At 39.6% G+C, this 286,525-nt stretch overlaps 2 protein-coding genes and 1 long non-coding RNA gene across 5 annotated transcripts; 2 read left to right on the forward strand and 1 right to left on the reverse strand.

The window, feature by feature from the left end:
• The first annotated feature begins 82,515 nt into the window (after nt 1-82,515).
• Nucleotides 82,516-114,289, forward strand: API5 (apoptosis inhibitor 5). 2 transcript variants are annotated; one of them, XM_031941357.1, is made up of 14 exons: nt 82,516-82,643; nt 92,441-92,602; nt 94,389-94,482; nt 96,268-96,333; nt 97,155-97,306; nt 98,049-98,255; nt 101,027-101,131; nt 103,362-103,451; nt 104,501-104,682; nt 106,181-106,274; nt 107,558-107,614; nt 109,789-109,865; nt 110,394-110,530; nt 112,052-114,289. In XM_031941357.1, the coding sequence occupies exons 1-14, from the start codon at nt 82,575-82,577 to the stop codon at nt 112,132-112,134; spliced, it is 1,575 nt and encodes a 524-aa protein (XP_031797217.1). In that variant the 5' UTR covers nt 82,516-82,574; the 3' UTR covers nt 112,135-114,289. The 2 variants fall into 2 exon arrangements, with proteins under 2 accessions (XP_031797217.1, XP_031797218.1); XM_031941358.1 differs by having other exon boundaries at nt 112,057-114,289.
• Nucleotides 114,290-114,701: 412 nt separating this feature from the next.
• LOC116419720 lies at nt 114,702-121,272 on the reverse strand. The gene is made up of 2 exons (XR_004230004.1): nt 121,038-121,272; nt 114,702-115,044 (listed from the first exon to the last, which is right to left on the reverse strand). It is a non-coding gene; the product is annotated as an uncharacterized LOC116419720 (long non-coding RNA).
• On the forward strand, nt 120,842-227,481 carry TTC17 (tetratricopeptide repeat domain 17). 2 transcript variants are annotated; one of them, XM_031941354.1, is made up of 25 exons: nt 120,842-121,073; nt 146,870-146,959; nt 149,282-149,451; nt 150,709-150,820; nt 151,072-151,203; nt 153,332-153,441; nt 154,772-154,916; nt 155,463-155,602; nt 156,569-156,729; nt 158,453-158,565; nt 162,939-163,085; nt 167,154-167,269; nt 167,422-167,587; nt 170,664-170,741; nt 170,867-171,091; nt 174,492-174,678; nt 200,296-200,451; nt 210,148-210,407; nt 210,884-211,049; nt 220,333-220,453; nt 221,650-221,809; nt 222,521-222,604; nt 223,346-223,465; nt 225,610-225,753; nt 226,302-227,481. In XM_031941354.1, exons 1-25 carry the CDS (start codon nt 120,897-120,899, stop codon nt 226,431-226,433), a joined length of 3,612 nt encoding a protein of 1,203 aa, XP_031797214.1. In that variant the 5' UTR covers nt 120,842-120,896; the 3' UTR covers nt 226,434-227,481. The 2 variants fall into 2 exon arrangements, with proteins under 2 accessions (XP_031797214.1, XP_031797215.1); XM_031941355.1 differs by lacking the exon at nt 200,296-200,451.
• Nucleotides 227,482-286,525: the final 59,044 nt, after the last annotated feature.

Below are 286,525 nucleotides of genomic sequence, written 5' to 3' on the forward strand. Positions count from 1 at the left end.
AAAAAAAAAAAAAAAAGATAATTGAGGGCATGGACTTTGTCATTTTTTACTGTCTATATATGTAGAATAGAGGAGGCTCTCAATAAATGTTTTTACATTGATTTGAATATAAGAATTAAAATCCATATTAATTGACTCAGGAGAGAAGGGGAAATTTCATCATCATTTTCTAAAACATTTCATTATGCATATTACAGTAAATAAATTAGTAATTTGCCTGCATACTTATTAATAGACTTAATTTCCAGAAGATTAAAGGAATATGCCCAAACATAAGGAGGACAAGATAAGGGATGTAAGAGGTCTGTTTCATCATATCTAACTTCTGTGACTCTGGATACATTTGTTTGAATCTCAAGTGGTACTCCTATTATCACTTCTGAACTAAAAATCATTTGGCTATGATTACAACATGAAATTAGCTGGGTTTGATTGCAAGATGCCAACAATTAATGCTATTAGCCCACAGAAGCAACTAGATATCTTGTTTCTAAAATCAGCTAAGACAAAAGTTCCTTTAAGGGGCTTCTGTTGCCTGCAGTTCAATAGCTGAACAGAAGGAAAAGAATTATCAGAGAGCATCTTTTATGGAAATTACTCTTCTCTGAGACACTGCTAAAAACTCACATATTTTAAGAAAACTCTTTCTCCGGATTTCTTCAAGACACAGCTGATGTCCTCCTAGATCAAGTGTTCCTAATCTTCATCATGTCTGCTGAATTCTATAAATTTCTTCTCACAATGATATTTTTAAATGCATAAAAAACAAAACATAAAGATTAAAAAGGAAACCAATTATATTGAAATACAGTTATCAATGTACTTTTAAAAGGTATGCACCCAATGTTAAGAACTCCTGAAAGAGATAGACAGACACAGAAACAGAGACAGAGACAGAAAGGCAGAGACAGAGACAGACAGAGATGGAAATAGAAGGAAACACAGAGACAGAGACAAAGATAGATAGAGGCAAAAAGACAGAGACAGACAAAGATGGAAACAAAGACAGAGTCAGAGATGAAAGAAATACAGAAAGACAGATGGAAACAGAGATGGAAAACAGAGAGACAGAGAGACAGAAAGAGACAGACAAAGAGTGTATTTATTGAACACATACTCTGTGTCAGATACAAATATAAACACAACAATCCTAAGATCTTATATGTTAAGGGGGAAGAGAGAATGGATACATGAAGCCATAGTAAGCAGACAAAAGAAAGTGATATAAGGACCCAGGGATGAAGTCCAAGTTTCTAGTAGGATTGAGACAGTTGGACAGTGGGGCCTTTGTAGAGAGACTTCAAGAAGTAGCAGGAGCTGTCACTCCTCTGTCAGAATGTGTATTGTAACAATACTAATGTGTATTGTCAGAAATTGAACCCAAATTTTCCTGACTTCTAGGCTGTACTTCCATCCATCTCACAATATTATCTCTCTTGCTTGAGGTTGCTTTATATCATTTTTATACACTTTACTTTTGCTTATCTCAAATATATTTTGTGTCTTCCATAGAAAGTAAGCTCCTTAAGACCATGACCTAGAAAAATTGGAACAAGAAGTTTGGCAAGTGTTAATGCTGTAAAGTTACTCATGCATATAACCTGTAAATAAAAGGCTGTTAAATAAAAAAAAATTTAAAAAAAGACCATGACCTATTTTGTTTCCTCCATTTCCAAATGGACAACTGTGGGAGTAACTTTTAAATTTAATAAATATCTAGGGAGCAGATCTAGTGACATGGGTACACACATTAGTATTGTCAGAGGAAAAACTTGAACCCAAATTTTCTCAACTTCTTGGTTGTTCCTCCATCCATCTCACAATACTATCTCTCTCATTTGAGGTTGCTTTATATCATTTTTGCATTTGCTTATCTCAAATACATTTTGTGTCTTCCATAGAAAGTGATCTCCTTAAGACCATAATCTATTTTGTTACTATTATTTTATAGCCACCAACAAAGACATTGTCTATCACATGGCAAGTACTTAAGAAATGTTTACTAAATTTGCTTAATTTCCCCCCAGTTTCTATTCTCCCAAACTGGAGCCTTAACACTAATTAAAGAAAAAAGGGATGGCACTGGCCAGCCCTTGTGACAATTTGGATTGGTTATTAACTGAAAATAACTGTGTGCAGGAGTGTAACATTCAAATTAGTTGTCTCTTAGAAAAAGATAAAGAGTCAAATCAAACACTATATGAATGAATTCCACTCTTCTGCAAATATTTATCGATGCGTACAAACTATTAACACTGAAGGAGGGAATTAAAACAGGAATCAAAAGCTGCTTTGGATCAAGTCAAACATTAGATACTAATCTCCTACTAATCCAAAAGAAATATCAACTTGCTCTTTGATGATAACATTTTTCCTGAAGAAAAAGTTTATTCTCCTTGTGCTCATTTCTTCCCCTCCCACACCTGTCATCTCCCTCTCTAGATGAGGGCATTCATTATACCACCATTTGCAAAATAAGTTTGAACATTTGAGTAATCTATTGAGAAAATGACATATTGAGTCACTAAGTAAGATTAGAACTAAAGGAAGCTGGAAGAACATCATAGTCTCATTCTAGCTATACACTGGCAGGTACCATTAAAGGACACGAAATGAACCGACAGAATTTCAGGTTCCTGACCTAATGAAAAGCACATGTAGATCGCCATTTTGCTCCCAGAAACATAGAGATTGTACCTGTAGATTTCTCCCTTTTGTAGGAAAATGTACATTTTAAAAGGTAAGTCCATGCACCCAATGTTAAGAATGCCTGAAAGAGATAGACTCCATTTTGATTTGAAAGCAGTCGTACTCCTGTGGAGCCTAAGGTCTCTGCTTTGTCTCAGGGAACAACTTAATCAATCAATCAGGCAATGAAAATATATATATTATTTAGACAATAAAGTTTCAGTCCCAATTTCCACTTTTCCTCTATACTTATTCCTTTTATAGATCCACCTTCATTCTATTGACTAAACTCACTAAAAACAGCTGTAGCTTTATGGAAAAAAATTTCTCAACATTCACTTAGTTCTCACTAATAATGCATCATTTTTTAAAAAAAATTCAGACTATAGAACAAGGTGGGGGAAGCATGACAAAGATTACAGCATTTGACTTTGATGTCAACAAAACCTGGATACATATCCTGCCTTTGGCACTTACTGTGTGACCATAGATAAGTCATTTTGCTTCCCTAGGTTTGAGAAAACTCCTTAGGATAGATCCCCTAAGGCAGGGGTATGGAACATCCAGCCTGGGAGCAAATTTAAAATCATTTGCTAAGACAACCACAAGTATTAATGAGCTGAAAGTTAGGTGCAACAATCTCCCACTACTTAAATTTCATAAGTTGATAATTTTGTATGGCCTCCCAATAATGTTAGAAATATCCAATTGACCCCTGGCAGAAAAAAAAAAAAAGGTTCCCCATCCCTGCCTAAGTCATAGATGAATCATATCTTTCTCTGGAAAAAAGAGTTCCCAAACCTGAGGTTCCTATATTGCCTTCCTTCCTCTCTTCTGATTCTTTGAATCCCTAGTTAGCTGCAAAGCTCATCTCAAACACCACTTACATGATGCCTTCCTCCGAAAAATTATTTTTCATTTATTGTGTATGTATTTGGCAATTACTGATATGTATGTAGCTTCCAATAGAATATAAGCTCCTTGGGGGCATGGACTATTTCATTCTTGTTTTTTTTTCTATGTGACACTGTGATTAATTGACTGAGTGAATAAGAGACTGTTGAAATCAGTTCCTAAGTTCAGTGACTTTTTCAGGATATAGTTATCCCTTCCATATCAGAACTTTACCTTTCATAGTTTCAATATATATCACAAGTTGGCATAAGAAATTACATGGGAATTGGGGGAAAATTTTGCAGAAAACCAACAGATGATACAGCAAAAGCTTAGAAACTCAGAAATGCATAAAATATATGTATATATTTTAGATACATATAAATAACATATATAAATAATATATATAATATATAAGTATGGTTTTATCTTATATAAATATATATTTATTTTTAATACCATAATAATTCAGACTGCTTTGCTACAGAGGGAGGGTCAAAAAATTTTATGTGAATTTTTCAGATTACAGTGGTGCTATGCCCCTAACTCACATAATGTAGAAGGAATAACTATAGTTCCAAATTGCTTTCCAGAATGGCTGGACCAATTAAATATTCCACCAATAGGACACCAACATAGCTCCCTTCTTGTAACTTCTCCAGTAGTTGTCATTTTCCATTTTTTTCATGATCGCCAATCTGATAGCTATGAGACAGAATATGCATTCTTGTCCTAGTATTCTCCCTGAAATGAAAGAATGTATTTAGACACCAATATTCTTCTGGCAAAGCCATTTATGTGCAAAGAGGAAAACCAGAGCCTATGAAAAATTACAGTTGTGACTCATCCAAAGGGCGATAAAGAGCTTCATGGTTAGTGAAAAGAGACTGTAGCATGTCTCCTGTGAAAAACTGTAAAAGAGAAACAGCATAAGGGGATATTATCAAAGAGTCGTAAGATGGGAAAAGGAGATGAGTCAGTGTGACCACTACAATTTTTTGAAATGTGTTATACTTAAAAGCGATGGGATTTCAATATGGAGGTATTCGGCTTAAGTGGTCCTAATGACCATAAACAAATAAGCAAGAGCAAACAGCCTATATTTTTTAAACTACTCTGACTCATTCTCATGTCATGCAAAACATATAAACAATCTCAGTTCTTAATTGGAAGAGGCTCTCAGCTTCCTGAAGTAGCCCTGCCAACACCGACTGCTGAAATCCCCAATTATCAACTCAAACATTCACCCAGTTTCTGGTTCTGATTGGGAAACTCTTCCACCCAAGTCCAGTATTGATAGGCAACTCTGAAAAATTTCCCCACCATATCTGTATCTGATTAAGAATGTTCTTCCCATATTTGGTGGCAATTTTTTTGTCTCACTCAAGTCCACATTTAAGATATAATATTTCTTCCTTCAGGCCCCACTCTGAGAGTGTATTCTCACCAAGACTTTGCCACTGTACACATTTCTCTAACATGAGTGACCCTGGATGCTTTGTGTGTATGTATATTCCTTTCATTTTTGATTGCTTATTGTGTTGCATGACAATAAAGATCATGTTTATACAAATTTTACAGGTGCCAATTATTATATTTTATTGTATATATCCTCAAATCCATGTCCTTGCTCTAACCCAAGCTATGAGGTCAAATAGAGCAACCAGTCATGTAGCAAGGGAAAGAAATAACTGATGAAGACCTTGAGCATGTTGATGGGAACCTCAATGGAAAATGTGCAAACTCCAACCAAGAATCACAAAAGGAATGGATGAGCTATAATTTGCATCATTAGTAGGAATACCTCCATCAGTCACTATTGTGATATGAGAGCCACCTGCCAGTGGCTGCTAGAGGTCTAAATCAGACCTGTAGAATGGATCTCATCATGTGAGATGAGGAGGAGGAGGAGGAGGAGGAAAAGGAGGAAGAGGAGGAGGAGGAGGAGGAGGAGGAGGAGGAGGAGGAGGAGGAGGAGGAGGAGGAGGAGGAGGAGAAGAAGAAGAAGGAAGAGGAGGAGGAGGAAAAAGAGGAAGAGGAGGAGGAGGAGGAGGAGGAGGAGGAGGGGAGGAGGAGGAGGAGGAGGAGGAGGAGGAGGATACAAGGAGATTGAGAGGCAGTTGCTGTTCTCTGACCTCTCTCCTCTTCTCTCTTGCCTCCAATTTATTTCATTCCCAATCCACGAAGAATATCTTCATTAGTAAAAGCTGCTTTGCAACTCCTTCAAGTGTTATGATTCACAGCTGTGGAGGCTCTAGAATAATTGACCTGCCCCTTCACTTACGCATAGTCCTTAACAAGTCACATATCCATTAAAATATCAGGATGGTGGAATAAAGTTAGACTTAGAATCTCAGTTGTGCCATTTACTCTTCTTAGCCTCAGTTTCCTCATCTATAATATGTTTGACCTACATTATCTCTGATATTCCTAGCATTGTTATTCTATAATCAATTTATTAATCAAACATATATTTACTAAGCCTATGTTCCTGTCACTATGAGAAGCATTTGGGACATAAAAACAAATTATAATTCTGTGAATCTTAGAACTTTTTAGAAATGAGCTACAGATATATGTTTTTAACAACTGAAAACATTTTTCATTGACATCATCTTCAAACTTTGCATTTTTAGTTATGTTAAATCATTAAGAAATAATCATTCCTATGCCCAAAAAGTTATCAAACTGTGCATACCCTTTGTTTCTACTGGGCTTATACCCCAAGGAGATACTAAAGAAGGGAAAGGGATCTGCATGTGCCAAAATGTTTGTGGCAACCCTGTTTGTAGTGGCTAGAAGCTGGAAACTGAGTGGCTGCCCATCAATTGGAGAATGGTTGGGTAAATTGTGGTATATGAATGTTATGGAATATTATTGTTCTGTAAGAAATGACCAGCAAGATGAATACAGAGAAGCTTGGAGAGAATTACATGAACTGATGCTAAGTGAAATGAGCAGAACCAAGAGATCATTATATACGTCAACAACAATACTGTATGAAGATGTAATTTGATAGAAGCGGATTTCTTTGACAAAGAGACCTAATTCAGTTTCAATTGATCAATGATGGACAGAAGCAGCTACACCCAAAGGAAAAAAAAAAAAAAACATTGGGAAATGAATGTAAACTGTTTGCATTTTTGTTTTTCTTTCCAGGTTACTTCTACCTTCTGAATCCAATTCTCCCTGTGCAACAAGAAAACTGTTTGGATCTGCACACATACATTGTATCTAGGATATACTAGGACATATTCAACATATATAGGACTGCTTGCCATCTAGGGGAAGGGGTGGAGGGTGGGAGGGAAAAATTGGAACAGAAGTGAGTGCAAGGGATAATGTTGTAAAAAAAAATTACCCAGGCATGGATTCTGTCAATAAAAAGTTACTATAAAAAAAAAAGAAATAATCATTCCATTTCATTATTATGTATATTCTACTGTCGCATACAGAGTGTGTACAGACAGAAAATCAGAGGAAGCAATATGGCATAGTGGAAAGAACAATAAATTTGGGTTTGAATCTTGGCTCTGCCATTATAATCAGTATGACCTTGGCCAAATCATTAACTTTTCTCATCTGTAAAGAGTTTTGGACTTAACTTCTGAAATTTCTTTTAGCTCAAATACATGATCCTAGGAGCCACGGTGCTTTAGCACTGTGGACAGTTCCTTCTCACTGCTTGGCTATTTTCCTTGGACCACGTAACTCTTAGCAGGCACCATATAAACTCCATAATAATGATGAAAGCAACAATGTCTGCCTTGTTAGGAATACTATAAAAAGAAGAATAATTAGATAGCTGGGCCAGGACTGTTGAAAAAAAAAAGGCCACCGTTTGAACATCATATGCTAAAGTCCTGGATACTTAGTCTCTCTTGAAAAGATGTCCAGCTGAAAGATCTGCATTGAAGTAGACATTCTCTCTTGCCAGAACAAAGTGATTTCCCCTCATTGTTAATGCCAAGGGTATGGATCATTTGTTCAAGTTTCTATTAACTAAGCTCCTGAAGTATTCAAGATTTTAAATGTTTAAAATTCAAAGAAAGAGGAATGTTTGATCTACTGCTGTCTTTATCCTTCAGACCCAAAAGCATGTGAATACATTCTTTCAAATGCATGTCCCCCCAAAATGAAACCATGCATGTTTCTTATCATTAAACTCCCTGAGGAGTCCATAGACTATTCACTCCTTCATTCAGCAAACATTTCCCTGAGAGCTTTATACTAGGTAAGTAACAATTTCTATGGTCCCTTGTGATTATGGTACTTTGTTCAAGGTCTGTTGTTGTAATCCACAGCATGGGCCTGAGTCTCTTCAAAGAAGGTGGACACATGCTGAGCTTTATTCCTGTCATCCACCTTCATTATACACCAAAGGGAAGGAAATTGTTACAAGGGAACAAAAAAGGTAACTTGGGTTTTCAATTAGATACAATAAGCATTTTTGGAGCAGATCATATGTCCACATCCACTAAAATCTTTGTCTTATGTTTCCTTATGATATGGAGATAATCCTTGTTTCTTGAAAATTCTACCAAAGGAGCTCATGATATGTCAAGGTTAAATGAGATGGAAAGTCTTCAAAGGCAAGTCCAGAGAGTCTGTCATCTGAAGGATGACCTCAATAAGTTCTGATAGAATTATCACCATGGTTGATGACTGGGTGATGAAGACTTTGTCTCTCCTCTTCCAAGCTATTGACTCTCTTATGTATATCTCTCATTTCCTTTCTCATTTTTTCTTCTATCTTTCTTATTTGCCTTTTAAAGTCTTTTATGAGCACTTCCAATAAGGTTCTTTAGGCTTGAGACAAATTCATAACACTCTTGGATATTTCTTTTGTGGACATTCTGTTCTCGTCTGTCTTTGTGTTTTAGTCTGTCCTAGTACCATAGTAGTTTTCTATAATCGAGGTTCTTTTCCATTTTTTTATTGTTTTCTTCCTTTTTCTTTGGCATTTCTTCTTTTTTTCTTTTATTGTTGAGCTTTGCTCTCAAGTTAAAGCTGTCCCAAGCATTCTGTGCAGATCTGAGCCTTGACTTTGAGCACAGGAGCCCCTCGTGTTTATAGGGAGTAATTCTGCTGCTCTTTTCAGGAAACAGCCTGGTTCCCTAGAGTTTGCCTTCTGAACTGGGACTGAAAGCTGCCCTACTGATTTGTTCCTCTGCTGAGCCAGGACTGAGTGTCTTAGTTGCTGATTTGCTGTGATTAAGACCCTCTCACCAGCTTTCCCAGAGACTATCTGAATAGGGCTGAACACCCTCTTCATCCCAGTGAGACTGATTTTTCTTGAAGTTTTTCTGGTCTGACACTAAAACATTGTTGATGGAACTATGAATGGATCCAACCATTCTGGAGAGCAATTTGGAACTATGCCCAAAGGGCTATGAAACTCTGCATACCCTTTGATCCAGCAGTGTTTCTATTGGGCTTATATCCCCCAAAATAAAATCTTAAAGGAGGGAAAGGGACCCACATGTGTGAAAATGTTTGTGGCAGCCCTTTTTGTAGTGACAAGAAACTGGAAACTGAGTGGACACCCATCAATTGGAAAATGGCTGAATAAATTATGGGATATAAATGTTACAGAATATTATTGTTCTATAAGAAACAACCAGCAGAATGATTTCAGAGAGGCCTGGAGAGACTTACATGAACTAATGCTAAGTAAAATGAGCAGAACCAGGATATCATTATACACAGCAACAACAAGATTATATGATGATCAATTCTGATGGACATGGCTCTCTTCAACAATGAGATGATTCAAACCAGTTCCAATTGTTCATTGATGAAGAGAGCCATCTACACCCAGAGAGAGGACTGTGAGAACTGAGAGTGGTTCACAACATAACATTTTCACTCTTTTTGTTGTTGTTTGCTTGCATTTTATTTTGCTTCTCTCTTTTTTTTACTGGTTTGATTTGATTGTGTGACACAATATTTGAATAAATATGTGTGCATAAATTGGATTTAACATATATTTATACCATGTTTAACATGTATTGGACTATTTGCCATCTAGGGCAGGGCATAGGGGAAGGGGGGAATTGGAACACACGGTTTTGCAAAGGCTAATGTTGAATAATTGTCCACACATATGTTTTGAAAAATAAAAATCTTTAATCAAGAAAAAAAAAGAAAAGAAAAGTTTTTCCAATTTATCTTGAGCTGGAGAATGATTTCATTCCATAAGATTCTGTTCAGAGGCTTGTGGTTTTTCATGTGTTTTTTTAGGGAAACTCAGTAGCTCAGGGACTATCACATAATAAAAAATTGCAAACTACAACAATAGGGGAATACTCAGATCAACAAATACTTTAATTAATAAATAACAAGATATGGAGAGGTAAAACCAAGATAGTAGAGAAAGGGATGTGAATCTCCTGAGTTCTTCCCCAAGCCTCTCAAAATGTCTTTAAATAATGAAATAAAACAATTCCTAAAGCAGAAGAACCCACAAAAGGACTGGGTAAAACTTTCCAGTCAAAGACAACTTTGTTTCAACAAAGAAAGAAGATAGGCAGGAAAAAATTATCATACCTAGGTAAAAGTGTAACATAGGTCTGTGTAGCCTGGACCCCAGGAAACTTGGAACAATCACAGAATAAGCAGTGGGAATAGCAATGGCTGCTTCCAGAGTTCTCAGCCCACAGACAATAAGGGGAAAGGGGTGGTGAACAAGTGATCCAAAAGATTACAGAGGTTTGTTGGCACTGGGAAGTATGAATCTGTTCTTTTGCTTATACTCAGATCTGGGTCACAGTCCTAGGTGGCAGTTTTAGAACAAGAAGTTCACATCAGAACTTCCAAGGCTGAAAGGAGTTATTGTGGTCATTCACAGACCAGAGCACAGACCAAGAGAGAAGTAAACTCACCTCTCTTTAAAGGATACCATCTTGGAAGAACTGAAAACTTACAGTTTCCTATAAGTTTCTTTAAAACAATTGCACAAAATCTCTGAAGTTTGAGATAGTGTGCCCTCCACCCTGGAAGCATAACCCTACTTCAATAAAGAATTAAAAGTAAGAAATAAACTGGGCAAACAGAAAAAAAGTTCTGGCCATAGAAAGTTATTGTGGTGACAAGGAAGATCAAAACACATGTAGACAAACATAACAAAATCAAAGCTCCAATATCCAAAATCTCTAAGAAAAAATATATTCTCAGGCTACAGAAGAGCTCAAAAAGGATTTTCAAAATCAAGTAAGACAAATAGTAGAAAATGGGAAGAAAAGAGTGATACAAGAAAATTATGGGGGAGAGTCAACTTGGTAAAAGAAACATGTTTATATATGTGAGACACATTATAAAACATAAATACCAAAGAAAATAGCACCATAAAAAACAGAATAGGACAAATGGTAAAAGATATACAAAAAGCCAATAAGAAGAATGTTTGAAAAGCAGAATTGGTCAAATGGGGAAAGAGGCACAAAAATTTATTGGAGAAATAGCTTTTTAAAATATAGAATTGGCTAAATGGAAAAAGAGATACAAAAACACTGTCGAAGAAAGTAATTCTGTAACAATTATAATTGAGCAAATAGGAGTTAATGACTATGAGAAATCGAGAAACAATAAAACAAAACCAAAAGAATAAAAGACAACATGAAATATCTCATTGGAAAAAACAACTAATCTGGATTAGTTGTTTACTAATCAATTAATTAATGATCAGAAGAGATCATTTAAAAATTATTGGACTACCTGAAAGCCATGATCAGAAAAAGAGCCTAGACACCATCTTTCAAGAAATTATCAAGGAAAATTTCCCTGATATTCTAGAACCAAAAGATAAAATAGATGTTAAAAGAAACCACTAATCATGTCTTGAAAGATCTCAAAATAAAAACTCCCAAGAATATTATAGCCAAATTCCAAGATCCCAGCTCAAGGAAAGAATATTGCTAGCTGTCAGAAAAAAACAATTCAATTATTGTGGACCCTTACTCAGGACAACACAAGGTTTAGTGCCTTTAATATTAAAAGATCTAAGGGCTCTGAATATGATATTTTGAAGGGCAAACAAGCTAGGATTACAACCAAGAACCACCTCTCCAGCAAAACTGAATTTAATTTTTCTGGGAGGGAAATGAACAGTCAATGAATAGAATTCAAACATTCTTGCTGAAAAGATCAGAGATGAATAGGAAATTTATCTTTCAAATAAAAGACAAGAGAAGCATAAGAAGGAAACAGGAAAGGTATAAGTGATTTAATAAGGTTAAACTGTTTGCTTTTCTACATGGGAAGCTGTTACTTGTAACTTATAAGAATTTTCTCATACTAGGACAATTAGAGGGAGTACATATAAACAGAGGACATAAGTGTGAGCTAAATATGGATGGATAATATTGGGAAAAATTAAGAGGTGAGAAAGAGAAATGCACTAGGAGAAAGGGAAAGGGAAGAGTAAATTGTTATACATAAAAGAGGCAAGAAAAAGGTTTGTATAGTGGAGAAGAGAGGAGGTAAGGGGGAATGAGTGAGACTTGCTCTTCTCTGAATTGGCTCACAGAGGAAATAATACATACACTCAATTTGCTATAGAAATCCATTGCCCAAAAGTAGAAGGCAAAGGGAATGACAGGAGGGGAGGATGGTAAAAGAAAGGGATGATAGATTGGGGGAGAAGATAGTCAGAAGCAAAACACTTTTGAGGAGGGATGGGTAAAAGGTGAGAGAATAGAATAATTAGGGCAAGAGAATAGGATGGAGGGAAATATATTTAGCAATCAAAACTTTTTTAAAAAAAGAATCAGAAGCAATTCTTTGATAAAAGCTTCATTTCTCAAACATATAGAAAACAGTCAAATTTATAAAAAGAGGAGTCACTCCCCTATTAATAAATGATCAAGAGATATGAACAGTTTTCAAATGAAGTACTGAAAGCTCTCCCTAACCATATGGGAAGGCTTATAATTGGAGGAACATAAGTGGAAACAATTTTGAGGTATTGCCTGATGCCTTTTATCTTATTTAATAAAACAGAAAAGGAGAATGATAAATGTTGAGGGGAATGTGGAGAAAATGAGAGATTAATGCATTGCTGACAGAGTTGTGAACTGATTCAACCATTCTATAGAGCAATTTTGAACTATGCCCAACAGCTATAAAATCATGAATACCCTATAATCTAGTAAAGCCACTACTAAATCAGTATCCAAAAAAAAGATGAAAAAAAAAAAAACAAAGGGAAAAAGAACTTATATGTACAGAAATATTTATAGCTGCTCTTTTCTGGTGTCAAGGAGTTGGAAATTGGAAGTATCTCCATAAATAAGGGAATGGTTTGACAAAATAGTGCTATGATTGTGAAGGAATATTATTGTGTTATAAGAAATTATGAGCAAGATAATTGTACAACACTTAGGATAATGTCTGGTGTATGCTATATAAATATTAGCTATTATTGTGTGGGTATATAGGAAACACATACAAGGCAATTTCAGAGAATATATGAAAATAATGAAATTTCATACTGCAAGACATAATGAAAATGAGAAATTCAGAAAAGTAAGGAAAGAAATAAGCTAATAAAGAGGGGAGAAAGATAAAATGGGAACAATATGCACCATGACTACAACCATGTAAAATATAAACATCACTAAAACAGTTAAATTCTAATTAATTGTAATTAGAAATTTTGGACCAGCACTAATATGTTGTTGGTAAAGTTGTGAAATAATCCAACCATTCTGGAAAGCAATTTAAAACTATGCCCAAAGGACTATAAAATTGTGTATACTCTTTGATCCAGCAGTGCTATTACCAAGTCCGGATCCCAAAGAAATCATAAAGGAGGGGAAAGGACCCACATATGCAAAAAATGTAGCGGCTCTTTTTGTGGTGGCATAGAATTGGAATATGAGTAGGTGCCCATGAATTGGAGAATAGTTGAATAAGTTATGGTATATGAAAGTAATAAAATATTATTGTCTTATTAAAAAATTATGAACGAGACGATTTGAATGAAATGGGCAGAACCAGGAATATACTGTACACTGTAACAGCAAGATTGTGCAATGATCAACTATGAAAAACTTGGTTCTTCTCAGCAGTTCAGTGATCCAAGAGAATCCCAATAAACTTTGGAAAGAAAATGCCATCTATATCCAAAGCGAGAACTATGGAAACTGAATGTAAATCAACACATGTTATGTTCACTTTTTTCCTTCTGGTTTTTTCTGGGGGGCTCTTGTGGTTTTCCCCTGTTGTTCTGATTTTTTTCTCCCAATATGGTTCATAAAGATATGTGCATATTTTAAAAATGAATGTATATGTATAACCTGAAAAAATAAAACAAGATTTAAAAAAAGAAAATTTAGTCTAGGAGAACAAATAATGAAATACAATTCCCTCCTCTCTGTAAAAAGAGGTAGGGGCTGTCATCTATAATCACAATATTGGGTGGTTTTGTATAATCATTTTTCACTGTCACAAGACAGAGTTCAATGGAGAAGCATAAACTAGGGAATTATTATGCTTTAAAGAAAAGGAAGGATTGTGGTCTATGAGATCATGAAGAGTCAAATATGATTGAATGAATGATAACACAAAAAGGATCAGTAAAATCCATAGATCCATCAAACTATCTACCATAAAAAGACCACTTATAAAATTAGCTAGAAAAAAAATAGAGGGAAAAGAATTTTGCTTTATATTATGCAAGGAGGATACAAAAAGGTTTTCCTTAGATTAAGTCTAAATAAATCTCACCCTCACTTACCAGTCACTATCAAGTTATTGCTCATTTGTAATTTCAGAGACACTTGTCTAACATCCCCAAGAATGCATCAATTAGCTTATGGGTCAACATCAAACTGGCATCAAATATGAACTGAACTGCACCTGTTGGCAGCAAGGAATTCCTTTCCATTCTAGGCAGGAGAAATAACACGTAACCCCTGACTTCAGCTTGTTTGGATGCCTTTCCTAAATCAGATCCCTTTTTAGTCAAAGTCTGCCAGGAACCTGATTCAGTATTCAGTTGGTAAAGATTAAGAAAGGCTTTCAAACAGGTGGCACTTATTTTTTCAGTCTCTAACAGTAATCCCGGGGTCTCAGATTTCTCCAACTGCTATGATTAATATGGGGCTTCATAGAATGTTAAACCCTGAAAAGACTGTAGAGATCTAGCCTTTATCTTAATCCTTTTCATGAGCTTTCTGTTCTGGACAAAGAAGCCTACTGGCTGTTGCCATTCCTCCTGTTCCATCTGCCATTTCCATACCTTTGCACAGGTGCTCTCCATCTCTGGAAGACACACTCTTGGATCTGCCTCTTGGATCTCCTAATTTGTATCATGACACATTCTAGATGCTTGAGAGCCTTCCTGATCCCCAATTTATGCATTTTCTCTTTCTTGAAATTGTTTTATCTCCACCTCATTTTCACTTATCTTTCTATGTGATACCTCCTTCCCATAGGAAAGAAGTTTCTTTAAGGCAGAGAGGGTTTTGTATCGCAGGGTTTAGCATGTTGTCTTGACCACAGTAGACCCTTAATAAACGTTTGTTGAGTTGAATGGAAGCTCTGAGGAGATCAGACGAGATCTGCTGGATAATAACAGAATCCAGAAGAGGGTAATTGTGGACAGATCAATTACAAATAATGCACTCCTGGTTCAATTCAGTTTAACAAACATTTATTAAATGACTACTTCGTACAAGGTTCTGTGCTAAATCCTGGAGAGAAAAAGAGAAAACAAAACTTGTCTTGTCCTCCAGGAGTTTATAGTCTACTGAGAGGATACAATGTAAAAGACTATGTAACTACCGTGTTAAAGTACATAGGAAGGATATAAGAAATAATACAATGTGATTTCAAGAGAGCTTCCAGTCTCACCAATATGTAAATCAGCATGCAAATGACTTAGTACCACTGCCATCAGAGTTTCCTGAGTAATTCATTTCTAATATTTACTAGTAGCAATGATTTCACAGGTTCATTTGACATCTTTTAAAAAAACATTAATCATATATTGTCATCAATTCAGAAGGCGATGCAGGTCCTTCTTGTTCTATTTTATATCACCAGGAGACTTCTATCTCAATAAAGCTGCTTGCATAATGTACTTGGCTAATAGCAGGCCCTTTCTGTTCGTGTATATTAAGGATAGATTGAGCTGAGCAATACAAATAAATACTCAGAATGATAATCACCCTGGAGTGAAATATGTATTCAGTAAGTTGAATAATAACGAATCTGCTTGGGTGGGGGTTGAGGGAGTCAGCTGGAGAGGGCCAGGATGGAGACATTGGGAGGGGAATTGAACACACCAGGATATGGCTAAGGAAATGAGCTCTTCTTTGTCCCTAAGTGGTCCTCCATTCAGGGGTCCTCAAACTTTTTAAATAGGGGGCCAGTTCACTGTCCCTCAGATTGTTGGAGGGCCAGACTATAGTAAAAACAAAAACTTGTTTTGTGGGCCTTTAAATAAAGAAACTTCATAGCCCTGGGTGAGGGGGATAAACGTCCTCAGCTGCTGCATCTGGCCCGCAGGCCATAGTTAGAGGACCCCTGCATCTAATGTCTTATCAATGCAGAGAAGTGACTGTGGGTTTTTAGACACTATGCCTGGAGAGCACAAGCTTTTGGTGAATCTATTACCAGAAAGGTTTTGAGCATTCAATGGTGGATTGTAGATCATAGGACGATCAATCTGAATACATTCAGAGAGACTCATCACCAGATGCCCTTGTGGGATGGGGATTTTTTCAGTCATTCCCAAAGGCCTTCTACTATAGGAATTCTTAATCTGAGGTCCATCAGCTTGTATACACAATTATGTGTGTGTGTGTGTGTGTGTGTGTGTGTGTGTGTGTGTATACACTCACATGTATATATTAAATTATAATTGCAGCTTAGGGGCAGCTAGGTGGTGCAGTGGTTAAAGCACCAGCCCTGAAGTCAGGAGAATCTGAGTTCAAATATGATCTCAGACACTTAACACTTCCTGGCTGTGTGACCCTGGGCAAGTCACTTAACCCCAGTTGCCTCAGGTAAAAAAGTAACATATAATTGTATTTCAATATGACCAGCTTCCTTTGCAATTCTATATGTTTTCTTTTTTTCCATTCATAAAAATGATTCTAAGAAAGAGGCCAAAGGATTAAGAACTCCTGTCACAGAGTATCTTAGAATCATAAATTTAAAGATGAGATACATCAACCAATTATCAAACATTTATTAAACATCTCCTCAGTGTAAAAGGCACTGTGCTGGGTACTGAGGGCACAAAGACAAAAATGAATTAACCCCTGTCCTGAGAGAGCTTATATTCTCCTAGGAACATTCTCAATAGTCACAGAGAAGTAAATTTTAGCACTGTTCCTCTCTAGAACAATCTTTCTATATCCAAAAGATATTTTAGAAACAGGATTCCCTAAAAAAAAAAAAAACAGTATGTAGTAGATCGCAAAGTACAGAGAAGAGGGTTTATCATATATTGAGGAACCTATTAGTACCAGAGGATCAAAAAACCATTTAAGCCTTTCTTCAAACATTAGAGATAACTTTGGTAACTTTGGGTTGGTATTTTAAAATTAATTTGAAATGATATCAAATAATCTGATGAATAAAATTAAATAACTCCAAAAATATGATTGTTTGGTTTTTATTTTGTTTTTCTCCTAGAGACAGTAGCAGAAAGAGGAGAGAATAGGAGATTTGATAGGGAACTAGGAGATCTGGATTTTCTTATAGAGGCAGTAGCAGTGAGGAGAGGAGAGACTAAGGAAATTGAATAGGGAATCAGGAAATCTGAGTTCAGCTCCCAGCTCTACCCCACAATATCTATGTGACCCAAAAAAGCACATGGTCTGAAGTCAAAAGACTTGGGTTCAAACCCTGAATCTGACACTTCCTGTGTAACTGGGATGCTCACTCCATCTGGGTCTCACTTTTCTGATTTGCAAAATGAGGGGATTTGACCAGATGTTCCTTCTAATCCTAGATTTATAATCTTTTGATTTTGGTTTCCTCAACTGTAGAATGACAGGAATGAACTGGAGAATTTTTATGGTCCCTCCCAGTTCTACTGGCAGTTCTAAGGCAGGTCACAGAGTAAAAGAGGAGGAACAGGCAAAAAAAGAACTTCAGGCAAGAATGAAGATGGTTAACCATAATGGTGTTCCAGTGCATTCTGATGAAGCTTCATTAGGAAATATTTTCTTACACAGAGTTAAAAATCAGCCTCTTGGTCACTTTCACTAATCACTCCCAGTTTTCCCTCCTGGTCCAGGAAAAATAAGCCTAATCTTTTTTCCACATTTGAAGTATTCCTTCAAATACTTGAAGCCATCTCCTCCAGTCTTTTCTTCTCCAGGCTAAAATCCTCAGTTCCTACAGTTAATCTTTCTGGAAGTGGTCCAGTTTGCCAGAATCCTTTCCTCAGGGTTCCCACTAACCCTAATTTTGAATTGACTCACTGTGTACCAGAGAGCAGATTTTGCAGTGAAATGACTGGAAATTTTAATCAAAGTACTCAGTGTCATTCTCAGTCCCAACTCCCGAAAGCAGTGATTCTTAATGTTTTCTTCTGTTACAGACCTCTTTGGCAATCTGGTGATTTCTATAAATGATTCTCAGAATCAGATTTGTAAAAGAATAAACAAAATGTGGAGGGTTACAAAGGAAGCCAACTCTATTGAAATACTATTATAAAAAATGTTTAAACAAGTCAAGACCCCAGATTAAGAATGCAGGCCCTACTGATTTTAGAAAAGCTTGGAAGATTTACATGAACTGATGCTGAGTGAAACAAGAAGAACCATTATTCACAGCAATAACAAAATTGTGTAAGAATCAATTGTGACAGAATTGACTCTCCTCAGCAATTCAGTGATCTGAGGCAATTTCAATAAACTTTCGATGGAAAATTCAGTCTTCATCCAGAGAGAGAACTATGGAAATTGAATATATATCAAAGCATACTATCTCCACCTTTCTTTCCTCTGTTTTTTCCCCATGGTTTCTACCTTTTGTTCTGATTTTTCTCTCCCACATGATTCATATAAAAAGATGTTAAAAAATGAATGAACAGGTGTAACCAAAAGAAATAAATAAATAAATACAAAAAGAAAAACAAAACAAAAAGTGCAAGCCCTAGCATAAATCAGCATAAAGCTACTTAAACTTTAGATCATTACCCCATATGGGATCTTCATATAATTGAATGTGGGGCTCACAAAATTACAATTTATTATCAGCAAAAGTTTAATTTTTATACCTATTTTATATATCTATATACTCCAGGGTCATGTAAAAATGTCTCATACACAAAGGGATCTCTGATGGAAAATGTTTAAGAAACCCTTGTATAAACTGCTTGAGAGCAGAGATAATTTCATTCTGATGTTTGTGTTGTGTGGCTCATAGTAACGACTTAATAAATATGCACTTTGTAAAATTACCATACGCACAAAGTTCAGTAAAATATATTTAAGAGGTCTTCTTGGCTCCTTTGCCCTAGGGAAGGCATCTGGAAAGCTGGTAATCAGAGTTCGGTTGCCATTTGTAGTAAAATGAGACTTGCACTGAAATAATGATTTAGGGAAATATTCAATTTAAAGTCAACAGATTTCATATCCCAACTGCCTTCCCTTAGTCACTGCTTAGTCTTTCTGAATCTCAGTTTACTTATCTGCAAAATGAGGATAATGCTCTTTGGGAGATCTTTATAAGCTCAATCCCACTTGTCCAGGCTTATTACACATGATTTCTTTGCACATACATACACACACAGACACACAACACACACAGACACACACAGACACACACACACTATAATTTCAGCTAAAGTGAACTACATGCAATACTCCATCTTGTACCTTCTTGCCTTTATATTCACTATCTCCCTTGCCTGGAAAGAATACTTACTTCAATCTCTGAGAATCTTTAGTTTCATTCAAAGCTCAGTTCAAGTGCAACCTCTCAAAGGAACTAATTCTTTTTATCCCTAGTTGCTAAGACAACCCTCACCCACCTATCCCTCCAAAATAAATTTGTTTTGTATTTGTTTATCTTTGAATCTATAATTTCCCCCTTATTAGAACAGAATCTTCTTGAAAGAAGGAATTGTTCCATTTTGTTTTTGTCTGTGCACCCCTAGTGACATAGTTGTTGTTGTGGGTCAGTTGTTTCAGTCATGTCCATCTCTCTGAGACCCCATTTGGGGTTTTCTTGGCAAAGCTACTGGTGTGATTTGCCATTTCCTTATTCAGCTCATTTTACAGATGAGGAAACTGAGGCAAATAGGATTAAATAATCTGCCCAGTATTACACAGATAACAAGTATCTGAAGCCAAAGTTGAGTTTTAACTCTCCTGACTCCAGACCTGGTGCTCTATCCATTGGATCACTAGCTTAATAAGTATTTGTCAAATTAACTCATTGATTGATTAATTATAGTTTCTGTACCTACTTTACAGAGTTATTGAAGAAGTTTTTAAAATGCAATACATGCAATGCTTTGTAAACTTTAAATCCTATAGAGATCCAACATTTTTGCCCCAGAGTTTAGCGCAGTAACTAGTATATAGCAGGCACTAAATAGTTGCTTCTTGATTAATTGAATCTTGGCTGTCAGCTATTCATTTGGGGGGTACATTTCCTTTCCTTGGAAGTTTTTGGGAGTCTCCAGGGAACCATGCGACCTTGGGACAGCCAGGCCTGGGCCTCTAGGGAGCCAAAGGGAGCCAGGTGCCCTTCAAGCTATGGGTTTTCCAGTAGCATAAGCACATACAAGGGTCTGCCCAGTCTGCATCAGGTCTGCTCTGAGCACATCATCTGTCTCCTAATGGACTGTCAAACTGATTTACAGTGGCAGCTGTGATGCATGTTAGTGATTTCAATCCAAAAATAACAGGACCCAGTGAAGGGAAGGTGGCGTCTAGCCAGACAGACTTACCACTTGGGACCAGCAAGGCCATCCAGTCCAATTCTGGGTCAAGAAAAAACAGCCCTGACAGTCCTTCCACCATTTAGCAACCGAGCATTCATTTTTTGTGTCTTTTTAAGATACTTCTGCAACACTATCTTTAAGCCAAAGTAGCTCTTCTCCATCCCATTGGACATGTTGGAATCCATGTTTTTTAGCTAAGCTAAATGGCACAGAATGCTTAAGAAATTCTCCCTAAATCACAAAGCAATTAGGTTTAGTCTATTTCTTGAATTTCTTGAATGACACTTTTCCCCTTTAATCCCATTGAGCCATCCACTTTCTTTTTTTTTTTCCTTTCTTTTATTTATTTATTTTTTTTTTGGCTGAGGCAATTGGGGTTAAGTGACTTGCCCAGGATCACACAGCCAGGAAGTTTTAAGTATCTGCACTCATATTTGAACTCAGGTCCTCCTGACTTCAGGACTGGTGCTCTATCCACTGCACCATTTAGCCATCCACTTTCAATGGAGCCTCTCAACAATCCTGTAAGGTAGTAGTAGAGTGTTGTTCACTTATTTTTAGCCACATCTGACTCCTCATGACCCCATTTCAGGCTTTTTTGGCAAAGATACTAAAGTGGTTTGGCATTTTCTTTTCCAACTCATTTTACAAATGAGGAAACTGAGGCAAACAGGATTAAGTGACTTGGGTAGAGTCACACAACTAGGGAGTGTCTGAGGCAGGATTTGAACTCAAGAAGATGAGCCTTCCTAACTCCAGGCTTGACACTCTGCGCACTCTGGCCCCCCCAGCTGCCCTGTAAAGTAGATAATACATGTTTAACTATTCCCAGCTTTACAGAAGGAAGAGAAAGCAAAAACTTAAAAAGTTGAAGTAATTTGCCCTTGTTGATTAAGGATCTTACTTTTAATCTTCTGGAGCCTTCATAACTTCCTTTGATAATGCAGTCTTCTTATATCACAAGTTGTTTCAAAGCCTAATCTGAATCTGCACTTTATAATGAGAAAAATAATAAAAGTTAGCACTTATTAACTCTCTAAGGTTTACAAAGCAGTTTACAAATATTATCTCATTTGATAGCAATCCCCAGAAGTAGGTGCTGTTACCATCCCCATTTTACAAATGAGGAAACTGAGGCAACTTATTTAAATGACTTGCTTGTGGTGACCTTGGAACCCCGCTCTTTCTGAGTTAGAGGCAACTGAATGGCAAGAAAGGTGAGTATTCCCAAAGCTGGGGTGGTCAGGTAAGCAGCAGGACTGTTAGAATACAGACCTTGTGAGAGGTAACAGGAAATATCAGTATCTGATTTTGCTCTATCAGGCCCAATGTCACCTCTAGTCTCCAAATAGAAAATATCCGCAGGCAGACACACTGGACAAGTTTCATTCTGCCAAACTCCTGCGATTCTCTGGGATCCCTTCAGTGTCTAAAAGGAAGCAATTAGCTGGCTTTCATCAGCTTTCACCTACTGAAGACAGGCTTCTCTCCAGGGCTGACCTCTGCACCTCAGCCAAGAAAAGTGACTTTCCCCCCTAGTTCAGCCATACTTCCAACAGAACTGTGGAATCTACTTATCTGGCTGGCAAGAAAGATCCGATTCAAGTTGATGCCCTGCGGGGTTTTCTCATATCCAGGCTAATTTCCCCTCTCCTTGGTTTGCATGCCAGCCACTGCTGGGAATTATCTACAAACCTAGCAATGCATTCTGGGAATTGATATAAAAGGACGAAACTGTGAATTGCACTTGACTTAAATCTCCATCGGCAGCCCGACAAGAGAAGGAAGTTTGATTTGACGGCAGCAGGGCTTCCCAAAGCCATTTGTTAAAGCAATTTATTTCTGCCTTATAAATTGCAATTAAAATGGGGCCATTGGAGGCAGGCATAAGACTTCAGTTTCAAATCCTTTTAAAGGCTCCAGACTGCACAGAAACCGTACTCAATTGCCTCTGTTCCTTTAGAAAATGAACAACTCGGGGATCCCATAGACTGTTATGAGAGGCTGCTGGGTAAAGCGAATTGAATGAATAAACGTGTGAGTAAATGAATGAATGGATAAACAAAAAGGTACTTATTAAGCATTTACTATATGACAAACACTGGCAATATTAATACAAAAGTGAAGACCATCCCTACCCTTAAAGAGCTCACGTTCTAATGGCGGGGAGGCAGACTGCACATGTAAAAGAGAATAGTGGCCCAAAGCGGGTATTTGGGTTTGGAAAATTACCAGGATGCTAAGGAGAACCAGAAGGGAGTGGTTTAACATTCCGAGAGCAATGGGAAGTTTATTTGATTATGGTTCCAGATCTAGAAGGTGTGGTGGGGAGGAGGTACAGAGGGCAAACTCCTGCATGGATGACAGCTGTCTAATGAAGTGAATCATAGTTGGAGGTGGACTTAGATGCAGTGAATAACTGAGGTGACATTTAGTGCAAGAGAGGTTGCTCTACCCCCCCCCTCGGAAAGACTTCTAGGCAGGAAAGAAGTCCTTCAGCATTTCATTTCTGGTCTAGAAGGCATGGTAGCTGGAAAGATGACTGGGAAGTAAATAGAGTATAGAGAGATAGACCAGGAGTCAGGATGACCCAGGCGCAAAATCTCAACACTAGAGACTGCTAGTTATGTGCTTCTAGGCAAATCCCTGTGCATCCCTGAACCACAGAGTCTTCATATGCAAAACGGTCCTAATAAAATCCATCATCCTTTACAGGATAGTTGTGAAACTGTAATGAGATAATCCATGTAAGGTGTGATATAAATGCGTTATTCGTATTATTATTTTTCACATGGTTTAAGAATGAATAAGAAATCAGGCTCATTGCAAATAAAAATACAGACACTGGTTGATTGGCTGAGAAAGAAGCAAAAAATGTTGACTTGAAATTCAGTTCTCTGGTTTTTAAACAACTTTGAAAAGAGGAAAGTATCTTAACACTGTGGTTAATCAAGCTCTCCTTTTGATATTTCATGGAAAATGTTCTAAGGACATGGACAGTCTATAGAGTTGGATTCTATCATCTTAGTGATACTTCAGTGCTTCAAAAAGATCTATGGTTTCATTCTTGTGAGTGCTCCCTCTACCAACATATGTTATTACTGTAGCTTAGTAAATGAACATTGAGAATTTCAAAGGCTCAAAAAAATTTATCATCATGAAATCAATGTGTAAATGTGCTCTCCAAAGACTGATGCTTACAAGATAGCCATCATTACTAAACCACAATTCAAAGCTGTTCCATCCTACTAGGACTTTGATAAAAATTAAAACAATGTAATTAGCTATTGATATAATTAGATCCGGTACAGATTTTGAGAATGCAGGGTCAACTTCATGCCACAAGAAGGAATCAGAGGAGGATGGAAGTCATGATTGAAGAAAATCAAAGAAATATAAGGAAAATAATCATCAGATTCAGGTCACAAATAGCTACAAGGCAAGACCAGATACAAAGATCAGGTCAAAATCAAAGATCAAAGGTCAGTCTGGTAAGTCAAATAAATAACTGGATGACATTTGAAATTTTATTTAAAAGGGGTTTACAAATAATGATACTCGGTAAATGTAAGGTACCACTACTATTGCTAAGAAATATAATTCAGGGTCATGACACTGAGAAAAGCCACTCAAAAAAAGGTTATTTGCACACACTAAAGACAAGAAGACACAGGACAATTCAAGATCATCATTATAACAAGGAAAATGTCAAGAATAAAAGAGGAAGAAATGTAATACAAAGACAAGAGTGTGATTACCTAACAGGATGATCCTAAGACCCAAGTGAATTTATGGCAGCATTTGGGTATGATTGACACCTCTGGGGACCACAAACATACACATTATCTAATAAAGCTGGGATTTTCAGCAACATGTTCTTTCTCTACTGGCCACCAAGTTATGCTTCAAGCTTAAACTACAACAGCTCAGTGTAAATTGACCATGAGTCTCTCTTTAGTGCTCTGGATCCACATTTGAATTATGTCCTAAAATAATAATTTATCATAATGGTTTCAGTCATCATCACTTGTTGGTCCCCAATCTTGTTTCCGCTCTCAGCAGAAACTCAAAGAATTAACTCACTCCACAATTAAACTAAATGAAATTTACTGGAGTGAAATTGAAAGTAAAATATAAGTTACATATATGTTTGACATATATATAAAATATGGCTCACAATCTGAAGTATATTGAGTAGCATCACTTGCTTCAATAAAGTCTAAATTTCTAATATGCCTCCCAATAATCCTGTGACATAGGTACTTGAGATATTATTTTCCCTATTTATAGATAAAGAAGCTTAGATTCACATCAATCAAGCATTAGTGAAACCCATGCTGTGTATTATCTATAGAGAAAAGGCAAAAAAAAAAAAAAATGGCATAGTCCTTTTCTTCAAAGTGTTTACATTCAACTGAGCTGGAGATCTCATTTTTGGTTACACAATTATGTTGAGACCTATTGGTTTTGCTTTCAAAAATAACAGGAAATAAAATATTTCAGATTTCCCACACAACAATAAAAATGTTTTTTTAAAGCTAAATTGTCTATATCTCTGACTTTTTTTTCTTTGTTTTGTTGTTGTTATTTGTGGAGACCTAATTTCATCAGTTCAGAGGTGCAACACTGATTATTTTTGAGCAGAGTTTATTTTTGACCTGGCCCAGAAGAGGCCCAGAAGAAGGCAGCATATACTGTGTAAAAATATTGCTAGTTTTCTCAATATTGAAAAATAAAACATTCAGAAGTAGGAAATAATCCAATTGATTTTTAAATGAAAATCTCTTGAAATTAAATGGCCAAAATATTTTAAAGTATTTATTAGTTGAAAATCATATGTGAAATTTTCTTCTTTAACCACATAAAATTAAATTTAAAAATTTGAATTGTAGAAAGCAGGAAGCTATTTTGACAATCTAATGAAAACAAAGTAAAGAAATCAGCTGGTGTCTGGACCTGCTCCAAGTCTTGGAGTTACATCTGTAATTCCAATGAGAAAAAGATTACTAAGAAGAGACATATTTGTACTGATTAGCCTCAATTTCTACATTTAAAAAATTTTTAGTATATTTTTATAATGTTTATGTTTAAATATAACTTCTTAGTGTAGATTTATGTCTTATTTTCATCACTTTTTAAATACCGTGTCTGAACAAATGAGGGAATTTCAAGTGGGGAAATCTAAAAATTCCCAGGGGATTGAGTTTTTCCCTTACAATGTCATCTTCTACTGATCCTGGAGTAGGGAATTTCACTAGCCAACCTCCTGTCAGTTAACAGTCTTTGGTCAAAAGTATTCAAGTCCTGGCATGTGCATTGTGCTTCTGGTAACTTCAGTAGTCAATGATTGAGGAAAATGTCATTTTCCCATCATGATTTTTTTTCACATGTCAGTCCATTTGAATTTTTCACTCATTTTTGATGAATTCTTCCCATCCCTAGTGAATATAAAATGGTGCTAGAGCACTTTTCTCCTGGCATGCACATGAAAATGCCCAACCTAAAACTTAAATACATTTGGGAAAAAACAAGAAATAATGCCCCCTGGCAGTTATCAGACCTTCCAATTATATTTTCTCTCCTCATCCCACAATAAAAAATTTACTAGCTCCAGACAAGTCACTTAAACTTCATTTACCTCAGTTTCCTCATCTGAAAAGTGAAAATAATAATAGCATCTACCTTCCAGGGTTGCTGTGAGGAACAAATGAGATAATAATTGTAAAGTATTAAGCACTGTATTTGGCACATAATTAGGGCTATATAAATATTCATTGTAATTATCATCTCCACTTTTTATTATTATTAAAAAATATTCCCTCAACACTGAGCTGCAGGGAAAAACCATTGTGCTCTGTTTCTTAATGAAAGATTCAGAGACTTGACAAATCCTTAACCTCAGAGTGAGGAAGATCTGGGTTTAAGCCCTATCTCTGACCTATATCAAGCAAGTTCCCATTTTTCAGTATAATTCTCCCTATCTGTTCTCATGAAGAACAAATGAGATAATAATTGTAAAGTGCTAAGCACCATGTGTGGCAAATAATTAGTGGTATGTAAATATTAGTTATTATTATCATCATCATTTTATTATTAAATTACTAAAAATACTCCCTCAACAACAAGCTTCAGTTAAAAAAAAAAAATCTGTCTTAATGAGAGATTCAGAGACTTGACAGATCTTTGATCTAGAGTGAAGACGATCTGGTTTTAAGCCCTGACCTATACTGAGCAAGTTCCAATTTGTCAGAACAATTCTCCAGATCTCTATGATATAGGTTACAATGGTAGCTCTCTATGATTCTAGGTTGTAAAGGAAGTGCTCGTTTGCATTGATAGAAGAAATTTATTCACAGTAAAAGAAATGAACATTACATCTTCTAGCTACTATAACCATGCAAAGAGGCAATATTATCGTTCAGTCATTTTTCACTCTTGTCTGATTCTTTGTGACCCTTTTGGGGTTTTCTTAGCAAAGATACCGGAATGATTTGTCATTTCCTTTTCTAGGTCATTTTATAGATCAGGAAACTGAGGCAAATAAGGCTAAGCAGCTTGCCCAAGGTCACACAGTTAGGAAGTGTCTGAGGCCAGATTTGAATTCAGAAGATGAGTCTTCCTGACTCCAGATCTGGTGTTCTATCCATTATATCCCCACTTAGATGCCCAAAGAGGCGATATAACAGTGCAACTTTGGAATGAGAGGAACCGGACTTGCACTGTGTGAGTTTGGGCAAATGTGGTCATCTCTTGGAGATTCAGTTCTTTCATACTTAGAACAAATGGTCTGATTAAATGATTTGTTGGGTACCTTATAGCTCGAAATAATGTTATATTGAGGAAAAAAATACAATATAAACCCTGACCATGTATTAAACAAAATAACAATAACAAGTAATTGGAAGGTGACAGAGAAGCAAACAAACTATTTTCATATTTCATTGACGTTTTTGAGCTCTTTTTTTTTAACACTCAGAACAGATTGAGAAGTAATATAGAAAGAGCAAGGGCAGCTAGGTGGTGTCATAGTGCATAGAGCAGGGGCAGCTAGATGGAAAGGAACAGACAGAGTTCTGGAGGGAAGGACCATAGTGCACAGAGTGCTGGACTTGGAGTCGGTAAGACTTCTTCCTGAATTCAAATTCTGCCTCAGACACTTACTAACTGGGTGATGCTGGGCCAGTCATTGAACTTCCCAATGTTCTAGGAAAGCCTAAAAAACTCTAGGATGCAGAGAAAACGCCAACCTATATTAGTAAAGGGAGTTTCCTCATCCAAGAGTACCCTTTATGTTAATGAAAACACAGATATAGTCCTTATGCAAATAAATGAGCAAAATACAAATCATTAGGCTGTAAGTTCCTTAAGGACAAGGACAGACTTCTGTCTTTCTCTGTGACCCTGGTGCTTAGCATACAGTAGGTACCTAATAAATGCTTGTTGACTGTTTTCTGCCTGACTTAACCGTTTCACTTTTTAACTTTGTTTGCTTATTTGGAGAATGGTGCTTAAATGTATTAGGGGGAAAATGTATAAATAAATGCTATCGATCTACTTCCCTGCCTTAATTAAGTACAATTGAGCAGGCATAACCTAGAGTTTCTTGATTTGGGATGCAGCTGTGTCTCAGGGTCATTAGCAATCAATAGAAATTCATCAGTCATACATCTATTTCTTGCAAAGCACTCTGGGTTACTAAAGAAGTAAAAGATTGATTGCTATTCTTATGCCATTGACTATCTACTCTGAGAGAACATTCAGAGCACCTTACTGAAGCAACTCTAGATATAGATGAAGATGGAGAAGGCAGAACAGTGTGGATTTTCTTCAGGTTGTGACCTGGAAGTTGCATTTTTTAAAGGTCAAATAACTGATAGGCAGCTAATTGGCTCAATGAATAGAGCACTAGACCTGGAATTAGGAAGACCTAAGTTCAAATCTTATCTTAGATGCTTACTAGCTGTATTACCCTGGGCAAGTCACACTCTATCCACCTCAGTTTACCCATCTGTAAAATGCAGATAATCATAATCCCTATCTTCCAGGGTAGTTGTGAGAATAAAAAAAATTCATGTATGTTAAACATGTATGTACTTTGCAAACCTTAAAACACTAGGTAAGTCTAACTATTGATAAGTATCATTAGGGTCTTATAATAGCTGACATGCTGATGTTCCTTTAAGGTTTTCAAATACTACACACTCAACTCATTTGATTTCCTGCAACAACCCAAAGCAATAGAATTACTCTTATTTTATAAATGAGAAACTGAGACCCTGAGAGAGAAGCTCAAAATCTATGTTTCTCAAATGGAAGAGAGGAGAGAGAGAGAGAGAGAGACAGAGACAGAAAGACAGAGAGAGAGAGAGAGACAGAGAGAGAGAGACAGAGAGAAAGAGAGAGAGACAGAGACAGAGAGACAGAGAGACAGAGACAGAGAGACAGAGAGACAGAGACAGAGAGACAGACACAGAGACAGAGAAAGAAAGACAGAGAGAGACAGACAGAGACAGACAGACAGACAGAGACAGAGACAGACAGACAGACAGAAAGACAAAGAGACAGAGAGACAGAGGGACAGAGAGAGAGAGCAACCTCTGAAAAGATTCACACTGAGCCAGTAGCTCTTCCTGATCAGGGACCAATTAGAGGATTGCTTCATAGTCCCAAAGGGCCCAAATCCTTCAGCACTGTGTTACTGTCCTGGAAGTAGCTAGGATGCATGTTCAGAATGCCATGGGGTATACGCCAATGCAAACCTCACTAACAAATATATGGAGAGAAACTGAAACAGAGAGACAAAGAGAGAGAGGGAGAAAGATTCCTATGTAGGCACACATATATTTACATATAAATTTATGGGTATATACATATATACCTATAAATAAACATTTACAAATAGATATACATATATACACATATATACATATATATATACACATGTGAACACACACATATATACATATACACACACATATATATACATATACACACACATACATATATATACATATACACATACACACACACACACACACACACACACACTACTAAGAGGTGTGAAGTGACCTAACCAACTTGACAAACTTAAAAGATAAGGCTTTTGTCCTTTTGAAGTAAGTTCTTCTTTTAGAAGAACCCCAATGATGTTTTACCTCCGTCTCTCCAGAATCCTCCTCTTTTTCAGAATCCTTCCTCTTTTCTCTGACACGTTGCCCCTCCAACCCTATGGCCCTTTTATTCTCATATGAAACTCCCACTTTAAGGTGCCATTTTAGGTAGAGTCTGACCATACTTCGGACCACTCATACCCGAACTCTCTCTCGAATCTTCCACTTCTTAGCTGGAATACTCTGCCTTCTCCTTGTATGCAGCATTTGTATCTTTCATTTTCCCCCCATTTTCATTTCCTCTATATCAGCTACTTTCCCATTTTAGTATATAAGCTCCTTGAAGACAAAGACCATCTTGCCTGAATATCTTTTTGTATTCACCAGAGTCAGCATGGATTCTGGGACATAGTAAATGTAATAATTTTTTCTCTATTTAAACAGGAACATCCCCATTGTCATCTTATTTAAGACTTGGATGATAGTCTGTGGAGGGGCAAGAAGAGTAATTTTACCCCAAGTAATTGGGGTACTTAATACTTAGTCAAGGCTGTGAAAACCAGACTCAATGTCCATAAGAGGTCACCCTTTGACTTTATCTTTATAGGGAATACAAACAGGAGCCAAATTCAGAGCAGAGACATAACAAAGACAAGTCAGAAATCATATATTGTATTTGTTATGTGCCAGGCATATAGTCACAGGCCAAATCAGTCATTACCTAAATAAATTAATTCAGGCTATTCACTGGAAGGTCAAATACTGAAAGTGAAACTTAAATCCTTTGTTTACATGATGAGAAAACAGAACTTACTAAAAAAGTTCCCAATGTTGGGAAAGAGTGAAGGAAAAAGGGGACAGCAAATGATGAGATGGACAGATAGTATTATGTAAATAACAAATATGAACTTGAACAAATTTAGAGACGTAGTAGAGAGAAAGGCCTAGCATGATGTGATCCATGGGGGTCCCAAAGAGTTGGACATTACTGAACAACAGCAACAAAATACATCGGGCTCAAAGTACACTAAAAATGGTTAAATATGGTTATTCATATAGCCTCTTCCCCAGGGATGGTAGCCATAGAAAATCAGGGACAAATATCCCAGGAGATCTTGGAGGAGGAACATTGATCTCTGGATGCTCCCAGAACCAGCCTTCTGGAGAGAAGAACAGGAGCTTCATTCAAGTTCCTAAGCCAAGTCTTTTAGAAAGAAGAGAAGCAACTCTGTCATCTCAGCAGCTATCAAGGGCCCTCAAACTTTTTAAATAGGGGGCCAATTCACTGTCCCTCAGACTGTTGGAGGGCCGGACTATAGTAAAAACAAAAACTTTGTTTTGTGGGCCTTTATATAGAGAAACTTCATAGCCCTGGGTGAGAGGGATAAACGCCCTCAGCTGCCGCATCTGGCCCGCGGCTCGTAGTTTGAGAGAAATGGAAACAGCCAAATTGTGAAGAAGCAAAATTGAACCTTGCCTTCCATATTATTGAGTTGTGTGGACTGTGCAAATCCTATGAGAAGGAGTGCAAAATCAAAAACCCCTTTTGAGTGAACTTCAACCTTAGGATAAATAACACTCTAAGTCTGGAGAATTATATAGATTGAGAATTCCCCAAATGAGAAAACATTGGAAGTAGCTGGAGTTGACCCTTCCCCCTTCTGATAAGCCCTATTTCCCCAGGCATCTATAAGACTTTTTAGGTTCATAATGTTCAGAATTTGCCTAACTACCTTCTATGGCCAATTCAGCAAGGAGAGAGTTGAGAGAGTCACTTTATTCCACCGCTGGCAGGAAGCTGTCACTCCCTCCCAACACATCTGTATGAAAGGCCAGTTTCATTCTTTGGCTGGAAGAGAAGAAAACAAATGGATCCTGGGCCAGCTCAGGGCTCCAGAGAAACCCTGTCTAGATTACAATGCTTCAATGAATACATGATTCCCTTGATGCAGCACTGCCATTATCATTGCTGAGTAAAACTCATTCTCACCTTCTGATCATCTATAATCTTTGTTCACAACCTCTTGTAAATCTTCCATAGAAAATTTATATAATAAAATTGCCCTAAAAATAAATATCCTCTAATAAAATTTGTTTCCTTGACATTTTTCTCTCTCATAAAATTATATGTGAAAGGGGAAAAAAAGCATTGTGGTTAATTCAAGTACATGGATTTCAAACTAGAAGAAGGGACCTGAAAGACTGTTTGAATCTCCTTATTTTACAAATAAGGAAACTGAGATTCAGAAAGGTTGAGACAGGACTAAGATCATAAGTGCTAAGTAACAGCGTTGGGCTTTGAGCCAAAAAATGTCTCACTCCAAATTCAATGTTCTTTTCCATTGTCTCGCTAGCCAGGGTTCAGGTGAGCTCTGTGCCAATTAATCAAGGGAGCCAGAAAACATAAAGGGGGAGGTGGGAAGATCTAAGACATGCTCAGGCCCCAGCAACCCTCTCATATTCTCCTGTCTTCAATCTCCTTTAGCAATTAAGAGACAGCACACCCTTATCCTGAATAGAAGTTCAATTAGATCCAATAATGAAATCATCAAGTGTTACTGAGGTGGAACTTGGTAATAATTAGTTTTTTGATACATAAATACAATTTCCAAATGCAATTTGTCCCTGAGCTGAAGCTGTTGATTCAATCCTCAGTATTTGCTATTACAACAGGGTACTGTGCGTGGTGAACTGGATTCCAGTTCCTCAGGGAAGAGGTTATATAAGGACACGGCCATTTGGACAGGCAACGTCCAGGGATTGGTACATCTTGGCCGAATAGGTGTTGGTCAGTTGTCCATCTCGAGAGACAAGCCCCTTCTCTGATCTCATTGACATGCATATATTTTTATCAACAGCCAAGTCAACTAAATCACTCTCTGCCTTTATCTTCCTTTCTTTCTAATCACCTCCTTCTCCCAGCTGATAATAATCCCTTACATTAGACTTTTGCAGGGTACCAAGTGATTTTAAGCACTGTATATCACATTATCTTCCCAATTACCCTGTGAGATATGTATGGAAAGTATTCTCATTACTTCCATTTTACAGATGGGGAAACAGACTTAAAGACTTAGCTAAATCAAAGGATCAACATTATGGTCTTCTATTAGTCCAGCATCTTTGCCTGGCATAGACTGGGATAGTCATGTTTTTCCTCTTTCCCCCCTTTTACATTTGGCTCTAACTCTGTTTCTGCTATTTCAGACAAGTCATTCAACTCAGGTAAAGATGTCAGTTTCTGTGTCTATAAAAGGAGGAAGTTGGGTTAATAATAGTAGCGACCAATTTTTATTGTTATTATGGAGTCATTTCAGTCATGTACATCTCTTCGTGATGCCCTCTGGGATTTTTCTTGGCAAAGATTCTGTAGTGGTTCGCCATTACCTTCTCCAGCTCATTTTACAGATGAGAAAACTGAGGTAAACAGGGGAATTTGACTTGGCCAGGTTCACACAACCGATAAATGTCTGAGACCACATTGGAACTCAGAAAGAATAGCCTTCCTGACTTCAAGATCAGCACTCTATGCATTATGTCACAAGGAGAGATTAGGGTCATCTCTTCTGGGGCTCATAGAAATTGTAGGAAAATCATGAGTATTTCCATAGCCTTAAGGTTTGCAAAATGCCTTACACACATTATTCCATTCAGTTCTAACAACGAACCTAACCATAATCCAAGGTCTAAATGCTTGTGCTGAAAATTTAACCCATCAATTCTTCTGAAGCTATACAAGCTGGCTTAACCCTGAATACTTTGGATCCAAGTACCATCTCATAAGAGCTCATGATTTTGTCACTGTGTTTTTCTGAAAACCCTTTGCCAACTCTGGAGTCATACTATTCATCTGGATTTCTCAACTGCTTTAAAATGTAATTGTTCTTTAAAAGGGTTGCCTTTCCCTCATAAGAGATTGCTATTATATTTATCTATTCCCTTCAGGCTGAATTTGAAATATTCTTGATGGATTTGCCATCTTGTCATTGTGCAAAGATTGTCAATATCTTTTTGAGTCATAGACCCCTTCTCAGAATGATGCTTTTAAATGCATAAAATTATAAAGTAAACCAATTCTATTGAAATATCTTTATCAATTGTTTTAAATGTTTATGGAAATCCCCTCCTTCCAGATTAAGAACTACTGATCTGGGAAAAGGGCCTCATCATTTGGGAAGAAGCTCTTTTTTCTGAGGCAAATGATTAAATGACTTGCCCTGGGTCACACAGCTAGAAAGTGTCTGAGGGCAGATTTGAACTCAGGTCCTCCTGACTTCAGGGTTGGTGCTCTATCCACTGAGCCACCTAGCTACCCCAGGAAGAAGTTCTTGATGAAGAATAACAAAAGGACATCGATGGGGTTTTTTATGGGACTCAGCGAGATACCAGTAGAAATACCTAACTTCAAGACTGGAGAGCCTCATCTACCCAGATTCAACTATTACATCTTTAAGGCCTAGCTCCCATACTTCTCTCTCCACTTTCAGCCTCCTTCCTGAGCATTATCCCATCCTGTATTTCCATTTCCCTGCTGGATATCTCAATATGGATATTTCACTGGCACTACAGACTCAACAAACCCAAAACTGAGCTCATTATCCTTCTCCTAAAATCATCTTATCCAAAGGACAGTAACCAGTTCTGTGGGGGGACTCTAAATCAGGTTTCAGGAAATAGGCTGAAGGAAGGAGGGATATTTAGCCTAAAGGAGAAAGGTAACTGCTTCAGGTTTTTGAAGGGTTGTCAATGGCAGAGGAATTATTGAGAGGAACTTGAATAGAAGTGGATTTCAATTCAATATGTAGACATTTTCTCCATTTTGACAATGGACAATCAAAGGTGTCTAAAATGGCATGGGTTAATTGTCTCAGAAAATAATGTATTCTCCATTACTGGAGGCTTTCAAGAAAGGACTTGGAAGGCACTCTGGAAATTCCAATTCCATTTGATATATTTCTGATCAGGCATGGGTTGGACTAGATTGCCTTGAGACTTTTCAAAATCTAAGATTCTGTCACTTTTAATTATTGACAAATGAGGAAATTGAGGCTCAGGAATCTTGAGTGATGAACAAATTTATTCATTTTGGTAAGTACTGGAACTGGGAATTAATCCCAGGTGTTTTAACTCCAAATCATTTCTCCATTATCCCACATTGTTACCACCATGTAGTTGTCTTTTTTTTATATACTTGTGAATAGAGAGCAATCTCTTCCCATGCTTATAACATGTAATTCCCTTATAATTTATAACTAGATGACACAACAAATTGAGCACCAGGCTGGGAGTTAAAAGACCTGAGTTCAAATCTAGACTCAGGAACTTAGCAGCTATGTAAACCTGGGTAAGTCATTTGATTTCTTTTTCCCTCAGTTTCCTCCTATGTAATATGATAATATTACATACAATTATATGTGATAATAAGCACCTATTGTTGTAGGATTGCTATAAAGATCAATAGTTAGCACAATATAAATAAAAATGTTGTTTTATCTTCTATTTATATGCCTTTGTACCAGAAACACCCCAGGCCTATAATTCATTCATACCTTCTTCACTTCTACCTGTTAGGAATCAAAATTGTCAATTGAACATGTATGTGAATTTGTGTGATTTCCCCCCTTCACTGTTATTGCCATCTCAAAGTATTTTGTATATGCTTTGTGTTGACTTGTGCAAAGTGTTTTGCCCATATGAGTTATATGTGGGTTCATCTAGATGTGACTCATACAAATACATTCTCTATCAAGGGAGACTTATTCCTTCCAAGAAGAGAAGCAGGAGATTGGAGTTATAAGTCTGGCCCTTCTTCTTCTCCTTAAAGAAGGAGTGTAAGACTAGAATTAAATATTTCCACTTTTCTAAATGTTGTTCATCTTTTGAGGTCCTGGTCACTATCCCTTTAATAGGGAAGGAGGGCCCCAAAGGACACTATATATCCAAAAAGCTTGATGTTTTCCCAGCCAGTACTTTTCTACAAAAACTACACATAATAAATAGGAAATAAACCCATTTATCCAAATTGATAGCAAACATAAATCAGAAAACTTATACAAATGAGAACATTTCAGCCAAAACACAAAGTGAATGAGCTCTCCCACTGGGAATGATATTTCAGCTCAAACAAGAGAGAAAATCTCAGATCTCACCCAAGAGGAAATTTCCCAAAGTCGATGGTAACTTGAAGGTAATGACATGACCAAAGCTCTGACTTCTCTACATGTCATTTTCTTTCCAGAGACTTTTCCCTTTAAGGATCTCTCCCTGCAGAAAATTTAGAACCAAAAAAAGTCTTCTCTGAAAGGTGGAAGCCGAAAAACCAGGATTTCTCTCCTCACAAACTCTGTTCAATTCTTCCCCTTATACAAACATGAAGTATTTAGTAATCAGTCTCCACCACTGAAGAGTTTTATGTGAATAATTCCCTCATTAAACTTACGTGTCATTTTCTCTAATAGAATATAAACTTTCCGAGCGCAAGGACAATCCGGTTTTTGACCCTGAATCCCCAACCTGGCATTCAGAGAGGGCTTAATAAATGCTTATTGACATCATTGAATGAAGTATCCAGAGAGCAGGAACTGTCCCCCAAAGTACGATTCAGAATCTGATTCATTGTAAATGCATATTGGATTGATCTAAATTGAAGTGAATAGATTCACACACCTGCAAGAAATAACCAAAAAAAATCATCATTGCATCCTTGGCTTCATTTACAATGGGGAATAGAGCAAAGCCAAGATATAAACCGATTTTTTGGCTCCAAACCTAAACAGTGAAAGCTGGAGGGGAAACAAGATCCTTCCCTATCTTGGCTCTGCTAGCGTCCCCATCGTGTTGATTATTTGTTTAGGGAAGCAATAGTCCACTGTCTCCTGCTCTAGTAAGAACAAACCTGAAGCTTTGTGTTCCATTCTGAGCATTATATTTTAGAAAAGACATTTACAAGCTGGAGAGTATTCCAAATAGTGAAGGGTCTTCAAGTCATGCTATATGAGGATGACTAAAAGAAATTAAGAAGGTTGAGCCCTAGAAGATATATAATATAATATAAGGATGCAAAAAAAGTTTCAAGGGATCTAAGAGGAGTAAAAATTTCAGGGACTAAAGATCATATGGTTTTCCCATTGGATTTCCTACATAAATGAGGAACAACTTGAGGAAAAAATGGAAAGTAGTGCTAGTCTTGATTCAGTCCCTAACCAGAAGGGTTACCTTGACCAAGTGATTTTACAACTCTCAGTCTCAGTTTTTCCAGCTGTGAAATCAAGGAGTTAGACTAAATGATGTCTTGTTCAGTCCTCTAGAAAAGTAATATGGTGCAATATAAGCATTCTGAACAATCCAACTTCTGATAAATATGTTATTGCCAAGTGACTTTATTCCCTGTTTCTTCATTTGTTATTACCATATTTTGTGCTGGAGACACACACACACACACACAAACACATACACACACACACAATGAAATAGTCCCTGCCCTCAAGGAGCTCATGTTCTATCACATGAATATGTGCGCACAAATAAACAAACACAAAGTAATGGGCAGCAAAGGAGATAAGTCTATATCACACCTTACAAGGCTGTTCTGTAGATAATAAGATAATATGTGAAAGGGCTGTATAAATGTTACTTGTTACAAGTATATCTTACTTCGTTCCTTAGCTCTATTTAATATATTGTAATATGGAATTAAGATTCCCCATGGCAAATAGCTGAATGGGACATAACAGAAAACAAAATCAAGGCACAGAACTTTCTTTTTTAATTATTTTTAATTTTTAAAAAATTGTGCCTTTCTTTAAAATAATTTTAATTATTTATTTAATATTTCATTTTTCCCCAATTACATGTAAAAATAATTTTTAATGTTCACTGTTTTAAATTTTGAGTTCCAAATTTTCTCCTTCTCTTCCATCCCCCTCACTGTAAAAGTAAGCAATTTAACATAAGTTAAACATGAAGACACAGAACTTTCAAGAGTAAAACAATAAAATATCAGCCCAAGAAGTGCTAAAAAAATAGCAATTTTATGTAAACCACATGCAAATAATAATTAAATTATGTGTAAATCACTACTTCCTCCCTTCTCCTTTCTCCTGTAACTTTGTATGCTTTGTATTTCTGGAAAAAAAAACTTGTTAGTATCCTTTAGAAATCTCTATTTTTTCTGTCTAAGCAAGTTTAGAGAAGCATTGACAGCAGAGATAAAGTAAAATGAACATCCAGGGCTATGGTCTGCCTGGTGTGTTGCAGGGTTGGCGAAGTATGCCTTAGTCTGAACTGAGAACCATGGGAATGAATCTCCTTTTTTAGCTTTTTATTTTCAAAACATGCAAAGACAGTTTTCAACATTCACCCTTGCAAAACTTTGTGTTTCAATTTTTTCCCCTCCCTTCCTCCAGCCCCTCTCCTAGATTGCAAGCAATCCAATATAGGTTAAACATGTGCAATTCTTCTCTACATATTTCCATATTTATCTTGCTGCACAAGAAAAATCAGATCAAAAGGGAAAAATGAAAAAGAAAAATGCAAGTGAACAACAATAAAAAAGGTGAAAATATGCTGTGATCCACATTCAGTTCCCACAGTCCTCTCTCTGGGTCAGATGGCTCTCTTCATCACAAGTCTATTGGAACTGGCATGAATCACCTTATTGTTGAAAACAGCCACATCCATCAGAAATGATCATTGCACAGTCTTGTTGTTGCATACAATTCTCCCCTGGTTCTGCTCACTTCACTCAGCATCAGTTCGTGTACGAACTGATGCTGAGTGAAATGAGCAGGACCAGGAGATCATTATATACTTCAACAACAATACTATACGATGACCAGTTCTGATGGACCTGGCCATCCTCAGCAATGAGATCAACCAAATCATTTCCAATGGAGCAGTAATGAACTGAACCAGCTACGCCAAGAGAAAGAACTCTGGGAGATGACTAAAAAACATTACATTGAATTCCCAATCCCTATATTTTTGCTCACCTGCATTTTTGATTTCCTTCACAAGCTAATTGTACAATATTTCAGAGTCTGATTATTTTTGTACAGCAAAATAACAGTTTGGTCATGTATACTTATTGTGTATCTAATTTATATTTTAATATATTTAACATCTACTGGTCATCCTGCCATCTGGGGGAGGGGTTGGAGGGTAAGAGCTGAAAAATTGGAACAAGAGGTTTGGCAATTGTTAATGCTGTAAAGTTACCCATACATATAACCTGTAAATAAAAGGCTATTAAATAAAAAAAAAAAGAAATCATCCTGTTGATTGTTTCTTACACAACAATAATATTCCATAACACTCATATAACATAACTTATTCAGCCATTTTACAACTATGAGCATCCTCTCAGTTTCCAGTTTCTTGCCACTACAAAAATGGCTGCTACAAACATTTTTGCACATGTGGGTGCTTTTCCCTTTTTTATAATCTTTTTGGAATACAGACATAGTAAAGATACTGTTGGATCAAAGGGTATGCACAGTTTGATAGCCCTTTGAACATAGTCCCAAATTGCTCTCCAGAATGACTGGATCCGTTCACAATTCCACCAACAATATATTAGTGTCCCAATTTTCCCACATCCGTTCCATCATTTATCACTATCTTTTCCTGTCATCTTAGACAATCTGGGAAATGTGTAGTGGTAACTCAGAGTTGTCTCAATTTGCATTTTTCTGATCAATAGTGATGTAGAGCATTTTTTCATATGCCTAGAAATGGTTTTAATTTCTTCATCTGAAAATTGTCTGTTCATATCCTTTAATCATTTATCAACTGGAGAATGGCTTATGGAGAATCTCTTTAAAGAACTATCAGATTCAGTGGAATTACCAGGCCAGTACTTTAATAACTTCCTGGTTTTTAATACCTGAGCCTATACAAATGATGGAGAAATCACAGAGAATGGAAAACAGCAAGGACTTTGAAATTGAATGCCGCATGTCTGGGGAGCGGAACTGAAGGGAGGATCCAGATTGGGACTCTGGGCTGCCAATCTGGCCCTGGAGCAGAGGACTTGAGGCTGGATGGATGGAAGAGCTAGGGATAGCCTGACCCTCAAATTGGAAAGTAGGAGAACTTTTTCTTTGGAACCTGAGTTTTTCCCTTTATCTGACCTGTCTTGACTCTTTCAGCTTCTGTGACTGTTGGGGAATATTGTATAAAAGATCACTCCTCCTCTTAAGAAAAAGTCCTAGGATCCAGAGGAATGAATCATAGAGCAATTTCAGAGCCATTCCTGGAAATATTTCAAAAATTATAGAGACCAAGCCAGAGCGTACTTGAGCTACTTCCACTACAGACAAGTCTCTTCAAAGAGAGACTAAGAAACAATGTCATTTAGAGAATTCAGGTTCAAGCCCTCCTGCCTCAGATGCTTCTTGCTTTCATGGCCTCAATCTGCGAAATAAAAGATCTTTTCTCTTTGCAAATCTACATACTTTATTGCACGCATTTTAAAACATTATTGTGATCAAAAGAATTTCACCCAACTGCCTGAAGTGTCCATTATACAAAAACAAAAGGTTAAAAAAAACACAGCATTAGTTGATCTCTTAAAGTCCCCTCTAGATCCTATTTCTAAGGATCAGAAAACATAAAGAGTCTGGACTTTGCCATTCATTAGGCAAAGTTACTGGACCATGGACAAATTCCTTCCCCTCTCCAAATCTCAGTCTTCTCCTCTGTGGAAAGGGCACACCTACCAAGGATGTTATGAATCGTAATAATCAGAGCAAATGCATTTGAAACTCTTGTAAATTCTCTAAAACATGATGCAAATGATGGTACTACTACTATTTTTGCTATTAATAAGGCAATCTTTAACTGTAAAGTGCTTATACATATAAACTGTTCAGAGCCCTGCAAAAGAGAAAAGATTGTCAAATTTTCAATTTCAGCATTTACACCCTGAAACTTAACAACCATTAAAATCCTGGCTTGATTTCTTATTTCACTGATTTTCTAAGATTTAAGAAAGTGATGGGGGAAAATGTAAATAATGAAGATTAAACTTAACAATATATCCCACATGCCTGATTTCCACCCCCCACCAAGAACCAGGTGTTAAACATGTACTAGCATACCCTTGGTTGGGTCCACAGCATAACAAACAAGAGTCAAATCAACCTATTTATGAAGAAGTGATCAGGTCTTGTCTTCATCCTGCCCTCCACCCCAGTTTTCCAACTAAACTCTTACCCAAAGAAAGCACAGAAAGAGGTCAGGCTACTTAAATTTCTGAATGTGATGAACCATGATTTCTGTCAAAGATGTTCTCAGAGTCAGGCCCCGATTCTTGGGGGTGAGCTAATTTGGTCTCATAAATAAAATGAAATGAGTATGAATCAGAATTTTTGCCATTTGTTGTTCAGTCTTTTCAGTCATCTCAACTCTTTGTGACCCCATTCGGGGTTTTCTTGGCAGAGATACTGGAGTGATTTGCCATTTCCTTTTCTAGCTCATTGACAGAGGGGAAACTGAGGCAGAGATTAAGTATCCAGGGTCACACAGCTAATGAGTGTCTGAGACTAGATTTCAACTCAGGTCTTCCTGACTCTAGATATACTATTCTATATGCTGAACTACCCAAATGCTCTAAACTCCATTAAATACCTGCCTAGTAGGTTTACATATTTTCTGACTAATGAACTCATTTTATAAGAGAAATCAAAAATCCCACTCATCACATTATAACACTTGAGGCTTGAACCACTAAAGATGTGCTATAGAGAAAGTAATAAACTTTCTCTTCATCTTCCCCATTCCCATATGAGCTCTCACACACAAGGGTCAAGGAAGCTCAATAGTGGTTGGATTTGGTCAGAAAGGAGCTGAAGCGTGTTGCCCAAAGAGAATGAAATAGAAACAGATTTTAATCCCCTTGGACTTCAATCCAAAACCACTTTCCTGTCTTTAAAAAAGGCAACACTAGACATAAAGACAGTTACCAGGCCCCCTCCCTATTTTTATGGTAGTTAATGGAGCATGGAGAGGAAGATGTTCATTCTACCGTAGACTCAGCAAAAACAGATGCTTTTAAGCTATGGTTAGGAGACAGCAAATGACTCTCTTGAAAAAAAATTTGCCCACATGAAAAAAATGAAGAATTTCAGAAGATCTTCCAGATTGGCCTCAGTGTTAGATTCTATGCTTGGGACACTACATCTATTGACAAGGATGATGGCAAATGTGATGAAGATTCATGAACTGATTTTATAAATGATGGGCTTTTACTGGATATAAAGTGCTATGGGTTTTCAAGGACCTTAGAATTCAGAGCACGGTATGGCAGGGCTGGAAGGGATCTCTATTCACTAAACTATACTGCCTCTCATTATAAAGTCATCAAAGAAAAATCATATTCAAAGTTTAATGAGAATTCATAGGCCAAAAAGATCACTTCTTTATGGGGATAGAAAAAATCAGTGAAAACCTCATAGAAGAGGTATAATTTTAGCTTGACTGACAAAAAAAATGGGTCTTGCATTGTTAAAACATAAATAGACTTGTGAAAGGGAATTTTTGTTTATTCCCAAAGTCCATTCTCTACTGAATGATGAGAATTAATTGTTCAATCCCTTGCACCTGCGTGAGGGGTGGACATAAATTTTTTTAAGAAATGGAATGAAAAGAGATTTGCTCTCAACATTCTCTTCAGGTACTTCTGCTTTCCAGCTTCAAAGAAGAAGATGGATGAAACTTCAGGTTGTGGAAGTGAGAAAAAGACTCTGGGGAAAATTGGGTATGAGAGAAGGCAGCAGTCTCCATCATGTCCCCATCCCCAGCTTGCTACCCTAGAGACTTCAGGGAATTTCCCCTTAAGAGAAATGTGGTTCTCACTTTTGACTGAAATGAGTTACTGTGCTCTATATAGATGATCTCCTTGCTCAGTCTTGTCTGGTACATATTCTTTTATATATACATATGTGTTATATATGTGTGTGTGTATGTATATATATATATATATATATACATACACACACATTCTCTGATATATTCTTATATAATAATATATATATTTATATATAATGATATAATAATAATGATACATTCTGATATATCCTCATAAACAAGCACATTCTCCGATTTCTATTTTGCTACTAAATTGGATAAATGTATTTCTTTGCTATTTGCTATGTGTATAATCATTCTGGAATCGCCATTAAGTACAAATGAGACACCTGGGATATAAAACTTGGGGTGCTCTGTTCCCCATTAAGAAATAGCTATCATGAATTTAACTTGAACCTGAAAACCACATCTCCTAAACTAACAATAGTTAAGGGAGTAGATAGTTACAATTCTAGTTCTGTGCCTCCTCCCTCTGAGGAGCAAAGAGGGATCCATATCTGGGCCCCCAGCCTCCAGCTTCCTTTGGGGGCAGAAATTAAATTCACTCGGAGAAAGGAAAGGGGAAGTAATGCTAGAGATATAGCTATTCCAGCCATGCTGAGAGTCAACCTGAGACATCCTCACTACAAATGTATCATAAATTAAAAGTGAGAAGAGACCCTAGGGATCATTTAATTCAGTTTTTTTTTCATTTACAGTTGAGAAAACTGTAGTCCAGAAAGTGCAGGCAGTTTTTCCAGAATCACACAGGTACTGAGCATTAGAGCTAGGACTTTTGAACTCATGATCAAGCCTCCTTTCTCCTGTACCAGTATATCCTCCTGATACAGTTCTCTGAAAAACATTGTGAGAAAGATAAGGAAAGAAGTTCTCAAATTAGAACCTTAACTAGGGTGAGTAGTCTGTGGCTTTGTCCAAGGTGCTGAAATTTAGAGGGTGTGAACTGCATAGCTCCAGCACTATAAGAACAACTAAGCTTAGCTTGGAGTTCGCAAAGGATGGTTGCTGATAATAGAAAGCTATGCTTTTCTCCTCCCTCCCCCCCTCCATTACCACCACAACCTGAGTCAGCTCCTCTCTGGTCTCACCCCAGCAAAAGCCTCATGGTACTTCATGCAAGCAAATGTGAATTGACGGCACGTTTTGTGCCACTTGCCTCAAGAGCAAAAATTTGCTAGTTATAGCTCTGATAAGAATAATAAAAGTTATATGAGAGCAAGAATATAGTAACCAAGGATGTATTAGTGAGAGGGTTTGGCGGGGGTGGGGGACAAGCAGAGTGCCATAAAACTTAAGAAATAGCCTGGGTGTCCTCAGAGAGGGCAAATACTATGGCTTAAAATAATAATTCGCATTTCTATAAATACTTTTAAGTTTATCAAGCTCTTTCCTCACTGAATTATTATCTCCATTTTAGAGATGAACAAGTCAAGTCAACAGACATCTTGTAAGCACTTGTTATATGCCAGATCCTGTGATAAGCATGGATTTAAAAAGAAAAGAAAAAAACCTTGTGTATAATCCCAAGGAGCTCATGGTCTACTAAACAACTTGGAAGTCAGAGATGGGAAAAGTCTACCCTAGAGTAGGCTCAAGGAAGGAAAGAAGAAAAATCAATATACTATACTCCAGAGACAAGTTACTCCTCTGCCTGCCCTGGGGGATGGGATTGGTATTCATTTAAACCAACATTCTAGAAAGTTTCAGCATCAAAAGCATTAGTAGTTGGTCCCACAAACTTTACCACACAGACACCAATTATACTGTAACTCCCAATTAGGGGAAAACTCATCATTTCAAAGTAATGTAATTATATTAAATAACACTAGTCATGTCAGTTCAGAGACCAGGCCAGCCTCTAATTATGTGCTGTACCTAGACACCTCTGAGCAGAGCGAGAATAATTGGGACCTGATATTTTCCCTTTTCAGTGTTGCTCTGACTCTTCCTCAGTGACTCTGCATCATTTTCTTGCCCTCTGTACGACAGGGGAATCATCTGGATTTGAGACTCAAACACAAGTGGATTATTGACAGCTACCATGCAGGTGTGAGACAGCCTAATGTGGCCTGAATTTAGAGTCAGAAAACCAAAATTCAAAACCAGTCTGTATCACTGATAATCTATTGGACTTTTAGCGAATCATTTACATTACTTACCTTAATTTCCTTACCTCTACAATGAAGATTTTAGACTAATTGCTCTCTAAGCTCCCTCACACATTTAGGTCTATAATCTTTTTCCCAGATTCCCAAGCTGAAATTTTTCCTCCTCCTCATACTTCCTAAGAACATTTGATCTGGATCTCTCCTTTTCTATGAGATAATACTCAGATAAAGTAGACAAATGCCTAAAGAAACTTCACAACCCCACAACCAACCCACCCCCAGTATAACATGTGTTAGGACACAGATAAAAACCACTGAGACCTACAGTAACCAAGCAACTTTCTGAAGATCACAAAACTTGTTAAAGAATTGAGAACGGTCTATAAGGAAAAATGATACTCGTAACTCATTAGAACGTTCTCGTTATTATGATAATTAGGAGTACATATAAATAGAGAGCATGGGCATGAGTTGAATATGAAGAGATAATATCTTTTTTAAATGATGAAATTTAGAGGTGAGAGATGAATGTACTGAGAGAAATCGAGAAGTGGAATGGTGTAAATTATCTGCTATAAAAAGAGGCAAGAAAAAGCTTTTACATCAAAGGGGAAGAAGAGGAGGGAGGAAAGGGGGAATGAATGAACCTTACTCTTATCAGAACTGGCTCAAATAGGAAATAATATACATACTCAATAGGGGTATAGAAATCTATTTTACCCTGCAGGAAAATAGGAGAGGAATGGGATATGGGAAGGTGGGGTGAGGGAGGAGAAGATATCTTGGGGGAGGGGGTGGCCAGTGGCAGAACACTTTTGAGGAGGGACAGGGTGAAAGGAGAGAGAGAATAAATGGGGGGAAATACGATTACCAATAGTGATTGTAAAAAATATTTATGAAGCAAATTTCTTTGATGAAATATTATTGTTCTCTGGGAAATGATGAGCAGGAGGCTCTCAGGAAAAAAAAAAACCTGGAAAATGCTCCATAACAAAGTGAAATATACTGTGTACATAGTAATAGTGATATTCTAGGATGACCAGCTATAAAAGACTGTTATCCTGAGTAGTACAATCATCCACAACTACTCTGAAGGACTTATGATGAGGAATCCTATACATATCTAGAGAAGGAACTGATTGAGTCTGAATACAGATCAAAGCATTCTCTATTTTTAATTTAATTTTTCTTGAGGATTTTTATTTTCATTAGGGTGGGAGAGCTATGTTTTCTTTCACAATTTGACTTTTATAGAAATGTTTTCCGTAACCTCACATGTGGTATCTTAATTGTGGATGGGAATAAGGGAGAGAAGCTGGAACTCAAAAAATCTTAAAAGCAAATGGGAAAAATTGTATTGAGTGTTACTGTAACTCAGTACTCTAATACTCAGTGGAAAATATTAAATAAGTAAATAATTGAGAATAGAATCCAGGACTCCTAATTCTTACCATTAGAGCAGGCTACCTGCGTGTGACTTATCTTTCCTATCAAACTAAGTTTTTGAGGGAAGGAGATCATAGTTTATTAAGTTGAGGGCAACTATATGACACAGGATTATCAAATCCTGGACTTGTATCTGAGTACAAATCCTGCCTCAGATGCTAGCTGTGATTTAATCTTTCTTGGTTCAGTTTCCTCACCTAGAAAAGGGGGATGATAATGGCCCTGCCTTTCAAAGTGATGAAGATCAAATAAGATAACATGTGTAATTACATTGCAAAACTTAAAATAGGAAGTAGTTGCTTTCATTATTCTTATTTTATAGATGCAGAAACTGAGACAGATCAAAATTACATGACTTGTCTGGGATCACACAGCTAGTAATTGTCTGGTGCCAGATTTCAACTCAGGACTTGCTGATTCCAAGTCCAATACATAGCTCCTGTACCACCAAGACTATTAAAGGGGTCCATGGCACAAAAAAAAAAAAATAGAACTCCTGAATTTGAGGATCTTTAAGTTCCTTCCATGTTTTGTTCTATGATCCTGCCCCCCTCATCTGGCTTTTGTTCTAAAGTTCCTTCTACCACTAACCGCCTATGTTTTAAGATCCCTTGAAATTCTAACTTTCTTTGTCATAGATTCTGAGGTTCCTTCTTGCATTTGTCAACCCATGAATGCATTCTTAGAAGATTGGGCCTTGTCATCTTGACACTACCACGATAATGTCTCCTTTAAAAATAAGGCTGTAAACTTATGGAACATATTTATGGAAATATACTGACAATAGCATTTTTCAAAGGTAAGTGCAAATGTGTCCCTCAAATAATATTTTATCTACCACCAGCTTGTTTTTCTTCATGATAACAAACCCCCAAATAATATTTTGTCTAACAAATTGGACAGCTCCACCCATTCTTGGTTCTCACAACTGAGGAAGTGTTCCCTCCCAAACTACCTTATATTTAACCATTTGGTATATATTTGTATTTATTCACTTCAGATTTCTTTTTTATTTGTTTTAAATGTGTTTATTGTCTCCCTATAAGGTATAGGTATTGCTCCTTGTGAGCAGAGATTACCTCATTCTTTGTACTTGTATGCCAAATACCTAAGACAGTGACAGGATATAGCAGGCATTTAATAAATACATTTGAATGATTCTATCTCTGGCATTCTATGTCCTAAGTTCCTTTCCATCTCTAATTACTGTTCTTTTGGAGTTAAAAGCCGTTTAAAATCTGACCCTCCCTCACTACTTTCCCAGGCTTCTTTTTTTATTTTAATAATGTTTATTTAATAAATTTAATTTTATTTTAATATTTTAAAATTTTTTATTTTTTCCAATATATGCAAAGATAGTTTTCAACCTTCGAAAAACCTTGCATTCCAAATTTTTCTCCTTCCCCTTTCCCTAAACAACAAGCAATTTGATGTAGATTAAACACGTGCAATTCTTCTAAACATGTTTCCATATTCATTGTGCCTTGCTAAAAAAAAAATCAGATCAAAAGAAAAAACCACGAGAAAGGGGAAAAAATAAGCAAACAAACAATAATAAAAGGTGAAAATATTATGCTTTGATTCACATTCATTCTCCATACTTCTCTCTCTGAGTACAGATGGCACTTTCGTTCCCAAGTCTATTGGAATTGTGTTGAATCATCTCATTGCTGAAAAGAGCCAAGTCCATCATGGTTGATCACCACATGATCTTGTTGGTGCTGTGTACAAAGTTCTCTTGGTTCATTTCTTGGTAAGTCTTTTCAGGCTTTTCTAAAATCAACCTGCTCATCATTTCTTATAAAACAATAATATATATTTACTGAGAAAATTGCCCAGGGTCACACAGGTAGGAAGTGTTAAGTGTCAGGCCGGATTTGAACTCAGGTCCTTCTGACTTAAGGGTTGGTGCTCTATCCACTTCACCAACTAGCTGCCTCTAGAAAAATAATATTACATTACGTTCATATACTACAACTTATCCAACTATTTCCCAACTGAGAAACATTCACTCAATTTGCAGTTCCTTTCCATTACAAAAAGAACTGCTACAAACATTTTCCCACACGTGGGTCCTTTCCCTTCTTTTATGATCTTTTTGTGATTTTTATAATCTCTTTGGGATACAGACCCAGTAGAGATTCTGTTGGATCAAAGGGTTTACACAGTTTGGGGCGGTTATGTGGTGCAATGGACAAAGCACCAGCCCTGAAGTCAGAAGGACCTGAATTCAAATCTGGCCTCAGACGCTTAACACTTCCTAGCTGTATGACCCTGGGCAAGTCATTTAACCCCAATTGCCCCAGTTAAAAGAAAAAGGTATACACAGTTTGATAGCCCTTTGGGCATAGTTCCAAATTGCTCCCCAGAATGGTTGGATCAGTTCACAACTCTACCAACAATGCATTAGTGTCCAGTTTTCCCACATTCCCCTCCAGCATTCATCAATATCTTTTCCTGTCATCTTAGTCAATCTGAGATGTGTGAAGGGGTACCTCAGGGTTGTCTTAATTTGCATTTCTCTAATCAATGAAGATTTAAAGCATTTTTTTTCATAGGACTAGAAATGGCTTGAATTTCTTTATCTGAAAATTGTCTGTTCATATCTTTTGACCATTTATCAGTCACTTCCCAATCTTCTTACAGGTTCCACATCTTTTGCCTCCATTCTTATCTAACCTTTAAGTAGTGAGTGGATGTTGCCTCAGACAGACAGAAACCTGGGAAAGACCTAGCTTGAAAAAGCCAGGGTCTCCCATTGCATCTGAGGCCATTGCCATTCATCCTGATTGGTATTTTGCCACTGGGCTCCAATGACTCAGGAGGAAAGAGTGAGGATCATGACTCTGCAAAGCTGAGTTTCACTCAAATACAATTCACTTGCAAGTCAAGATTTCACCCTCCCGATGCCATTGGTCCTCAAACCTTACATCCTGCCAGGTACTCTTTGATCTAATGACACAAAGGTCCTGGTTGATCCCAGACCAAGATACTCTCTCTCAGTTCTGAGCATCTTCCCTGGATACTTCCCTATGTTTAGAATGCTGTCCCTCCTCAATAACACCTCAAGTCCCTTGGCTTAGAGTGAATGGAATAGCAATTTTTCTGTTTGGATCAGAAACCCTGATAGTTTTCCCCTCCCAGACTGTTTTTTTAATTAGGTAAAAGAAGTCATTCTCTGCCTCATTTCTTACTTAATCTTAATCACTGATTGGCCTGGAATTATGCCCAAAAAGTTATCAAACTGTGCATACCCTTTGACCCAGCAGTGCTACTACTGGGCTGATATGCCAAGGAGATACTAAAGAAGGGGAAAGGACCAGTATGTGCCAAAATGTTTGTGGCAGCCCTGTTTGTAGTGGCTAGAAACTGGAAAATGAATGCATGGCCCTCAATTGGAGAATGGTTGGATAAATTGTGGTATATGAATGTTATGGAATATTATTGTTCTGTAAGAAATGACCAGCAGGATGAATACAGAGAGGCTTGGAGAGAATTACATGAACTGATGCTAAGTAAAATGAGCAGAACCAAGAGATCATTATATACGTCAACACGATACTGTATTAAGATGTATTCTGATGGAAGTGGATTTCTTTGACAAAGAGACCTAATTCAGTTTCAATTGATCAATGATGGACAGAAGCAGCTACACCCAAAGAAAGAACACTGGGAAATGAATGTAAACTGTTTGCATTTTTGTTTTTCTTTCCGGGTTATTTTTACCTTCCGAATCCAATTCTCCCTGTGCAAAACTGTTTGGTTCTGCACACATACATTGTATATAGGATATACTACGACATATTCAACATATATAAGACTGCTTGCCATCTGGGGGGGGAGGGGGAAGGGAAAAATCGGAACAGAAGTGAGTGCAAGGGATAATGTTGTAAAAAAAAAAATTACCCTGGCATGGGTTCTGTCAATAAAAAGTTATAAAAATAAAAAAATAAATCACTGATTGGCCATTGCTTCAGTCAAACTGAGACCTATTAAAGACCTTAGCTTTAAAAGGCTAGCATCCTACACCATCTCCAGCCTCCTGACCTCTATTTGGCTCCTGGACCCTGATGGCTCTGGGGGAGAAAGTGAAGTTGGTTATTTGGCACTCCAGGCTGAAATCCAACTCACCTGCACCACCTTCCAGATATCATGGTCCTCTTCAACAACAAAGTCCCACCTTTTATAGGAAGTCTCATCCAAACTTAATTCTAGTTCCTTCTGTCTATGACATTACCTGATTATCATCTATATGTCTTATTTGTACATAGTTCTTTGCATGCCGTGTCCCCCCATTAGACTGTGCGCTCCTTGAGGAACTGTTTTTTACCTTTCTTTGTATCCTCAGTGCTTAGCACAGTGCCTAACACATACAAACACTTAATAACTGATTATATCTTAAAATCCTTCATGTCATAACAGACATTTTGTTTTGTTCCCTTTTCTATATTATATACTCTCAGATTCCCTTCAGCTCTAATATTCCATGTTCTATGTTCCAAATCCTTTACAACTCAAATACCCTATAATCTAAATTTCCTTTTTTCAAACATTCCATATTCTAAGACCCCTTTTAGCTCTAACATTCTATATTTTATGTTCTACGGTCTCTTCCAGACTGAACATTCCATGATTCTAGCTCTATTTCTTGAATAGTCCAAGTGCTATCGAGCTTTTGGGAATCACTGGCATTTGTCAGGAAGAAGCTATTTTCCAAAAAAATTCTCTCCACCCCTTCTCCCATTACACACACACATACACACACACACACAACCCATCACCCTTCCAAGAAGAGATTAGAAAACTCATCTTTTCTTTAGCATCTGAGTCCTTTATTTTTTCTCTCTCTCATCCTCCTTTCCAAATTTGTATAATTAAATCCTACACTGCTTGGAAACTGTGACCAGAAGGCTCCAGATTGGATGGAAGAGGAAAGGGATTAGTTGGAGTGGCTCATTTCAGTGATAAGACTAATGAAGGAACAGCGGTAAGGTGTTTGTTTCTCTGGAGAAGAGTTTAACCTTGGGAAGGCTTTCATCCAGAAGGCTTGGCTGATGGGAGCTTGTCTCCTCTGGGCACAGATCCATGATCACTGGCTCCGGATTTCACCCACTAAGATGGCAGATAGCTAAGTAAGCATTAAGCGAGGGACATTGGCACTGGTCCCTAGGAAGCTGCTGAGGGCACATGTCTGGGAGAGCTCGGGACCAGGACAAGTGCCAGGGTCAAGAGGGAGGGGGCTCAGAAATATCCAAGTCATGTGCACTCAGGAAATTGCTGCTGGCATGGGACCTTCCCAATACTCTCAGCCAGCTTGCATGCCTCTTAGCAGAGCTGAAATGGAGGGCATGAAGTCGCACCCCAAGCACATCTGCTTTGTCTTAATGTCTAAAACAGTAGCTTCAAACACACCAGACTATTTTTTCAAGCTACCTTGATGATAGGAGGAAACTACTAATGGATATATTGCTCTGCTGGTCGAATTAATGAGTTTTCTTCATGCTCAGAATTTAGACTTTGGTGGTTCAGCCATTTTTCAGTCTTCATGACTCCATTTTGGGGTTTCTTGCCAGAGAAACTGGAGTGGTCTGCCATTGCCTTCTCCAGCTCAATATACAGAGGAGGAAACTGAGGCAAACAAGGTTAAGTGACTTGCCCAGGGTCACAGAACCAGTAATTGTCTGAGCCTGGATTTAAACTCAGGACTTCCTAATTCCAGGCCTGGTGCTCTCTAAATTGTACCCCTTAACTGTTTAAGCTACCTGGGACAAAAACCTCAGTGACTTCATTCATGTAACTCTGTGTGTTAAAAAAAATTGCCTTCTGAATCCCTAAATCTGCCAGCCCCAGGCCCAAAAGTCATACAGAGCACACTCTACCTTTATGATGAATGACAGTCAACTAAACCGTAGAAAAGAAAAAAGTTAGTCTTTAAACACAAAAACTACCAGCAAGGCATAATATGTCTATTCCAGTGACTCAGTACATAGAAGGTGCTCACCTGGTACACAGTAGGTGCTAAATAAATGTTTACTGACTGAGAGACTAACCTGAATCTCTATAGGACATGATGTCCCAATGACATTCACCAAAGGCAGTCATGAGGGTTATAGAATAAAAGTACTACCACCAATATCAGCTTCTGAGTCAGCCAAAGGATCAAATACCCAGCAGGCTTGGGAGTGAGTGGCTGCTAAATTATAGGGCAAGAAACACTTAGGGTGATGAGAGGGAGAAGAGCAGGGGAAGCAAACTAATAGCTGGCAAGCATATTTCTTTAAAAAGTGCATTACCCAAACAAGCAGCAGGTCCTTTAATCCCTCCCACTCCTGCCTGAATATACACTAATTGAAAATTAAGTTTTCAATTTAAAGCCATTTTCTAATTCTATCTCATTCAGGAGCAGTTAGAGCCCTGGTGTTTTGATGAATTCCCAATGTGTTTTTTCATCCACTCCCTCAGGAAACCAACAAAGAAGCCTTGTCAAGTTGCTAGTGACAGCCGGCGGGAAGGTTTGTGCAAGGGGACAGTTGTCATGGGAGCCAAAGAAAACTGGGACAGGACAGGGATAAAGTTTCAGCTGAACCCCAATGTCAGGCAGAAAGCTTTTCCTCTTCCTATTCCTTCCCTTTCATTTTCCTTCCATTCAATTCTATTCAATGAACACTACTTTTTTAGTTGTTTTTTTTTTCTTGGCTGTCTAGCTAAGGACAACAGGGATGTCTCACTCTTTTGTGCATCACTCTCCTATTATTTCCTGACTAAAAGATGTCCTGAATGAATTAATCAATCAATAGGCATTTAATAAGTATTTACTATGTATGAGGCTCTGTGCTAAATGCTAAGGATACAAAATATAATAATAGACTAGCCAATGAAGGCCGGTCTTTGAACCATACATAGATATTGCCTGCCTGATTTTAGTCTCTGAAGCGTCCTCAGACACTCTGACTGCTCCCGATTCAACCATATGGAAACTTGGGCCGGTTTCCATCCATGACAATGCAAGGATCAGTTGTATAAAATTGAGCATACATACCTTGAGCCTCTGCTTTTGTGGGGATTATTCTTTCCTGATCTTAGGTTAATGAGTATTTTTGAGGGAATGTCCAAGAGAACTGGTAAGATCAAGAAATTCAAAGGTTCTACCAAAGGTTCCTCAGTAAGACTCCAACAGAGATAGGAGCAATAGCCAGAGATATCAGAAAATGACCTGTCAACAACCTAAAGCATTCCCTACAATAAACTTGTGCAAAAACTGAAGTGATTTCAGGATGGCAAGCGAGCTGCCTAACCTAGGAACAACATGATCTATCAAGAGGAAACACTACATTCTCTGAAGAACACCTAGTTAAGCCTAACTAAACCATCCCTCCAATGAAGACACTGTGCCCTCTAAGAAGTTAGCCTAGCTAATCAATTCAGCCAGTTGTCCATCAGCAGTGAAATGAATTTTGTGAGGAAAGGCTTTCCAGGTCTAGGAGTGGAAAGGTGTCTTTTTACCACATTTATTCTCTATACATGTGCCCCACTACTATTGTACTATCACTTTGATGCCATTTTCCCCTCATACAAGGGGAGGGTGAATTTCCTGATTTGGGGGAATGCTTTATAACAATGTTTCTTACTATTCTGTCTTAAGAAGTGCCCTTTTCTAAAAACTCTGAAGTCAACTGATTGATTGATAGTGGCTAACAGACCAACAGGGGCTCAGGAACTATAATGATAGGATTATCCCTAGAATACTGAGGGGGCAAGTAACAAACACCCACTAAAGATTCTGAGCCATGCATGAAAATTGAGGGAGTGAAGAAGAGGAGTGGGGGAACAGTGATACAAAAGACAAAAAGAAAATACTTTCTGATGAGAAAGCAGTATATACATATCTATAAGCCGGGAGACATTGCCTAGGAAATCACACAGAGCAGGGACTGAGTCGGAGCACTGGATGTTGGGGCTGCACTTTTGGATAGAAGCCATTCTGAAGAGTCAGAACAGAATAATGCTATGTTCAACATCATGGAGGTGCTACAATCTGAGCAAGAAAAGGACATTCTCAGTGCCATCCACACCTGTAGTCCACTCTCTAGAACCCTACTGAAACAAAGAGGGTTCTTCATGGAGCCCTGGCTAGTGAACAAACAGCCAATGGCAGGGTCCAGAAGTGCCATTCAGAACTATCAGGTATGGATGAGAATATTTATATGCAATATAATATAATATGAGATGAGATGAGATAGTATAATGTAATGTTATGTAATATGACATAACAATATAATATAATATAATAACTGCTGCAATTGGCTATCAGATTTTGGGACCATCACTCTTTCAGGGTCAAGAAACTGGTCCTTTACAGACTCAAGAAGTGTATACAGCTAGCAGGAGCCCACCCACTAGAGAAACACAAATGAAATGACAACTCTGTTCTCTTGATTTTGTGTACTGTACCATCCTTTTGTGTACTGGACCATCACCATTCTTCTCATCACTTATGTCTTGTCCTGGACTTTGATGACTGGAAGAGAGAGTGAGATGATAACTTTGCAGAGTTCTGTCTCCCTTAAATCCAATTCATGTGCAAGTCATGAGACTTTCACATTCTGGAGAGTGATTTTCATGCCTTTCACATTCACCAGAGTGATGTCATTGATCCTCTTCAAGAATGCAGAACAAACAACAATAACAATCTTGTCTATGGGGTCTTAATCCAGCTGAGGGTGATTCATCTCTGCAGATCACTTGGTCCGCCAAGGACCACACAATGCTGTCCACTGTGGATTTGGTGGCCAGGGTCCCAAACACACACCAAGAGACACCTAACGCCTTTTCCCTGATCTTAGCTGTGAGCCCACCCCACCAATACAGCATTATCTCTCTAGTCTTTATGTGAAGCACAAAAAGCTGTTGGAGAAGTGAAAGAAACATGAACTTGTCTTTGAGAGGATGTGATTTAGTTTTCATGGTGTCAGCCATCATCCAGATATGGAAAAGTAGATAGCAATATTCATTAATCATTATATTGCTAAATTATGTGCATGTTGGGGATTGTGTGTTGAAGAATGGAATTTTTAAAAACAAAGTTGTCAGTCCCTAGAAAATAAGGAAGAATGAATGTCCTAGAGGAAATGTTTAAAAGCTAGGGATCTAAAAATGAAAGAAAGAAACATACGAAAGAACATAACACACTGATTTTCAACCTTATCAAATTTTCCAAAACCTCACATGCCAGTAGTCGAACTAATAGGATCTAGAGATTAAGAAAATATTGCAATAAAATTACAATGTTTAGGGTGCAGATCTTCTTATAATATCAAATCATGGTACTGCTATGTCTGTCTGTCTCAATATTATGTCATAATTCTTTCGGAATACTCCCCCCAACTCTCCCACTCCTAGTTTGGCTCCACAGAAGATAAACTGCTGGCTCAAGATCTAGGGATAATCCTTTAATATTAAATTAAATTAATATATAAATATTAAACACAATTAAATTAAATTTATATATTAATATATAAATATTAAACACAATTTCTCAGAAGCCCCCACAAGTGTGCTTACCATTAACAATCAGCCAGTAGATTGATTAGCTTTTAGCAAAGGCATTTACTAAGATATTATAATAAAAACTCTAGGTATAAAATATTCCCTCAAAAAGCCTAGAGTACAGTTAGCCACAATTATACACACTATCTAGGAAGAGTGAGTTAAAAATTGGAGTTATATGGTAATGATACAAATGTGTGGATAATACAATTCCTGGTATTAGAAGTCTTTTCTCTCTTTGTAGAATTATCACAAAAGTTCCCTGGTGATTCAGCTTTCTCCTGGGTGTGTTCTTAATTGACCTCACAAAATCTGCTCCTTTCTTGAGTCAATGACTGGTCCTTCTCTTTACCACTAGAAGTCAAAATCTCTAAAGCTACCTCTTCATCTTGGTGACTGATTCTCCATAATCATCTAAGTATAATGTACGTCTATGCTTCTAGGTGGATATATTATCTTCTACTAGTCAAGTCTCTCTGGTGCCTTGATCAGAGAGGAAGGTGGGAAGAAAAGAAAGTCTTTTTTCTCAAAATGATTTCCTCACAATAGCCTAATTTTTCCTGCATTTATGGCTCCAACTTCAACAAATACCAAACTAGAATTTATATTATTAACTCCCAAACTTACTTGATATTTTTATACATAGAACATTTGATTCTTTCAACCAATCATATGATTCTATGTTTACTGTGTAATGTCTGCTGCTTTTAATCCACTGGCCAAAGCCTTATAATCCTCTCGAGTTGATTAAGAACTTATTCACATATCTCAGGCTGCAGGAAAATTCCTTAGAAACTTTGTGATGACATTTTGGGCCTGATGATTGATTGATTGCTTTTTCAACTATGTCAGCTTATGCAGGGAATGAAATTCCCTTTCTTATACTGATTACATTCTGGGCCTTCTGAGACATAACATTAATTGGGGGGGCCTAAAGGTGAAATCTCCTTCCCTTATACTTGTTATTTGGTTTACATATACCTGTCCTTAGACTTTAAAATTCTCATTTAACCCAATCATGTCTCCAGTGCTCCCTCTAAGATAGACCTGAGGGAAGTTCTTTTTTGATAAAACGATGAAAATGATTAGCAGAGCTCAGTCCTTGAAAAGATGGAGAAATCAATGAGAAAAACTTCTGACCTGAATTCTTTCCAACAAGGAGTAACTAGTTGTTAAAGGGGGATAAAAAGAAGACTGGAAGAGAATGGACGGTACATCACAAAATCCATAATAAAAAAAATTTAAATCAATTAAAGGGGCAGCTAGATGACACAGTTGATATAGAACCAGCCCTGAAGTCAGGAGGACCTGAGTTCAAATCTGACTGAAGACACTTAACACTTACTAGATGTGGGAATCGTGGCAAGTCACAATCTCAACTGCTTTGCAAAAAAATTTTTTAATAATTTGTGATTGAGAAAAAGAAATACAGGCACAGATTTTTCTGAAAACAGATTAGAGGATTCACAAACCAGTCCAAGAAAGTTAGAAAATTCTCAAGATAAAAATTCTGAAAATAAAAAGAAATTGAAGAGAAGATTGTCATCCAGGTATAAGTTGAACAAAATAGCCTCTTAAGTCACTTCCAACTGTGAAACTCTATGATTCCATCTTTTATGTGGCTGCTAAAAGATTATTCCCAAGACACAGCTCTGATCATATCTTCTCCCTACTCAAAAACCTTTAGTGATCCCCTGTTTCCTTTACAATAAATTGCAGGCACCTCAATCAGTATTTGAAGCCCTCCATGGTTTAGGTCCAATCTATCTGCCCAGCCTTATTTCATGTTCTCCTTCATGAGTCCTGTTTCCAGACCAAAGCAGACTACATATATATCCCCTTTTTTTTCATTCATTTTCAATAGCCGTCTCACAGGCATGGAATATAGTATTTCTTGGGTGTCTCCAAATCTTTAACTTCTTTCAAAGCTTAGCTTAGGGATCACCTGTTCTAAGATGCCTTTCTTCATCATCGCAGTTATTAACATTCTCTACAACTTCAAATATATCTTGTATTTAACTAAAAAGCAGCTAGATGGCACAGTAGATATAAATGCTAGCTATTATTAACCTTTATTTGGGTTGTAATACACTCAGAGACTTTTTTTTTGATTTGGGGTTTGGGGGGATTTTTTTGGCTAGCACAATGTCTTTCAAATAGTTGGTCTTTATTAGTAGTAATAATAACAGCTAGCATTTATATAAAGCTTTAAAGTTTACACATGTATGTATATGTAATTTTGTCTTCACAACAATCCTGGGAGGTAGGTGCTATTATTATCCCTATTTTACATGGAAGAAATTGTGACAAAGAGAAGTTGAATGACTTGCCCAAGCTCAGTTAGTAAGTACACAAGATTACATTTGAACTTAGGAATTCCTGACCTTATGCTAGGATTCTATCCACTATTCCATCTAGTTGTCTCTTTTAAAGTTTGGAAAGTATCTTTTGGTCCTCACAACAACCTTCTGAGATAGATACTGTTGTTATCTCCAATTTATAATTAAGACCAATTCAGGTTAAGTGACTTGTTCAGTGTGAGAGGGAGAATTTTGAATTCAGGTCTATTGTGACTGCTACCTCTTATTGTTGTTGTTGTTCAGTTGTTTCAGTCATGTTTGACTCTTCTTAACGCTATTTGGGGTTTTCTTGGCAACGATACTGGAGTTTTCCTTTTCTAGCTCATTTTATAGATAAGGAAACTGAGACAAATAATTAAGGGTCACACAGCTAGTAAGAGTCTGAGAGCAGATTTGAACTCAGGTTTGTCCTGACTCCAAGTCTCCACTGTATCACTTAGGGGCCCAACAAATGTTTACTGACCTTTGATAAATATTTATTGAACTGAATTGAATACAATTCAGTTGAAATGTTTAGCCTAGAACGGGAAAAATGACAGGCTATACATAACAGCCATCTTCAAGTGATTGAAGAACTGCCTTATAGAAGAGTGATTAGATGTATTCTGTGTAGTGCCCAGGGCTGAACCAAGAGCAGTGGATAGAATTGAGAAAAATTATAATTTCAAAATTTTGGAGTGAGAAGACATCGTAGAAATCATCTAAGCCAACCCCCTAATTTTACAGAAAAGGAAACCAAGACCCAGATACATTAAGTGTCTTCCTCAACAGTGTCTGAGGTAGGATCCAAATACAGGTCTTCCTGACTCCAGGTGTGCTACTCTATTCACTCACTCCATGCACCCACCCAAAGGAGAATGGACTACCCCAGAAGGCAAATTGCCCCTCAATGGAGGTCCTTTGAAAAAAAGCTGGATCAATATTTATTAAAAATGATATTATGGGGTGAGGAGAGGTTTTTGTTGCACCAGATGTTTGCTAAGGTCCCTCCAAACTCTAAAATTCTATGATTTTTACCTTAAGATCCCAAAGTTAAATCTGGAAAAGACCTCAGAGATCACCTAATCCAATCCTTTCATTTTATAGATGAAGGTACTGAATGAGGTTTGGACCAGTGGTGAGAATTTTGCTGAATGTCATATGGATAAATATTAATTAGAAGAAGAATTTGAAATCAAATCTTCTCACTCTAAATCCAGGGAACGTTCCATTGTTCATAATGTTTCTGACAATGCTTTCTAACCAACTGTCCTCAAATTCCCTTCCACAAACAGAGATCCAAAGGAAAAGATTTATTTGAGTAGTTCCAATGATTTCACTTGAAGCTCAATGAATCCCATTACACTTCCCTCCCCAAACTATTTGAAAAGAATAGGATGGAGGATAGAGGGAGTTCTTTCTTGTTGGGATTTTTTTTGTTGAGGTTTGGATTTGGGGATTTTATTTTGATTTGAAGAGTTTTGGTTCACAAAGAGGAATGATGAATCTTTACTTCCACCTGCTGGTTAAAGAGAGCAGTTCCTTGTGATATCTAAAAAAATACCTGCTTCATAGATTCCATATCTTAGATATGAAAAATATGTATTTTTTAAAAGTTTGATTGATGTTTTTATTTTTTTCATCATTATAGTTTCCCCCAGTGTGTCTTCCCTTCCCTTCTCCCAGAAGGCCATCCCCTATAATAAATAATATTTAAAACCAAAAAAAAAAAAGGAAAGGAGAGGAGGAAATCACTTTAACTGATCAATACATCAAAATAAGACTAAAAATACTAGCAATTTGCAACACTTCTAAGATTTGTGGTACCTCCCACCTCTGTATATTTCTCCTTGCAAACCACTCTTATGAAATGATCAAGACTGACTCCAGAGGCGGCTTGATGGTACAGTGGATAGAGCACCAGCCCTGGAGTCAGAAGGACCTGAATTCAAATGTGGTTTCAGACACTAAATACTTAGTATGTGTGTGACCCTGCATAAGTCACTTAATCCCAATTGCCTCATCAAAAAAAAAGAAAAAAGATTGATTCTGTATCTTTTTTATTGATCCTATTTATAATTGATTTTGTCCTGTTAGTGCTTAAGTCAATGGTGTTTTAGTCTCTGAACTTAATTCAGAAATTCAATTAAATCCAGTTCTCCTGTTAATCTTTATTCTGTTCCTGCCTCAAGGAATTCTGCAATCCTTAGGGATGTGGGTGGATACCAAGAAGCCTGGTCTAGTTATCTCTCCCATCAGCTATCTTTCAAGGATGTCCCATTTACTATTCAGAGAGGTCCAGTCCACTATCCTTTAACCTTGTAGGCAGACTCAAACAGCAAACATTTCTTAAATCATAGAAGGGAAGGAGTTATTGCTACCTCCTAAATTCCCAAATTCCAATCAATCATATTGTTCTCATGCTTCAACTACATAATCAAACATTTTGTCCTGTACCCCTTGGGGTCCCTACCTGTTCTGTTAATTGTTCTGAACTCCCCAAAATCTATAAAAGAAAACTTCCCTTCATTCAGGGTCTTAGCTTACCGAGGAAGTTGAGATCCTATTCAGTGTTAAGTTCACATTTTACTAATAAATTAATCGTGCTTTGAATCTTGTGCGTCAGTTTATTTTAGGTTTTTTTTAGTTTACCTTATTTTAACTATTACATTTGTGCCTTATAATTTTGCAACATTCACTTTTGATTTATGTGTAGTTATTCTTTCCATTGACATATTGGTTTTTTTGTCTCTTTCTTTAATCTCTCTTTTAATCTTTTAATGTCTCTTTTAATACTTAATATGATTTTTATGGAGATTTTTCCATGCCTGGAAACACTGAAGTGTTGGGGGAAAGTGAGGGCCAATTGCTTCACACATTTATTGTGAATCCACTCTTGAATCCAGCCAATCCAATAAGCATATATAAGTACCTACTTGTGTGATCTATGAATGGCTAATGTGAATTCTTCACGTGATCAAACCACAACTTTTATCCTGCCATCATTTGGTGATAAACACATCACAGATCACATCACCTACTATGAGCCAAGTACTCTGCCAGGCTCTAGGGAGACAAAGACAAAATGTAAAGCTTCCCTCCTCTTAGAAGCTACCTCCTAATATAAATGACCCAGGTACTGTCTGAGAATCTCTCACATACTTGGTTTGTTGCCTTCATCCAGATTGAGCCCAGAAATATCACTACTTGGCACTTCCCCAAATAGTCACCAGTTTACTAGGTTCAAAATATACAGCACCGATTAAGCACCTACTTTTTGTCAGGGCCTAGCCTGGAATGGGATATCAGGTACAAAGGATGAAAAAATCTCTCTAGGATAAAAAATAAACTCCTCCAGTTAGCTTTTAGAAACATACATGCATTTCCAACTTATGTTTCCAGCCTCATTAATCATGATATCCTATACTCTTGAGATCCAATCAAACTAAACTTCTCAATTTCAAAGGCATAATACTATATATATATATATATATATATATATATATATATATAATAGATAGATAGATAGATAGATAGATATATGCAAAGCCATAAAGACATGGATGAAATATCACATGTGAAGAAATGAAAGAAAAGACTGGATCTCAGAGTATAGGATATCAAGATCAATGACGCTGAAAACACAGGTTGGAGGTGCAGGTTTGACTCTAAAAGCTAACTGGAGGAGTTTATTTTTTATCCTAGAGGCATTAAGGGACCATCAGAGTTGGAACATGGGAGTCACATGATCAGATCTGTTCTCAAGGAAAACTATTTTTACAGTGGTGTGTAGGATGAGCTGGAGTAGGAGGATATGAGTCAGGAAAATGTATTCGGAAGCTATTACAAGAATCTAAGTAAAGACCTGAACTAAGGTGAGTGGAAAGAAGGGAACAAATGTAAGAGATCTTGTAAAGGTGGAAATAGCAGAAAATGAAGAAAGTCCTCACGATTGAGCCCTCCAACAAGGTACAAAGGTAAAAATAAGTAGTAAGGGCAGAAAAATTCACATCCAAGCCTTAGTCTTCACCCCAAGAGTAACCCAGAATCAGAATTACAAAATTTAAGAGGTGTGAGAGACCTCAATGGTCATGTAGCCCTAGCAATATATCAAAGGAATTCCTGTTATAACATCTTAGCAAAGGTCAACATTCAAATAAAGAGAGTCCTAGACTTGGAACCGGAAGACTTGGATTTGAAGACTTCTTCTAATATATGCTCAGCAAATTCTTTTACTTCTCTGTACCTCATCAGTAAAATGAGAGGGTTGGAACCTAAAATTCAACTAAAACTAAACTTTAGCTTAGTTTAGTTTTTAGTTTAAAACTAAAACTAAAATGTAATTGGAACCTAAAAATAATTTATGATCTAATGAGAAATCATTATCTAATCTCTGCTTAAAGATCTCCAAGGAGTGAGAATCCAGTAGATCTCCTCCTACCTTGTGTCCAAGACTAATGCAATGCTTAGTACATAGTAGGCACTTCATATGTGCTTGTCAACTTGACTTGATTTATACTGCCCTAGTTAAGCCTCCAGCAGGGGAAGAATCCAGAGTTGCTCTTCCACATCAGTATTCCCTTCCTATACCCCCTTCTTCTTTTTTCTACAAATCTCAATTTACAGGTCTCAATTGTTCACAGAAACTTTGCTTTCTGTAAACCATTCCATCTCTCTGCTTCAGCATTTTTTTCAGTCTCCCATGCTTGTCTCCCATGTTCTCCATGTATTGACTTCCTTGGCTTCTTTTAAGTCCCAACTGAGATCCTACATTTTACAGGCAGTCTTTCCCAACCCCTCTTAATTCTAGTGCTTTTCTTAATTGTTTCCTATTTATCCTGTAGAAGTGTACAAGATGTTGAGGAAGGACTACCACCCCCAAAGAGAGGGCTTGCAAACCCTTTCTCGGGGCTGCTCATCCATCTTCGGTGTCCACTTGTCACCCAGCTCTCACCTACGGCTTCGAGAAGCTAAAGTGTGTGCAATGGCCACACTTGATAAAATCATCTTGGTAGACGAGCTAAACCAGGTTGAAAGTAACTAGCTGACAAGCCTCAAATCCAATAAAGATGGAGGAGAATATCTACACACACACACCCCAAGCAGGTAAAGACTTCACCTAGTGGAATGAGTATATGAGAATAATTTGTTCCAATTTGTTCCAGCAAGAAGGTGGCTAAAGCAGGTACTGTGCAGTGCTTAGAGCCCAGTCAGACATTGAACACATCAAGGTCGTCCATCACATCCTGGATCATCACTAGTCATTTGATTTTTGTCTTGCTAGTGTACTTCAATGATTCTGGAAGAAAGTTTAAGGCTGATAATTCTGCACAAATCTGCCTCCATCCATTTCCCTCACTAATCAAAATATCACCCAGGATGGTCCTCTTTGGAAATGAAGGACAAACAAAACTTTATCCTTTACATAATTTGCTTTGTATATATTTGTTCACAAGCTATCTCCCCCACTAGATTGTAAGTTCCTGGAGGTTATCTTTTGTCTCATTTTGTATCTGTAGCACTTAATACTGTGGCTAGCACATAGGTGCTTAATCACTATTGATTGATTGGTTCTGGAGCCATCTTCTGAGCATCTTTGCTGACTTCTGTACTTTTCTTTCTCTCCAGCAGATGGTGATGATCACCTTTCTTCAGAAAACAGCTTTCTGGAACAACTAGTCTCAAGTATCTTATGTTTGATTTCAACTCACCTGTAAACCACAATATCTCCATTCTTTTGAAATCTGATTTTCTGCACTTATATCTCATCATCTCTACCCTTTGACCAAAGATTTATCATGGTATTGTATATAGGAAAATCACCTACTTGCACTATTCAGACAAGTATCTAGGCAGTTTAGGGGGAATCAGTCCTATTTGCTCACTCTTGACTTCAGTTTCCAATGTGTTTCTCCCTTACTCAAGTCAACATTTTCCAATGACAGCAGTGCTAAACTAGGGAGACTTGGAATTCAGTGATAAATGTCCTGTCCCCTTGTTTCTTGTCTTTCCATTCCCCTACCTTTCTCTTGGAAAATGAGACAGGTTAATCAATTAAGCAGAGTTTATTTCTAACAATACCTTTAAAAGGGAAGGACCAAATTCCTGGCAATGGTCCTGTCTCAGAAACAGTGTTTCCTCGGTAAAGAAAGTTCTTTCTAAATTGTAAAGCACTAAACAAATAGGAGCTGCTTCCATTAGTATCAATATGTTAAGATGTCACACAAAAACTATGTTAGAAAATCAAAATTTTATACCTGAAAGGAATTTTGATCGGTCATATCTAGGGTAGAGCTACTGGTGTTTTGAACTAGGGTGAAAAAGTTTAGAAGATTATGTGGAGACTTGTACTTCAGCAAGAATTTTAAAAAAAAACAGATCTTATAACAACAAAGTTCATATGGAAAAACAAAAGGTCAAGAATTTCAAGGGAATTAATGAAAAAAAAATCAAATGATGGTGGCTTAGCTGTACCAGATCTAAAACTATACTAGAGCAGCAGTTACCAAAACTATTTGGTATTGGCTAAGGAATAGATTAGTTGATCAGTGGAATAGATTAGGTTCAAGGGATAAAACAGTCAACAAATATAGCAACCTAGTCTTTGACAAACCCAAAGATCCCAGCTTTTGGGATAAGAACTTACTGTTTGATAAAAATTGCTGGGAAAATTGGAAACTAATATGGCAGAAACTAGGCATTGATCCATACTTAACGCCGTACACCAAGATAAGGTCAAAATGGGTTCATGACCTAGGCATAAAGAATGAAATTATTAATAAATTAGAGGAACATAGGATAGTTTACCTCTCAGACCTGTGGAAGGGGAAGGTCTTTATGACCAAAGCAGAACTAGAGATCATTACTGATCACAAAATAGAAAATTTCGATTATACCAAACTGAAAAGCTTTTGTACAAACAAAACTAATGCAGACAAGATTAGAAGGGAAGCAATAAACTGGGAAAATATTTTTACAGTCAAAGGTTCTGATAAAGGCCTCATTTCCAAAATATATAGAGAATTAACTCTAATTTATAAAAAATCAAGCCATTCTCCAATTGAAAAATGGTCAAAGGATATGAACAGACAATTCTCAGATGAAGAAATTGAAACTATTTCTAGTCATATGAAAAGATGCTCCAAGTCATTATTAATCAGAGAAATGCAAATTAAGACAACTCTAAGATACCACTACACACCTGTCAGATTGGCTAAGATGACAGGAAAAAATAATGATGATTGTTGGAGGGGATGTGGGAAAACTGGGACATTGATTCATTGTTGGTGGAGTTGTGAACGAATCCAACCATTTTGGAGAGTAGTTTGGAACTATGCTCAAAAAGTTATCAAACTGTGCATACCCTTTGATCCAGCAGTGTTACTACTGGGATTATATCCCAAAGAGATTATAAAGAAGGGAAAGGGACCTGTATGTGCACGAATGTTTGTGGCAGCCCTTTTTGTGGTGGCTGGAAACTGGAAACTGGGTGGATGTCCATCAGTTGGAGAATGGCTGAATAAATTGTGGTATGTGAAAATTATGGAATGTTGCTGTTCTGTGGGAAATGACCAGCAGGATGATTTCGGAGGGGCCTGGAGAGACTTACACGAACTGATGCTGAGTGAGATGAGCAGGACCAGGAGATCATTGTATACTTCAACAACAATACTAGATGATGGCTAGTCCTGATGGATCGGGCCATCCTCAGCAACAAGATCGGCCAGATCATTTCTAGTGGAGCAGTAATGAACTGAACTGACTATGCCCAGAGGAAGAACTCTGGGAGATGACTAAAAACCATTGCATTGAATTCCCAGTCCCTATATTTGTGCACACCTGCATCTTTGATTTCCTTCACAAGCTGGTTGTGCAGTAGTTCAGAATCTGATTCTTTTTGTACAGCAAAATAATGTTTTGGTCATGTATACTTATTGTGTATCTAAGTTATATTTTAATATATTTAACATCTACTGGTCATCCTGCCATTTAGGGGAGGGGGTGGGGGGGGGTAAGAGGTGGAGAATTGGAACAAGAGGTTTGGCAATTGTTAATGCTGTAAAGTTACCCATGTATATGTCCTGTAAATTAAAGGCTATTAAATTAAAAAAAAAAAAAAAAAAAAAAAAAAAAAACAGATCTTGCACTTATTTAGGAAAAATAATTCAAACAGGAAGCTATCACTTGGTATGTTTGTTCCTTCCATTTGTCATCTCAGCCAATAGCCCAATATCAATGCTAGAATTATCTTCTACCATAACTGGTAGAGTTGTTCCCCAGCCCAACTCAATCTTGCCCTTCTTCCTCCCCAAATAAAAATAGTTTCTTCAACGATGATCTCACATAGATCCAAGTTCTTTTCCTAAGTCTCGCTCCCTCAATAACTCCCACACAATTGAATTTGTCTTAGAAAATTGATGTGAAGGCATTATTCATTCTGATTGTTCTCAGGTACATTTTGTTTTGATCTTCCCAGGTACCAGAATTGCTGGTTATAACTCTAGCTTTGAGAAACAAAATCACAGATGGAAAAAAAATTCAGTTTGGAATCAGGAGACCTGAATTCAAGTCCCAACCGTAGGTGACTAGGACCATCCTTCAATCTCTCTGAACCTCAAGTTCCTTTTCTCTGAGTCTCACTTTCTTCCTCTGTACAATGAAAGCAATAGAACTAGGTAATCTCCATTTCCTTCCAGTTCTAAATCCTATGATATTATGAGTTCACTCACTTTACTCATCATTTAGTTTCAATAGGAACCACTCAAGTTGTTTCTCTCTTCAGTGTCCTTTCTGCTCTTCCAAGATTCATATAATGATGAATACTAAGAGCAGTGTCACACTGGGGAGACGTATAAACCTCTAACATCATCATAGGGAAGAAAATGATATAGTTCCTAAGGCAAAGATGCACATCAAGTCCCATCTAGTATATTTCTTTATTTGTTCTCTACTCTGTTTCCACTACCATCACCACCGCTTTGTCCCCATTTCCCAAAGCTAGAAGATCTTCCCAAGAAACAAAGATCCTTGTTCCTGCAGAAAAGAAAGGACTTGTGCATGATCTCTCCATCCCAAGCTGTGACCACTTCTTTTTTTATTTTTTATTTAATAGCCTTTTATTTACAGGTTATATACATGGGTAACTTTACAACATTAACAATTTCCAAACCTCTTGTTCCAATTTTTCACCTCTTACCACCCCCCCCCTAGATGGCAGGATGACCAGTAGATGTTAAATACATTAAAATATAAATTAGATACACAATAAGTATACATGACCAAAACATTATTTTGCTGTACAAAAAGAATCAGACTCTGAAATATTGTACAATTAGCTTGTAAAGGAAATCAAAAATGCAGGTGGGCATAAATATAGGGATTGGGAATTCAATGTAATGGTTTTTAGTCATCTCCCAGAGTTCTTTCTCTGGGCGTAGCTGGTTCAGTTCATTACTGCTCCATTGGAAATGATTTGGTTGATCTCGTTGCTAAGGATGGCCAGGTGTGACCACTTCTTAAACCCTATTGTTCATCACTTCATGGCCAAATGGAAGTCCTACACAAGGGAATAAGAATGGTTCAAATCCCAGTGATGCTGTTTGACACTAGTAAGACTTTGGGCAAATTACTTAGATGCCATGTGTTTCACTTTCCTGCACAATCCCTTTGAGCTCTAAATCTAAACTATGAATCCCAACGCAGGGAAGGCTGAATCCTTTAAAATATAGAAGAGAAAGTGCTAGATCTAGGTTAGAGACTTGGGTTCTAATCGCAGATTGGTTTCTTACATTACTGGACAAATCCCACCATTTCTTGAAATTTGACTTTCCACATCTGTTTGACCAAGAATCAAGAGAACTAAATTTGCACTTTATCTCTATGACAATCTATTTGCATGACTGGGTTCTCCCAGTCTTCCATTTTCATCCTCAATTTTTCAACTCTGTACAATGAGGGCGTTTTAAGAATTGTATATCTTTTGGCTCAATGAATCACCATTGAACCTAAACCTCAAGAAGATCAAAGAATCCAAATTCAAGTTTTTCTGAAGCCAAGTCCAGCACTTTATCCACTGTACCATCTATACTTGAATTAAATATGATGATCATTCTTGGTTCCAGAGAATAGATGAAGCACACTTCCCTCCTCTTGGTAAAGTGGTGGGATATAACAGCTTCTCGCTATCAGATGCATTCACTGCACCAGTCATTTGATTTAACTCTTTGCTACAGATACAGGATTTAGTGACAAGAGTATATTGGGAAGCAATTGTGGGATACATTTAAAAAGTAATAATATTTTTTAAATATAATAGATACTTTTAAAATAATATTTTAAATTTAATAAAAATACTTTTAAAGTAATACTTTTTAAATATAATAAAAAAATTAAATGGGTCTCTAAGGTCCAATGCTTTTCAGTAAGACCAATGCTGATATTGTGGGTTTCAAACAGTTAGAAGACATGTGCTCAACTTCCAGATCTATCACTTACTAGCTATATGAACTTGGGTAAGATATTTAACCTCCCTAAACCTCAACTTTCCCTTTATGAAAAGAAATTGGAAGCCACCTTCATAGCTAAGGCTAGGGAGAGAGTTATTAACCAAATAAAGGATAAAGGTGATAAAAGATAAAATAAATCATTTCAATTACATGAAATAGAAAGGCTTTTGCAACTACAGAAACAATGTAACCAAAATAAGAAAGGAAGTTGCCAAATGAGGGAGGAGAAAATCTTGTATACATTATTTTTTTAAGAGCCCAATATAAAAGATATGTAGGGAGATAAGAAAAACATTTGACTAGGACATTCTCCAGTGAATAAATAGTTAAAGTATGTAAGCAGACAATTCTCAAAAGAATTGTAAATGTTAATAATCATATGAAAGATTGTCCTAAATCACTAATAATGACAGAAATGCAAATCAAAACAATTCTGAAGTTTTATCCCAAATCCAGCAAACTGGCAGGAGATGAAAGCAGCCAAGTGGAAAATCAGGCACAATGATCCATTGTTAGTGGAGCTGTAAATTGGTCTGACTATACTATAAAGCAATTTGGGAATATGCTTTTAAAATTATTAAAATGTCTAATACATTTTGACCCAGAATCCCATGACTAAATATATACACTAAGGAGGCAACAGACAGAAAAATAATTCCTATATTCACTAAAATATCTATAGCAGCTTTTTGTGATAGTAGAGACCTAGATAAATGCCCATTGATTAGGGAAGGGCTAAGCAAGCAGTGATATCTTTTGACAATGTATCAATATATCAATATCAATATCTTTCTTGTACTGTTATTGTGCTATAAAAAAATAATGAATGTGAATCAGAGAAACCTGGGAGGATTTACATAAACTGATGAGGACTAAAGTAAGCAGAACCAGGAAAATTATAGTCACAATGATGGCAACATTGTAAATAAAAAGAACATTTGTACTTATAATGGTTAATTTTGTCCCCATTGAAGAGATAAGAAAATTCACAGCCTTTTCTTCATTGAAGATGATGCGGAACCTTGCAGGAACTGTTAGAACAATTTCATTTGTTGGTTAGTTTGGCTAATTAGGTGGATTGCTTTTTATTTTTAAGGAATGTATTTTGAGGGAAAAGATAAAATAAGAATTCAAAAAGATAGTGAGAAAGACAGAGACAAACAGAGAGAGGAGGAAAAATTAGAAAAAAATATCTCTTCAAGCCCTTTACAACTTTAAAGCTATGATATATAGATAGCAAGACTCTCCTAGAATTACTTCTATGGACTCCTATAGCAAGTTCTCAATTTCTTCATTTGTGAAATGAAGGGGGTAGATTAGATGATCTCTAAGTCTCTTCTTTAACATTCTTTGATTCTGAGTAATGTTCTTACACCATCCCCTCCACGTCAACCCAACCCAAACACCAAGCACACACTGGGACTTCAACATAGCCTGTTTCTTTTTTAGAGACAGTAGTCATTCCTTGGGTTTTAACCTCAGGAGTGGGGATTAAAATATTGAAATTGCACCTGTCCCTAAGTACCAAGCCTGATATCTCCTGTCATGACAAGAGTGGTTTTCATTACTATGAAATCTATATCATGAGTATAAGAGTTCTTGTAGACACAGAGTTGGATAGAAAAAAGGTCTCTGGACCTATAGAGAGGGGAGTCCAGTTCTGTCTTGAGACTGTAATTAGTAGGACAGGAGGCACCTGTCTCTGAATCTCAAATTTTGTCATGTGTAAAGTGAGCCTATTGTGGAGGATTTCACAAACCTCAAAACTCTCTATAAATATGACGTGTTAGTTATTCATTCACATGTTCATATTTTTAGTTCATGCTCATCAGGAAAATCTTCCATTGCCATTTGTTGTACACTGTAAAGAGCAGGGCATGCCAGTGGGAATAAAGATGGCAAAGTAATTTCTAGTAGAAGACAGACACTAACCATTAAGGTTTTTATCATTTCTGTTCAGAGACCAACTAATTGCCTATCTTGGCCAGATTTCAAAGATTTCTTCAAAATTATCTCTTAGACTATACTCAAAAAGTGATCAAACTGTTCATACCCTTTGACCCAGCAGTATTTCTACTGTGTTTATATCCCAAAGAGATCTTAAAAGAAGGAAAGGGACTCACATGTGCAAAAATGTTTGTGGCAGCCCTTTTTATAGTGGCAAGAAACTGAAAATGGAGTGGATGCCCATCAATTGGGAAATGGCTGAATAAATTATGGTATATGAATACTATCGAATATTATTGTTCTGTAAGAGACAACCAACACTATGGTTTCAGAGGCCTGGAGAGACTTACATGAACTGATGCTGAGGGAAGTGAGCAGAACCAGGAGATCATTATACACGGCAACAAGATTATACAATGATCAATTCTGATCAGCATGGTTCTTTTCAACAATGAGATGATTCAAACCAGTTCCAATTGTTCAGTGATGAAGAAAACCATATACACTCAGAGAGAGGCCTGTGGGAACTGAGTGTAGAACATAACATAAGCCTTTTCATGCTTTCTGTTGATGTTTGCTTGCATTTTGTTTTCCTTCTCAGTTTTTTTTCCTTTCCAGATCTGATTCTTCTTGTGCAGCAAGATAACTGTATAATTAGATAGATAGATAGATAGATAGATGATTTAAAATATATTTTAACATATTTAACATGCATTGGACTACCTGCTATCTAGGGGAAGAGTTGGGAGGAAGGAGAAAAAAATTTGGAACAGAAAGTTTTACAAGTGCCAATGTTGAAAAATTACCCATGCATGTTTTGTAAATAAAAAGTTTTAATTAAAAAAAATGGTCTCTTAGGAAAGGCCATAAAATGACATTCCAGCTGAAATGGGGAGGGAGTGTCAGGAAGGAAAGACAATTGGAAGAGGAAAGGACCTGAGTTCAAATCCTTCTCCGATTCTTTTGAGATAGATGAGCATGGGCAAGTTCCAAGGCTCAGTTTCCTCCTCTGGCCCAGATTTAAAAAAACAAAAACAAAAAACAAAAAAAAAAAACAAGCTTTCTTGTCAATTAGTATTGGGATAGAGCCTATGAATCGTGACAGCACTTCTGTCCTTTATGAGATAGGGAGACACAGTCTCAAAAATAAAAGAAAATAAATAATTTAAAAAGAAATATACAAAAACTCCTGTACCTAAAACACAAGCCAACAACAGTTTGAAATTGAAAATCAAATGATTCTGCTTATCTTCTTATCTCAAAAGAAATCTGGCTTCAAACATTATTCTCATCCTCCCTTTGATGTATTGTCATAGGAAGTTAAGTGTCAAGGTAGATAGAGCATTGGGCCTAGAATCAGTAAGACTGGTTCAGATCCCATCTCACACCCTTAGTAGCTTTGTGACATTGAGCAAACCATTTGTCTTCCCTTTGTCTATCTCAGCTTCCTTGTCTGTAAAATGAAGATAATCATAATAATATTTATATAATATAATAATAATAATACACACTTCCCAAGGCTGTTGTGGGAATAAAATGTGATAGTATTTGTAAAGTGTTCTACAACCCTCAAAGCACTACATAAATGATAATAATAATTATTATTTCTTGGTATTGCTAAACATGTGATTTGAGCCCCCCATTCAGATTGTACTAGCAAATCCCAGTTTGGATTTATGAACCTCAGCATTTTAAACTTATAATCAGAGTCAATATCCCTTTCCAGCGAAGGTAGAAGAGTGAGGAGGGGGGGAGAGCATTAGACTAATGTTTCCAGGGATATAGAGATATCCCTGTTACCTTCTAGCAAAGCCATTTGTCTTTTTTCAGGTTAGATTGGTGTGCAAGACTATTTGTTCTTTTTCAGTTACTTTCAATTTAGACTTTATTTGCCTTCCACAAAACCCTATTGGTTATCAGAAATGCTAAGCTGAATGTTGGTTTTATTTAATGCTTACAAATAAAAGATAAAAGAGAGAAAATTCCCAGCATTGGAAAGAAGAAATATTTGGTTAGGACACATGGCTAACTGGACCTGGGGGTGGAATCATTTGCAAAGTGGAGGGATGGGTATGGAACAAGGAAAAACCAAGACATCTATCCCAAGTTTATGAATTATCGATAACCACAATTGTGAATGGGCAAAAAGTAGACATTCATTTTCCTTCCTCCCCTTTCTTCTCCTGGTGGCAAACACGAGGTTCCCAAAGGTAAATGAGAGTCACTTCTAACCAGCCTGTGGTGAGAGTATTTGCACCTTAGAAATTGGCAAATACTACAAATCAAAGTCTGATTTATTGCTCTGTCTGCTTCTAGACTTAAGAAAGTCATGAAGAAAATGTTAAAGATGCACACAAAACTTAAAAGTGTATCTTGCACTAATTCCCCCCCCCAAGTAATTCAACTGTTAAACATTTACAAACATACCCACTGACATTATAAGGTATGTTTAACTTTCTATTGCACTTATCATGTAGTCTTGGGCATTAGTATTATATACAATGATATATAATTCCCCTATTTTTCAGTGGGCTCCTTGGAGACCCAGACTTTAATCTAAACTCAGATCTCCTTGAGCAATGAGCATAGAGATAAGAATTCTATAGTGTCTAATGAATGTCAATGCTACTGTCATGAAGTACTACCTTGCTACCTTGCAGATTTAGAAAAAAAAGTAGAAATGAAAGTTTTATACCAAAGGAGACTGAGAAGAATCATTGTAGGCAAGATGGCAAGGGTGTTAGAACAAGGATAGAACAAAGCTAAGATCTGGAAGGGAGTATGGAGGGGAGAGAGACAGAAACACAGAGAAACAGAGACAGAAAGAGAAACAGAGACAGAGACAAGAGAAACAGAGACAGACACAGAGAGAGAGAGATAGAGATACACACAGAGAGAGACAGAGACAGACAGACAGACAGAGAGGTGGAGGGAGGGGAGGGGGGAGAGAGAGAGCAAGAGAGAAGGAGGGAAGAGAGTGAGAGTGAGAGAAAGGGAGGGGAGAGAGAGAGAGAGTCAGAGACACGGAGAGAGCGAGACAGAGACAGAGAGAGAGAGAGAGGTGGAGAGAGGGGAAAAGAGAGAGAGAAGAGAGATGGAGGGAGGGAGGGAGGAAGACAGACAGACAGACAAACAGACAGACACAGAGACAGAGACACAGAGAGAAGAATATAGCCTGGGAATGAGATGGGTGTATTGTACATGTGCATACACACACTTCTCTCTTCATCCTCTCCCTTGGAAATCCACTGCTCCTATGGGATCAATTAGCACTTTAGAGTTGATTCCCAGATCTACAGCCCCAGACCTAGTCTCCTGAGCTCCAATTACCCATCACCAACTTTGGGCTGAATTTCCCATAGGCATTTCAAACTCAACATGTTTGAAAGAAAACTCAATGTTTTCCCCTATATCCATCCCTTTTCCTTCTATTTCTGTCAAGGGTGCTGCTGTCCTTCAAGTCACCCTGCTATGGTCCCATTAGAATCATCCTAGACTCTTTAGCCTCTCCCTCCATCCATATGTAATCAATCAATAATGTCATAAGAAAATTTTGATTTCCTTTTATTAGTTTTTATTATTTGGGGTTCAGACCATTTCTCCTGATTAGGACATTATTTAGCTGGCTGAAAGTTGTCCCATGGGGGCTATATTTCTGAGGTTAAAAATGGGGGAAAAGTCAAGGTTTTTCAAACTAATTGAACTTGCATGATTTTTTGGAAGAATCGCAACTGGCTCCAAATCTATGGCGCATAGATCTCCTCTCCCAACTAACCCATCGTAAACGCTAAATCTTGGAATTCTCTTGTTGTTGTTCAGTTGTCTCCAATTCTTTGTGACCCAATTTGGGGGTTTCTTGACAAAGGTACCATTCCCTTCTCCAGCTCATTTGACAGATGAGGAAACTGAGGCATTAAGTGATTTGTCCAGGGTACAGCTAGTGTACCCTGAGGCCAGATTTGAACTCAACTCCTCCTTACTCCAGATCTGGTATTCTATCCATTGCTCTGCCTAGCTTTTAATATATAACTAAAATTAAGCCTGTTTAACTCAATCTATTTAATTTTTATGTAATATACAAGTATCCAGGGAAGACTAGTACCTCTGGTGTGAGGGCTCCCAAGCCCTTTTCAGGTCTGCTTGCCATCTTTGATGTCCACCTGCCACCCAACTGTAGACTCCAAGAAGTTATAGCACACATAGCAGCCACACCCCCAGTAAATCACTGTAGGAGATGAGCTAAATCAGGCTGACAGTAGCCAACTGGCTCAAACCTGTCAGTAAGGGAGGCTAATATCTGCTCCACCCATTGGAATAAATGTGATAATCACTAAGAGGATGTCTTTTTTCTTAGTCATTGCCAGCAAGATTCTTGCCATAATCCTCCTTAATAGACTGATCTTTCACCTGGAAGATGGTCATCTACCCAAGAGCCAGGAAGGGCCCAGGAATGATTGATGCAGTGTTTGCTTCCCAAAAACTCCAGAAGAAATGTCAGGAGCAGAACAAAGGCCTATATACAACAATGATTGATCTGACCGAGATCTTTCACATTGTTGATCTCATAGAAAATCAGAGAAGAAATTGGTTATCCAGAGAAGTTCATCAGTATTGTTTGTCAGTTCCACTATGATAATAGATTATGTTCTTGTATTTTCCTAATAACCAATAGAGTGAAACGGAGCTTTGTGCTTGCTCCAGTGCTTCTTAGTATAATGTTCTCAGTGAGGTTGAAAAAGGCATCAAGGTCAGCTATTGCACTGATGGAAATGTATTTAACTGGAAAAGGCTGCAAGCTAAACATACAAGAGTATGAATCCATTCTCTGCTACTTGGGCTTATTTTGCCCTGTCAACACCAAGAAAACAGAAGTTCTCCACCAGCCAGTGTCAGAAAGGTGGAACCATTCAATGAGAGGAACCATTGGTTACAGCAAATGGAGAAATTTTGAATGCTATGGAAAAGTTCACTTTCCTTGGCAGTATACCTTTCCAGGGATGTACACAGAGATGATGAGGTTGATGAATGCATTGCCAGAGCTAGCTCAGTGTTTGGGAGGTTCCTAAGGAAAATTGGGAGGGAGAGAGGGATTAGGCTGCCTCCCAAACTGAAGGTCTACAAAGTTGCTGTGCTGATCTCATTTTTGTATGCTTGTAAAAACCTGGAAAGTCTACCAGTGCTAAGCCAGGAAACTGAATCATTTCCATTTGAATTGTCTTGGAAAGATTCTGAAGATCATCTGGCAGGATAAAGTACTAGACACTGAGGTCATTTCTAGCTGAAACTCAGAGAGTACAACTCCAATGGGCTGTCTATATTGTTCAAATGCCAAATGTATGTTTACCTATTTTACAGATAACAGGGCAAGTGCTCACATGGCAGTCAGAAAAAGCAATACAAGGACACTCTCAGGATCTCTCTGAAATCCTTTGGAATCAATTGTCATGGGAAACACCGGCACAGGACGGCCCAGCATGCCGTGTCCATTTCAGATAGGTTACTGTGCTCTATGAGCAAAGCCAAATTGTAGCAGCTCAAAAGAACCACAAGATGTGCAAATTTAGAATTGTCTCCATTCTAAATGTTCATGTGGAATATTTGTCCCAACCAGTGGTAGAGACTTCTAAGCTCATATTGGTCTGATCACCCACAGATAGACACATTGTACCCCTTTACCCCAACGAATGTTATCATTTCAGTCCTCTTTACGAATGAAGGACAACTTGATGTCTTAAGAGAATATACAAGAATCTTGTGTGATCAAAAATTATTTCTCTCTCTCTTTCTCTCTCTCCTTTTCTCTCTCTCGCTCTCTCTCGTTCTCTCTTGCTCTCTCTCGCTCTCTCTGACATAATTGCTATCTATGTTTGCTTAGAACTGTAATCAGGGTTCAGAATTATTTTTCTGAGCTTTAAACTGCATTTAAACAAAAATAAAATCTAAGTTTTAACCTCTGGAATCTTTACATTGTGATAATGTTATTTGGCAGCAGTTCTTATCACAAAGCTCGATGGGAATATTTTCCCCATAATATAAATTTTCTGACTCTACAACATATCTCACAGTTATACCCTTCTCTTCACTCAGGTCACACTATAGTTTAGAGTTTAATGACTCTCACTTGGACTGTTATAATAGACTCTTAACTGATCTCCTGATTTCCACCCTCTCATCTACAATCTATCATCCAAATAGCTGCCAAAACAATCTTACCCTCAAGTCTAAGGTCTCTCCTCTGCTCTAGAATCTTTAGTGGCCACCTATTGTCACCAAATTAAAATAGACAATTCAATTTGTCATTCAAAGCCTTTCACAGTATGACTCCAATTCATATCTTCAGATTTGTTTCCTGTTACTTCCCTTCATGAATTCATGAAATAATCCAGCTAAACTGACCTTTTTGCAGTTCCCTAAATTCAGCATTCTAACTCTCATTTCCCTGACTTCTGCATTCTAACTCCCATCTACCTACATTTGCTGCCTCCTTGCCACAGTCTAGCATATTCAGAATATTCTTCCAACACATTTCCATTCCTTCCTAAACTTCCCTCTACCTTTAGCTCAGAAATTATCTCTCAGAAAATCTTTCCTGATATCCTTATCTGTTATGGCTTTTTATCTTCTCAACTTTTACATAGTATATTGTATAACTATATTGTGTAGAAGTGACCAGGTATTGTAATGGAAAGAAAAAGAGTGCTGGAAACAGAAAGACCGAATTTCAAATGTTGCTGTCACATGTTTACTAACTGTAAGTAGTTGCTTGCTAGCTATAAGTAGTTGCTTACTAGCTGTAAGTAGTTACTTAACAGAAATAAATCCTATCACCTTTCTAAGCTCCAGTTTCCTCATCTGTAAAATGGAGCGACAATAGCACCTATCTCTTTGGGTTCTGGTGAGAATCAAATAAGGCAACTTAAGCAAAGTGCCCTGTAAACCTTAAAGACTATATAAAATTTCACTATTATTATAATTGTTAATTTGATCTGTTTAATACAAGATAAGTCCTTTAAGGACAGGGATTAATTTGTTTTTAATAGTATATGTGTGTGTCTATGTATATAGACAAACATACATCCGTACATATAGCAAGTATACATGTATATACACATATACATATCAAGTATATGTATATACATATACTTACATGAATATGACAAATATACATATATGTACAAATATACATATCTAATATGTACATATATGTGTATATATATATATACCAAGTATTCGGTGTTTTGCATATAATAAACAATAAATACTTGTTGGATTGGACTGATTTGGAGGTAGGGAACTGTAGTATTCTCTTCTTTAAAATATTATGGTTCTCTGGGGGAGAGCAGGTTTCTTGGGGAGGTTTTCTGGAGGCAGCCTTAGTTTCAGTTACAAGTGATAATCACTCCAAATGCAGCCAGGTGATAAAAGTTCAAACATTTATTTTCTCCTTCCTTGGGCCCGGGTAGCTTTCTTAGAGGCCTCAGCCTTCCTTGGTTCCAAGAGCTCTCGTTGCTAGTCTTTTGCCTCTAGCTCAACTCCGAATGTCTCCAGCCAGCACCAAGGTGAAAGTTGGAATGAATCTGTCTTTCCTCCGAGAGAGGGCTTCTGTATCTCCCAGAGTGTTCCTCTCTGACTCCTGGCAATGTTCCGAGTCTTTTCTTCTTGCCTGGGGCTGGGCAGTTTTCTGGAGAGCCTTTCAGACCAGTCTTGGTCTCAGTGGGGGAAGTGCAGGAGGCCAGCCACCACGGTAGTGTGAGATGAAGTGAATGAATCTGACTCCACCTCCGAGAGTGGGCTTGTGGGCTTCCTCCCAGAGTCCTCTGTCCCAGAGGGCCTCTGTGTCTGTCCCAAAGTGCTTCTGTGTCTGTCCCAGAGTGCTCTTTGGCCCTAAAAGCTTCTTGCTTGTATGAGCTCTCTAAAAGTGTGAACACAAGCATTGTTTCCAGCAATTCCACTTAGTACCTTGTTTCAAGTTCTGGCCCATAACATATCGCAGGATCAGATCAATCATACTGAACCAGGCTAAATTAGATAATTATTGTCTCTATCAACTCTAATGAGTTAACACTTTGTAAGGATTCCAACAGGGAACAATTAACAATAAAGCCCTATAGGATCTCTCCTATTACCCCTCAAAGACTTGTCTGACTTATTCAAACTGCCTAACTCTTGCTGAGAAAGAACAAAGAAAAGATTGTAAGCTCCTGAAAGTCTGTTTAACTGGCTATACTCTTCCTAGTGGCTTGTCAAAAGTAAGCAAAATTTCTCTTAAAGAGAACTTCCTGACTTTTACTCTGAATTTGTCACTCCTCTTTTTAGACTATTTAGTAGACTACAAGTCCTTTCAGTTTTCAAGATGAGAGTAGGAGAATTAAAAGAACCAACATTTCATCAGATCTTCATTTTTCTCTACCTTTTACCATCTTTCAGAGCTTTTCCATAACCTTGCAATTTTTGCCAGTCTCTCAGTTTATATGTTTGTCTTCTTCCCATCTGAAAACTGAGGTTTCTCTGGTGTTACTCTTCTTCCTCACCAAAGTCACCATGTTAGACAGAAGAGGCATACAATGTCCATTTGCTATCCCAAGTCTCTGGTTGAGTATGTATACTCATAATCAGGTTGAATATTTATTCATTTGGGGGACCAGACCATCACTTCAATCTGGCAAGCTTCCAGTGATGGACAAGGCAAATTGGCACTTGTTCTGCAACTCAAGGGGGTAGATTAGAGTTCTGATCAGAGGTCTTGGCTGCAAGGGAGTTCAGAGACTCTATAATACAACTTCCCTTTTCTTTCCCTTGGATAGGGTGAAAAAGTTGGGAGAGTCAGGCAGGAGCAGAGCTGGGAAAGCTGGTTGACATGGGCACATCCTCAAAAAGGTAGTTCCTCACGGAACTCAACAATGGAAGGAGAAAGTTGCGAGTGCAGCAGAAACTTCAAAAGTGAGAGAGCTTCTTGATTATGATAGAATAGTATAGACAGTCAGAACAAGAACTGAAACAATGACCAAGAAGTAAACTTGGTTAGCTTGGGCCCTTCCTCAAAAATGAAGATTTTGAGAATAACTCAACAGTCAGAAAAAGGGGATTGAGGCACAGAGAGATCTTCCAGGATAAGAAAGTTGCTTCCTGAATTGCACATGTTTAACCTGTATTGCATTACTTGCTGTCTGGGGGAAGAGAGGGAGAAAAATTTGGAACATAAAGTTTTGCAAGAATGATTATTGAAAACTATCTTTGCTGTATTTTGAGAATAAAAAGCTATTACCAAAATAAAAAATTAAATAAAAAGCTATTTCCTCACAATAGAGAAGTATGAACAGTCTGAAGATAAGATAAGAGAGTTAGACTCATTGATCTCCAAAGTCTCTTTATCTTTATCTTTAAATCTTTGGGACTAGTTCCCCAACTGAGCACTCAGATTCACAGATTAGATCTTCAAAAGATATCTAATTATTATTTCCCTCAGTAATTTAGAGATAAACCTGAGGGACTGAGGTGTCCAGGACTATTACTCACAAGTCTCCATTGATGTGCTTCCCTTTTCAATCAGCTAGTAGAGCTCAATTAATTTTTTAGCAAAGGATACTTTTTACTATGGTGGTAAACTATCTCCCTTCCCAAAGTCTAAAGCACAATTCTGTCATAAATCTACACAAACTCATGAAAGTTTGCGTTCTAACTATAGAGAACATATGAAGCCAGAGGCTAAATGCACAACTTCCAATTACCGGAAGTCCTTTCCTAAATTTTGAAATCCTAACTACTATCTTTCTCTGGTTGTAACAAAGATCATATTCCTTGAAGCGTCTTCTCCCATCAGGTGGTCATTTTTCTGTGTTTGCTGGTGTCCTTGTTTATCTTCAGTGCATCTCGCTTTCTGTTCCCAGTTTCCTATTGGTTAATTAATCAATCAGCACTTACTAATTACCTACTGTTTGCCACATGTCATGTAAAACTCGCAGGATACAAAGAAGCAAGGAATAGTCCCAGCCTTCAAGGAGATTACAATCTAATAGAGAACATGTAGACAAACAGGACCAAGCCAATATTTACAATAGGAAATAATTAGCAAAAGGACTGCACAGAATTAAGAGAAGTTGGAAAAGGCTCCCAGCAGAAAGTGATTTTAGTTGGGAGTTAAAGGCACTCTAGGAAATCAGTAGTTCAAGCAAGGGAGGGAAAACAGTCCAGGTGTGGGATAGCCAGAGGGAATGCCCAGAGTCAAGAAATGGAAGATCCTGTTCTTGGAAAAGCCTGGAGGTCAGTTCACTGTATCAAAGGTGGAGAAAATACTACAACTGTTTTGACTTGATCTACTGCAAATTTACTGTTCCGTACTGTCAGTTTTCAGTCCCATTTAAAAACCACCTTCTTCAGGAAGGGAAGCTTTTCTCCATTCTTTTTAATTCCAGTGCAATCCCTCCCTGGATTATTTCCAATTCATTCTGTTTGTTGCTCATTTGTTATACAGTTGTATAATGCCTGTAGACTGAGTTCCTTGATAGTAGGGTCTGCCTTCTATTTTTCTTTAAATCCCCAAAGGCTTAACTCAGTGCCTGGAGCCCAGTTTCTGGTCTTGATTTGCCCATGCATTGGACTGAAGTGAAGCAGAGTTTCACAAAGTCACCAACTACCCTGTCTTCCTGAATCATCAGGGGTGTGTGATCCGGGCTTTGGGGATACAATGCACGACCTGGGCTTTGGGGTGCAGTGAATGACCTGGGCTTTGGGACGCAGTGCATGCAGGGGGTGATCTGGATTTCAGGAGACAATGCATGACCTGGGCTTTGGGGTGCAATGCACGACCTGGGCTTTGGGGTGCAGTGAATGACCTGGGATTTGGGACGCAGTGCATGCAGGGGGTGATCTGGATCTCAGGAGGCAGTGCAGGACCCGGGCTTTGGGAGGCAGTGCAGGACCCAGGCTTTGGGGTGCAGTGAATGACCTGGGCTTTGGGGTGCAGTGCAGGACCCGGGCTTTGGGAGGCAGTGCAGGACCCGGGCTTTGGGGTGCAGTGAATGACCTGGGATTTGGGGTGCAGTGCAGGACCCGGGCTTTGGGAGGCAGTGCAGGACCCGGGCTTTGGGAGGCAGTGCAGGACCCGGGCTTTGGGAGGCAGTGAATGACCTGGGCTTTGGGGTGCAATGCACGACCTGGGCTTTGGGGTGCACTGCAAGACCTGGGATGCAGTGCACGACCTGGGATGCAGTGCAGGACCCGGGCTTTGGGAGGCAGTGAATGACCCGGACTTTGGGGTGCAGTGCAGGACCCGGGCTTTGGGAGGCAGTGAATGACCCGGGCTTTGGGGTGCAGTGCAGGACCCGGGCTTTGGGAGGCAGTGAATGATCCGGACTTTGGGGTACAGTAGAGGACCCGGGCTTTGGGAGGCAGTGCACGACCTGGGCTTTGGGGTGCAGTGCATGCAGGGGATGATCTGGATCTCGGGATGCAGTGCACGCCCTCGGCCTCCCAATCTCCCATCGCAGACCAAGCTCTACCAGGGGTCCTCAAACTTTTTAACTAGGGGCCAGTTCCCTGTCCCTCACACACTGTTGGAGGCCGGACTGTAGTAAAAACAAAACCTTTGTTCCGTGGGCCTTTAAAGACGCTTCCCAGTCCCGGGGGAGGGGGGTGACCGTCCCCGGCTGCCGCTTCCGGCCCGCGGGCCGCAGTTTGAGGACCCCCGCAAGCTCCCCAGCTCTCTGCACGGCCCTTGGAACAAGCTGTTCTCACCCGCCCGCTCCAGAGGGAGAAGTCTTTTTGTGCCTGGCATCCACAGCTCCCTCGCTCCTCTACAGGTCTGAGTCTGATCGTTGCCCCCGGCCAGGCTTAGCCTGTCTGCAGGAGGAGTTAAGGGACTCTCTCCCTCTCTCCCGGCTTGGCGCTCCATGTGGCGGCTCCACTCTCGCTCCTCCGGCCACTAGGGGGCGGAGCCAACGCACCAAAGCGGAGCCTTGGAGCTGCGGCCGCTCGCGGCGCCGTGCAGCCCACGTCATCACGTCTCACGTCGGCCCCTGAGCGCGGGGCGTGGCACGTCGGGCGAGCCTGTGCGCAGCTGCGGCGACAGCGGCGACGACGACGACGACGACGACGGCGGCGCCAGGGCTAGCGGCGGCGGGAGCGATCGGCTGCGGCGGCGAAGCGGGAGCCCCAGCGCAGCGGCGGCGGCGGCGGAAGCGGCCCCGGAGCCCGGCGGGCAGCCACCCATCATGCCGACTGTGGAAGAGCTTTACCGTAACTACGGCATTCTCGCCGACGCCACGGAGCAAGTGGGGCAGGTGAGCGGGCCCAGCCGGGCCGCGGCGGGAGCAGGCCTCGGCGGCGGCGGCGGCCTCTGGAGCGCCTCTCACCCGGGCGATCCTGCGCGAGTCCTCCCCGCCCGGCCTCCGCTTCCCTGTCTGTAAAGTCCCCCGACGCACGGGCCAAGCGTAACCCCTCGGGCCTCAGTGTCCTCGCTGGTGAAACGCTGCTGAAGCCCCCGGGAAGTCGGTTAAGCCCCGTGGGCCCCGCTTTCCCCTCGTAGCCGCCGCTCACGCTGGGGCAGCTTCGCTCCTCTCCCTGGGCTCCGTCTGTCACCCGTGGCGCAGGCCCGCGCTGGGCGCTTGGCCTCCCTGGGCCTCGATTTCCTCATCTGCCACACTTTCCCTCCGCATGGGGCTCCCCCCTCCTGGGCCTTGGTTTCCTTCCCTGAAAGAGCAGAAGCGGCTCCGCACCCGGCGCCGAGCCAGATCGCCCCCCGGTCCCAATCCTGCCCGACAGCCCCTCCTCTGGGGCGCCGGCCCCCGCCCTTGTGCTCCCCGGGACCTTGTTCCGGCTCGGGGTGATTTCTCCGCGCCCTCTGCGGGCCGGCCCGCGGGCTCTGAATGCGGCCTTGCCTGCGCGCTGCTCCCCCGGGGAGCCTGCGGCCGCCTCCTCGCCGGGGACCCAGGGGGTAAATACGGGCCGGCCGGGACTCGACGTAGTTTTGCATAGAAACGTCTCTTAGAAAACCAGTCGTCATTTAGAAACGTCAGTCATTTACCGAGTGCGCCCCTCGGAGGCCGGGTTCCCGCTTGGCTCCTAAGGGATTTCAGCCCCAATTGGGCTCCAGATGTTGAGTGTGAGCGCTGGACTGTCTGCTGTAGTTGGTGCTGGGGGCCAAGGTCTTTGCTAAACCTGATTTTTGGTTTTGGTTTGGTTTTTTGCCAGGACGTAGATTCCTAATAAATGGTATTTTTGGAAATTTGCAGTCATTTACAGGGTAGAAATGGGTGAGACAACAGTAGGTTGTGTCACTATTCCCCCTGCTTGGGAAGTAAGGGATTTCAGCACCACTACTCTGGAAGATGTTGAGATGTAAGCGCTAGACTCTCCCCCTCCCCGAGCCCTGCTGTCCGTCCTTCTGCTTTAGGAGACACTGGGGGCCAAAGTCTATACTTTGTTTCTTTGCTGAGACTTAAACATTGTTTTGCATAGTTTTTTTTTTTAATTTATTAATTTTGAAACTGCAGTTTACAAGCTGAGTAGACTCCTAAGGCAACAAACAATAAGTTGTTTCAATATTTCTTCCCATTGGGTGAGCAAGAACCTGCCTTCATCACAGATCTCTACAGCACTTCAGCTGTGACTGAAATCCAGAAGTTACATTTTAAGGGGTTCGAAAATAGGTGGTGGCCTTTACCTGAGGAAAGGGCAGGATTGTAATAATAGAGCCAGGAAATTTAAATGTAATTAATTCGACTTTCTGCTCTGTTCAAGTAATCGCAAGCATTATTTTTTGAATCTCACAGTATTGGGCCATCATTATGACTATTGAAGGCATCTGGGAGTGCTTTTGCAAATCATCTCCCAGGTGGGAATGTAGGCTGGGAAGGATCTGACTCAATTTTTGCCATCTCACTCAGGACATGCTGTAATTCAAAATGGAAGTGCTTTCCTGAAAAGGAAGAATCATTTTTGTTTTAAATATTTGAGATTTATTTTGGTAAAGCCTCAGGTGAAAATGCGCCCATTTCAGATATGAGCTTAAAATGCCATTCTCCCTTTCCAAATTAATTTTATTTGTAATCCGGTCAACAGGCATTTATTTAGCTCTTGCTCTTTGGGGTAGCCAGGTTTGAAGGCAGGGGTTCAAATGTGATTTCAGATACTTACTAGCTATGCAATCCTGGGCAAATCACTACCTAGTTTGCCTTGGTTTTCTCATCAATAAAATGAGCTGGACAAAGAAATGGCCAAGCACTCCAATATCTTTGTCAAGAAAACCTCAAGTGAGATGAAGAAAGAATAGGACACAAGTGAACAACAAATTTGCTAAACTCTGAGGATTCAAAGAAAGGCAAAAACAGAAAAGTGTAATGATTAATCTCTATTGTGTGTGTGTTTAGAGGACACTTACATATGAGACAGAATTTCTAAGGTGTCTTTGAATAACAGGAAGAAACAACTCGAGAGTTGGAGGAATAGAGTGTTGGAGTCAAGAAGATGAGTTCAAGCCCTCTCTTGAACAATTACTAGCAGTGTGACTGGCAACTTCTTTCAGCATCAGTTTCCTCATCCATAAAGTGAAGGGGTTGGGCTTGTTGGCCTCTTAGATCCTGTCTAGCTCAATTCTGTGAAACTGGAACTCGGCCCTGGATTGTATTAATGGAGGGGTACCATGAAGATTTGATGAGGAAATGCTTCACACTGTGGTTTTACTTTCTTGATATTTTGCTTCAGCTGAAAAAAAAAAAAAAGTTTATTTTACCTTGAATACAGACCACCCAGAGGAAGAAGAGTCCAAAATATGTGAGGTGCAAAGAAAAGCTAACCTAAGATTAATTTCTTGTGAATTAACTAATGAGCATTATTCTTATAGCATCGTTACCTATAAAACAATAAGTTATTTTATATAGTATATAATATAGCTCCCACCATATAATCATTCAATCCTGAATAAGGAAATGTTTTATGCTCAGTATCCTTATTCCCATTCTGGTGTTCCAAATATAAAGTCACAGTTTCAGGTTACTGAGAGATCTTGTCACAACTGAATTTTAAGAAAATATATATTAGAGCGTGATACTGAGATTTAACCATAGAGTTTCTTCTAATACTTCTCAAGAAGTGATAGGGAGAGACACATAAGAAGTGATTGTAGAGTTTCATTTCATTTTCCTGAAATTGTAGGAAGTTTTTTGACCAAGGAGGAAGGGGCAGAGCCAGCTTAATGAAGAAAAATAACTCTGCTTTTGATGCTATCCATCCTTCCTCCTCTGGAAACTGTTTGATCAATCTGCCTACAGGACTGGCAAAGTTCCCTTTATCCTTGCTCTCACTATCCATCCTCTCCTTACCCACACATTTCCTGAAAACCTTGTCTTCTAATGATCATCGCCTCTTTTTCACCTCTTCAGTCTCTTTAGACTTTTACAAACCAACTTCGGTTCTTGTCATAACTGACAAGAACCTCAGTGCCGTCAATGACTGTCTCATGATAGTGGAATGGCCTTTTTCTCTCTTCTCATCAAGAATGACCTCTCCTCCTTCTCCCACAGCTTCAAGATGTCAGACTCCGAGAACTTTCTAGCTCGTTTCCTTCCTTCTGGCCCCTGAAGGCTGGTTTTCTAGGCTGGGTCCCCCTACCCCACCCCACGCCAGACACTTAAAAGTCTGGCATCCAGCGGTCACCTTTCTTCCCCTTTCCAGAGCATACCAGGCCTCTCCTCCTGAGGGCCTTCCTGGCCGTCCAGATTCCTTGTGAAGCAATGTCAAAGGGGCACAACCAGGGCAAGATACTTAACCTTTTAGATTTTATTTTCCTTATACATAAATTGAGTCTGAAACCAAGTTCCCGCATTTGGTAAAAAAATCATTCACTCTATTTCCAATGGTTGAAATTTTGGGGTTATTTTTCATTCTTCCTTTTTTTTTTTACCTTTCTTAGCCAATTGTTAATTCTTACCTTTGCGCCCTCCACAATTTCTCTCCATTCTTTTCCTAGAACAGGCACAAGCCTGAATTAGCCTCATGAAATGAAAAGTTTTCTCTTCTACTTTCTCCCTAATCTGGCCCATTTTATGTGCTGTGAGTGTACACATCTGATGATGTCCCTGCTCCACTTCAAACTTTCTCACCTACCAAGTAGAATTCTCAGCCTGAGTTTCAAAACCTTTCTCAGATGGATATCTGCATCTTCTCTTGATGTAATCTTTGCTCCAGGCAAACTGCCTTGTTCCTTCCCCATTTTTCCATTCATATCTTTGTGTATTTGTTTTGTTCTTAAAATCAAACTTGCCCCAAATTCCAGACCAAGTTTTTAAGACATTTTCACTCTTATAATTTTTTCTGCATACTTGTTCCCAGATCTATAATGAATTTCATTGAAAAATTTATAAACTACTTTTTTCCCCCAATCTGAATCTGAAGAAGACAGTTAGGGGAGGGTGGAGAGGATCCCTGGGAGTCACTTCCCCAAAGAATTTGGACATTGTATGATTCACACACCATCGGCAGCTTTCCTACTTGTAAGTATATGACCTTCTCTGTCCAAAGGGAAGGAGCATCCTGAGAGCAAAAAAGTAAGCAGGTGGTCATCCTTCTGGGGGTTCCAAAGCTGGCAGCTGATTCAAGGCTTCTCTCAAGAGGGAAAGGAGATGTGGCTATTGAGAATGCCCCATCTGTGTTAGCTGTCTAAATTATAAAAAGTAGATTCTGCCATATGGATGGCATTCTAACTGTCCCTCCCTCCCTATTGGGTCTTCTTTTTTTATTATTTTAATGATTCTAGACATTTGTATGTGGTCGAACAAAATTTATAATTAAAAGACCAAAAAGAAAATTATTGTGGGGATTGAGTAGGTTGTGGAGGTATGAAGGTTTTTTTTTTTTTTTTTCCCAGTCATGATTTTAAAACAAAATATTTTCTATCAGGGAAGACATGGGAAAATTAGTGGAAATGAATAGAGATCCCCTAAATATTAGCAGATTTTTTTTCCCAAAGGGCTGGAGGGGAGGGTAAAAAGGAATTGAAATCGTTCAGTAAGTAAGGATGGTTTGTTGGTAATGAGGGGAGAGGATAGATAGGTGAGAAGAAGGGTAAAGGGAACCTTGTAAATAAGGATACTATCAAAAAGAAAAATGAGGTTAGGTATTATAGTATACCAAAATAAATTCCCCTTGGACCTGTACACTATTTTTTTAAGTTTAAAAAAAAATGAAATAATTAAGAGAGTGGTCAGTTCTTATTCACCAACTAAATATTTTAATGAGAAAATAATAGATATGTCTATTTCTAAGAAAAATTCTCAACAAAAAGGTAGTCTACTATAAAAATTTAACATTCATTTTATACAAGTAATTGATACAGAATTTATAAGGGCAGGATGCTAGTCATTAGTAGACACATAATGAAAGATGAAGAATAGGGGCAGCTAGGTGGTGAAGTGGATAGAGCACCAGTCCTGAAGTCAGGAGAACCTGAGTTCAAATCTGGCCTCAGACACTTAACACTTCACACTTCCTAGCTGTTTGACTCTGGGGAAGTTACTTAACCCCACATTGCCTCACAGCCAAAAAAAAAAAAAAAGAGAGAGAGAGAGAGAAAGAGAAAGGTAAAAAATAACAGAAATTGTAAATAAACACACACACAAAACAGTTCTCTTCAAAAGCAGTGAGAATTATTGAGCCAAAATAGGTAATCTTGTACTCATCAAATTCAAAAAATTACTGAAAAGTGATAGGTAGCTAAACCTTTCCATGTCTCTGAAGACTTCTCTCATTAAAAATTTTAAAGAAGATGTTAACCTACATTGGTTCAGGGGATTTCTTCATCTAGGAGTTGCCTCTCCTAATAAAATTACAAATCTAGGCTCAGCTCCAATAGATCCACACATATATGTTGATATGAATAAATACAAAGAAATACATATCCTCTGTAAGTTGTGATGAATTTGTTAGGTTCCTTTCTTTTAAGGCTTTTAAATTAGAAGATGTGTGTGTGTGTGTTTAAGGAAAAAACTTTTTCCCTTTTTCCCTTGGACTTAAAGCATCCATCTTTGGTTTTAGTATATTGTCATCTATGTATCTACATAGTGATTGGTCCATGGGGTTTCTGTTATATCTGTTGTTATTCCTATCCCTTTTTCTTCACTTGCTCTAGAGGATGGAAGAGCTTGGAAATGAAGTAATTATAATTCATTAGTTGCCTTTTTGTAAGTTTTTTGTTTTTGTTTTTTGTAAAATTGAATCAAATTCTAAGGCATTCAACTCCTGAGTAATTTATAAAAAAAATAACTTGTGTGAATTGCAAAGTAAATTTTTCTTTAAGTGTAAGGGAGCAGCAGCACCTAGATTATTTTATGTTTATTTTAGTGTGTTATCCAAGTAAATCATTGGGTGGAATCATGCTTCTTCCATCAGCAACATCCTTCCTGGTCCCTAAATTCGGTCCATACATCTTAATACTTGATGATTTGCAAGCCACTTTTAAAAATTGGTTGTATTTTGGAAATTACTGGAACTGTGTAGTTTCATTACTGGATATCTAGGAATGTCCTTTCTCTTGGGGTAGGTCAAGAGACCTAAATCAGTTTGTGGATGAGGCATTTCCTCTGTTACTCTAAGGATTTTCTTTGGGCCTTCGCTCTTTGTTCAGTTGATTTGCAAGGAGAAAGAGCATAAATATAATTAATTGCTCAAATGCTAAAACTGATTTACAGTTTCTGAAAGAGACACTTAATTTATTTGAATATCTGAAGTATATCCATTGAAGTAGAAGAAGACAAAAAGCAGTGCAGTGCCCTGGTTGTAGGCATGTTACTTCTGTCATCTTTCCTTTGCCACTCATTTCCTTGGAAGTTCTCAGAAAGCATCCCTTTGGATGTGGTTCCTGCTTTGTCAAGCATACATAATATTTACCTTGTGGAGGTATTGCGAAAAGTCACCTTAAAAGACCTTTGAGATCTGTAAATGAAAGTACAGTAACAGCATTTTGTTGGATTGGTTCATCAAGAGGCTGCATGAAAAGGTTATTTATTCCATTATCAACAATACATACACCTTTTACCTGAGAGTTGTACAGAGAAAAAGACTGATGAATATCCTGGGTTATTTAAAAAGACAAGTGCCTTGCTTGCTATAGAAACTTATTAGTGACATTTAAAAATTCTGTTTTCTGTTTATCTTCATAATTGACCCTTATATGCAGATGTAATAGAACTTTTGTTCCAGTTTCTTTATAAAGAAGTAACATACTGTTTGATGTCAAAATAACTTAATCTCTTGGCTCATTGAAATTATCTATAGATCCCATACCTTCCAGAAACAGCCTGCAGATGATCTGAGACAATTCAATCTGTTGTTATATGCTGCCTCGTTTTGTTATTATCTGGAATTTTAGTTGCTTTAAAAGACATAGTTAAAGTTTATATTTGCTTTCTCTTACTACAGTTGGGCTATTAATTTCAGATTTTCATGTTTTAAATAAAATTTTGTGCAGAGGATTTGGGTTAGATCTAAGGAAAAACTTAGGAATAATAATGATTGTTACACAGTTTGATAGTTCATCAAAGAAGATTGTGAGATTTTCTTTTCTACATGGAAAATTTAAAGTAATCTGATGTTGGCAGGAAAATTCCAGAAAGAAAAAGGAGTTTTCAAGCCAGTTGGGCTAAAAAGAAAACTCAAAGACAGGTGGGATCACTTCTTGGGGAGGAAGGATGAGATAATGGGAAAAAGACAGAACTTAAGTTGGTGTAGTTTTCTTTCCTTCTCCTTTCTCTGTCAAGAAATGTGATGGTGGAACTGGAAAGTACAAAATATAAATGGCTGGAGTTGAGGTCACCATGCCCTAATGAATTACATACTGGGGGCGCAGCTAGGTGGCACATTGGATAGAGCATCAGTCCTGAAGTCAGGAGGACCCGAGTTCAAATATGGTCTCAGCCACTTAACACTTCCTAGCTGTGTGACCCTGGGCAAGTCACTTAACCCCATTTGCCTCATCAAAATAAGAAAAAGAAAAAATAATTACATTCTATTGCTGAGCCATTGTCATTGATCTTTGAAAAACTGTAGAGAATTGTAGAAGCATCACAGGATGAGAGAACAAAGATCCCAGTTTTCAAGAAAGAGAATAGAGTCTGCAGATTTTAAGTGAATCAGCTTAACTTTCTATTTGGCCAATATTTCAGGGTATATTATCTAAGGCATAATTATTGAATATCTAGAAAAGGAAGCATGGTGACAAAGAGCCAGCAAAACTTTATCAACATTTCATAACAGGCTACCTTCCTTTCCTTTTTTGCCGTAATTACCTGAATATAGGTCTTGGCAGTACTATAGAGAGAATTTGTCTGGAATTTGGTAAAAACATTTGACAAGATCTCACATGTCATTCTTTAAGGAAAGATGGAGCAGTATGGACTAGTTGAAAGTACAGTTTTGTAAGTTTGAAACCAGTTAAAAGTGTAGTCATTAGTTGTTCCAGATCAACTTGGAGGATCTCCAGTGGTGTTTCCCACAAATTTGTCCTTAATCTTATGCTGTTTAAGATTGATAAATATAAAAATGATATGATTATCAAATTTTCAGATATTTGCTTCTTAGAATCTTGTGTTGTGATGAACCAAAGCTATGTTGTTCTCATTTTGTTTTTGTTTTTTTACAGATTAAAGAACCTGAATCCTAGAGACTTTGTTACGTGACCTCGAACCTTGCTTGTCAGATTTCAAATACAGCCCTTTTCCCATTTTGTTGTGCTGTTTTAAATGACACCTTAGCTGACAGAAAGCAAGCGATGACACCCCTTATATTTGATTACCAAGTCAGGATCCAGAAATGTCTTTCAGGCTCTTGAACATTTGGATGAGGCAGTTTAATACAGGAAGTTATCTCAGGTTTTGTCATAATAAACCACAAATAATTTTTTAAAATTTGAGAAAACTTTTTTTTAAGAATTAGAGCTATTCAAAAATAGAACGAGCAACATGTGGAATTAGTAGGTTCCCTACATTAGGATTTTGACCACTGTGGAAAAACTTAAGCAGAGGCTTCATGCTTAGTATTTTTATTCAAACACTGGTTAGACTGTGCAGTCTCTTCCTTAGCTAAGATTCTGGGGTTTCAAAGAACATCTTTCTAGGAGGAAAATTAAAGGGAAATGAAATTTGAGCTCTTTTTTGTGGGACATTATATTATAGTTAGTTAATTCATTGACTATACCATGTAAGCATTTGATTCTTGGTTGTTTTTGTTGTTATTGCATTTTTTTCCCCCATATTCTGAAAAGCATTTTTCAACAGTTTACTATATCAAACACTGAGGATACAAGCAAAACAGGTCCTGATCTCAAGGAGCACACAGATTAACTAGGGGAGGTAATACACAAAAGGGAAATCAGCTGCAGGGCATGTGGAAAAAGGGTACAATGGCAAGAAGGATGCCAAGGGCCTTAGATTATATATGAAGGACAGATGACAGTGGCAGGGAACATGGTAAAAAGTGGTACTCTTAGCTTTTCTTCGGAAGAAATAGGATTGTTGACACCAATCTTGTCCAAACTTTGTTAGTTAAGTAGTCAGTTTAGCTGTTTCAGAAAAATAAGAGAGGGTGTCTCCAACCAATAGTCTTATATCTGCTTAGATGATTCATATGAATCATAAGACCCCAGGACTAGAGAAAAAGAAAGCTTGTTCCCAGTAGTAGTAAGTCTTCTGAAGATCCCTGAAGTTGTTTGATTTCAGAATGATCTCATTCATAATCCATTTTGATTTTTATGCATTTGCAGGTGTGAATTAAACAGGTGTGAATTTAACAGGTGTGAATTTCATGACACAGCTTGAGATAATTGGGGTGATGTCACTTAAAATAGTTGGGAATGTTTGTACTCCTAGTTAATAATTTTATTTTTTTCAACTTCAGTTGAGAACACTTAAAAGTGGGTATAATTCATGGTTTCCTGTGGATTGTGCTCATTTAATGGGAAAATTCAGAGAATAGTCATATTTTTTCACACTGTAAAATTCCTATATTGTAAAAGGTCAATTTTGATACCATTCTATACGTGTCAACTCCTAATCAGAAACTGCACTTTTCTCTAATTTTTTTTTCCTAGCACAAAGATGCCTATCAGGTGATCTTAGATGGCGTAAAAGGAGGCACCAAGGAAAAAAGATTAGCAGCACAGTTTATTCCGAAATTCTTCAAGCATTTCCCAGAATTGGCTGATTCTGCTATTAATGCACAGCTCGATCTCTGTGAAGATGAAGATGTGTCAGTAAGTATTTTATTAGAAACTTTTTAGAAGACCATAACATTACATTTTTAAAATATTCTCCAAACAGATTTTCTGTAGTTTGCCATTTTAATGGACATAGTGAGTTTGAGAACTATACTGGGAAATTAGACATGTATCTTGATATTTTAACAACTCTTTTTCTATAGTGCTTTTTAAGTTTCAAAGTACTTTACTTAAAGAACCCTCTGAGGTAGGTGATTCAATATCATTGTTTTCCCTTCTTTATAGATGAGGAAATTAGGATTCAGAGATGTTAAGGAATTACCTGCAAGCAGATGACTAGTGAGGAGCAAATCTGACTCATGATCCAAAGTCTTCTGACTATTTAGTCAGTGCTTGACCTATGGTAGCAGGCTGCTGCTCTGGAAAGATAAATGCACAACATGTAGCTGGATGTAGGATGTTGGGAGTTTTGTATGTCTGCTCATTGCTGTAAAACTGGTGTGTTGTCTTAAAATTAGGTAGCAACATGTTTTGCCATAAGAATTGTCACATGTTGTATGTCTATTTGAGTTGGTTCTTCAACTTGAATGGATTCTTAAAATCCATGGTTTCATCAGTCTGGTTTTTCCTTCTGCCCATGAAGATCACAGTCCTTTTGTAAGAAGAATTAAAGTTAATATGGCAGATAAATTCAGCTCCCTGTGGCTATCCTGGCTAGTCTACCCTAATTTAGCTAATCTGATCTGGAGGTGACAGGAACATAGTCCACTAAACTTGTACTTAAAGATTTACCCCCTTGTTGGGCCTGACAGCTCTATTGAAAATTTTCTGAAAATTCTTCTCATATGAGGACTTTAGGTAAGTGGTTATTAGGCTTGTGTCAGAATTTAAATCTAGTAAATCCTCCCAAGGCTTTGTAGGAGGAAAAAATTGTCTGCATCTGCCTTCTCTGGTTCTCATTAGAATTTGTATTTGACCTTTGACTTTGGAAATCTTTGCCATTGGATTTAGGCAGGTCCTTCTCAGATTAAAAAGGCTTTGGATGCAGGTCCATCAAAAAATGGTCTTAGTTTCTGTGAAGGGCCAGCTCAGTTTATCTTGTTGAGGTTTCTTACAAGAAGTACAAATGGGTACTTTTTTAGCCATATCACCTCATAAAGGCTGCTTTAGGTAGTGTCTCAGTTTTTCACAGTGATCAAAAGTGGCCATACTGATTACCATAGATCTTTGAAATACCTACTCATCTTACAAATAGTCAAGGTAAAGGAGAAGTGATTTTTATGAACTTGTCATTCTGAGAACAAATTACATGCCTTACCTTGCACAGATTCATACGGAAATAATCAGTTTCTCAGACTCCAGATGAAACTAGTGAATCATCAATAGTATGTACAGCTTAGATTTAAACCTAATGGAGTTTGCTTTTGTCTTGTTGAATCATTTGGAATTAATTGTTCATATAATCTTCCAGTCCTTAGGGTCACTAAGTAGTAGTTAATTCAGAGACGTCAGCAGCTGTTGTCATGTCAGATCCCACGATATCTATCCCTTTCCCCTTTGTCTTGTTGAGTTACTTTTCTTGAAAGCTTTTCAGTAGCCATTTACCAGCAGAAGCTAGGAATAAGAATACCTTTGAGGCTTAAAACATTGAAGTCTATTTTCTCTCTGGTTCATTTGTTTGCCTGTTGTGTTGTACTACATACAGGTTAAATAAGAAATCCTGTAAAATCTTAAGAATATTTAGAATGAATTATTTATTTTTTTATAAGATTAAATTTTGAACTGATGAATTTGTGTTATTTTTTTCCTCCATTAACAAAAGATCAGGAGACAAGCAATTAAAGAACTGCCCCAATTTGCTACTGGAGAAAATCTTCCTCGAGTGGCGGATATTCTGACTCAGCTTTTGCAGACAGGTAGGATGTCTGCTTGTTTTCTTTTTGCCTTTATATGTCTGCCTTTGGAAAGGCAATATCTTTGTGGCTGATAGGGCTGGAAGATTGCAGTGTAAAACATTTATAGTTTGGAAACAAGCAAATGATACAAATCAAGGTTTGTTCTTTAAACTCTAAGAAAGCGATAGAAAAAATATTTATCAGATCAAACTTAAAAGTGATTCATGTGCATGTTTTTTCCTCTTGGAGAACCATTCATTAAACATTCATTACCAGCACCCCACTACTGAAAGCTCTACCAATGTTAGACACAGAGTCCTCTGTTCATTCTAGATGTGGGCTTGGTGGCTCAACCTAGCTGGTTGCATTTGTTCCTTTAAAAATCTCAGCCAACTGATAGTTGTGTTCTTTGGGGATGCCCAGTTATGACATTGCTTACTATCAGTGCATTTTTACCATCCACAAGACAGGTTCTTCTCTCAGAGCTCATTTTGAGCTAGACTTTATTGTCAGCTCTGGAGATTAGGGGTAGTTGACACCCAGTTATTTGGGGAACAGATACTTTCTGTTTCTCGTGGGGACACTTTGATTTGAACTATACAAAGTCCAAATTAAGAATATTTAGTACTCTTTCTTTGTTCCCCTAGCCTTTAACAAGCATTTATTAAGTACTGGCTTCATGTCAGGAACTTTCCTGGGCACCTGAGACACAGACAAGAAATGAAATAGTCCCCACCCTCAAGGAACTTGCACTCAACTGAGGAAGACAACATGCACATAAGTGAATATGTACAAAGTATAGAATGACCTGGAGGTGGGGACACAAATGGTTGGAGGATCAGGAACGGCTTTTGTGTATAATGTAATAATTTGAGCCGAGCTTCGAAGAGTTGGAGCATAAGAGGGAATAGATTCCAGAGTTGGGAACAGCCTGTTCAAAGTCAGGCACAAGATGGAGGATTGGAGATGAGGAACAAGACAAGTCTAAGTAATTTGGAAGTTTTTATAGCTAGTCCAAACCTTACTCTTACTGCATCAGCTGTTAGGTTTGGACAGCAAGCAATGTATATAATGAGACTAGACAGATAAATTGCCACCAGGCCAGCGGGTGGGAGCATAGGGAGGACTTTTAACAGCTAAAAAGAATTTCATATTTGATTGGGAAGGGGGGGCTGTTAGCTATTTCAGTTTATTGAGTAAGGGAATAACATAAGTAAGATCTGCCTTTAAGGATTATCACTTTGACAGCTGTATGGGGACTAGTGTGAGGAGGCAAGACATTTGAGAGGAAGGAAAGATCAAAGGCAATAATCTGAGAAAAAGAATGAGGTCTTGAGTAAGCAGGGTAGTCCTGTGATTAGAGGAAAAGTGACTGAGAGGAATAGGTTTTAGAAGTAGAGTGGGAAAAGATTTGGTACCTAATTGAATTGAGGGGGTGGAGGAGGGGAAAAGAGCCACTGACTCTCAGAATGCAACCTTGGGTGACTTTGGTGCCTTTAAACTTAATAGGGAAGTTTGGAGGAGGGAAGGAGTGGGTCTGGGAGATACATTTTTGGGATACAAGTTTGAGATACATTTGGGACGTCCATTTGTGATGATGGACTGTAGTTCAGGAGAAAGGCAGAGTCTGGGTGTGTAAAGAACCTCAAGAGACATCTGCATAGAAACAATAAATTCAGACTTGCATAGATTGTGTTTACTGAAAAATCCAGAAACAAAATAGACTTTCTCTTTATAGTTCTTTCTTTTGCTTGGTTTTCATCTTTTTTTTTTTTTTTTTTTTTTTTGGTACCATTTTTTCTCTAGATGATTCTGCAGAATTTAACCTGGTGAACAATGCTCTACTGAGTATATTTAAGATGGATGCTAAAGGTAATAAATAAAAATTCTGTTGAAAATTGCCTTCTTTTTTTAATAGGGGGAGGCATATGTTTGTATGATCCTTAAAGGTCCCTATGTGAACTAAGAGCATAATCTAGAATTTAGTATTGTTCTTCAGAACAAGATTTTATCTCCTAGTTTATAGAAATTCTATCTTTCTTTTTTTATTTATTCTTGGGGAGGCAGGGGGGGGGGGAGGGGGGTTGGTTTGGTTTGGTTTGATTTTTGCTAAGTAACTTTCCCAGGGTCACACAGCTAGTGAAGTGTTAAGTGGCTGAGACCAGATTTGAACTCCTGGTCCTCCTGACTTCAGGACTGATGCTCTATCCACTGTACCACTTAGCTGCCCCGTTATTTATTTTTAAAACTATTTACTTGTATTGTTGAGTTTTATATCCTGATAAAATCATTAGAAATGATGATAGAGATAGTAAGAATTGAAATTTTTCCTTATAATTTTATTAACAGTTTGTCATGAAACTTTATCCCCTTTTAAGAAACACATATAAGATATAAACCATTTTTTTCTAAAAAGTTTTAGGGAAAAAATTGGTTTACATGTAGTATAGGGAATACCTGAAAATCATCAAGACCATACTCCCATTTTAACATCCACAATCCAGGTTCTTCTTTCCCATCCCAGAGCTCATTTTGAGCTAGGCTTTATTGGCAGCTCTGGGGATTAGGAATAGTTGGCACCCAGTTATTTGGGGAGCAGATGCTTTGAAATCCATCGTGTTTAGCTCTGATTTATCGCAGACACTATAGCATTATTGGTGTTGCTTTGTTTCTCCTTTTGTGTGTGTTTTCAGGGACTTTGGGAGGCTTGTTCAGCCAGATTCTTCAAGGGGAAGACATTGTCCGAGAACGAGCAATCAAATTCCTTTCCACAAAACTGAAGACTTTGCCAGATGAAGTATTAACAAAGGAAGTAGAAGAACTCATATTAACAGAGTCTAAGAAGGTGAATGCCAATCCTTTATGCCTGTAACCTATGAACTTGTAAGGACTCAAATTCTTTGAAAGGGTTGGGGATGAAATTTTCAGCCTTCACTAAGGGTGTCAAGGTCTTTTCTTATTTAGTGACTTAGAGTCTCATTTTGGTGTTGATTTTTTTTTTTTAATAGGATGATACTCTAATGAAACACTTAAGAATGTTATTCTTAAGACACATTGCGAACATTTATTTTCTCTTCAAAGGATCCCTTTCATTTTTTACAGCAGTCGATTCTTGATACACTCTTTTCACATTGAAAAACAGCATCAAGTGATGCTGGCACAGAGACTGTGTCTGAAAGCATGTGCCTATATGCATTTGAAGAACATTGTGTGATTATTTAGGTTTTTGGAGGCCACCTCCCAGAATGACTTGACTTTAGCTTTGCTGAACTCCATGGATTTCCCTAGAATGTGTGAATTTGTGTCTTGTTTGGTACCTATTAGATTATACCTTTTGTTTTCCATTTCATTGAAGTAGTGTCCCATAAAGGAGAATAATGTTCTCTCCAAGAGAAGCCGTCAGATCAGGTGGAGCAGGGCCTGCTGTGGCTTGATGAGCTTGCTCTGGGAAGCTGGCCGTTGCCTGAGATGTACCCACTGGGATCACATGCTCCTACCGAAACGGCTTTTGTGGGTTTTCAGTGGCAGGTGATATTGGTAACTAATTTAGCGACTGTGTGTTAATGTTCTGAATTTGTTTTTTAAAGGTCCTTGAAGATGTGACAGGTGAGGAATTTGTTCTCTTCATGAAGATCCTCTCTGGGTTAAAAAGCCTACAGACAGTCAGTGGAAGACAGCAGCTCGTGGAGTTAGTGGCTGAACAAGCCGATTTGGAGCAGACTTTCAACCCTGCTGATCCAGACTGTGTGGACAGACTTTTACAATGCACAAGGCAGGCGGTCCCACTCTTCTCTGTAAGTCTTTTTTGTAGTTTTTTTCTTAAATAAGTTGTCATACCCAGAGATGGACAGAATTGTATGTAGAAGAATTAAACTTCTTCCATTTGGGGTGCAGGAGGAGGACCCAAAGTCAGGCATTCTAGGGAAGTACACTTTTATCTCGGTTATCCAGGGAGATTTCCTAAGCTACACAATCCCCAATGGCTCTGGACTTTGTGAAAAGAAGGAAGTCCTCGGTCATTTGGAGCTTCATGCCCGGGCTGGATCTTCACTTGTCAGGAAGGTTGAAGGGGAAGTTTAAGATGTTAAAGGCTGGACCTAAGGCACTCCAAAAACCCACCTCCCTCCTAAAGGCCATGCTTCTCTCCTTTGTGGAAACCAGGACTGGAAGAGTCCAGTCCAGTAACTCTTCAGCACCCACCATGGGCCTGGCACTGGGGACATAAAGAAGTGATGTTCTTATATAGATAAGAGCTAATCAACGGGAGGGAGGGTGCTGGCACTGAGAGATTGGAAGAGGCTCAGGATAGTGCACTTAATGGTTGGATCTGAAAGTAGAGCATGAGGAATTAAGAAAAGGTAAAGCAGTTTTAAAAACCTGGAGCTTAATTGTACTTTGAAGGAAACTGGAGATAGTAAAAAATCGAGTGAGCAAAGTACATGCCAGGTGCAAAGGACAGCTTTCAGAAGGACACAGATGGAGATAAGCTCTGGCTGAACTTGAGATGACAGAAAGACATCAGTCTGCTTATCTGCTCTGCAGATGACACAGACCTAATCAGGAACCAAAAAATATGGGCAGGCCAGAGTATTGGGCCATACTTTAGTAAGAGTTAAGTTGAGTGGAATGAAATAAAAAGTCTTATTCTTGGGTTCAAAAATCAGCTTTGCAGGTACAATATTGTAGAGGCAGAGCAATTAGTTGAATTGCATTGGAAAGGGAAAAAGTATTATTGTAGATAGAGAAAATCTGTGGATTGTAGTAAACTCAGTAAATACAGTCTTCTATTGTATTCAGAGATGAAGCTCTACTAAGAATAAAGAGGCTCTACTCTGCCCTAGTCAGACCCCATCTAGATTCAGGGTTCAGTTTGGGGTGCCCCATTTCAGAAAGGATGTTGCTAAGCTTACCAGTGTCTCAAGGAAGGCAGTGAAAAGGCCGATTTCTTTTGAGGTGGTACTCTGAAGATCAAGTGAAAGAAGTGTTTATATGTTTAATCTGGAGAAGTATCAAGGGGGGTGTAGGTGACATTCTTTTCAAGCATTTGAAGGTCTGCCCTGAGGGAGGGAGACTTGACTTTATTATTCCTGGCACCAAAAAACAGAATTGAGAATAGTGCACAAGTTGGGAAGAAGCAGCTTTAGATTTGATTTCATGCAAGGAAAACTTGTTACAATTTAGGTTATCCCAGGGCAGCTAGGTGGTGCAGTGGATAGAGCACCAGCTCTGAAGTCAGGAGGACCTTTGTTCAAATCTGGCCTCAGACATTTAACACTTTCTATCTGTGACCCAAGTCACTTAACCCCAGTAGCCTCAGCAAAACAAAACGGTTTTGGCTCTCCCATAGTGGAATGGGCTGCCTTGGCTAATAATGGATTCTCTTTCTTTGGTAGTCAAACCTAGAGATCCCATATTACAGAAGAAATTCTTTGTGCTGCTGTAGATTAGACTAGATGGTCTCTGCTGTCCCTTTCATGTCTTAAGATTCTGTGATTTTGTGATCTCTCTTGGAGAATTCCTCCTCCTTACCTGTGCATCTATCTTTTTAGATTTGATTCTTTGTCTGTGAAATGGAGAGGGGGACTCCTTAAATGACACACATGATCCATTCCAGTTTAAAATTTTATGATCCTGTGGCCTTTGGCCTATTATGGAGTGTGAACCATATTAAATATAAACCACTTTGAATCTTCCTCTAAGACTTCCCTTTCTCTTCTACTTTGTTTTGTAATTCCTATTTCCTAGAGCCAGGACACATATGAAATATTTAATTTTCAAGCCCCTGAAAACAAGATGTAGCATAGGATGATCTCCCCTAAGAACACCAAAAAGTCTGGGCAGATAGAGCTCATATGAACAAAATACAGCTCTGCTCAAAGTGAAGTGTGAAGTAAAATGGCCAATGACCAAATGTTGGATTAACAAGTAGCAATTTAATGTAGGGCTTAACTTAAACAAGATATATCTTCGAAAGCTCAAGCTCCACCTCTTCATCTCAGACCAAGCCCAGGTCTGTTATTTTTTATCCTCATATATCTCCGTAAAACTGTCCCCGAAAACTCATCTGAAAGAATGGGAAACATGTCATGTCTAAATGCGTCTTTCTTCCTCTGCTTCTGACATAGCTCTCATATATACAGGAGATTGTCTCAGAAAGGATGTGTTTGTGGAGATGAACATGAGTGAAGGGTTGAGGCCACTAGGTGGCAGAGCAGTTAGAGTTCTGGGTCGGGAGTCAGGAGTTCAGATTCAGCCTCAGAAATTTCTTGCCACATGACCTTATTTGGACAAGTGACTTGATCTTCAGTTTCCTCAGCTGTAATATATAGATGATATTAGGATCTGCATTCCAGGGTTGTTGTGAGGATGAGACACATTTATAAAGCACTTGACCCTAACGCACAGTAGGTAGGCGATATATAATTCCTGCTGCTTATTATCATTATTGTGATGTCATCAAACATATATTCTGTTGTATTTCTACTTTTTTCCTAGTGGAATTTGACCATGGTTTAAATCAAAATTGTGCTGGTACTAAACTAAAATTATTTTTAATTTTTTATAGAAAAATGTTCATTCCACAAGGTTTGTGACTTATTTCTGTGAACATGTTCTACCAAATCTCAGCTCCTTGACTACTCCAGTAGAAGGCCTTGATATACAGTTAGAGGTAAATTAAATTTCTCTGCTTACTAATGAAATAAATTATCATTTTATTAGTGGTTCTAAATTTTAAATTATCATTTATAATTACATTTATATAAGACTATAGTTCTTGATGCTTACCAGAATGATTTAAACATCCTAATTAATCAGAAGATTCCTAGGTCATAAAGCACCATAATTTAGTATAGAGAGAACCTTCACACAACATTATCAGGCAGTTAGCATCTACTAGTGAAAAGGCACTGCCTATGATGTAATTGTATAATAATGTACAATGCATAATAAATCACTCCAGGTTTTGTTATGGTAACCACCATAACAGTCTTATCATAATAAGTTATTAAGACTCAATAGGTAGAGAGCTGACCTCAGAACCAAAGAGTCTGGGTTCTAGTCCTACCATTGACACAATACTGGCTGTGGGAGCTGAATGTGTTTACACCTTTCAATGTGCTAAGCAGACTTTTCTTTGTTTTTTAATTTTTAATACACATCGTTTTATAAATCAATTTGAGAGAGTAAAATCAGAACAAAAGAGAAAACCATGAGGAAGAGAGAAAGGGGAGAAAAAGGAGTGAACATAGCATGTATTGATTTACATTCAGTTTCCATAGTTCTTTTTCTGGATGCAGATGGTATTGGTATTGCTTTGGATCACTGATCCACTGAAAAGAATCAAGTCTATAATTGATCGTCACATATTCTTGCTGTTATTGTGTATAATGTATTCCTGATTATGCTCGTTACGCTCAGTATCAGTTTGTTGTAGATTTGTCCAGGCCTCTGTAGAATCAGCTTGTCAAATTATTTTTCAATGTTTTTATTGGGCACTATCTTTGTTCACAGCTTTTGTATTACTATATTTTAGCTAAAAGACAGGAAAATATTTTTCTTTTAGAAATGTGCTACAAGTAATTTTTCAATTACAAGTACTGTTGTACTCTCATAATAGTGCTACAGGTACTGTTTCAGCACAGGGTGGGAAAATCCAGAAAACCTTTTCATCAATCAGGCAACAGGCATTTCTTAACAACTGTGTGTCAGGGTCCAAAAAGTTGTCTGTTAACTGATAAATTTGGTGGCTACTACAACAAATATCTGTCCCATTACATACTTCTGTAAATTCTTTCATTTACACTTAACTATAACAACATTAGCTAAAGCTAAAGACTTAAATGTACCTCACTTTCATGGACTACCTTTTCAAAATAGTTTTGATTTTCCTTAAATCCTCTCCCTCCTTCTTAAAGAGCTCTCCTTTATCACAATGAATTTCATTTTTTTTTTCTTAAGAAGGAATGAGGGGGTTAAAAAAACAAACAAACCTACTATCATCTGGCTATTGTGCCATCTGTATGCTTTTCCTAACTCAATATGTTCAGCGACAACAGCTTTTAAAATGACAATGTTAATCTATCTAAAAATATTTATGACCAGTCTAAGACCAGAAATGAAACTTTAAAGACAGAAATTTTTAAAAACCTAAAGAATTGGAAGAAGATTCAATAATCATGAATGAATCATGTTACTATAATAAAAATGATGGTATTTAGTCAACAAGCTTTATTGGCTATTATGTTCCAGACAAAATATTTCTGAATTGGTTTACATATTTAATATAATAGCAATTTAAATAATATGTGTTTGGGGCTTTTTTGTTTTGTAAAAAAACAAGTCAAATTATAATGAAATTTATATCATTTAACAATGTATGATACAGTTTTATGCCCTCTGATTTTAAGCATATTACAAAGCAATAATCATCTGAGAGAGTTGCCTCATCTGGGCATTTCCTCTACTGATTAAATCATAAGTCCATTCTCCATCTTGTTTTATATCACCTTTTCTGAATATATGTTTCCCCTCCCCAGAGAGCTATCGCTTGTAACAAAGACTTAAAAAGGGTTGGGAGGAGAGGGAGGACTTAGTGACATGAACAAATTGGATGTGTATCGGGTGAGGGGAAGTCTTCATAGAAAATGAAGAAAATTCAGTTTGGAGAATTTTAGAGAAACATCTTTGATTGCAGGTAGAATTGCAAACTAATAGTCTTTTTTATAAAGCAATATGACAAAATGTACCAGAAGTAATGCCTTACCATTTGTTTAAATTCTGAGTTGCAAAGCAAGTTTAATTAGCTATGTTAATAATATTGTTTATGATATTTTAAAAATTAGTGAATATGGATTAAAACCAAGTATTTAAATTATCTAACAGTGAAATGTTTGTTTTAGGTTTTGAAACTACTTGCAGAAATGAGTTCGTTTTGTGGTGACATGGAGAAATTAGAAACAAATTTAAAGAAACTATTTGATAAATTGTTGGTAAGAATTCTTTTCCCCCCTGCTAATATGCAACTAAAATTGATGTTTTAGTATCAGTTTTCAAACTGAATATTCTTTTAGCTAACTGAATGGAGTTTAAACAAAGGATTTGCCAATGGCTAACCCTTTATTCCTAAACTGCAATTTTCAATAGTATCAATCAGCTTTGCTTTCCTTTTAGGATATTAAAACAAGATTTAATTTTTTATTTTATTTTATGTACACATACACACAGGTTTTTTAAATTCCCATGGTATGCCATTGCCATTTTTTTTCTATAACTGGTTTACAAGAATGGTATCACATTCTCATTCTTTATCAAAAGTATTATCATAATGTTTATTGATTGGCTTCAAAAAGTAATTCAGATCCTTCTGGGAATGTAATGTGGTCTTGAAATTGATAGTGTAAGCCCTCAGGACTGCCTTGCCTTATTGTGATAGTGCCAGTTTGAGTATCACTGGCATTGCACCAAGTACAATTAGCATTCAGAAAGGAAATTCTTGATTCACATTCACCTCTTTTTTGATATTTCCATAGAACAATAACCTTAATTATGGAGGGTCTTCCCTCTACTAATCCCATCAAGGTTTTTTTTTAGCTGGGGGCATTCTTCCTATAAATCTCCCATAAAAGATCTGTCCCCTGTGCATAAGAGAAATTCCTTGAAGTCTTACCTTTTCAGCAGAATAAAGTGATACATTTGTTTAATGATAGTTGCATACCTGGCCTGAGAGCCAAAATTGAATAGACCCTAGAGTTATGAATTAAGAAATTTTGTACCTGTGTATAGTCATACTTGAAAAGGATGGACCTTTTAGAGTAGAAAATACTTAAAGCTATGGTGGCCATTGTCAGTCTGTAAGGAGATTGGCTGCTGACCTGTTAATTGGAAGCACCTTACTACACAGGATTCTAAATTCTTGATTTTTTTTTTCCACTAACAGTGCTTATTACACATTTCTCATCCGTGTATTTCCTATTAAAAGTATAAGAAGAGCAGACAGTACCATGTGACAATTTCCATCTTCCTCACTTTTGTCTATCAGGAATACATGCCGCTCCCTCCAGAAGAAGCAGAAAATGGGGAGAATGCTGGCAATGAAGAGCCTAAGTTACAGTTCAGCTATGTAGAATGTTTATTGTACAGTTTTCACCAGCTGGGCCGAAAGCTTCCAGATTTCTTGACAGCCAAGCTAAATGCAGAAAAACTGAAAGACTTCAAAATCAGGTGACATTTAACTTACTTGAAAGGATCTACTCCTTAGTCAAGAAGATAATTATGCATTACTTAATCTCTGAGAAGAGAGCAGATTCCTATTCTTCATGGCAAGACCAGTTAATTGCTATTCTGGTTTTCAGGACAAAAGCTGGGGGAAGCACTAAGCATAGTCCAGTGAGCCTGCCGGGTTACTGTAGGGAGAATGAGCACCTAAAAGAAGCTGGACAGACCCAACAAAGCAACAGGGCTTCCAGAGTAGGGCAAGGCAAAAGGCTTTTAGTTGGAGAGTGGGGGAGTGGGGAAATGGGGGGTATGGTCAGGCTAGCTTACCTAGATATCAAGGAAACACTCTTGGAGACAAGCTGAAGAGATGTGCCCTAGGCAATAGTACAATTATATTGGAGATCAACAGTGTTTCTGGGAAAGACAGGGAAGTTTGGGTGATTACAGATTACCCCAACGTTAGTGGGAATAAGGCAGGCCAGAAATCAAATGCAGTTGGATTTGGCATTAAAGGAAGTCTGAGAGTCAGGAAGTAGGAGCATATCAGTTTTGCTGTCCTCTTCCCTGCCCTGGTAACCTTTAGATTATTTGTATTTGTATTAAGAATTGAAAGTTTAAGGAGTTTATCAAATAATGCTCTCTAAACCCAGAAAGGGCCTGAATTCAAGTGCTGCCTTTGACACTTATTGGCTGTGTAACTGGGCAAGGCACTAAACTGCTCAAGGCCTGAAACAACTCTCTAAAGCCTAAAAGTTGCAGAAAAGGTGTAGATTTGTAAGGATGGAGAGGGAGTTCTCTCTTCCAATGAGATTACAAAACCATTACCTTGTCCCTGATTAAACAAAATGATCTTTGGGATTCCTTCTAACTTTGGAGAATCTTATGATTCTTTGACTTAGCGTTGCTGCTTCAGCAGAGTTTATTGAAATTTCTTCTTCAAAGGGTAAAAATGATACTTAAATTTGTTTCTAAAAGCCAAAGATTAACTGAATGAACATAAATGAATTCTTCTCACTGCTTCACAGCAGTATGGCCTTCAAACTAGAGTAGAATCTTTTTGAACAACCAGTATCTGAGGAATCCGCACAGATTTCATCAAGTCATCTTAAATCATTTAAAGCATCATACCACTACTTTACAAAGCTTTTTTTGTATTCTGTTTAAGAGGCATTAAACCCATAACCATAGGTTAAAATACTATATGCTGTATTGGGTTTTTAATTTTACTCTGTTAATCATTTCCTTTTTGGATTTCAATTTGTTTTGGGCCACACTTCAGGCTTCTGGCCTTCTAGTTTGACATCTTTCATGAATTGGACTACTTTTCCTTTTGTAACAAAGGAAGGAAACACATTTAGGACCCAGCACTAAACTAAAGTTTTTGGTTGTATTATCAGTCACACTACTCAAATGGGTACAAATTATCTGTTCTGATTTCATTGATTTATAAATTTTGTAAGATGCCATAATAGTTCAAGAATTAACAACCGCCTTTTTGTATTAGGCTGCAGTACTTTGCCCGAGGTTTACAGGTTTATATCAGACAACTTCGTTTGGCTCTCCAAGGGAAAACAGGTGAAGCCTTAAAAACAGAAGAGGTAAGAACGCTAGGTATCTTCCTGTAAAGGAAGCTGCTAGTGTTTATAACCCTATTTTAAAATACAGCTTAGATCATACCTGAGTGTGTATTTATAGTTCTTCATTGACTTTTTTTCAGATAGACTTTATATAGTAAACCTTACTATCATTTTGTCTTAGCCCAAGAAATGGTGCTAGAAGATTGTTAGAATCTCATGAAATTAAACATGAGTATGTTTAAACATACTCATACAAACTCATGTTTAAGCATAACATTCTTATGTTCAGAATGGCATAGAAGAAGGTAATTAGTAGTCATTCATGCCATATCTGCCAGATAGTCTCTTTGATACTTCTATTGAGCAGGATATTTTGTTGAAATATTAGGTTGGCTGATAATTTTGTTATATAACTATTAATACTGACATTAATTACATTATTATTCTGATCTTGTTCAACATGAATATTAGTTTGGAAGAATAATAATAGGTATATAAATGCTGTAATAAAGTGGTTTTTTTTGTGATTGTTTTGAAAATAAACTTTCATATTTAAGTTTCTCTCAAAATTGATAATCACATGTTAAGTTGCTTATATAAAATAATATGTTATTCTCCTTCATAATCCTTTTTCAGTAGATAGGGAGAATTTCAAATAAATTGAATAAGTAGTATTAAGAATGGGCCTACTAAAACCAAAGCTAGTCGCATTGTCGTCTCCTTTCTTTAAAGATCACTTCCTTAAAGGGACTGGTTGGGTTCTTTTTTTGTTGTTGTTTGTTTGCCACACGGATAGTAGGTACTTATTATTGTTTAAATTTTATTTCAAAGAGATTACACTGTTAATCCACATCAGATGAGTCTGTTAAATCAGACTCTCCAGTTAGATTGTGGTTGTAGCCACTTATGTGCTACTCTTATTCTACACAGTGCTACTTCATTGCCACAGACATAAAGCAAAAGACTTTTTGGGGGAAGAGGTTTTCCATAAAAAACACTTATTTCTGCCAATTCTTAAGAGCCTGTGACCTTGTTCTACTTAATTTAGATCTAAATTGTACATCATCCTTTATTGATCAAGTTAGTCACATTAACAAAAAGAATCCCAATCTGATGCTGCATGAAAGTTCAGTGGGGCAGAACTGACTACAGTGAGTGCCAAGGAATATAAGTAATCCTCTACAGATTTAAACCAGAGAACCCTCTTTATAACAATCGTTATGGATATGATTATTACTAGTTTTTTTCTTAAGTATATAAAGGCATCTGTTAGAATTGTTATTTACATTGTTTTCCTTTTACAGAACAAAATTAAAGTTGTTGCTTTGAAAATAACGAACAACATTAATGTTTTAATTAAGGTAATTCTTCTCCCTTTTCTTTCTGTTGAATGTTAAGGTAAAGAGTGTCTGTTGTCCAAATTTTTGTTGGTACTTGCCAAAGTTGTCATTTTGAATAATGGGACAAAAAACTCAGTTGTATAAAAACCTTATGTATGTCATGTCTACAATATAGAAAAGCACTTTCTTCATAGAAACCGTCACCTAAGTGATGTAAAAATAATATTCTCATTTTATGGAGCCTCATTCTATGTGAGGGACCAAAGGCTTGTGTCATTTACAGGGAATAACCTGCCTGTCTGGGACAGGAAGTCACAGTAATCAAATTTTTTAATTCAGTTATAATCATTCCCATTTTATAGATAAGACAAAGGAGATTCAGTTTAGGTTCAAAGGTTTGACCTTAGTCAAGTAGGAAATGGAAAGCCTCAAACCTGAATTTTCCTTTTATGAAACCTGTCACCATATTTTACTGCCAATCTTGCTAACCGGAGAGTACAGGATATCTGTCTTGTATTCACCCATTTTCTTCCCACAGAAACAGAACACATAGTCAGCTTTTCCTTCATTCCCTCACATTGGAATAGGCCTTGATTATTAGCTGTTGACCAGCTTTGTTATTCTGAACCACAATGAACTTTTCTTTCTTGATCATTTTTTTCAGAATGGGTAAAAAACTTCAGTTACCCATCAAGCAAGGCTTTGTCTTTTACAGGGAAGGACTCTCCTCTCCAAGCAGCCTTCAATGCTCATATTTCTAGTTGAGTGGAAGAAAACCCTGTATGAGCACACACCATGATACGAGAAAATGAAAATTTATTTTTAAGTGAATTACGGGTTAATGTATGCCAGTTATATTTTATCATATGACTGGTGTGATACCCATAGCATCTAACATGCTAACACTAGCAAGAAAATGACTCATCTTGGTTTTAGATGTACACGTACACCCAAAAAAAGGTTTTAGCATCTAATCTTTAATTCAGCAAAAATTATGATATAAAATTGGTATCAATCTGGGGACCTCATGTGCCTTTTAGCAGTAAATTTTGTTAAATGACATATTAAAAACAACGTTGAACATCAGTGAGAGGTGGCGGTGTGACCTCTCATGTACCATCATCCACCTTGGACATATATGGAGGGACCCGTTGGTGTACCCCAGGCACTTGCTTCCTGGAGAGATGATGAAATCCTCTCTTGTTGCATGTGTTGGAAGGCAGAATTGGTGTATTGGTTTTTCTGCTGTTTAACCTTTGTTACAGTGAAGGCCCCTGAATGAGGGGGAGAATCGATTAGTAAACATCTGCAGTGCCTACTATGTATCAGGCACTCTGTTAAGTGTTAAGGATGTAACAGGCAAAGGCAGTCTCCACCATCAAGGGCCTCACAATCTGTTGGAGATGGGGATATTCAGAAAAGTAAGAGAGGGAAGAAAAAGACTTCAGTATAATTAACTTTAGTGCCTTGGAGTATCATCCTTGGAAGAGCCAGGCAGGATTCTCCTTGGGCCCCAGCGTGTTCTCGGTTTCATCTCTGCTTGTGCCTGTCAAGAGCTGTCGGGTTTACAAGAGTAGCATATGTGTGTGAAGGTCTGGGGCTGCTCATGGCTCTGAAGTCCAAGGGACAGGTTAGAAACCTTTGCTTGTGCTTTTAGCCATGAGTCCCATGTGATTGTGAGACACAATTTAGAGAAAACCATCCAGTTTCTGAAAGGGCATAAGATGGTCTGGCTTGGATGCAGGAAGATGTAGGTTTAAATCCTTCTTCAAATATTTTTTCCCTCTGACCATGGGAAAGTCACTTGTCCTCTGAACCCATTTCCATTTCTGTAATATGAGAAGGTTGTGAGGACCCTTCTAGCTTGCTGGCTTAACATGACTTTTCTCTTGAATGATTTGGTTTTGAGTCCATATTTCAGTTTGCTCAGCTCAACAGATTTAAATGTCCTCATGTAGAATTCTCCTTTTTTAAAGAGATAATGAATACTTAAAAGATCGATTCTCCTTAACTCTCTCAGAAGCCTCTTATAAACTTGAACTCTGTGTAATTGTCAGTTAATGTCGTTGCTATTTAAGAAAGAAACATGGGGAAATGCTGATTTCTGAATTCTCTGTGTTCCTTCGAAGGTTTTGATTTTGAAAGTTGACTTTCTCTAAAGCGATTGTCCATCCATTTTTTTTTTTTTTTTTTAGGATCTCTTTCACATTCCTCCTTCTTACAAGAGCACAGTGACATTGTCTTGGAAACCTGTTCAGAAAGCTGAGTTGGGGTAAGGAAATTCTTTGGGATAAAGTTGTTAAAACTCTTTCTAAACTTGTTACAAGGATGCTTAAGTATTCTTAGAAGTAAGTTTAAAATACCCAATTAAATTGTAGTATTCATAATACAAATTTTTGTAGAATGAATTCCTAATATTTACTCTTCAGAATTGACTTAAAGAGGTCTTCCTGGTTAGTCTGTTACATTGTGAAATAATTTAACTCATTTTGTAGATCAGTACATGTCCTTGAAGGAATATTGCACAGTAATATTGGAGACAGCTAAATGGGAGTCCCATGAGGCAGCTGATATTTTATATTTCCTAATTAAGAAGTATTATCATTGTGCTATACGTACCATAAAACGTGTTGGCTAAAAGATTCCAATGGAAGCAGTAGGGCCTGTCCTGTCCTAGGTCTGTCATTTTTGATGCTGGCTTCTTGACTCTAAACAGAGGTATCAGAGGATTATAGGCAAAAGAATAGAATTTTCATACCTTTCTTTTTTTTCTTTTTTGTTTTAAATACTTTCCTTCTAGTCAAAAGAGGACAAATGAAGATACAACTTCAGGTTCACCACCCAAAAAAGCTGCAGCAGGACCAAAACGGGATGCTAGACAAATTTATAATCCTCCTAGTGGAAAATACAGCAGCAATCTGGGCAACTTTAATTATGGTGAGCGTTGGCGTTTGGGTACAAGTAACACGTGGAATTAGGCCGAGAACATAGCACTTAAAATCAAGCGTTATATTTAGATATCGTGACCCAGATTCCCTCAGTGCCTGAGTGACTCCTTGGTTGTAATAGGCAACTTCCTGCCTGTTGGGATAGTCTTTGATATTCTAAAATATAGTTCAGGGAGTTACCACTTCATTATACCGGGATTTATGGGTTTTTCTTTTGTTTTTTTTTTTTTTTTGGTGACACTTGCCACGTAAAAGTACAGTTACCAGAGGCACCAGCTTTAAAATCAAGGAGTCATTTAGGCACTGAGAGAATGTACATTAATATACTGTATAGGGAAACTGGCAATATACAAGGTAGTATATTCCTTTTCACCTGGGGAGTAGAGTGTTTAATATTAACAACCATTCCCTAGGATTCTTGGGAGTGAGCATTTTTGCTTTTAAGTGGAATTTATATGAACTGATTTGACCTAAGGTAGCTGATAAGGAAAGTGTATTTTTTTTTTTTTTTTTTTTTTGGAGCAGGATTCTTTTCATTTTCTCCTCAAGGTATTTCTAGAAGAGTCAGGTGGCTAAGTATTTGATTTGTGTTCCTCCTTGACCCAAAGTTAGCTTTATTTCACTGTGGGTTACCTTTGTAGTTTTTTAATTTCATGATTGGAAAGGAGCAGGGGATAATAATTTCATCCAGATAGGAATTCACCCCTCCCTTCCTCCCTATCAAAATTCTCAAACATAGATCTGGATCAGCATTTTTTTGTAATTTGAGATTGACCAGGAATACTGGGAACTTATATAACTTTCCTTTAGACTCTCAATCAGTAAGGTGTAAGAAAAAGAATTTGAACCCAGTTCTTTCTGACTCAAAGCCCATTATCCAGTACACCACTACCTCTCTGAAATACAAGAAATGTGAGGCTTTCTTTAAAGCATTTTCCATTTAAGAGATTGTAGTATATCAGGTTGCAGATTAATTTTTCATTGAAGTTTTAATATTTTCCTGATATCTTTAGCTCACTTGTTCCCACTCAAAGCAATTCTTAATAAAGTATATGTGAATAGATAACTATCCCAACTGATTTTCTTGCTCTTACCTTGGGGATCTTTGTGTATATTGAATCCTATTCTTACTAATTTGCTGTCATGAAACAGTTAAAAGATGTGCCACTGTATCTTTTCTGAAAGGATAATGGTTTTTTGATGCCCATTCATTATACAAGTGATTTTATAGTACCAAAAGTATTTCAATTTCTAATTACCTGTTGTGTTAGGCAACCAGTTGTGCACAAATCAGGTGGCATCGTGTGTATTACAACTTTATTATTATATAGGAATGAAAATAAGATCAGTCTTGTGCATCAGAGTGCATGCTACAGCTATTCTACACAAGGAATACACTATTCCAATAGGATCTACCTTCCAGTTCTGCACTCAGAACCAATGTTTCTTCCCTGTTTGCTGTACTATAAATTCCTGAACGAGAGCTAATTCACTGTTCGATTTTTCGTAGAGCAGAGAGGGGGCTTCAGGGGAAGTAGAGGTGGCCGAGGTTGGGGAGGACGAGGAAATCGTAGTCGGGGAAGACTCTACTGAATACATCACATTCTTCAGCGCTGTCACAAGCTTAAAAACACTCTTAAACTACCAGATTCATTGGGTTGCTGGGAATAGCCCTTTAAAGACTGCTGCCTTCAGGTAAAGACTTCAATGTGTTCTTTGTACCTTTGTATGTCTGATCTACTTTTCTAACGGAATACAGACGTGTCCAAGGAGAAATCACAGCTGTATTTTTGGATGCTTTTGTCAGCAAATTTGCATTTTTTGCAGTGTCTTCGGGGTTTATTCAAACTTGGAAACCACATTGTATATGGTTTCTCTTAAAACATCTTGACAGTTTATATATTAACCAGAGAGCTGTTTGTGCTAAAACCATGTAATATAATGTAAGAGTCTGATAATTGATAGAAAGGAACATTCATGAAGACTCATGTCAGTTATGATGTGTTGCTGGTTTTCCTCTCCCCTCCATCCTCCTCCTACCCAATATATGGAGAAGAGTATAATTGTCAATGTTCACATTCTTTTTGCTTTTATTTCTTTTAACTGAGCTGCCATGCACTGATGCAGCGCTACCACTTTCTTTGTCATAAATGGAAAATATTTTACCAGCTTTTTCTTAAATGCAGACCTTAATTTAGTTAATATCTGGGAGTGGCATTAATGGGGCAAAGTAAGTTGCTTTTACACTGCTTGCATAACTCTTCTCCATGTGTTGTGATGCAAACTTATTTGGAATATCGGATTTTAATGTTCAGTATAAAAATATGTGTGTGCACATATATATATACATATTTATATATATATATATATATGCTGTGAAACTTTACTATACAAAACAAATCAATAAAGAATAGAAACACTCCAGGATTGGGTAGTCTGTGCTGCAGTGATTGTCCTCTTTTGGAGTAAGTTGGTCAAGTTTTCCCCCCAACAGTGAGGGGTTGTGAGTCAGCTTGCACTTAACATTATTGTTATTTAAAAATAAAAACACATAAAAACTCTATATATATACACAAAAACAACCATATTTTGGAGAGCTGTTTTGGAAAAATATAACCAAATACTAAATCTGACTTGAGTAGCATCCTTCACAGTGTGGGTGGTGTAACCTAGGATTCTGTTGACCAGAGCTTCCCTGGAAAAAATATTTCAAGAGTGAATAATAAGGAAAAGATGCTCTCTTAGTTTTGCTTTACCACTTTTGGAATTTTTAACTTCTCAGGTTAATCAAAATTAAAATTAAACATAGAATAAGTTATAAGTGGATGAAGCAAATCTTAGATGACATCACCAGACATGAGTATGAGGAGTTTTCAAATGTCATAGGTATTTTTAATAGCATAGGCTTTTTCATGTATATGTATATATATATTTTTTGGTTCAACAGTTAGTCTTTCCTTCCCCTAATTTTCACCCCAAAATCAAATGCCTGGATGATATTTTCCAGGTATTATTCATGTCTTTGTGGGGAATAGTTTGTGATTCCAATGCAGGTGTCTTCATTAATGTTCATTGTTGTGCTTTAGTAGTTATCACTGCATTGGGAAAAAAGGACAGCCCCTTGTTGGTTCTACTGCACATTCTTATGGGGGAAAAATATTTTTTAAAGGCTAGAATAATGATAACAAGTGAGCAGAGGTAATTTGACCAGTTTGAAGTGTGGCAATAATATTCAAACATTCCATAAGCTTCTGAATTGAACCTAAACTCACTTGGAATCTGGACAAACATAGGAATAAATATTTACCATTGAGAAAGATGTAACCAGCTAGTCTGGCTCTTAGACTTCAGACCAGCAGGTAGCCTAAAGGCCATTTTGAATGTAGAAACTGTATTGGGACTACATTTTTGTAAATTTGGACATTTTTAACTCTTATTTTCCTCTTTTGATTTGGAGTACATGTTTAGATACTTAGAAGTGAGCATAAGTGATTTTGCTCACTGAAGTTTGATGTTGATTTAACTACTATCTTCCTCTATTCTCTTACTCCACTGCTACTGTTTCCCTACCCTTTAGTCCTTCCGGAGGCAATAGTGTATACTATAGGAGGGTTATTTTTGCTCCAAAATTGAGAATGAAAACATCACATGCGTGATTATTTTCCCCTTTATAAAGACACCTGTTTATCACCTTGTTCAAATGTAAATGTTCCCTATGCTTTTGGAATAAATTCATTTTGTAATTTTGTTTGTGTCTCTTTTGTAATTTATGTCAGTTTCAGATTCCATTCCTCTTCCCAGTGCAGTGTGGAAATCTGATTTGGGTAACTAGATATAATTACATTGTGGCTTAATCAGTAATAATTATTTTTCCTAAAATGATCAGTGGAAAAATAATTTAGGAAGGTAGACGAGGCCCATGTCTGAATCCTCCAGTCACTCAAAGACCAGAAGTATCACTCATGAACCAGGAAACCAGCATCCTCAGCCCAAGAGGGTTAGCTGTTGAGTGGGTTTTGGTTCTAAAGGCAGATCTTTTATATCCATGCCTTGCCGTGCAGTAAATATATGTATAACTTGTTTTGCTATGGCTTTATCATGGCCGCTAAGGTGATTGGGGGAAAGACGATACAGAAGAAAATAAAGAAGCCTTTAAGTGCTTTTTTTTTTTTTAAATGATGAGCTATAAAAATGATTCTCTGAACTATGGAGCACTAAATATACAAAGCAGCCTCTCAAAAATAGCTTTCTTTAGGCATTCTTTCTGTTGAGAATCTAGATAAAGAAGCTGGAACCATTCCTTATTTATAAAGAACTGTAGACAGATCTCCAGTCTTGGTTATTTAGAAAGCTGGGACCTTTTAGATGTTGGTGGGGACTGCCTTCCCAGAATTCTCCTTGGTCTTGTTTGTAGACTACTGGATTATAGCTCTCAAAGCTGGACCTTGAAGGCTTACTTTCAAAGTTTGTCTGGTTCTCCTTCAAAGAAGATCCTAGGATTACCTGCATACACACAAAGAATAGGGTCAAGTACTATAAAAATGAACACTGAAGTTTCTATGGGATGTTTCTTCTCTCCCTCCCCCTCCTCCCCCCCCCCTTTGTTTTACCGATATGACTTTGGGCAAGTTATTTTGCCCCTTGGGGTGGGATCTTAGTTCTTTATGTAGTATAGTGAAAAGAGTATTGAATTTGAAATCCATTTCAACATATGGAGCTGCTCCTTAATCTGACACAAGCTTTCTAATCTGTAAAATTTGGGGGGTGAAAAAGGGATCACTCTAAGATTTTACTCAGCTTAAAATCTATAGATTTATAGCTGTAATCTAAGAAGGGAGGCAAGACACAGAAATGCCCTCAAGACAAAATATGAGAGTAAAAGGGAAAGCGTTCACTGCTGCCTGGAGTCCTTCAATAAATACTTATTAAACACCTATGTTGTGCCAGGCACTATGCTAAATTCTGGAGGCTTACAAATACAAAATCCCTTCCTCAAAGGAGAAACTAATACCAAATGAAGCTGGGAGGAGAGGGGCAAGTTTTATGATGGAGTAGTCCAAAGAAGTACAGCCAAGTGGGAAATGAATTGATGACTAGCCTGGGCCACCTTCCTTACATGTAGGTTTTAGGAGGTACTCCATCCTCTAATCAGGCAGCCCAGGGAAAAGAGTACTGATAAGGTGTGACTATCAAAGCTGGTATCTTTCAGGATGATGAGACTTCCCAGGGCCATGATGTAAATATTCCAAGGAATGCAGCCATGGGAAATGAGTAGAGAATAAAGTAAGATCTTGAAGAGCTTCATTCATGAAGTTAACATCTGAGGTAGTATTTGAGTTGCAATTAAGGAGGGCATTTCAGATCAAAGACCAAGAATGGTAAGTCATGGAAGTGGGAGTTCATGGGTTTCAATGAGGACAGTAATTTTGAAAAGCATGTTAAGCTAAGGTATTTAGTAGGCCTGAAGTAACAAAAGGATTTCAAAAGAAAGTTCAGGGAATGGGAGGATAACCCACTTTGTGTACACCTTTAAGCAAATTAGGAACTCCTCCATTCACAAATAGGAAATAAGATATCTCCTATGTCAGAGATTTCTCTATGCAGGGAATGCAGAAACAAAAACATCCATCCTGTTTTCCTTTGCTCTAGACAGGAAGAGACAACCTTTCTTGCTAAAGCTAACCCTTGGCATCGGTAAGAGTGTCTTAACAGTTGGCAAAATTGACACATGTTATCAGAAGTACAGATGCTTTATGAGAAAGAATCCTTGGGGCCAAGACATAAACCATTTTTGCTGGACATCAGCAGGCGGATGGCCCAAGAAACTCGGCATTGGTAGGCGAAGAGTCAAACCATCACCAGAGGAATCCAATATGCAGGCCATTTTTAGGACAACAGTTACTTCTCAAAACTCAGTCTGTCTGGAGTAATACTATGCCATTGCATTGGTAAGCATAAAAACAAGTAAAAGATTACAGACATCCTTGGCCACTGGTTTAGTGATGTATGAGGAGAGATGAAGGAGGAGTGTTAGATATATATGGTGGCAGGACCAAGGAGGAACTTGGCATAAAATGCACCCATTGTTTTAAACACTGGATATACGAAAAAGAAAAGGCAGCCCTTTGCCTTCTTGGAGCTTCCATTCTAGTGCAGGAGAAGGTACACACAAAAGTATACATAGGAGGTACCTATAAAGTAGCTGGAAGGAAACCTTCCTTTAGGAAAGGTTTATTTGGAAAAATCCAAATTGCATCCACGTTATTCCCAAACCTGACCAAGATGGGGAAAGAGCTTCAAATGAAGCTCTTATATTATTTCCATTGCTGAAAATCTTAGTCTTTTTTCAAGGTTCTAAATTGAACCCTAAATTGGGATCAACTCAGTCTTCCCTGATCTCCCCAGCTAATGAATTATCCTGACTCCAATTACCTTTATTTTCCTATGAATGTTATATTTTTACCATAAGATATATATGTTCTTTAATGACAGGGAATTATGTAATTTTGGCCTATAGCCCAGAACTTTACCTGGGTACACACTTAATACATATTTGTTAAATTTAATTAGTTACGGCCTCTCTTAGGAGTAAAGATTCAGAAAACATTGAGGAAATTGTCAGTTACTCCCTAAAGTGGTGAATATGCCTTTGAACATCAACAGTGAGCATTGTACAACCAGATGTTGACCCATCTTTGGTATATTTCTAGGCTGAATTTTGAATTCCTATTTGCTTAGGTTGCTTTTAATTCTAGGCAGTAATTTTGAAGTTTGACACAAAACTTCCAAAAAAGACATTGGGAACAAACTTAATCAGATCTTGGAATATGACGTACAGTTCTGGTTGCAGCACCTTCGAGATACAGTGCTAGCAAAAGCACAGAGTAGAACAGCTAACTAAAAGGTGTGATCCAAGAAAAGTAATATTCTTTGGATTAAAAGGTTAAAGGAGTCCTATTAAATTAGAGACCATAAAGAGACAGGTGATCAACAAAGATGATGTGCTGGTCACATACCAAGAATGTATGCTTCAATAACATCCTTACAACTTCAGGAAAAAGTGAAGCAGGAATTTAGCCTTGAATTTAAGGGACAGCGTGGGCCAGAGTCCCACCAGGCAGACCTGGCCAGAACTTCACATCAATGGAAACACATTGTTTTGCATACAGTTAAGTATTCAGGAAGCCCCCAATGCCAAAATGCACCCATCATAGTTTCAAGGAGGTAGTTTAAAGAAACGATAAAATGGTATTTAGTAAATCCAGAAGTCATTTAACCAAGCAAGGCAAAAAGATTTAAAAGTTTAAAAAGAGCAGGTATAAATTCATAGATCAGTCCATATAGGATCATTACACAGAAATGAGTCACCTTTCTTGAGGATAGCTTCCATGGTATTCCACAAAATGTTCCTTAATGAAACCAGGATAAGCAGACTGCTGATCTGGATAAGCAGAGTGGAGTAGATAGCCAGCTTTCAAGTAAGTCCAGAACATTTGGGCAAATCATGACTCTAACTGGCCCCCTGGAAATTCTAAGACTCTGAGGTGCAGAGGAGATATTCATCTGCACAGGTAAAGGAAATTTTTATACTGAGAGTTCACAACCACCAGGGTTTTTTGTTTGTATCATACATAAATTACAAAGAAACTGAAATATTTGTCTGTTTAATGTTCATAGATCTTCACTAAACTAATGAAATCACAAGTCTGATTCAAAAAGAGAAAAACATTTTAGACAAATTTGTTGGGTTCTACTTTTCCCCTACCTGAGGTAGTACTTTTCTACTTTCCGGCTTACGTAGCCATCAGGAGTTTCTTGGCACCCCCACCACTACAGAATCTTCCATGAGGAAAGCTGTTGTTTATTTTCCCAAAAAAGGGCTCTGTTTCAAAGGGGTTTTTTGACTCGAGCTAATGATCCTTTGGATTTTAATGTAAAGTTGGCCCTGGTAGAGAAGTATGTAATTCTGAAATCCTATTTTTCCTATTATCTAATCCCTACCTTTATATCAAATATTTGGGATTAGAAGGAGCCTTGGAGGCCATCAGGTCCAGACTTCTATTTCAGAGATGACAACAAGGTAAAGGAGTTCCCCAGAGTTACACAAATAAAAAACCTCAGACAGTATTTGAACCCAAGTCACAGAATCACAAAACTCAAAAGGATAACAGGTAATCTAGTTCAATACACGGCTCTCCAAGAAGCCCCTCTACAACATGTGAATCGAGACTGGGTTATTCACTCTCTTCTCTGAGGAATTCCAGGGAGGTATGATCTACTTTGCCATAGTCAAAAAAAGCTTTTCCTACATTTCCATTAACGGATACAAAGTGAAATGAACAGAATCAGTAAACTGTACACGGTAACAGCATGATTGTATAATGATCTGTGATTAACTTAGCTATTCCCAGCAATACAATGACCCAAGACGCTTCTGCAGGATTTATAAAGAAAGGTGTTGTCCCATCTCTAGAGAAAACTGGTGGAGCTGGAATGCCAACTGAAGATACTTTTTCTTTATTTTTTTTTTGTCTGTTTTCTTTCACAGTGTGACTTAGAAGAAAATGTGTTTTGCATGACTATACGTGTATAACCCACGTCAAACTAGTTGACAAAATTTGGAACTCAAAATTTGAAAAAAAAAAAAAAAGTTTTTAGATGTAATTGGGGAAAATTAAAAAATTAGTATTAGATTTTTAAAAATTAAATTTAAAAGTTTTTCCTTAATTCCACTCCTAAAGCTGCCATTAACCTGTTGCTACTTGGGTTATTTTGAACCAAGCAGAAATCTAATCTTTCTGCCATTTGATAGTCCTGAAAACCACTTTTGTGTACCTTAAATCTCTTCCAATCTAAATTCCCAGTTCTATCAGCCGAGTTCCCATGTGGCATTATCTTGAATACTTTTGTCATCTTTACCCTTGTTACCCCTTGCCCTCACCACCCTGGCTGCTCCATAGCTATTCCTAAAATGTGGCAACTAGAGCCTCACCATACAAGAGGAGCTAGGCAAGCCTAAAATTATGATTTAAGATTGAGAGGTGAAGTTGAGATGGGACAAGTAAAGTTAATGGTTAGGTAAAGGGGGGAAGGGGAGGGTTAAGGTATTATTCTGTTGTCTAGGTATGAGCAATTCTAATTATAAGAGGATCAAAAAGGCCATTAAGCTCAACCCCCTCATTTTACAGATGAGGAAACTGAGATAAAAGATTTGTCCAGGTTTGCACAACTATGAAATATCTGAGGCAGGATTTGAAATTGTTTTCCCTCACCCAAATTCACAGATCCCTTGACATTTAACCAGCTGGGTTGAGAACCTCAGCTCTATCTACTTACCCCATGCACCCTCTCCTGCCTGCCTGGTACAAAGTTAAGTGCTTAATACTTGATATTTTTTTTTTTACCTAAATTCACAGATCCCCTGAAACCTGGGCACCCAGATTAAAAGCCTTGAACTCTTCCCACCAGTTCCTTAATAAATGCTTGTTGATTGGTTGATGTATATCCACCAGGGCAATATGTAATGTGGAAAAAATATTTAGAACGAATGAGGTAATTAATGCAATATGAAGGAGTGAATGAACAAATGTAGCAATGAACGAATGCCTGGATGAATGAATGAATTGCTACTTGAATAAATGAAGAACGAATGAATATTTGGATAATGATTGATTGAATGGGTTCAGTGAATGATGTATGATGAATGAGTCAGCAAAGAAAATGAAGAATGAACGTGAATGAAAAATAACGAGCACACGGATGAATACGGGGCGCATCGACGTTGTTGTTTTTGTCCTTTGTTCTCCAAGAGGGCAGAGACATCAAAGAGGTGATGCCAGAAGACAAAAGTGAGGGAGGGCTGGGCAAGGTCACCTGCGTCCCGAGGCAAGACGTGGATGGATGAATGAATGTGGGAACGAATGAATGTGTGAACGAATGAATGAGCGCCTGGAGGAAGGAATGAAGGCCTCAAAGCAGAATTAATGAGTGAGCCCGTGACTGAAGGAGTGCAGCACGCAGGCATAAATGAAAGCCTCGGGCGAGGGGAGGCGTGCCAAAGCAGGGGCTCAGGTGCCCGGCTCCTCCTCCCGCCTCTGGGAAGCCCCGCCCCACCGAGCAGCTCCCGAGGGGAGGAAGGGCTTGCGGTTTCCCGGCACCTTCGGTGGGGGAGGGGCGGAGAGGGAGGGAGGGCCCAGGATCGGCGGGATTGGAGGAGGGTCGGAACTCCCGCCTCAGCGCCCGCCCCTAGCAGCGCCCCGCAGGTTCCGCCTTCGCCACCGCCTCCCTTACCAAGATGGCGGGCCGCGGGGCCGTACTTCCGCTTCCGGCGCGAGCGGCGGAGCTGGGGGGGGAAAATGGCGGCGGAGGTAGCGGCGGCAGCGGCGGCAGGGGTCCGCGGCCGCTTGGGGCCGCGGCCTGCCCCGGGGCCCCGCTGGCTCCTCGGCCTCTCCGTCTTTCTGGGCGTCGCGGCTCGTGGCGCCTCGGCCACTACTCACTGGATCGTGACGGAGGACGGCAAGATCCAGCAGCAGGTAGCGGCGGCGGCGGCCCCTCATGGGGGATCCCAGGCTCCGACCCCGGCGCCCCTGGGCCCGGGCTCCCCGCTAAGCTCCCTCCCCTCCTGCTTCCCTCCCTCCCTCCCTCCCTCGGCTCCCGTAGGGCCGCGAGCCCGTCCCCAGGCGCGTGCGCCCCCAGCCTCTGCCGAGTCCGCCGCGCCTCGTGGGCCGGGCCTCAGTTTCCTGCCGTGTAAAGGCGCGGTGGGCGGGCTCGGGGATGCTCCCTCAGCCCCCTCCTCCGGAAAGCCGGCGGCGGCCCCCGTGGCAAGCCAGCCCTGCCGGGAAAGGGGCGAGCCCGGATCCGTCTGACTGGGACCGGCCGGGCAGGATTCTAACCCGAGACCCGCCGCGGCCGGCGGCGCTGCCCTCCTGGCGCCCATTCATTCCCCCGAGCACTCGCTCATCCCTGCCCAGCGCCGCGGAGCAGATCAGCCACTAACCCGGCTTGTGCCCTTACTCCGCGCTCGGCTTGCGCATCCCCGCGCCGGGTTTGATGGAGAGCGTCCTTCCTGGAACCCTTCTGGCCGAGTCTCCCGCGCCCCAGTCCCAGCTCGTCCGGCTCCCGAGAGCTAAAGTCCCCCGCAGGTGCCCGAAGTGCCCACCTGCTCGGTACGGGCGCTCACCTCGCCTCCGTCCCCGGCTCTTCCTTCCCCTTACGCAGCCGGCTGAGGAGAGGGCTTGCTGCCAAGCCCCCTCGCCTTGCGTGCGGACACATCAGAGAGAACGGAGCCGACTAACGATAATCACAAGGCGGGCACTGGTCTCCCGTCTCTGTTCATTATCCAACACTGTATTTTCTCGAGTCAAAAGTCATTCAAGAAAGAGAAATGTGCATGCCTAGAGACAGAACTTGTTATTGCGGCTAGCATACCGAATGCTCTCCAGTAGTTACTTAGTATTTTTATTACTTAGTCATAAAGTACTTAGTGTTTTTTCTACTTAGTATTCTGCTATCGGAATCCTGAACCACTTGTCCCATAAAATGGGACATTTTTTTAAATTTTTTTAAATTTTTAAAATTCCATAAAATGGAATAATGAAATATCTAGGAAATGCTTAGCAGTTGGTGAATCTGCCCCGTTATTCCAAATTAGGCTTTATAATTATCGTTCTACATCTTGATAACATTGAATCAGTGGGAGCTGGCTTTGCCATTTGGTGTCAGATTTTATCTGAAGGGTTGAATTGATGGTTTTATGGTCTGCATTTCCCAGTCTAACTGGTGGAAAAGGTGTGGTTTTTTTTTTCCCCCATTTAAATGTAGATTGTTTTATCATACTTATCTTTACAATGCCAATAGGAAAAGTTCCCTGTTTCCTAGTTAGTGGCCATCCTGACTGAAGACTTAAAAAGATAAAGTAAAAGACATTAGAAAGCAGTGACAAATCACTCTTAGTGATGCTTGAAATTTAATGTGAGAGCCTGTTGAAGCTTGTATTCCACCCTATTCTTGTTTCCTGGTCTTGGTTTTCCCCGAGGCCCTACTGAAATGAGACAGGGAATTGTCACACTTACTGTAATTTGGGGAGCTTTCCGTTGGTTCTTCGGCTATATTGTTCTTGGCTACAACTGTTTATACTCCCGTGACTTTGAGTTCCTCTCATGACCATGTCCTGAGCTGAGCTGAGCCGAGCTGAGAAAGTAGTCTATCAGAAAGATGCAAACTATCCACTGATCCTTGGGATAAGAAAGAGTGAACCTGCCTTCATTTACAATGGTTTGCTATATGTCTTTTTTTTTTTTTTTTTAAATCAGTGTCAGAAGAGCATTTCCCCTTTGTTGTTGCCCACAGTGACCAGTCTAGAGGGCTTTCCTGATCTGTCCATGAAATGTAGGGACCAGACTAGTGTCTGGGAGAAAAAGCAAACTCTCTTCCCAACAGGACTTTGGGAGTAAGGAGTGCTACTGTACATTTACACTGTTGCGTTCCTGTAGGAGGCACAACATTTTACACAGATACAATGGTTTACAATGTAACCGTAAATAAGCTTCCACTGGGAAAAGATCAATGTGGAGGCAAGGAGTTGGAGCTGTGACCTGGCCCTGACACTCTGAACAGTTTGGGGCCCTGTTGGCCCTTGCTCCTATTGACCATTCTGTCAGTCAGCTAAATTCAAGCAATATTTATTAAGTGTCTGTTGGGTATTAAATGGACAGAGAAAACATCATAAAACAGGTCTTACCTTCAAGGAATCCCTTGTCTCTGACAGCAGCCAGATTCCTAGATTGACCACATTTGGGTGGGCCATGTTCTTGGCTTCATGAAACATCCCAGTGAGGTCCCTCTGAGGAAGGTTTATTTCAGTCCCCTTGCTATATTCTGGCTGTCACTTTTGCTTTCTGTTGATTTTAGGATTGCTCTTACCATATAAATTCCTGGTCTAAACACCATAGAATTTTGGAGCTAAAAAGGAAGCTAGGCTAACCCCTTCAATTTAAAGATAAATGGAAGTTCATTGGGACCAAGTGGCTTGCTCAGTCACAGCAGAAGTTAAACCCAATTTTTTCTGTCATCTATCCAAATCTTTCCACTGGAAATGTGTTAATATCCTCAGAAAGTTGTTACAGAGGAGAATTGTGTCTCTGTAAATCCCCACATTTATAGTTTCTATTGAATTTTTGGATTGCCTACAATAAGCAGCCTTAATATATTGGTGTTATTCAGTGGTTGTTGGAAGTGGGATCCATGCTGAGTTTCAGTGAAGAAGGTGAAAAAACTAGACTTTCAAGTTTGGGAGGTTTGGGGAGGTGGGATTAAATAACCTGTCCAAGGTCACACAGCTATAAGTGTCAAGTGTCTGAGGTTGGGTTTGAACTCGGCTCCTTCAGATTCCAGTGCTCTAACTGCTGCACCTTAGAATTCCCTCTACTTATAACTTTTTAAGAAAAAAAAATCAATAAATTCCTTATTTCTATTTTTTAATAAGTTCTTATATGATATTCCTATCTTAGGTAGTCAAATCTGACTCTAGGTGCTTGTTTTTGGAAATACTAGACAGCAGAAATTTGAATTTGCTTTTAAAATAACTAGTCTAAATATTACAAAAAGGCCTGAAATAACTGCTTGTATTCTTGAAATGATCATCCTGATATTTTAAATATGTCTTAAAGGTGCAATAGGTCATCATTTTTATAATATATTTTTAAAGTGCTCATCATTTTAAAAAACTGGATTGCCAGAAGCATTGATTTAAACAAGCCAGTCTGCTATAATCTCAAATGATGAAGACATTCAATGAGGTAATCAATTCCCACTCTCCTCCCCAGAAGAGAGCATTTGCTAGTCAGTTTTTATCCTAGCACAGCAAATATAGGCATTTCTCTATTAGCTTATTTATGATATTGACCGGCAGCTGGGTGACAAAGTGCATACAATAGTACTAGAAAAATCTGATTCCACATCCTGCTTTGGATGCTTAACCTCTCTCTCTCTGCCTCAGTTCTCTTATTTATGAAAATGAGAGAACTGGACTTGCTGGCTTCAAGACCCCTTCCAGCTCTAAATCTGTGATCATTAAATTACAAGAAGCTAAATCTGAATGCATGAGCAAAAATTGCAGTCCTTTGGAGCTTAATTTTTAAAATTTGCCTGCTTTTCTTTTTTACTCTGTAAACATGAGGTATTCATCAGCCTTGTAGGGATATACTAGGACTCCAACAGCCCCTTATGTCACTTGATAACTTGTTCTGGAGAAATGGGTTTCAATTCCAAACAGTGGGCTGACAGATAAACTTTTGAGACTCAACCTCTTTCTAATGGGACTTCCATTTATATTAAGAGGAATTCTTTGCCTCTGACAGCTCATTATTGTACATTCCTTTTGTATAGTCAGTGGGAAATTCAAATGGAGGATAATCTGCTAACTGTTTTCCACTAAAATTCTTCTGTCTCTGTAATGAAAAATCTCTTTCTGCAGTCACTTCTGCTAGCTCCTGTAAATTTACTTTTTTTGTTGTTTTTTCTAGCACAAGTGCTTTTCCATCTTGATCATTATTTCTTATTTGACTCTTTGCAATATTTAAGATAGTTTATAATGCATATACAGGCTGTCCCAAAAGTCTTAGTAAAGTTTTAGGCTATTGAAACTTAAAACTGTAAGTGTGCATATCTGGATCAGAAAAGATCTGTTAAGCACCTACCTTGTTCTAGTGTGAGCATCTTGGGGACACCTTGGATTGAGTGCTGGCTTTGGAGTTGGGAAGATTCATTTCTGAGTTCAAATTTGACTTCAGACACTTACTAGCTATGTGACTCTGGGCAAGTCACTTAACTCTGTTTGCCTCAGTTCTTCATCTGTAAAATGAGTTGAAGAAAGAAATAGCAAACCAGTATCTTTGCCAAAACTCATATGGGGTGATGAAGAGTTGGATTCCACTGAACAACAGCAGCAATACCACCAAAGTCCTGTCCAGATCTAAATCTGAGCTCCACTTATATAACTGAATGTTGAAATATATACAGAGTAATTGGAAGTAGAGAGAAGACAGTGAATAGAACCTGTAGGAGAAAAACTGAGGTTTTCCTCTCATTCATTAGAGTGACTAAAATAATTGTTCCATGATTTAGATTTAGTAAGTAAACCAAATCTATAGGACTTTATAATTCATAGGCAAATCTGGGTCTATCTGCAAGTGATTTGGTTTTGATTGGGGAAATCAACTATATAAAACTGCAAATAACAACTTTTGCTATTTGCAGTGCAATTTATTAAGAAGTCTCTGCCTTCCAGATCTTTATAATAGTAATAATAACAATAATTTACATTTTGCAGTCTAGTTAACTATCTTGGTTTTATCTCAACTCAGTCTGTAAGTATTTCTTAAGCACTTCCTCTGTACTAAACTTTGGAATTAGAGAAGAAAAAAAAAAATCAAACCCTGCCCCCGAGGAGTTTATATTCTTAAAGGGAAACTACAGGAACATACACAAAGTATCATAATCTAGCTTGTGTGTTGCCTTTTTAAGACCTGCCTTTGCCAATGATTTACAGAGAAGTTGAGAGGGTTTAGTGATGATTCACTAGCTGTTAGAAACACTACACACTTTTTTGGTGGCTTCTTATGGATAACAAAATAACCATTATCCAGTCTATTTTCTTCAATATTTTCATTTATATGCCATAATGAAAATTTGGAAATTTTCCTAATTTATTTAAATGAAGCCATCCTCAAGGAATTTAATGGGAAGACTCTGCGTGTGTGTGTGTGTGTGTGTGTGTGTGTGTGTGTGTGTGTAGAGTATGTAAAGAATCCAGAGCAGGATGTGGAGAAGGTAGTCAGGAAAAGCTTTCTATAGAAGATTACTTGGGTTGGATTTTGAAGGAAACTGGAGATTCCAAGAGGTAGAAGTGGGGAAGGAGCTGGAATGTTGGGTGTGAGAAGCAGCCAGCAGTGAGGGGAAGAAAGGAGGGGTAAATGGAGACTTGCTTTCAGTGCCACTGCGGATAACGAGTTTGGGTATGATCCTGAGTCTATGGGAAGCTTCCAGATTTTATTGAGGATAGGTATGATGTGGTCAAACTTGTGTTTTAGGAGAGTCCCTTTGGCTGGAGGATGAAATGGTGCAAGAGAGCCTGGAAGCGGGGAGGCCAAATCAGGGGCTGAATGCATAATTCTTCACTGTGGTAGAATGTTTTTCACTCATGTGGCAACCATCCTTCCAAGTTTAGGCTCTCAGCATCTCTTGTCTGAATCATTTCGATAGCCAGATTCTTTCAGCTCTATCCATCCAAGGTTCCGCCCCGATTCCTCTGCTATTCTCTTGAATAGCTCCCATCAATTCTTTGTAGATGACTCACAAATACACACACACACACACACACACACAGATATTGAGTGTTTTGTATACATATACATAGAAGGCATAAGCTGTGTGTGTATGTTTGGAAGGAAGTAATCTCTAGCCCCATCCCTTCCCTAGACTGTAGATCTGCTGTTTAACTCCAAGATGGAACATTTACTGTATACTGTAATAGGAGATGACCTGGAAGCTTTAACTCAGTGCACAGACTAGTTACTCTAAAAACTGCTGTTACACATATTCACTCGAATACTTCTGTTGAGTTGACAGATGCCTCTCATACTCCTTGAATTTGACAATACTTCCTCGTGTCTGGTTTGTAAATGACTTCTCAACTGAAGCTTCAGGGAAATTATCCCATCTTAAGGTTAAAAAGTCACCTTTCTTATCTTGTGCTCCAGAGAACACATTTTACCTTGAGCTCTAATGAAGCCATCTTTCTTTGAGAGCTTCAGGAACAAGTTAGTTTTACCATCACTTAAGAGCTTGCCTTATCAAGAATTGATTCTTTCTGTAGATCCTTCCAGTTCACAGTAGTCATTTCATCAATGTTTGTTACCTGCCTCTTGTTGAAATTCAACCAGATGGAGAGAAAAAGAATTGTGTCATCTCCATTTCAGGGAAGTTACCTTTTAGAGGCAGCATGGCATAGTAAATAGAACACTGGATTTCAAGTTAGAAAAAGCTTAGTCCAAATCCTGCTTTAGTCACTTTCTAGTTGTGTGATCGTGGTCAAGTCACTTAACTTTACTGCCCTCAGCTTCCTCATCTGCAAGAAGTGATGCCTTTAAAATGCCTTTCTGATCTAATCTCTAATGCTACTTGGCTTCTTGCTAACCTGGACTTCAGTAAAACACAGTGTGTAGTAGTTACAATGTCAAAATAGAAAAATGTGTGTGTGTTTGTGTGTGTGTGTGTGTGTGTGTATGTATATACATACACACACACTGATTTCCTTTGTAATAAATTAACACTGGGCATTCATCTGTAGATATTAGCTTTCAGCTAGACTCCAATCTGATGGGTACAATTCCAATCCACAGTACTTAGAATTCCAATTAGGGGCTTCCTGGCTAGTGGTTCAGGCACTGGGAGTTTGCCTGAGGTTCCAGAGGTAGTTCAACTACTGGTCATGATTGCAAGTCATTTCTACCAGAATATTTAGAGGGAAAGAAAAGCAAGATTACTAGAGCAATTAGTTTGGGATGGCAGGAAGCAGGTTCATTTGTTATCCCAGTAAACAGTATCCTTTCTTACTTTATCCAACTAAGATTCTACATTGTATCAACCATATCAAATGTGTAATTAAATAGATCACAATGTTGTTAGTAGGAAAAGGAAAGGCAAATCGTTGTGGTTACTTTCAGGTTAAAAATCATTGCTTCCTCTTATTAATCCTCCTTTCACATATGCTAGGACTTAATAAAGAGTTTAGTAGTGTGTGGTTACATAGAAACTTTTTCATTCTTCCATGAATAAGTGGTGCTTTCCCATTGTTTCTGTTTAAAATGGTGACATCCATTACTAGTCAGCAAATGAATTCCCCAAATAGTAAGGCTGATTTTATACTTTTAAAGGCATATGAACAGTGACTTTATCATCATATTCCTATTATGATCAAATTTCCTGTCTTCAAAAGTTTAATTCATTCAACTTAGTGGTCCCTGAATCATTTTTCAGTTACATGTCAAAAACTTCCTCCTTGGAGAAACCATATTGATTTTGCCTATTTTCAGAAGGATAAATTGGAAGCTGAGTATTGTCTACTGTGGCTTAAGGTACAGGGCAAAGTAAAGTAGCCACTCTTAAGTGCTGATCCAGCCTTTGATTTTCTTAGTGCCATAAGCAAATATTCACCCATTCCAGCCAGAATTTCTTGATAAAATTGAGTCATACCCCATTTTTATAACAGTTCTATTTTTTGTATAATTTTAAAAGGATAAATCTAAATCCAGTAGAGTATATTTAGAAAATGTAACCCAAATTTGTGAGAGGAAAAAAAAAAATCTTCCTTTTTTGTTGTTGTGGTGGTGGTGGTGGTAAATTTGTTAATTTACTTCTCAATTTAGGAAATATATTTAAGAGGTGACATAGCATAGTGAATGGAGAGCTTGGTCATCTAGGATCAAATGTTCCCTCAGACCTTACATGTCTGATCATTCATCAATTTTGTTTAAAGTGACCAAAATAAAAAATGTTGATTAATATACTTGTAAAGTTTTATTAATGTTAACTGGTATTTTCCAGTGACCCTAAAAATATAAAGTAAGAAATCATTAAGTTAGAACTTAGAGTAGAAATACATGAATTTAAGTATTTTTTGTAGTCCACTCAAGATGAGAAAAAAGGTTGCTTATATAAAAGATACGTGTAACATTAAAAGTAGTACATAAATAATTAGAAATTTCGTTTAATAGAGGGACAAAAGATCTAGCTTTTCAAGGAAATTATGAAAAACAAAGTGGAAATAGCACCTCCTCAACCTCAAGTTATTGTCATGCAGAAGTCATTAATGCTATTCTGTATTGATTTAAAAAATAGAAAAATAGATTTATAAAACAGATACATAAGGAAGAATCCAAAACAATTGAATTTGATGACCTAATATCTGATGAACCCAAAAATATAAATTATTTGGAAAAGAACAAAACCATAGAAGCCATCTTATTCTGGTACCTCTTGCTTGTGATTGAAAGGAAAATTCTTAACTAAAGAAAAGATAGAAGTGATCAAAAAAGATAAAATAGATCATTTTAACAACCAGTGCAGCTAAGATAAGTTAAAACATCAATTTGAGGGGGAAATCATTGTATAAAATATCACTAATCCACATCTCATGGTGGATGACTAATGTCCTACCATAAAACCTGATAGAGGAGTCTAATTTGCCCAAAGGCCTTTGTCTTACTTATCTTTTAACATTGTCTAGGTACCTGTGATTGACCTTTAGTGGTCATACATATTCCAGGGAATGTATTATTTTATGGCATCCTTCTACATGAGTCATCATGGATAAAACAGTACAGGCTGTATTTACACACACCACATATCTTTCCATTGCCATTTCTCATTTAGATTCTTGGAAGATTGTGAGGATCCATGATTTGCAGTTCCATAACATCACCAGAAAAATATTGGTGTCAAAAAAAGAAAGAAAGGAAGGAAACAAGCATTTATTAATCACTTATTATGTGCCAGGCACCATGCTTTACAAATACTCTCTCATTTAATCCTCACTACAACTCTGATTGATAAATGCTGTTATTATTGCTGGTTTAAAGTCGATGAAACTGAGGCAGACAGAAGCTGAGTAAGTTATCAATACAGCTAGAGTCTGAGGCCAGATTTGGACTCAGATTTTCCTGACTGTAGATCATCACTTGACTTTTCTTTATCTCAGTTTCCTCCTATAAAATGGGGATTATATTTATGAGGCTTAAATGAGTCTTAAAATGACGCTATATGTAAAGCATTTAGCATAGTTCCCGACACATAGTAAGTACTCTGTAAATGCTTACTATTATTATTATTATTATTATTATTATTATTATCATAATCCTTGTTATAACAGTGGCAAAAACTTTGAGGCACACATTTACACAGTTTATGTCTTAATTTATATGAATAATAAATAGATTATTGTAGAGAAGTTATCTCTTCATCTATTGAAGATTCATTTTTAATATATACTAGAAAAACACTTTTATGAGTTGAGTAATTTCAGAGATGGGATTTCAGCATGTCGAAAACTGATCTCATCCCCTTTCCTCCCAAACCCTCCCCTCTTCCAGACATTATTTCTTTTCCACTGTCTTTCCAGTCTTCCAGGTTTATAACTTCATAATTATCCTTAACTCCTCACTTTCTTCCCTCATCCCACATACTAATCAATTATCAGATTTAGCCATTTTTTCACTTCACATCCAACTGACCCCTTCTAGCTACTCATTCAAGTATTCCCTTCATTGAGACCTTCATCCATCTCTCACCTAAATGTATTGCAACAGCCTTTTAATTGGACTTCCTGCCTCTGGTCTTAACACCATTTCAGTCCATCTTCCTAACCACTGCCAAAATAATTTTCCTTCAGCATAGATTGACCATGTAATTCCCCTACTCAATCCATTCCTATTGCTTCTAGAATAAAATAGAAACTGCTCTATTTAGTGCGTAAAGCCCTCCTTTCCCATCCTGGACCCAACTTATCATTCACTAAATTCACTTTCTATTTCTTACACGTAGCACTCCATCTCCTGACCATGAGCCATCTCACATATATGGACAGCATTCCCTCCTTTATTCTATCATAGAGATTCTCTCTTTCTTTTGGATGCAGCTCATACAATACTCTGCATTCTCACCTTTTCTAATCACCTCACTTGCTAGTATCCTTCCCATCAAACTGCCTTAAGTTAACTACTTTGTATGCATGTGTATACATGTATACTTTATGTTTCTTCTGGGTATGTTTATTATTATTACATATATATATTTGTTGTTAACCTTCATTATAGAATGCAAACTCCATGTGAGTAGGAATTACTTCATTTTGTAATAGCAGGTGTTTAATGAATACTTTCTGATTGATCTCTGAAATCCTGCCAGTTCCCTTGTCATATTTTTATTACAGGTAACCTCAGTATATATGTACATATTTTAGTCTCCTGAAAATTTGATAAAAATGAGAACATAGGAATTCGAGTCAGTAATTCTTCATGTTTTATTATTTGCCTATTTTACTACTAATATGGTCCATTTGGCATCTTTTTTTTTCAATTGCTTTGAGAAACTGTCCCTCAATGTCCTGAAACTTGTGTTGCTTCTATCAAGGATTTTTTCTATTGTAAATACTTGGGTCAAATCAGCTGTTCTACCTGTCATCAGTTTCTTTGGTGCTATTTCCATTTCCCCATAGAGCTCATTTTAGATTCCAGGTTTTTAGATCAAGATTTTATAAGCCATGTATGGTGGCTCCATTTTTAATTGATTAGAGAGAGAGAACTCTTCCCTTTTTTTGTTTCTATTTCTATTTTTAAATGATCTTGATCTAATTTCATTGAGTCTCACACAGGGCTCTCTTCAGATTTATTTTTTATTCCACTATTTTTTTTTTTTTTTAAGCAGAATCATAACTTTCTAGCTGGCATTCACATGGCACTTTAAGGTAGACTTGACTTGTCTCATTTGAGGCAGCTAGGTGGTGCACTGAATAGTGCACTGGACCTGAAGTTATAAAAACCTGTGTTCAAATCTAACCTCAGCCTCTTCTATAACAATAGTACCTACCTCTCATCACAATGCAACAGTTTTGTATAATGATTTGCCAACCTTAAAGTGCTACATAAATGCTATTCTTTTTCTCCATATTTTTATATACCTTCAACTAATGAAAATCTGTTTTTGCTCTACTGTTCCTCCCTCTCCTTCCCTGCCTCCCCATAAAAAAAAAAAAAAAAAAAAAAGGGAAAGAAACACAAAACCCTTGTAAAATATGTATTGTTGGGCAAAGCAAATTCCTGCATTGGTTAGGTCCAAAAGATATAAGTCCATTTCCTCTTTATTAGGAGGTATGTAGTGTGCTTTATCAGTCCTCTGGAATCATAGTTATTCATTAAATTGATCAGTATTCTTAAATCTTTTAGAGTTTTTATCTTTATATTATTGTATTTTCCAGGTTCTGCTTTATTTTCCCCTGCATCAGTTCATACAAGTTTTCTCAAGTTCCTTTAAAAACCATCCCCTTAATCTTTTTTTTTTCTTTTTTGAGACAATCAGGATTAAGTGACTTGTTCAAGGTCACACAGCTAGTTAAGTATCACTGTCCAAATTTGAACTCAGGTCCTTCTGACTCCATGGCCAGTGCTCTATCCACTGGACAACCTAGTTGTCTCCCTTCATCATTTCTTACAGCACAATCCATTAATTCACATATCATAATTCAGCATTTCCATTTGATAGTCAATTCTTTAACATCCAGTTAGTTACTATCATAAAAGAGCTGTTTTATATATATATATGAATTCTTTTCCTCTTTCTTTGATTTTTTAAAAAAGATATAATTGTAATAGTCAAAGGATATGTACAATTTAGTAACTTTTGGGACACATTCCAAATTGTTTTTCATAGTGGGTGGCTCGATTCACAGCTCCACCAACAGTGTATTAATGTTCCTATTTTCCCATAGTCCTACCAACATTTGTCATTTTCCTTTTTTTGTTTGTTTGTTTGCCAGTCTGATAAGTATGAGATCAAACCTAATGGTTGCTTTCATTTGCTTTCTAATTATTAATGATTTGGAACATTTTTTTCATGTGAGTGTTGATAGCTTAATTTTTCTGCCTTTTCATCTCTTTGGATCATTTATTAACTGGTAAATGGTTTTTAGTCTTATAAAAATGAATCAGTTCCCTATACATCTTGGAAATGAGAACCTGATCATAGAAATGCTGCAAAAATATATTCCCTGTAATTTATTTCCCTTTCAATTTTTGTTTGTAGGAACTTTAAATTTCTGCGTCAGAAATGTCTTTTTGTAATCTGTGATCTCCATATTTTAACTGATCATGAGATTTTTCCCTCATTCTTAGACATGAAAGGTAATTTCTTTTTTGTTCCTCTAATTGTTTATCATGGCAATGTTTAAAACCTATTCATTGAAAGCTTATCTTGTTAGATATGAAATATTAATATATCCTGAATTTCTCCCAGCCTATTTTCCCAATTATTTCTTGTCAAATGGCTGGGTCTTTGGGTACTATTTTCATTGCCTTTATAAGTTTTTACAAATGTATTTTTATTATAGGGTTTCTTCACCTTTTTGTGTCACAGACTCCTTGGGCATTTTGGTGAAACCTATGACACCTTTCTCAAAATTATATTTTTAAGTGCATAAAATAAAATACATAGAATACAAAAGATATCCCTTATACTAAAATATGGTTTTCAGAAAAAAAGATTTTTAAGTTCATGAACTGGCTTGTATTTTAAATCAACATTGCTCTTCTCTACCCAGTCCCTTTTCTTACTAAGAAGATCAAGAGTTTTGTACTCTGTAAGACCTTTTCATTGTAATGAGCATTTTATATTAATTTTCTAGAGGAAACTCTTAATCATCTATGTCAATATCTTTTCCATTATTTTTCCTTTTTTCTTCTGTTTTTTTTTTTCTTGTTTTTTTTTTTTTTTTTTTTTTTTTTTTTTTTTTTTTTTTTTTTTTTTTTGACTGCATCGGTAGTTTGAGTAGATCAACTTGGATGTTTATAATTTCATAGCTATCTTGTCAGGTTTATGATTGCTTCTGACTTCAGGGTGTGTTTATCTTTGTCCTAACAAGTCAGTGGTCTATCTGTACAGTCATAGCCGATTCAGAAATGAGTCCTATATTAGTCATTTTTTACCCATAGCCAATTTCATTTTGTGTATAGAGGTTTGGTATTTGCCATGTTCCTCATCTTCCAGCTTTCTTTTTAAAGAAAGTATATATGATACATAGGCAGGAGACTTCCCTGAATTTTTGATTTTTAATCAAAATTTTAGCCAGTTTTTCTAATGCATTATTTTTTATTGTGCTCACCTATTGCCCCCCTTTCCATTGATTATATTTGGAGGATCTTGTCCAACTATAGCCTCTCTATTTCTGCAGCAAATGTTTGTGTATAAACTGCCGTTATCTTCAAGATGATCTTTTTTGCTTATGCTCATCATGAGCATAAGGCTTCGAGGCAAAATAGCCTTGTCTCTATCCAATGGATATTCTTATCTTTGGGTACAAGATAAAACCAGTTGCTGCAGCCCTCTTGCTCTTACTTTTGTAAGGAATACCTACAAGCAGTGCATTCATTTAACAGCAGCTACATTATGTTCTTTTCTCTATTGCAGTGAGAGAATAATATGTTGTGTCAACTCCTTGGTCTTTGGAAGGGGTTCTCACATAAGGAATCCTACTGGCTAAATATGCTGATTGCTCACCTTTTCAGCCACTGCCATCATCCCTACAGAAACTGCCAGGGACTGGCTGTAAAGGACTCATGCTCATTTCAAATTTGTTTGGTTCCTGGGCTGCCTTAGGCAAAGAATTCACTTCCTAGACGCCAGCTGGTAAAAAACATAATGGGCTATGCTGTTCTTTGGGAGCAGGCCCATAATTTATCATTGCTTTAAGACTAGGAGCCTTCTCAGTGTGTTAGAAACTTACCAGATTTTGTAGTCCACTGGCCTAGCCTGTGATAATGTTGCCTTGGAGTAGAATTTTGTCAAGAGGAGTTCTCAGAGGTAAAAGTACTCTGATGTAAGAAAAAAAAAAAATAGTATGAGCACAAGAAATTTAATATTTTATTTATCAGATTCAAATTTCATGGGATGGAATAGATTTATATTAGCATTACTTTAAAGTAATTTGCTAGATTAGGCCTGAAATTGTAAATAAAATACTTTGAATATGAAAAATCAATTTTAAGTAGGAATTGAAATTGAAGTCATTCATTTGAAAACAAATGTACAGTTTCCCATCAATAGTGAATTTTTATAGCCTTAAAAATCAGAGACAATAAGAAAGGTCCCATATAAACTATGAATTCATAGCGCTTTTGTGTGTGTGTGTATGTGTGTGTGTGTGGTAACAAGACTTGGAAACAAAGTAGATGCCCATCAGTTGGGGAATGGTCACATAAATTGTGGTGTGTGAATGCAATGGAATATTATTGCACAGTAAAAAACAACAAATAGAGGAAGAATTCCACATATGGAAAGAGTACATTTTGTACAGGTACAGACTGAAATAAACAGAAGCAGGAAAACTACACATGATGACTTCAACACTAAGTAGAATCAAAAAAATTGAACTTTGTATAATTATAATGACCACGTTTGACCAAGGTGAAAAATTCAGAAAATATACCAAATACTCTTCTTTGCAAGGGTGGTGAAGTAGAGGTGTGAAATATTGTATAACATCAGATATGGTTGATTGATGTATGGTTTTACCAAATTGTTTTTTCTCCTATTCCTTGCTTTAAAAAATCACTCATTGAATAAGGGAGCTAGGAGGAGGGATTCAGAAATTAAAGCTGTGTAAAAATGAAATGCATCAATAAACATTTCTATGAAAATATTAAAAATATACATTGGAATATAGTTGATATGTCTTACTCTAGCTAAGATGGCTCTAATACAAAAGATAGCTCTTTTGTTCTGATTATTATTTTAAGTTTTAAATGTTTACCCTTTGCCTGCTTCTGCAGTACTCATCTCCAGCTGTTACCATGTTAAATTTGCTTAGTTCATAGAAGTATAGTTTCAAGTAGGAAGTACAGATGGTCCAAGAGAGTCCTTCTTTAGAGAACAAATATCTTGCTTAATTAGTGATACATGAAATATGTGAAAGTGAGCTTGCTGAGTAAAATATTTACGGTTTTATGTATAATTGTGTGAATATATATGTAAAAAGGAAAATAAAATTGTACTGTTTTCTACTGTGTTTTTTTAAGGAAGAGTCCAGCACTACCAATTGTTTACATAACCTTGGGCAGATTATCTAATCTCTCTGGGATTCTGGAGTCTCAGCCTGGAAAATGAGGGACTTGGATCTGATTATCTCTTAAGATCCCTGTAGGCTAACTCCCCCAAAACAATATGGGATTCATGACTACTTGAAAACTTAGTTAGCTCTCTGGAACCCTTAAGGAATGCATTGTTCTAGGTAGTTTTTTCTCAGATGGTTAAAGGTTTAAATTCTTTTAAGAAGCAAAACTTTATTGTGACCATTTTGGATGAAGGCACGTTTAATTTTATTATAAATGTACACGTGTGTATATACTGATTTAAATAGGATACATGCAACATAAGTCGTTTTTTATTGGTGACTCAAGATCATGATGTGAATTAAAAGTAGTTGATATACATTGTGCCTTAGGATTTAATGTACTTTCTTTTTCAATAGTCCTGAGGTGAGCAATAAATTATATTTTCCCATTTTAAAAATGAGAAAAATATTTTAACTCAAAGAATTTAAGTGGCTTTCCCAGGATCCTATAGCTACTAAGTTGGAGTTTCTTCTTGCCCTCTAAGTGAGCCCCTGTTCCATTGGACTTAATAGTTTCTATATTGTTGTCCTGTATTGAACACAATGGATTTTCATGAGTCCTATGACACTTTGTTGGGTTTCTAAGCTATCGAGAGCAAGCAACCTGGCAGTGTTCCTCAGTTTCTCTGTCTTCCCATCCTCTCTCCACCTGTTGAAATCTTACTCATCCTTCAAAGCCCTGCTCTGCATTGGCCCACTCTCTGGAAATGCTCGATTTCTTTATGCACTCAATATAGTCCCTCTCATGTTATTGTAGCTATTTTGGTAATTATTACTGCCTCAGTTAGTAGGTTTGTGTAATAGTTAGAGGGACACAAAAACATCACAGTTGAATCTGACCTGAGATATTTTCTAGCAGGAAAGCCACTTAATCCTTTTTAGCCTCATTTCCTTTTTCTCTATAATAATATCTACCTCAAAGGGATGTTTTAAGGATCAAATGAGATAATATTTTATCAATTGCTTTGTAAGCCCTAAAGCACTTTGGAAATATTAGCTATAATTATTATTCTTATAACTTATCTCCATTAGAAATTAGTCTTCATCTCTGTTTTTCTTCAGGGCCATGTACACATGGTTTAATAGTATCTTCAGGTATATTGATAAAAAAAAAAGCTGGACTTGTGATCAAAGTGCCTGGATCAGAAGTCCCCTCCTCTCTCTGATTGTGGGCTTTGGGCAGCTCACTTCCCTTTAGCCTCAGTTTCCTTTTCTGAAAAATAAGGGAGTTGGACTAGATCCAAGGTATCAAAAACTCAGCCCTTGGGTCAATCAACAAAAATGCACTCAAACCATTTTCAAACTACGTCTGTAAGCAGCCCACAACATCCTTCTGTATAGATTATTGACTCCTACTTCTATGTGAATTTCACACCCCTGGCCTGGATGATCTCTAAGGTTCTTTGTATCTCTGTATGTGAACCAGTGATCTAGGCAACTAGTTCAGCAAATTATTAACAAATTATTAAAGAATTAGTCATAAAAATTAGGAAATGGAAAGTGTCAGAGGAAGCCAAGCAGCTTCCTTGGAAGCAGTGCCAAGAGAAGTGAGCAGAACCAGGATTTTTGCTACAGTAACAATGACATTGTACAGAAAGAAGGACTTTGTACTCTGAGGAACACTGGGATACATCTCAGATCTGGAGACAGAAGATGAGACGCACTACTTGTCTCCTGACAAAATAGTGATAAACTCAGAATGCAGAGAGAAGTGGGTAGTTTGACACACGGCCAATGTGGGAATGTGTTTTGCAGCTCTTTGCATATTTATGATGACAGTCTTGTTTTTAGGGTTATTTTTGTTTTCTTTTTGGTTCAGGGAGGGAGGGAAGGCATAATGAGAGGGACAGATTGTAAATACCTAACATAAAGCTTTTTTTTTTTTTTTTTTTTTTTTTTTTTAATAACTATGCCTGCACAGGAGGAAAGCAGTTAATAATTATTTAAGTGCTTGTTATGTGCCAGGAATTGTGCTTAAGTGCTAGGATTATAAAGAAAGGAAAAAACATGGTCCTTCCGTTAAGTTTACATTCTACTGGCAGAGACAACACGTAAAAGATTATTTCTACATATGATATACATAGCAGAAATAGAATGTAATCTCAACGGACAGGCACTAGAGGAGGGGGGAGGGAGTAAGGCTAGATGGGGGAGGACTGGACAACACCATTGGCAGGAAAGGGGGATGAGCTAAATCTTGAAAGAAGTCAGGATGCTTAAGTGAGGAGGGAAATAAGGAGAAAAGAGAATAACTTCAATTTTGGACACGTTTAAGTGGAGATGTGTAAGGGACATCCGGTTCAGAATATTTAATAGTCAATGATATGAGACTGGATGTTGAGAAAGATTAGGACCAGATAAATAGATATTAGAATCAACTACAAAGAGATGGTAATTGAACCCATGGGAGTTAATGGGAGATCAACAAACAAGATAGTATAGGAAAGACAAAAGGGTCCAGAAATGAGTTTTGGGGAACACCCACCGTTGATGGGCTTGACCAGATGAAAATACAGCAAAGAAAGTTGAGAAAAATTGATCTGACAGCTAGGAAAACAATTTAACGAAGCAATTAAAATGAGCAATTTAATGAAGACTTCAAGAACAGACAGCATGCAGAAAGAGAGGGTGTCAAGTGTCAAAAACAGCAGTTCTCAAGAGAGATGAACACATATTCTGTATATGATCTGTGCTAGGTGCTAAGTATATCAAAACAAGAAAGAAACTTGGGATAAGTTTTATGCCAATGTAGAAGTATCAAATTCCAGAAGCTAAAAGTAGCTCATTTCATTAAGAATCGGAATGTGTCCATGATTTAATAGAGTAATATTGACTATGTATGAGTATGTATAGCACAACTCATCCACTATGATTTTCACTAGTGTCTTTCCATAAATACCATGTAGATCATCTACCCAACATACTTGAAATTTTTCATTGGTTCTTTTAATATTGGTGGTATTGAAGTACCACTCCAACACTTCTACTCCTCATAATAGTCCATGGACATCTTTGCTCTAAGGTATTCAGTAAGTAAATATATAATATGGTATGGATTTGGAAGCCATATTAACAAACTTCTAGAATCATGTCAAAAATAGTATTCACTTTCAAAGAAGACATAAGAAGGTCCTCCTAGGTTGTTTACTTATACTTCAGTAGTATTCTTGCTTAGATCCTGGTACTCAACTGTGTTTTAGATAGGCAGTCAGTAAACATTTTTAAGTGCAATAGCAACCTGCTAAGTGTTAGGGATATAAACAAAGTAATCCCCACCCTCCACCCCCCCCCCAAAAAAAGTTAGATAGTAAAATGTAGCTAGGTTGTTTTTTAGTTAATAGAATCAACCCTAAGATTCAGTATTAGAAAAGTTTACAATTTTTAAAAGTGAGTATTTAGTAAAGTTTATTATTTCAGTAAAACTTTCACAATAGAAGGAAGAATGAAACCTTTTCTGGAATCTGTGATCTCTTTTTTGCTAAAACCTTTGGGTACCTAAGAATGATTACAAGATCACATAGAATCTTATTGTTCTAGCCTGTCTATGACTACAGGATAGCCTCTATAACCTCATAAATAAGTGGTCATCTAGCTTTTGCATTCTGTCATACCAAAAAATTCATCATACCAGTGATGGGGGGAAAGAGGGGAGGAGAGATAGGGAAAGGGACCTATTCCCTACCAAGACACCTTATTCCTTAAATGTATGAACAGCTTTCATTATTAAGATTTGACATACATAGAACTGAAATCTCTGCAAAATCTTTCCATTTTTTCTAGTTCTACTCTCCCACACCAAGAAGAATTAAGTGTCATTCTTCTGTAAGACATTAATCATCGCCAGTTCTTCACATTAAGTATTCCTTATTCCCTCAATCAGTCTTTGCATGGTAGATTTCTCTAGACTTGTTTCCTCTTGTCAATGTCCCTTTTAAAAGATAGTGCATGGAACTGAACCAGGGTTCCATGTGTCCTGACCAGAGCAGCCTATGAACACGTTTGTTTTTATGGCAGCTGTGTCACATGGTTGGCAGATGGTGGATTTTGGTATAATGGAAAAAAACACTAGATTTGGATTCATTTTAGATTTGTCCCCAGTTTACTGTGGCAGAAACTGTCCAGGGCCAGTTCAAGTCAATAAGCATTCATTAAGTGCTTACTGTATACCAGACACTTTTCTGAGCCCTAAGAGTACAATTAGAATCCAAAATACAGTCTCTGCCTTCAGTGACAAACAAGATATGGGAGAAGACAACATGTAAAAAAGGAAGTTGCTTTTTATGGTGGCTAAGAATTGGAAATTGAAAAGATGCTCATTAACTGGGAAATGAATAGTTAAACAAACTATGGCATATGATTATGATAGAATATTATTGTGGTAAAAGAAATGGCAAGGGAAGCAATAAACTGGGAAAACATTTTTATAGTCAAAGATTCTGATAAAGGCCTCATTTCCAAAATATATAGAGAATTAACTCTAATTTATAAGAAATCGAGCTCCAGTTGATAAACAGTCAAAGGATATGAACAGACAATTTTCAGATGATGAAATTGAAACTATTTCTAGCCATATAAAAAAGATGCTCCAAGTCATTGTTAATCAGAGAAATGCAAATTAAGACAACTCTGAGATTCCACTACACACCTGTCAGACTGGCTAGAATGACAGGGAAAGATAATGCAGAATGTTGGAGGGGATGTGGGAAAACAGGGACACTAATACATTGTTGGTGGAATTGTAAATACATCCAGCCATTCTGGAGAGCAATTTGGAACTATGCTCCAAAAGTTATCAAACTGTGCATACCCTTTGATCCACCACTGTTACTGCTGGGCTTATATCTCAAAGTGATACTAAAGAAGGGAAAGGGACCTGTATGTGCCAAAATGTTTATGGCAGCCCTCTTTGTAGTGGCCAGAAACTGGAAAACGAATGGATGCCCATCAATTGGAGAATGGTTGGGTAAATTGTGGTATATGAATGTTATGGAATATTATTGTTCTGTAAGAAGGGACCAGCAGGAGGAATAAAGAGAGGCTTGGAGAGACTTACATGAATTGATGCCAAGTGAAATGAGCGGAACCAGGAGATCATTATCTACTTCAACAACGATACTGTATGAAGATGTATTCTGATGGAAGTGGATTTCTTTGACAAAGAGCTCTAACTCAATTTCAGTTGATCAACGATGGACAGAAGCAGCTACATCCAAAGAAAGAACACTGGGAAATGAATGTAAACTGCTTTCATTTTTGTTTTTCTTCCCGGGTTATTTTTACCTTCTGAATCCAATTCTTCCTCTGCAACAAGAGAACTGTTTGGTTCTGCACACATATATTGTATCTAGGATATACAGTGACCTATTTAATATGTATAGGACTGCTTGCCATCTGGGAGAGGGGGTGAAAGGAGGGAGGGGAAAAGTCGGAACAGAAGTGAGTGCAAGGGACAATGTTGTAAAAAAAAAATTACCCAGGCATGGGTTCTGTCAATTAAAAGTTATAATTATGAAAAAAAAAAAATAAGTAAAATTTTAAAAAATTTAAAAAAAGAAATGGCAAGCAGGGTGGGTTCAGAAAAATCTGGACTTAAGTGAACTGACGCAAAGTGAAATGAACAGAACCAGGAAAATGTACACAGTAACATCAATATTGAATGATGAAGAACTGTGAATGACCCAGCTGTTCTCAGCAATACAGTGATCTAAGACAATCCCAAAGGACTAATGATGGAACATACTGTCTCCAGAGAAAGAGAAATGATATTGTTTGCATACAAATTGAAGAGTGCTATTCACTTTTATTCTTTTTCTGATATTCAAGTGTTTTTGCACAAAATGATTGCACACATATAACCTATATCTGATTGCTTACCATCTCAGGGAAGGGAATAGCAGAGGGAGGGATACAATTTGGAACTCAAAACTTTTTAAAAAATTTTAAACTTGCTTAAACTTGTTTTAAATTGTAATGGGGGGGAATTATTTATTTATTTATTTGATTTTTAGAGGAAGCTGAAAAATGGAAGGGGTAGAAAGAATCAGTAGTACAAGAGTTAAATCCAGGTCTTTCTAACCCTAAATAAAGGCAACATTTTTGCCCTTTAGCAACTATATAAACCACTTAAAGTTCTCTTAGCTCACATATTATAATATAGTATCTGAGATTATTCCCATTAATGTTAGCTCCTGGGGCTTAAAATGACAAAGTAAACAAATTTCATCTGCTCTTCCTACCTCCCTTTCTACATTCATCTCAGACTTCTACTATAGCCCTCCTATGTTCAAAGTCTCGCTCTGGGCCTTTTTACCAGAGACTGGCATCTTCTTATATGTAATTTCATACTAAATAAGGGACTGCCAATCATAATCTTTTTATGGTGTTTTGTATTTTCAACGATCTTATCGGCCAAATTTAATTTTTGATTGGTGGAATGTATGAAAGACTTTTATGGACCTGGGGTATGTGGGATGTCTCAATCAGCTCTGTGCTCCTTAGTGCCCACCTACAGCAGTGTGACATGGTGGGGCACTCAGATGATTGATGTTTCCTCTGGCAAGGAGGCCTTGGGCAAAGCAAGAAACCTCGGAGCAATTTTTCTCATTTGTAAAGTGGATCGATTGCACTCAGTGATCTCTTAAGGTTTTTTCCCAATTCAAAATGCCCATGTTTCTAAACTTGACATCTTTCTCCTTCTGAAAGGTTCTCAGCCCTGTGCTTACATCATTTGCCACATGACCTCTTGATAATGTACCTGGATGTTTAATCTCCATCAGCAGGACAGTTCTTTGGAGCAACTTTTAAAAAAAGGAATATTATTGACTCTTTCCTCACCAGTGAAGAAATGAATTCCTGCTCATGTCGCATTGTCAGTAAATAACATCATGGTATATCTTTATCAGACCAGGTCTTCTGTTGGACTTGGTACCTCTGTTTGAGCCTGCCATCTGATAACCCTCAGGCTGTTCTTTTCAAACCAAGGTTCAGTCCTGAGGCCCTAGTTGTGCTTATGTCAGCTCTTGCTTTATCTGAACACAATCCCAAGAGTTCTGGGTTCCTGATCAAATCCGGTGGAACTTGGGGTTCCCGAGAGCCTTTAAGTGAACTGTGCCAGCTCAGCTGTCTTTGCAGCTTGCATACTTTAGAGAAAGCATTCTGGAGAATTTGCACCTGCCGACTTGACAGCTGCTAAGCACCGAGACCATTGCAGCAACTGTTGGCTCAGTGAAGCACAGGAATCCTATTGCTTCTCTAATAACTCTTCCAAAATTAGTTAGCTCACCTCGAAGAATCAGCTCTGAGAGCAGAGAGCAGATTCAGAAGCACAGTGTGTACTTGCAGTAGATGTGGCAGGAAGCCTACTTTGGCAGTTAAAATGGAATCAAAGTATTAAAGAGTTTAAAAGGCCCATGCTGACTATATAGCTAGCGGTTGTAACTCCTATAATTTGCTTTAAATGCCCCCTGCTTTTCAAGTACTTTGTAAATATCCTTCTCCCAAGTGCTTCCTGTTGTTGCTCATCAGTGATTTGTACCTTATCCCATGGATAGCTGAGCAAACGTGTGTTCTTCAGGCAATTTTGGCTTTCAGACTCCCACACCTGAGTTTGACACCTCCCGTGTAAAGTTGAGTTTTAGCATCTTTTTGGGTTTGTGTTCTTTTCCCTGCTTCATTCAGGAAATCTGAGAAGATGCTTGAGAAAGTACAATCTGTTCTGTGTACAATGAACCCATCTTAGTTTTTCTCAGAGTTCTACACATGTGACTTTTTTTTTTTTTAAACGAAACTTGAACTTGCTTTTTTGCCTTCTGGGTTGTGAAATACGTGGCACTAAGGTGTAGGCGGTAACATAGTGAGCAAGTTTCCAAGCTGCTTAGACACAGTAGTTTTTCCTGCCTTATCCACCACATGAAAGTAGTGAGAGCCTGTAAGCTCTCTAGAGGAACCGAAGCATTTTGTCTTTCTCTTCAAGTCAGTACAAACCTGGCTTTTTTACCCCAAACCTTTGAGGTGTTTGCATGTTTGATAAATGTGGGAAAGGATAAAAAAAGCATAGCATATACACTTACAGAATTCAGTATTTAAAGTGCCTTTTAAACTTTGAGCTGAATTTCTAGTTCTGGGGACAGGAGAAAATTTAACACCTTAAAAAGTGAAGCATTTGGTCATGGGCTTGGAGGAAGTGATTTTTTTTTTCTTTTTTGTGATATGAGTTATTCAATTTTATTGATAAATTTTATTTTGTCATAGCACTATACAATAGGCATAATACTTTACTTTATTCAAAGATTAAGTAAAATAGCTTATAATGATTACAACTTATATCATACATAAATTGCTGTTGTTTATATCCTTTTTTAACAGAAAGGAAGTGTTTTGATCCTAAAGAGAACAAATGTTGACCATTGTACTCGACCCAAATTTCTGTTTTCTTTTATTGTTGTCTTCATTAATATTAATGTCACTATTGTAAGTAATATTCTTTTGGTTCTATTTTCTTTGCTCTGATCAAGTTATCAAGTGTTTCTCTGAATTCTTTGTCATCGTTAGTTATAGTGCAATAATCTGTTATAGTAATATGACATAATTTGCACAGACATCCATTGGGTTTTTTCCCAGCTGTTTACTTTAGCAATATTGTGGTTAGGAATATTTTGATATGCATTCAGACATTTCTCAGTTGTATCTGACTTTTTAGTGACCCCATTTATGGTTTTCTTGGCAAAGATCCTAGAGGGGTTTTGCCATTTCCTTCTCCAGGCAGAAATCTTTATCTACTGCATCACCAGTTATCATTGTAGTGCACATAAAATCTTTCTATCACTGATCTATTTGGGCTGCAAAATCTTCCATTGCCAAATCACTAGGTTGAAAAGTATGAACAGTTTAGTAACTTTTCTTGAATAATTTCAAAAGATTTTCCAGATTCAGAACAGGAAGTGTAACAGTTTGGGAAATGACTTTAGAAATCTGAGTATAAGTTCATTGGGAATGTAAGTTCATACGTTCTCTTTGAGTGGTACTGTACTCATGGTAGTAAAAATGAGCATAGGAAAGTTCCTGTGATATTAGTAGAGGCAGATGTTCCAGTGCTATTTTAATGATTTAAAGTGCCTTCTCTTCAAAAAAAAAAAAAAAAAAAAAAAAAACCCACAAATAAATAAATAAGCAAACAAATAAATAAATAAAGATTTTGGGTGTATATGTTATAGGAGAGGTAGAAGAAAGGGTTAAATTCAATCATAGACAAAGTATTTCCTGAGGAACAAGCAAGGCCTAATTCTAAGACTGTGTTGGGCTTTTGGGGAAAGATAATAAAGCAGGTTAGTACCTCAAAGTACCATGTATGAGTTAGGCTGAATTTTTTTAAGGTCATGAGGTTGGTTTTCTCAAGAATTAGAATTTCATGGTCTAGGTCACTGTTACAAGACCCTAGACTGAGAGTTGTTAGTCTCCTTTCAGTTTAACCCTTAAATAATCTGGGCTGATTGTGTTTCTCACTAAATTTTCTGTAAATGCATTTTTCTTTACATGGCCTCTTACTGTTCTGTAAGTCAAATTTACTCTTCTTTCACTCTCATTCTCTATGAGATTTAACAAATGAGTTTACATTTTAAACTAGTGATGTCCTTGACTATTATATTTCCTATTTGGCAAGAAAATCATATTTTTGATTTGGATGAGATAGATTTCTCAGTTCATTTGACCTTTTTGTGACAATTTATGTGAATAAAAATTAGAAAACAATGATAGTCTATAAGTGTCTGTTTCTTTATCCATTTCCTATATGTTAGCATCAACTGTTTTAAGATTATTTAGAACTGTTTCAACTGAACAGAATGTCGTCTCATTTTTATTCTTCTAGTATAATGATGGTTTTAAACTTTTCTTTAACAAGTTTTCAATCTGATTGTATACAAAGTTAATTTGGATGTTAACAGAATCTGTAACCACTGCACTACTGCCTCTTAACATAACCAAAAAATGAAATTTATTATATCTTTTTAGATGCTTATCACATCCAGTGCCTCTTAACCTCTCTCTGAAGAGAATATTTATGGCTTTAAGCCTTTGGCCATTTTGTTTCTTTTTTTCTGTACTGTACTTTCCCAACATATTTTAGCCATCTTGCCCTGTGCCCACCTTTGCATTGATGTTACCATGTTTTATGAATATGCTAATTTAATTTAAAAGGTCTTATTGAGCTCTTAGAAATGTTCTATTTCCTTGTTGCAACAGATCTTGGCTGGCCCATAACTTACAATTATTTTATATTATGATAGATAGATAGATAACCATAATATCCCTCAAATAGAATTAAGAATGGGCATCTATTGAAATGTACAAATTTCACAGTACTTTGAACATCTTTTCTTCCTTTCTTTTTGCTAGGTGGATTCACCAATGAACTTGAAACATCCTCATGACTTGGTCATATTAATGAGACAAGAAACAACAGTTAACTACCTCAGAGAACTGGAGGTGAGTATGTGGGAGGTTAGAACCTGTACCTTATACAGGTTGCATCTTGTTTTCAGAAGAGATATTGATAAACCATATCAAATCTTAGACCATTCCCTTTAGTCTCAGTACCTGCCCAGAATATTATTTTTAAATACATAAAATATAATGCATAGGATTACAAAAGAAACCAAGTATATACTAAAATATGTATGAAATATAGTTATAAAAAAACTAAGTTCATGGTCTCCAGGTTTAGATCTTGCTATAAACAAAGGTGAAAAGGTGGGAGGAAAGAAGGAAAAAGGGAGCTAATTTAATAATAGAAAGCCCAATCTGAGAATTAGTGAAAACAGCATGTTGTCATAATCCATGGTTAGGAAACCTAGGTTTTGCACCTGACTCACTCAGTGACTCACTATAACCTGGTGTAACCTTTGGAGGTCATTTATTCTCTCCACGTTTGAATTTCTCCATTGATATCAGGTATGTCCACGTGTTTGCAACCTTTGTACCTCACCAGGGTGGCATTTGGTTTAGTGAGAAAATGCTTAATAAAGATTTCTTTGGGAAAAAAGGTAGTTTCAAAATAAAAGAGATTACTCATTTTAAATTCTAAAATACCAAACTAAGGTCTTATCGATTATGAAGATCTGTTTTGAAGTAAATGGTATTCTTTGGTAAAATATTTTGCATCCTGAAAATGCAAAATTTATTGCTTCTGGCAAAAATCTGTAGTATGCTTTTTTAAGATCTATTTATATCTCCTTTTTTTAGCTAACTTTGGGGTTAATTTTCTGAAACTGATATTTTCTATAAGGTTTTATTTCATAGTAACAGTACAACATCAGATTATTTCAAATAAGTTTTCTGGTAAACATCCTATTTTGGAAAAAACAGGGTCAGACAACAGGAATATTAAGAGTTTACTATTTGCCAGGCTCTCTGATAAGTGCTAGAATCACAAAGGAAAGGAAAAACACTGTCCTTTCCTCCAAGGATTTCCTTTGTTAATATTTAATGTAAATAACTAGGTATGGTTCAAGATCTTTGCGGAGTAGGTGGAAATGACTCTGAAATGGGAAGGGCTTTAACTACAAAACTATCCGTGGAATCTTTGTGGTAATATTGTGTTGGAGTGGGGAGGATTGGACATGTCATGTCTATGCTTTAGGGAGATGATGTTGGATTAGAGAAATAAGAGACTTGAGGCAGGAGACCATTTAAAAGATTATTGCAGTAGTCTAGGTGAGAGATGTTGAAGATCTATCCTAGGATAACAGCTATGTGAGTGTAGAGAAAGAAATGTATATTAGAGATGTTGTGGAGTTATCAATAACAAGATTGAATCTGGGGTTAGTAGGAGGAGTCAAGGATGACCCCAAGCTTTCCAGTGTAGGAAGGAGGATGGGGCCCTTGACAGAGGAAATGGATTCCAAACTCTAAGATAGGGACCTTTTCTCTAAAGTAGAGAAAAAAACTTTAAAAGGAAGCCAATCTATGGTGAGAACTGGAGTAGAATTGCATTTTGGAACTATAAACGATGTCCCAAACCCAAAGAGGTGGAGCAGAAGCCCAAGATTCAGAATTGAGATCTCTGGACATTATCTCATTGATTTTTATGAAGTACATGATTTTAAGAGCAGAAGCTCTGATTTGATTATATTACCATCATATATATTGATCATAAACCAAACCATAAATACTTTTTCATTTCTCAGGGGGAAAAGATTTTTGTTTTAGGACTTTTTCTGTGCACAAAGAATAAACATTTCTGGCCCTTCTCTGAAATAAAGACTTCCTTTCCATAGCTATTTATTTGTTGCTGCCATCCATTATAAAGCATGTGATAATATTCATTTTTTAAATCTGTTTTGTTTGTATTTATGGACTTCTTAATTTTTTTTTTTGTCTTGAATAAAGATCACTTTCATCTGGTTTATTTATCTTGTCCTTGAGCATAGGGCCTTTAGTAAAATTCTACTACTTCAGAATCTGTCATAAAAGTGGGGTTGGGGAGGTTAATATGTATGTACGTACACATGCACATCTACTTGCATGTGCACCTGCCCTATGACTATGTGTACATATTTTACATATTGTTGCCACTCTCCCCCACCATTTTTTAGAATTTGTTATTGATTTAGCAGTCAGAGAATAGGACCAATCATGGCATATGCTTGCCTGAGGAAATCATTGTAAGTCAGTGCATTCAAAAACAATAGCATTCGCCAAGCAAAAGTGGTAAGTAAAAATGCTACCTTTTCATTTTGGTCCATTGTACTGTGCTGGTGGTGTACCAACTGAATATATTCCATTTCTATTTTCATTTCATTTCAACAGAAGCAATTAGTAGCTCAAAAAATTCATATAGAAGAGAATGAGGACAGAGATACCGGCCTGGAGCAAAGACATAATAAAGAAGATCCAGACTGCATAAAAGCCAAGGTGCCTCTTGGGGATCTAGACCTCTATGACGGCACATATATCACCTTAGAGAGCAAAGATGTCAGGTAACGAGTTACCCATCCAGCTTGGAGGGTGAATGTCAAAAGATAAACATTCTTTCTCTAAAAATCAGTTTCATTAGAAATCAAAGCCTTATTTAAGTCACAGATGTTTGCTCTCACTGAAATTTCAAAAATCTAAAAGTAGCACATTATATCACAGATTTCCATGATAGTGTAATTGGGCCAGACTGGTTTCTTACACATGTACCCTAATGCTAAGTGACCTTCCCTTATCTCTATTCTTGGTTGGTTTTTCTCCTCAAGTAGTGTGATGATTTGCCCAAAGCCTAAAGGGACAGTTTCTCCTAAGTTGGAGCTATCCATCTAAAGTAAGAGCTCTTAACCCATTTTTCTGTCACGAATTCTTTAACAGACAGTCTGCGGAAACCCATGAACCTCTTCACAAAATTATGTTTTTAAATGCTTATAAAATATGTACATGTATAGAGGAAACCAATTATGAAAATGGCTATCAAAAATTTATTTTTTAAATTCACAGTCCCAGGTTGAAGAGCCTCAATTTTGTTTTAGTTGACATGGAAGATTTTTTTGGCTGACTAGGTTCAAATCATCAGTTTTGCTTTTACCTTTGGGGCCAGTCAGAATTTAATTTAGACTTCAAAATAATACCAGTGCAGTTAATTTATATGAAATCCAACTGAAGTACCACTATTTCTATTGTCCTTACTAGTATCCACTAGTATTATTGAGTGCCTGTGGCATTTGGGGTCGATCTTGATGTTGAGGACATATATCTTTTCACTTTACCATTAGAGGCAGACTATTTTAGCTTAAGAGTAGGGAAGAATTGTAGTATGTGGTGGATATGCACAAGCAACTGGGATATTAAAATGAAACATATCAATAAAGCTTATCATCAAATAAAACAAGCATTTCTCCAAAAGGTAAACTATAATTTTAGCCATTAGATCTTGTTGGATTTTTCTCTCAGTAATGCTCATATAAAAAGGATAAGTTAAGTTTAGCCAATAAACATTCCCAAAAACTGTTGCTGGTGTTCTTTACTTCAGATATTATTTTTTGCCATCCTTAGCGCATCATCTTTATTTTAAACTTTCAGTCTGTGAGCCTAAGAACAGCTGTGTTGTTAAAAAGACGTGAATGTGAACATACTGATAAGAGGTTGAAATGTTGTAAGGTTGTAACTTAACTAAGGATAAAGGTCAGCTAACAAAGCTCCTTGAGTGTGTGTTTGAGAAGCGCTTTTCAGATCACCTGACACATGCTTTTTTATTCCAGCCCTGAAGACTATATAGATACAGAATCTCCTGTTCCTCCAGATCTTAAGAAACCAGATTGTACAAAAATTCTAGAGCTTCCATATAGCATACATGCTTTTCAGCACTTACGAGTAAGTAGAAAATGACAAGTTTTTCTGTCTAATGTTCATAAAAAAGGCCCATTCCTTGTATTAAAAGGATCAGATTTCAGATTTCATTTTTTCTACTTCCAAAACAATTTTATATAACTTTCCTGTTTTTTAAATTACTTCTATCACATATACTAGTTTTTAACAAGTCAGAGCTTTTAAATTGCTTTCTGTTTTTTTTTTTTTTTTTTTTTTTAATGTATTTTGTAATCCTTTCCCTTCCTTTCTTACAGGGTGTACAAGAAAGAGTTAATCTTTCTGCACCTCTATTGCCTAAAGAGGATCCAATCTTCACTTACTTATCCAGACGATTAGGAAGGAGTATAGAAGACATAGGTCACCGCATCCATGAAGGGCTAATGAAGGTGCGAGTTCCCACCCAATTATTGCAGCCCCCAAATGACTATCCCTTTTGCCCAATTACCTTTCAACATTTTCTCTTCTGAAGTTGGTATTATTTCACTTCCATTTGTATAAATAGGATAATTGTTAATGTTGCTTGTGTAGATATTGAGCATATGATTAATTAAATACCAGGGGTAGAAAGTTTTGATAGTGCAGATTTTGTTTAACACAGATGGCATTGGGAAAGCGAAGAAAGGTTCTTTTGAATTTCTTAAATTGATACCCATAAAGCAAAATTTTATTGCAGTTAGTAATATGACTTATAGATTAGATTTTTATCTTCAGTTAGAAAGACAAAAGAATTTTCATTTCAAAAATTCAATTTTTCATATTCCTGCACATAGGATGTAGGAACAAGAATATCCTGAAATAGAACAAACTCCATAAATACAAATTCCTCCTGGTTTTTGTGTGTGAGAACTACTGCAAAAGAGAAAAGTAAAATAGGTCTTAGTTATTTATAGGTAGCATTCAGGAAAGCATAAATATTTGATAAAATTCATTAATATAGAAGGGCAAAAAGAAATTTTATTTGACTTTCAAATGTATTATATGATTGCTTTTGTAAAAGAATTTAACTTCCTAATTCTGTTTTTCTTTAGCTAATGTTAAAATTCATTTGCATTCCATGGAAACACACCAGGTTTGGCAGGAGCCCAGGAATGTGATGGGTAATGAGGGGAAATTGGCCCAGAATTGAAAATATTTCTGAGATGATTGCATGTGTATAGCTGAGTGGACTATTTAGATTAGCCTTGCAAAGTAGCATAAGGACATAACCCCAAGACCAAAAGAATTAGTCTGGGTCCAAAGCATATCAGTTGTCAAATGTCTGAAAAACTTTTAATATGAAATGAAACTGGTTACATTTCTTTAAACAAGTGATACCCATACATATCAGGTTTGTCATTATAACATTAACACATTTTGAAAGAAACTGTTGGAAAATCTATCAGCAAAATGATACATTTTTAGAATTTTTTTTTTTAAAAATTACCTTTTTAGTCTCAGAATTATGTTTTTTGCCTATCTGGACCAATACAATAATTCAGAGAGAGATCTGAGTATTTTGAACACGAATATGGGACTTTACATTATTAAACTTATATTACTTTATATTTACTTATATTACTTTTCTTCTATTTTGTGGGATAAGAATTAGATAAAAATCAAATGTGTTCTATGAACTCACAGTTTTATTGATTTGGAGGAAAACTCCTTAAGGCCATTGATAAAGAGGCTAGGGACAAAACTAAAACAGCTGTATAAATGTAATTTCTCTTGACAAAAAATCTTTAATCTTTATCAAACCACGCATATCCCTTTGTTAAGAGTAAAGTAAGAGTTAAGAGTAAAGAATACTCTGTGTCTCTGTATATAGATTTATTAAGACAACAAATCCATTAGACTTTCATCGTTCAGTGTTATGAATCTCAAATGGTTGGTGTTCTAAAATCGGAAAAGCCAGCTGGCTTTTGATGAGCTTTTGTGAACCAGCTTAATTCTGCTAAAATACTGCTTCTCTCGCAAAGCTTCAAAGATATATTTTAAGAGAGCCATGAGGTTTGAATTAGACTCTAAACATACCTCTGATGAAATTTCTTCTATAACTGAAAATTTAAGTCTGTATGTATTTCTTAAACCCCTAAATCTGTGTTAAGGACTTTGCTAATCACTGTTGTTAACAAAGGCAAATATGAGATAGTTCTGCCCTCGAAAAGCTTCCATTCCATTCCTATATAGTCGGGCATAGATTACACACCATGTTTTGGTGAAACCCTTATTGATACACATCTTACTTCGAGTTCAATATAACTCACAAATTTCACTTGTTTGATTCCATAACATTCACCCACCCTTCTAGCAATCAGGAGTGTTTCTTGACAGATCTCATCCATATATGTTGTCTACTATATTTTTATGGCACACAGTGTTTAATTAATCTTCCTATTGTCTGCCTTGGCTAGCTTGCCTTGCATGGGACTTCATAAGCCCCTTTATGTCGAGGGCACTGGTTTAGACTGTTGTAAACTGAAAACTGTGTCTTGCTATATGCCTTAACTTTAGTGTCAATTATTTGCATTCTAGAACTCTTCTTCCTGGGTACTTTATAACCTGGCCTCTTTCTACTGGCGAATAAAGAACGTGCCCTATCAGGTAGTGGAATGTGCTATGCGAGCGCTCCACTTTTCTTCCAGGTAATTTGCATCCCTTCTGCTTCCCTGTTAATCAAGACCAGTAAAGAAACAATATATTAGAAATCACAAGGAAGGATCCCTCCATGGTATTTAATTGAGCAGAAATACACGATGGAAAGTTCAAAATGATATGCAAACACCCCCTTTTGATTTCCAAAGGAAAGATGTACACAGTGCAGAATCTGTCTCCTTAGACTAAACTTTGTCCATCCAGGGGTCCTGGCAGCCATCCTGGGGAAATCATGATCAGGCTATCAAGTTTAATTTCTCCTCAAGCAGGTAATCCATAGCACATTTTTTTTTAACTATAGAATGTGACGACACCTCATGGTGGATGATTCTGAATTTTGTACCATTCCCTTCAGCAAACTTAAATCCTTGCTAAATGCAAAGTACCAGGTTCTAGGGGAGATACAGAGGTGAATAAGCTCTTGTCCCTGCTTTGAGGAGCTTCTAATCTAGGAAACTAAAGCCATTGATGGTGTTGCTAAAGTTTGAAACTCAGAAATCATGTAAAAGATCATAACCCTCCCTTTATTAACTTGTCTGTGTAATTATAAAAATGATCCCGGAACAAGTTTATTCTCTGGGTTCCTGCTTTAGCCTGGGAAATAAACATAGTGTCAGGATGAAGCCTCTTCTTTTACATCATTGACAACAGAAATTCAAAATCTGGCTTGAGTTTTTGTAATAATTATCAGGAAAAAAATTACAGTATCATATGAATATCCTAATCTAAAGTAACCTTGCTCTCTTTTAAAGAGTAGAGTTATTTTCAGTTCAGAGGGAGGAAGACTTTTTCCCCCTACTAAAACACTAGAGTTTTCCTATTAAAAACTCTACTTTTCGTTGGAAATAACCCAACCAACGCAATAATCCAGACCTAATCTGTTTCACTGTATACTGCCAACCTAAATGCTGTTGAGTGACATTTCTGAGCTTTAACAAGACACATCTAGGAATATTGTGGAGGCTTAAGTCCTGATTCTGTCCTTTGCTGGCTATCAGGCCATATCATTGAGCTTCTCTGAAACCCAGCATTGTATGAGACTGGAGTGGGACATGCCCAATGACATCTGTGTTGTGTACTTCACAAGGCTGGTAGGGGCAAGTGAAGGAGCAATTTGTATTATAAAATACAAAATCAGTTTGAGCCAATGTCATCATTAGTATCAGTCTTTGCTAATGTCTCTGGCTGGTTTATAGTTTGAATTCTTAAAGAGACTCTGTCTACAGAAAATGGTCTGATTGGTTGGTTGGTTTGTTTTCCACGTCTCTCATTAAAATGAGGTCTACCTTACCCTCATACCATCTGTTTCTTCTCTTTCAGGCACAATAAAGATGTTGCTTTGGTGAACCTGGCAAATGTTTTACATAGGGCCCACTTTTCTGCGGATGCTGCTATCGTGGTGCATGCAGCTCTGGACGAGAGTGACTTCTTTACCAGCTATTACACTTTGGGGAATATCTATGCAGTAAATACAACTTTTTAATTCATGAAAAACAAGAAAGGCAGTTATTTCCTTTTCTTCTAGCGCTATGTCATCTCTCTCCCTAATTCTTTTTCACACTACTGTCCCTCCACCCTTGACACTCACTCATACACACACACATACACACACACACACTCACAGAGGGGAGAGGAATAAAAAGGTTGTTCTTTTCAAATGCTCAACATATTAAAGTATTATAAATTAAGTGGATTAGATTCTATTCTCTTTTACCTCCCTCCTGCCCAACCCCTTGACTCCCGCAAAAAAAAAAAAAAAAAAAAAATGGTTAGCTTAAAATCACATCTCTTAGAATAGTATCTTCCAGTTGACCTACCAGTGAACCATCATAACTTTAAGTTGAAGAGACTAGTTACTCATCAGTACAGTGATTTTCACAAATTATAGACATTTTTAATTAATCATTTGAGCTTTGGATAAATTGGGCCATGTCTAATCTAAGTTTTCTGGTTTGTTTGTTTGTTTGTTTGTTTTTTCCTGTGTGTGTGTGTGTGTTTTCTTGCTTTTTAGATGCTTGGGGAATACAATCACTCTGTACTCTGTTACGATCATGCTTTGCAGGCCAAACCTGGGTTTGAACAAGCTATAAAGCGGAAGCATGCTGTCCTATGTCAGCAGAAACTTGAGCAGAAATTAGAGGCTCAGCATAGGTAACTTGGAACAACAGAAATGCTAAATCAGGAATATACAAGGGTAATAAGACTAATGTATATTGATGTCATTTGGAAATGAGTTGTTTTTTTTTTTTTTTCTTTCCTCTTATTTCCTTTCCCCCAGACTCCAGATGTAATTGTCATTTCTTTTATATAAAATTGTTTGGGGAGATGTTGCTTGACTATCTAAACTTCTGTTTTAACAAATGGTGTTATAGTAGAATTTTGTGTTTTTTATGTCCGGATTCATGAAATTATATTTCCTCTGGGCTGTATATGAGCACTAAAGAGCAACACAAGGCCCATAGGTGAACTGTGGATCTAGTGTAGACTGACCATGATGCTTCTCAGTCATATTTGTTAATTTGATTTAAGAATTTGATTTCCATTAAACCTTGGGAGGCCTCTGCAGAAAGTAGATTGGAGAAAAGATGGGGTAATTCAACTGTATGAGCAAGCTTCAAGTAGCTTCCAGTACATTTCCTGATCGCATTCCTGGTCAGAACTTCCCTTCTTTTTCACAAGACCAAGCCTCTTCAAAGTGCATTCTTGTAACATGTAAATCAAAACAGCAGAGGCTTAGGCAGAAAACTAACAATGTCACAGTCTCTCAAAGATAATTTATGTACATTTGGCCTACTGAGACATGATTTACAGGTCTGCATTATTATGTATTATTTAGAATGTCTCAGAAACCCAGCAAATCCCATGTATTTAGACATTGTATATGTCTTCAGCCTGCGTCAGTTCTGTGCAAAGAATAGCTGGGCTTTTAGTTGTCTATTATCATAGTCATTTCAACATAAAAGTTACAGTTTCAAATCACAATTTTAAAAAGTCAATGAATGTTTTTGAGAACTGGGAACAATTGACATTTAATTGGAGGAGAATTGAGAGAAGCATTGGGCAGAAAACTACTTTATAAAGCTCTGTAACTTTTTCCTGGTGTAAAAACTTTTCAAGATCTCTCCAGCGCACCTTGAATGAGCTCAAAGAGTACCAGAAGCAACATGACCACTACCTGAGGCAGCAAGAAATCCTGGAGAAGCACAAGCTGATTCAGGAAGAACAAATCTTAAGGAACATCATCCATGAGACTCAGATAGCAAAAGAGGCCCAGTTAGGTAAGCTTTGATTAGATATGATCACTCAAACTAGATTTGACTTTGGAACCAGCTCCTACAGGATTGTTACCAGATGCCTCCCAATGAAGATTTTAGGAAACTTCCATCTTCCTTTTTTTGATTTATGTTAAGATAAAAACCTTTGTCTATTGGAAGCTGATGTTATGACTCTGGGTCCCCTTGGAGGAGGTGCTCTATGCCATATAGCAAAGTCAAAGGAGTACTCCTCCAACAAAACTGGAATATTATTGACCCAAGACCACTTGGATCTATTCTCTGGTCTTGCCTCTCCAGGCCAGAGGGTACTTTTTAGCCTAAGTTTATCCAAGGGTCTTCATCCCCGAAGGTGCTAGTGAAACCTACAGTCCCAAATCTGCTTCCTCAGTACCTCAGAGTAATTGAGAATTCCTGTTGGTTTCCTTGTCTCAAAGTTCTCCCTACTCCAGTCTGTCCTTTTTACAGTTGTCCAAATGATTATCCAGAAGCACAGATCAGGCAGAGTCACTCAACTACCTGTTTCCTCCAGGATCAAATTGTTAACTCTTCTGTTTACAGGCTAGCACTAACCACCCTTCCAGCCCTGTTAGACAGTCTGTGGCCCAGCCACACTTTCTAACTATTTCTTACATGTTGCTCCCCATTGTCTGTGTCTGTTTTTTTAATAGACTTTTCCCAAAGCCTAGTCTACATTTCCTTCTCATCCTTGCCACTTAGCATCTATGGTTTCTCTCAGAACCTCCTCCCTCAAGTGGTACCTCCTACTTCTTGATTCTCCCCAATTCCTAGTGGTTCCACAAACTCTGGACCTCCCCCCCCCAAAAAAAAAAAAAAAAAGATTTGCCTTGTATCTATTTTGTGTCTATGTTTATAGCCTTATAAATGCATATGTGGTCTCCCTCAATAGACTGTATGCTCCATAAGAGCAGCTTCTGTTTCATTTTTCACTTTGTACCCTCCAGGCCATGCACAGTGTCCATCACATAGAAAGCACAAAATAAAAATTGTAGAGATTGATTGGATTGTGCGGAAAATCCTAAACCTGCCTTCATTTTCCTTTCCCTTCAGAAGTATCTTGAACTGCAAACTATCTTAGTTACTGCAGATGTGTATCTAACCACACAATATTGCCAATAATTCTTTTTTTTTCTTTGACATCCTGGATTATAGACAATTGGCCAAAAGGAAAATGACTCCAGGGTATTTAATGCTTAATTTAAAGCAGCTGGTTGGGAACCTGAATTCAAATTCTACTTGAGATTTTTACTTATTGTATGACCCTTTAATGTCTTCTCAGACTCACTTTCCTCAGCTGCAAAAAGAGGACAAAAATAGTATCTGATGTATAGGATTATAGTGAAGATCACATGAGAGTGCTTTACAAAGTGTCATGTAGATGTTAAATCATTGATATTATAATTCATAGTTAAATATACACTCGTGGTTTGAATCTAGGTATTTCAGAGTGCAGATTTTGCTTTTTAAGATTATTTGTATGTAACATGTATGTATGTATGTATGTAAAGGAACTGCCAGGCAATGAAATATCCGGTCTCTTATTGTCGTGGAATCATGAGGTTTTAGGGCTGTCAGGGATTATCTGGAGCAAATCTCCTATTTTTCAAGTGAAGACACTGAACCCAGAACAGTTAACTTCCTCCCAACTAAGAACATTTTCTCTGTTGTTGACATTTTTTTCATTTGTGGCCTTACTTTCCCCTCCCAGGGAATCATCAGATATGTCGTCTGGGCAACCAGCAGCATAGCTTACATTGCCAGTGGGACCAACCTGTCCGCTACCACCGTGGAGATATCTTTGAAAATGTAGACTATGTTCAGGTGTGTTCCTTCTCAGTCTCTTCACTACTTCTGAGCTTCCTGAATTTGAGCGCACCTTCCCTTTCATGCTTTCCTTATAGCTCAATTGGAATGTATTTCATCTCCAAAGTTTAGAGCTACTTTAGTAAACTCTTCAGCAGATTTTGATTATTTGTTATGATTTTTAACACCAAATATTGTTGGACCTTCATGACCCATGTTACTCTTTGCAGCCTGCAAATTCTATACAGAAATACTTTCACATGATCAGCTTCATTCTTCATTTCATCCTTGTCTCCTTTGTTATGAGCACTAAGTGGGAATTTGTTGCAGTTTTTTTTTGTTTTTTTTAAGTAAAGCCCCCATCTTTTTTTCTTAATCTGGCAAATTATCAATTACAAACTTGGAAATGGAATTAGCTTTCATCAAGTCTATTTTCTGAATTCATCAGCCTGTTGTTGCAGCCCCAAAAGCCAACAAAACCATTACCAACAAAAGTCAACATTCATCCAACATCTCCTGTATGTAAGACATTGTCTTTGCTCCCAAAAGATGTACAGAAAAGTATGAGAAATTCTCTGCCTCTTGTAATTTACAACCTCATTAATTGAAGAAATAGAATCTAGTTAAGTCATACTACAGAAGAAGGAAATTATAACTGATTAGAAGTAGAAGTTTCTCTTTAGAAAGGCAAATAAAAAAGTTGGAGAAGTTCATTTTGTCATGTGTCCAGCAGCAGAACTAATTTCCAGTGGCATTCAATTATTTCATGTTGAAGTGGTAGCAATGAGCATTTTAATAAGGTCACTATGAAAATCAGTATAGCTTATGGTCTAACATCTGTTAGAGACACAAGGAATTCAAAAAATTTCATGAAGAATTCAATTAGACTTCAAATTAAATCAACATGTACTTTAAAACTCAATGTCTTCAATGTTAAAGTGGTTCTAGAGCAAGGTAGAGAAGAAAATATATATGTAAATTTTTTAATGTGAGTCAAGAATGAAAACTGTCATTGCCAAGGGCTTGTGAAATATATGCCAAAGTATCAAGTGTATATGATAAATGCTTTCTCCATAAAGTAAGTCAACAGAAGCTAGACATGGCAAGCACAAAAAATTAAATTGGATTTATTTTAATAGACAAGAAAGCATTGAATGTCATTTTTGAATTTGGGATCTTTGTGCTGTAATACCATTGACATTAGAGATTAGACTCAGTGGCTACTAAACATATATAAGAAGATATAGAGCCCTGAGGCAACTCTGTGTAATCTGACCTATTTAAACAAGTTATTGAAGCAAAGATATGGGCAGTGGATAAATTGACATTGGCCAAAATTATCACCATTTCTTAAGGAAGTTTAATTAATACAAATCAATTATCACAATAGAGAGATAATGGTGAAGGGCAATGCTGACTTAGAACATGTAGTTCGTTTAGAACATGTGAAATCCTGGGGTAGACAGGAGAAGATCACCATAGACGGGTGAGGATCATCAGCCCAAAGACAGTGAAAAGCAGTGAAGGAGAAAGCAAGTTTTCAGAAAGATTGGTGAGAGACAATTAGGAAATATTCCTGAAGACACTTTTAAGACTGGAACTAAAAGAAACAAGGAAAATGGAAAAGATCTGCCAAAATTTCTGTACTGAATTCTTTTTTGCTGGCAGTGCATTTGCCATATTTAGACTCCTACCATCACAGTGTGTGTTACATAAGCAAGTAGAAATTGCACTTAGGGAAAAAAAAAATTGAAAGGAACAATTGGACTAGACCACATATGCACAGGGGTTCTGTGCTGGAAGCTATGTAGTTGTGAGTAGGTCAAGGAATTGTTTTTCAAACTGTGTAAATGAAAAGAAAACTCAAAGGTTTGGAAACTATCTTGGATCTTACTATTTTGGGAAAAGATGAGGGAAGATAGAGCTAAGATACACAATAATCCATCTCTACATATATGGAATGTATACTTGTGAAAGTGTGAGAAGAGTTATAACTAAGTTATTCTATAGCAAATCATACCTTTTACTCAAAGGTAAGCAATCCCAGATACTGTGGACTATAAAAAAAAAGCACATCATCCAGAAGATCTAAAGAATGTTCTCAGGCTTTTCTCCAGTATCATATCTCCCATGAAAGTGTTGGAATCATACAGTATTCCTTGAAAGATAAAAACTTTGATCCTCTGGATATTGATATTAACCAAGGAAAACATAAGTGTTTTCCTCATTCACAGAGGATGACCAGCATAGAGGATAAATGGAACAAGGATTTTCTGTAGACGATGAGGACTCTCAATATCTTGTTTGTGTTTTGTTTTGTTTTTATAACTTTATTGACAGAGACCATGCCTGGGTAATTTTTTAACAACATTATCCCTTGCACTCACTTCTGTTCCAACTTTTCCCCGCCCTCCCTTTACCCCCTCCCCCAGATGGCAAGCTGTCCTATACAAGTTAAATATGTCACAGTGTATCAATATCTTATTTGTGAATAAAATTCTGTTGACTGAATTAGATTCTGAAATCCTGCATGGCATCTTAAATGAGATCCATAATCATTCAAAAGATTTTAGCTAAGCTATGCACACAGAAAAATCAAGTGAATGAAGAATACCTGTTAGTTAGACTATAATATGCAATTGGATGGGCAAACTGTGCAGCAATCCTAGGTACTACCTATAAGTTGAATCTAATCACACAGGCGAAGGAGAGCAGGCTGTGTTGCCTTGAGGACATTTTAGATTGCTCCTAACGATCCCCAGTTCCTCCATGGAACAAAGGCTCAGCTTTTGTAAGAATATTCTTCTCAGGAGGGTGTATGGCTGTGCGTAATAACAGTCTCTGAAGAATTAAAGTTGAGGTGAATTAAGTCTACAAAGCATGCATCTTTTGATATGTACCGACCAATACAGGTTGTCAGTGCAGAATAGGACAGAAAACATTAATGTTAGAGAGCCAGAAAAGGGCTCACAGTGGGATAGCATTACATTACCCAGAAGTATTTGAGACTGGAAGTTGAGGTATGTTTGTCTTAAAGTAAGAGAGAGGAAGACCCCTGGGACTCTGCTGGCATCCACATAAAGTCATTCATGACACTTTAGCAAGAAGCTTTGCGTTTGGGTAGACTTCATGGTGAGTATTTCTGTGGAAGTAAAGGGACAAGAGTCACACAGGATGAGAAAGTGTGCCTAAATTGCAGTCTGCCTATGGAAGAGACCCTCACATTGATGAGATCCCAGCTCCGTGGAGGCATGAAAACAAAAAGTGAAATGGGGAATAAATTCTAGGCTTTCAAGATGGGGAAGAGACTTTAAAAGCAGCCATATGTAGCAAGCCATCATCCAGCCGGGTTTCCATAATGCACCAAGTCTTCCATTTAGCCAGAGACTGAATGTGATATAAGCTTAGTCATAGGAAGGAAACAGAAGAGGACAGCTGTATTCTGTTTTTCTCTTACCTCTTTAGCAAGGCTGATTGTAAATTGATTCTAATTAGGATTTATCTATATTTGTTTTCTATGCATCACTCCTAAGGAATGTCTTGAAGGAAGCAATATGCACTGTTCATTCCCTTTTAGATAGATAGATAGATAGATAGATAAAGACTATATTTGTTGAATTTGGTTTCTCGCAGTTTTCATGTCCATCCACTTTAATATAATCACTTTTAAACTTAAGGCATGGCCTGTGAAAATCTCTGCACCTTGTGAAGGAGACACCTATAAAGATTTTAAAAATACATTATCACTGATATCCTTAATATAAAAGTGACAAAGAGAAGGAAAAACAGCTCAATAACCAACCAATGCATTGGAAACCATCATATACCAGGATTCCAGACCCCTCTGGGAGAAGCCTTCTCATGGCTCTTTGAGTAAAATTTGGTTTTACAATTTTACAATATTCCATTTCAATTATTTTGTTTGTCTTTTTCCTTTACATGGAAAAGGACATGTTTTCTGTATTGTTTTCTCAGTTCAGTTCATTTTACATCAGCTTATTTTATATAAATCTCCTTGTGCTTTTCTACATTTTTTATATGCTTTTTGCATCTTATTCCATTGCTATATTTAATACATTATTACATTATTATAACCTGTTTAATCATTCCTGCATCAATGGGTATTTAATTTATTTCCAGGTCTTTGCTGCTACTATGAAAAGTGTTGGCTATAGTTATCTTGGTGTATATAGAGCTTATCTTTGAGGCCTATTTGTTGTAATATTATCTCTGAGTCAAAAGGTGTGGACATTTAGTTACTTTCTTTACATAATTCCAAATTGTTTTCCAGAAGGTTTGAACCAATTCACAGCTCTGCAAACAATGCGTTAGTGTTCCTGTCTTTCTATAATTTTTCTTCTGTTTTGATTTACTCTTATTTTATTTTCCAGTTTGGTGAGGATTCATCAACTTCTAGTATGATGTCAGTGAATTTAGATGTTCATGAAAATCAGAGTGATCTCAGCCATTCCTCCAAGTCGTCACCTGTGCCCCACTCTGTTCTCTGGGTTTGGGGCATGGAATCAGATGCATATAGAGTAAGTACAGAGAAAATCTGTCTTCTGAAAGCAGCATTATTGACAATCAATACAATACAATAAAACACACAGCTGCAAAGTCTTCCGAGAGCCATGTAAGATTAAAAAGAAAAACCAATATAATAACTGTCTTGATGGAGATGAAGTAAATCCAATATGTAAATAAGTATGATTCAATATATATTCCAATATGGCAAAGCAGAGGCCTAAAGAAAGTGTTTGGAGAAATAGACGATTTACTTTCTATAGAAGAATCAGTACTTCCAGTTCTGGAAGAAAGAGAATTTTTAAAAATTAATGCCTTTTGATTTTCATATCACATTTCCCATTTCTAAATATATTCCTCCCCCATCTCTTGTAATGAGCCATCTCTTGTAACATAGATTAAAAGAGGTAAAAAACAAAACAAAACCAAAAAACCCAGCTCAACAAAATCAATTCTGTCTGATAATATAGATGCAATATTGTATACAATGATCTCCTATCTATGGTCAAAGAGATGTATTTTACTTATTGATATGAGGTGTAGGTATATCCCTCCCTTCTTTCCTTCCCAGAAGAGGCAAAATTGTATTGTTTTGTTATGGTTTAGATTTGGAGAGGGGAAGCACTTTGGCCTAACCAAGTCAATATATCATTCATGTCAGATAGTGTGTGTCACATACCTCACCCATAGTTCCTCACCTCTGCAAGGAAAGGAGGCAGTCCATTTTATCATCTCTTCTTGGTTAATCTTGATCAGTATTATACAGAATTCTTTTTAATTGTCATTTACAATGTTTTTCTGGTTCTGCCTACTTTCTCCATTTTTGTCATTTTAATTGCTTTTATTTTAGAATTTGAAATCTAATTTATCAGTTTGTTCATTTTTTAAAATAATAGCTTTTTATTTTTCAAAATATATACAAAGATAGTTTTGCAGAACCTTTCATTCCAGATTTTTCTCCTTCCTTCTTTCCTCTTCCCTCCTTAGGATAGTAATCTATATTTAATCCAATATAGATTAAACACATGCAGTTCTTTTAAACATATATTTCCACTTTTATCATGCTGCACAAGAAAAATCAGTTCAAAAGGGGAAAAAATGAGAAAGATTTAAAAGAAAAAACCCACCAAAAAAAGTGAAAATACCATACTGTGATCCACACTCAGTCCCCATAATCCTCTCTCTGGGTACAGATGGTTCTCACCATTGCAAGTCTATTAGAATTTGCCTGAATCACCTCATTGTTAAAAAGAGCCACATTCATTACAATCGATCATCATGTAATCTTCTTTTTCTTTATACAATGTTTTCTTGGTTCTGCTCATTTCACTTAGCATCAGTTCATGCAAGTCTCTCCAGATCTTTCTGAAAACATCCTGTTTGTTAATTGTTTCTTATAGAATAATGATATTACATTACATTCATATACTATAATTTATTCATCCATTCGCCAAATGATGGACATCTATTCAGTTTCCATTTCCTTCTCACTATAAAAAAGGCTGCTACAAATATTTTTCCACCTGTGGATCCTTTTCCCTTTTTTATAATCTTTTTGAAATATAGACCTGGGAGAGACACTACTGGATCAAAGGATGTGCACAATTTTATAACCTTTTGAGTCCAGTTCCAAATTGCTTTCCAGAATGACTAGATCAGTTTATAACTCTACCACCTGGTATTAGTATCCCAGTTTTCTCACATCCCCTCCAATATTCATCATTATCTTTTTCTGTCATTTTAGCTATTCTGAGAGATGTAAAGTGGTACCTCAAAGTTGTCTTAATTTGCATTTCTCTAATCAGTAGTGATTTAGAGCATTTTTTTTTCATATGACAAGAAATGGCTTTAATTTCTTTGAAAATTGTTCATATCCTTTGATTATCACTTGAGAAATGGCTTGTATTCTTATAAATTTAACTCAGTTCTCTAATTTAGAAATGAGGCCTTTATCTGAAATACTAGTTATAAAAATTACTCCTCCCCCCTCCCCAGTTTTCTGCTTCTCTTCTAATCTTGGCTGCATTGGTTTTGCTTGTACAAAAACTTTTTAATTTAATATGTTCAAAATTATCCACTTTGTATTTTATACGAGCTCTCTAGCTCTTCTTTGGCCATAAATTTCCTCCCTTCTCCACAGATCTCAGAGGTAAACTATTCCTTGTTCTCCTAATTTGTTTATAGTATCACCCTTTATGTATAAATCATGAACCATTTCAAACTTATATTGATATAGAATGTTGGGTATTTCTCCCGATACTTTATAGTTATTGTTTTATACAGTGTAACATTCTTTCAGATTTATGTACCACAGTCCCTAATTGATGAATATCTATCTTATTGTAAGTTCTTTGCTGTTACAAAATGTGTTACCTTTAATATTTTGGTACATATGGGACCTTTCCGTCTTCTTCCTCCTTGAGTGATGGGTCTTTGGGTAGGTCTATTTCAGTCACTTCGCTGAAGATAATTTCAAATTGTTTTCCAGAATGGTTGGACCAATTCACAGGAACACCAAAAGTAGAGAGCTTAGCAAGAGTAAAGTTTTTAAGTCAGAGATATTAAGAAGAATGTGTTCTAACACTGGGGAAGAATGAGGGTTGTTTGAGGGAAACCTCTACAAACATAGAACATGAAGAAGGGAGCCACTGGGGCTACTTGTCATGCTTCTTAGGAAACTGGGGTTGGCAAAGCTCAAGCTCAAGAGTTCTGAGCTGCACCAGGCTAAACCGATGGGGTGCCCCCAATAAGTATAGTATTACTATAAATGAAGAGCCCTCAGGAACATGGAAGGGAAGAGTTGCCTTGCATAAGGAAGGGCAAGGGCCTCGAGTTGGAAAATGGAGCAATTCAAAGCTCTTATGCCAGTCAATATCAGAGTGGTACTGGACCTATTAGTAGGAGCTCTGCTTCCAGCCTGGGCAAAAGAGGGAGACTAGAAACAAGAAACAGACAGAAGGAACTGCAAGATGACAGAAGAGAGATATAGAGTTTTTAAAGGAGATAAATGTACATTAAAGTTCCTGAGATTGATTAAAGCCAGATTATGGAGGGCCTGAAATATACTTCAACAAGGCTAACAAAAGAATCACAGAAGATCTTTGGGAGGGAGGCTGATATTGTTAGAACTTGCGGTTGTATAAAGCATGGCTTGGAAAAGAGAGAGACAAGTCAGAAAGACCATTATGGGGCTATTTGCAACAGTCCAAGGGGATATGGAAAATCCTGCCTTCACCTCAGTGACCAAAAGGAGAATATTATCATCAACAGGCAAAGAAAAGTAAGTAGGGAGCATATGTTTCAGACAGAGAGATAAATAGTGCCATTTTAGATGCATTGCATTTGAATTACCAGCAGAACATTCTGGCAGATTTAGAACAATGGGCCTGGAGCTCAGAAGGTTTCTTTGCTGGTATATATTCGGCCCCAAGAACTCAGTGCAGAAAGATCCAGATTCTTCTACTCAATCCATGGCAGTGGATGAAATCAGAGGAATTGTGTATTAGGGCTGAGTAAAGAAGCTTAGGGGATGTCTACAACTAGAGAACCAGAGGAGGATAATGAACCAGCAAAGATGAACAGCAAAGACCATACAGAAGAAAGACCCCAAGGGAGCAATGTTACCAAAGCTAAGGAGGAAGCATTGTGCAGGGATAAGTGGAGTGCTACATGCAGAGCTCTGAGTATCATTAGTCATCTTGCCAATGAATTTAGCCCAGTACTTAGCTGTGCTTCTTCCCAGAAGTTTGGGAAGGGTTACAGAATGTGAATTTAGATACAAAAACATAAAAATGATTCAGTCAGAAAACATGCATTTCTCCCCATGGTCATTTCAAGCACAGAAAATATTAATGATGCCAGCTGTCATTTATGTACGCAGTACTTTGAAACTGGCAAAGGGCTTGTGTGCCTTTATCCATTTGACCGACAGCACCTCTGCTCAGACAATGCCTGTCAGCCCAGAATGAACTAAGAGTTTGACATGGTGATATTAATATGGTTCCACAAAAGTCGTCTTCTTTCATCTAGCTCTATTTTTGTTACTTTATTAGTTCAAACTGATGGGAAACTTCCTTTATTAGGACAAGCAGCATATTCTGTGGCCCAAAAGAACAGACTGTGCAGAAAGTTATCCTGCAGTCCCTCCTGGTGATGAACTGCCAACATATTTCTTGCCTCCAGAAAATCGAGGATTCAGGCAAGTGATGAAAGATCAGTCAAAGCATTTGATTTTGCATGATTGATAATCTGACCCCAAGCAGGCAATTGCTTTGAGTTGCCAACCTTCATTTGAGAAGGAAATATTTGTTTCCCTAGTGACATAAATGTTGTTTCCTTTTCTTGTGGCAGTACTCGAACAGCACTGGATTTAGGCCTTTTGGGAGGAGAGATTCATTCCCCAGACTGCACCTCTGCAATTGGCCTTCGAAGCAGCCAGACTCCATATCTTGAATTCAAAGAACTAGACAGTCATCTGGATCTGAAATTCAAGATGCCAGATGACTACGCACGACAAGTAAGGCAGGCTTTGTTTGGCAGTAGCTGCTTTGATTCTGACTGGCTTGGAGCTTTGGGTGGGACAAATGCTAAGTAGGCAGCCCCTGAAGCAGAAGGTCACAAACCCTGGGAGTCAAGAGAGGAAGACAAAATAGCCCGTTTCTACAAATGCCGACAAATGCAAGAAGCTGTAGCCTGTGTAGGTTCCTAAACTCCTTCCCTTTGGCCCCAAACATCAGTAGGATTAATATGTCTGTCCCCATTTTCCCAGCTTTTTGCACCTTCAGATCCCGGGTTTGGGGAAGTGACAGAACTGCTTTCTCTTAAATCATATGAAAATGTCACATGAAAGGAGACTCCCTATCAGCTGGACAGCCTGTGGTATAAGAAATAATTAATATTGTCATGTGTCAAGAGAGCTCTGTGCACCAGGGCACCACTGAATGGCAGGGGGTAGAAGTGGGGCAGTAAACAAGGCAGACTGGCCAACATCATGGCACTGCCCAGTCAGAAAAGACCCATTTACATGCAGCCTTCATCCAGATAGATATCACATAAACTGAGTTATGTAGCAACAGAGAAGCAATTGCAAATTATAGAACAATGATTAAGGTAAGTACTGTGGGTAATAGTGAGCAAAGGAATAATAGATATGAAGTGATATTAATCATAGATACATGTTAACTAAGAATATTACTGTTAGACTATGGGCTCAGGTCCAAAAAGCTTCACATATTTTTATCATATCAGGTATCGAATGCGGTTTTGTATATTAGCCACTTCTTGACTTCCAGGCCATCTATGGATCAAAGCATTGATAGGATATCATTCAGAGTTGCAGATAAAACAAGCATGGAAAAACTAGCAGAGAGAGGACCCCAAAAGAATGCCGCAGACTAGAGCATTGAAATAAATCAAAAATGAACCTTAAGTCTTAGATTTGCATTCAGAACTTTGCCAGCTTGAGATTTGGGAAGTTTGGTTATATAGCTGTTCCTTAAAGAAGTCCTGGAATTGTTGATATGGTACAAACCCTGTAATGATTCATGGATGTGATATGGCATCCTACAAAGCTAATGCTATTTTATGCTGTGTTAAAAGAAAAAAATCTAAAAAGTAAGGTGGGGAATTCATACTTTGTACAGAGTTGCCATCAGCACTAATATCAATGAAAGTGGTCAAATGCTAGAATGGGCACCTTGGGAGCCAATAGGCTCTCCCTCACTGGAGGTCTTCAGGCCAAAGCTGGGATGTGTTGGGTATGATTTAGAGGATTGGACTACTAATCACCGAATCCCTTCTAGTCTTGAAATTTTGTGGTTCCAGTAAAAGCAGAGATGTGCTTAATCAGCTTAATGATTTCTTTCTTTGGTAAAATTTTACTGATAATCTTATATTTTTCCATCACCTACTTTTTCTTAATTTTTCCTGCTTCTCTCACCTTCCCAAGGAATTATTACTTACCCCCCCCCAAAAAAAAAAAAAAAAAAAAAAACCTTTTTTAAGGAAGGAGAAAGAATTCAGCAGTACTGTCAAGCGCATCATAAGGTCTGCTGTCCTCCATTGTTTTTCACACTCATTGCACCCATGTGCAAAGAAGATGGGGAATGAGTTGTGTCTTCTCATAGCTTTTCTTTGGGCCCATGCCTAATGTTCATTTTCAGTTATGTTGTTTTTCTTTGTTGTATTTATTTAGCTGCACAGTTTGATAATTTCTCATGAGAAGAGTTCTTAAAAACAACCATTTTTAATCAACGTATTATCCTTAACATCCGTGCTGCAAAGAGATATGCTCCTGCTAGGATATTTGTGTTACAGCAAAAACATTAGATTTAGAAACAGAAGAGACGTAGAGCTAATCAGAACTTACCTTTTCACTCTACAGATGGAAAAGCTGGGGGCCATAGTTCCCATGATTTTGAGCCCTTAAATTCCATATCTGAAACTCTTTTACCATTACCAGCGATCCAACATTGTAAACATTCCAGACAACTCACACACTCTCTGTCTCTGTCTCTGTGTGTCTCTCTCTCTCTTTCTCTCTCTCTCTCTCTTTCTCTCTCTCTCTCTCTCTCTCTCTCTCTCTCTCTCTCTCTCTCTCTCTCTCTCTCTCTCTCTCTCTCTCACACACACACACACACACACACATACACAGTGCTTTTAGGGTTTGCAAAATAACTTCTTTATTTTTTTAAATTTATTTTTTATTTTTATTTTTTTAAATAAAGCTTTATTTTCAGAACATATGCATGGATAATTTGACAACATTGACCCTTGCTAGCCTTTGTTTCAGATTTTCTCCTTCCCCCCATCTCCTCCCCAGATGGCAAGCAATCCAATATATGTTAAATATGTTAAAATATATATTAAATTCAATATTTATAAACATTTATACAATTTTCTTTCTGCACAAAAAAATTCAAATCAAAAAAAAAAAGAAAGTAAATGAGTAACAAAACAAAATGCAAACAAACAACAACAAAAAGAGTGAGAATATTATGTTGTGATCCACATTTAGTTCCTACAGTCCTCTCTCTGGGTGTATGTGGCTCTTCATCACAAGATCACTGGAACTGGCCTGAATCATCTCATTGTTGGAAAAAGTCACGTTCATCAGAATTGATCACAACTTCTTTACAATCCAAAAAAAGAGGTTCAAGTGTTATCTCCATTTTACAGATGAGTAAAGTGAAGTCCAGAGAATGACTGCCCATGTTGAACTAGGAAGTATCTGAGTGAGACTTGAAATCATGTTTCTGGATTTCAGGGACCTTTGTATTATGTCCTTCTTTTCCCCTTTTGTGAGAAATCTGCTTCAGTAGATTGTCCCTTTGAGGTGGTATGGTAGAAACAATAATGATTCTGAAATCAAAGGGATTGACTTCACATCCCAGTTGTGACACTAAATGTAGCCTCTCTGGATCTCAGTTTATTCATCTATAAAATGACAGGATTGGACTAGCTATCCTGAGGTTCCTTCCTTCTCTCAGTCAGTGGTCCAAGTCATTATGGGACTTTGCTTCATTTTTTATCTCCAGGAACATCCTTTAAAGTTTTTTCCTTGTCGTTTTAAATGTCAGCTTTGTGCTTTTCAGATTTTGCTTTCCCGTATTAATAACTATACTATCACAGAGGATGAAATAGGAACACTCTTATTTCACGCCATCAATAAGGTGAGTAAAGATTATCTTTTTACTTGAAAACGACAGCCAAAAGCCAAGTTGAACTTAAAGACCATGGCAGCTATACTTCCACTAATAAGAACTTTTGGGCCATATGTTTGGTTTTTTTTCTTTAGCCGAATGAGCCTTTGTGGTTCATGTTCAATGAAGCTGGACTCTACTGGCGAGCCCTGGGCAACAGCACATTTGCCATCGCCTGCTTGCAGAGAGCTTTGGATTTGGCTCCCCCTCAGCACCAAGACATTCCTCTTGTGAACCTAGCCAACCTCTTGATGCACTACGGCCTTCACCACGAAGCTAGCAAGCTGCTCCTCCAGGCTTTGGCGATCAATAGCTCTGAGGTGAGGACTTTTTATTTCTTCAGAACTTTCCAGCATGTTTACTGCCTTCTCCATGCTTTTTTGCAGGCAGTGCCTCTGATTTTCAAGAGCGGTATGGATCAGACAGAGGATGTTTGTGTGTATTTTTTCATGGTCATTTGTTTCCTTTTTAAAATGTACGACGCTCACATTGATGCAGTTTGTTAAAGATGGGTTAAGATGAGACAGAGGACTGCCACCTCTCAGAGCCCACATCTACATCATTTGAGGCTCCTTTCCTCACAAGACATTGTGTCCTTCTCCTTAATCCCTAGACTACTTTTAAAGTTTTTATCCATATAAAGCCAAGATTGGCCGTAAGAGAAGATGTGCTGTGGAGGCATTTCATTCATGTCTGGCTTTTCATGACCCCATTTAGAAGATACTTGGAGTAGTTTGCCATTTCCTTTTCCAGCCTATTTTGCAGATGAAGATAATGAGGCAAACAGTTAAATAACATGTCCAGTAAATGTCTAAGACAGGATTTGAATTCAGGAAACTCAAGTCTTCCTAACTACTTGTGCCATTTGTTTGCTCAGGAAAAGATAAGGAAGTCTTTATTCATCTGTGCCCCTTATTCTTTGACCTGCAACCTCTGAAATGATATTTGATAAGTGAAAGAGTGCTGAAACTAATAGGTAGTGTGCAAGATACATAAAAAATGGCAAATGGACAGCATGTCATGACTTAAAGAATAATTGATTTGAAGTTAGACGATTAGAATTTTAACGCTGCCTCGTGCTTACTAATTGGCTCCAGGTCTCAGTTTTCATCTCTTAAATGGGTATCTTTGGACTGAACCATATCTTAAGGCTTCTCCCAGTTCCACATCCTGTGATCCAATTTTTTTTAAGTTAAAGAGAAATCAGCTAATATGGAAGGGGGATTTTCTCCCCACTATAATATTCAAATTAGCACAATCACAAATTTTACAAAATTCAGGACTCTTGATTACCCTTCCTGGGGGAGGGAGTGAGGGGGAATGAACCAGAGGGAGAATCAATATTCTCCTCCAGAGATTTTAACCATGAGATTTACCATCTGTCCTGTCTTTTCTCCAGGGGATCCCTTCCCCTACTTTGTTATCTTTTTACTTGGAAACCCGAAACTCGAACCCTTGGGAATGATAACCAAAAGTCAAATTGAACTTCATAAAATCCAGTCTGGACTATGGAGGACACGCTTTCACTAGTAGGAACCTCTGAGCCATGTGTTTGGTTTTTCTTTAGCCAAATGAGCCTTTAATGATTCCTGATGCATGTTATGTAAGTTCAGGAGTACAGACCATTTTTACTGCTGTGCAAGGGAATTTCAGAGTCTTGAGTGCTCTACAGATACACAACACAAATCTTATACTGTTAACTTGGTTTAGAGCAGATGTAAAACCTTCATCTGTCTTCCAGGCTTTCCCCTATTTCTAGGACTAAGCTCCTCTTTTCACCTGACTTTTGAATTTTCTGGCCATTTTTGCTAATTCATCTGACATCCAGCCTTAGACCTAGGTCATAGTTTTGCTTAGCTCCTTAGATTTCCTTGGAAAAGCAGGGTCTTTTTTTTTTTTTTTTTTTAAATGGATCCCAAAGACACCATTGTGGTTTTATGTTGACATCGCATTTCTCTCATTTGACTGAACCCTGACTCAGCTCATACCTTCCTTTTGCTCATAGATATTCTGATAGCTTTTCCTCTGTCCTTGAATGCAAGAGAGCAAAGTCACTGTTCTGTATTCTGGATTCTTCCCTGGGCTTACACTTCCCTTTTTTCTCCAGAACATTTCTGAATCCAGAAGTCCTCCAGAAATTCCAGTTACTTTTCAATAAATAAAGAAGGCCTTCTTCAGCCATTCATTGTGCCCTCCAGTAGCCCAGCATTGTGTTAGTCGTAGAAGTCCATCTACAATGACTTTAAGGACAAGGTTTTCTTTGAGGAGGAATGGGGGAGAAGAGTGGATATAAAGAACAATATTACTCCATAGATTTGATTAGAGATGTAGGTAAAGTTAATGACTAAAAGGTATTGCTTTTGCTTTGACAGTTCCATAAGGTGTTACCTGGGAAAACTTCAGGGCAAATGTGGTGGGGAGTATAAAACATTAAACGTATAAAATAAAACTGCTGCCTCTTTAGCCAGACTGAGTTCCCACATAGCCTCTGGGGACTAATTTTTTTGCCTTACTTAATTAAACTCTACAGGACACAAATATTGCCAATAAATTGAGTAATCAAAACAATATGACAAATGAGACTGTTTTGAAAAGGAAAACTATTTCAAGTCAGTTAACTACAGGTTTCTTTCTAGGTCAGAAATTGCCTACAGGTGAACAGAGCAATCCCTACATCCCTTCCCTCATGTGTGAATGAGTAACTTGGGAAAGTCACATCACCGTGACTCCAGGAGAGTTGTGAGGCAACTTTTTTTCCTCCAAATGGAATGGCATCTTAAAATAATAAGGCAAAGGCAACCCATGAATGCTAATTCCCATTTAATGAAGTAAATTGGCTGCCCCAGCCCATTAGCATGGTCATTATTCTGACTAAGTGTTAACTACAGCACTTAGTATCCTTAAGCAAACTCTAGAGATGCTTTGAAAATCCAAGTGTCATACTTACTTGTGGGTTGGGATTTAAGCCACTAAATAATATTTAAAGTGTAATCTGAAGAGAAAAGTGCTCACTTGCTGGGCTAAAGTTGGGAGAGTTCTGCTTTCAGTTGGCTTGTTACAGTGAAACATTTTCTATGAGTTAATACCAGCGTGTTAAATGTTACTTTACTGCTGTTAAGCTGTATTGCCGATGGCACAAATTCTGTTTTTCCCATTACACTTTTGTCCCAACTAATTGAAGAGGAGAGTAAGCAAATGAACAGATTAAAATTCAACTGTGCTTCCTTCAAGTAAGGAATTTTTTAATGATGCCATAATCTGGTACAGTGACTAGCCAATGTGAGTTTAAATGGCTCTCAGTCTCAGTTTTCCTCCCTTCCCATCCCCAGACCTCTCATTCCACAGGCAAAGCTAGGAAGAAAGAGTAGACTCTGTTGAAATAGTTTGTGCTTATTACCTTTAGTAGGGCTGTGTATAATGAGGAATATATAAATATATTTATTTAATATATTCTCTGAACCCATTGTTTAAATGATTTACTACATCATCACAAGAACATTAGGTGTGGATTTTTTTTTAAGCAGTCAATGGCTCTCAAACGAAAATTGTTGGCTGCTCATCAGTCCTGCATTTAGGATCCGGTAGTACCAGTGAAATGGCCAGTGATCCCAAAGTTTGTTGGGAAACCTGTGCTTTCCAGAGGCCCAGTCGCTGTTTTGAAACTTGAAGAAAATAAAAATTCCCTACTTTCTTACTTTGCGTTTTTTCCTTTCTTTTCAGCCTCTGACCTTTCTGAGCCTAGGAAACGCCTATCTTGCTCTGAAAAACATCAGTGGGGCGATTCAGGCCTTTCGGCAGGCTCTGAACGTGACGACCAGGTGTCTGGAGTGTGAAGGCAGCCTGAAACTGGTCCGCTGCATGCAGTTTTACCCGTTTCTGTACGCCACCCCCTCATCCGCGTGCAGTGGTAAGCAGCTGCCAAGCGCTGGCCAGGAAGCGAGCTGAGGCCACTGGCCTGCCTGCCAGTTCTTAGGACTGGCCGGGGGGAGGTTTCTCCTGAGAGTTCCCTGCTCTTCATGTGACCGTGATTATGCCAGTTGTAGAAATTTTGCTACTTAGAGTTTCTCTCCATGCTGTAAAACTATGGGGTGAGGCTTGAACCCAAGTCTTTTAGCTAGAACAGTGAAATACCTAGACAACCTTAAACCTGCCCTTTAAAGGGTGAGGCTGAAGGTTACCATTGCAGCTTTTAAAATCAGAAGTTGTGAGAAGAGAGTGTTTCCTCTTTCCAACAATGGGAGGGAGGTATGTAAAGACAGGGAGAAAGCCCAATGTGCCTTAGACAACCAAACTTGAATTAATGCCTGTAAACAGCAGAGCTCTGGTGCACGCTCATTCATCAGAATCCTTATGTTTCCCCACTGATCAAGAACCATTTATTGCTTTAATCTTCATCCAATAAAAGTCATGATTGAAGAGACCCTCTTAAAAATATCAAGCAACCAGTTTCCTCGTACACTTGAAGCAGGCTCTGAATTCATGAGCATGGAGTTCTTTGTAGTCAACTTTAGATAGATGCAGATAGAAGATCCAAAAATGATGGATTTATCAGTACATTGTTTTTGTTTAGAATCAATAGCCCAGTTGGTCTTTGTTTATTTTTGAGGCCTTTCACAGTTTAAATTTTGAAAATGTATGTGGGTATTTGAGTGAAAAAGAAATAGACAGCTGGTGAAGAGGCTTGTCTAGAAGCAGACCCAAATGTCATATTAATGACTAAGAACTCGATTTAATCACTTGGATGCGTGGAAGGGTGTGATGCACTGGCAGTCATGAAGAATCCCTGCACTCTCGAGTAGTCCTAGAATCTTAGAGCTAGAAGCCATTGTAGTTACCATCCATCCTCGCCAGCTCTTATTTGACAGATAAAGAAACCAAGTCCCAGAAGAGTTGTGATTGGTCCATGGCCTCACCCCCAGGGAGTGGCAACATTGGAAGTAGAAACCAAAGTCTTCTGACTTAAGTCCACATGCTTCTCTCTTCAAGGCAGTCCTCCCCAATGTTCCTCGACTCCAGTCCAGTACAGCCAGTTCTCTTGTAAGTTTAAGTGGACCTTTCCACACACCTCACCCTCCCCACTTGGGGCTCTGTGTGGCCCTGCCAAAACCCATGGCACGGGGCAAACTGGAAGCCGAGCCAGAGGGGCCTGAGGAGTCCACTTTGTGTGATGTGAATGTATGTAAAGTGAGAACTGTCTGTATTTGAGTTTTTAAATGTTACTATATTTTTAAGCATCCAAAGAAAGCAAGAGACTCAGAAATATAAGGGTGCCAAAATGTGAGGTATTTTAGGATCCGGATACAATCTGCGCTTTTTAAATTTCTTGGATGCCCAAGAATAGCCTTGTGGACAGTCACTCCCTCTCTCCCACTGAGCTGCTCATGGAATGACTCTTTCTGTACTCTCCATCAGCTTGTTTTCTCTTGCCGCCATTTCTCTGGGAGGGAAAGAAGCACCCACTGGGGCCATCCGGTAACTCTTCTTTCTAAAAGCCATCTCCCTTTGGAAGGGATTTGGAGCTTTTGCCTTAGTATTTCAGTTGTTTGAAATCTCTTCTTAATTGTTCATATCTCCTTTGTCAAGAAAGGAAGTGCTTTGGTCTTGTACTTTCCCCTGAAGGATGTTATGAAGTCTTTTCTTCCCTAATACGAGAACTATTGCATAGGAAATGATTGCAGCTCAGGTATATATTGAGTCCCTAAGCCCTTGATGTCAGAAGTAAGTTGGAGCTGTCGCAAGAGGAGGAGGGGGAACAGGAGGAGCAGCTCTTCCAGGGTTCATCTTTCAAAAATCACATCCTGTTTCTAACAATGCTTCATTTGCATTCTGACATTAAAAGCAAACCTCTTGATGAGAATGGTAATTTTTTAGCCCTTTTATGAAGTACATTGGCCTTATGTAAGTAGGTAACAGGCCCTCTTGTGAATTTTGAAGCCAGGCTTTTATTGAGCTCATTAAAGAAAAGTCTCACTATTGGCAGACCTAAATTCTTGGGGTGATCATGATGATAATCCCAGATGTTCATTTAGCACTTGACAGTTTTCCCAGAATTCACAGATAGTATGTCATTAAGTCTATACTTGCAGCAGTCCTGTGAAATGGAGCAAGGACTATCATCCCTCTTCACATATAAAGCTGAATCCCAGAAAATTTAAGGGTCACACCATCGGTCAGTGGCAATCGAGACTAGAACCCAGGTCTCGGCTTCCTGTTTCACTCTGCTCTTTGGAAAACTACCAGACCCTGCCCTACCAACATTTTAGGGCCCTCCACTCTTGCATTCTTGAGGGATATCAGTGACTGTCATCATTGACAGGAAACTTATTTCAGTCTATGGTTTTTCCTTAAATGAGTATTTGCCCTTTTCCAATTACCCCACTGACCTTGCTCTTTCAACAGTTAAGAAAGTGAAATAGCCTTAAAGAAACCAGGTTCCCATAGGTGACATGTGAATGAATTCCAGTTCCTTCTGTACCTGGTGCACTCGGTTCTGTGTGTCTGCCCACATAGAGGCTTGAGCCATCCTAAGTGATTTTTAAACATCTCATTAACCAGATAGATGCAGCAAGGAGCATTTCAGCATTGTCACTTAATGACAAAAATCAACATTTCTATTTGTCTCCTGGCTACCTGAGCTGGTCTGCTTTTTTTTCTTTAGGGATGGGGGGTGGGGGCGGGCTGGGGGTTGTTTGATTTTTTACCTAATTGGAAGATTTAGTAACTTACTATGTTTGCTTGCAGACATTGGCCTCAGGGTCAACAAGATGTAGGTCAGGTACTGCTTCTGACACATCCTTCCTGTGTACCCTGAATCTCAGGGCCCCAGGCAGCCTCTTAAGGCTTGTAGCATATACAATAGCTGCCAGTCTGAATCGGGCAAGTCAGCACACTTTTATTAAGGGTCTACTGGGTGCCAGGTACTGTACTCAGTGCTAGGAAGGAAGAAAGTTTTTTTACCACTAGTCCCTACATCAAATTCCAGATCTAGACCATCACACACAAATACATGCTCACATCTGAATACATACACCTACACCAGCACATGCACATAATCCCTTGTCTTTGATCGTCTTTGGATGAGAGTTGGGAAAAAAACATAACTTTCATACGTAGTTAAAAGGATTCAAAACAGAATCTGTAGCCAGACTTTCACCCTAAAAAAGCAGAGATTTTTCTAATAAATATATGTATATGGGTCTAAGATTATTTTTATGTTCCATGTAAGTCAAATTAGCATTTTTAAGACCCAGACTATAAAATCAATTTAGAAATCCATTTTTGAATTGTTTTTCTGACTGCTTTTGAACAATCACTGTTAGTCTTCCAAACTCTTGTCTTAAATTTTTATGATAGCCCACATATACTTATTGGGACTCTTTTTAAAACAAATGAATATTGTATACCATCTCAGAGAGTATAAGGTTAGTATTTTAAGTGAAAGGAAGTAGATCTTGAAATATTTGTGTGTTTTACCGATTTCACACATCAATTATTTTCACAGATTTTACCAGTATCCCAAGAAGTGGGTATCATGTACATTTAGCCTCCATAAATAGTTTTTGCAACTAATTCATTTATCATGCAAATAAATGACCATAAAATGTCATGACAAATTAGCAGTGATTCACATTACTTATATAAATCTGCCCAAATCAGTGCAAAATTATTTTCTTTCCTGAAACTATTTTACAGGTTTAACGTTTTTGGAGGATAGTTCCAGTGTCCAGCTCCATTGCGTGTTTGTACTATACAGTCTAATTACATGTTTGTTTTCATCTCACAGCTTTAATCATAGACCAAATTTTTCCTGTGTAGATAGTTTTTATAGCCATATCATTTCTTTAATTTCAAGGATCCTTGAAAGAATAATGTGGTGGAGCCATTTTGAATTGTTCAACCCATAAATTTGGCAGAAGTGAGAATTTATTCCCCTTGTCTTTGATAAGCATTCAGTTTGGCAGTCGTGAAAGGCAGATTGGTTGTCTACATTTGATGAAATTTTTTGCGATTACATTAAAAATATATATGAAAATGAGTTGGTCACATTCACATACACCAAAAAATATCAGTGGAATGTGGTACCTTTTTTAGTTTCCCAAATTTAGCAATGGATTAGATGTAAGATTTTGTAAAACAAAAAAAAAAAAAAATCAGAAATTTTCCTATTCATTGTCTCTTCCCCTGACTGTTTTTCCTTTTTTTTAAAATGAACTAAGCTCTGTGCTATTTAACAGCAAGCAAAAGCTACATTTCAGGAACCAAGATGCCTTACACTAAGTTGTTAAGAGGCAGACAGGGAGGGAGGATTGACAAGTTGTTACCCAAAAACATCAAGGGAAAAAACTGGTAACCTACTTTTTTTTATGATCTAGAATTGATGATTTAAGAATTATATAAGTATAACAATTTTATTCTTCCATAAGGCTCTGCTAATTGGGTACAGGCCCTGGGTGGGCTCACTGGGCTGGAAGTATTAAGCATGAGCCTGTGTATAGTCTCAGTTTCTCTTTTACAAGGACCAGCTTAGGCAGTTCTGAGGGCTCACCACCACCAGGTGATAAGTGTTTTTGGCCACAGCAACTCATAAAGACCATTTAGGGTGTAAAGGAATTGCATCTGCACCAGTGGAGGACCTCATCCAAACCCATGAAGTAGCAGGTTCTTGGAGAGTTAGAAGTAAGGATTTGAAGTCAGCAAGGGCCAGAATAGAGAAACAAAACAGTCACACATAAGTTGATAATAATAATACTGACTTAGCAATATTCAACATTATTTGATGTTTTCATTGGATTCAACCATGGCAAAAAGCTCTCTCTCTGTGGTGTTCCATGGTATTCATTGTGTTTGTAGCATTTGCATATCATTACTTCATTTTCTGAGTACTTTATAATTTCTGTTACATTAGAAAACGTTACCTGTTTAAAGGGCAGGCCTTTGTTAAGGCCTTATTTAAGCGTCAACCTATATAGCTCTGCCTCAGTGATAGTCACACAGCTCCATCATTCCATTGAGTATTTTGTGTTTCAGTTTTGAAAATCTGGCTTTTAATTTCACTTTTGAAAGGGAGCTAAACTTCTCTTCTTGAGTCAAGAAAACCTCTTGCCTGTGGTTCAAAGGCCGGACTGATTTCAGGGCCCTGTTTTGATAAACATTTAAATGGCGAGTGAGTAAGCCTGAAGCCTGGTGCAGATTCTTCACCTCCCCTTCTGCCATCTTTTGGCCTCAGTTGGGTTAGGGAAGTTGAGCTATCTGCTTTTAACAGATGACAAAATGGCCTTGGGGAAAGCCTTGCCCCTCTATTAACAGGTTTGCCCTGCAGAAGCTCCCGAGTCCATGGCTTCTCGCCCACAGAGAGACAGCTCTGGCCCGCGAAAAACCTCTCTCTGTGGGTAAATGTTTCACTCTGTCCTCAGCAGAGGTGCCGGGGCGTTCCAGTGCCGCTCAATAATGTGTGGGTTCCAGTACAAATGTATCCATATGGACTTCCATTGCTGAATTGTACAAGTATGTTCCAGTTCATGTGCATGTGCTTTTTTCCAATCTAGTGTGCAGGTGATTTGTTTACCCTGTCTGCATTTCATCAAAATGTATTCTCATAGCACAGTGTTTCCATATTCAAATTTATTGTTTACATAAATCTTTTCTCTTTCTGTAACTCGTTTCATTGCCTTCTGTCCTATTATTTTAGTCTGTGTGTTCTTCGCCTTTGTTTCTGTATTTCCAAAAGTGCTTGCTGCTTAAAGCATTTGTGCAAATGATCCAAATTTTGGGGAAAAAAATTTCCTGGCTTCTAGTGCCCCCTTGTGGACCAACACACACTCCCTACAATCAAAGTTCTTTGTTTGCCAAATTCTTCCGAATAAAGGTAGATGTTTGCCTTTTAAAAAAACAAATCTTAGTGCTTCCTTTAAAAGCGATGTCATGCCTGTTAGCACGCTCACACCATGCCCACCCCCCCTTGGCTGCCAGCCCCAGGTTTGGTGCACCCAGCTGCTGTCTCAGCGCCCCCAAACCGCAGAGGGTCTGGGCGGAGGCCATAGAACGTTGCTGCAGCCAGTGGCACTTCACAAGAACGTGGCCACTGCCACCAGACCCCACGATAAAGGGCTTTTGGCCAGTTTCTGGGACACAGCTCAGGGGGTCCCATTCGGAGCCGCACCCCCTCCTAGGATGTTGCTTTGCCCGATACCTGCCACATCCTGGGTGTCTGCGGCAGCGTTTTTGGTCCAGAGCCCAGAGCACTTTCTCAGTTCTTCCCTTCACAAGCACCTCATATCCCACAGAGCAGAGTGAGCGAAAACCCCATTTTTATAGGTGAAGAAACAGAGGTTTCAGAGGCCACTGAAGCACATCAATGGCGGAATTCTGATTAGAACTAGAGCTTTTTGTATCAGGAAGCCTTCTAACTTTGGCCAGCACTTGTAAATCATTTTCACAAAAATGTCACGAAGCCTCACTCCAAGGGCCTGCAGATGTGTAGGAAGAAAGAAACATTTAATGTAGGTCTTCCCTCAGCACAAACTACACGACATGATGGGTCTGTGTGCAACTGCAGGGTTCATAGGTCAAGGTTAGAGGTGAAAGGATCCTCTCCGGCCATCTAGAGCACATGCAGACATTGAAGTGATTGAAGGGACCCCATCAAAAGCATCTTTTAAGAAATTCAATCCCCAAAATTTGGAATGTAACCTTGACCACCTCCAAGCTTCTCTTCACGCCACTGGGCTTTATGCTGAGGACCTCACAGCAGGCCGTGGGATTGCCTTAGTGTTAGGTCTGCCTCTGTCCTCTCCTGTAGCTTCTGTGAACAAACTATTAACTCAGCCACCTCTGGTCTTGGGCGGAATCGAACAGTCTTCGCAGACGCGTTTCTTTCTTTTCAGTGACTCCTTTTTTTCCTCTTTGAAGACATTGCCACCCTAAAACAACAGTGTGGAGTTGTGGATAGGAAGTAGAATGGGGAAGGGGAAGGTTCCCGGCCCAGTCCCAGCACCACCCTGTTCTGACGAGGTGACTCTGGACAAGGCTTGTAAATGCTCTAGGCCCCGGGAAGTTCTTAAGATTTGCATTTACAGAGCAGGTAATGCCCAGCTTTATGGACAGAGGGAGTTTCTCCCTGGAAGAGCCACTAGTCCCAAAAAAACATGTGGAACCCACACAAATGCTGTTCTGTCTTCTTGCCTGTCTCTCACTTTAAAGCAAGGTACTTTTCCAGAAGGTTATTTGACAGAAATCATTTATTTAAAAAAAAAAAAAAAAAAAAAAAAACTGACTTTGTTGGTCTCTTTAAAATCCATCCATAGATACCAGAACCTTCACATAATTCCTAAGTGTGTTAGAGTGGACCTGTGAGTTCTTTGGAATAAGGAGGAACTTCCAAACAAAGAAACTCTTCTACAACCTTCTCTGAGCAGTGGTGTCAAATTCAGATCAAAACAGGGGCCACTGAACTGTATTAAGGATCACTGCAGGCCACATATTAACTGAGAAACAAGAAGTATGGTCATTTATTTTCTTTTTAAACTAACATATCAACACATTAAAGTCAGGAACTACATTTTCCTCTGGTTCAGGCTGAGCGTGAGCATATTGTGAGGGACCCACCTCAGTCCTAGAGCATTGAGGGCTGAGCACCTTGCCTGAAGTCACACAGCCAGTATGTGTCAGAAATGAATTTTGAAGGCACACCTTCCTGGTTCCAGGGCATTTCTCTAGCCATGGGACCACACTGTCTCTCTTAAGTACCATCTTTAAAAAAAAAAAACAAAAACAAAAAAAACAACTAAATTTAGACACACCGAAGCCCAGTGGAATAACCTCCCAAGTCCAGCCACTGCCATAGCTTCCTTCAGAGAGTCTTCGCCACAATTTTGTAACCTGCTCTGGAGTATAAACACGTTTCTCATTAAGTCAGTCCCGTTAAAGAAATAACTGCAATCTCTTTCAGAAGCCCGTCTTTCCAAAAATGTTGCTGCTTTAAATTTAGTTATGTCTCATCTCAGATCAATTTCAGTAGTTCTAGGGTTAAAAGAACACAACTAGTTGAGTCCTTTTATGAAAGATTACATGTAAGTACTTCTTTTATCTAATGGAAAGTGTCTTCATTTCATCATCAGCTCCTTGTCACTCCCTTCCCTCAAGCCTCACCAGGGAAAAAGAAGGCCCATCTCTTGTTTCAGAGTTCCAGCAGCAAAAGAATCTTGTATGTGATTTGGATGTGGAGCTCATGCTCCTGATTATATCATGCTGTACCCCTCAGTCACTGCTACCTTTTGTAGTTCAGAGCAAGTGGATCCACACTGCTGGAAAAACAACTTAAACCCCATGATCCAAGCCCAGTGTCTTAGCACCTTGGATGGGGTTTTTGTCATTGGAGTTTCCGACATCCTTGAATCTCAAGCAGAAAAAGTTTTTTCTAGAATTTTTTCGGCCAACACAGTTTGCTATATTTTATTACAAAGCCTCCATCTTCTCTAGAATGAATCCATCATAGCGCAGGCTTTGGTAGTTTTTTAATAATGGAAAATCCCCTTCTTAAATCCTGAAATATTTAAAGTGTACAGTTGGCAGCACACCAATGCTCCTTTCCTGCTTTCACACTCTGGGCTTATCATCACATTTATTTTCTGCAGGGATTCCCTGGCTGGGCTCCTGGAGTGGTTAATCCTAATTCTGCCTACATGTCACTCTACCCCCACAAAATTTAAAATTGTAAGACAATTTCCTTCCTCTGTCTCCATTTTAAATAACTTAGCACATCTTGCTATTCTTTTGTAGACTTTCACAAAACAAGAGTCTGATGGAGTAAGAGAAATAGCAAGACTACAATATTAATGCAGGCAGGACCTTTACTGCTGATATATCTCCCCATTCTTGTTAGCATGTGTTTGTAGCACAAGAATGAGAAATTCAGAGTTCAGCAGCATGGTTAATTGGTTTGATTTGATTGCTCTCTTGTTTCCTCTGTGAACTCAGGCCGACCATCACACCTCTGCAGGCCATCGCTGCCTTCCTTTGTAAAAGGAGATCTTGATTGGGTAATCTGTAATAGAAAAAGAGCCCAGACTCTAGGTTCAGATTCAGTTTTCTCTTCTATAAAATGAGAGTTTAGATTAAGTGGCCTTCAGCTCTTTAGGCTTTGATTGTATGGGCCGGGGCAAAGCCTCAAGATGAAATTTTTCCATGGAGTGATACCACAGAGCACTTCATATTGTGGACATCATATATTGCTTTTTCATATACCTATTAACAATGTATTTGCTTTTTGACTTACCTAAAGCTTTCTGTGAGGTAAGCAAAATTATGAGTTTTCCAAAAAATGATGATTACTTAACCGTCTTGGGAAGTACTATTTGAAACTGATAGTTTAGAAAGAAACTAAAGGTCCAGATCAATGTTTCTTATTGGTGGTTGGAGTCGAAAGCTAGTGATATATGAGGTCAGTAAAATATCAGCCTGACATCTTAGAGTCAAGTGGTTCTCAAACTTTTGTTTTCAGTATCTTTATCCTATTAAAAATTATTGAGGATCTCTCCATTTTTGTTTATCTGGATTATATTTATAGACATTTACCATATTGGAAATAAAAACTATTTTTGAATTTGTAGACCTTCTAAAAGGGTTTCAGAGATCCCCAGGCTTCTCTAGACCATACTTTGAGAACCACTGTCTTAGACCCAGATTCCCTACTTTGAATCCTAAAGCAAAATCAGACCCACCTTTAATGTTTCATTAAAATTGGCTGTAATCTCTAAAACTGCATAAGTGCTTTTTTTAATTCAGTGCCTAATTTAAAAAAAAAAAAAAAGTTCTATCTGTCTGTAGGAACAAATCCTAATTCCTAAAATAGAATTCCTAAATTTTCCAATTCCTAAAATAAAATTCATTTGCCTTCATTCTCTGTGATCCAAATTACTTTAATTCAATAGTTTCAAAAACCTCATAGACTATGTTAACACAAAGAAGCCCCAAAGGATCACAAAATCATAAAGGTATCACTAGAAGGAACCTTAAAACCCGTCACCAACCCCTTCCTTGACAAATGAGGAAACTGAGGCTGAGAACATTTCAGTGACTTGCTCAGCTTCCTTTCAGTATCTGATCTAGGGTTTGATTTCAGGTCTTTGTGACTACAGTCCCAATGGAAGCCTTTTTCAAACAGAATCCTTCATTAGAAGGGTTTTGCAGATCCACTAGTAATAAAGGATGGGAGATAGTGAGTACGAGCCGCAGCGTTTAACCCAAACAGCTTGAGCCACTTGGTTCTCTTGAACTTGGACCTGTTTCACCGGGCTCCCATTGGCCTTGCTTTGTAGCCAGTACTCCAGGGAGAACTGAGATTGACAGCTCCTCCATCAAAGATGGCAACAGAACCTTGAAACTGGAGAGAGGTTACTGTCAGGTGGCTTTGAAGTGGTTCTTGTCATCAGCAGGGATGGCCCAGAACTCTGGCCTGTCAGTTAGAGGTGGCCACCACTCACCAGGAGGATGAGGAAGTGTGAAGGTACAACATTTCAAGGTATCTTTGCTTGTTCATTTGCCCAATCATCCTGGGGGGAAGTTCATAATGCATAGACACACATTTGCCTTCAGTTTTGCAAAAGGAAGCCCAAGTTAATGTTAAGACCTTCATTAAAATTCAGGCCACAGTACTGCTTGCCCTCCCTCTCTGTATATAGCACCAGGGCACCCAGTAAAAGGCATCTCCAGTCACATTTTAGTCTTTTATCTGCTGACAGGACTGGAAAGTTAAATTTAGATATCTTTCTCTGTGCTTTTGGGCCCCATTCCCAGACAGCACCAGGAGCTCAACATGGTTTCTATAGCCATATCATAAAGGACAAACTGTCATTGTAGTTCCTGACAAGAGAGAAGAGGGAAGGGAGCAGGAGGGATGAAGACGATCTTTATTATTGCTGAACCCCCCATTGGGCATTGCCGTGAGTATTTTTGACCCCTACAGGTACACTTTGCTTCAGGGTAAGAGCAGAAGTGGAGAAATGCTATATATTATATCCACCTTCTGTCATTTTTAAGGCAAGAGACATACTAAAAGTATAGCACTTCTCTTTAATCTTCAGTTTCTCATGGGTCATTACCTAAGAATAATATTGTTTGGAGGCAGGGGATGCAGAGAAACTTACTTTGATGGAATGTCAATACTTTTCAATTTATGACCTAGACCCTGTGCTAGGTGCTGTGAATACAAAGACAAAAATACCCACAAGGATCTTGCATTCTCTTGATGGATAAGGGTGACACATGTACACAGAAAAGGAAACAAAATACAGAAAAATTCACACAAAGTAGTTTCCTAGAAGAAGGGGAAGGTGCTAGCAATTGGGAGACATCAGTATAAGCTTTATGTAGTCACTCTGAAGCATCTATTATGTGCTAAGTACTGGGATCCAATTTGTTTTCCAAAGTCTCTACTTTCAAAAAGCTCATATTCTTATCAGGATAGAATGTGTATGTGCTCGTACTCACTTAACAGACATACAACTACAATACAATGAGAGGCCTGGGAGGCACTATCAGCTGAAGGGTTTAAAAAAAGGTTTCATGGAGAAGATGATGCTTGAGCTGAGTTTTGGACTTTCGGTATTTTGTGAGGGGGAAGGATACATTGCTGGTTTGTACAAAGATGTTTAAAGGGAACCAGAAAGTGAACTTGGTATCTCATAGCTTCCATAGGCATGACTCAGATGAGGAAAGGAATACTTTTAGTTTAATGACACAGGTAGTTTTTAGGGCTTTAAAAATTATCATTATCTCCACAAGTAGAAATGTTTGCCATTTCTAATTAATTTTTATATACAAAGACAACTGTGTACCTTGAGAACCCAATTGAAATTAATGTTTTTTAATAAGTTCATCAAAACACTAGGCTTGAAGCCCATTCTGATAGCACTGATTTATCCATATTCATTTCCATGACTTAATGTACCAGCAGCAGCTGAGCCTAGTTGAAAGAAAGGGTCCATCAAAAAATTCTATCCAACTGGCTTAATGACATTTGGAAAGACTATGTTGTAGGTATGTATGTACACACTTTACCGGGGGAAAGGTGGGTTCCCCCACTGTTCATTGTTGTCATTTTCTTTCATATCCTGCTTTTAGCTTTGAACCAAAAGAAATCAGTCTAATTCCTTTCTCTGGTCTCTTGTGTTGGTTCGTTTGTACCGTGGCACTGCAGGACAAACTTAAGAGCCCTTTCAAAGAGGCTACGAATATGTTAACTCCAGATAGTCTTTGTCTCATCTTCTCATTAAGTGCTTTTTTTTAGAACCCGTCCTGAACGTTGCCATCCCAATTGTCCCTTCAGTGGTTTTCTTCAAAGCTGCTTAAATTTCATTAACTGCCAGGCCCTGCTTATCTAGCACTAGCAGGTCACGAAGAGCCAAAGTCACGAACATGAAAAAATAATGAGCCAATCACATTTAAAGGAAAGCAGCAGATCAGCCAGCCAGTGCTGAGCAAGCCCTCCCAATTCCTGCTGCTCCTGCAGTACTGGAACCCCCTCTCTGCCAAGAGCCAAGGAAAGAGAACGCATTGGGGATGCTGGGTTTGAATGATTCTCCTTCTCTCTTCTGACTGAAAACCAGAAGTGGCAAGAATGGAGTATGTAGGATGTGGAAGAGCATAGAACTGTGTCAGGGTAGCACCTGAGTCATATATTTCCAAGGAATTCTTAGGGAACCCCAGTCTTGGTGGCTTCAAGGAAGTCAGGAGAGGAAGTGCATAAGATGAGATTTAACTAGGCTGATCATCAACAAATGCTATGCCATACTTTTCCTGGTAATTAGATGTGATCAAAATGCTTATTATGGTCCCATGCCCTTAAAACACTGTTCTTTAATTGGAGAAAAGGAGTTTGCATTGATCCACTCACCTCTTCCAAAAGACACTTATTGAAAGGCCATCAATGATGGAGCTGTGATAATTTACGTGTTATACCCATTCTTGCAAACAAAAAAAGACTTTTTTGACAGCTTTCTGTATATTCACTATGAAAATGAACCAAGTTTTAAAACTATGAAGTATCACTAAATTTGAACTCAGTTAAGATGTTCTTGCATCCTCATTTGGAAAATCTCTATAGGACATTATTTAAATTCACTTTTCACAACCAGGCTGATGGACCAAGTTGATCCAGTTTTGATTGTCTCTGCCAAAATATTTGTATCACCAGCCTATTCAGGTAAAAAGAGTTAGACTCCATATTCCCCAGATATTTCTATAAGTCCCGCTCTGATGTCTCATTGTAGGGTGAGGGTGACTAGTTTTTCAGAGATTATGCTAATCGAGTCTAGCTCCAATAGGTCCAAAACTACAGTACTGCAAAGGCTTTGACACGGTCCCAGCATCAGCCTACCAAAGTGTGTGGGAAAGGCTTCTGGCTTTCAACCATTTGTCTGGGTATTACATGATGGATTCTTTAGTAATGGTAACTCATGAAACAAATGAAATAACAAAAAAGATCCTTAGTTCAATATGGTGTCCTCTTCTCTACAGTGATAGTAGCAAAGTGACAGGGAATAGGACAGAGACTTCCAACAGTTTTTTAATTTCATTCTTGGAACTTGAAATGTGAGATCTGTGCCAAACATACTTTTTAAGCCATCTATAGATACTACTTTGATTCTTGGGACTCTAAATATAAACTCTTTGTCAAGCGATCCCCAAGTTCACATATTACAGGAAAAAAGACTTAGAGGAAGACACCCCCTGCCCTCCCAAGCACAGTAGGTGGAGGAACAATGGGAAGACTGGGACAAGTCACATCACATAGGGATTTTTTTTTTGTCTGTACCAGAGGAGGAAATACTCATTGGTGAGATCACAGTATCTGTACATAAAAGCTACTAAGTGACAAGTCTATTGCCTCTGCCCACTTCTCTGTGCCTGTAGTAATTCTAAAGTCAGAACAGAGGTAATAGAGAGATCCTCAGCCCTTGATCTCCACATCCTTCCCCTGATATCAACATGCTACCATCTCTGTGTAAGCCATAGGAATTGGAGGTAACTAACTTTTTTTTTCATCTGTTTGTGTAATTATGCTAAGCCAATCTTTACAAGGACTGAGAATAAAATACTTTGACTGAAAGGATGAGGTGGGTGGATCAGGTATGTCTGTGTTCCTCTGAGGTAGCCAAACATAACTACAGATGGACACATATTAACTCTGTGCCCATTAATAAAGTCAATAGAACATATACAGCGCAAAAGGCCACTTACTTTGCTTAGGTTAAATGTTGCCACTTTAATACTGACTTTCCCAAAGTCAGTAAGGATTCATTGGTAATGGTACTATTTGAATGCAGACCATCCAACTCCACATCATCCATTATTCCTGGGTTCAAATCCCACGTTTGACATTTATCATCTTTGTAGTTTAGGACAAGTTATTTTACCTCTTAAGGTTTCATCTATACCATGAGGAGTTTGAATTAAGTCAAAGGTTTTTTTATCCTTTGTGTCTATCATGGTCTTTTGATCCAGTAAAAAAAATCTATGGACCCTTTCTCAGAAAATTTATAAGTCATAGAATTACAAAGGAAACTAATTGTATTGAAATACCCTGGACTAAGTGATCTTCTAGGTCCTTCATAGTTCTGTGATCCTAAAGGAAGGAAAGAAAGAATTCCCTTGTGTTTAAATCTGTGTAGAATTCAGTTTGGGGATAGTTGCTAAATGTCTCCCTTTATCTCCCCCTTTCACCATTACCCCCACCCCCACTCCCACGACAGTGTTAGTGTCAGAGGTTTTCTTGGCAAATATTTGCATCCTTTTGCCTGCATTATTCTCAATGATTTTGATGCACATTGTGAAACACAACTCTTCTCCCCTGACTATGCCACAGAAAACTAGCCTTGGTAGGTAAAGAAAGGGACCCTCACTAAACAGCAGTAAAGTTCTCTGAAACTCCTGCACTAAGTGCACTGTCCTAGGTGCTGAAGTCAGCTTGAATTCAGAAATCTTTAGCTGCCTGCAAATAGCAAGGTGATTCCTTTATTCTTACAGCATGTGATGTTCCCAGAGAGGGGAAAAAAAAGAGTCTCAGCTTCTGTTTAACTTTTAAATTTGCCTAATTCATAGCCTGATCTGGATGCAGAATCAGCAGCAGGCAGTTTTATTCCCATCACCAGAGTAGTTCCTTGGCTTGCTCTCCATCAGGCTTAAATCCACCACCTACTTACTATCACAGACTATTGCCAGTGGGACCCTATTTAAGACATTATAGATTTAGAGCCTTAATTCAGCCTTCTGATTTTCCAGGTGAAAAAATCTGAGGTTCAGGGTAGTTGTTTAGTTCAAGGTCGTAGAGGTCATTAACCTCAGAGTCAGGTTTTAAGTCTGGGGTCTCTGACTCCACAGCCAGTTTCCACTGCATGTGGCAGTATGTGTTCTACCCCTCTGTTTTACTCACAGACTGGGCAATGGAATTGGCAAGGAGTCAGTTAAATTGCCACAGTACCTAACTATACCTCTGTTTCACTTTCACATCCATTACTGCAGAAATGGAATAAAAAAATACCACAGAATAATAATCATTGAACAAGCATTAAATGCCTACTGTGTTCCAGACAAATGCTGAGTATAAAGACAAGGGTAATTAGCATCTTTAGAGTGCATTGGGGTTTGCAAAGCATGTAACATTTATTATATCATTTGATCCTCAAAAATGACTTTCTGAGGTGCTCTTTTTTCCTAATTTACAGATGAAGAAATAAGATGAGAGCCTTGCTCATGGTCAGGCAGCTAATAAGGGACTGAGGCAGGATTTCAAACTCGGGTCTTTCTGAATGGAAGTACTATATCTGCTGTATTGCACTGCTTTTCAGAATGCTGGGGACGGTAGATGGCTGGGCACAATGGGCTCTTCCCATCTTATAACAAGGGAAAAAGAACTGTATTTGGGTCAGGGATTCGAGTTCAAATTCTTACTTTCCTGTTTATTATGTGTAATAATAACTAAACTTTTAAATTTCATCATCTGTAAAATGGGACTATTGATACTTGTATTACAGGCTTCTTGATTGATGTGGAAAGTGTGTTCGTAAGCACTGCCATATCAGAGAAACGTGAGCTGTAAGGATGAGATTGCTCAGGGTGGGCTCTAACAAAGAAGATAAAGCAAGAGGCAGAAAATCCAGTGCAGAATTTAAAACCATACAAGTGTTTCTTGTTTTTTGGTAAAACTCTCTTGAGTCATTTACACGACTTAAGGGATGTGAGAGTCAAGTGCCAAGTTCTGACTGTGATCTATTTTCTCCCCAATATGCTACCTTTAAGGTCAGCCAATATATGACTACTGGCTGAAATCCTCCCACTGAGGTTCTGTGACAATAATTGTTGGAGGAACACAAGACCAAAAGAACCTTTTCTTTTTGATTAAATTGAGGACCATAGTAGTCCTCACTAGGACAGGTTTCATCCAAAAGCAAATGATTCTTCTTCTTGTCATGTGGCAGAGAGTAGGGGAAGCTAGTGGCTAGAGTCAGGAAAACCTCAGATTGATATTGGCTGTGTGATCCTGGGTGAGTAACCTAACCTCTCAGCCTGTTTAGTAGTGAAATGGGGATGGAAGATACAACCCAGACCACTTGCCTTTCAGGGTTTTTGTGAGAATCAAATGAGCTTACATGTGTCAAACAATTTTAAAAGAAATCTTTATTGATCTCAATTTCATATCACCATTTCTAGATATATCTCTCCCCAGAGGCTTTACCAGATTTTTAAAGTACTATATAAATAGCAGTTAGTTATTATTGCCAGTGATCTTATTAATGGTGGTTTTCAAGAATCCTATATTTTAGGCCAGGAGTTTTAACACTGCAAATAAAGATACTGAGGCTGGAGGGGGATTGGCCTGCCCCCAGTCTCCCAGAAGCTGATTCAAGATTAGCATTTACACTGTGAAGTATTTAGCCAGTTATATAATTCACTGGGCTCTGATGCTGCAATATATAGGAAGCTATTGAACAAAGCTCCATGTTATGATGTGACTGATCCCCAGTTAGATTTCTTTCATCCCTGAGAGCTTTACCTCCTCACCTTCTGCCTTAGTCTCCTTTTGTATCATTGAATTGCTCTAGAGGAAGCTTTTATGGTATTGCTGCTAACCCTGTGGAGTCAAAAACACTTATCATAGCAGAAGTTCCCTAGTAGTTTTTTATTGTAACTTCTGTAAAGACACCTGGGACAGTTATGAACATTAGATGGGAGGGAAAAGGAAGGGGAAAGGAAATAGAAGGAAGAAAGAGAGAGAGAGAAAGCAGGCAGAGAGAGGGAAGGAAGAAGATGGGAGGAGGAGAAAGAGAAAGGAAGAGATATGGTCTCTTTGATTTCTTCTAAAATCTAGACTGGAAAGCTTTGGACACTAACATTTTTACTAGTAGGATGTATACAGTGGAACACTGCAATAAAGTTAAAAATTATAAAAACAAAAGAAATGTTAACATCAAGTGTTATTAGGTTACCTTCTTGTTTAGAAAAGGAATTAGTTTCAGAGCTGCATAATCTGAGTGCAGTACAGTTAAGGAGAGGTGGGAGGAAGGGGGAAATACTATAAAAAGGCACACATGACTATGTATGGAGGAAGACTACCAGTATTTTTCACCACGGAGCCTTGTTTTTAATTAAATGTACCAGAACGCCTACTCTTAAGATATATTCTCTAAAAGATAATAGAGAGAAGGCTGTAGGGCTGAATATAAACCTCCAAATTCAGGGCTATAAGAGACTGACCTTTTTATAAATTTACCTTGTGAGGTGGACCCCCTTTAACCTAGGGTTTTAGATTTGAACTGAAAAGGATATTATTTATCATAGAACCAAGCCTTATTTTGCAGATGAAAATACTGAGATCCAGTGACAAGTAATTTTCCCAGAGTCTGAAAGGTAGCAAGTAACTGAACTGGGATTCGTACCCAAACCTTCCTATTACAAATTCAGAGTTCTGGCATCACACCAGCTCAACTGGCAAAGCTTTTCCTACATCTGTCTTCAACATTTCAAGCCCCAATTCTCTCGGCAAAAGAATTTAACTTCTTTGTCCTAGGACCCCATTCTAGAATAGGATGGATGGGGGATGAACCTTTGTAATTGAAAGAAGAGTTACTTTAGCAATCTGGAGTGGCAGAGATGTAGTGTAGACATAACAGTGGTTTACTAGACAATCTCTTCCTTGACTTCAATATATGAATGAATGAGAAAGCATTTAAGTATCTGCTGTGTGCCTAGCACAGAGACAAAACAAAAAATTAGTCCTGGCTCTTGAGGAGCTTTTGTTCTTGAAGACCATTTTGGTGTGGCCCTTAATTTACCAGCAAGACAGAGCAAGAGAATAAGTATGTAATCTGTTAATCATATAAGAGAGTACCTAACCCAACCCATATTCTAAAGGAGAAAATTGAGGTCCCTAGAACTCTCAATGCCCAAAAATCACACAGGTAGTATGTGTCAGTCCTAGGATTTAGTCCCAGCTCCTCTGACACTTGAAGCCAGTGATGTTTCCACTCTACCATACTGATAATTTAATCATTGAGTCCTTTGACATTTTTCATTTAAAAAAAATTAAGGCATTTCAGTATGTATGTGACCTTTTTCTAACTAGATCAGCCCTGGAGAATTTCAAGGCATCAAGCATAATGTGCCGGAAAGAACATGGAACTTGGAATTAAAACTTAATAGCTGGACAACCACAGACCACAACACATTCATTCTGTGGCCTTTGGTGTCTGCATCTCCACAATGGATAAATGAGACTGAATGATTCACCTTCCGGCTCCAATACTCTGTGGTCCAATCTACAGAATTCTTTCCTCCATTAAAGAGATTCAGAAAAACAAGGATCTCTTTAGTAAATTTAACAAACTTGGCTCAGAGCTGTGGAAGATATTCTTCCCCAAATCTTTGTGGACAGAATTGGCTTGAGAGAATGAGATTTCCCTAACAGTCCCACCAGCATGAGCTTTCTTGAGGTAATTTTACCAGCTCCTTGACTCATAAATAATCTGAAAATGCCTATTTAGAGGCTTGTTCATAGATCCAGCGGTCTAACCAAATCCCTCATTTTGTAGACAAGGAAAGAAATCTAGGAAAGCCCTCCCTCACTTTCCAAGGTAACCTATTCTACTGACTCCAGGAGCTAGTTGTCCTCCCGCTGGGCCACACTGCCTCTCTATTCAGCCCCAGGACATATGCCTTTCTCCTTATGGTGACCATTGTGCACAGAGAGTACTTTAATAGAGGCAGCATGGTAATAATTTAGAAAAAAGCCCCAGGTTGAAATCCAGAGAACTAGCTCAAAAACCTGATTCTGCTACTTGATAGGTAAATGACCTTGGATATATCCTCTGACAGTTTTCCTGTCTCTTAAAAAATGGGGCTGGATGATCTCTGAGGTCCCCTCCAGACCAAAATCTAGGATCCCAAATAATTTTTGGCTGTTTGGTGGGATGCCTGATTTAAGTACAGAGCTGTTTGATGCTGTGCTTATGATCACACAGTAAGAGAGTGCCAGAACCAGAGTTAGAAGTGCCTAATTTGGAGACAGACATGAGTGACATTGCAGTATATCACTTTATTCCCAAGGAAAACTAAACTGCCAAGAGTTGAAACAAGCCTGGTGCAAGATGCGTAATCAAGCATTTATTTCTATTTGCATCCTAATAATGGTAGAGTATTAATTGCTGTTTTAATATGATGGTTTTTTCCCTAAGGCATTTCATTAGAACCATGTAGTTACTCCAGAAAGTCCAGGGCATAAAAGGAGCCCAAACTGCAGATTTCCCTCACTATTGAGTCTGCAAATGAGCAGTCATGCTTCAGAAATGAATGGTTAGCTCTCCGTCCAGATGTCCTTGCTGCTTCTGCTGCCTTCCGTTGCCTTAAATCCCTTCCCCTGGGGATCTCATCTGATAGGAGGCACCTTTATTCCTGACCTGAAAATGGCCAAAGAACCTGGAATCTCGGTGCACTTGGAACTGCTTCATCCAACAAAGAAGGAGAAGGAGTAATTAAAGAATTAGGCAATTTGGCTTTCTATATTTAGTGCTCTGCTCATCCAAAGCACGCCAGACCTTTTTCCCGAGCTCTTTTTAGCTGTCAACGTAAGAAAGTTAATATTAACTGTTCTAATATTAAAGGCATATAAATTTTTCCCCCATTAGGGTTTTTTTTTTTCTATTTTAAGGCTGCCTATTTCTTGGCTCCCTAAAGTGATTGATTTCACAATCACTGGGTGGCCAGCCCTCTTTGCTTACTTGTCCCCCACCCCAGCCAATTGTTCTGCCCCGCTTCTGGAAGGTGCGGCGAGGGGGGAGGTTGCCTCTCCTGCAGGGCAGCATTCTTAGAATGCAGCAGACCTGCAGCCAAACGCACCCAGGTCTGATGTCAGGCAGGACGGCTAATTTTAGCTTTGGGGTCCTTGGCGCATCATAGCTTATAAATTACCCATGAAGCCTGTGCATGCTGCAGAGATTTTTAAAGATGAAACCAATTAAATTTTCATGGTGAGAAGAGGAGGCAAAGGCTGGTGGAGAGAGTCAAACATTAGAAGCAGCCAGACTTGTACCAAGGGCTAATGCTGAAAGTTGGTGATGGGCCTTTGTGGCTGTGGCTCTTTGGTTGCATTGAACTCCTGTCGGGGTGTTAAGAGTTTCATGGGAAAATTCTTAGCACTAGAAGGCAGGTATCACTCCCTCTGAGCGCAGTGTCTGTCTTATCATTCTTATTTTCTCTCCATTTTTAATAGCCTCTTTATTTTCTCCTCATTAGGAACTGTCTTTGCGGAATGTGAAATTCTCCCCAAGGAATTCATCAGATCTTAGGTTCAGTGCTGGAAGAAACTTGAAGGGTCTTCTAGCCCATCACCACCTCCCCATTTTGTGATTGAAAACCCAAATGTTAAGTAATTTCCTTAGGTCCTACAAAAAGTCGGTAGCAGAGCTAGGTCTGTTCATTCCTATTTTAATTCTTTTTTCAGAAATGCAAGTAATTTTTTTTTTCCTGAGGCAATTGGGGTTAAGTGACTTGCCCAGGGTCACACAGTTAGGTGTCTGAGGCCAGCAAGTAATTTAAAAAATTTTTTTTTGCTCAGTCTCACCTGTAATTCAATTCCACAAACACTACATGCATGTGAGTTAGGGGTTCATGTCCCAGCCCTGAAGCTTCCTAGGCAGGTGACCACAGTTAAACTCGGCCGCAGGAATTCTCTAAAACGGTACGACATAAGCAAGTTGCAATCTTCAAGGAAGGGGGGCATTCCCACAACCAGAAAACCATGGTATTCGACATATGTATGTACCAAGTACCAGGTACGTACCAAGTACCGTGCTAGCTGCTGGGAATACAAAGAAAGGAAACGCGTTCAAGAAACCATTAGAGGGGCATATGTTCACACAAGATAGTTTGAGAATAGTGGGTGGACTTCTAGGAAATAAGACCTGAACTGAGCTATAAAGGAAACTAGAGATTGAGAGGAGGGGGCAAAAGCTGAGGAGGGAAGGCTTTCCCGGAATGGAGAATCCTTTGGGTAAAGATCACAGAGATGGAGCAGCTTGTGGACCAATTGGCTGCAATGTGCGTGTATGGAGGGATGTAGTGTGAAATCAGTCTGGAAAGGCAAATAGGAACCTGATCTATGGAGGGCTTTCAACATGTTGAGGAGTTTGTATGATTTTATTCCAGAGGCAATAGGGAACTACTGCAGATTTTTGAGGAGACGAAGGCGCCTATTGTGTACCAAGTACTATGCTAAGCACTTTGCAAATGAACACATATCGTATATTTTTTGTTTGGTGAAATCTGTACCATGGGTAGACTCCAGTTGTAGAAACTCCTTCCACTGAGATAAATCAGCAAGATTTATAAAATTTAAATTCTTAGAGACAGGTAGAACGTTGGGTAGAGCTCGCGTCCACCCTCTGTTTCGAATTTATCATCTTAGGGGTGATCATAACACCTGCCTCTCAAGGATCAAATGAGTTAATATTTACAAAGCACTTTGCAAACCTGAAAGCACTGTGATTGCTGGTTAGTATTAGAGTTGTCTGGGGCAGTAGGGGTAGAGATGCTCTGCCCATAATTTCACGGCTAGTCTGTGTCAGAGGCAGGTCTTCCAGACTACCCAGCCAGCTCCAGCCACTGTGCTATGCTGACCCTCTCTGGTATGATGCGCCATTCATTCTGTCTGACAAACCATTTTGTATTTATTTAGTAGTTTTTATTTTAATATTTATAGTATGTACTTGTCTCCATCCCACAGAATGTTAATTCCTTGAAGCAAATTTCAATGTTGTCTTTATTAACACAATACCTGGAACATAGTAGGCATTGTGTTATAATGGCAATTAATAACTTAATTATTTAATAATTAATTAATAATAATAATAATAATGAACTAATAAATGATCATTCATTTCTCCCTCTTCAGCTACTATGTGGTAGGCTTAAGGCAAATGAAACCGAAAAGATAAGTCATTTTTGTCTTCAGATATCACTCAGTCCTTGACCACTCCTGATTCTACAACCAGATTATAAGGTCTTTTGAGGATGAGGATTGTCATAAAATTCTGGAGCTCCAGCACCACCCTGTACATAGTGGGTGCTCAAATGAGTGTGATGGTGATATTAGCAGTAATAATGATGGGGACAATGGTAACTCCTCTGGGGGGAGGCAGCCACCATTTGCTGTGTGTGTTTGTGTGTATACGTACACACACACGTGCGTGAAGGCAGTTAGCATAGCAAGAAAAGCAGTTTCAAACTATCCTTCCCCTCAGTAAACCTAGTGCAAGAACCTCCCACAAGACAGAAATGGGTTTTTTATACAACATCCATTAAAGTGTTGGTTTAAAATTCAAGTACAATTAGAGAAAATAAATGTATGAGATTCATAGGTGGAAATAGCAGCCTTTAGTTCCTGGTACTACCAGGTTTAAAAGCCTTTTTCTCTTGTCAGTTGTAGATCAAGATACATGTAGAAAAAAAGGGGGGGAAAGGGATTCTTTAATTAAAAACAAACATATACACACATATATTCCGACCAACCCAGATTTGTAGTGACATACTAAATAATGTTGGAAAAATTAAGTGCCTGTTCCTGGAGATTGAGGATTCTTAGATTCAGGCTTCATGTTGCCAGCCATGGACAAGTCTATAAAAATTCTGAACCCAAAATACAAAGAAAGTAACATAGAGTTTTTCTTAACTCCTCAAGTTTCTGCTGGAAGTTGGGCTTCTAAACAGATTTACCATCACTACTTATGAGCTATTACAATGTTTTGAGAATTCTATGAACCATTTTCATCGAGGAATAAACAAAAACCTATCTTGAGAAGCTTCTCTCTCCTCTTCTCTTAACCAAAACAATTTTCCCAGCCTATTTCCATGGAACTTTGTCATCCATATAACCTTGGACCACTTCCTGAGGTGGAATAATGGCAGAAGATGAATGGGAAGCTTGTCTCGGTGCTCTCTGATGGGTCTGATTTTATAGAATTCATCTTGCCATACCCTGATTAGTCATCCTGGGACATCAGTGTGTGTTGCTGGGACGAGTTGACCCAAGCAGTTGACACAAAACCCTCATCAAAGTGCATACACTTCTGCATCTTCGATCATAGCCTCTGAATTAAGATTTGGGGGGAGATCCTTCCCCATGCATGCCCCAGGCCTCTGAGACTGTGACTCTTTGTTCTAACAATATTAGATTCAAACCACTTAGGTCTCAGCTCCATGACCTTTGTAAGACAGGTAAAGCCTTGGGGGAGGCGTGGGGTGATGAAAATTAGATTAAACCAGAATCAATCAAAATCTCGGCCATTAATCCCTCTGTGAGCAACCACTTGAGCAACCACTTTTCCCAACTTCAGTTTCTTCATTTGTGAAATGGGAGGAAAGGGTTAAATAGCATCTGAGGTCCTTCTCATCTCTAGGATCATAGACCTAAAGCTATAAAGGACCCTAGAGACCACTGAATCCAACCTTTTCATTGGTCTCCATATACAGACTTCTCCTTGGAAGAGAAGAGGTGAGTTCTAGAGCCCTTGAGCCTTCCTAGCAATCAGCCTCAAAATTTAGTTTTGGTCCCAGCCTGACTTTTCTTCAGTGCAAGGATCTCTTTGTGGAAATGCCCTCCCCTGAGCAGATCAACACTTTTTCTATCACTTAAGTGTCTTAGCAGTTAGCCTAGGAGAATGAGATCCGTCCCTCCTGTAATTCAGTTGTGCAAACATTTATCAAGTACCTGCTTACATGCGTGCGGGTCAGGGGTTTGTGATGGATAAGAGTTTTGGATGGGGATTGAGGAAGATCTGCGTTCCACTTCCCGGCTCTGAAGCTTCCTAGGTTTGTGACCATGGGCAAGTCAGTCAAACTCTCAGCCTCAGGACTTCTCTAAGACTGGATGGCATAAGCGGGTTGCAGTCTCCAGGGAAGGAGGGCATTCCCACAACCCTCCTTCTCTCAGCTGGTATGTGGCAGAATTTAAAATCAGATTTTCCTTACACTAAAACATACCTTTATCTACTTCCATCAACCTTAATCATAAATCAGACAGCGTGCATTTGCTGAGGAGGCACAATCTGTATCACCCATGATGTGTCACAAAGGAGAGCATAAACATCCTTTGCCCTTCAGGAGCCTTCATCTAAGATATATAAGGGAGAAGAAAAAGGGACAAGAATTGAGTCACAGAAAGCATCAAAGTAAATTAGTGGGAATGTGGAGATTATACCTAGAACATCGGGGGTTTTATGCTAAATGGTCACTATCCAGATTATTTGACTATTCCATATGTATTCTTAAAAGATCCTGCTTTCTTAATAAAACTACAGGTACCTGGGTTTCTCACAGTAATAGTGGTTTTTAGAATATATTTTTATTTTATTAAATATTTCCCAATTAACATCTTTTTAAATTTGAATTTAAAATTCTCTTCCTCTCCCCTGCCCCTTTTCTAACCCTTGAGAAGTCAAGCGGTATGATATTGATAATACACGTGAAGTTAATCAGCATGTCTACAGGTAACTTAATACAGTGCATCCCCAGGTTTGTTGTTCCATGTTTCCTGGATTTCTATTGCTTGTACTTCGTCCTAGGAGAAAATAGACCCTCTATCTGTCATAATCCATCATACTTTCTGTAGCTTCAGTGCTAATTTTGGAGTTTTCATCTCTAATAGAGAAAGATAAATAGCAGGGGGAAATAATTTATTAAAACCTTTCAGCTTTAAAAAAAATTGGCCTAGAATTTCACTATAAATAGAAAAAAAAATCAGATCTGGGGGCTCATAATTTTGTGGATGAAGATTTTCCATAAGTGCTTGATTTCACACAACAGCCTGACTGTAACTGTTCAAAACAACTTTGCAGAAACTTGGGCCGTGCTAAAATCTGGGCTGTTTCTCCATCTCCTTAACGTGTTTGTGTTTGCTGATAGATGATCATCCCTTCTTTGTCCCTTCAGCCCCCAACAGAGGGTCATTTCTAATGTGTCTGTGTCTCTTGTCCTCGAGGTCATTGTCATGAGACTAACCATGGCAGAGAGAAATACTTTGACAATCTCGAGGCCCTGGAAGCTACTGAAGATGACCCTTCTGAGAATGGACAAGAGGAGCCCAGGATCTCCATTGAGAATTCAGGGAGAGACTCAGATTCCCTTAGACTTCAAAGTAAGTTGAACTTCACATTTCTAATGGGGCTTGTAGGAAAAAGTCAGTTCCCAGATTCTGAGTCCTGTTTTCTCAATGGAAGTCTCTCACCTTGCAGTGCGAATCAGGAGGGAGCCACTGAAGACAAACAGAAAATACTGTAACGTCCCATCTTTGCTTCTCACTGTCTCTCTTGTTAGACTAGGACAAGTTAGAGGGCAACCCTGGGCTTCAGAACATTTCCCTCCTGAACCAGATTTTTAAAGATCTTTTCATTGTGGCTAATTAAAGAGGCTTCATCTGGAAAGTGAATGACTTAGACCTCAATGGACTAAGAGGTGGGGTTCCCAAACTGGCCCAGGCCCAGCCGGGATCCTCCCCGTGTCCGGATCAGCACAGTTGCAGTGAGCACTCACAAGGCTGTCTGTTTCCTCCTAGGTAGTGGGCCGGCCATGAGGGTAAGTTGCCTTCCAGTGGATGATGGTGCCTTGTTTGTAGTCCGGTGGCTTAACAGCTAGACTTTACCTTACGTGTGATTAAAAGAGGCAAACAGAATAACATGCGTTTCTGCCTCCTTATGCTCTTGCTGGAAAAAAAAAAAATAAAACTGATTTAAGAGAGCTCTGCTTTAGGCTCTTAAGAATAATAAGTCTAAGAAGATTATGAAGCAATTTAAAAAAAAAAATACAAGTATTTAGGTGTCAGGCACTTTTCTCACTAATCTTTAATTGTTATGAATGATAATCTAATCCTTCCCTTCTTCACAAACACCCTCTACCCACCCTTGTCCTTTTCTCTTTCCAACTTTTATGAAGCATGTTCACGGACTGTGGTTCTGTTGTTTGGGGGCTTAAGAACAGCCTTTGTGGGCTTTCTAATACCATGAGCTTTGACTCTGAGCGAATGAATTCTAACCATTTGCTTGCAACTTCTAAGAGAGAAAAAAAAAGCCCATTTATTTTTCAAAGTTACCAGTTCTCCCTTCTCTTTTTCTGAGGTCATGGAAAAAGTTAGGCGAATTCAGCAATTCAATCCAACACACTTTCATTAAGCCTCCAGTATAGGCCAGGCGTGGGGATTGAAATGGAGACAGAAATCTCAGAGGCCTCCATCCTTCTCCAGGGGACCCAGCATAGACAAGGACAGTTATGAATCCCAGCTCTGAAGCCTCTTCCCACCATAATTCCGGGCAAGCCACTATCTTCCTGGGCTTTAATTTCCTTCATCTCTAAAATGAGGGGAGTCAGACTCAGAGATCTCCTAAGCTTCCTTGTGCCTCCAAATCTAAAATCCCATAAACAAAAGACCAAGTAGTTTCAGAGGGCGGAGGGAGCAATAGACGGACTTCAATCCCCAACAAGCTTGGGAATCTGGGGAAGTCCTGAAGGAAGCAGCTCTTGAGCAAGTCTTGGAAGAAAGGAGCAGGTCAAGGTGAGAAGTAAGAGCATTCCAAGTAGGGGGCAAAGGCCTGCCCAGTGGGAACAGGCAGCAAGCCAGTTTGGAAGGACTACAGTGCATGAGGGATCAGTTAAACAGACAGGTACAAAAATGGAGGTATCTCTATTGGTGGAGATGAAATCCTAAACAAGCAAACAAAAATAAAATATTATTTTATTAGAGAAATTAATGTAATTGATAATTAGTAAATTTATTGGAGGAATTAATAATATTAAGAGTTGAATTTATGAGAGAAATTAATTCTCTATTTATTTTGGCAGTCTTTTTTGCTTTGAGCCATGTGGCAAATTTGCCTCCAGCTTTCCCCTGCACCTCCTCACCCTCACCCTGCTACATACACCCCTTTTTGATCTACAGCCTGAAATTTGAATACAATGCTTAGATTTTTAAATTAAAGGTTTTTATTTTTAAAACATGCATATTCATGGATAATTTTCAGCATTCATCCTTGCAAAACCTTGTGTTCCAAATTTCCCCTCCCACCCCCTCTCCTAGATGGCAAATCATCCAGTATTTGTTAAAAATTAAATTTTTCCTCATGAAGCATTCATCAGTTCCCAAAACTGCAACTAATCCTACCTGCCCTTTAACTCAAGCTGCCTTCTTTTGGAGGGTCTGTGGCCCTTTCCAGAGGACTTGACATTAAAGAATCCACTTAAACAGAACTTAACAAGAATTCACAACCTGAGATAAAGTAATGATTTCACTGCAAGAGGTGTGCCTCACTTTAAAAAAAGACTTCCTGTAGAAAAACCTGACCTCAAACCAGATGAAGTAGGGATGATTTATTCCCTGTGGAAAATAATTCTTTACTGTAAAAATAAAAAAATTCAAAGTTCCTTTGGTATTCTAAAAATATGATGCAGCCCAACAAAAATTCTACTTGAGCCTGACTTTTCAGGTACATGGAAGGCTAAGCCTTGAATCAGAACTTACTGGCTGCGTGATTCTGGGCAAGTCACTTATAACTTTTTTCTACTTTAGTTTTCTCAGCTGTAAGATGGAGAAAATAATAATTGTAAAATGCTGAACATGGTGCCTGGCACAGAGTAATTGTTTAATAAATGCATGTTTATTTTGCAAAATGTGCTTTAATTGAAAGAACATTAACCTGGGACAAAAGACCTGGGTATGACTCCTAACATTGGTATTTGCTAGCTGTGTGATTTAAATTTTCTGAACTTCAGTCTCTAAATTGCTTCTTTTTTTTTCTTTGTGTAATTGTTCCTAACCCTGTGCAGGTTAAGTGACTTTACCAGAATCACACATCTAGTGTTCAAGTTTTTGAGGCTATATTTGAACTCAAGTCCTCCTGACTCCAGGGCTGGTGCTCTATCCAATGCACTATCTAGCTTCTCTTCTTTATTCCTAAAATTGGGATACTGTGGGGGACTTAGGATATGGACATGGCCAGTCTCTCTGCTGGCATAAATAGTTTATGGATCCCCACTGTGTGCACACCTTCTCCTCCTGTGTGGTTCTTCTCTGAGGAAACCCTGCACAGAAGGGTTCTGCCCAATGCACCAAAGGCTTTTACAATACAAGGATTTCCACTGTTGTCCTTCACCTTCCATATCTACCAATCTGCTTCTTCATTAGTGATTTCCCTTATACCACAGCATCCCACAGTCACCAAGGTTTGGAGATTGGAGTTGGTCCTGAGATTTCATTGGGCTAGATCAGTGATTCTCAGACTTTCAGTTTACCCTCTTAAAAATTATTGAGGACCTCCCTCTCCAATAGAGAGCTTTTTTTATTCAGGTTATAGTTATCAGTATTTAATATAATATAAATTAAATCGGATACATTTTTTAAATTCATTTAATTCATTTAAAAGTAATAAAACCACTAAACATTAACATATGTAATATTTTTCATAAAAAATAATTATTTCCCCCCAAAAATGAGTGACATTAGCATTGTTTTTCAGATGTTTTTAATATCTGGCCTAATAGAAGACAGCTGGATTCTCATATCATTGCATTCAATCTATTACAATTTTTTTTGACTTAAGTATATATAAAGAAAATCCAGCTTCACACAGAAATATAGTTGAAAATGAGACTATTTTTATAAGCCAATAATATCTTAATATCATTGTTAAGATAATTTTGAATTTGAGGACCCACGAAAGGGTCTCGGGGACTTCCAGAGGTCTGCAGACCACACTGAGGAACATTGGCCCAGTGAACCCCTAGATGAGATAATTCCCTCTACCAACACAGGTTGTCACCATCTAGTTGCCTAAAAGCTCAGAGAGTTAAGAGGCTTGCACAAATATCCCCAGCTACGATGTTCAGAGGCAGGACTTCAACTTAGGCTTCCTGTCTGTGCCTCCAGGCAATCTGCCTGTCTTACTATACCGTGCTCCTTCTCTGTCAGAAATCATAATATTTATACTGACTTCTTCATCAGTGTGAGGATTGAGAAAGTACTTTATGAGCATAAAAATGATTAATAAACACATGGTATTATTATTGTAAAATACAGTCATTTACATTTCTGAAGTACCCCGCCATCTTTCCCTCTCCCAATGAGGCAACATTGATTATAACATATGCTGGCATCTTGTACTCGGCACTTGGGGTGGGAGGGAGGGGGAAATTAGAAAATGGAAGACCCCCACATCCTACCCACAAGGATTTTAAGAGTACAGATTTATAATGTGTGTATTTGTTACACAGACACATATTTATGCAGGTGTACATACATAGATTCACGTAGAATTAGCAGATATACCCACTACCTTGTCTCCCTCTGCCAGTCCGTTCTGAACTCCACAGACAAATCCATCTCCACAAAATTCTCTTTTCCCATATCCTACCCCTGGCACCAGATCACATCCCCATGTGAAACACCTTCCTTCTCTCTTCTGCCTCTCCAACTTCTGCTTTTTCAAAACCCAGGTTAACATCTACTACCTTCTCTGACTAACCTTACTGTCCATTTTTTATTAATAATAATATGATTAGGGCAGTGGATAGAGCACCAGCCCTGAAGTCAGGAGAACCTGAGTTCAAATCTGGCCTTAGACATTTAACAAGTCCTAGCAATTCTGACTGTTGGCAAATCACTTAACCCCAATTGCCTCAGCAAAAAAAAAAATAATAATAATTATAATATGAATATGAATATTATCATTATTGTTATTTTTCATTCTTAATTCAAACAATTTCTCTCTATGCCAGAATCAGCAAACCACAGCAGTTTTGATCTGTTTTTGTACAGCCCAACCAGAGCTAAGAATAGTTTTTGAATGTTCATATAAGTTTTATATTTAAAACTGCACAGGTTATTCTTAGTTCAGGGTCTTAGAAAAGCAAGGACCCCAGGATAGTATTTTGCCAACCTCTGCTCTGTCATGTGACATATACCTGTTTCTTTACTGTATTAAAGCTGGTCTCATGGAGTTTTAATAATAATAGCTGGTATTTTTGTATGGATCCCAAAGTTTTTCATTTCATCTTCACAACAATCCAGGGAGGTAGATGCTATCTTTCTCCCTGTTTTACAGATAAGGAAATAGAGGCAAGGAAGTTAAATGACTGGTCCAGAGTCACACAGCTAAGAAATGTCTGAGACAGGACTTAAACCCATCTTTTCCAGAGCCCTAATCCAGCAGCTCTAGCTACTGTACCACCAGCTGCTTCTAATAAAGATTTATTGAATTGAACCCCTTTTCTCTAGACCAGGGACCCTATCTTTTCCTTTTTTTTAATCTCCTACCACATCTAGTAGGGTGCTAAGCAGTCTATACTTCATAAATTCCCAGTGGTTCCATAGAATCAGAATCTCAGTGATCTGGAAGGGTCACCTCCTCCAGCTTCTACCTGGAACATGGCCTTGGCTTAGAGCATCCCTGACAAATGGTCATTTGGCTTCCACTTGAAAACCTCCCCTAACAAGAAGCTCATTTACCTTCTCAGAAACACATTCCTTTTTGAACCCAAATCTGGAAGTTTGGATTGGTCATAGACCCACTCTCTGGAGACAGAATAAGTAGAATAAGTCTAGTCCCTCCCTCATATAATAACCCTTCAATTATTTGAAGATATCTGTTCCCTCCTTTTGGGGGAAAGAGGCAATCAAGGTTAAGTGACTTGCCAAGGGTCCCACAGCTAGTCCGTGTCAGAGCTGAACTTCAACTCAGGTTTTCCTGACTCTAGGACCAGCATTCTATCCACCGTAGCACCTAGCTTCCCCATCCTCTCTAAGTAAATTGCCTCTTCCCCAACCTAAATCTCCTCGGCTCCTTCAGCTTGCTCTTATATTACTCAAGTTCTCCTGTTTGCTCTCCTCTGCACCCGTTCCAATTTATCCGCCTCCTTCCTAAAACATGATAACAGGAACTAACCACAGGATACCTGATGGGGACTGACCAGGGCAGACCAAGGTGGAATAAACATTGATATTTTTTAACCCAGGTACAGCCCTTTGCATTTGTTCAAAGCCTACCACAGTCCCTGGCACACAGGACTTATTAATAAATACTTGTTGGTTGATTAAGTTTCCCACTTTAGATTTGACCCTGTGTTTGGGGTCTGTGGAGATCATTTCATATCCTGGTTCTTTCATCCATGAGTCTAAACCATCAGTCTTTGTTTCAGACCTGAATTTCTCAGTCTGACAATGGCATCCGAATGCAGTTTGAGACACTGTGCTATTTTTCTTTTCATGACATCATCCTCAAAGATTAGGGATGGATGCTCGGCAGCATTAATTACCTTTTAGCAGCTTTGAGCAGTTACTTAAATAAATCAGGTGGGAAAAGAAGGAATTGATTTCTGAAGGGTGTTCTACAGCGGCTGAGGGAGTTACAAGGAGAATCTTATATTGGAAATTCCATATTTAACATGGAGACAGTTCTCTGTGTGACAGATTCGTCTCATCTGCTGGGAGCTTTGCATGGTCCTCGGTGTAGTTATCCCCTCTTCATCCTTCCCTCCAGTCTGAGAAGGAAGGGTTTCTCTCTAAAGTGAAGGGCTCTATCTTTACGTGGCCCCCATCATCTCAGCTTTGCATGGACCTTAGCGTAGTTATCCCTCCATCATCCTTTCCTCCAGTCTGAGAAGGAAGGTTTCTCTCTGAAGCTGAGATCTCTGTCTTTACATGACCCTCATCATCTCTGGGATGGCACCTCCCTCCCTCCCCTGCTGCAGCTTCCCCTCTTCCCTGGCTCCACTACTAACTCAATCACTGCAAGATCCTGGACATGTCATTCAACTTTCCATGGACTTCGGTTTCCTTCTTTGTAAAATAAGGTTATTAGAAAGATGGCCTGTACCATCCCATCAGCTCCAGATCTGTGATCCCGTGAGCCCTTCCCGGTCTTCCCTTCTTCAAAACTTCCAACATGTTTTGTTCTTTTCCATCTTAAAAAAGAAAAGCCAAAAAAATCACCCTTTCTCTTGATTCAAGTTCCTCCTTAGCTGTCATTCACCCTCTTTCCTTTCTGTAGCCAAACTCCCTCAATCTGTGAGCTTCACCCATGCTTTTGTCCTTGGGGACCTTTGAGTGACCAACTTCATTATGGTAGAGTTTTGGGGACAGAAACCACGTGGCAAGGATTCCCCCCAAATCAGCTCCTGGTCACATGTATCAGGCTTTAATCAACCTTTATCTTCCCCAGCTTTTCAGGAAAAACAAAATTGGCAACCCCACTCCCAGAAAGTAATCCATTTGGTTTCTCTGAAGCTGCAACTTTTGTAGCTCTCTTAATTTCTGACCAGTCCATATCTTCTTTCTTTGCTAATTCCTCTTCTACCCTAAAAGACTGATCTATCTATGGAGTCAGAGGACCTGGGTTCAAATATTATGGCAAAATTTGTATCTGTGACTTTCTGATTACAAATTCAGGGCTTTATGCTGCCTCTCAAAACATTTAACACTGTTAGCTGTAAACCAGGGTCCAAATGCTTACTGGTGGATTTTACCCTCCTCTCACCCTATTTTGGAGAGAAACATAATTTGTAAAGTTTTCCCATTTAGATACTGTTTTTGGCAGTGGTTTCTAGAAATCCCCAGGGCAAATGAGGCACCCAGTCTCAGCGTCCTGTGCCAGGACAGACTGGGGCAGGGCTGAAGCCAGCAGCACCTGCTCAGGTACGTGGTACCTGGGGGAAACAAGGCAAGCTTGAGTGCTTGGAGATCCCCAGGAGGCTGGTACAGAGCCCGGCCGCCCTACCTCGGCCATATGGCCGCTCCGATGCTGCTTCCCCCCAGGACCAGCCAGGATGGCACCCGCCCTGTAACTGCTCCCCTTAGACCAGCTCGCAGGTAGAGGAGGCAAACAGGTGGATAAGGCTCATCAGGCTCACCTCTTTGGCCCAGGGTACGGTCTGCTTCCCTGCCACTCAGTTAATCCAGCCTGGACTCAGTAGTGCAAATGTTCTCCGTCTTTGAAAGCAGAAGAACATACTTAGACAGAGCACGGCCCACTCCTCCAGCACATCTGGTGTCAATCCCATGTCTCTTGATGCCGATGATTGCCCACCTGGCCACGCTGCCTCTTCCAGACTTGGACAAAGGAAGGCAGAGATGGAAGCCCCTTCCTCACAACCATAAATCTGTCCCCAGAAATCCCCTGCTCCTCACCCTCCCCCTGCTGTTTCAGAGCTAAAGGGACCCCCTCTTCCCTAAATCTGGGTCAGATTGGGATTCTTGGTGCTGAGTAAAAATAGACAGACCCAAAGTTTTCGGCCATGTCTTTTAGTAATCTACCTTTCAGCCCCTAAAAGATCATTCTTTTCCGTAACTTTGAGAGTCAACAGGGTCACACTGCAGCTTTAGCTTCTTGGAACCAGTGCAATAAGATTCTTTGCAGCAAAGCAGTATCTCCAGCCAGTCACTTCTGTGAGGAAAAGCCAGCCACCTTGCCAGCCTCCCAGGGTGGTCGCCCTCCCAGCTCAGCTCCCAGGGCTCCAGGAAGGAGCATTTCCAAAACCTGGTAGCGGCTGCAGGGCCCGAGCCCCCTCCCACTTCTCTGGAAAACCAGATGGAAATGAAGGAATTTTAAGGCTTCTGGCTCCTCAGCTAGAAGTCAGGGGCAAGCTCTCAGTAACCCCGACTCCTAGAGCCCCCTCAACATCCCCCCTGGCAAATTTAAGGCTTTCAGCATGGTTCCCCTCCAGCCACCCCATGGCCAGACTTTTGTTCCTTTGAGAAGATTTATCATCTGTTACCTGTCTGAGATATTCCTGGAGACATTAAGTGTCTGGCACATAATAGGCATTTAATAAATACACCTTACCAGTCACACACTGGAAGCCTCTCCAGCTTGGTAGAACCTGTGGTCTCATTGCATACATGGTACAGGACTAAATTCAATTACCCCCATGATTTGTGATTTTAGGGAAAATCATTGGAGCCCTCTGACCCTTAGCTTCTTCCTCAGGAAAATGGAGATAATAATAGTACCTGTTTCCCAGGCTTGTGAGGATCAAATGGGGGAATGTGTAGAAAGCAATTTGTGAGACTTTCTGTGCAATATGAATGCCATGTGTCAGAGTCGTGCTTGCCAGAGCTGGAGCGCTTGGAGCGCTGCCAGCGTTGCTTTTGGAAACCCAGGGGACCTCCATCCCATGAGGAGGGATCACAGGACAGTTTTTCCATTTAAATAAGCAAATGATCACCTTCTTATCTAAATCCATCATCAATAAGGTTTCAAGTTATTTTTCTTCCATTTTGTTAGGATGTCTTTAAAGTAATACATTTTCATTCTCTCTCTCACTCACTCTGTCTCTGTCTCCTTGTCTGTCTGTCTCTCTGTTTCTCTGTCTCCTTATCTTTCTCTCTCTCTGTCTTTCACTCTTTTCTGTCTCCTTATCTTTGTCTCTCTTTCTCTCTCCCTCCTTTCCTTCCTCCTTCCCTTCTTCCTTCCCTCCCTCTTCCTCTTCCATCTTCCCCTTCCTCTCCCCTATCCTATCTTCCCCTTTCTCTCCCCTATCCCATCTTCCCCTTCCTCTTTCCTCCTCCAAGCCCCCTAATTAATAGCATATGTTTACAAGGTCAGCATTTTGGACTGTGGCTATAGAACAGAGCAAAGCTGAACAACCCACACAGGAACCGAACTTGTGCCCAGGGCTCTCACCCCCTCAATGAGAAGTGCTGCCGCCCACGCCCCAGCGCGGTGTAAGACGGTATCGGTCAGCGGTCCCTCAGCAGCCCAGCAGAACCAAGCACCAGCCCTTGGGCGCGGGCTAGAGAGACTTGTCAAGCATTGTCCACTTGGGCAATAACCTGCCGGCCTTTGGGTTTCAGGTACAGTGGTTGCAGAAAGCAATGATTCTGATGGTTTGGAGAGTCTGAGCGACGCCCAGATGTCAGAAGAGATGTTGGCTCTGGTGGATGAATTTGAAAACGCGTGGCCTCTCGAAGCCTTTGAAGGAGCGCTGGAAGTCAAAGGGCGACGGATGGACTTGCAGGGGATACGGGTCCTAAAGAAAGGCCTTCAAGATGGAGTGGCCAGCTCCTCCTGCTTCGGTGATTGTGGAGATGATGATGATGATGAGACAGAATGGGTAAGCAACTGACTCGGGGGCCAAATGCACGGGACTGGTTTGGGGTGGCTGATGCGTAGGGTTTGAGATTGGGGGGGTGACCCCCTTGTGTTTAAAATAGAATTAACTTTCCAGTTGGCCATTAGGTCAAGGGCAGCTGTGTTCTTGATAGCATCCTCTGAGCCTTTCCCCATTCTCTTGGACATGGTTTTGTCAGAAGCCACAGCACCCTGATGAAATTTGGACTTGGGCTAACTTGAATGAAGATTGTAGATAACTAGTCAGGCCATTACTACTTTTGACTTTTGCATCATTTGAGGGAATGTTCTCTATTGAGTTGTCTCAGTGAAGTAAACAGCGGACGGTTATTCAGATTCACAGACCTTGCTTTACTGCCCAAGCGTCCTGCATTCGGTAGTTATTCGAAGGTCAGGTGTCCATCATCCATGAGACTCCAAGGCCTCGATTTCATTCTTCCTTATGTTTTCCCTTCTCAGATCACATTCCAGGTCAAACGTTTAAAGAAACCCAAAGTAGAAAGCTCGGATACTCAGGAACCCTCTGGGAAAAACAACGAGGAGCAGATTCAAGCAGAAAATGAGCGCCATTTTCAAAAGACTCTGGAAATTAGTGGCCCCAAGATACCGGCCCCTGGACCACAAGGTAAAAATATCTACATTCTTTAGGACTCGGGTATCATCTGTCATCTGTATTGTCCAAATCAGCCATCGCAGAAAGATTTCAGGCTATGAGAACAAGCGTTATTTCTTTTTCTGTAACTGAGCAGACAACCAAGATTTTAAAAAATAAATTCAGTTCTGTATCTACAAACATTTTCACCATTTTATTGTTTGGCTGAGTTTTGCATCCACTTTCTCTTGGACCTCAAGACAAATTGACTTTCTTTTCCCATTAAGTGCTATGTTTTTTCCCATTCCTCCAGATTATGTTCATGTTGTTCCCACAACCTGAAATAATGCCTTTTCTTGTATTCTCTACTTTTTCAAATCTATCACTCAGCAAACATTAAGTACCTACCCCAAGTCAGGCAATACACTAATTGCTGGGAATACAAAGAAAGGCAGACTCCCTGTCCTCAGGGGACTTACACTCTAATGGAAGAAACAATATGTAGGATCTCTGTACAAACAGGGTAAATGGAAGGTAATGAACAGAGGGAAGGCATTAGAATTAAGGAAGGAGAAACGGGGGAGTCTCACTCATCCTTAAACCAGGGATCCTATGATAGAGTTGCCTTAAAAAAAAATTATCTTTGTCTTTCAAAATTAGATTTAATACCATCAAATTCCATTATATTTTGTGTTTTACTTGGAAATACTCTATTTGGCAGGGGAAAGAAACATTGTTTTATGCGTCTGATAATGACAGTATGAATATATAGGAAAGTGAAGAACTCAGATTAAGGGTAGGGGGAATGGAGCTCAAAAGCTGGAAAGATGATGATACAATCAAAGAACTGTATACCAAGAAGGAGATTGTCCAGGTCAACCCTTTTTTTCTTTGTGAATGAGTAGATCGATAAGCAGAGAGATTAGATGAATTGTTGTGGAGCTAGTTAGTGAGAAAAGGGAGATTAGATCTCCTAATAGCCACAATAGGTCATTTTCTACTCTACTAGGTGACAAGAACAAGTATAAAGGAGTGACGTCCAAGAACAAATATAAAAGGATGATGTGTATTTGTACCAATGGTTTTGGAAAGGAAAGGGATGCCAAAAACACAATAAAAAAGGAATGAGGAGATGGAGTGAGTTGGGAATGCCAGCTCAATGTTTGCACGGTAGTTATTATAGTTTGTTCTACATTCTCCAAGAGGACCATGATATCAGGGAGACCAAGGGCTTTAACAGGTCTCAGTTTGACTGAGGCAACACCCATTCAGTGATTAAGGTTAGGGAAGAAATAAGGCAGAAAATGGCCTCTTTTACCTATTAAGAAAAAAATAATAGACTCAAGGAGAAGACCCTCAGTATTTCTGGCCAAAACAGAAACAATTTCACTAAGTTAAAAGCAAGAGAAAGATAACCTCACCCTTTGAGGAAAATGATTGAATATAAAATCCAAATTTAATTCCACTTTTTCTGTCTAAGAAGAAGTTATTTAGACTAGAAAGAATGTATCATTAAGATGAATTTGAAAGCAAAAATAGAGGAATGGATAATTTTTAAAAGCATCAAACTAGGTTTAATGAATTCAAGTCTCTTAGCCCAAATGAATACATTTTAGGACATTCAGAAATAAGTGTGCCAGTGAAATCACCATTGGTTGAAAAATCATGATGAATGGAAGATGGGAAAGATAGAAACTACAGATTGGTAAACTGGGCAATGATCTCTTCAAAGAAGAAAAGATGAGTAACTGGGAATACTTGGAGAAAAGGAAGGGTGATCATTAATATCTACAGTGAATTCACTAAAACGAGTCATTTCTAATCTTTATCTGTACTATTGTAGGACAGACAATGAACTGTATCAGCCTTCTCCCCCTAGAAAAGTAGGAAGGAGTAGAGAAGTAAGAAAATATGCTGATGGACTGCTGTCCATTCTACCAGAGTTTTCTTAACCAGAAAAAATAGCAGATTATGAGTGTGGTGAACAAGAATAAAAATATCAAAACTTTTTTTTATATAAATCATGCCAAGCCAACTCTATTTTTAATTTTTTTTCTCTTGGTTTAGGACTTTGTAATTGTTGTACATACCAATGCCATCGGCTGTACACCTTGATTTCAGTAAGACATTGTACAAAGTATTTCCTGACACCCTTGAAAATATGTGCTATTGCTGATAGTAGGGAGTTTGCAGTTAGGAGAGCAAGCATACCCATAAGGGTCCTCCTCCAGGAGGGAGATGGCCAATAGTATTCCACAGAGCTTTATACTTGACAGCTCTGTTATCTTCTCTAAAATTTTAACCAGGGACTTGGATGAAGAACATAGAAAACTCATTTTTCAAATGAACAGAATTCACAAAGCTGAGAATATTTATTTTTTAAATTATGAACATAATAGACTTTACATTTATTTCCCTTTCCCTTACAACTTACAAAAGCAACACACAAAACCTGGCTTTATCACTGAATGTCCAGTGTGCTGTTAAAAATCCTGGTGCTCAGGATTCTAAACTTTTGACTTTAGATTTCAATAGCCTTCCATGAGTAGACTCTTAGTGAAAATTTTGTTTTCAAGAACAAGTGGGATTATTAAAATAACTCCAAAACTGAAGAGAACAGAAAGGACATATAGCTTCCAGTTAACCACCCACTCTAAAATTCAGTGAACATTTTCCTATCAGGAGGGCGATCATTTTTAAGGATTAGAAGAAGAAAAATTATAGTCGTATTTGATGACCTCAGTGTTGGAGAGCACTGAGGCAATTGACTGATAGTCAGCCTGATATTAACCATAGAAAGGTCTGTTATTTTCCAGTACATAGTAAGCAATGCCATCAGACGAAATGTAGAAAGCAAAATTAAAGGGAATTTTTGCATCAGAAACTTAAGGACTTTAAGGGACACAGTTGGCTTCATCATTTCCATCAGTAGAAAACAAAGGCTTTAAAAGAAAAATGAAAATCTGGAACATGACTAACTGATTACAGATATGGAGTCTGAACATGAGATATGTATTTCCCAGTTGAAGTTAAAATATTGGAATAGTAGATTCTTACCAAGGATAAGAAGGAAATCTAATAAACACACACCTTATGAGTTCAGACCACAAGGTCCAAAGGAATTGCATTATAGGGTCCTGAAATAACCAGCAGATATGGAACTATCATCAATGATCTTTTAAAGAATATAGAGAATAAGAGAAATGGCATCATACTGGAGAAGGATAAATGTCTCAATTTTTATTTAAAAAAAAAACAAAGGAAGAGAATAGAAACCAAGCTAGTGAGCTTGACTTGGATTGCTGGCAAAATTCTAGATTGTGTTATTGAACATGTGATTGATTAGCATCTAGAAAAGGAAACAAATCCCAAAGAACCAGCCTGGCTTTACCAAGAACAGGCATGCTGGACTAACCTATTTTTCCTTTTTTGATGGTTTTTAACTGGAAACTGGTATAGCTAAATCATAATTAGATCTTAGTAAAGTATTTGACAGAAAGTCCTCATGGAAAATATGGAGGGATGTATAATAGATGGTTACCAAACCATGGGAACCAAAGTTAGTGGGATGATTAGACCCCCCCACAGAATAATTATTAATGACTTAAAGTCAACTTAGAAGGAGGCAGAGTGTGGCACGAATTTGTCGTTGGCCCTGTGCTGATTAATAATTAAACTTTAGCAGTGACTTGGGTAAAAGTATAAATGGCATGTTTATCAGATTTGCAGAAGATAAGAAGTGGGTAGGAATAGCTAACACATTGAGTAACCAAATCAGGCTCCAAAGGATTTTAGTAGGCAAAAACAGTAAGATGAATCTAGTAAGACAATTTAGTAGAAATTTATGTCTTACACTTAGATTCAAAAAAAGCACCTTTTAAAATTTTTAAATTTTTAAAATTTTAATTCATGGAATAAAGTAAGCATTTCCATTACAGAGTATAATTTTTAAAAGAGATAATTATACAGGAAACTACCAAACTGTTATGCACAACTTAGTATTCCTTTCAAATATTTAACAAAATTATCATGTAAATTGCTTTAGTTTCCTTTTTCTTTCTCCTTCCCCTCTCATAACTATCATTAGAAATAAATTGTATGTGTGTGTATGTGTACATTTGTGTATATGTATGTAAAAATATGTATGTATATATGTGTGTGTGTAAAAATTTTCTTTACATACTAATATTTATCAGTACCCTCTCTGCATACAGATAGTTCTTCATGTATCCTTTACAGTAAATTTGGGTATTTATAATAGATAAAATAACTTATTCACTTAAAATCATTTTAAAAATCATATTGCTATTAATGTATACAATACAGTGTATATAATGTATACAATGGTTGTACATTTTGCTTTTCATTGTCTTGCAAGTCTTTCTGTGTTTTTCTAAAACTCATTGCGCTCATCATTTCTTATACCACAGTATATCACAATCATATACCACAACTTATTCAGTCATTTCCCCAATTGACGGTCATCAATTTAAGGAAAAATCCATTTATACCAATATTTTTAAGTATTTTAAACAGAAATTATAATCTCATGATTTTTTTTTCATTTCTACTTTTTCAGCATTTTCAGGACTATGATGATAGATTAAAAAATTGGTAACTTTACTGTCCCTGATGACAAAAAGAGTTTATGATAGAAATTTCTGCAGATCTTTTCTATTTTAGGTCTTTTTTGTTATCCTTCTTGTTCTATCCTTAAATGTTTGAGGGATGATTTTATTTGGTTATACCTTTCCCCAAGCTTTCACTAAGCATATTCTTCCTTCCACCATTTTCTGCTGTTTTGCAAGCCAGTACAGTTCACAATCTTCTCTCATTCTGCTCTGTAAAAGGAGGTTATATTCTAAACTAGTTTTACATTTGGCTGCCATCTCTCTCTGCTTGGCAAGGAAATCCATTATTTACTGACCAAGGCGATTTCTAAGCTCTAGGTTTTCTTATTATAGCAACTGATATACATCAATTAAACTTCTTTTTAAAACTGTTATAATCTTTGATGGCATCCATTTCTCAATCCGTTTCTCATGTTTTGATTGAAACATGATAGGTCAGGTTGTGATAGTTGAAATTATAGGCCATATCTTTTCTTTCTTTAGTGTTGCATAGAAACTTATCTTGGGCATGTCTAGAATAAGACAAGTGAGGGCCTTGCTGTTTTTTTGCCCTGGTCAGAGCATATCTAGAGTATCGTGTGAAGTTCTGGGTGGTCCTGAATTTTAAGGAAATACAACCACAAGCTAGAAATGGATCAGAGGGCCAAGAACAGAATACACAAAATCCCAATATCATTTCATATGAGGATTAATCAAAGGAAATCAGTATTGTTTTGTTTGGAGAAAAGAAAACTTGAAGGGGAATCACACCAAATGTGAGTTTTCATGTGGGGGAAAGAATTATTTTTGTCCTGCTTCATCTCACAGAGCAGAACAAGGAATAATTATAGAATGAGTAAAAGTTTCAGAGAAACATTTAGACTCGATATTAAGAAAAACTCCCTAAAAATTAGAGCTATGGGAACATGGAACTTATTACCTCCAAAGGTAATGTATCTCCAGTCTCACCCCTCCTTCCCCATATTGAGAAGGCTTCAAGCTAGAGCAAGATGACCACCTGTCTGGTACGTTTCAGAGACTGATTCCATTAAAATCTGTGAAACCAGACTTCAAGCCTTAGCTCCAAAAGCCATCCACTCACAGGATCATTTATGGCTATTTCCAGGAGGTCTTCTGGGATTATTTCTGTTCTCCTTGATCCCTTACCTTCCCCTTTCCCCCAGCTCCCATACTAGCTCTCTGTCCATTATATCGTACTCCCTCTTTTATTTGAAAAATAGTTACACAAATGTATACATACACACATGTATATGTACATACATACACATATGTTTGTGTCTGTATACAAGACAAAGTATTTCTTCTGTAGAAGATATGTTAATTTTCAGACCCTATTATAAAAACTCCCCAGTACTGCCCATTCCAGTCCACAGAATGGTAACCATTTCCTATGTAGTTAAGAGTGATTGCACAGAGGCAATTGATTTTGAAATGACTTCTGTTAATAATTTGCGGTTTCCTGTTGGTTGATAGTCAGCTTCCATTTTTTATGATGCTATCCAGTGCCTGTCAAGTTCAGTATCTTTAAATGCTCTTATTAAAGGGCATGTTCTGTATAACCTCTATCAAATTGCTTAATATCTAAAAAGAAGGAGGGAGAAAATTTGAAATTTAAAATTTTTTTTAAATCACATTAGAATTATCTTTACATGTAATTGGGAGGGATAAAATATGTAATTTTAAAAAAATTTTACAGAATTAAACTAGCAAGAAAAAAAGAAAACCACATTAACATTTAATATTCATAATATGAAATCATGAGGCTTTTGAATCTTTTCTCCTTCATTTTTAAACTCCAAACCAGATTTTCCAGAGTATTTGTTGCCGTCTTCCCCATACTCATCTTGAACATAGAAGTCACCAAATATCAATAAATGTGGGTCATTAGTAGAATTTTCTTCAGGTATTCATAAAAATCTCTCAACTTCTTCATCCTTTGTGGCAAATGTTGGTAGGCAAGCAAATATTTTCTTTGTGATGGTCCATTTGCTTATCACTCAGTCATCAAGCATCAAGTGCTTACTATGTCAGAAACACTACTAAGCCTGAGATTTTTTAGAAAAGTAAAACTAGGTCTGCCCTCTGCATTCACCTGTGCATTATGAGCCCTGCAAGGAAAAATGCTCAAATACCCCCATGAAATAATATTTCTTATTACCTTTAAGCAAAACATGAAGGCATTCCTTCCAACTCTTCAATGAATGAAGAACCTTGATCTGTCTTTTCAGTTAAACTGTAGCCTTGTTATGTTTTCTGGACTCATTTACAGTGAGAATGTCAATATAGATATTATTTACTTCCCGTAAAATTATAGTTATTCTTTTATTGATGGCTGACAATAAATGAATGAGTGTATATATGAGGGGGATGGAAGGGAGAAAAGAGAGAGAGAGAGAGAGAGTGAGAGCTGCCACAAGATATAGGAGAACCGAATTTACAAAAGTTCATATAATAAAGACCTGAAAATTTTAGATGATCACAAACTCTATATGAGCCAAAGTTATGATAGAGTTTTCTAAAAATAATAAAACTTCCATCATAAAACTCTTGTCCCATGAAACTGGATGGGAAGAAGTTACATCTTCATTTTCACTCGCCTCTAACAAAGTTTAGCATTTTATTCAGCTACTGTAAAACATTATGCTGAGGTAGATTTTACCAAACTTCCCAAAGAATCCATGACACAGAAAAAATGAAGAACTCCAGTGTAGACCAAGGGATTTAGTGGCTCTCTGGTACTCTCTGCTGGATGGACCATGTCCAGAAAACTGCATTCTGCTTACACACCACATTATAAGAGGCGTACTGATGAATAAGAGCCATGCTGGCTAAATCCACTGGCCTTTCCTTAGCTTCCTCCTTGTTTGTTCAGCATTATTCGATACTGGTCTCTCTTAGGTCTCCAGGATCACCATTCATGTGTGAACCCTAACATGCAGGGCTATGCCCCATGGGTGGCCAGGCCCCTCTCCTCAGTTCCCATGGGTTAGATTCTCATCTTATGGCTCTAAAATCTACAGTTCCAGGTCTCATCTCTTAGCTGACATCAGTCACACATCTTATTTATATTATTATAATTTATTATTATATTATATTATATTATAATTAATAAATATATTATTATAGACACAGATGGAAGGAACCAAAATCCATCCACATCCCAACCTATCATTTTACAGATGAGGAAACTGAGACCGAGGCAATTTAACTTGCCAAGGTCCTGTGGGAATAGGAGGAATTGAACCCACACATTCCAACTCTAGGATCCGGTACTATCTTGCCTCCCACCACTTCCCAGCTACTCAGCTGAATGTCCCACAGGTATCACACATGAGCACACCCAAACCCAGCTCAGTATCTTTCCCCAGACTCCATCCCTCTCTGAATTGCCTTCTTTTTGTCCGGGACATCACCACCCTTTCAGGCGCACAGGTCTGCGGCTTCCGTGTCACCACCAACCATCCCCTTTCTTCGCCCTCTCTCCACACTGCCAAGGAAGCATGGCATAGGGGACAGGGCACTGGAAGGCTGGGCATTAAGGGTCAAGCTGGCGACCGCCAGAGTACGGCAGGGGGAGGATGGGAGAAGCAGGTCACACTTGGACTTTAGGAAAGTTAATGAAGTCCGAATCCTACCCATGCTCCCATTTAGTCTCCTCCGCCCCATCCTCCTGGAACAACATGGGTATATTCACAATTGTTTCCAATAAATGAGCCACTCCACAAAGCCAAAATCCTGCTTCCCACCCATCTCATTGAAATTCCTTCAGGTTTTTCATTGGAATCCCATTCCAAAAATACCTAATTCTTTTATTTGTTCAGACCGTGACCCATGGAAAATACCCTGGCTTCCCAAAATGGCACCAGTGAGAGGTATTCATACTCTTCATTTAAAAGCTTCATTACCTCCTCATTGTTCTGCTAGACTTCTTTAGAAAAACACCTTCCGGTGGCCAAAGCTAGATTTGTTTTAAATATGATTCATTCTTCAGCTGGCGAAAGGAGGAGTTAGGTTTGGAGGCCCTGGATTCAGATCCTTGTTCTGCCTCTTATTATTCCTCTGTGATCTCTGGGCCTTGGTTCCCATATCTGAGGAATAAAAGGTGGAACAAAATAACTCTTCCGGTGTTATGGGCTGCATCGGTTACATCTTCCTCCTGTCTCATAACACACAGATTCCTCCTACGGTGTGCACTAATATTCTGATCTGGACACATCACCACTGCCCACTATAATATAGACCCATGGAAAGCAGGGAACATGCTTTATTTATCATGTTAGAACTTTGTGAGAACATTGTACTTAGGAAATTAAATATATATATATATATATATATATATATATATATATATATACACACACACACACATACACATACATATATAATATTTATACACATATATATAAAATATATACACACATATATATATAATATGTAAAATATATATAATTATATAATTGGCTTAAAGGTTATTGACTAAGTGATACTTGGTGAGGATGCACGAGATCAAATCCAGGAAAATCCGGGCTTTCCCGCCCGCCTTGCTTGACTCGAAGGCTGCTGGAGATCTCGAAGATCCTTCCCTTCCACACCCACGACTGGGTCTAGACCGTCCCCGAGGCTCGGCCCACCCTCCAGCTCCACTCCTTGAGAGAGGTCTTGACTTGTCTCCTTGTGTCCTCCAGGAAAAAAGCGGGACTACGAGAGCCTGGGCTGGCCCAGCCCTGACGAGTGCGTCAAGCTCCGCCGTGTGGAGCTCACCACTGTGGCCAGCACCTGGCTCGCAGTCTCAGCCAAGAACATAGAGTGAGTATCACCGTGGGACGGCCGCCTGTGGCCCTGGGGACAGCCGTGCTCCCTGGGGATGCTCCATCCCCAGCCCAGGATGGCCTGTGATCTCCAGGTGCAATCCCAGCCCTTTCTCTCCCGGCTCCTCTCAGTCCTCCCTGAAGTAACAGAGAAACTTCCCTGAAGGGCAGGTCCTACCTTGGAGGAGGCACCGGGCCAGACACTTTTTTGCTGACTGAAGGCAGTGGGTAGAACAGCAGACACTGTTCCAAAACCTCCTGCTCACTGATCTACAAAGTGTATTTCATTATTTGAGTGCTCACCCCATCGTTTCTAAAGCTAGAAACGTGTCTGTGCATTCATCTGGCCGGGGGCAGCCTCCAGGCTGGCGCGGGGGATCCCACTCGGCAAGCGGGCCCTGGCCCTTCCTTGTGCCAGACGCCGCCCGGTGCCCAGTTACGGAGGGGAGCCCCAAAAGCAGGACTTACCCTCGGGGAGCTTTAATGGTGGGTACACGGACATACATGGCTGGGGAGACTAGAGAGAGCTCCCTCAGAAGGAGTCGACTCGTGAAGGAAATAAGTCTAGAAGGGGAAGGACTACACTGGGGCAGTTCTGTTCTTGGCAGACCCTGGAGAGGTTGGCCATTTCCTTCTCCAGCTCCTTTTACAGATCAGGAAACTGAGGCAGACAGGGGGAAGCAACTCCCCCAAAAGCCTGAGTCCAGACTTGAACTCACGAATGGGAGCCTTCCTACCTGCAGGCTCGGCACTCCCCGGCCGCCCCTTACGCTTACATCCCCATTCACTGGCTCCAGCATAAAGATGAAGGGCTGGAAGGGAAAGGAGCTCATTGAAGACTCCCCTGAAGCCTGAAAATAACACTGGGAATCGTCACCAAAGCTGAGAACTCCGGCTGCTTTCATTCTCCTCCTAACCTATTCTTGGCGAGTCCCTGGCTTCCCCCAAGACAGCTCAGACGCCCCCTCCGCGGGGAGCCTTTCCCAGTTCCAGGCGTCTGGTGCTTTCTCCCTGAGGATCTCCCAGCCATTCCGCCTTCACGTTGTCTCCCCGCCGCCCCAGGAGAATGTCGGCTCTTATCTGTAGCCCCAATGTCAGCATAGTGCCCAGTATACAGCGGGTGTTTAATCAGGGCTTCTCGGTTGAGTGGCGGACACCTTGCCCCCACGGCTCACTGCGTTTTCTCCATTTCAGTATCACAGAGCACATAGACTTTGCCACGCAGCTGCAGGAGCCAGCCATGGAGCCGCTCTGCAACAGCAACCTTCCCGCCAGCATGCACACCCTGGACCACCTGCACGGGGTGGCCAACCGGGCCAGCCTGCACTACACGGGCGAGAGCCAGCTGAAGGAGGTGAGCCGGCCCGGGGGGCACTTGGGAGCGAGCTCAGGGAGCCTCTGGCCTCCCCTTCGGAGGCTCCCGCCATGGGGCTCGTGAAGCCCTGGCCTGTTTCAGGCCCCATTTGTCTCTGCCAGTGCCCGGCTGGGCAAGGCTGGTGAGCCCCAACCCAGCCATTGGCCAAGGCAGTGGGGGAGAGCCCAAAGATGGGGAGCCCAGCAGTGGGGAGCCTGGTGGTGGGGTGCCCAAAGGTGGGGAGCCTGGCGGTGAGGAGCCCAAAGATGGGGAACCTGGCAGTGGGGAGCCTGGTGGTGGGGAACCTGGCAATGAGGAGCCTGGCACAAGGAGCCCTGCTGTGGGCACTTCTGGCCAAGCAAAACCACATAAGCCAGCCTCTGTAAGCCTTGCCTGGGACCCTGTAATACTTACTTACTGTTGGTCTGAAAGAACGAATGAGCGCATGCAGCAGGTGAAGAGATATAGTGCGAAGCCCTCAGGGCCCAGATGGAAAAGTAGGAGCTCACTTTCTAACGAGGCTCCTGCAACTGAGGTCACACAGCTTCTAAGTAGTAGAGCCAGGATTCGAATCCAGATTCCTTGGACCCCAACCTCCGTCTCTACTTCTGGGCCTTTTCCACCGGTTTTTCCCTGCTGGGATCACGGGGCTTTTACATCCCTTTCCCATTTCCCTTCCTCTAACGCCCCATCTGTCTCTCCCCCTTCCAGGTGCTACAGAATCTTGGCAAAGACAAGTACCCCCAGCAGTCATTTGAGCAGATTGGCACTCGGATTGCCAAAGTCTTGGAAAAGGTGGGTCACCGGCTGGGGCTGGGCTCGGGGCCTCCGACTCCCCCACCGGGAAGCAGCCACCAAGGGGTCCCGGGGCTGGAAGGGGGATGTCAGTTAACTCAACTCAGAAGTCAAAAACCTCTTTTCTCTTATCCCCGAGACCTTGGATTGTGACCCCCTCCCTGAGCCCCTTTTTTGTTTTTCCTAGAACAGGCACTTTCTGTGGGAGGGGGAGAGAGAGAGAGAAAAGAGTGTGGTTCTTATCCAGGCTCTGTGAATGTGTTGGGGGGTTCTTAATATATACTTTGATAACTATTTAGTTTAATTAGTTGAGTTTGTAATATTACATATTTCATATTATGCATTTAAAAACATTCTTCTGAGGAGAAGTTCATGGGCTAATTTAGCAGAAGGGTCCGTGACACACACAAAGCATAAAGAACCCCCAGTCTGGGGGTAACTGTACTTTGTGGAGGCAAGGAGACCCTCTTTACCCACGCATCATTAGGCGGGGGGATGGCAACTGTAAAGCTCTTGTTTTCTCTCTGAAATCTTTAACATCCACAGCAGGCAGAGGCCGGAGGCTTTCAGGGGCTCGATGGCCTGCCAGGCTCACGGCTGAAGGCAGCCAGGGAGCTGCGGCCTGGGACCTCGTAGCACGACCCCCAGACCTGCGCCCCCCGTAAAACGCAGAGCCTGTGGGCGTGGTCAGTGCGGGGAGTGTCCCAGGAGGTGTCAGCTTCTGCCAACCTTCCCTTTCAGAACCAGACCTCCTGGGTCCTTTCCAGCATGGCGGCTCTCTACTGGCGAGTGAAAGGCCAAGGGAAGAAGGCCATCGACTGTCTGAGGCAGGCCCTCCATTACGCCCCACATCATATGAAGGTGAGTGCACCCCGTGGGGCAACTCCCCGGGTCCTGGTTCTTAAAGTCATGGACTGGGGGGGGGTGTGATTGTGACTGAGAGTGTGTGTGTGTGTGTGTATGAGTGTGTGTGTGACTGAGAGTGTGTGTACTAATTTTTTACTTTTCTCGCTTGGAATTTCTCTTGTTGGGGGTGGGGGACAGGAAGGAGTTTCTACCTTCCAGGCCTGTGAATTCACCTATAAGAGTTACTCCCTCAATGTAAAACTCCCTTCACCAATGAAATGGAAAAGAGTAATGGCTTTGGAGTCAAGAAAACCCAGATTCAAATCTCACCTTCATTCACCTTTTGGCCTGACACAACTTTGGGCAAATAGCCACCTTGGCTTTCTGAGGGGATTGGACAAGCTGGGCTCTGACCCCCGTGAGCGTAGCGTGTGGGTCCCCTGCACACAGTCCGTTAGCCTCTTTTTCAGCCTTCCCTGTGCCCGGAAGCAGAAAACATCTCTCCGAGAGACATGACCCATTATACTTGGATGCGCTCAAACATTGGCAGAGCAGCGAGACCCTGTGTCCCCTGCGCCCCGGGAAGCCACTCTGGCTTTTTCCCCAGACCCCTAAGGGTCCATTATTGTCCAGCACACATACCCCAGAGCCGGTCCTGGCGTGGGCCTACTCCCATTGGTCGGGGTCAGGTAGATGAGCGGGAGATTCGCTTTGTTCCGGGAGCCTCTGCCTTGTATGACATAGCCGTAGACTCGCTGAAGGGCAAAAGCGATTCTCTGTCTGCCATCGGCAGCTCTCTTCGGCTCTGGCTGGAGACATCCGCCAGGGTTCAGGACCAGCCCCCAGGACTTGCGGCTGCAGGACCCTCCAGACCCCAGCGTCATCATCCGAGAAATGGGGGAGGTCACACAATATGTGTCCCTGGTCCCTCCAGTTCTGTACCCGTGTCTCCTGGCGTACAACAGGGTTCAGTTAGTACTTATTCAACGGACTAATGACTATCAGTGACATTACTTGGTATGGAAACCAGGACCAAGCTCATCTGCTTGAATTCAGAAATTTAGATACAGATATACACACATACATACAGATATATTTATATATACATACATACAGATATATGCACACATATACATATATTTATATGCGCAAATACATACCTACATACATATATTCACATATACACACATTTATATTTATATATACACACACACACACATATATATATATATATATATATATACACACACACACACACACATACACATACACACATATACATTTACATCTGTATATATTTAGAGCCAGGCTAGAGCTGACTTCCAGCTTCACCACACCTTGTCCCACACATACCAGCGCCAGCTCAGGAGGCGGATCCTGCCCAGGTTCAGTCGCTCTCCCCCTTGCTCTCGCACCACTTCCCTCGATAATCGACAAACGTGTATTGTGAGGACCTACTATGTGCTAGGCACTAAGAAACAGGTCAGTGTGTGCAGCCCCTGCGGCCTTCTGGGACTGTGTGGTGTAATGAAGAAGATGCCCACCACCGGCTCCTTGCATCCAGACAGTTTACTTAGCGATGATGCGCTTGCAGACAGATTGGGCCTGAGGTTCTCTGTAGCCAAGGAACTTGGGCGTTGGTTCTTGCACAGAATTTGGTGGGCGGGGAGGGGCTCGGGATGTAGGAACTGAGACACCTGCTCTGGGGGACACTGAGAGGAAGGGGAGGGGAGTCGCTTTGTGCCCTTCCTTAAGTCCAGCAACCATCGGGAAGGAGAGTAAAAATCAGAGCAGGCAGCCGGGACCGCTTCACCAAATGGCCCATAGATGTCAGATGGAGTTGCGGTGGCGGTTTTAACGTAGCACACTAGTCTCCACCAGCTCTGTCTCCCTCACCCGATGCGGCGTTTCTGACTCCCCAGAGTGGGCCCGAGGGGGTGCGAGCCCCTCCTGTGTCCTGATGGGAACTCTTCTCGAGTCGGTGGGAAGCCTCACTCTCTCCTCCTCCTCAGCTGGTCCCCCAGCACATGGCGGGGGCCACCATGACGAGTAACTCGCATGCAGCCCCCGGAGCTGGGCAGGTGGAGCCACATAGAGATGCCTCTGAGGGCTCGGGGGGCGTGGGTAGCCATGGCATACTTCCTTCCCCTCTCTGCCAGGATGTGCCCCTGATCAGCCTGGCCAACATCCTGCACAACGCCCGGCTCTGGCAGGACGCCATCGTGGTGGCCACCATGGCCGTGGAGATCGCGCCGCACTTTGTTGTGAACCACTTCACCCTCGCCAATGTCTACGTGGCCATGGTGAGTGGCAGGGGCGCGAAGGGGCCTGACTCCGGCAGTCCGGCTCCCCAAGTCATTGTCTTCCCGTGTAAAGCGAAGTCACCCAAGAGGCCCCTCCCAGCGCCAGGGTGTGTGTCCCAGCAGGGCAAGGCGACCCGTCCCTGGGTGGTGGAAGGGAGGTGGGCAGAGGGGCGCTCCCCATTTCAGACATGTCTCAGGAGAAACACAAGTGGGATTCCCAACTAACCGGCCCCCTAGAACCTCGGGGGGCTCCCGGTTTGCCTCGTGGGTGAGAATGCCCGGCGGAGTGACGGCTGGTGCTCTGGGCCATGAGCTTAGGGCTCCAAGCCAGCCATGCTTTCAAGGTTCTGAAATGCCAAAGTGCCTCCTCCAGCTCCAGCCCCTTCAGGGAGGGTGTCTGCCCCGCTTCCCTCCGGCGTCTGAGGCGATGGGATGTCCTGGTGTAGAAGCTGCCCCTTTTCTCCCGGACCTCAAAGGAGGGGCTAGGGCTGGGGCAGTCGGAGGCGGGATGTTTTTATTTCTCACATTTGGTCATCTGTCTCATGCAGGAGGAGTTTGAAAAGGCCATGATGTGGTATGAGTCAACACTAAAACTGCAGCCCGAATTTGCACCGGCCAAGAACCGAATCCGAACCATCCAGTGTCATTTACTTATGAAAAAAGAGCGACGTTCTCCTTAATCCTCCTCTTCTTCCTCCCTTCCTCTCTCTCTCTCTTTTCTCTCTCTATTTCTCTGTCTCTGTCTCTCCTCTCTCTGTTTTTTTTTTCTTCTCTCTCCCTTCCTCTCCTCTCTTTCTTTCTCATGCTCTTCTTTTTTTTAAAGAAAGAAACCAATCATTGTCCAGTATCTACTCTTAATGAAGTGTGTTGATGATAAGCCGGGGGATTAAGACAGGGGGTTTGGTTTGGTTCTTTGGTTCCTTTCCCCAGTCCCACCCCCTCACCTCCCTGCCTTCCTCTCAGAAAGAAACATCTTTGGAAACAGTTGTTCCAAACAGAAAACGTAGCTTAAGAAAACTGTGTAAATAACTGAGCTGAGAAACTCCCGGAGATGTCACATCCCTAAACACCTTCCGGGTTTTCTCAGCGGTCCGACCAGCTCCCCCCCACACAGGGCGCTGGGACAGTCCCGACAATTATCTGCTTCCTAATGTTGTAGCATCTGTTGGTGGAAATGCAAAAACCCCATCCCTACACCAGATAACAAGATACCATGTCCAGCTGTCCATCCATTGGAAATCCATGCTTTTACCCAGTCTTGTCCAATTCATGCTGCTGTGTTACAAGCCCAGAGGTAGTTTGCAGGGGGGGGCTGGGGCGGGCGGGGGGAAAGTGATTAAAAAAAAAACAAAATCTTTGAAAAGAAAAAAAAAACCTTAGGAACATCCAACCTTTTGTAATGTTATTTATGTTGGGGGGTGGGGTGGGAGGGAGGGACTGAGACGAGGAAAATCAGCGATGTACAACATCTGAACCATTTGTATTTTGATCACAAAACACAGGGAAGCCAGTAACTTGAAATCTCATATAGAAGGTGTTTATACCTAAGTGCGTGTGTAAATATACATACGTGGACACACATATGTACATAGAGATGGACCTCCACAGCTATGTATATGTGTGTGTGTGTGTGTGTGGATATTTGCAGACCTCTGCAGACCTGAGTCTCTGTTTTATTGATTTCTTTTTTGTTCACTGTATTACCCATCTCAGAAAAAGGTACAAGTGTAAACTCCCTCTCTCTGAGGCCTTCTGACTTAATGCTACTCTGAACTGCCTAGAACTGTTCAAATCTAAATCAAGCTTTTCCCTTCGGTCTGGAGAGGACCCAGACCTCCAGACCATGTGAAATCTTCAAGGGCACATACTGAGAACAAAAATAAAAGCTGTTTTATGAGCAAAATACGGGTCTCCTGGTGGTGATGATCTTTTTGTTAACCCCACGTTAATTAGGAACCTGCAAGCCCCTGCTTTAACTCTAGACTTAAAGTATTTCCCTCCTTGCTCAAGCCAGGCCAGACAGTGATGTAGTTCCTGTAGACAGACTCAGCTTGTGACAGAGGGAGCTGGGAAAGATTCCTCCCTCCTTTCCCCGATCTCCAGTCGGCAGATATTGAGGGATTTTCTACCAAAGGATCGTGTAAGTCACAAACAAAAACCCTTCTGCTCCCACTTCCTCATAAGCCGTTATGTGGTCACTGTCCATGGGGTCTTTGGTGACTCCAGCACTGACTGGGTTCTCCTTTCAGGATGAAAATCCCGAGGTTCTGGGAGACCTTCCAAAAGACACCCACTCTCCCTCACTTAAGGGGTATATGAGGTAGTGTCCCCGAGTTTTCCCTCTCCTAAGCAACAATTCCACTAGGGCTTAGCAGGCAGCTTTCTTCCTGGAGTTCTTGGGGCCAAAGAATTCCTCACTCTGGGCTGTCTTTGGATGAGTCTGGATTTCACTGAGCAGGTCCTTGGTCCTATGGCGTGAGATCTTTGCAGCTGCTGGGGAACACCAGGTTTGGAGTAGACTTAGAGAAGGTGAGTGTGTTCCCTTCTGTACATGACCCCAAGTTAAGATTATCTTTGTCTTTCACCCAGACCCCAGCGCCTTAAACTGTAGGTCCCGACCCAATATGGGGCCTCATAGCTGTGAAATTATGATTTGTTATCAGTAAATACTTGGTTTGTACACCTATTTTATATAACTGCAATCACGTAAAAATTTCTCAGATAAAAAATGACCAGGAAGCCCTAATCTATATTTTTTTTAATTTAAAAAAATTTTTTTAATTAATTTGCAATTTTTTTCAGTCAGTGAAAATCTGCCTTCTCCCCTTCCAGTGGAAAAAAAGGAAAAGAAAAAAACACTTTTTTTTAGTGTTACAAATATGTAACTAAAACAGATACATCTGTCTGCTCTCTTGAGTCCATCCCATCTCCGTCAGAAGGTGGATAACATATTTCATCTGGAATCATGCTTGATCAGGCACTAATATAGCCTTCCAGCGAGTTTCCCTGTCTCAAATCTCTCTCCACTCCATCCATCTTCATTCCACCATCAAAGCCATTTTTCTAATCTGACCATGTCAGTGCCCTTGCTCAGGGGGCTGTCGCCTCCAGGACCAAATAGAACCTCAGTTTGGATGTAAAATTGTTCATAATAGAAACCCTCCCGTCCTGAACGTTGGTGACCTTAGATTTCCTCCCTGGCTTTATACGTTGCCCTTCTTACGGTTCTTCTGTCATGATGCTCCAAATGGGCCCTGATTTTGTACTGATTGACCCTCATGAGGAGACTTCAAGGAGCCCTTCACCTCTATCTCTCTGTTTACCCAGACTCTGCTCAGATTCTACCTTGGGGAAAGCTCTTTCTCCATCCTCCAACCTTTTTCACTGCCTTCTCTCAGATTATTCTTTTTCTGCTCTGCCCTAGCACATAGTAGTAGGTGCTTAATCAATGTTTGTTGATTGACTGATTGAAGTGGGAAAGGATTGTAACCAGTTTTCTAAGGTCTCCCACTGAGGGGCCGCTCTCATTATTAGGAAACAAGTTTAAATTTGCCTCTGTAGCTTCCAAACCTATTGCTGCACTCTTCCCTTTTTTCCCAAAAAGGACAAATTTATCCCCCTCTTTCACAGCTGCTAAAAGTGGGCACGGTGAATAAAACACCGGCTCTGGAGTCAGAAGGACCTGAATCCAGATCTCATCTCAGCTCCTTAATAGTTGTATAACTTCTGGGCAAGTTACCTAGCTTTCCCTCTGCCTCAGTTTCCCCCCTCTAAAATCAGAATAGCTCAGGATTGTTGTTATGAGGATCACTTGGTATAATATTTCACAAAGTGTAAAGCACTTTATAAATGCCAGTTTTGCTATTAGGAGAGGGAGGAGCCTCAGATTTCATGAGATTATACTTCAGGATAATTCTGTTTTCCATCCACCTTTGTGGCCACCAGACCAAGATTCCTCCTCAGCCAAATGTGGTCTCCCATAGAATGTAAGACCCTCGAGGACAGGGTCCCTGGCTTTTGCATTTGTATCCCTAGGGCTTAGAACATGGTAAGCTCTTTCCCCTGGGGTTAAATGACTTGCCCACCATCACACAACTAGTTCTGGTCAAATGTCTGGGACTGAATTTGAATCCTCCTGACTCCAGGGCCCGTGTTCCATCCACTATGCTACCTAGGTGGCCCTCGGAGTAAGCTCTAGAATCATAAAGCCAGGAAATCCACCCCCCCTTTATTTTATAGAGAAGAAAGCACTGGATAAGTGTCCTAGTGGGAGGATGTGCTGGATTCAATCCCATCCTAAATGTCTATTTGCTGTCAGTGTGATGCTGGGCAAGTCATTTATCCCGGCTTGCATCAGTTTCCTCAAATGAGCTGGAGAAGGAAATGGCAAACCCTTCCAGTATCTTTGTCAAGAAAACCCCAAATGGGGTCATGGAGCCAGACACGACTGGAGAGTGACTGCGCGCACACACACACGTGACAGTTGCCCTCATTTGGTGACCTCGTGCTCAGCAAACACCACCTATGTGTCCCATCCTGAGCCAGGTAGGCACTGTAGGGACCAAGGAAGCAGAGATGTGGCCGTTGCCTTCAAAGAGATCCATTCCAACAGTTTAGTGTGAAAGAAGTCATTCAAGGAAAGTGGTGACTGGGAGGAAGAAGGCCTGAGCCCGTCCTTAGGTGTGTCGGGTCAGAGTTACCTGGTCTGGCAGGTGGTCCGTGCTCCACCAGGTGTGAGCTCTCGACCTGACTGTCGCCATCAGCCAAAGGACGGGACGGAGCCTCTAAGAGACCATCGGGGATGCTGAGGATGAGGTGAGTCAGGGAAGTGGTCTCCATATCCACCTGAAACATGGAGGGAGGGATACTGTGGCTGTTACTAGCTGAGCTCCCAAATTCTGGCCAGCCCTGTGCATCTCTCTTGGCAGAGACAATGGTGTCTGGCCTGAAAGCCTCCAGAGCTTTCCCTTTTTAAAACTGACAGCAGTTCTGGACACCAAATGGATTCCTTTTGAGTTGGGCCCCAACTCTTCCTGGGGAACCCTATGCTTTGGACAGACACTCCTGGTGTTCCATCTCTGAGTTTGGCCAGAGGCAGTGTGGTGGAATGGAAAGAGAGGGATCTGAATCTCTGCTCTGATACTGTCTGGGCAAGACCCACTCTGAGTCTCAGTGTCCTTTTCTATGAAATGGGGGCAATGACGGACCACCAACATCATGGTTTTGCCAAGAGGAAGTGCCAAGCTTTTTCCCCCCTATATTTTTCACTATTAGAAAGCTTTGATAGTGATCCTGGTTTTCAGAGGATCAGGGCCTTTAATTGTTAATTAATTAAAAAAACATTTATGTCATACATCCTGAAAATACCCAGGAAGATGTTGTTTGGCTCTCAGAAAGGATGCTGAGACCTCTGGTAGTGGAGTTTCCCAAAAAAAAATTTAGCCGAAGGCATCCGCAAGATTGTTTTTGGAGGGCATCCTTTCATTCCCACGCTGCTCGGGTCCCTGCATCTGGAAAGGGGCTGGTTTGAGAGAGCAGACAGCATCAGCATGGGCTGGTGGCGCCGGGCAGAATTGGCCCCGGCTCATTTTGCAGGGAGAGGCCCGTTGCTTTTAAAATCCTGCAGGTGGCAGCTGGACCTAAGGCTGAGCATTGGTGGGCTGAGCCTGGGCGGCCCAGGTGGTAATGACTCGGTTCTGACAGGAACGGTGTCCTTGAGGAGCAGAGATGAAGAAACAAGGGACGTCAGGGGGAGGAAGCTGGAGATGACAGATGGAGAAACTGACAGGGCAGACGGAAGGTCACCCCTGCATTTCATTCCCCCCTCTCCAAAGGGGAAATTCCCACCCACCCACCCCTGCCCTCTCCCCACTTCACAAATCCCTCTCTCCTTTTTGCTCCCTACAGCAGTCAGAGTCCTTTCTCTCTGGAGCTGAAAAAGACTCAAGCCCAAAGCACCATCTAGTCCTCACCCCCCATTTTTATAGGATTCATGGGGTACTCTTTGGGGTTGGGCTGTTTGTTCTCCAGTGCAATTGGCTCAAGTCCCACTTCAGTGTATCCATCACACACACACACACACACACACACACACACACACACACAGTTGACCATTAACCAGTTGACTTTATATTTACTTTATACCAAGGACAGATATTAATATTCCTTTCTCCAGCATCTGGGAGCCATGCCGTCTCCTGCACCATTCACATCTCTGGGAAGAGCAGACTCAGAGCCCTCTGATTGCACCCAGATCCATGTCTGAATGCTCCATCTCAGCCGGATCAGCCTTTGATTCAGCCACCAATGGAGGTGGATACCCAAGGTCACTGGGCTGGGTGCAGAACGGGGTGTGCCCTCAGCTCCTGTTCTCCTGGACCTCAGCGGCTTCAGGCTCCTGTGTTTTCCACAACTCACAAGTGGTAGCCTTCAGTTTCCTCCATCTAAAATGAGAACAAAAGCCAAAGAAAAGAACTGAGACCAACGTTCATGTTGGCCTTGGAAGGGGGGAGCACAGGGTCTTTCTCCTTAGAGCACTGTCAGCCTGGCAGAGATCACACAAAGAAAGAACCAAAAGCCAAACAATCTCAGTGAGCATCCCCCTGGTTCTAGCCCACAGTGGCAGTCTGCCAGAGGGTGCTTTTCGCCCCTGAGGAAATGGGCTGCAACCAGTTCCAGCACATCTGTCTCTCCAGGATTATACACCAGGCTCCCCATTCCCTCACACCGAAGACATTCTACCAGCAGCTCTCTGCTCGTGCTATAAAGCCTGGGCTCAATGGCTAGTCACTATTGCAAGCCTATGAGACAGGATTTGAACTCTGTTCTTCCTAATGCCGAGTCTAGCACTCAATCCCCTCTTCCACCTAGGTCCTTTAATTCAGATGGCAATTTTAAGTCTTCATTGCCTAGGAGACAGCAGAGGTGGCACAGGGTACAGCGTGTTGACCCTGGAACCAGAAAGGCTCACTTCCCCAGTTCAGATTTAACCTCAGCCACTTCCTATCCATGTGATCCTGGGCAACCCCGTTCACCTCAGTTTCCTCATCTGTAAAAACAAGCCAGAGAAGGCAAGGCAGACCACCGCAGCATCTCTGCCAAGAATCGGCACGAATGAAAATGTCTGAACAACAAACTCCGTAACTAGTGTAATCAGGGAAATAGAAGTCAAGATTTCCTGATTTTAAGGCCGGCTGAAGAAAGGATGTCGTTGTTGGAGTGAACGTCAGGCCTTTCGAGTTGGTGATGTGAAAGGGAAATCTCATTCAAAGTCTGTTTGCAAATTCAGTCTGAATCCCTATCTGGACTCTAGGCCTAAGAAGGCAGGGATCGTGGTTAGCCTGATGATCTTAAAGATTCCTCCAGATCCTCCAGATCCTCCAGATCCTCTAGATCCTCCAGATCCTCCAGATCCTCCAGATCCAGTGTTTGAAGTGGCAGGGTAGTAGCTCTGTTCTCTGGCTCCAGAAAGAACTAATATATGTGTGTATGTATGTGTTTATATATATGTATATATATTTATATATGTATATATTTATATGTAGATATATTTGTATGTATATGTATACATATATGTATATATATACACCTGTGTTATATACACATAGACATATTATATATAGTACTATATATTAATTTGTACATATATATTAATAATATACATCTACATGTGTGTGCACAAAGCGTAAAAGGGAAGGCCTTTATGCATTTCCTAACGACTGGAGCTGTCCAGCACGGGACGTGCTGCCGCCAGAGAGCCTCACCTCCAGCCTTAGCCCCCTCCTGGAGGCTCCACACACAAACTCACTCTGCATCTCTAGGTCCTCCCAAACTAGGACTGTGTTAGCAGGTCATAGGCGCCCAGTAAATGAGATTTACTGATGGTTCTTTGAATGATAATCTCTGCTTCTCTGGAACCCATTTGAATAAAAAGGAAAATTTAAAAGGAAATAGAAAGGTTTCCCTCCCTCACTGCCATGCTGTATAATATGCCTCAGTGTCTCATGTTCTGGGAGACAGGGGCTTGAGAACCCAGCCAGTGCTGGATAGACAGCAGTTCACTGAATTGAATGTCCAGGGTCCTTTGGCCAGCTCTTTCAGCGGCTGGGATGGGGCCCTGGGACGGCAGTGATTCCCCTAAGAACGGAGGCACAAGAGGAACGGGCTCCAAGGATCGTTTTTAGGGGCCCACGCCCACCGTGGCGGAAGCAGCCATCACTGAGAGGGGAGGTAATCATAATCATAATGATATTAATAAAAAGAACTGTGCGGTTTCACAGCCACAAGGGGGAGCTTAAAGGACTGATCTAGAAGAAGGTTGGCCAGCTTCAGAATGGGCGGCCGTGGGGAGGGGATGGGGGGTCCCATACCCCCATGTTCCCAGAATGTTTTATATCATAGGCCAGAGCCTTGGGGAGTGAGAGGGGAGAAGCTGCTAGGCTGGAGGCCCCCCAAAACCCAGCTTTTTCTTGGCTTCCTAAGATTTGGGATCATTTACCCCAACCTGGGAACCTGAGGCCCAGAGGATCTCTGGGAAAAGGGAAGAAAGGTGATAACTGAGCAATTCTGTCTCCTCCCTTTGGTCCCTTATCCTAGGATGACGTCAACTAGGATACTGATCAGCCTCAGTGGCTAAGCCAGGCAGGGGCAGCAGGTAAATACAAACAATGGGAAGCACAGAAGATTCAGTCTAGAAGGACCAGAGAGGTCGCCTGGATCAGCCTCCCACCTTTGACAGATAAGAGAACGGAGGCCCAAAGCTTCTGACTCAAAATCCTGTTCTTTTTCTACTAAGACCGGGGAGGCAGTGTGGTCTAATGGAAAGAGCGTGGGATGGGAAGTCAGGGTTAAAGGCCCTGGTTCTAGTCCTGCCTTCAGTACCAACTGTCTGTGTAAGCGTGGGAATCCAATCCAATTTACCAAGCGTTGGCTACACACTTCCAATGTAACCTTTAGTGTCTAGACTGTGCTGGGTGCTAAGGAGACAAGGACAGAAAAACAAAGTAATAAAAAACAAAAATCCTGTACTCTAGGGGCTTAATACTAGTGAACATTTCTAGAGCAAGTTAAGGTCTGAAAAGCACTTTCTTACATCAACCCTAGAAAGTAGGTGCTTTATTATCCCCATTTCACAGATAGGGAACTGAGTGACTTACCCAGCAAGAGCATCTGAGGTGGGATTTGACTATAGATCTTGTCATCTCTGAATTTTCATTATGTCACCCAGCCAGCTGCTCACAAATCCTGGGGAGAAACAACACAGACACAGAAATCACATGTACAGAAAGTCCTTTGGGGAGGGATCCCAGGCAATGGGGGAGCCAGCAATGGCTGCTTTGAAGGAGCCTTGAATGAAGCTGGAGGATCTAAGATGCAGAGACAAAGAGAGAGGGCTCATTTTTGCAATGGTTTTTGCATGTTGTCTCTTCCTTTGGACTGGAAGCTCCTTGAGAGCAAGTGTTACCTTTTGTGGTTGGTGCAGTAGACGGACTGCTGAGGCTGGAGTCAGGGATAGATGCTTTCAAATCCAGCTTCAGACGCTTAATAGCCATCTGACCATGGGCAAGTCCCCCAGGCTCTGTGGTTTGACTCAGTTTCCTCAGCTATAAGATGGGGATAATAACAATACCTACTTCACAGGGTGGTTGGGAAGATCAAATGAGATGTGAAAAGTGGTTTAGCACAGAGTGTTTAGCACATAGTAGGCATTTTGTAAAAGTTGACTGACTGTTAGGGATTTGACAATCATTAACAAACACAAGCATTTCCCTGTGTAAACATGAACACAAAACTGTGAAACTTCATTATACACAGCTCTTTTTCCAGGGAAATTTCTCATTTCACATGGTGGTCCCAATCGTGTCCCCATTGTTTGTCTGGTTTGCCTTCTGAACTTCCTTCAGTTAGGATCTAGCAAGACTCAGGCATTATGAAAAGGCCTGAACTTACAAATAAAAAAAAACTTTTTTTTTAATTAAAAAAAGAAACAGTCCCCTCTTCAAGGAGTCCCTCCCTTCTGTCTTCCACTCTCCCACTTCTCTTCAGCAGTCCAAGTCTGAGACTGGCCATGGACTAGAAGAAAACAAGTTAGAAAACAAAGAGAAATCCTAATTGCCTCAGGAAAAAAATTTACAAAGAGGGGCAGGATAGCTAGGTGACACCATGGATAGAGCACTGATCTTGGAGTCGGGAGGATCTGAGTTCAAATCCAGACTCAGACACTTGACACTGGCTGTGTGATCCTGTTTATCACACAGGATTAATTCTGATTGCCTTTCAAAAAAAACAAGGCAAACACCTAATAGGGAATGACCCAACCAATTGTGGCATATAAATGAAATGGAATATTATCAATCCACAAAAAATGAATAATTATTATGAATAGTCTTGACTCTGGATGAGAAGTAAAATATATATAATATATATATATATATATTGTTTTTTGTTGGAGGGAGATTAAAAAGTGGTTTGGGAGATAAAAGACCTGAATTCAAATCCTTGCTCTACTATTTATTCCCTGTATGACTCAGTCTACTTTTCCTCCCAGCTTCAGTTTTCTCATCTGTAAAATGAAGCAGGGCACCTTACATGGTAAAGTAGATAGAAAATTGGGTTCAGAATCAGGAAAACTCATATCCCTGAGTTCAAATCCAGCCTCAGACACATACTAACTATACGACCCTGGACAAGCCACTTCGTTGCATTTGCTTCAGTTTCCTCATCTGTAAAATGAGCTGTAAAAAGAAATGGCCAACCTCTCCAATATCTGCAAAAACAAAACAAAACAAAAAACAAATGGGATTACAGGATTAAAAAGGATGAAACAACAAGGACAGCAATGAGATAGCTCTGAGGTCTCTCCCACCTCTTAAATCTCTGCGACTAGGAAGGCTGCAGACTCATTTAGTTGGTCTGACTTAACTGCTTTTCCTGGTCACTAGGGAATGAGTGAAAAGGATGTATCCAGAAATTACTTCTCTGTGAAAACAAAAGATTTTTGGGGGGAGGGGGAGTTGAAGATGAAGAAGACTCAGAAGTGAATTTGATGCTTTCTCTTACAACATGGCAGCCGGGGACTCCCTCCTGCAGGGCAGCCTCATCTGCAGGTGATCTCTTACTGAGCCCACCCTCCCAAGCCCTTCTCATCAGGGCTGTCTGTCAGGATTCATTCTAAAGCTTCGAGGCCCAGGAAGAAGCCTCCGCTTGTGGTTGCTATGGTAACATCACCATGATTTCAATGGGTTTCTCACACTGCATCCCTCAGCAACTTAGCCCTCCCATCTGCAAACCTTCTTCTCCCAGGGTAGAGTAATTAGAAGCCAATTCGAATTCTTTTAATGACCATCCCCTGCGTTGGGGTGGAGGCAAAAGGGAAGAAAATCCTGTTTACCACACAAACAGTACGTTACCCAAAGCCTGGGAATTCCCAAATCCTGGTGATGGTCAGGAGAGAAATGCAAGAAATAATAGTAGAGTTCTTCAAAGTTAGCTGAGCAATATTTTCTGCAATTTACCAAAAAGGAAACTGAGACTCAGGTAGGTTAAACTGAGCACACTGCTGTTAAGTAGCTCAAGCAAAACTTGAACCCATATTTCCACAGCATAAATTGTAAGCACACTGTTATTGAGTAGCTCAGGTCAAATTTGAACCCATATCTCTATAAGTTAAACTGTGAGCACCCTGCTATTGAGTAGCTCATGTAAAATTTGAACTCATATTTCCACAGATTAAACTGTGAGCACCCTGCTATTGAGTAGCTCAAGTAAAATTTGAACCCATATTTCCATAGGTTTAATTGTAGGCACACTGTTAGTGAGTAGCTCAGGTAAAATTTGAACCTGTATCTCTATAGGTTAAACTGTGAGCGCCCTGCTATTGAGTAGCTCAGGTAAGAACTGTGGACCAATCAGAACAGACTTCCCCTGTTTGCAAACTCACCCACTTTTATGGGACCCTGGCTCTGTAGTCAAGCATTTATTAAGCACCTTCTGTTTGCCAGGCATTGGACTTAGCACAGGGGTACAGTACAGGAAGGCCAAAATGGTCTCCGCCCTCAAGGAATCACATTCTAAAAACCAATATTACTATTTTTTCTTCTCTGCCTTTACTTTAAGACCTCATTTATTCTCTTTAATTGTCCTATAAGAAAAGGTGAGAGAAAGGGAGGGAGAGGGAGAGAGAAAGGGAGAGGGAGAGGGAGAAGGAGAGGGAGAAGGAAAGGAAGAAGGAGAGGGAAAGGGAGAGGCAGAGGGAGGGAGGGAGAGAGAGAGAGAGAGAGAGAGAGAGAGAGAGAGAGAAGCTGTCAACCCAGAACACTGGACCATTCTGGGACTCAGCTTCATCATCTAGAAAATGAGGAGCTGGACTCAGTGGCCTCTAAAGTCCCTTCCAGCTCTCAAATCTATGAAGCTATAAAACCAAAGTCATTGGTAATAGTATTAAAGGAAATAACCCCAGGCATTAATAAATGGCCATATCCCTTCTCATCGGTCTACTTCAGACTCAGTTTTTTCTTAATCGAAATTAAGACTAGAATAGTTATTCCTATAGCTTTCTCAATGTTCTAAAAGATGAAATATATATATATATATATATATATATAAAATGTGTGTGTGTGTGTGTGTGTGTGTGTGTGTATGTGTGAAGTCAAAAATACATCCAATACTCTGCTGTTAGGAGGGCCCCCAAGCCTTCAGTTAGTAGAGCTGTGGAATTGGTTCCCCCATTTTGGAAAGCAATTGGCCCTCCACACAAAATTCACTAAGCCGTAAATATACTTTGACCCACATATATTAGACACACATACCAAGGACAGAAGAAAGGAGACCATATGTCTAATAATATTTATAGCAGCTCATGTTATGGTAGCAAAGACTTGAAACGAAATAGAGACCCATCAGTGAGGGAATGGCTGAACAAAGTATGGTAAATGAATGTAATAGAATATCATTGTGTCCTAAGATATGGAGAATCTGGCAGATTCGGAGTAATATAGAAAACTGGTTTGCCATACATGCTAGAGGTAACTGTTATTAGGGCTCACAGAGCCTCAGGATTCCCAATCCTTCCTGCTTTGTGACCTAGTCATGTGGTTGTGAACCCACGAGTTCCTTGCTAGGAGAGTGGGCTCTCTTCTCAACAGATTGGGTTTCCCCATTCTCATATTCATTGGTTCATTGAGCCAATCTGGAAACATTTCTACTTTGGACATTAGTCTATGATATCCCCAAAAATAAGGAAAGAAGAAGATACTCAATACAAATAATAGGAATTGGGCATAGGATATATGATTAATTCCTACTCAAAGTAAACAATATAATAGCTTATATTAAGTGTGTTATTATAATAATAATATAAGAACAACAATAACTAGCATTTATATAATATTCTAAGATTTCCAAGGTATTTTACAAACATTATTTCATTTTGTCCTGAGAGCCACTCTGAAAAGTAGGGATTTTTATCCCATTTTAGACACTAAGAAAAGTAAAAGTTAAGTAACTTTCCAGTCACACAGTTAGTAAGTATTTGATGCCAGTTTGAAGTCGGGTCTTCCAAGCAGTGCTCTTTTTACTGCACCATCTAGCAAGGGAACCACAGTTCACTTTGCTGAGTGATCAGAACAGAATTCAGTTAACTAATAGTAATAGGGAGGGTGATATTCAGAGCTTGTTGGGACATAAACTGATAAAAGACTGCTGATGGCCATGCTACGTTTCTCCTCCGTTGTCACTCTCATCAGTCGACTTGGTTTATTCTTTCCAGCTTATTCTTCTCCTACTCACCAGCTCCTTTGATATCAATCGGCTCTCCTACCTACGGCCGAACATCAGGATGAAGGTATTTCCCCAGCCATCAGTCACAGCTCTGCTTGGGGGAGACTTTTAGGCCGCTGCCTCTGACTTCCTGGACTTTGTCTCCATGGCCCCATCCCAGTACCTTTTCCTGCCCCATAACTTACTGCTCATGTCCGTTTTGTACCTTATCTTTCCCACTGGAATATAAACCACTTTGAAGGGAGGAATTGTCTTTATTTTACTTTTATTTGTAGCCCAGAATTTAGTATAGCGGCTGCCTATAGTTAGTGCTTGTTGACTTGACTTGATGCCATCCTAAAGACCTCCACAATTAAAATTATCACTTCATAAAGTTATTACTTTATAAGTTAAGAGGCGTTTGGTTGCTTCTCTAGAAATGTCTGCTATATCAATATATTAAAAATTACAATTAATTTTAAAAGGAAACATGATAGATCATTTATTCCCCTGGTGTGTTTCCTTCTTAAGACCTTCCCTTCACTAGATAGACTAGCACCTCTTTTTTAAATTTATTTTCAGCCCAAATACATAAAGAAAAAGAAAAAAAGAACATCTCCATATACACAGAACAACATAAAAGAGGATTCAATATAAAATCATGACTTTCCATTTTACACCGTTTATTTTAGTATTCTATTTACCTCTTTGACTTCTTTCTTATTTATTTTGTGATTTGATTTATCTAATTCTGAGAGTGCAAGGTTGAGATCTCCCACTATTATAGTTTTGCTATCTATTTCTTCTTGCAGCTCTCTTAATTTCTCTTTTAAGAATTTAGATGGTACACCACTTGGTGCATATATGTTTAATATTGATATTGCTTCATTATTTATGCTACCCTTTAGCAAGATATAGTGCCCTTCCTTATCTCTTTTAATTAGATAAATTTTTTTTTGCTTGATCTGAGATCAGGATGGCTACCCCTGCTTTTTTGACTTCACCTGAAGCATAGTAGATTTTGCTCCATCCTTTTACCTTTATTCTGCATGTATCTCTCTGCTTCAGGTGTTACACCGTTTATTTAAAAAAAAAACTATGTAAGGAGTATTATACATTGTTTTCAAAGCTACCCTGCTTTTCTGTGCTTCCTTCCAATTTTTCCTTTGTTCTTTGCTGTAATTTTTTCCTCCCTCTCTTCCTACCCCACCCTAGAGAAGGTTACCCATAGACACAACTATGTGTATATGTGTGTACACATACATACATACATCTGCATATGTATACTGTGTGTATGTGTACATTATGTGTATATGTATGTAAAACATCATGCTATACATACTTCTATCTCTTAGTTCTTTCTCTGGAGGTGGATAGCATCTTCTTCATAAGCTTTTTGTGCAAACATTTCTTTTTTGAATAGTAAGTGAAGGCCACAATAAGTATTTAATTGATTGAGGTTTCCTTTCCTTTTTTTTTTCCTGAGACAATTGGGATCAAGTGACATGCCCAAGGTCACACAGGAAATGTTAAGTGTCTAAGACCAGATTTGAACTCAGGTAGGTCCTGCCGACTTCAGGGCTGGTGCTCTATCCACTACACCATCTAGCTGCTCCCCCTTGTCTTAACAGAATAAAAGAACCCTAAGGGAGGAGATTGCTTTCATTTTGGCCTTCCTATCTCCAACTCCAAGTAGTGTCTGACACATAGTAGGTTCTTAAGAAATGCTTGTTGAATTAGATTAAATTGGATTTCAGTTTTTTGGTGAGAACTCCCTAGGCAAAATAATGGCTTTCCTAGAGGAAGTTAAAAGTACCGAGTCTACTGAAGAGCTTCCATCTCATTCAGAAACTCAGTGTCTTCAAAGGAATGGATTTAGGTCCTGATACAAGGGAACATCTAGTGGTTGCTATATATCATCTTCCCATGAATGGAGCTGTTTATACAATGGTAGACTACAGTGTGGTCTCTTGACCACAACATCATAGGTTCATAATTTAGAGGTGAAAAGGACCTTACAAGTCATCTATTCTATTAATTTCATTTGACAGTTGAGGACCCTGAATCCCAGAAAGGCAAAAGGATTTCATGGAATTATAGAACCACAAATCTAGAACAAATCTAGAACTCCAAGATCATTTAGTCCAAGCCCTTTATTTTATAGATGAAGAAGTTAAGGAAAGATAATCTGTGTAAGGTGGTTAAATAGCAGAGCTAGAATTTGACTAAATTCTACCCCAAATCCATCTCTCATTCCACTACACTACACTCTCTCAGGGGTCACTCACTATGAATCCTTTATCTTATATCTTCCTGGGACACCAACATGTGGAAGCTGGACTCTTCCCTGAATGTAGTTTCTGCGAGGGAATTCTAACCTGTGCATTTGCCTTGCTCTGTGCTTCTGAGCTGGGACCATAGGAAAGGTGATGGATCTTTTGGTCGAGTCTTCCATTTGAACGATGCACCAGTTGTGAATCTTTGGATCTTACATCCTTTGGTACTATAGGACAAAGGTAAAAGAGCAGACAAAACTTTTGCTTGGAGATCAACACAAATGTCAAAGGAAATCTCCAGGTCACTCCTGTAGCCATCAAGATGCTGAGCCATGTCTACCTCCTCTAACTTCAGCATCCCCAGCATGGTCAACAGCCCTCAATTCTAATATCCTGCCTATGGTTCTCCTTGAATATACGCTTACTTTCTTGAGCCACCTGCTCTCCATGTCTCAATTCTAACCTTGTTTAAAAAACCACACATTAACCTATACTGCTCATAACTCTTTGGCCAGTGACATCACCATCCTTGCTGTTCCTCATACCATGTTACTCCATCTCCTGACTCAGTGCTTATGCCCTGACCACCTAGAACCTGATCCTTCTGGCTTCTTTCAGTTCTCTGATCCCACCTCACCTTCTGCAGGTTCTTTTTTTCCAGGTTCCATCCTAGTGTGTTCCTTCTGAGATGTCCTCCTATTTATTCTATATCAATCTTGTATGTGCTTAATAATTTCATGCTGTCTCACCCCTTTAGACTGTGAGCTTCCTGAGGACAGGGACAGTGTCTTTGCCCTGTTTCACATCTCCAGTGATCAGCCTTACTAAGTGCTTAATAAATGCTTGTTAATGATTGTTCCTGTAGAAGTTCTTGTTTGCCCACTTGAACTTGCACTTCATGCTACATGATGAAATGGTCCATCACAACATGGCCCCGTCCAAAGACAAGAAATCTCTGCCCAGCAGTTCTGGAGGTTTGAACATGAGCTTCAAGTTCTCTCCTTTGAATCCAGCAGTCACTTACATTTCTTATATACCTTTACTGGCATTTGGGGTCAAGAAAACTTTTGAGCTATGGACCAGGAGAAAACCCTGCATCTTATATGAAAGGATTTGGTTCAACCCAATTTTTAAAATACAGAGAGCCTTCTGATTCCCAACTTCCTTCAAGACTCAGAAGCCATCTTACATTTTGTAAGAAGCTTTCCCCAAAATAAGACATTAATGCAATTGGTCTCCACCAAACCTCCGTTTGAACTGATTCAACCATTCTGTCGAGCAATTTGGAACTATGTCCAAAGGGCTAAAAAATGATGCATACTCTTTGATCTAGCAAGATCACTACTAGATCGGTATCCCATAAGAGATTTTTTTTTATAACAAGGAAAGGGACCCATGTGTACAAAAATATTAATAGCAGCTCTTTTATAGGGACAAAGAACTGGAAATTGCAGGAATGCTCATCAATTGGAGAATGGCTGAATAAATTGTGGCATCTGATTGTGATGGAACACTATTGTGCTATAAGAAATGATAAGTAGGATGCTCTCAGAAAAACCTGGGAAGACTTTCATGAACTGATGCAAAGTGAAATGGACTGTGTACAAAAGTAGCAGCAATATTGTAAGATGATCAGCTGTGAACAACTTGGGTATTCTCAGCAATACAATGATCCAAGACAACTCCGAAGGACTTGTGATGAAAAAGGCTCAGCTGTTCCCAGCTGAATGGTGTCTAAAGACAGAATGAAGCATGCTTTTTTTAAACTTTTGTTATTTTTCTTGAGGTCTTTTTGGGGGAGGTTCTATGTTTTCCTTTACAATGTGACTATTATAGAAATGTTTTTCATGCCTACACATGTGTAACCTAAATTGAATTATTTGCATTCTCAATGCAGGGGATGGACAGTAAGAGAAGAAGTGGGGAAGGGGAACAGTCTGGAGCTCAAAAGTTTTCAAAACAAAATGTGAAAATAGTTTTTACATGGAACTGGGGAAAATAAAATACTAAATAAAAAGAAAGAAAGAAATCTTTGCTAGTCTCATACCCCAGGTGCTAATGCCTTTTCTTGGAGATTACTTCCAGTTTACCTTGTTTATATCTTGTGTATACAGTCGTTTTCATATTGTCTTCTGCACTGAAGATCAGAGACTTGTTTTTGACTTTATATCTTTGTTAGCATGGTGCCTGGCACATAATAAGTGCTTAATAAATGCTTGTTGACTTGACATGTAAATGCAATGACCATCAAGAAGATACGAGGGCCTGGGCAACCATCAACTCTGTTAGATACTACCCTTCCTATATAGTCCACGAGGCTCACACTGCCACTGAAGCACTAAGTCTAGATGGGTCCTCAGGGTACCAGTACCACACTATAGAATGTGTGAATCAATCTGTTAGGACGGACTGGGACAAAAGCTAAAGGGCTTGAAATGCCAGAGAATTAGGTCATTTATCCAAGAGACAAGAGGAGCTTCCTGGCAGGAGAGGAGCATGGCAGACCTGGGTTGGAAAACAGCAGTGTGGCAGCTGCATGGAATTTGGATGGTCTGGGGGAAAATCAGGAGGCAAGCTGGCCAGTTGGCCCCCACTGATCCCCCAACAACTCTGGCCAGCTTGGTCCTCTTCTCCACCTTTCCTACAATTTACATCTCATCCAGTCTCTGCCTTCTGCAGCCATTATGTGTTGGGAGTGCCTGATGGTGAGTCATTCAGCAGAAAGGCATTGTGGAGTTTCATGGGACCACACTTTGGGGCGATGAGCTTCATTAGCAGCAGACTGGCTTTGGTTTCTCCTGGATGGAAACCCTTTCAGGACCAGTCAGTGTTGGATGATGGAGGCTTTTCAGGACCTTGGAGAACACTGAGTTCAATCCCCTTATTTTACACATAAAGAAAATGAGGACCTGCTGAGAGAGGGACCAATTCAAGAACTGGGGTTACATTCTAGCCCCAGGATTTGAACCCAGGTCCCCTGCCTCCCAGTCCTAGAACTGAACCAGGAATTAAGATTTCCCCCTCATTATCCCACTCTGGGGCTTGATGGTTTCCTGTCCTTTCCATGGAAATGAATTGTCTTTCCCTCCTTTAAATATTTTAAACATTAAAAAGAAAAGCCAGATCCTGAAATCCAAATTCAATAAAAAAACAAAGACATCAGGGAAAATAACAAGGCATAAAAGCTCTCCAACCAAGTTGAGCTCTCCTTGCCACAGATGAGAACCTGCTCTGACGTCTTAGGGCTCCCCAGAGGGATTAACCCTCTGCTGTCCGAGGACAGCAGAATCCCTCTCATTCCCTCTTTCCTCTTCTCTCTTTCCCTCTCCCCTCTGGCTCTTCTATTTCCAGGGGGTGGGGGAGACAAGGTGGAGGGGCTGACGTGGGAGGGGGGACTTGTTTGTCTCCAAGCAGACTATAGATAGATGAATTTAGTTCCCTATTTTTGCCAAATCCTCACAAGCATATCCCCACCCCCTCCCAACCCTTTTGTCTGAGATCTTCCTTCTTCCACCGGAGTCAAAGGAATTTCCCAGATGAAAATGAAGCACAGACCAAGCAGTTTGAGAAGATTTGGGGGGTGGGGAGCCGAAATGGAGGTTACCTGTACATTTCTCACCAGCTTTTTGCCTTTCCATTAAAAGGTTGCAGAAACTGGGGGCTCTTTCACCCCTAAAAAACTCCACCCTCCCTGCATTAGCAAAGAAATGATGTTTGCTATTCCAGAGAAATAAAGCAATGGGTAAGGGGCCCTGACTGGTTTGATTCACACCCCCTCATGTTCCTTAAGAGCCTTGGAAGTAAATTAGATGGGGAGAAGGGAATAGGGGGAAAATGGTTTTGGAGTCTCCCATTCTGGCAGCCCAGGTCTATGCTAGCAATTCTCAAGAGCCTAGAATTCTCCCCACCCCATGGAACTGTTGAGTATTTGAGTTTGGGCTGTTTCTGTTTTATTTTGCTTTTCATTTTGTGCTTTGCAATGATGAGGCGTCTGAAATGAGACTTCCCAACTCTTTCATGAGATGTGGTGGTGCAGGGGCTCCTGCAATCATGCATCAGTGATGGGCTGGGCTTCATGCAGAAAGTCCTAGCCACTAAGCCAGCCATTCAGGGCCTCCCAGCAGAGCAGAAACTGGGAATTTAGCGGCAGGATCAAGTGCAACTGAGGGCGTGGCACGGCATGGGCCAAGGGGAGACAAAGAGACCAGCTTCTTGCACCTAGGACACTGCTTCCCCCTGCTCCCGACTACCTGGGAGTTCATGAGAGTAAGAAGTTTCTTCTGTTGAAGAAACTCTGCCAATGTAGATTTGCACCAGTTTTTCAACTTGAGAGTCTTGGGGAGATGCCCAAGAGGGGAGGTGGATGGATGGATGGATAAATGGATAGAAAGATGGAAAAATGGATGGATAGATGGATAAGTGGGTGGGTGGGTATATGTATGTATGGATGGATGGATAGGTGGATAAATGGATGAAAAGATGGAATGATGGATAGAAAGATGAATGGATGGATGGATGGATGGATGGGTGGGTGGATGGGTGGATGGGTCTATGGATGGATGGGTGGGTGGGTATATGGATAGATGGATGGATGGATGGATGGATAAATGGATGGAAAGATGGATAAAAAGATGGATGGATGGATGGATGGGTGGATGGGTGGATGGGTCTATGGGTCTATGGATGGATGTGTGGGTGGGTGGGTCTATGGATGGATGGGTGGATAGATAGATGGATAGAGAGATGAGTAAGTGGGTGGGTAAATAGATGGATGGGTGGATAGGTGGATGAATGAATGGATATCACCCCAAGGTCAGCACTTATCCTCTATAATTCTAATCATGGGTATTCTGCAGGTCTAGTGGACCCAATGGCAAAAGTGCTTGTTCACTCTTATCAAAGAGATATGTTCAAATTTCATGGCACCACTGGAGATATGAGCACCTTGAATAGGAAGACATCTTTAACAAAGTCCTTACAAATACCACATTAAAAATGATTGCTTGAATATGGGTCAGAGAAAAGCCATTGAACTTGACCTCTTCAGGGAGTAGACATAAATCTGGGAAAGAGATAAAAATGAAAGTTAAAAACTCTTAATAACACAGGAGCTAAAATAGCCAACTTGGGTCCCTGTAAGCAAAAGCAGAATCTTACAAATCTTACCCCCAAAGGTGGTGCTAATGGGGAAAAAGCAAAGGAGTTTCTGGATCAAGCCTTCAAAAGAGAGGAGAATGATTTCCTGGACAATCCTGACTTTCAGAACCATGTGAATGTGTCTAAGAAGTAGAGAAAAGTCATGGAATAAAGGCTCAAACCCAGAACTTGTCCTCTACTACTAATATTAGTAGCTACAGTGACTCCTTCAATTCTTTCTCCTTTGTGGGTAAGGAGGAAAGCTCAAGCCTTAGGACAGAATGATACATCTAGTTAACTCTATAGGTCCCTGGAGGAGGCAGTACTGACCAGAGAGTGCATACTTAGTGCTCTAGAAGCCTGTAGATTAACCCTAGTGGAAGTAAGACTGAGAAATCTGGCTCCAGCCAATCTTTCCAGAATTTTTATACATTATTCCCCCTTATGAGACCTACATTCTATTTCCATTTAAGTGGCCTTGATTTTGCATGAGCTGCTTCCCATACCCAGAACACACACACACACACACACACACACACACACACACACACATCTTCCCCTCTTAGAATCCTTAGCTTACTTTAAGGTTTCTCTACTTCTTCTGAGGCCCCCTATCACATCAATCCCCAATTAAGGGGACATTGTCTGGGCTGAAAGAACACCGCAGCCGGAATGATGATTGTAACATGACATTCAGTGAGACCGTTTTGCCATCCGGCCAAGCCAGGGGCTGATGGGAGTGAAAGATTGCAGCTGTCCCGTGAAGAATAAGCCATCAGATTGACCTGTTTAGCAGAGATTTCTTACCCTGAGAGAACTCAGCACCTAAGCAATTTGCAGAGCCTAGGCCAGCAGCAGCTGAGCTGCTATGGGAGCCCAGTGAAGACCTAGAGCAGCCAAGAAATCGGTTTGATCTAAACTACAGCAGAGTGACCCATCATGCTCAGACACTGTGCCCCGTGATGAGTCAGCCAGCTGAACAGTGGGATGAAGGATTTCTCCATCACGAATAATACACCTTCAGTGAGGAGGCTCTGGAGAAAGAAAGGACATTGAGGTCCTATAATTCTAGAATTATGAGCTCCTTTAGCTAGGTATACTCCCTAATTACTACCAATGAAATATAATTTTCAGCTCACTCTTTCTCCTATTAATTCTGTGGGTATTTGTGGGAGAGAACCCCTCAGTTTTTAGGGGGAAATGCTTTATAATTGCTATTCTTCCTTAAAGAACTGAATCTATTAGATAACTATAAAAGGAAGCACACTAGTAGGGGCTTATGAGCTACAAGATAGGATAGCCAAATAGGATTACCTTCTAGAAAATAGTAGCAACCCTCCTTGAGAGAACCAACCTGCCTGTGCCAGCTCAGATTGGCACAAATGAGCCCAGATTTTTTTAAATTTGTAAACCCACTGCCAGGGTTCTGGGTCACACATTAGGACTAGGGTCACAAATCAGGAAATTGGTTAAATAACTTGTCTAGGTTTACACAGGGGGTAACAGACCTAGAATTCAAATCTATATCAAATCCAGTGTTGCATTCTACAAAGACCTTGCAGGGAAGCTTTAACTGGCACAGATCAAGTCAAGGTCTGCTACAGAATGGTGGAAGATTAAGGAAGGAGCCAAATTACCAACAAAATACTTAAGATCATGAAATGTTAGCTATTCTGATCCAGCTTCCTGCTCTGACAAATGAGGACAATGAGGGTCTTGGAAGTAAAATGACTTTCCTAAGGTCACATGGCTTAGCAAGACTTCTTCCACTAATGTGTCTCATACAGCGGGCCCCAGAGGACTAGTTAAGTCAGAGATTGGTAGATAATGTGAATGTGACTCTAGACAGTACGGCCTCTAATGTGTCTGTGACAGTATGATCACATATTACAAACATCCCCTTAAGTTTGCCGATCAATCAAGTAATGACTGTTTAGCTCATTCAAGATGCAGTGTGGAAGCTACAGAGATGGAGTAAATCGTCTAAAGGCAGGGAGTTGGGAATTTAGAAGAGGAGACCCAAATATACAAATGAAAATGCAAATTAGAATAAGTTATTTAAATAAGGCAACAATGTGTTGTGGTTTTGGCCCAGGCCTGTGATTCACTCTCTACCATCCTCTACGACTCAGAGATTTATGGAGCTGCCTAATGGGCAAACTTCAGGGGGAAGAATTCAATCTGGGTCTTTTTGATTCTGAGGGTGGCTCTCTAGCCAACATACCATGATGCCTTTCAAGAAAATAGGTGAAAATAGGGAAAATACGGTCAAAGAGCAAATATTTTCATTGAATTCTTGAACCTAGCCACCATCTTGGTTATGTCGTTGTGAATTGTGACTTGTTATAATGGAAAGAGCTCTTGCTTTTGAGGTAGGGAGCCTGGTTTAAATCTTGGCTTCCTTTCAACTACTGGGAAACATGCCACTAAAATGTCACTTAACTCTGCCTCAGTTTCCTCATCTGTCAAATGAGCTGGAGAAGGAAATGATGAATCACTTCAGTATCTCTGCCAAGAAAAACCCCAAATGAGCTCATAGAGAGTCAGATAGGATTGAAATAGTAAAGGAAAATAAGTCTGGAGGAGAAGCTTCAGTTGAGTGATAAGGTCAGAAGCCAATTAGCAAAGGAGTGGGGAGTGGAGAGTGAGCAAGAAGGACAGGATGCAGAGGCACCGAATGTGGATGTGCCTAATAAGTCATCATCCAGGTGAGGAGGGAGAAGGGACCAGATATCTCCACTAGCTGTCAACCAACAGCTACTCTGAGGGTGGGTGAGCTAACCCCAGTAAATTGAGGCACTCTGAGGGAGGGACATCATAGGTCAGGCAAAGCAATCATCATTCCCCCCTCAAATCTTGATGGGATAGGCTAGGACATTCAATCCAAGAGCCATGGAAATAGTCATGCTTCCCACACCAGAGTCCACAGCTGTCAGCCTGAGAAGAAACATTTGTAGTGATAAATATCACTGGTATTGTGCAAATGTTGAAGACCCAGAAAAGAAAGTTCTTGTCCTCAACTTGGTTGGTCCTGTCAAATGGTTAAACATCAAAAACCGTATTAGTAGAAATGGCATTAAAAGAGACATGACTATCTTTTTGCTGCTGAATCTCAGGACCATGGGCCTCTCCAACTGATTTGCAGCCCAAATCTCCCATTCGTGTTGTCTCATCATTAGAATGTGAGCTTCTGGAGAGTAGGGACCACCTGCTCTATTTGTACCCCCAGTGCTTAGCCCGGTGCTTTGCTCATCCTAAATCTAGTAAATGCTTTATTTATTCATAAATCTGGTCTTTTCTTGAGCTACCTCCTGAAGAAACCCATTCCATTTTTAGACAGCTTTAATGATGGAGTTGTTCTTTATTAAGCCCAAATTTGCCTCTCCAATGTTCACCCATTGCCCCAAGCTCTTTCTAATGAGGACCAAGAAGCACACATCAATCCTTCCATGTGACAATGCTTCAAACAACTACCAGGTCTCTCTACAAATTCTCCTTCAGTTCCTTCCTCTTCCTCAGTTCTTTCAGCTTATCTTCACAGTTACAAACTCGAGGCCATTGGCAACCATTCTGATCATCATGGCTATGGTTTCCAGAGACAGTAGCTGTTTGCATATAAAGGAGAGATCTTCCCCATCTCTGTCTTCTCTATGTACTGAATGGACCTTCTCTTGTGAATTTTCCCTATTTTGTTCTAACCACCTACTCATCAGTAATATATATATATATATATATGTATGTATACACATGTGTATATATATATATATATATATATATACACATATACATATACTCCTACCTACTTAATGCAAGGCTATAATATAGATATAGATATATAAAGAGTAGTATATAGATATCTAGATATCTCTCTATATATCTATATTCTAGCCTTGCACTAAGTAGGTAGAAGAGTAGAATGTAAACTCCTTATAGGCAGGCAATTTCCTTTGTTGTTGTTTTTTTTCAGCATTTAACACAAAGCTTGCCACATAAGTGCTTGTTGAGTTGACCTGAATTGGGATGAAATGTGTGTGTGTGGGAGGGGTCTGCAAGGGCCTTAACAGGGCAGCTAAGTGGCTCTCAGTGGACAGAGTTCCAAGCCCCTGCGTCCAAACCTGGCCTCAGACACTTGCCAGCTGTATGATCCTGGGCAGGTCACTTAACCCTATTTGCATCATCTCAAGAAAACCCAAATGGGGTCCTGAAGACTCAAACACCACTGAAAAACAACCACAAATAGCATTTTCAGTCTGATCTTGAAGGATCCTTCCCGAAGGACTCCTTTTCTTTCCCTCCCCATGCCCAGTTTGATCCTAAACCTGCCCATTGTAACCGAAAAAGTCATACTCAGGCAAAGAAGTGCTGATTTCTGGGTACTTTTGCTTACACACACACACACACACACACACACACACACACACGACACCCCTTATCCCTTATCTCAAACCCTATGTCACTGCAACAGCTACCTCAGGGGAGCCAAGCCCAGGCCAGGCGCCTTTCAGTGCAGCTACCAAGGACAGCGACTCGGCTCCCGCCCCTCCCAACGCCTGGAGCTGGAGGGAATCTCGGTGTTTACCCCGGGACGTGGCCCTGGCCCGGGGACCGCCCAGGGGAGGGGGTTGAGATGGGGCTCGGGTTCTTTCTCCTCCCTCCCAAGGTGTTTCTTGTTTGTTTTTCCACTGATGGGTCCCGAGAATGGGTGGATGACAATGTTCCAGGCTCCTGTAAGCAGACTTATGCTTTATCGCAGAAACTGGTGCAGTCAGAAAGAAGGGCTGGGTGGGGGTCCTTCATCTCAGTGTTGTCCTGGGAGATGGTCGCCAGGGCAGGAACTGGCAGAGGTCAAGGTTGGGGGAAGGGCGGAGAGAGAGGAAGAAGTGAGCCCTTGTCTAGAGAGGGGAGGAGTGGGGGGGGGGGGGGCTGAGAAATCCCGTTTGCCAGCAGGAGAAGGGGTATGGGACAGCCAGGGAGGAACCTGAAGCGGGGTTCGGGGGTGGGAGGGGTGGGAAAGACCTGGGTGAGGGTCCTGCCCTACCACGGGCAATAGCAACGTCGGAGGACTAGGCTCGCCAGCAAATGAGGGGAGGGAAGAGGAGACAAAAGCAGACCCCGTTAGGAGTCGGAGTTTGGGGGGGCACCAGCTGTAGGCACCTCCCTTGCCTTGTCCGCATCCCAGGAGGCAGGGCGCGGTTCGGATACCCGCAACTATCCAGAAAAATGCGGGGGAGTTCTTGGTGGGGAACCAGGCCGGGGTAAGGATTGGGGATGTAGGGGTCCCCCCCACCGCAGTCCCCGAACCCCGCCTGCTCCGTTCAGCCCAGCAGCCCCCCACGCAGTCCCCGGGGCTGGGGAGCGGAGGGGGGGAGGGAACTGGGAGCCGGGTGCAGCAGCGCAGAGAGGGGGGCGGGGGAGCAGGCTCCTACGTAAGCAGCCGCGAGAGGGGGATCCTGGGTGGGGGGCCCGCCCCCTCACGTGCCCCCCGAGCTGGGCCGCATGCCGGCCGCGTGACTGCCGGGCTCGGCCGGGAACGCTAAGGCCAGGCAGCCTGGCTCCCACGCGTGGGAGGCAGAGAAAGGGAAGGGCACGGAGAGAGCCTGGGGAGGGAGCAGGGAGGGAGGGGAGGAGAGGATCGTGCACGACTAAGGCTGCACACGGGGGGCGGGGGGCAGGGGGCGCCAGAGCTGAGCAAACCCGCTCTCTGCAATCCGCCTCCTCTCGGCGACCCCCTCCCTCCCCTCTCTCATCCCTGTCCTCTCCTCTGAAACTTCCCCCTCCCCTCTGCAAACCCCTCGCTCTCTTCTCCCCCTCCCCTCTGCAACCTTCCTCCCCTCCTAACTCCCCTTTTCTCTGAAACTTCCCCCTCCCCTCTGCAAACCCTCTCTCCTCTCCGCAACCTTCCTCCCCCTTCAACTCCCCTCTCCTCTGAAAATTCCCCCCTCCCCTCTGCAAACCCTCTCTCCTCTCCGCAACCTTCCTCCCCCTTTAACTTCCCTCTCCTCTGAAACTTTCCCCCCTCCCCTCTGCAAACTCTTTAGTCTTTTCCGCAACCCCCGCCTCTGTAACCCCACCCCCTCCTTTGCAACCCCTTCCCTCTTCCCTATAATCCTTCTCCCTCTCCTCTGAAACTTTCCCCCTCTCTTCTGCAAACCCCTCGTTCTCTTCTGCAACCTCCCTCCTCTGCAGCCCCCTCCACTTCTCTGAAACTTTTCGCCTCCCCTCTGAACCCCTCTCTCATCCCCTCCCTCCTTTTTGATTCCCCCTTCTCTCCATCTCCCTCTCTCCTGTCAGCCTCCTCCCTCTTTCCCGAAACGCCTCTTCCTTGCCTCTGCTACCTTTCCCTCCTGTCTGCAGCCCCCTCCCTTTTGCAGCCCTTTCCGTGCTTTTTCACCCTCTTCCCTCCTGCACCCCATTCCTTCCCCTCTCCCCTGCCTCCGTTCTGCAACCTTCACCGCAACTCCACCACTCCCTCCCCTTCTCTGTAGCCCTTCACTCAATAACTGGCCCCTCTGCCTTCTCTTTAAGTCTCCCTCCGCCCCCCCCCCCCTTCCCGGACTCCCATTCCCAGCCCAGCCTCGGCTTCCCGGGTACCATCCATGTTTACAGCAAAGGTGCAGGCAGTGAGACCCCTCCCTCCAATCCTGGAGCCAAGGAAAGCTCTTGAATTCTGAGATCTCACCAAAGGGTCAGAGCAGAGTTATGGGGGAGGGGGGTGTCCACATAGTGAAGACTAGAATGAATGACAAAGTTCCCCTGTCCCCCCAACCCGCGCCCGGGTGGGCAGGAATTAAAGTCACAAATGCAGCCATCTAGCCGTGTGGATTGGGAGTCTTATACTTGGAATTTCCCCTTGTTTGTGTAACCTGAGCAAGTTTCTTCCAGTCTGAGTCTCAGTTTCCTCATCTGTAAAATAGAGTAGAGTTGAACTTCATTGTCCTTGAAGCCTCTTCCGGTTCTTCACTCCTCTGAAGCGAGGATTGAAATTGGTGTCCCAGGTATAGGGATGGTGTCACTCCCCCACGGGCCCCAAGTTGTGAGCAGAGAGCCCAGAAGCTCCCCCCCCCAAGAAAATCTCCTAGGATTGGCTTCCCCACTACTCCCACATTTTCCCACCTTCCAAAGCCCCTCATGGGGAGCAGGGGGGAGGGTGATACAAAATAGGGAGACACTTGCCCTGAAGTGGGCAAGATGTCTGGGCAAAAGCCTTGACAGCTGCTTTGTAGGACTTTCAGCCAGTCACAACTTCTGAACATTGGGTCCTTAGCTGTAAAATAAAGAAATTCAATTAGATGATCTCATCTGCCTTTGAACTTTGAAAAGTCTATAAGTTTTCACGCTAATTCTCCCTAGGAGGATCCTGAAAGATTCCCCCAACTCTAACCCCAGTTCTCACCAGGCTCCTGGGATTTAGTGTCACAGGATCTGGGTTCAAATGCTGGACATTGGGTAAATCTGGTATTGGGAAATCCCTTCACTTTAAGACTGTTTCCTCATCAGTAATATGGGGTGGGGAGAGGGATTAGGTTGGATTCTCGGGTCCCTTCCAGTGCCAAATCCTTTGCAAGATTAAGTGCCCAGCTTTTGGGGTGCGTGGGACCCTTGCCTCTTCATCCTGCCTTTAATAAGGATCACTCTTCCCCATGCTCCCAACATGTGCACGATAGATCTAGGACCTTCCAGAGGAACGGGACAGAGGCTTGGGAAGAGCCAGTGCAGCCAGGGAAGAATAGTAAAGAACCAAATCGAAGGTCCCTAGAAAAGGAGAGAAAATGGCAGCATCTAATAAGCTGGCTTGGTTTTCCCTAAATGACCCATTTCCTTTTTTTCCCCAAGATGCCAGGTGCTACAAGGGTTTCGTGCCATCTTTGCTGCTTCCAGGAGAATTGGGATTGACATTGCCACGGCTTTGAGTTTGCCATGATTTGGGGAGTCCTGATTTGGGACAAGTGGGATGGTCAGAGTACCAGGGCAGTAAGCTAACTCCAGCAAAGCTCATTTGCTTGTGTCATCGACCTTGGAGAGAAGCACCCAACTGCAGCCACTGAGCTGGGAGAATTACAGAATTTCAAGCTGAAAGAGAATGTAGCCTCTGTCTTCCTAGCCCTGTTTTTCAAGTAAGGAAACTGAAGTTTAGATGAAGTGATTTGCCAAAAAACGAGAGCTGGTGAGCTGGGAGTAGACCCCCCAAGTTGACCAACTAAAGCATGAGTGTTTGCCGGTCATCTCCTGTGCTGTGTTACATGTTAGGGACAGGAGCCTACCTTAAGGAGCAGCTGTTCTATAGAAATGAAGAAGGCCAGGGGGCATGCTTGCCAAAAGAGCCTCAGTTCCCCACAGAGCTCCCTGCCAGTCCCCACTGCCTCAAGGTCACCCATAAGCAAAGTCCCTCCCAAAATGCCCACTGCCACTCCTTTTCTCACAGCTCTACTGGCCCAAGCTCTGTTGCAAAGGAGCTAGGTGCTGACTAAGAGCTTAAACAATCTCATGGCATCTCCTAGGCCATTAAGCAAAAAGTCACCAGTGCAAAGGGCAAAGAATAAACAAGCAAAAGCTGAGGGAAAGGAAGCCTTGTGCTTGGGGATGGCGGTTCCTTGTCCTTTGTCCATGTCTTGACTTGCAAGAGAAGTGGATTAAAGTAAGGCACAATTGTGCAGAGCCACCAGCCTCCCTCTGTCCTTCAGTCTTCAGAGTCCAGTGACATTGTTGGGAAGAGCCTGAACTTTACCTGGTGACTTTGCCCTTGACTTTCCATGATTTTCAATGACATTTTCTTTTTCCTTTTTAAAAATAATTATAACTTTTTTTTGACAGAACCCATGCCCTTGCACTCACTTCTGTTCTGACTTTTCCCCTCCCTCCCTCCACCCCCTCCCCCAGATGGCAAGCAGTCCTATACATGGTAAATAGGTTATAGTATATCCTAGATACAATATATGTGTGCAGAACCAAACAGTTCTCTTGTTGCTCAGGGAGAATTGGATTCAGAAGGTAGAAATAACCCGGGAAGAAAAACAAAAATGCAAACAGTTTACATTCATTTCCCAGTGTTTTTTCTTTGGGTGTAGCTGCTTCTGTCCATCATTGATCAATTGAAACTAAGTTAGGTCTCTTTGTCAAAGAAATCCATTTCCATCAGATTACATCCTCATACAGTATCGTTGTTGAAGTATATGATGATCTCCTGGCCCTGCTCATTTCACTCAGCATCAGTTCATGTAAGTCACTCCAAGCCTCTCTGTATTCATCCTGCTGGTCAATGACTTTTTCTTGATGTTACCTTGGCCAGCTTGGACAACCGAGACACACCTTGTGTCGATTGTTTCCAGAGAACCCGAGTGAGGTTTGGCATCCCATAAAGGGCGAGGTGATCACTAAATCCATTTGGGAGGGAGAAGCGGGCTCCAGATTGTCACCAGGGATTGCATACAAGATGTTCCAGATTGTTTAAAGAGCCATCACTTGTGGTCAACAGGGCCCAAGGAACCCCAGGGATAGTAACGAGGATGTGTCGCCTTACTCCCCAGAAGGGATGCTTCACTACAGAAACTAGCACAGTGGCCATGCCAGAACCAAGCCCAATGTGGTCAAGAAATGGCCAAGGACAACCAAGCCTGCAGGAGTTATTGCCTGATGTAGTGAAGGAATTATTTTATTTTATTTTATTTTTTATTATAGCTTTTTATTTACAAAACATATGCATGGGTAATTTTTCAACATTGATCCTTGCAAAACCTTCTGTTCCAACTTTTCCTCTTCTTCCCCCCACCCTCTCCCTTGGATGACAGGTAGACCAATACATGTTTAATATGTTAAAGTATGTGTTAAATACAATATATGTATACATATTTATGCAGTTATCTTGCTGCACAAGAAAAATTGGATGTAGAAAGGAAAAAAACCTGAGAAGGAAAACAAAACACAAGCAAACCATAACAGAGAAAATGCTGTGTTGTGATCCATACTCAGTTCCCACAATCCTCTCTTTGGGTGTAGATGGCTCTCTTCATCACTGATCAAGTGGAACTGGTTTGAATCACCTCATTGCTGAGGATGGCCACGTCCATCAGAATAGATCATCATATAGTATTGTTGTTGAAGTATATAGTGATCTCCTGGTCCTGCTCATTTCACTCAGCATCAGTTCATGTAAGTCTCTCCAGGCCTTTCTGAAATCCTCCTGTTGGTCGTTTCTTACAGAACAATAATATTCCATAATATTCATATATCAAGGAATTGTTTTTAAAAAGTCTCAGGAAGGTTTGGGGAATATCACAGTACAAGGAAAAACAGAGGTCACAACAAAACAGTAAAGCAAGCCAACTTTTTGAAAGGGAGCTAGAAAAGGAAGGGCAGTCAGGGAGAATGATTGGAATAGGGCCACAGAGTCTAGGGAGAATTTGGTATTGTGGAAGAAATAAGGGGCCCTTTTTCCAACCCACAAAGCCTGGTGGATTTATATAGAGTTCTTTGCTTAGAAAGCTCAGGATTGAGGGCTGAGGGTCTATGGACTGATGCTGATTCATGCTTCTGGGGGGGAGAGGGGGAAGCTGCTAGGAAATTGGCAGCATAATGGGTATTCAAACTTCTCTCTGGTGGGAGGACTCAACTTTTCTATCAAGAGTTTTTGACTTTCTCTGATTGGTGGGTGAGAAAGCTGGCTTAATCCTTACAAGGGAAAACCTAATTCTTTGTTCATTATAGAAATGTCGTCCCTGGGATCTTCTTCGAAGGAAGCCATATCAGGCTGTGCAGACAGTCTCTTTGCTCCCTTCTTAACTGGAAGAGATTGAGACTTCATTCTCTTTTGGATGGAGGCTTGATAAACTCCCATTTCCCAGAAGATTAGGGACACCCCAAGTGTGCTATAGCAGCCCCTGGATGGTTTCCAGGCTAGTCCCCTATGGGATTTATATCTGCAATCTAACTGTGTCTATATTTTCTTACATAGAATGTCAGCTCTCCTGTAGAATGGGAGCTCCTTGAAGGTAGGGCCTGGGTCACATCTGTCTTTATTTCTCCAGGACTAAGGATAGTGCTGGAATGGTCCTGGGCACACAGTAGGTGATTGTGCTCCATGATCCCATTTGGGGTTTTCTTGGCAGAGATTCTGGAGTGGTTTGTCATTTCCTTCTCCACATGACACATGAGGGAACTGAGGCAAACAAAGTTAAGGTACTTTTGCCCAGGGGCACAATGCTAGTAGTGTCCATGGCCAAATTTGAACTCAGGGCTCCCAGACTCCAGTACTTGCTAAATCTGTTCACAGGCCAGAGTTTTCATTTACTCTATGTCTTACCTTCTGCAGAAGTTTTTCTTGTGGTAGCAAGTTGGAAAAAGTAGTCTATGAAGTTCTTGAGGGCTTTTGCCTTGCTAATGCAGTCTACAGATAGAAAAAATTAAAAATCTAGCGTTAGCTGTGCATCCATAAGTATCCATTAGCTCAAATCCAGCTTTTAGTGTGATGTCACTTCATAAAATAAAGGAAGAGGAGGAGAGAAAGCAGTTCCTGATGGGTTTTTTTAACCTGTTGTGTCTATTTATTTTGGATTATACCAAAATATCAAAAAATGTCATTTTTGAAGAGACTTTAGTGGCCATCTTAGTACAATCTGTATCTGAAAGAAAGTTCCTGCTGTGACAACTCAACAAATAATGGCCTAGCCTTTCCTTAAAAACCTCCAATGAGAGATAACCCCCTCCCCACTTCCCTGGGTAGTCCATTCCACCTTGAGATGCGGTCATTGTTCGGGAATCCTTCCTGGCATCCAATCTCAACTGGTTTCTTTGTCCCTTTCACCTACAGATTGATGCAAACTTGGTCAATTTGAGCCGGAGAGAACAAGTTTAATCTCTTCTAGAAAGGGTTCCCAGTGGGACAAAGGGAACTCCAAAAGGTAACTGACTTGCAAGTTACTTTTCTGTATCTCTTGTTCTTCCCCTTCCTGAGTGTTGAAACAGGAATCCCCAAAGTTAGCCACTGCTGGACAGCAAAGCCCCAAATCCATTTCTCTAAGGCTCTTTTCTCTGGGATATTGACATTTAGTTCAGTTCAGTTAACTTGGGGGTCCTCACTATTGCTACAGATAAGAATTATTTCTATTTCGATTCCTGTGGGACCCAAGAGATCGCTTTATTTTCCATTTTAACTTCTAACTTCTTCTTGAATGGACAAGATTTGCCATCTCCAAGAAAAACCATCTGTAACCATGTGTCATGTCTTGGGCCATAGCCCTTTTTATTTCCCCCGGATGCTAGGCAAGGAGAACCAGACCATTAAAAGAAAATCACCTCACACACACACCCCCAAACCCATCGAGACAGCTGGAGGGATGCTAGGGCTGGGAAACTTTGGTCCCAAACACAGTAAAACACTGACCTAGGAGGGATACAACAGCCTGGGATGGCCCGGGTGCCTCTCTGCTCCCAGCTCTTCCATCACAGCTCTGAGATGAAACCCCAAGGGAAGCCAGGAGGACAAACAGGGGGAGCATCTTTTTGAGTGGGAGTGTGTGTGTGTGTGTGTGTGTGTGTGTGTGTGTGAGTGTGTGTGAGTGCAGCCTTTCCCAGGGATGCTCCCATTCGGTACACTCGGCAGGCTTTTGCAGGGGATCGCATGTCTGCCTGCAGTTGTAGGCTGAAACATGAATGGGTGTAGCAGTCTGCAGGTGTTTGAATGGCTTCTAGGTTTCTGTGAATGAATGCATTTGTGATGAAAGGTGGATGTATTTGCAGCCATGGGCAGGTGGCTGACTGACTGGCTGGCTGCAGGGTTCTGGGGAGCCCTAGTCTATTCTATTCAGTTCTAAGTGGGGTGTGGCTGGGTCAGCGCCCCCAACACCTGGCTTGCCGCTGCCCCTGTGACGGCACAAGATGTTGGCAACCGGCACTTCTTGGACACTCCAAAAGGGAAGCGGAGGGTGGAGAGAGGGGGAAACATGTGGTCAGTCTGCTTGGGCTCTCCTCCAACTACTAGGGACTAGACTCGGGGAAACTCAGGCAGTGGTATTCTGCCCCTTGCCCACATCATCTGTTGGTTCCTGGTCCCCCCCACTTCCACTCCTTGATACTAGGGATAATCATTTCCTAGTGGCTGGGACTGGAGACTTCCCCACCTTTGGTCTTCTTCACCCCAGGGAAGGTGGAAACAAACATATTCCATTCATGGTTCCCAACTTTCGTGTTCGGAAAAATCTTTTGAGCTCCCTCATGTCTCCTCTAGCTAGATTTCCAGAGATGAAAGGTAAAGGGTTTTTTTTTTCTCTGTTAGGAAACACTGAGATTCGGAGGCGATTGGGTATATGAAAGAGGGAATCCTTGCTGCAGGTGGGAGCAGGAGGGGATGCTCATTTGATCTAAAATCAGATGCTACCACTTAAAATGCAGCAATGTCTGGCCCTCCGCTCCTTTCTCCAGCTCTCACCACTTCCCTTGTCTAAGAAAGATAGCCTCAGAGCCTCGTCCTAGCACAAAACAACCCTAATTAGCCTTTTCGTTTTCAGTCCCAGCAGAGGCCAAAGGCTGAGTGAGTTACAGGGACTAACCTCCTCTCATCTCAAAAATTCCCCCAGGGGCAAGACTGCAGCACACTTGGGGCAATTGTGGGGCTGGGCTGGGGACAACTCTCCAAAAGTTATCCTTTTTCTTTAAAGATAGGATCTCTACTCTGAACCCCCCCCCCAATTCTTCCAGTCAATTCCTTCTCCCATTCCCTCTCTCCTCCTACATCTCAGCATTAAAAGGTTCCTCAGAGACCCTTAAATCTGACCCATCCAGAACAATTCCCTCTAGCTCCATCCTAATACTGTCTTATCTTGAACTCAAAGGAAAGATGTACATAGATGTATTTTCTTCATATTTTCTCTGTGTGTAGAGAAGTGATTGTAGTTTGAGCTAGTCAGTCCACAGGAGATCTCTTTTATAACTAAGATCAGTTTATTGCACATAGTAGGTGCTTAATAAATGTTTGCTGAATGAATGAATGTGTTCATGAATGAATGAATGAATGAAAGCCAAATAGAATGAAAAAAGACTGTTCTGTGTGTGGGAAGGAAGTGGAGGCTTCTGACTGGAACACCAGCCCAACAAGGAGCAAATAAACAGATTACAGATTTAATGTCCCGTCCCCCCCCCTTTACCCCTCTCTCCACTAAACTTAATCGCATTTTGCTGGACCGCTGTGACCTTTCTGTCAGAAATAAACATGCAGAAAGGAGCATTCCAGACCTTGTGTTTATGAATGCACTGTCTCTGTGAATTATGAACGCCCCGGTGCATTGTGTTTGTATGAATGGGGGCTGCATGTGCTGGCCAGAAAACACGTGAGACACGTGGGGTGGAGAATTAGGACTTAAAAAAAAATGAATTGAGAAAAAAATTAATGGCAGATCATGAATGGTGGATGCAAAACTAAAGCTCCCCCTGCCCCCTTCTCTTCTCTCCCCTCCCCTCCCTTCCTCCATAGCAACAAGATGCACCTATTTCATTAATACCAATTTTCCCCTTTTCTGGACAGATCAATTTCTCCTCCATGATCTCTTGGTCCCCACTTTTCCGTGGACCACACAGCTAAAAACAGAAAGATAGAGCACAAAAGATTCTGCAGTCAGCTCAAGAGGGGGTTATTTTTAGATCAGAAAAAAGGGAAAGAGGGGTGGGGGGGGGAGAGAAGCAGTTCTGGGTTTTTCGATCTAATTTTGTCTCTCTCTCTCTCTCTCTCTCTCTCTTTTTTTTTTTTTTTTAATCCCATCAATGGTATTTTCCATACAATCTGATTTCTCTTTGGCTCCTGGAAAAAGAACAGATCTAGGGCTGAAAATTCTGGAGCTTATGGCTGATTCTAGCTAGTAGCCTTTCTTCACCAGGCTCCAACTGAATTAATTTGATACTATTTTTGAAAGTCAGTGTTTCTAAGGGAGACCTAATGACGCACTGACGTCAATGCAGGTCAATAGCACAAACTGCTGGAACCGAGTGTGCTACACAGAGCCAGAGCTTGGAAGCTTTTCAAACAGCCCCAACTCTGCAAATATCCCAGCTTTGCAGGGGCGGCGGGGGGTGGAGGGGGCATTGAGGGATGCAGGCTGAGACCCCCACTATCTCCCCCATCTGAACCCCAAGAATATTAATGCGTGTGATTTAAAGGCAAAAAAGGGGGGGCAAGAGAAATCCAAACAGATGCAATCAGACGCACTGCAGGTCCAGAAAGCCCACACCTGTCAAAGCAACCGTATGTAATCCATGCATCCACGCACATAGGCGCACATTTACGTTCTGAATGCAATGCATATCATTGGGCTCCGTCTATAAATAGACCCAGAGATGCGCGCCTTGCAATTTGGTCCCCAAACGGGCTTTTCAAACGTGGGTGTGATGAGTTCTTAGGCTCTGATCAGTTACTCAGGAGGTGCTTGGATGTGTGGGGGTGGGTGCGTGGGAGGGGGCTGCCTCCTCTCACACACACATTCTCTTTCTCCCTCCCTCTTCCTCCCCCTCTTTCTTCTCTCTCTCTCTCCCTCTCTCTCTCTTTCTCTGTCCCCTCCCTCTCCCTCTCTTTCTTTCTTTCTCCATCTCTTCTCCCCCTCCCCTCCTCTCCCTCTCTCTTCCCCTCCCTCTTCCCCTCCCCCTCCTTTCTCCCTCCCTCCCCCTCCCTCTCTCTCTCTCTCTCTCTCTCTCTCTCTCTCTCTCTCTCTCTCTCTCTCTCTCTCCAAGTCTGGCACTGAACAGCGAACTGTTTTGCCTTGCTCCCGGGAAGAGTACAGACACATTACGTGAAATCCAGAGCGTTTTGCGTGGTGCATTTAAAATGCTTCACTCACCTCTCCCATCCCCTCACCAGTCTTTCCAAATTTCCCTAGAAATCTGTGTAAGGATTGCGGATGGGAAAACATTTGCAAAAAAAAAGTGAGGAGCCTTTTGCCAAAGGTAGGTTCCACTGTGAACTGTGTGTTGTATTTGGCTTTTGCAAAGTTTATGGTGTCAGTTGATAAATGTTTGGAGGGGTAGACTTTTGTGGCTAGCCATGTTCACTGTCTTTCTCAGCAAACAAATGCATTTTACAAAATGTTGGAACAGGTTGTTCTGGGTGTCCTGTGGATTTGGGGTTTTTTTTGCCGTGGGGATGTCACGTCCTCAGGACTTAAACTGGGAAAGAGATGGTCCTGATCCCTCTCCTCCCTGCTAGTTTGCCTCCTTGGGAGAGGGAATCTCATAGTGTGGCCACTTTTTACTTTGCCCATATTTTGGATTAGCTCCCAATCAGCGAACAACTTCAGACTTGTAATTATCTTGCACATTAAAATCTAATTTCAAAAAGGCTTAAAGTCAGCAGCATCTGAGCAAAGTGGGGAAAGTAGAGGGGGGGTGGGAGGAGGAGGAGGAGGAGAGTGAAAGGACTAGTTGGGTGGGTGGGGGGGAGCATGAACATGCCATTTCTTACAGATCATTTTCCCACCGTTTGGGGGGGAAATACCGGGGCCTTAGTGGGTGTAACCAAAATAATCCCCACCAATTAACTCTAGCAGAAAATTAAGCCCACTGCCATTTCCAGAACCAGAAACTGCTACAGTCTACAACCACCTGTAGAGGGAAATCTTTATGCATGATTTCTTATGGCTGTTTTTAACCGGAAAAACAGCTTGCATTTGTGACTGGCAAACTTTGCAGCATGAAGACAAGAGATGCTCTCTCTGCAGGGTGTGGGGGCTCATTTGCAAGGATGGCAGGGGAAAGGGGAGGGCGGGCTGGCTGGGTGCCAAAGTCCTTTATAATTTGAGAATCTCTGGAGTTTGATCCCAGGCATCTCTAGGTTGGAGCTAAAATAGACCTATGGAGAAAGGAGGGGAAGCTGGAGGGGGGGGGCAGTGGGGAGAAGACAAAGGGTTGCCTATAAAGCGTGGGTGGGCCTGAAAGGAAAATCAATCTATGAATAAATATCTCCTGTCTCTTTTGCTAATCTTGACTGCAGCTTCGCTTTGAGAGGTGGTTATCAACAAGTGTTTCTCCTGAGAAGATTAGTTGTAACAGACTTTCAAGGGTTTTTCTAAGCCTGGTAAATCTGCCAGGGAGGTTATTGTGAGGAGGAAAGGGAGCTGTGCTTTTGTCAGGGGAGGGATTTAGGGTCAGGGGAAGGAGAGGAAGCTCAAAATCATTCCACCCCAGAGACTTGGGTTCAAATTCTCCAGGGGACTCACAGATCATCCAGGGCACGAGGCAATGGGAGGAACTTAAGTGTGTGAATCTTTCACTGGGAGCTTTACCATCAGGGAGAAGGATCCAACTCCCCATGTTATCTTGGACTTAAAATCAAGGGGAATTCCATGGGCTTGAGAGCAGGATTTTACTTTTTATCTGGGGAAACAGGGCAGCGGGCTTTGATGCAGGGTTCTCCCCTGCAATGGCTTCTAGGAAAGCTGAATCACTACTACCACTCCAAGGAGCAGCTACATCTGGGGGTGGGAGAAAAGCATGATGTCTATTTGAGAAATGAAGTAATCCAAAAGCATAACAGTCATTTGAGGGCACAATTAGGATCTGCTTAGAGTGGGGCGGGGTGGGCAGGGCAGCTTCTCTTGGATGGAGATAGATGTTGGTACCCAAGACTTCTGCTGGCTTCTAGGTTTGGGGAGCTTCGGACCAGATTGTTGGGGGTGATGTAAAGGGGGGAAACAGCTGAACCAGGAAACTCTTGCTCCCTTTTTCTGACCACATCAGAGTCTGCTTCAGCCCAGATTAGGTTTGGAGCAGTGCTATGGAGCAGATGGCTCCTGAGGAGGATGAGAGAGGTAGGGGAAGACCATGATGTTCTGAGGGCAGGGAATAACAAAGGGGCATCAAGCATAGCCCCAGAATGAAGTGAAGTCCACAGGACTGGGCAGGAAGAGCAGACTAGCAGGCGCAGAATAAGCAGGTTCATTTACCTCAGACCCACTGGCAGGTCTCGGTTTGAGAAGTGAGCCTCCCTGGTTCGAGGCCTGTTTTGGTGCAGAGGACTCCCAATATCTCCCTATTCAGCAGGGGGTTAAATCAGGGAGCTAGACTGACATCATCCTCTATGAAGGGGCTCACTTGAGGAGAAGGGAGACTCCCACTGCTCAGACCTCTCACCACATTTGCCATCTGCTTTGCCAGGCTCTAGACCAGTCTGAGGGTCTTTGGGAGGCAATGACATCATTCCTGCATACCCTCCCACGGGGAAATTGCTTCTGATCGCCGCTAGGGGTGCCGGGAGCCTGAGGGGATTTATCTGAATGATAGGATTCTCTAAACTCATGTCTCGTTTGCATTTTGTCTGGTTTCTGATGTTTCCTTGCAAACAGCTCCAGCCAAAAAGACAAAACAAACCCCCCAAACCTTTCATTAGACCTTTTCCCCCTTCTTAATTCCTCCCTCCCCCCAAAAGAAACAAAACTGATTAAGCTCCTGTGATTTGGGGACTTGTTTTTTAAGAAGGACTGAGAGTTAGATGTATGTTCTTTGCTATCCTTTTTAATCTGGTTTTGAAGGTACCATCAGTAAGGCTGGAAATCCTCATTTACTAGACTCAAATCTGCCGCAGGCTCAGGACAGGAGCTGCCCTTGATTCATTCTCATTTTACATGCAAACATAGAAATGGGTATATTGGGTACATGCAAGCACCCACACATGTGCACAGCCCATACATGCACAGGTACACACCTTCACACTCCAAGAGGTTGGAGACCTCAGTCCAACATACGTTCCCCCACTCCTGCACATCTTGTGTGATTTTTGCCCTAAGCTCACCAAAGGTCCCCTGGAAGGGATGGGAAACCTTCCTGGCTTTCACTCCATCCAATATTCCTCAATCTCAACATGCTAAAATGCCTCCATCTCACTGCAAAAATGAGGGAATCTCAAAGATTTATTCCAACTCTTAACATTCTATCCATGGGCTGGCGCTCTCTCTCTCTGTCTCTCTGTCTCTCTGTCTCTCTCTCTCTCTCTGTCTCTCTCTCTGTTTCTCTCTCTTTCTCCTTCTCTCTCTCTTTCTCTCTCTCTCTATTTTTCTCTCTTTCTCTCTCTCTCTCTTTCTATTTCTCTCTCTCTTTCTCTTTCTCTCTATTTTTCTCTCTCTATTTCTCTCTCTCTTTCCTCTCTCTCTCTATTTTTCTCTCTTTTTCTTTCTCTCTCTATTTTTCTTTCTCTCTATTTCTCTCTCTCTCTCTCTCTCTCTCTCTCTCTCTCACACACACACACACACACACACACACACACACACACACACACACACACACACACACACCCCTTCTGTGGATGGCAGCCACTGATAAGCTTCTGCTTAACTCAATTTTCTCAATTGCAAAATGGGGCTAATTACTAATAGTGGATACCTTCCAAAGTTGTTGTGAGGCTCAAATGAGGTAATATTTGTAACTGATAACATGAAATTTAGGGGCAGAGCGAAGGTACTTGAGTCATGCAACAAGCCTGAGTTTTCTGGGGATTTACTCCAACAGTTCAGGACTTTGCACCTCCTCCCCCTTTACATGTCCTATGAGGAAATTGGATCACTCATCATCCCATTCATGGGGAAAGTGAGGAAGATTCAGCTGGGCTCCCAGCATGCATGTGCGGTGCAGTGGAAAGCATACAAGGCTTCGACATATCCTGCATCATCTTGCAGCCAGATGAGCTTTGGCCAGCTCATCTGAAGACAGACAAAATGACCTCCGAGGTCTCTGCCCCTTCTCAATCTATGATCTTAGAAATTCTTGTTATTTTGATGGAACCAGACCCTTCAGTCTCTTTGTGGCAGCCCAGAAATCCTTCTTATTTCATATGAGGTTATTGGGGAAAGGGAGTAGGAAAATAAGCCCTTTTTTAGTATCTGGCACTGAGCACTTTACAGATATCCTCTCATTTGACCCTCACACCAATTCTGAGTTAGATATTATTATTATTCCCATTTCACAGCTGAGGAGACAGAGGCAAACAGAGATGTAAGTGACTTGCCAAGGCCTCCGAGCTAATAAATATCTGACGATGAGATCTCCCTGACCATGACACCCCCTCACTGTTAGGATATAAGGCACCAGGGTTTGGTCCTTGGTTTCTCAGCCCTGGCCTGTTAAATCACCAATCATTTCTTCTTTCAAGCAGGTGTATTTATCTTTAGATGAATGCAGGGAACTATGAACTCCAAGGCAGCTAGATGGAATGCTGGATAGGGCACTGAGTTCAAATACAGTGAATGGCAGGTTAGTTACTTAACTTAACTTAAGTACTACTTAACTTAACTCCTCAACTATTTAACCAGTTGTGTGACCCAGGACAAATCACTTAAACTTCTGCTTAACTCAATTTTCTCAATTGCAAAATGGGGCTAATTACTAATAGTGGATACCTTCCAAAGTTGTTGTGAGGATCAAATGAGTTAATATTTATAAGATATTTCACACAGTGGTGGTCACATAGTAGGTGCTTAATAAATGCTTGTTTTCTTCCTCCAAAAATTACCCAATTTTGTTCCTTTAACTTCTCTCTCTTTTTTAAGTCCTTCTGGCTGAAGAATAGTCCTACCTGTTCCTTGGTAATGATATCACAGAAGTGATAAGGAGGAGAGGGGGAGGAGAGGAAGCAGAAAAGATAGATACCTTTGCCTCTAGGACTAACTGAATCCAAAGGATGGAGCCCAGACCTGAAAAATATAGAATCCGGGGTCTAATTTGTACCTGATCATCAATGTAGTTAAAACTATGTTTCAATACTATTACATTATCTGAACTTTACTTTTGCCATCTGCCATTGGTCAAAGGGCAAAGGAGGGCTCCCATCTTGATTCCAACTTAATGATCATTTAAAAGAACTTGACAAAAATTCTACACCTAAAGCCGCCCAATAACCCCTGAGATCCAGGATGACAATGTCCCAGAGGTGACACTATGAGCACTGAATGTAGCTAATGATATAGACAGTCAAAGTCATGGGTTAAAATGTCTTTTTCAAAGTCATGGATTAAAATGTCTTTTAATCCTTAGCTTAACTGAAGAAAAAGCATGGGAAAAAAAAACCTTCATCTCTCTTCTATCAGACCTTTTTCTATTCCTTTTTCTTCTTACTCAATTTATTTTTCATGACAAACCTTTCTTTTTCTCTTTTGTTTCTGTCTAGTGACTTTGAGACCACAAGAAGGATATGAGAGAAAATAGAATTGAATCAAAATGGTGGTGGAAAATCCCATCATTCTTTTAAGATATATATGGATAGTTTTCTTATTTCCAAAATTAGAGTTGAACTAGAGTGACCTCTGAGGTCTTTTCCAGTTCTAAATTTCTGTCCCATATACAATAGACATTGCCCTGCCATTGGTGGGATGCACATTTTTAAGAGTTTTTTCTCACTAGTAATAGGGATAGATCGGGGCTGATCCATCCAAGGTCACTTTGGAACTCATTTGAGAAATGGCTTGGTATCCAGAAAACAGAACAAAGCTCATAAGCCCTCCATTTTAACAAAATGGACACATGGACTATGATGGTCAATGATAATAGTAGCTCTGCTATTATTTTGAAAGACCAATCAATCAATCTTTCTTGAACACCTGCCATGCTCAGACCATATATTCAGATGTATAAATCCCTACTCTCTTTCATCCAAGGGCTGCCTTTTAATCGCAAAGGAAATCATGGTTTCTAGTTGATCTAGACTGAATTTGGGTGATCCATATGTAGTTCCTTCCAACTATGTTGGAAACACCCCTTCATTATCCAACATGAGAAGTGCTTGCCCTCCCTCCAATGCCATTGGATTTACTGGATCTGAGAATCTTTGCCAAGAGAGCAAGAGGCATTTTGAAGACTGGTTAGCCCTTTAGTTCCCTGTTCTCTGGGCTCCCTGGGAGGTTATTCTAAGGACAGAGTTTTAGGGCTTTGTACATAGTAGGCACTTCATAAATATTTCTTGAATTGATTGATTTGATTCAGCTATAAATGTCAGAGGATCCAGCATTAAAAAGATCTTTCAAGTGTATTCTTATTCTCTTTTATGTTATAGATGGAGAATGAGAGGAAGTTACCTACCCAAAGTCACGTAGACAATAACTAGCATAACAAAGATGTAAACCCAAGTTGCTCCATCTTAAAATCCTGCATTCTTTTCACTGAAGGAATTAACTCCCTGTGTTTGTTCTTGACCAGAAAAAAATGCCATCTAGGCCAGGAAGAGAGGATGAAGCAGGACCCAGTCCTTAGCCTTGCTTCTGAAACGGGCGGCTTAGGCTTGGTGAGTGACCCCTATAGTGGACACAGCTGAGAAACTCAGAGCCAAACTGAGTCTTCTGCTACTTTGTCCCAAAGGCTTCAAGACGGCAGACCATGATGGCTGCTGTCCAAGAGGTTTTAGGAACTTCCACTCCCAGTAGTATGAGCACCTTCAGGTGCACTTGTGAATCCCCACTTTATGTGCTTCTTTGTGGACAAATAAATCCACCTATTATCTCCAAATGTCATTTTGAATTGGAGGGATACAGCGAAAGAGAAACTTTGACATAGGCCCCATGATGGCCAATGATCCTAATTGAATATTATTATTATTATTATTATTATTTGCTGAGGCAGTTAGGATTAAGTGCCTTGTCCAGGGTCACACAGGTAGGAAGTGCTAAGTGTCGGAGACAAATCTGAACTCAGGTCCTCCTAATTTCAGGGCTGGTGCTCTATCCACTGCGCCACCTAGCTGCCCCCAATTGAATATTTTTAAATTAAATTTTTTCCATTTCACAAAAATCTTTTTTTCTCTTTCACCTCTTTCTTCAAATGAAAAATAAAACCTCATAACAAATATACCTAATCAAACAAAATACATTCAAATATTGTGCATATTAAAAAATGTCTCAGTTTACACCTTGAGTCTATCATTCTTGGTCAGGAGGTAGGGAGTATTTTTTATCATAGGGCCTCTGAAACCTTGACCAGAATTCTTCATTCTTCTGGAGTTTTTATCTTTATAATGTTGTTGTCTTTTTAATAGTCCTCCCGGTTCTTCTCACTTCCCTCTGCATCATTTCATACAATTCTTCCCTGCAACAAATGTTTCCATGTAGCATCTTTTTTATCATTTTTTAGGATACAATAGTATTCCATCCCATTCACGTGCCATTTTCTATTCAATCACTCCCCAGTTAACAGGTATCCCTGGGCTTCCAATTGTTTACCAGCATAAAAAGAGCTGCTGTAGATCTTTTAGTACATATGTGGCCCTCATTAAAATTGAAAAATGAGTTGTTTATCGTTATTCTCTTCTACCTTCTGCTGTTGTTCAATCATGTTTGACTCCTTGTGACCCCATTTAGGTTTTTTTTTTGGCAGAGATACTGGAGTGTTTGTCATTTTCTTTTCCACTTATTTTACTGATAAGGAAACTAAGACAGACAGGCTAAGTGACTTGCCCAGGATCACATCAGATTTAAGCTCAGGAAGATAGTCTTCCTGATTCCAGGCCCAGCACCCTATGTACTATGGCACCAGTTAGCTGCCCTCTTTTGCCCTCTAGATCTTGGTTTTATCAGTCTGTAGACTGATCTATTGATGATCTAATGAAAGGGTCCTCAAACTTTTTAAATAGGGGTCCAGTTCACTGTCCCTCAGACTGTTGGAGGCCGGACTAGAGTAAGAACAAAAACTTTGTTTTGTGGGCCTTTAAATAAAGAAACTTCATAGCCCTGGGTGAGGGGGATAAACAGCCTCAGCTGCTGCATCTGGGCCATCGGCTGTAGTGTGAGGACCCCTGGAATGCTTAAAAGAGAAGGTATAATTCAATGGGTCCTATCATTGCCTATGAATACTTGATGCAATTCTGGAGGACAATATTAATGGACCAGAGCAATATTGATGAATCTAATTCCTATGATGGGATATTCCCAGAATCTTTGCATGAAAGATCATATGGCACCACTTTCCATTGCTAAAACACTGAGGGCTGGTTTTTCTGGGGCTGCTAAAGTTTTTGAGCAACAGGCTTTTAGATTCCTCTGGTAGCTATCATCCTGATAATGTTTCAGTCCAGATTCAAGGCAATACAGTTTCTGCAGATATGATTCCTTGACTTCTCGGGAGACAGAGATTTCAGGGAGACCTGAATTCCCAGAAAATCCATAGAATTTTGCCACTGATGGAGATCTTAACTGCTGTGGGATTTCCCTGCTCCTGTTTTTGAACAGGTGGTCACCATCCCCAATCTCCTACTTCTTTGGATGCCCCTCAGGAGCTAAGTCCTCTGCAGAAGGAATTTGAGGTCAATAGGAATCTTTTCTTTGCAGTTCTTCCCTCTGGGAGAATCTAGGCAGGAACACCATGTGAACAGATGGAGAGAATTAGGTATTCGGCAAGGGAGAAGTCCATTCCGACCAGGGATTTAATTAAACCATCAATCTAAAATCAGGGCAGAGACTCACTGACTTACTGAGCTCCAGATTTAACCTAAATTGTCATTTTAGAAAAGAGACATCACAGTGTAGTGGATGAATTGCTCTTCTTAGAACCAAGATGGCCCGAGTTCAAGTCCTCCCTCTGACACATAAGTGATTCTGTATATGTCACTCATCCTCTCAGTGCTCTAGGTAACTCTCTAAATCGCAGGTCAAAGAGACTATAAGACTATGGTGGTAGTGGTTGTTCAATCATGTCCAATTCTCCACGATCCTGTTTGGTTTTTTTTTTTGGCAAAGACATTTGCCATTTCTTTCTCCAGCTCATTTGACAAAGGAGGAAATTGAGGCAAATGGGATTCAGTGATTTGACCAGGGTTCTGCAGCAAGTAAGTCTCTGAGGACAGATTTTATTGAGGAAGATAAGTCTTTCTGACTTCAGCCCCAGGGTTCTTTGCAATATGGTGCCACCAATATAACCAAAAGCTACCAATGTTGACATCTATGGCTAAGTGGAGTTCCTTCATCCAGACCAGGGGTTCTTTACCTATTTTGTGTTATAGCAATCTAGTAAAGCCTTCTCAGAGGCATGTTGTTAAATACATAAAATACCTAGCATTACAAAGGAACAAATGTACTGAAATACAGTTAGCAAATTTTTAAAATCAAGTGAATGGACCCCAACTTAAGAACCTCAATCTAGGACATTTCCTATACCAATGAAATCAGAAATCCAATCTCTATCCCAATTAATTTTGGAAAAATTAAAAACCAGAAGAATTGTTTTCTTTCCTTGTTCTTTTTTCTCATTTTGAACCAAACTCAACTTATGTATTTTCTTAAATTGTTGAGCTACAACCAGACAATAATATCAGAATATTCCCTGAATTAGATTATTTGTTTCAGTGCCTATATCTAAAAAAATGACGACAAGATCAGAGAGGTAGAATTGGAAGAGGTCTCACTAGTCCAACTTCTCACTTTATAGAAGGCCAAGGGGGCCAGACATGTTCAAATGATTTGACCAAGAAGTAATCCGTGGTCAGAATCAGGTCTTTTATTTCTAGAATAGTGCTCTTTCTAGTACACCCTGAAGGAGGGTTGAGGTTTGAAGATGATCATCTCTCCTTTCTGACATACCATTGGCATCTGGGTCCCTAAATCCCCATTCTGTTGCACATCACATCTATAAATCAAGTGAAATCCTCTTTATTTTCTTTTTTTAAATTTGCCTCCCTAAACTTAGCTTCTTACTTCCTTCTAAAAAGGTACAACAGGGGCCAGGAGCAGCTACAGTGGACCAGGACTACAGGGAGGAATCCTTGGAACTTTGGCGGGGGGGGAACCATTTTCCCCACAACTTTAGATTTTCTTTGAATACTTTCCCTCCTCATCATTCCTATTTATATTCACTTTCTGGATATAGGAAAGAAGTCCCAAAGAACATGGGATATGTATCTGCTCATCCAGAGGGTATTATATGACTTTGGATTCAACCCATTCTGCTACATGTAGGGTCATTTATTTAGAATTGGAAGGGATTGAAGAAATCATATTCTCCAATGGGAGATGGGAGGCAGTGTGGTATAGTGGATAAAGGCATTGATCTCGAAGTCAAAATGTCTTGAGTTCAAATTCTGTCTCATTAGGTGATTGTAGGCAAATTACTTAGACTGAATTATCTTTAAAATGAGGGAATTCGACTTTTGGCTTTGGAAACCAAAATGGTGACTTAAATGGTCAAATGATTTGACCAAGTAGTTTTTTCTTTCTAGAATCAGTGCTCTTTCTAGTACACTTTGAAGGAGGAAGGGAGATGATCATGTCTCCTTTCTGACATGCTGTTGGCATCTGGGTCTGAATGTATGATCCTATAAAATTGATTCCCAGAAAGTGATTGGCCAGTGTCACGCAGGGAAGAGGTGGCGCACTTGGGATTCAAACCGACTTCCTCTGATCCTAAATCCACCAGCCCTTATGAGTCCTTTGTTTAATAGTGATGACATCTACTTATTGACTGTAACGAGATAAACAGAGTTTAGTCAAGTTAGTAGAAACAGGGATGAAGGGCAAGTCTCTGAGAAAGTTCATTCTCGCTCCCACATCCAGGGATGAAAGGTGACTCTGAATGGATTTCATATAAAGAAGGTCCCCATAGTGCACCCTGTCTTCCCAGGGCGCAGAGAAATCTGGCCTTGAGCTACAAACCCAACTTCCAGCCATCCAGCCCGGCTCTTTCATATGTGTTAAAAGCTATTCTCCCAGTGGTATAAAAAATTCATTGTATGAGTATGTGTGCCAGTCAGTTACCCTTTAGATGCCAACAGTGAGAGGTAGAAAGTGACCTGTTCACTCCTTAATGCCTATTTTGTTTGCCTGAAAGACAGATTATCTTTCCCTAGCGGGGCTGTGATTAAAATGGACCCAAAAGAAACACCAGCTGTTTTGGATGCCGGGTTATTGGCTGCTCTTTAACAAGGGAGCGATGGGAGTCCCACTGCCCAGATTTGCCTGGTATCCGAAAATCACTCCCACCAGAAGTATACTTCCCAGAGAAGCCAGCAGAGAGTCGAAACAGAATGTGCCCTCTGCTAACTGTCAGAGATCTCCAGGCTGCAAGAAAAAAGGGCAGCAGATTGCAAGTCAGAAGTGCTGGGGGTGAGTCCTGGCTATGCTACCTATTACTTAACTGTGCGACTTTTGACTATATCCCTAGACCTCAGTCTGCTCCTTTGTGAAATTAAGTGATTGAATGAATTGATCCCTAAACTCAATGGCTTTAGAGTTACAAGAGATGCCACAAGTCAGCCAGTCCAACCCTCTTGGTTTTACAGATGAAAAAATCGAGGCTATCATTAGATCCCAGAGATAGTGAGAATGAGTCTGGATTAGAACCTCATCCTCTGGAGAAGGAAATGGCAAACCACTCCAGCATCTTTGCCGGGAAAACCCTAAGTTGGGGTCACGGTGTCAGATACAACTAAACAACGATGACAAAGTCAAGTATTTTGCTTCCTCTTGTCCTGATTTTAGGAAATAAGGGGAGCTTGGCTGCTTCTCCAGCATCCAGGGCCATTTGAACTTTCCTATCATCTCTCCAAGATCTCTCCTTTCATCTCTTTTCCTATCATCTCCTATCATCTCCAATCACACTGCTCAGGAGATTCCTCTGATTAAAAAAATAGATTTCCCAATTTTCAAGACTTGAGGTCACTAATGAGACATTTTAAAGCAGGTGCTTCCAGAGAAATCAACCTCCTATGACTTGAAGTTTAGATTCTGGGTTCCCACTGGCGAGAAAATGCCCCTCTTCTTACTATAAAGCAGAAGTTCAGGAATGATTTCATTTATGAACTCCAGGCTTGGGACAATCTTCCAACAAGCAGATCTACCTTTCTACACTGAGGCAGTCACTAATTGTTCCTGGTGGAGGAATGGGGGAAGAGAACTCCCCTTTCTCATTCTCTCCAGAGGGAAGGCAGAAGGAAAGAGAATCCCCAAAATCTTGATGAAGAATCTGTCCATTTAAGAGTTTGGTTCAATCATGTCATCTTGAGGATAGCCTCAGTTATTAAAACCCTACTCAGAGATATCGTGTGTGTATGTGTGTGTGTGTGGGTGGGTGGGTGGGTGTGTGTAGGGGAAGGGTTTTCACTAAATCAAGCTGTCTTACTCATTAAGACTTAATCAGGAGTTGCTATTGCTTCCCTCCACAAGGGACCAATGAGCACTTCCACATTCTCTAATGTTAAAAGGTATGGACCATCAATGGTTCCAAATAAAGCTCATTTTCTGTAAACTCATAGTGTTCATCAGGCAAATCCACCTCCATCCGAATCCAATCTCCCCTTCCTCTTCTTAAATTAATCTGACCCTTTTTAATTGCACTCTGTTCCTCATCAGGAACCTGTCCTCCTCTATTTTCAGCCCTTGTTCAGAATACAAATCCTTGTCTTCAGTGCATAGGAAATGGTAATTTATTGTTTTATATTGAAACCACTACTACGATCATCAATAACAACATAATCGACAGCAACAATCAACCTCTCCCACACCAGCCTTCAAATTCTTGCCCAGTCTTTCATAATCTCTAGCCATGCTTTCCATATTCTTCTGACAGGATCATTTGTACCTACATAAGTGACTGAGTCAACAAGTGGTCAATAGTCATATGATGTGCAGGTTTTAGGAAGATTTTGGTTACATGCCCCAGGAAAGCAGTGGACCTTCCTATTGCTATATCAGGTTAACAAACACCTACCCCCTGAGCAAGGAGTCACCAAATACTAGTCTTTTCTCCCTCTGGCTCATAGTAGATGAATTCTCCCTTAAGAGCACCTGGGGACCCATATCATCATGATGCCCTGGAGTTCCTAAAGCCTCTGCTTTCATCCTCAGAGGGTCACTGCTCCCTATCCTTCTGAGTTTTATAACCGTCCTTTCCTTCTCTTCTAGGTCACTTTTTTCCACTCTCCAAATTCCTCATCTGTGTAAGGATCTTATTTTCTACTCCAGATCTCATTTCTTCTTCGTTTTCTCACTGAAGTCCTTCCATCTTTAAGAGTTTACTCTATTGTCCCTGATAATTTGGAAAGTGAAGAGATGGCTCTTTGCCATCTCTTCCAGGTGGGAGACCAGACTGCACTTTAATCGTAGATGATAATTATTCATTATCTAGATAACATCACAGAGAGAAGAAAATGGGAAAGTATTAAGCCCTTACCTTATATGAGGCACTATATTAAGAGCGAGAGACGCAATTATAGGCAAGAAAGACAACTTTTGCCCTCAAGGATCTTATATTTTACAAAGGAAGAAAACACAGAAGGAAGAATATTTTGGTAATGTTAACTTGATTATGGTTCTCAGAGCTAGTGTAGGAAAGAGGAGAGCTGTAAGGGAGAGATGTTGGGAACATGACATAAAGGATGACTAGGGGATAGTATGGTGGCTCCTTGTTCCATATATGTTCATCAACCACAAGTCCAAGGTCAGAATAATGTGCTAGAGCACATAGCCAGGGATTGTGATGATGATGATGATGATGATGATGATAATCAGATTGTGAGCTCAGATAAAAAATGTAAAAATAATCGAAAAGGTATTCCTCTGATCTGGTGATATATCAATAATAGCAATTAAATAAAAAATAAAATTTACTATTAAATAGTATCAATATTTATCAATTAAATGTGAGTTCGACTGGGAAAAATATGGAGAGTCATTTTTTTTAATGGAGGGGGAGTTGTGCCTTGATAGAATGATTAATAAATGGCTCCCCACACTGAACTGTTAGCTCAGAAAGGAAAAAGGGATGGAAGGAGCACCAGGAGGATAATTTGGCCCTGATCCCATTGGTTCTCTATTTTTCTGCCTACAGGTAGTCATTTTTTGGGTAAATTTTCTATTTGTTTTAAACTTAAATACAAAACAAAAAAAGAAAAAAATATTGCTAGTCTGTACATAGCAGAATATGAGAGGATTAAATATAAAACAATAAATTACCATTTCAAGAAAGACTATTAATAAAAACTACATGTTGTTTTCAAAGCTGCCCAGCTTTTCTTTGCTTCCTCATAGGTTTTCTTTTGTTCTCTGCTCTGCAGTTTTTGCTTTATTTTTTTCTCTTTCCCCCTTACTCCATCCTAAAGAAGACTACAATTAATGGAGATATATGTGTGTATGTATATGTGAATTATATGTATTTACAAATATAAATATTTATAAATATACACATATTTACATATTTTTTGTAAGTCTTTCCATGCTTTTCTAAATCAACCAACTACTCATTTCTTATACTAGTAATATTTTAACCAATTATATCTGTCTAAGAGATTGTCTATGGAAGTTTTTCTTCCAGTTTTCTGCATTTTTTGTATTCTTGCTTCATAGTTTTTATTTGTACAAGAAAATTTAAATTTAAAGTAATCAAAATTATCCATTTTACATTTCAACAATGCTCTCACCTTATTATATAGTTTACAACCTGATACTGTTGATTCTGCTTCCTTTTACATCTTTTTACTCTGGTTTCTTTGAGGTTTCTGATTTTTTTTTAGTCCAAATGAACTTTATTATTTTTTCTAACTCAGTAATTAAATCAGTATGTTTTAGATTTAATTAGGTAAAATTGTCATTTTTTTATTTTATTGGTTTTACCTATAAATGAAATAAATAGTATTCCAATTATTTAGACCTAACTTTATTTGTATAAAAAGTGTTTTGGTTTGTGTTTATATAATTCCTATGTCTGTTTTGGCAGATATACTCTCAGGTATTTTATACTGTTTGTCTAGTTATTTTAAATAGTTTAAAGCACTATTCAATAATATTGCTGACACAGTATAGTTTCCCCATTTTTCTCTTTTGAGTTGGGTTTAACTTTGTCTAAGATCATGATTACTACCCCTGCCTTTTTTTAAAATAATAAATTCTACTCTTGTTCTTTATTTTATCTGTGTGTGTATCTTTCATTTTTATTGTGTTTCCTGAAAGCAATATATTATTGAATTCAAATGTTTAATCTGTTTTCCATTTCTGTTTTATGGGTAAATTCATCCCATTCACATTCTGAGTTACAATTACTTCTATATTTTTCCTTCATATTTTTCCTCACTATCCTTCCCACTTTATTCTATTCCTCCTTCTTCCTCTGCTTTACTTCTATCCTTTAATTTGCCCTCCTCTTCCTTAACCTATTCATTCCTTCAAGAGTCCCTGAATTAGTCTCTCTCCCCTCCATTCCCTTGCACTCTTATTTCTTTCTGAATTTAGAAGACTTTTATCCACTTCTAGATATATATGTTGTTTCCTCTTTAGGCCATTTTCAATGAGAGTAAAGTTCCAGTACTACCTGCCCTACCCCCTATTAGTTTTTTCTGCATCAATTTTTCCTTTTATACCTCATTTGGATAAGATGAGATGAAATGATGAGATTTGTATGAGACTCCTTTTCTCTCTGCCTATACAATTTTATTTTTTTAGAATCATCCCATCATACTCAGCTCAGCCCAAGCCTTTTGTCAAACTACTCAAATAATGACAAGTCATCAAAGTATTGATAGTATTTTCACATGTAAGAAGTAAACAATTTGACCTTATTGACTCTTATAATTTTGATCTTTAATGTTTACCTTATATTTCTCCTGAATGTTATATGTCAACATTTCATTTAAGTTTTATTGTTGTTGTTTTAAAAATCTGAAAGTCTTTCAGCTTATTAAATATCATTTTTTTTCATTCAGGATTATATTTAACTTTGTTAGGTAAGATAACCTTGGTCGTAATCCCCAGCAACCTTTACTTGTAATCCTTTCATTTTTGATCTATGAAATATAGTATTCCAAGACCTATGGTCTTTCAATGTGGTAGGTGCTTGGTCTTGTGTAATCTTTATTGTAGCTCCATAATATTTAAATTTTTTTTTCTTGTTACTTCCAATAACCTGGGAGCTTTGAAATGTGGCTATGATATTCCTGTAAGTGTTCCTCCTGGGACTTCTTTCAGGTGATGATGGGTAGATTTCTTTTCTATTTCTGCTTTGCCTGCTTGTTCTAGAACCTTAGGACAATTTTTCTTGGTAATTTCTTGTAAGTTTATATCAAGATTCTTTTTTATTGTAATTTTCAGTTAATCCAACTATTCTAACTTCTCTATTCTCCAGATTAGTTATTTTTCTGTAGAGATCTTTCACTTTCTCTTCTCTTTGTTCATTCTTTTGATTTTTGTTTTATTTTTTCTTGGCTGAGAATGTCATTAGCTTGCTTTAGCCCAGTTCTAGCTGTCAGAGAATCATTTTTTCCTTAAATGTTTGATTCACTATTTCAAGTTGGTTGATGTTCTTTTTATAATTCTCTTGATTTTCTTAAATTGCTCTTATTTTCCCTTCATTTTCCCTCAATCTCTCTTATTTACTTCTCTACGGATATAGCAAGTAAGGAGGAAAAAAGGCAGTGAGTAAGTGAGTGAGTGAGGACTATTGCAGGGCAAAGGAAAAGCAATTTTGCTGTGGGGCTCCCTCTACTGGCTTTTGTTAGAAATTCTAAATTAATTTTCCCTACAGAAGATGGTTCCTACCTTTCTCATCAATCTGGTCTTTTTCTCTCCCACCCTTGGGACCAGCAGTGTCAGACTCAACTAGAAATGATCCTCGTGGGCAGAACATTAACTTAGAAAACCACAAATTAACATTATCTATGTTGAATTGTATTTTTACTTCTTTCTTAAACATTTCCTTATTACATTTTAATCTGGTGCTGGCTGCATTTGTACTCTGGAGTTTTGCTTCAAGTCCCTTTTGCTCAGGACTTTGGTTAGAAGATACTTTTTGCATATCGTTTCTCTTACAGTAAAGAAGATTTATCTATGGAGTTGAGTAGACCTCAAGATAATTTCTTTTAGTATCAGCTCCAGAGCTATAATTTTGTCAGAAAAGAGAAGACCCGGTGATGAAGTTCCTATCCATATAAGTCAAAAATTCAAAAGATGCCCATGATATTGAAAAGTACAATGATTTCAGTGAAGTATCTGTCCATGATTACAGCTAATAGGTATCAGAGATAAGGCTTGGACTTGGATCTTTTTAATACAATGACAGACTTCTAGCTACTAAGTAATGCTTGAAGTATTAGTTATCATTACTCCCTTATGAAATATTCTATTTAAAACATACTAAAGAAGTGTTTGACTTGATTCAACAGGCATCCAGGTGACCCAGTGGATAGAAAAACGGTGCTGGAGTCCGGAAGAGCTGAGTTCAAATCCATCATATTGCTTATCAGAGCTCCAATTTGTTTTGTTGGTTTCTCTTTTGGTTTTTTGTTGGTTGTCATTGTTGTTTCTCTTCAGCAGTCAGTGTAAATGGAGCCAATGAGACGCTGGCAAGCTTTTAAAGCCCAAGCTTCTCTTCAACTTGGACACACTTTTAGTCACTTGCCCTTATGGCTAGCATCTTCAGAAACAAGAAATCTGTCCCAATCCTCTGCCTCCAAGACAATCCAGTGGGGAAAAAAAACAATTGGCTAGAGAATGGGACTGGCTTCACTGAGGCCCAAGGGATTGTTCTGCCTTGTATAGCAGAGGATTTGGGTCTTATTTTCTCTTGTGAATTCAGGCAATGATTCAGCAAGGGGCAAATGGAAACCATCTAGGTGCCAATTCAGGACAGATGTGAAATCCACAAGGAGTAATAAGTAAGAGGAAGATTGCCACTTTTATTGACATAGTTTTTCATTTTTTATTTTTATTTATTATTTCCTTTTACTTTTTATTCTCTTTCCATTTTTATTTATCACTCTCTGTGATTTAGAAAACATTTACTAAGCACCCAGTAGGTGCCGGGCATTGTACTAAGTACTGGGGATACTTTGGGGAAAATAAAAATAGTGTCTGTCCTCACAGAGTTACCTTACTGATTTTTCACATCTGTTTTCTTACCTTATCCTGTGAAAGATGTCAAAACCTATTTTGTAGGTGGGAAATGGTTGAGTGAATAGGTAAGAGTCTTCATTGCAGTTTAGTGACAGCTGACTAACACAACTCCTAGCTTGGGCTCTAGAGAGAAAAATTGTAGAGGGCTGAAGCTTCAAAAAGGTGTGCTTGAATCAGACAACCGAGCACCTAAGGCTAATGACCCATTCTATGTGAGGCAATTATTCTATTAGCATATATTTGGATAAATGGCTCTTCTCACCAATGGTACTTGCTGAATGTTTGGTGTTAAATCATAGGCAAGGATCGGAAGGCAGAGGGAGAAAAGTGAGAGGCACTTGGTGGCAGGACAAGGAGGAGAAAGGCTGGTGATTCTGGACGCCAGAATCCAGGATTTTGCTTGTCTGCCTCCTTCACTTCTCCCCCTAAAGACCAAGGACTTTCATTTATCCTGACTCTCGCTGACCCTGAGGCCTTCCAGGGAGCTAGCCCATACTTTAGAAAAAATGACTCATGTTTCTTTTTCTATTGGTTTGAAACGAGGTGTAAACTAGTTGAGGATGTTTCCTGGGAGAGGGATGCCTAACCTACCTACTATACAGAGTTTTTAAAACTGGGAGCTTCCTTGGTTTTAGGGTTACTCTTAGTTAAGGAGAAGAGGATATTTGTTTCAATTTGCCTATAACTAGTAAGAATAGGAGAACATACAATTATTGCTTTTACCCAAGATGAACTCGCCCCAGTGGATAATCTAGCGTTGAACCAAGCCAGATGGTCCTTCCAAAATATTAGTTTATTCCATTCCACAAGGTGACTATTTAAACAAGATTATTTAAGCCCTTGTTAATTAGCCTACTGGACAGCTACAAGACACTGGGAAGCTGCATGGTTCCCATTCCTTTTTTAGTTCATTATCATATCAAATTTGGCCTTTTGCCTAAAGGTGCCCAGTGGAGAAGTTTTAGCATCCTGAGTGAAATCCAGCTAACTTAATCTCCACTTTATATTTTAACCACTCCTCTTTTTCCCTTTGTTGGGTATAAAGTTTTTTTTTTTAATTAAGCCTGTGATTTCATTGACACTCATGGTAGGAAAACTACCTGTAACGTCTATAATTCTAGATAGTTGCTTGAGGCACTGAGAAGTTAAGTGATGTGCCCAACGTCCCAAATCTTGTATGTGTTAAAATTGGGACTTGAGTCCTTCTTGTCTGTCTGAAACTATCATTGTGACATCATAATGAAATTAGAACCTTGACCTTAATCCTAGTTATGCTGAAAACTGCACCTCATTAGCGCAAAGTCTGAATATAACAGTTGCTCGATAACTGATGTGAGATCTTGGTGGGGGGGGGGGGGGGGTGGGGGGGGTGGGCCAAGGCAATAGGGTTACACAACTAGTAAGTGTCAAATGTCTGAGACTGGATTTGAACCGAGGTTCTCCTAACTCCAGCGCCATTTTTCTATCCACTGGGTCACCTTGCTGCCCCACAGCAAAGGTTTGTTGAATCAAATCGAACACTTCTTTAGTATCTTTTAAATGGAATATTTCATAAGGGAGTAATGATAACTAATACTTCAATAGTAAATTAAGTTTGCAAAAGTTTTATATGTATTATCATTTGATCTTTGCAACAACCTTATGAGGCAGGGGCTATTATTATTATCCCCATTTTTTCAGATGAGGAAACTGAGGTTAAAAGGCTTAGAATATAAGCTCTTTAGAGTCATTATTGTTTCCTTTTTTATATGCATATCCTCAGCATGTAGGAGAGTGACAAGTAGTAGAAGGCAGTTAATAAAATGTTGATTAAGTGACTTGCCCATGGAGCTAGAAAGCATCTGCGGTCGTATTTCAGTCTATATCTTTCTAATTCCAAGTGCAGCAACCATTACGACATGTTGTCCCATTAAATGCCTCTCAAAGAAGGCATTCCTTCCAGTAGAAGAATAGTCCATGGTCTGAGTCCCTTCTTAGCTGTTCCCAATTGAAGCTGTTATTTTAGATTAGTAGGTTACCTTCAGAGAACATATATTGGTGGATGAGAAGCAGTCGAAGTCAGAAAGGTTCTGGTACAAATTCTGCCTCAGCCTATACTGGCTATGTGACTCTACACAGTTCATTTCTCTTTTCAGGGCTCTCCACAATTCTTTTAAGGCTCTAAATTGCAAGCACGAGCTGTTCCTTATTATTGGAAGGTTTCCTCCATGGGATCTCCCAATACTCATAAAATCAGAGGTTCAGATCAAAACCCAAATGTTAGTTCCAAGGAGCCTGCTTTTCCAAAAGTCTGACTTTTGAATAGGTAGCGCTCTCAGACCTTTTATTTTGGTGTGACTTGGTACCTGGCCACGTGCTGATAAGGATTGCCTACCATTTAGCCTATCTCTTAACTAGCCAAAATGTTTGTGGCATCTGTTTCCCCTGTGACGCTAGAAAGACCTGCGATCAATCCCCTACTTTCTGGAAGGGAGAATAACTAAAGCCACAGTTTCCAAGGAGAAATGACTGACAAAATGTGTGTACCCTAGTTGTGTGAATTGCTGACCCCTTGTCCCTTTCATTCTTGCCTATTGTAGGAGCACCAAGGACCAAGAGGAGACCAGATGAGTTTTCAAACCAGCTCTCACATCCCCAGGAAATAGAGTTCATCCTTTGCCTGGCGCTTTCTGCAGTGTCACAGCTCACCCTTATTTCACTCTTTTCCCTTCCTGTCATTCCTGTTCCTCATTCCACCTCCATTGTCATCAGTTAGTACTTCATGTAAGCCGTCCAGCTTTCAGATTGAGACTTGGTCTCTGTGTAGGAAGTGCTAGTTTGAATTAAATCCAAAGGAATAAATTGTTTTACCTGCCATCTGAAACTCTACCCATTCTTAAAGCTTAATAAACAGCTGTACTTTGGACTGGAAGACCTGGCAAAAACAGCTTTGCCAATATCCCCGCTTTGTCCAAGAGAGAGATGACAGCTTGTTAGACACAGAGATCTCTCTCACTGATGTGACCTAAGGCTTCTGATTTGTGACATACCCTCCAACCAAATGCAAAGCCCAGAAATCACTTAATCCCAGCCAGGAAGTGAGCTCACTTGCTACTGAGTGGGGCTAGGGAAAGGAAAATAGAAAAATCAGCAGAAGTTGGGACAGCCTTGTACTGTAGCCTAGATCTTTCAAGACATCTTTTAAATATACAATTTTCAATGATGTCAAATTATAATAGGTTTGCTCTAGATTTTTGAAACATTTAATGCACAAACTCTTTTTTTCTTGAAGTCTAGAAATGAGGAGAGTTTACCAGGCAAGTGCCTCTTTGTCCAAAATTTCCTGGGATGAAGTTGGAAGCAGATAGAGTATTACAGAGACCCTGGAGCCCCAGGTTGCTTGGGAGCCATTACTGAAAGGTCCCAGTAGCATCTTCCTCCTCTTCAGCAACTGGGGGAATGTCAGGTCTGATCTGCTCCTTTGTCAACATAAGTAAGAAAGACTCCAGGAAGAGAAAATGAAAAAAGCAGTTACATAGTAGCACCTACTATGTTTCAGCTACTATGCTAAGACCAAAGGAATTTATTAGACCAGAGACAATGACCTAGGACTCCTGACCTTTAGGTTTAGTCCAATCAGAACCCACTGATACCCTTTTGTATTTTACCCCATTCCCAAAGTCAGGCACACAGTGAGTTTGACCTTGCATTTCTATCTTATGCAGTTGCTTTTTATCCTTTCTCTCTGTTGTTCTTCCTTTCTTTGTCAATTTTTTCTTTACTTTCCAAAGTAAAGATAAAATTCTTTTAATGTGTCAAGTTTTTAGCCATGTAAGCTAAAACATTATTCCCAAAATAATATTAAGTTTAACCGCATATAGAACTTTAACTTAGCCTTGCAGATAACTGCCAGCCCAGAGTCTTGTGCACTGAACTTATAGATTAATGCAAATGACCAGCCTGCTGTGTGTGTGTGTGTGTATATATATATATATATATATATATATATATATATATACACACACATATATGTTTTTTTGCTTCACAGTCTCTTCGTGATAGTTAACCTGTATTATTAGACTAGGAATAAAATAAATGTTTTCCCTGTCTGGCCCACCAGACGGTTGCAGAGCCTCCCTCCATGGGTCTGTGGCTTCTGCCTAAAAGTACCTTTTATTCTGAACTGAAAATTTATTGCTAAGGAAAAAATCAGCTTCACAAGAGCCACTCAAACTTTGCAATCTAGTGCTCAAATTTTTCACTTAAAGGTTCAGCAATTGAAAATTGTACATGCCATGTTAACCATCCCATCATTGCTTTTCTTCTCCAGCTGACTTCCGAGAAGCCCTCAAATGGTAAGGACATCTGTTTGCTCCTTTCTAATCAAGTTTTGAATCTTTCACGCATTGTGTTTGTCTTCACCATCCCTTCCTTGACAAACTACAGTCAACGGGGATTCTAACCCCACCCCTTCTTCCCACTCCATGTCACGATCTCATGGCTTGCTCTAGCTGCCCTAGCTTCGCTTGGAACCATTCCATAGAATTATAAATGGTAGAATAAGGGGGGAAGAGATCTTAAAAGATCATCTGGTCTAGCCTCATTTTGCAGACAAGGAAACTGAAGTCCAGAAAGGTTAGATGATTTACCTGAGATGACATGGTAAATGGCAGGAGTAAGTTTTTAACTAACCTTAAATCAAACATCATTTCCACTGGATGCGTAATTACTAACCTACAAGCACCATGATGGTTTTTTCATGGCTCTTTAATCCAAAATTCCTTGATAGGACACCAGCTAAAGCAGGAAGATTTGTCATCTGATCCTTCAAGAGACAATTCCCAGTTGTTAATTGGAGCCTTGAAAGGAGAGCAAGATGATGACATCAACTTGGTCCTTAGCTCTGCAAACATTTTGATACAGCTCCTCAATGATTATTTTTGGGTACAGATACACTCCATATTCTCCTTCAGAGATCATCAGTTGATTTGGAGTTCCCTGAAAGTGGACAAAGGTTAGGAATAAAATAGAGAAGAAGAGTCTCAGGGATTTCTATTTTGCATCTGAGTTGTCTGAAAAAATATCCCATTCACATTTCCAAAGTCCTAGATCTTGTACTAACAAGCATTTGTACTAACCCAGCTTCAACTCCCCCTGCCCCAACTAACTGTATTCTTTGGCCTTAGAGAGAGAGAAAAAAAATTTATCTTCAGTAGGGGAAAGGAAATGTGGATATTGTTTCCATGTGAGACACCATAGGCTACATTCCACCAAAGTGTTAATGATACTATGTCTAAAATCTTAGTGGTCCTAGAGACAATTGTTCATTGGGGATTTTAGGAAGGTAGGCAACATAAAAGAGCATTTTTTCAGCACCATAGACAGCAGCACCAGAAGTTTAACTCTGTTGCCCAGATTTTGGACTCATGATTGCTTATTCATGAACCAGTGAAAAACATAGTCGATGCAACAAAGTAGATTTGACATTCAACTCCCTGCATTTCCAAACTGGTCTGGTTCCATTCAAATCTCCAGAGTTTGGGTTCAGCTTGGTTTGGCCAGGATTGCTCCAGAGAAGAAAGGAGGGGAAGACATTTTCTCTTGGTCTGTGGTTCTGGGAAGTCTCGTCTGACACTATTACCTAAAGATGGAAAAAAGCCAAAGAAATTAGGTCAGACCTGCAACCTAGGTCAGATTGGAAGGGTTTTGATGTCCCTGATGAAGCCACACTCCTGAACCCAGTGACCTTGATTTCTGGCATGGAACCTAGAGCTCATCTGGTGATTTTAGGGACAAGAGATTTTCTAGAATTGG

Source organism: Sarcophilus harrisii, chromosome 6, assembly GCF_902635505.1.
Source record: "Sarcophilus harrisii chromosome 6, mSarHar1.11, whole genome shotgun sequence".
Classification (NCBI taxonomy): domain Eukaryota; kingdom Metazoa; phylum Chordata; class Mammalia; order Dasyuromorphia; family Dasyuridae; genus Sarcophilus; species Sarcophilus harrisii.

What these genes read in the sequence shown, in the direction of transcription:
- API5 (XM_031941357.1), top strand. Translation starts at nt 82,575, where the DNA reads ATGCCGACTGTGGAAGAGCTTTACCGTAACTACGGCATTCTCGCCGAC. An exon ending in AACTATTTGATAAATTGTTG is followed by an intron (nt 103,452 to 104,500) that starts GTAAGAATTCTT and finishes TTTGTCTATCAG; the next exon opens with GAATACATGCCGCTCCCTCC. An exon ending in GTTCAGAAAGCTGAGTTGGG is followed by an intron (nt 109,866 to 110,393) that starts GTAAGGAAATTC and finishes CTTTCCTTCTAG; the next exon opens with TCAAAAGAGGACAAATGAAG.
- TTC17 (XM_031941354.1), top strand. Translation starts at nt 120,897, where the DNA reads ATGGCGGCGGAGGTAGCGGCGGCAGCGGCGGCAGGGGTCCGCGGCCGC. An exon ending in ACGGCAAGATCCAGCAGCAG is followed by an intron (nt 121,074 to 146,869) that starts GTAGCGGCGGCG and finishes TCTTTTTGCTAG; the next exon opens with GTGGATTCACCAATGAACTT. An exon ending in CTTTGGGGAATATCTATGCA is followed by an intron (nt 154,917 to 155,462) that starts GTAAATACAACT and finishes CTTGCTTTTTAG; the next exon opens with ATGCTTGGGGAATACAATCA.